Source organism: Artemia franciscana, chromosome 10 (assembly GCF_032884065.1).
Source record: "Artemia franciscana chromosome 10, ASM3288406v1, whole genome shotgun sequence".
Classification (NCBI taxonomy): domain Eukaryota; kingdom Metazoa; phylum Arthropoda; class Branchiopoda; order Anostraca; family Artemiidae; genus Artemia; species Artemia franciscana.
The window spans coordinates 29,562,008-29,805,800 of NC_088872.1; the positions used below are offsets into that span (position 1 = coordinate 29,562,008).

General features: G+C 35.3%; 4 protein-coding genes across 17 annotated transcripts in view; all 4 read left to right on the forward strand.

Annotated features, from left to right (window-relative positions):
* LOC136032038 (trafficking protein particle complex subunit 11-like) overlaps positions 1–30,621 on the forward strand; it is a 155,589-nt gene extending 124,968 nt beyond the window's left edge. The window contains exons 23-24 of the mRNA XM_065712128.1: positions 19,631–19,785; positions 30,215–30,621. Of these exons, the coding sequence (XP_065568200.1) occupies positions 19,631–19,785; positions 30,215–30,433 (374 nt within the window). The 3' untranslated portion in view covers positions 30,434–30,621. The remainder of the gene's footprint in view (positions 1–19,630; positions 19,786–30,214) is intronic.
* A 30,573-nt stretch (positions 30,622–61,194) lies between these two features.
* Positions 61,195–174,340, forward strand: LOC136032040 (low-density lipoprotein receptor-related protein 6-like). The gene is made up of 21 exons (XM_065712130.1): positions 61,195–61,349; positions 69,559–69,671; positions 73,861–73,980; positions 78,120–78,313; positions 81,197–81,490; positions 85,321–85,562; positions 92,664–92,827; positions 105,273–105,446; positions 127,699–127,929; positions 134,827–135,133; positions 136,212–136,359; positions 137,067–137,351; positions 141,653–141,902; positions 145,956–146,262; positions 152,585–152,987; positions 160,036–160,239; positions 161,601–161,787; positions 165,791–165,961; positions 168,039–168,207; positions 168,538–168,666; positions 172,971–174,340. Exons 1-21 carry the CDS (start codon positions 61,316–61,318, stop codon positions 173,666–173,668), a joined length of 4,824 nt encoding a protein of 1,607 aa, XP_065568202.1. The 5' UTR covers positions 61,195–61,315; the 3' UTR covers positions 173,669–174,340.
* LOC136032041 (cytochrome P450 4c3-like) lies at positions 113,431–115,143 on the forward strand. Its single transcript, XM_065712131.1, has one exon. The coding sequence runs from the start codon at positions 113,554–113,556 to the stop codon at positions 115,075–115,077; it is 1,524 nt and encodes a 507-aa protein (XP_065568203.1). The 5' UTR covers positions 113,431–113,553; the 3' UTR covers positions 115,078–115,143.
* Positions 174,341–189,730: 15,390 nt separating the features above from the next.
* Positions 189,731–238,761, forward strand: LOC136032042 (troponin T-like). 14 transcript variants are annotated; one of them, XM_065712135.1, is made up of 16 exons: positions 189,731–189,882; positions 192,354–192,393; positions 197,659–197,676; positions 202,433–202,465; positions 205,015–205,029; positions 206,913–206,964; positions 209,362–209,490; positions 211,691–211,858; positions 213,875–213,967; positions 215,130–215,351; positions 218,002–218,072; positions 220,975–220,996; positions 223,068–223,148; positions 228,884–228,962; positions 231,631–231,864; positions 238,595–238,761. In XM_065712135.1, exons 2-15 carry the CDS (start codon positions 192,374–192,376, stop codon positions 231,843–231,845), a joined length of 1,218 nt encoding a protein of 405 aa, XP_065568207.1. In that variant the 5' UTR covers positions 189,731–189,882; positions 192,354–192,373; the 3' UTR covers positions 231,846–231,864; positions 238,595–238,761. The 14 variants fall into 14 exon arrangements, with proteins under 14 accessions (XP_065568207.1, XP_065568211.1, XP_065568210.1 ...); XM_065712139.1 differs by lacking the exon at positions 228,884–228,962 and adding an exon at positions 229,665–229,743; XM_065712138.1 differs by lacking the exon at positions 223,068–223,148 and adding an exon at positions 223,851–223,931.
* Positions 238,762–243,793: the final 5,032 nt, after the last annotated feature.

Genomic DNA, 243,793 nt, shown 5'->3' on the forward strand with positions numbered 1-243,793 from the left:
AAATTTGAAGTTTGGAAGGATATCGTGTCTCAAAGCTCTCATTTCAAATCACGACTGGATCTGTTGACATTTGGGGGAATTGAGGGGGAACCTAAAATTTTGGAAAACACCTAGAGTGGAGAGATCGGGATGAAACTTGGTGGGGAGAATAAGCACAAGTCCTTGATACGTGATTGACATAACCGGGACGGATCCGCTGTCTTTGGGGGAGTTGGGGGGGAGGGTTAATTCTGAAAAATTAGAAAAATGAGGTATTTTTATCTTACGAAGGAGTGATCGGATCATAATGAAATTTGATGTTTGGAAGGATATCATGTCTCAGAGCTATTATATTGAATCTCGACCTTATCCGGTGAAGGGGAAGTTGGGAGGAGGGTGGAACCTAAAATCTTGGAAAATACTTAGAGTGGAGGAATCGGGATGAAACTTGGTGCGAAAACGGATCTGCTCTCTTTGGGGGAGTTGGGGGGGGGGAGGTTAATTCTAAAAAATTAGAAAAAATGAGGTACTTTCAACTTGCGAAAGAGTGATCGTATCTTAATGAAATTTCATATTTAGAAGGACCTCGAAACTCAGATCTCTTATTTTTTATCCCGACCGGGTCCAGTGTCATTAGGGGGGGGGGGCGAAAATCTTGGATAACGCTTAAAGCGGAGAGATCAGGATGAAAATTGGTGGAAAGAATAAGCACAAGTCCAAGATAGGTGACTGACATAACCGGGCTGGATCCGCTCCCTTTGGTGGTGTTGGGGAGGGGAGTGATTTGGAAAAAAATAGGAAAAATGAGGAATTTATAACTTACGAACGGGTGATCAGATCTTAATGAAATGTGATATTTAGAAGGATCTTGTGCTTTAAAACTCTCATTTTAAATCCCAATCAGATCCGATGACATTTAAGGGAGTTGGAGGGGGAAGCCGGAATTCTTGGAAAACGCAAAATCGAGGTATCTTACGAATTGGCGATTGGATCTCAATGAAACTTGATATATAAAAGAAAATTATCTCTCAGATGCTCCATTTTCCGGTTTCCTGGATGTAGGATCCCACGGTTCCGGGGATGTAGAGGGTTGAAGAGGGGAAACAGGAATCTTGGACACTGGAAATCTTGGGAAACGCTTAGAGTGGAGGTATCGGGATGAACCTTGATGGGAAGAATAAGCACAAGTGATAGATACGAGATTGACATAATTTGTACGGATCCTTTCTCTTTGGGGAGCTGGGGGTTGTTAATTTAGAAAAATTGGAAAAATTCAGGTATTTTTAACTTGAGAACGGGTGACCGGATCTCAATGAAATTTGATACTTAGAAGGAACTCATGTCTCGGAGCTCTTATTTCAAATCCCAACTATATCTGTTGACATTGGAGGAGCTGGAGGGGGAAACCAGAAATCTTGGAAAATGCTTATAAATGTCGTAGATACGTGGCTGACATAACCGGACTGGATCTGCTCTCTTTGGTCAGTTAGGTGGTGGGGTTCAGTGCTTTGTCGAGTTTGGTGCTTCTGGACGTGCTAAAACGATAAAAATTGGTAGGCGTGTCAGGGAGCTGTATAAATTGACTTGAAAAAGTCGTTTTCTCCGATTCGAACATCTGGGGGGCTGAAGGGGGAGTAAAAATTAGAAAAATTGAGGAATTTTTAACTTGAGAATGGGTGATCGGATCTTAATGAATTTTGATATTTAGAAGGACCTCGTGACTCAGAGCTCTTATTTTAAATCTCGACCGGCATTAAGCCTCTGATTTCCCTTTTAAAGAAATCTATTGATTCTCAGAATTTTGCTAGAGCTTATACCATATGAGCTCTTGGCTCTTCCGACCTCGTCACAAGTGCCATATGAGCTCTTAGCTCTTGTTTTATAGGCGAATTGTGAATATATATTAGTTGATTATAAGGATGGAGACAACCATCATATACAACCCAATGACTTAACCTGACTATTGTTTAAAGATTATATAAGCGTTATTTTGGTTAATAAATTAATTCTCTCTCTCTTTCTATACTGATTCTAAATATATAAAACTCTTTCAGTTTATTGTTAAACACCTAAAACTAAAAACAACCCCATAAGAGCAAGTGCTCTTATTGAAAATTCCTTAAGAGAAAAATAAGTTTTGACCAGGAAAAAATTGGTACAGAAATGGTTTCTTCACCATCCGGACCGGAAAAAAATGCTTAACAACATATCAAAAATCTAAATCTCTAGCTCGATGCGAAATTGTTTTTTTTTAATGTTTTTTTATTTATTTTCTCAAAAACCGGGAAAAAAAAATTAAAAACGTAAACTATAATGTTTTACATATTTTTTTAGATCAGCTTTTGGCTCTGAATTCATTTCTGATACTCATTTCGTTACCTGACCAAAAGAAAAATATTTATCAGCAAAAAAAAAATGGGAAAAAAAACTGTGTCTTTGGGGAAAAAAAACTCTTACCAGCGTTGTAGTCTATTTGGCTATGTAAACGAAAGGCTTAGAAAAAAAAAGACTAAACAACAATAAACAGGAATGACGAAACACCTCAGCGCCAAACACCATAAGACAAGGTAGGTTCTAACTTAATGTGTTCAGAGAAAAGCTTTTATCTTATTTTTCAAATATATAAAAATTGCACATCATCAAAATATAGGAACTAGATTTTTCATCATCATAGTTAACTGTTATTCTTCTTCACTGAGTTCTTCTTCTTGAAACTTCGAATTGTTGCACGAGCTTCCCTTACAGGTACGGCAGGCTATAGTACACTCAAGTCCGTTTTTCTTACAGGTACACTTTTCACTATCACAGCCGTCAATACGACTCAAACATTTGATAATTTTCAGCAGCTGAGACGGAGCGGCAGGGAGATCTGTTTTTATAGGCGCAAAAACTTCGCTATCCTGCAGTTTCCATCCCAGGCGTAAAGGGTCTACTGGGTTCCCGAGCCAGATTTGAACTTGGCAGTAGACACGTAGCGAGTGGTACTTCGCTGCTGCCTGAGTCGGTGGCAGTTCTTGTGGAGGCACGAAAGTGGTGGCAGTGCTCACTTTTCTGTGAAAGATTAGCTTTCTGGCAGTGTCCAGGTTCGAAACATCAGGGCAACCGTACAGTATCAAAAATGCTCGCTCTCCTGCTGCCACAATATCGTCAAGCGATGAGAGCTTGTCGCCAAATATAGCAGTGCTGTCCCTGAAAATCTTGTTGGAAAGTAGCAGCTGAACGGCTTTGCCCTTTCCTATTCCGTAAATGTGAGAGGTTGTGTCACAACCCAGCACGGCATGACAGAACGGTATCAGATTGCTGACATCTGTTCCTAGCTTCTGCTTCATCTCACTAATATCCCAAGCTGAACTAGTACCACCAAACTTAGCTTCAGGTGAGAAATATAAACGCCCGGAACGCGAATCTAATCGACTGATCAGAAGAACCAAGATGTCAGTATCATCAGCAACCACGATTGTGTCTGTAAGACTAGCAACTTCTACGGCTTTTTCTACAATCAGAACGTCGGCGTCTCCTTCCGAGTGGAAAATTCGGAAACCAACGGCTTCCAAATGGTTGCCGAGCAGCTTCAGGAAACGTCCTTTGTTTGTCTTACATGAAAGAAACTCTTCTTTCTTCATGCAGAGGGTCATCTCTTCGGTGAAAAAGACTTGGCGGCCAACCATCCTTGCTCGACGTAAATGGGTAGCATCTTTGATTGCTGGACCACCTTCATATCCGTCAAACACAACGATCGCACTAGGGTACCTTGCTTGTACGTAATGGACGTATGAAGCAAAAATGACCTTGAAGGTTGACCCTACCTTCCATGGAACTCGATGTAGAAGAGAACCACCATCCAAGACGATGTTACACGCAGAAGCAGGTCTTGAGGGTGACTGAGTCTCAGTCCCGCAAGCCAGAAAGATCGCTTTTGCAAGCTCTGGCTTATTTGCTTTTCTCATAAGGCCATCGCTTTCGAAAAGAGAAGGAGGAATCGTACAAAGTTCGTACTTGAAGTATTCTTCTCGGAGGTCAGTTCGTTGGGCTACTATTATAAACCGCTGGAAAAGGAGCGCCGGATCTATGTGCGCTACCACAGAGGACCCCGCCTTTTTGGCATTCATTAGGGTCACTTGGTCTTTTTCTTGAAGACTTGCTCCTTCAAGGTTTTTCCCGTCATCTTACTTAGAATCAACTTTCCAGCCACATCGGCCTCGTCAACATTAACATCTTGGGAAGAAGTTATGCCGTTGGCAATGTTTCTAAGCTGATTGTCACCTCTGAACGGAGAAGATTCTCCGAAGTATCCGACGAGCTTCTGGGTATCGTCGAAGTCACGCTCCTTTCTACTGGAACTCATGTCGCGGTGCTGCTCACTTGTCGAGTAACCAATTTTTGTCAAATTTTGCATCAAGAGGTTGATCTCCAGGCATGCTGGTCTTGACAGAACCCAAATGGCTCTCTGCTGTTCTGTCATCCCACCTCCAGTTGTAAGACCGCCCGATGTTTTCAGACTTCTCATATACTCCTGCTCGATGACAAGATCTGCCGAGAGCCCAGCCCAGCGTCGCTCTGATCTTCTAATGGTGTGACCTCCCTGTTCAAATGCTTCGAAGATTGGTGGGTGACTAGTTTGAAGCTTAGCCATCTCTTGCTGGTATATCCAGACCGACTTGACATAGAGGTTATGTCCAGATGCTGCTAGAAACGGAAGCATCTCTATTGCAGATTGTAGGTGCAAATCCCACAGGCCTAGTCTCTCGGCACGTATGAACTTAAGCAGTATCCCAACCATGTCAAGATACTGAAGCCAGAGCTTTGCAGTTCTCTGAGTCAGCAGGTCTTGGCGTCTCTGCTTGAGAAAGTTTTCAAGTTGCTTGAGCTGGGGATCATGACTGAGATCTTCGGGTGGGAGGTATCCATCCAGTACGTTAGCGAAGACAGTAGACATGTCTAGAGACGTCAACGTCGCTTGCTCTTCTTCGAGGAGATGAGCATATATGGCCGAGCTCACGAGAATGTGAGCTCGAACAGCTCTAGAAATCGCTTTTCCAGAAAGAATGTGCGGCACTGCACCAGTCGCGTATACCAATTCCAGAACCTCTTTCAGACCAGAACCTTCCATGAGGTGTCCTATGCATCCGACGAAACTCATCATCAAATGAAAACCGCCTAACTTGAGAACAATACTACTCAGCTCATTCGTCGTGTTGGACTTGAGGATCTTCATAGACTTCCACCAGAGCGGCTGGTCAAATGTGAGAACGGGTGTGAATCCGTAGGTTCTGCCTTGCGAAGCTACAAAGCGCAAGGTTGAGTAAAGGCAGGATTCGTTGCTAGACGGGAGGTCAATCATGGGCAAAAACAAGACGCTTGCCTTGCTGCGAAAGTTTCCCGCTTCATGATGTATTTGGTTAGAGAAAACTGACTGCATGAATCCATTCCAGCTCGGCCTTGGGACAGTCAGGAACCAGGTAGCTAACCAGAGCTGATCGAGTGAGGCATACGGGTCGTTGACATTTTTGCCAGGGATCTTCTCATATTGCACCTTTGAAAGCACTGTCTCACTTAAGCGGTAAGGGTAGATGGGAATTTTTCCTTTTTGGGCTACTTCATCTAATGAAACTTCAACTCTCGGAATGGGCGATCGGCTGTTAATGAGAGGAGGCGTGACTGCTGCTAGCAGGTCTGACACTGCACATATTCGGCGGAAAACGTTATTTGACCAATCATCATCACGGCTTTTGCACACTGCCTTTATACTCTCTTCAAAGTCTTTAGTCCGAACCTTGTACCACTCGTGTCCTTTTCTGTGGGTAGTGTGGAGATTTATCCTTGTAGTGCAGAAAAAGCAACACTCTTGGAAGTTGAAACTTGGAGTCCGTGATCGGAGTACCACTTTTTCTGCTTCCGTCTTTTCTTGCAAGGTTCGTCGTCTCTCATTCTCAATTTTCGACAGGTATATTTTGTTTGTGAAAGTCTTTCTGCAAGCAACATGGACTTGGTTCCCTGCCTCGACAGAGATACTGGTACCTCTCGTTTTGCTAGCTTCATTGATCGCCGTAGCTCCTTTTTCTGCCAGTACCGACGATTCTGAGGTGTCTATTGAACGTTCACAAAGGAAACATAAAACTGCGGTCTCAGCCATCTAAAAAAGAGAACTGGGAATAAGTGAGCTGTCGGTGAATGTTACAACGAAAATCCTCATTCTGAACCGAAAAATTCGTGCTCCTCTTCGAAAAATACCCCGTGATCGTGTGTCGCTTGATTTTTTTTTATTTTTTTTTTTTTTACTTCATACAAAAACAAAAATAAAAAAGAATTAAATGATTAAACGTGATGTTTCTGTCTAATAAAAGAGCACAAAAACAATCGTTTCTTAAAAGGGAAACCATCAATAAACTACTTTTCTTTTCACGGTTCCTCATTCTCGGATTCTGGAAATATCTAAAAAATAGGCGCAAAAAACGTGAAAAAAGGGAATTTCGCAACGGGATGGAGATTTAGATTTTTGATATGTTGTAGAGCTCTCTTTTCTGAACACAGTGGTGCAAAAATAATTTCTGTACCAATTTTTTCCTGGTTTGACCATTTTTTTCCGTATCTTTCCCCTACTATTATGTGATACATCATATCACAGAACCTACTGTAGAGGTTTCAAGCTACAATCTTCAAAATATGGAATTTCGCTTCTTTTGTTTTCAGAAGAAACATCGTTGATGCATGTTTATTTGTTTTGTCTTTACCGAGGGGTGATTTTATCAAACCAAACTTCCAAGATAACAAGGAGGGAGCTAATTCAAACGTAAATTTAAAGCTCTTTTTAAGTCGCCATATAGATTAGGTCAGGGAAAGTCTTGTTTTCTGCCATTTTAGAACAACAAACTACGATTTTGTCCCAAAGAGGGTAAATTTGCAATTAATGTAAAATTCTAAGAAGCTAATTGATTCGAAGTGTCAATAACTATAATTTAGGCTTCCCAGTAGCAAAAGAAGTAATGTGACATTACTTGATTCAACCAAGTTGATTCGCGTTTTATTAATGAGATTAGACTACGTAGGGGGGAGTTGGAATTAATTAAAACATTTCTCTATGCAGCTAAAACGTTACAATCCCATATCTACCAACATAGAGGCGGAAAAGTTAAGGCAAGCCATCATCAGCCCCGCCAGGAAATTTCTTTAGGGTGACAAACACTGCTAAGAATTTAGTTTTCAGTAATTTTGAATAATAATATTTTTAATTTTTCCATTTATATGAAGTACTTCAATGTATTTGAGCATTTGTATGCAATGTGGTATTTATCGATAAGAAAATCCTATTGTAGAGATTGTGATGGCTTCAGTTATGTAGAAGGTCAAAAGTCTGACAGAACTTAGAACTTCCATCCATACAAACAATAATACTTCTTTTCAACCAACCGAATTTCTTCAGTAGTAATATTAACCAGGACTATTTACCGAAATTACTATTCATCGCTGATTTTTTAAGCCTGTTCAAATTTTTATTCAACATTGAAACTGCAAATTTAAACGGTATGACGGTACTGATCCACGTACAATTGTTCATTTACACATTTTAAAAGAAATTAATCACGGATTTAAGGGACCAGCACTTCAAATTATATTTTTGTTAGGCCTGGATATAATTTGGAAAACAATCAAAAATTAAATAAACAAAGAGTTTTTCCGCTGAAAGCAAGGAACCGATTTGAAACCTATTTGAACAGATTATTCTTTATATAAAGGGGGTTATCTCCTACTTACCTCCTTACTCTCTACTGTGAAGTTTGGATTTTATCCAAATTAAAAAAAAAATTACACTTGAAAAAAAATAGATTGTTTAAAGGACTAAAAACCTTCTGTTCAAGGAGCAAGATGCCGAGAAGGGACAGTCCCCCTTATTTACAGAATAATTCCAATTTGTTTTCAATTTTTAACTTGCTCCTTACCTTAGTTGAAAAACTTGTTCTATTTGTTTAATTACATTTTATGAAATGGTAAGTTTTATGAATACAATACTTTTGGTAATGCAAAAAAACGGTAAATATTTTGATGATTTCTGTTTGGATTTTGATGTATAATCAAACAGCTCGTGGTAACGAACTGTAAGTAAGGGGTGATTCCGCTCAATTATAACCGAAACCCTAAAAAACGGAATTGATAAATCAAAAGAATTCGCTTATTATGCTGATTCCAAATATATAAGTTTCATCAAGTCTAGTCTTACCCATCAAAAGCTACGAGCCTGAGAAGAATTGTCTTATTTTTAAGAAAAGGAGGAATGACACCCTAGAAGTCCTGAAATTTTAATGAGAATCGCAACCATCAGATTCAACATATTAAAACCCTACTTTAGAGGTTTCAAGCTCAAACCTGCAAAAATGTGAAATTTTTGCCAGAAGAAAGTTCACGGATGCGTGTTTATTTATTTATTTTTACTGCAACATATATTTACAACATTGGTTACTGCAACATATATTTACAACATTGGTTACTGCAACATATTTTTACAATATTGGTTACTGCAACATATTTTTACAATATTGGTTACTGCAACATATTTTTACAATATTGGTTACTGCAACATATTTTTACAATATTGGTTACTGCAACATATTTTTACAATATTGGTTACTGCAACATATTTTTACAATATTGGTTACTGCAACATATTTTTACAATATTGGTTACTGCAACATATTTTTACAATATTGGTTACTGCAACATATTTTTACAATATTGGTTACTGCAACATATTTTTACGATATTGGTTCAAATAAACGGACTCTGGATATATTCCTAAACTTATAGAATTATGAAAAACTAGCGCTCTACTAATCTTACTTGAGGTACTGAGAGACATAAATTGAATACTAAAGCTTATTGATTTCATGGCCCATGAAAGACTACTAAGAACCTTATAAATTAGTTTTTTACTTTCTGCAGGGTACCTACGGATTGTTCCGCTTCTAATCGCATTTTGTTGTCCCAAATTTGTGTTCTCAGTAAAGCGCTAGTTTTTCAGGATTATACAAATTTAGGGACATAGCGCAAGTCAGTTTATTGGAACAAATATTGCACATATATGTTGGTCAATCTGCAAAGCATTAACTTTATTCGTTTTATGTTTCATTTTCGCTCTTTACTTCCAGCAGAAAAATTGGGATGAATATCTGATGAATATTGAATATCTGAGTATTGAACGTATTTAACATGCATTTAGCGTTTAATATACTATAACGAGGCTTAAGGTTTAATTCTAATCGAATAAATAAAATTGAAAAAGTGAAATTCTCTTTATAATAAATAAAATTGAGCAAGTAAAATTTGAATAGCGTAATATGCATTTTCATTTCGATGCGGTATTAACCGGAAAAAAAGATTATTTGTAATATAATTCGCTCTCAGTGAAGCGTCAATGACGGAAACGGCTTTAGATTTTTAAGATCAGGAAAGGAGGCAGTAGCTAAATTCTTGTTTGTAGTGGAACTAAATTTGTTGTAAACGGTCTTGGAAAGAAATAAGGTTAAACTAAATTTTTGATATATAATGATATCAACTGCTGAAAAGCCCATCAGTTCAAGATTTGATTTTACTCTAATTTGATTTTTTATTTTCAATGTTGTAATAAGTACGTAAGAAAATATTCGTAACAACACGTCATTTTCAGTAAAGCGCCAATGACGCAGTAGGGTTTAGACTTTTACAGTTAGGGATAGAGCCAGTACCCATACTCTTTTTGAATTGATTTTTGTTCTTTTCAATCTTAATTTGCATAATTATTTAAATCTTTATTCATTTTAAGGTTTATTTATTCATTTATATTAGTTCATGTTGTATGTTCGTTTGCTATGATTGTTTATTTAGTTTCTGTTCGTCTTGGGTTTCATTGATGCTACAATAGTATAATATTTATGTTCAGTTTAAGCTTGATTTGCATATTCAATTAATACTTTACTCGTTTTAAGATTTATTTGTTCCTTTATATTAATACAACAAAAGAATAAAAACAAAAGCAGTACGAAAACACAAGAATAGAACAACAAGAATGATGCAAGACGAGATAAAAAACTAGAAACACCATTTATTTAAAGGGAAACCAAAAATAATTGACCCCTCCTGCACAAAAAGCAAGCCAAATGTATTTAAGCTGCTTCAAGCAAATCCAGGTAATAAGAGTCCAGCCTAATACAGGTTAGACTTTAATTGCTTTTGGATCAACAATTCTGATTTTCACCTCTCTTCACTTGATTAGTTGCAATCCCTTTTTATGGCACTTGGTATTAACCAAGTGACATATAGCAATCGCCAATTCTGTCGGTCTGTCTGTCGGTCCCGGTTTTGCTACTTTGGGCACTTCCAGGTAAGCTAGGACGATGAAATTTGGCAGGCGTATCAGGGACGAGACCAGCTTAAATTAGAAATAGTCGTTTTCCCAATTTGACCATCTGGGGGGGGGGGGGGAGTGGGAGGGTCGGTTAATCGGAAAAAATAGAAAAAATGAAGTATTTTTAACTTATGAATGGGTGATGGGATCTTAATGAAATTTGATGTTTAGAATGATATTGTGTCTCAGAGCTCTTATTTTAAATCCCGACCGGATCTGATGATATTGGAGGGAGTTGGAGCGGGGGAAACCTAAAATCTTGGAAAACACTTAGAGTGGAGGGATCGGGATGAAACTTGATGGGAAAAATAAGCACAAGTCCCAGATACATGATTGACATAATCGGAACGGATCCGCTCTCTTTGGGTTAGTTGGGGGGGGGGGGGTAATTCTGAAAAATTAGAAAAAATTAGGTATTTTTAACTTACGAACGGATGATCGGATCTCAATGAAATTTGATGTTTAGAAGGATATCGTGTCTTAGAGCTCTTATTTTAAATCCCGACCGGATCTGGTGACATTGGGGGGGGGGGAGTTGGGAGGGGAAAACCTAAAACTTGGAAAACACTTAAGAGTGGAGGGATCGGGATGAAACTTGGTGGGAAAAATAAACACAAGTGCTAGATACATGATTGACATAAACGGAACGGATCCGCTCTCTTTAGTATAGTTGGGGGGGGGGGGGGTATTTCTGAAAAATTAGAAAAAATGAGGTATTTTTAACTTACGAACAGGTGATCGGATCTCAATGAAATTTGATATTTAGAAGGATAACGTGGCTCAGAGCTCTTATTTTAAACCCGACCAGATCTGGTGACATTGGGGGGGGGGAGTTGGGAGGGGGAAACCTAAAACTTGAAAAACACTTAGTGTGGAGGGATCGGGATGAAACTTGGTGGAAAAATAATCACGAGTCCTAGATACATGATTGACATAACCGGAATGGATCCGCTCTCTTTGGGGTAGTTGGGGGAGGGTTTAATTCAGAAAAATTAGAAAAAATGAGGTATTTTTAACTTACGAACGGGTTACTGGATCTCAATGAAATTTGATATTTAGAAGGATATCGTGTCTCAAAGCTCTTATTTTAAATCCTGACTGGATCTGGTGACGTTGGGGGAGATTTGGGGTGGGGTAACCTAAAATCATGGAAAACGCTTAGATTGGAGGGATCGGGATGAAACTTGGTGGGAAAAATAAGCAGAAGTCCTACGTACGTGATTTATATAATTGGAACGGATCCGATCTATTGGGGGGGGGGTTTAATTCTGAAAAATAAGAAAAAATGACGTATTTTTAACTTACGAAGGAGTGATCGGATCTTCATGAAACTTCGTATTTAGAAGGACCTCGTAACTCAGATCTCTTATTTTAAATCTCAATCGGATCAAGCGTAATCGGGGGGGGGGGGGGGGGCAGTTGGGGGGGGGGGGACCGGAAATCTTAGAAAATACTTAAAGCGGTGAGATCAGGATGAAACTGGACGGGAAGAATAAAAACCTGTCTAAGATACGTGACTGACATAACCGGACCGGATCTGCTCTCTTTGGTGGAATTGGATGGGGGTAATTTTGAAAATTGAGGTATTTGTAACTTACGAAAGGGTGACCAGATCTTAATGAACTTTGACATTTAGAAGGATCTTGTGCTTTAAAGTTCTTATTTTAAATTCCGACCAGATCCTGTGACGTTGGGAGGAGTTGGAGGGGGAAACCGGAATTCTTGGAAAACGTGAAAATTGGGATATTTTTATCTTACGAATAGATGATCGAATCTTAATGAAATTTGATTTTTAAAAAGAATTCATGTCTCAGAGCTCTTATTTCAAATCCCGACCAGATCGTTTGACATTGGGGGGAGTTGGAGGGGAAAATCTTGGAAAAACACTTGGAGTCTAGGAATCAGGATGAAGCTTGGTGGATAGAATAAACAAATGTCCTTGATACGTGATTGACAGAATCGTACTGGATTCGCTCTCTTTGGGGGAGTTAGGGGGAGGGGTTCAGTGATTTGGCGATTTTGGTACTTCTGGATGTGCTAGGACGATGAAAATTGATAGGCGTGTCAGGGAGCTGCACAATTTGACTTGATAAAATCGTTTTCCCAGATTCGACCATCTGGGGGGCTAAAGGGAGAGGAAAAAATTAAAAAAAATTAGGTATTTATAACTTACGAGTGGGTGATCGGATCTTAATGAATTTTGATATTTAGAAGGACATCGTGACTCAGACCTCTCATTTTAAATCCTGACCGGCATTAAGCCTCTTATTTTCCTTTTTAAATCAATCTATTGATTCATATTTTGTTAGAGCTCATACCATATGATTTCTTGGCTCTTAGCTCTTCTCGCCTCGTCACAAGTGCCATATGAGCTCTTAGCTCTTGTTTCTTATTGTTAGACGTTTCTGCTCTTTTCTGGTTTTATCGGCATTGAACATGCCTCGTTTGATGCGTATTTCTATTAAAAAAAATTATTGTTCCTTTTCTTTATCTTTACTTTTCCTTTTGTGGTGGTCGGCATTAACACCCTGCAGAAAATACCCACGCAGAAAATACCCCCAAGATAAGAGCCCTCCACGGATCCCCCTCCCAAAAAAGAAATCCCCCCCCCGGCAAAAGCCTAGAACTCTAAATTTCTGATCCAATGAGCACACTCCAAAGTTTCTGCGACCTTGAGTTGGAGGTGTGGATAAGGAATGGAGAGTCATCCTCCTTTAAGGAATAAATTCTGATCATTTTTCGGTTTAATATTATTCTTTACTCTCATAATAATAGCGTAGAGCAGAAATATTCCCAGAAATCGTAAGGGAGTAGATATCAATTTCACATTTTTTTATGCGTTTTTTAAATTTTCTTTCGTATCCTCCCCCCTAAAGAACTTTTGCAGGAAAACACCCTTTTGTTGCATTTTTGCTGGGAAACTTTTCGACCGAGAAAGGAAGTACCGGCATGATTTCAGAAACAATCAAAAAGTCTTTTTCAAATGAAAGTGCGCCAAGAAAAATTTTTCACCTGAGATCTTCTGCAAGAAATTTTCCGGGCGGAATTTTCAGCTAGATTGTCTTGGGGGAATTCCCTTGAAAAGGGGGGGAGGACGTTTTTACGTGATAATAACTTTCCACGGTGAATTTTTCTGCGGGTGGAGGAATTTTTCATGGAGGGGGACCCGGATATCTCTTTGTTATTATAAGCGATCAGAAATTATATTATTAAAAAGTTTCTTCAACTGAGAGTAAGGAGCAACGTCAAAACTTAAACGGACAGAAGTTATTACGTATGTGAAAGTGCTTCCCCCTCCTAAAAACTTTGCTCTTTGCGCTGAAGTTTTGACTTTTTGTCCCAATTTCTTAGGAACGACTCCTGAGACACAATGGACGTTTAATAAAAATAATAAGCTTTTTTTCAATTTCCAATCATCTGTTACGAAAGAGTGTCAGTTGATGCAGAGTGGGGAAAGGGGATGTTACCTGAAACCCCCTTGAGGGAGCCGGATTTTCCGGTATGATCCGGTTAACAAAAAGAAATTACAATTTAAAAATACGTTTTTCAATTGAAAGCACAGAATAACATTAAAAAAGACAAAAATTAGTCCATATATGAGTGGGATTAAACTGACGTCTCTATTGCTTCGACAAAGCTTTTTGTTCTAATTAAACGGCCCTAATGTTTATGAAGTCTCTCTCAAGGAATTGGGGAAAAGTCAAACTTCAGCGTAAAGAGGGAGGGGTTTAAGAGGGGGAAGCCCACTCATGTATTGAAAATTTTGTTTATTTAAAGTTTTAATGTAGGTTCTTACTTTTAGTACAAAAGCTTGTTCTTTTCTATATAATTCCATAAAAGGGTTACTGTATTGAAATAAACGACACATCATTAACATATTATTCTAATTAATGGACAATTCTTCTGGGTTTAGTCTTCTTTGGTGGGCGTTTTCAGGCTGAAAAATCTCTTCCTATCTAATTCATCTACTATGGGTTGCCTCCCCGTAGTAGCATAATATTTGTAGGCATGGATATATAATGAGTAGGAGGTAATAGGCTTGAGAGTATCTGTGCAGGATTTCGACTACTGTTGATAGAAGAGCATCGCCAAGTGCTAAAAGCCACGTTGTGACAAAGAATAGACCCAGTATTGGGCAAAGCCTCCCTTCATACTGGAGGTCCCAGGGACTTCTTGCTGCCCGGTTCTAAGCAGGCGTAAGCACTTCGGCTTAGACTTGAGAAGATGTGTTGTTCCCCGTCCTGAATTTTTATCTGGGACCATTGCTTTTCCTGGGGCCAAAATAATTTGAATGATTTAAGGAACATAATAATTGGAACTTGGAAAGTTCTGACGTTAAAAAATAATTATCGTATCGACATTTTGACGGATGAATTGAGACGATTCAAACTGAACTTACTAGGAGTGTCCGAAACTCATATACCAGGAATTGGAAGCATGACGTTAGGTGATATAGAATTTGTTAACGCAGGCAGGAATGATAGGGTACAAAGACAAGGAATAGGGCTCTTGGTGAATAAGGAAGCTGCTAACTCTTGTTTAGGCATTAATAAAGGTGTCAATAATGAAATTTTAATCACTCATCTTATGACTAAACAGTTCAGGGTATCAGTTATAGTAGTATATGCCCCTGTAGAGCCGACTGACGGAGATACTAGTGATTCACATGAATTTTACTTACACTTACAGAAGCAAATAGACAGGGTCCCAGGTAGAAACATGGTGTTATTATTAGATTTTAATGCCCAGGTAGGTAAAAATAGGGATATATGGTATTCTAGCCTAAGTAAATTTGGTGTAGGAAAAGAAAACAGCAATGGCTACAGACTGTTGCAATTTTGTAGGTTATAAACAAACCTTTTTGTTTACTTTATTGTAAACCGAAGACTGGCAGGATCAATATAAGATACTAGGGCATATAAGAGTGCTTTTATTGATGTTAAAAGTAAAGATCACCATCTGGTAGTGTCTAGGGTTAATTTAAAGTTGAAATTTTGGAAGAGTAACTACCTCCCGGTTATGATGCAGAATCCTAGATGAGAATTTGAGAGACATTTTTCAGGAACAGTTGAATACTAAACTGGAGAGTTTAAAATTTGACAATGTGGAAGATTGATGGAATTATTTTAATAGAAGTATTTGTGAAGTTGCTAATGGTGTCTTAGAGAAGAAACTTATGTCTAATAGTGAGAAGGGGCTTGAATAGTAATTATCTGAGTGATAGATCATATGAAAGCAAAAGGAATGTAAGGGAATTGAAATAAGGAGGTGTGAAGTCCTGGATAAAATTGCCGAGGATCTAGAAGATGCAGCTATATGGTGCATTAGAAAAATTATACTTAAATATTGTTAAATATTTAATAAAAATATTGTACCGGCGTTTCAATAAATTGAGAAAATGGTCAAACTGGACCTGTCCCAGTTAAAGATAAGAAGGGGGCCACAAGTAGTGATACGGAAAGAGTTAAAGCGAGACAGGCAGAACATTTTGAGAATGTACTAAACCGAGATAGAGTTGCAGGGAAAGATACAGAAGAAAATGAAAACGTTTATTACTTACGACATGACTGCCTGTCCATGGATTATTCTTTATGGTTGATTGTGTATGGCTATGCTGTTTGACCTATATAATTGGATGGATGAGTAGGGTTAAGGCCACAGTCAAGTACGGATCTATATTAATTACTAAAGTAGGAAAACAGTCTTCCTTTTCTCCTTCTGTCTCTCTTTTTTTTATGGTGTATGTTTATTCATGTGTTTGTGCTCTTGCATTGGTGATTTCTTTTTTCATTATGATACCTTAGATGTGAAGGAAAATTTGTTTTGTGAGGAAGAATTAGCGACAGTACTAATATGATTAAAAAATAATAAGGCTAGCAATTGTTGGAAAATCTTAATTAAACTACTATAAGAAAAGGTGATAAGATTGAGTGTGGTAATTATCAAGGCATTAGTCTGGTCCATCTAGGTAGCAAATAACCTAGTAATAAGATAATTTTTGACTGAGAGATGCTGTAGACAAAGTTTTAAGAGAAGAACAATGCGGTTTTAGAAAAGGTAGAGGATATATCGACCAAATTTTCACTCTTAGGTTAATAATTGAGAAGTGCCTCAAGTATGAAACACCTTTAGCCCTCAGTTTTATAAAATATGTACAAGCGTTCGATTCCGTTGATAGAAGAGCTTTAGAGTAAAGGTTTTATCCTTGTATAGTATTTCCCTTTACATCAATCATTTTGATAGATTCTTCTTAAGAAGCGCAGAAAAGGCAATTGGAGACCATGGAACCAAATGGGGGGAGGGATGTCCTGGAATTAGATTATGCTATTGTTAAAGTATCCTAGATCCAAATGCGAGCAAAACGAATGAACTTTTAATGGTTTTACCAGTTCAGGCTAGGATTAAGTGAAGATGAAAAGTTGACATTAGGTAACGAAAATATTGATCAGATGGACAGCTTCACTTACCTTGGTAGCATTATTAGTAAAGAAGGTGGGAGCAGTGAAGATGTTAAAAGTAGAATAACAAAGGCTCAGGGTGCCTTTTCACAGCTAAAAAAATGTGTAAGAATAGAAAGATAGCAAAGCGAGATTAGAGTATTGGAGTATTAGATAGTGATGACAGTGGTCAAAAATGGCTTGGAAGCATGGACGCTCCGAAAAGCGGATGAAGATTTGATAGATCTTTTTCAGAGAGATTGCTTACGGATTTTTATGGGTATCCAGCTGACTGATCGTATTTCAAACAGTAGGCTGTACGAAAAGTGTGATTCACTCCCGCTTTCTAGGGCAATAATGAGAGAAAGGTTGAGATGGCTATGGTACGTTCTGTGGATGAAGGATGGCAGATTGCCAAAGACTGTCCTTTTAGGCCATCCATCTAGGGCTAAACAGAAAGCAGGTCGTCCGCGATTGGGGTGGGAGGATGTCATAAACAAAGATTTTAAGGAAGTGGGAGCTTCCTGGGAAGGTGTACAGAGGGAGGCTTTGAATAGACTGGGATGGAGGAGGAGTGTGTGTAATTGCGTTGGCTTCTTGCGGTTTGGTGCTGCGGTGAGTTATTAGTAGTAATAGTAGGAGCAGTAGCATTGAATATTATAAATATTTTAATAACAAATACTAAATTATTGAAAACATTAGTGCCGGGCCGGAATTATTATGGTTTCCGCCAATTTTTCATGCGGAAATGTCCCAATGGAATTATCCGGGGGCTATTTTCCACTTCTTTTGATTTTTTGGAAATAATTTCCACGGAATGGGGCATGTCTGGAGTGATCGAGAAACCGAATAGAGTCGCAAGCAATTTTACAAGGAGGGGGATTTTCAGCGAGGATGGAACTGTCTGGAGGGAATTTAGCGGGGGGAGGTTTACTTTACGTTGGATGAAATTCCACCGAAGGAGATCCCCGTGAGAGAGAGGGTTGCCCCCTCCATATATGAAGGATGCTTTTTAGTAAAATATTTTGGTGAATAGGAAGCTTTTTTAATAGAGCTGACAGCTTTAGCATAAAGACTACGGTAAAGAGGAGGGGCAGCCCTTCTTATAAGGAATAAATCTTCCAAAATTAATTTGCAAATTCGTTTTTATTTTCATGTATACCGTGAGCCAAATTCGAACCTGCCTTAGTTCAAAAACGTCCAGACATTAAATGAAAAAAAAAAACAAGTTTTTTAATTGAAACTAAAGAGCAACATTAAAACTTAACGAACAAAAATTATTCTGTACATGAAAAGGGGTTGTCTCTTCCTCAACGCCACACCCTTTAGGCAACAGTTATTATTGTTTTATAAAGTAGAGTTGTGACAAAAAGTCAAATTATAGTGTAAAGAGCGAGGTGTTGAGGAGGGAAAAGCTCATTTCATATACGGAATAATTTCTGTTCTTTTTAAGTTTTAGTGTCGTTCCTTAGTTCCAGCTAAAAAAAAACTCTTGTTTTTCATTTAATTTAAAAAAGAAAAGCCTATTGCCTACTCCTTGCACATAGCATTTGCTATTGGGAAGTAAATAGACAATTTTCGGGAGGCGAATTCTGTTGGGGAATTTTCAGTGGTGGGATGTGGGGGATGCCCCCTCTTAAATACTTTACTCTTTGTGCTATAGTAAGACTTTATATCCCAATCATTTACGTTTAAGGTTAGTTGAATTGGAATAAGATTGCTTTTTGAACCGTAAATAACGTTAGCGTGAAGAGCGAGGTATTGTGGAGGGGGTGTCCTCCCCCTATCGTAATAATTTCTGTTCGTTTGATTTTAATTTTTTATCCTTACTTTCATTTGAAAAAATCTGCTTTTTTGTTTAATCAAAAAAAGGCACAAACAATTCTCAGGAGAAAACATTGAAATGCTGCTTATTTTGAGTAGCCAAAAATAGCCAGTAGTTTAATTTTCTTTATCCCGAGGCTTAGTCCGTGTAATTTTAAATCCAGATTTTTATGTTAAGCATTGATTTCATCGAAGCTTGTTTTTATAATATTCAATGCTTGGGGAAAATTTGTGCAAAATACTCTTTAATTACAATTCTTGTTGTTGAACTTGGGCAAAGCCAAGAGTTAATTAATTTGAGCAAAAAGAAATGGTCGGAGATATCGAAATCATGATAACAAATATAGAAAGTGAAAACATCGATATATCGTTTAATCAAATTATCGCCCAACACATTCAATTTAAAGTGAAACAAATTTAAAGTGAAGAATTTAACGTAAATTATCCAAATAAGGTACAAAATTTTTCATAAATGATATCTGACTACCGCCATGCCTATAAATTTGAAACGACAAAATATGCAATTATATTTCGAAGATTCATCTGGAATTTAAACCATATATCCCTTAGAAATATGGTTTACTTTGATTGTCAGTAAATGACAGAATTATGAAGCACGTTAAAGCATCTGTGAAATGACAAAATATATAATTATTAAAAAAAAATCCAATTAAGGTAACACGAAAGCGTTTTTTTGATAAATTTAAAAGGTACATTTTTAAATTGGTAAATTTGTTTCGGTTACTCATATCTGACTGCCGCCATGCCTACAAAGTTGAAAGGACAAAATATATAATAATATTTAGAAAATTCATCTACAATTCAACCCATATCTCCTTGAGAAACATGATTTACTTTGATTGTCAGCGAATGACAGAATTATGAAGCACGTTGAAGCATCTGTGAATAGTAAAATAAAAAATTCTTTTGTATGAATGAAATTTGACTTAGTTGAGATGACACCAACGGAACGTTTCTTTGGGCATTAAGTAACATAAATGTAATCTTGCTTAAGGTGGTGTTGTTAAAGCAGTTGTTAGAAAATCCATTGATGGAAGTGCGCCAATTGCACTGACTAAAGACCTGTTGTGCATCAAGTCCAGAGATGGTTTCACCGTTGATGTTTGGAAAGATGACAATATGAACTTCTCGAAAGTCGCTAATCTCAAGGTAAGCTTCTACCTTCCACTTTTTCTCCTCCTTTTCTTGAATTACTTTGTTGTTTCTGCATGAGCGCCGGCAGGGGGGCAGGGAGGACCATGGCCCCTGGGAAATTTGGGACTATAAAGTAATTGTAAAGAAACCAAAGGAAAAAGAACTTAATAGGAGAAAACATGGAATAATGTAAGCTGCCCCTTTGTTAGCTGCCTGCCAATAGATTTTTACCCTTAATAAGGAAAATATAACTTCTAATTGGTGACTGAGTGACTCCTTTTTAGTTCTTCGCAGACATTTTCCTATATGATTTGGTTGCAGCAAAAAAAAGATCAAATTTTTCATAGCAATGAATGGTAAGTAAAAAACGATCCTTGTCAATAAAATAACGAAAGTATAAGAGCTTAACTATTGATAACATTCAATCAGAGAATCAGCTTTTCATAGTGATCCTAAATGTGTATTTACTTATTAGTAATTACTGCAGTTTACTTATGCAGTTTACTAATTAGTAATTAGTACACGAGCAAGTTCGTATAATTATATAAAACACAAGTACAACAACTTAATAAAGGGTAATTTCGGTAAAAATATGCCGTCAACTTTTGCTTGCATTGCATGAGTATCCATGAGCTGATCTTTGAAGTCACTACAATCAGAAATGTTTTTCCTGAACGGAATGCTGGGAAATTTTTGCATTCTCCCTCTGAACCGATACGTTTTTTATTTTTTTTTATGATCATTTTTTTTCCAGGATTGATTGTATTTATCAAGTCGTCACTTTGAAAAAAAAAATTATTTTTACGGTTAAGAAGTATAGAGGTGTCGAACATATTGTTTTTTGCTATTCAAAATTGGACTAGAATATTGAATTAAAAAAAAATTATTTGCTTCTCCTAATTTTAGTTTTAATATATTACTTTTAACAAACTACTTTGATAATACGTTACTTTTTGTAAACAATTGAGTCTAAAGGCCTTAAATATTTTGCTGTTTGATTACCAAGTTCAAAACTCGACATTGTTAAAAGAATATCCGTCCAACGCTTCGGCATTGCTCAACAGAACTGAATACTGATTTCAAAATTGAAGTCTTAGTTTTTGTAAGTAAGCTATTGTTTTTTGTATTTTTTGTAATTAATTATTTTTTTCATTTTATATACTTTTACTTTAATTGCAATACTTTTTCCATTTCATTAGATAAATGTTTGTCTCTAAGCTTCATTAAATAAATAAAAAACAAGTTTTTTCAACTGAAGGTTGAAAAAACCTTTTAAATTAAGTTTAATGACCAACAAATGACAAGAAGGTTAAATGACCAACGTTACAACTTAAAACGAACAGAAATTATTACGGATATCAAAGCGGTTGTCTACCCCTCCTCCACACCTCGCTCTTCGTGCTACAGTTTTTCGGCACTTTAAAAAAAGTTACTTGTTGTTCTAATTAAGTGACTCTTGTATTTCAGGAGTTGTTTGTAAAGAATTGGAAAAAATTTAAACTTGAGGGTAAAGAGCGAATTGTTGAGGGGGGGGGGGCAACCTGCCTCATATACGTAATAATTTTATGTGCTTTAAGTTTTAATGTTGCTCCTTACTTCCAGTTGAAAAAACTTGTTTTTTAGATTTAATTTTTGATCGTTTTTTAAATAACGTCAGTATACCTGGCTTCACCTCCACGGGAAAATCCCCCTCCTCAGAGAAATATCCTCTGAACAATTCAGATTTGAACGAGGTAAAAATTTACCCCGGACAATTACCCTTAACATCTCCACCCCTAAAATTGAATCGGTAAAGAGAAAGCAAGACATATAAAGAAATAACGCGTAGAAATTCTGGCCAATTCACCCAGTGTAAAACTTCCCTTGAAACGTTCACCCCCTGGAAATTTCCCTTTCCGTGCAAAATTCTCCCGTTAAAATTCCTCCCAGCAGAAAATTCGTCCTCCCCTCCCCACCCGAAAATGTATGCATACTTCCCAATAACAAATAAAACAATGAGTAAATTTTATCAAACAGTTCGTGGTAACGAACTGTAGTAAGGAGCGACCCGGCTCAATAGTAACCAAAACTCTAAAAAATTGAATTTTGATATCAATAGCTACATCAAAAGAATCGCATTTTAATGCTGATTTTAAATATATAAGTCTCATCAAGTTTAGTCTTACCCATCAAAAGTTACGAGCCTGAGAAAATTTGCCTTATTTAAGAAAATAGGGGGAAACACCCCCTAAAAGTCGTAGAATCTTAACGAAAATGACACCATCAGATTCAGCGTATCAGAGAACCCTGCTGTAGAAGTTTCAAGCTCCTATCTACAAAAATGTAGAATTTTGTATTTTTTGCCAGAAGACAAATCACGGGTGCGTGTTTATTTGCTTGTTTGTTTTTTGTTTTTTTTCTTTCTTTTTCCCAGGAGTCATCGTATCGACCAAGTGGTCCTAGAATGTCGCAAGAGGGCTCATTCTAACGGAAATGAAAAGTTCTAGTGCCCTTTTTAAGTGACCCAAAAAATTGGAGGACATCTAGGCCCCCTCCCACGCTCATTTTTTCTCAAAGTCAACGAATCAAAATTTTGAGATAGCCATTTTGTTCGACATAGTCGAAAACCTATCATAGTCATGAAAAATAAACATGAAAACGTTGAAACTTAAAACGAACAGAGATTATTACGCATATGAGGGGTTCTAAATAAACATGAAAACATTGAAACTTAAAACGAACAGAGATTATTACGCATATGAGGGGTTCTAAAAATACTTCAGCATAAAGAGCGAGGTATTTAGGAGGAGATAAATACCTCACTCTTTATGCTAAAGTGTTTTTAGTAATTTCAACTATTTATTCTACGGCCTTTCTGATTCAGGGGTCATTCTTAAAGAATTGGGACAAAACTTACGATTTAGTGTAAAGAGCGAGGTATGAACGAGGGTACAAACCCCCTCGTATACATAATAAAAATATAAGATTATGAAAGTTTGTTACGTAAGTTAATTCTTAATTTACGTACATTTTTTACTAAAAAAAACGTTCGTTAAAAATTAAAAGTTCTAGTTGCCTTTTTAAGTAACCGAAAAATTGGAGGGCAACTAGGCCTCCTTCTCCACCCCTTATTTCTCAAAATCGTCTGATCAAAACTAAGAGAAAGCCATTTAGCCAAAAAAAGAATTAATATACAAATTTCATTTTAATAATTTAAGTGCGGAGAGCCAAAACCAAACATGCATTAATTCAAAAACGTTCAGAAATTAAATAAAAAAAACTAATTTTTTTAGCTGAAAGTAAGGAGCGACATTAAAACTTAAAACGAACAGAAATTACTCCGTATATGAAATGGGTTGTCCCCTCCGCAATCCCTTGCTCTTTACGCTAAAGTTTGACTCTTTGCCACAATTCTACTTTTTAAAACAATTAAAAGCTTTAGCGTAAAGAGCGAGGGATTGCGGAGGGGACAACCCATTTCATATACGGAGTAATTTCTGTTCGTTTTAAGTTTTAATGTCGCTCCTTACTTTCAGCTAAAAAAAAAAAGTTTTTTTATTTATAACTTAAAAACTGTTCCTCAGGGGCTATAAGAGGTCATTTTATCTCTAAAGACATAGTTATTGGGCTATTCAACTATGCTGAAGAAAAAAGCTATCTAAAAATTTGTGTCGGACGATTCTGGGAAAAAAGTGGCGTGGGAGGGGGCACAGTTTCCCTCCGGTTTATTTAGTCACTTGAAAAGGGCACTCGTACTTTTCATTTCCGTTAGAATGAGCCCTCTCTCGACGTTTTAGGCCCACTAGGTCTATACGATCACCCATGAAAAAAAAGAAACAAACACGCATCCGTGATCTTTCTTCTGGCAAAAATTACAAAATTCCACATTTTTGCGGATATGAGCTTGAAACCTCTACAGTATGGTTATTTGAAAAGCTGAAGTTGATTAAAATTCTTTGTCTTCGAGGGGGTCTTTCCCCCTTTTTTGAAAATGAGACTAATTTTCATTTCTTCAAGTTTTGGTTACTATTGAGCCGGGTCGCTCCATACAGTTCGGTACCACGAACTGTTTGAATTACCCATCACAATCCAAACAGAGATCATTGAAATATTTATCATTTTCTCTGCGTTACCAAAGGTATTTTATTCATAAGACTTTACAGTTTCATGATTCGTAATTAAACTAATAGAAAATGTTTTTCAGAAAAAGTAAGGATTAAGTTTAGAACTTAAAACAAATATAAATTACTCAGTATATGAGAGGGACTGTCCCCTTCTCAACATCCTAATCATTAAACAAAAGTTTTTTAGTGGTTTGAAAAATTTTATCTTTCCAATTGCAAATTTTCTCTAAAAAATTTGAAAAAAGCCCAACTTCACAGTAAAGAGTTAGGAGCTGAGGAGGAGGCAGTCCCCTTCATATAAAGAAAAATATGTTCTAATGTCTTTCAAATCTGTTCTTTGCTTTCATTTGAAAGCGCTTTTCTTATTTAATTTGTGATTGTTTTCCAAATCATACCCAGGCCTAACCAAGATATAATTTGAGGTACCGGCCCCTTAAATTCCTCATTAATTGCTTTTAAAATGGGTAAATCAGTAATTGTAAGTTGATGAGAACCATCCTACGTTTAAATTTGTAATTTCAATTTTGGATGTAATTTGAATATAACTAAAAAATGTACGGTGAATAGTAATTTTGGTAAAAATCCTTTTTAATGCTACTACTAAAGAATTTCGGGTGGATGAAAAGGAGTATTATTGTTACTACGGACAGAAATTCTGGGAGACTTTCGATCTTCTGCATAACTTAAGCCATCAAAACCTCTACAAGAGGATTTCCTTACCGGTAAATACATTACATACATTTCTTTCAATACATTAAAGTACATCATACAAATAAAACTAAGTTCCTAGCGAGTTTATTCACAATAAATACAAAATGGAAATACAATACTCTTATTCCCCCTCGAAAGGCTCAATGTCAAGGGATACAAGGGGAACGCAAAAAAAATACAATATAAGCAACAACCAAAAAAAGAGAACAATAGCCAAATAGCATATAAGATGAAAAAGAGAACATACCTGAGACCTGGGAGTCAAAGCACAGAGAAGACAACCATACACCCTAAACAAACACTCATGGGACATCAACTCCTCAGGGGAAAAGGAAAAAAGAAAGAGAAACAACAAAAACAAAATTCTATTCTGTTTGATTCTTTACTAAATGATCCTTAAGAATCCTTTTAAAAGTCCCATCTGTACTGACATCTGCATCTCTACAGATGTGGCATCTCTGTACTGAAGAAGGTAATGAATTCCAAACCTGCTGAACAGCAGTGAGGGGATCAAAATCTGATCGAATATTAGGGGTAGGTGGAATGCAGATATTATACGAAGAACGAGGGCTATATGGAGCTGAATCATAAATAAACAGAGGAGTTTTTTGAAGAGATCATTGAAGCTGATGAAAGACAAAAGAAGCGCAAGAAATAATCTGAATAGATTGTAGACTTAAGAGAGGGGTTGGTGAGGAACGGTTGGCGTCCATTACCAGTCGCCGTGCTTCACTATGCATGACAGAAAGTGACCGCAGCTTAGACGGAAAAGTAGACATCCATACAATGGGGCAATACGAAACGTATGAATGGACAAGGCAGAAAAAAAGAAGCTTCAGAATAGATCAAGGAAATGTATGTAAGTTTTCGAATGATACCCTAACTCCGTGAGACCTTAACCCTAACCATGGCTATTTGGTTCCTAAATGAAAGGTTTCCATCAAGTAGGATACCAATAAACCGGACCACGCGATTCTCTGGTCTATACAAGGAGCCTTGTGACACCTGAGGGTGTGTATGCTGAGGGAAAGCTATACCAATTTGAGAAAAAATAAGAAAATGTGACTTACCAACATTCAAAGCCAAGTAATCTGCATTAAACCATGAAATAATTTTCTCGAATATTACCACAAGATTAGACTTGATATCAAATTCCGTCTTCCCAAGGGTCCCCAAGAGTGGTGTCATAAGCAAAAGCAACTAAGGGACCCTTGCATCAGGATGACACAGCTTGCAGCATGCCAGAGGCCTAGTGTTTTTTACCGCCGAAATCAGATCATTAACATAAATCAGAAATAAAATGAGGCCAAGAAAATATTCCTGAGGGACGCTATAATATATTTCAGAATGGCTCTGGAAAGGCAGATCAATTGAAATAAGCCTACCAGAAAGATATGAATCAAACCAAGAAAAAGCATTTGATCTTATACCAATATGCGATAGTTTCCAAAGAAGAATCCGATGAGTCAAGGAATCAAAAGGCTTACGAACATCCAAAAATAAAGCTGCAGGGATATGACCAGAATCTATTTCTGAATGAATGAAATTCAAGAAAGTTGTGCAAGCATGATCTGTAGAGCGATTCGCTCGGAATCCAAACTGGAAATCATGCAAAAACTCTTTTGCATCCAGAAAACTAAGAAGCCTGGATAGCATAGCCTTCTCAAAAATTTTACTGAAAACAGATAGGAGAAAAATTGGCCTATAATTATCGGGATCACTCTGAGAACCACCTTTATACAGCACGATAACCTTAGCCTGCTTGAGAAATTCAGGGAAAATGACTTTCTCGAAAGACAGATTGACAAGCTTAGTCAATGGTGACAGAATAGCTGGCAGAATGGCACAGATAGTTCTTGTAGGAATTTTATCTGGTCCTAATGATCCTTTAAGAGTATTCACGATACGGGCTGCCTAAAATTCAGAAATGAGAGTCCAAGATAGGCTCTTAAATCGCAACGAGAAGTTGCAGAGCTTACAGAGGAAGCGGTTGTCTTTCCTATATTAGCAAGATAAGAGATAAGCTCTAGCTGAACATCTTCTTCTCCTTGAATGGTCTTACCATCGATTATCAGCATTGATGAAACTGAAGGAGACACAGAGAATTAAATATACTTCAATATGAACGGTTCGTGATGAGCTACAGATGATGAAGCCTTGTAAAGCTTCCACAAATAATTTTTCCTTTTCCAGCTTTTGTGGAGACCTGAAGTCATCCATGTATTCAATGGCGCTATCCTTTTTGAAGTACGAGGTGCTGGACCCTGATTGCAAACTTGCAGGATTCCTTTTTTCACTAAATCATAAAAGAAATCAAAAGAGCGGTTAAAGTCCGATTTAAAAACTAAACTATACCATGGCTGATCAGTCAGACGAGAATTAAGTAGACTTAGCTCAGTATCACCATAATGGAAAAATGGGAGATTAGATGATGATGCTATACGCTGCGCTTGATCAGCACTCTTATATCGGGAAATACGAGGAAAATGATCAGAAATATCACTAACCAGCACCGAATTATCTAAGACATCTAGTGATGAAAAAATATTATTAATAAGAGTCCTGTGGTGGCGCAGTGGGTTTGACCTTAGCTTGGTAATACGAGACCCAGAGGTCGAATCATGCTGCAGGAATGCACTGCAGGGCCGACGCAGGTACCTTAGTAGTCAAGAAGCGTCGTTAATCCGATACAATACAATACAATTATCAATAAGAGACGCGGCGTATCAGTGACAGTGACAGGCGTATCAGAAGATTGAAGTGACATCTATGTGATATTTTTCGTAGTTTGGCTTTATCTCTTTTCTTCCCAAGCTATAGTTTAGTTGTAGTTTATAACTACTTTTTACCAGAAAGGATCGTTTCAAAGTTCGTCAAGATACGCAAGATTCTAAATATTTGTTCCTTCGTGATTTTCTAATCACAACGTATTGTATAAATCATCCAGGTTTTCAGCTGCAGATAAAGTGTGCCTATTTGTTTTCCAAACCTTTTTTAATTAGCTCACAGCTATCGCTTTTAGAATTTTCTGAACTATATTAAGTTATATTTTAATTTTAATTTTCATGTCACATTTATTCGGAGGCAGAAGGAGGCTAGATGAGCCCAAGAAGGTTGGAAAGACTAGACCATTTTTTAAGCCAGAACAGAAATACAGATGAGGAGGCAAAATTTTCACATGGGGAAAATTGTGGAAAAAAGGGATTGCAATCCATTGTCTTAACGTAATATGAAATTCTTGTTTTTTTCTGATTTTTTCTAACTTATTTCTTTTAATCCATCCCCCAAAGACTTTTGGCTTTACTTTTGGAGCATTACTAATAACTAATCCCACCTGAATTTGTAATTTTAATATCACTTGTCCTTGGGGGCCAGATAAAACTAAAAATGTTGGGAAGGACCACACCTCGTAATAAGACGGTAAATGGTTTTGATTTATTTCTCATGATCCTAAAATTAACATGGCTCTTTGAAAGCTTTTTTCCAGAAACCCCTAAGAAAACCAAAAGTTGCAAATAAGACTTCCTTGAAATAGGCAATAAAATGGTAACAAACCTAACACAGACAACTCAAGCCATGAAAAAGCATAACTAAACATAGCATACCGTAAGTTTCAAACAAGGCCCCTTTGAAATATACAAGGGAATGCTAAGGAACCTTAACACAGACAAGTCAAGGCTTGAAACAGCGTAATAAACATGGCAAACCCTAGGTTTCAGACGAGGCCCCTTCGAAATAGACAAGGGAATACTAACAGCTCCATCACTGATAAGTGAAACCATGGAACAGCATAACTGAACATACCAATATAGTTTGGATATTGTTGCTTCACGGGTTGATTAACCAACTTTTGGATGAACAAGCATTTGACAGATCGAACAATGTCTGGCCCTCTCATCCTTCGCCGAAATGAAAAGTTTAAATTTAAATTCCCTCCTCCTAAAAGAAACAAAAACGTAAAATTTTCAACTCCCTTCCCAATTCCTTCCGCGGATTTGACAAGTATGTTATTTTGATATCCTGGAAACAGAGGAATTTTTTTATTTACCTTTCTATTAAAAAAAACTCCTTGGGGGATCAGAGCACAGAATACCTCAGGCGGATTAAAGATACAGTTTGTTTTGGATCCCTCCTTTTTCTTCCCCTATCATAAATGTAAAACCCCTTATCCCCGAACACTCTCTGAAAGTTTCAACCTCGCAAGTCGCTTACAGCACATAGATTCCAAGTGACATTGGGGCTCAAACCACTGAACTTTAATTGGGATCATTTGTGGATCCAGGGGGCTAGGGGTACCCCATTGTCCCCAAGATCCTTTGCACCCTCATTCCTTGTTTTTTACTGTTTTTGCCGTTTGTTTGTATCTTGTTAAAATAAATTCGTCAATTTGGTCAATTATTGGCACCCTTGTCATATTGTCATCCTAATATTTTTCTCTAGATCCGCCCCTGATAGGAATTACTCCCTTTCATAACACTCCCCTGAAAGTTTAAACTCAATCCTTCCAGCAGTTCCGGAGAAATGCAGATAGTATGTTTTGACAACCTTGGTATACACGCTGTGGTTTTACTGAACTTTTTACATTACCGTGAATCGATTCTTGGTTATGAAGAGGCCTGTAGTGCAAAAATTTTGTTCTTTCCTCTCCCCCTCCAACGCAAAAGGTGAATTTTCCTTTCCCAACCTACCCTCTATGCTTCCCAAGGTTTCAAATCGATATCCTGAGCCATTCTTGAGATTTTGCAGATATGCTATTTTGATAAACTTGGTAAACACTTTTTTTTTTTAATTCTTGCTACCTCTATGGGAAACATCTCTAAGCCCATTGCGATTCATGACGCAAAAATTTTTATGTGGATCGAAGACTAAAAATATCTTATGTCCCCTATCTCATCCTCTCCAGCCAATACAAAACTTGAAATAACCTTGCCACCTATAATACTCCACCTCCCTACAATACTAGATTTCAACTTGGGTTCTTGGCCCTGTTATGAGCTCAATTATGCTCTTCTATACTTTTTCCAAATAATTCTTTACAGTCGGCAAATAAACGTTTGGTGTAATTTTATGCTTCCCTAGCTATTTTATCCCACTAATTTTTTATAGTTTTATGCAAAGCAAAATTTATCCGTAGACTGTAAATGAAAGAGGCAAAGACATAATCATAATCTATACTACTGATTAAAAAAAAATAGAAATCTAAGGATTTCTTTATTATCCTAATTACACTAAATAATTTATCGATGGATCTTCTGTCCTTCCTTGAACCTCCATTTTTGTTTCCATGAACTTTGCCGCATCGTTACAAATTTCGGGTCAAATTGACCTAGCCACTTATTAGCTACCGTTATAGTCTAACGCCCTCCTTTAACCCCACACATAAGGGACTGGTTAGCTTTCTATGTTAAGTCGCCTTACACCAATTTTGCTAAAATCGCAAAGAAAAAATATCATTGAAGCCCAAACATGTCCGTGTGGGTAGCTTAATTTCTCAAATTATTGGGTACGTAATAACCAACACAAAACATTTATTTATTGATATATTTGTTTTTCTTTTCTTAATCTTATAGCTTGATGTCTAAATGAATATGATTTAGAATAATCTACAGCCTTTTACGCATCTTTTTTAGGCTGGAGATATGATCATTACAAGCCTTAATGTCTCTAAGGATGGACTTTTTCTTTATGGAGCAGGTTGGGACAACACACTATTTATTTGGGACTTAAATGAATTCACACTTAAGGAATCAATACCATTACCTGGATGTGCAAATTCTATCGCTGTTAGTGACGATGGGGCAGTTTTTGTTGGTGGTAGTAACGGATTTCTTGTGAAGCTTCAGATGTGAGAAGCAAAAACTATAACATAGCTAGTAATGCTTGAAATAATTTGAGACGAGAGAAATTGCTTTCTAACTTCTGCTTCCTTTAGATTAGGTCTAGCTGAATTTTGCTTATTCCATAGAGCTTTTAATCTATAGTTTTAGTTTATTTTGTAATACTTTATACATAAAAATATACTTATTTTGGAGTAAAATATTGTTCGTACCAATTTTTTTCAGTAATCCAAACTAGTTCATTTTAGGGGAGCAAATTTGCAGTGTATCACTGAAACATACGAGAAAATTGTAAGATTTGAGGTGTGATCAAGCAGAGGCAAATTTGACTATGTCATCTGAGCAACTGTCCTGAATTCAAATTGATCTGTGCTGAACTCAAAATCTACTATGCATAATCGACAACTGGGTACCGTACACTATCCTAATACTTAATACTTGCTAAAAAAAAATATATCTTAACTGAAAAAAAAAAATCTTTTTTATATACAAAAATACGAAAAATAAAATTTGTAACTATAACTCATAACTCATAAAATTTATAACTCTATTTATCTAAAACTCTATTTATAACTCTATAACTCATAAAATTTATAACTATAACTATAACACAAGTAATTTGTACCCCTTTTAATTTGTTTTCCTAGGATTTTCAAGGGTTTAATAAGCTGAGACTCAGTTAAATTTAAGGAATAAAAGACCTCATACTAGAATTGAAAAGAAAACTTTAAGTACCAGGGACAGTCAAAATGGAATCTCGTTGTTTTTGAACGGGTTCAGTAGGAACTTGCACAAGATTATATTGCTCATATCTTAATAAATTAGGAAAACTAATGTTCGGTTTTTATTTAAAAGAAAAACCTGCATATGCAGTTATGCAGTTGTCGTAGTAGTAGTAGGCGCCAAATTTCGAAAAAAAAAGTGTTGGTAAAAAAGAAGCTAAAAATAAGCTAAAAACATGTAGCACCAAACAGCTTAAGAAGATGTAGGTGCCTTTCTGAATCAACTTATTGTTAATGAGTTAAAATAATCAATTTTTCTTAATTCATATCACGGGTCTACTTGGCAGCACTGACGAGAATATGATACTGCCCAGGGAGCATGGGTGACTTGGAAGAGCAGAAATTGGCGCTGGTATCGGGAAGGATCATCAACGTCATCTAGTGTTTGGCGACAAATGAAAATTTTAGAACTTGTTAATCGTTTTTATGGGGCTTGGTATTTACCAAGTGACATATAGTGATCGCAATTTCTGTTGGTCTGTCGGTCTGTCTGTCTGTCTTAGAAAGGTACTCTTTGTAAGGTATTTTTAACTTACGAACTTGTGACTAGATCTTGATAAAATTTGATATATAGAAGGAATTCATGTCTCAGAGCTCTTATTTTAAATCCCGACCAGATCTGGTTACATTGGGGGCAGTTGGAGGGAGAAACCGGAAACCTTAGAAAACGCTTAGAGTGGAGAGATTGGGATGAAACTTGGTGGGTAGAATAAGCAAATGTCGTAGATACGTGAGTGGCGTAAACGGACTGGATCCACCCTCTTTTGGGGAGTTAGGGGGGTGCAGCGCCTGCTAGGACAATAAAAATTGGTAGGCGTGTCAGGGACCTGCACAAATTGACTTGATAAAGTCATTTTCCCCGATTCAGCTATCTGGGGGGCTAAAGGGAGAGGAAAAATTTGAAAAAATGAGGTATTTTCTATGGCACTTCGTATTTACCAAGTGACATATAGCAATCGCAATTTCTGTTGGTCTGTCGGTCTGTCTATCTGTCCCGGTTTTGCTAGTTTGTCTACTTCCAGATAAGTTAGGACGATGAAATTTAGTAGGTGTATCATGGACCAGACCAGATTAAATTAGAGATAGTCGTTTCCCCGATTCGACCATCTGGGGGGGGGGTTAATTTGGAAAAAATTACAAAAAATAAGGTATTTTTAACTTGCGAATGGGTGATCGGATCTTAATGAAATTTGATATTTAGAAGGATATCGTATCTCAGAGTTCTTTATTTTGAATCCCGACCAAATCTGGTGACATTGGGGGGAGTTGGAGGGGGAAACCTGAAATCTTGGAAAACGCTTAGAGTGGAGTGATAGGGATGAAACTTGGTGGGAAAAATAAGCACAAGTCCTAGATACGTGATTGACATAACCGTAATGGATCCGTTCTCTTTGGGGGAGCTGGAGGGAGGGGGTGTTAATTCGGAAAAATTAGAAAAATTGAGGTATTTTTAACTTACGAAGGGTGACTAGATCTTAATGATCTGGTCATCCACGTATGACTAGATCATTAAGATCACGTATAATATAGACGTGTCATCCACGGAGCAAACGTATTGAGCCTTTTGACGGCTTCGGACAAAATAGACGTTCATAATTTTGGTCTGATATCATGTAGGGGGGGGGTGTATGAGGTGCCGGATAGCAAAAAGGATACAGGCTCTAGGCTGGATGCCTTCTAATCAATTTTAAATTTGAAAAGGGCGCTAGAACCTTTTGACGGCTTCGGACAATATAGACGTTCATTTTCAATAGTGTGAGCTCTCTCCTAGGTTCACATTATCATTCGTTCTATGTGATGAAAGCAAACAACAAAATATTCCATAGTAGACACATAGCTCTCTGGTTTGAGCGTAGTGGGTGATTAATCAGTTCTTTTGAGTTGTATTAACCATTAGCTAATCTTAAGTTCGTCTCGGGAAGTAAACTTATACTCCCGTTACAACCCACCTTTGTACTCTTTTTTTTATAAATCCAGACACTCAGGGTAGAAATAAGGCTAGGGAGGGAAAGGAGTACAAGAAATAGATACTAAGAGGTACTCTTTAAAAAATTCTGTAACTGTAATCAGTTGTTTGAATGTATGCTGGTTTTACAGCAAATATGTGTTTTCGTTATTTTCCGCCTCGCTTTGCCATACTCAAGCGCTTACACTTATTTTGATGATTAAATTCTCAAAGGTGTTTTCTATAGGATGTTGGCTTGTGAGATGTTTCAAACAGGCTAAATTGGCTACTTAGGTCTACTTTTGCAGTATTGGCAGAGTTTCTAATAAGTTTTCTTCTTAATTTAAATTCTGAAAGGTGTTTTCTATAGGGTGTCGGCTTGTGAGATGTTTCAAACAGGCTAAATTGGCTACTTAGGTCTACTTTTGCAGTATTGGCAGAGTTTCTAATAAGTTTTCTTCTTAATTTAAATTCTCAAAGGTGTTTTCTATAGGGTGTCGGCTTGTGAGATGTTTCAAACAGGCTAAATTGGCTACTTAGTTCTACTTTTGCAGTATTAGCAGAGTTTCTAACAAGTTTCCTTATTTATTTAAATTCTCAAAGGTGTTTTCTATAGGGTGTTGGCTTGTGAGATGTTTCAAACAGTTTAAATTGGCTACTTAGGTCTACTTTTGCAGTATTAGCAGAGTTTCTAATAAGTTTTCTTCTTCATTTAAATTCTCAAAGGTATTCTCTATAGGGTGTTGGCTTGTGAGATGTTTCAAACAGGCTAAATTGGCTACTTAGGTCTACTTTTGCAGTACCAGCAGAATTTCTAATAAGTATTCTTATTCATTTAAATTATCAAAGGTGTTTTCTATAGGGTGTTGGCTTGTGAGATGTTTCAAACAGGCTAGATTGGCTACTTAGGTCTACTTTTGCAGTATTGGCAGAGTTTCTAATAAGTTTTCTTCTTAATTTAAATTCTCAAAGGTGTTTTCTATAGGGTGTCGGCTTGTGAGATGTTTCAAACAGGCTAAATTGGCTACTTAGTTCTACTTTTGCAGTATTAGCAGAGTTTCTAACAAGTTTCCTTATTTATTTAAATTCTCAAAGGTGTTTTCTATAGGGTGTTGGCTTGTGAGATGTTTCAAACAGTTTAAATTGGCTACTTAGGTCTACTTTTGCAGTATTAGCAGAGTTCTCTAATAAGTTTTCTTCTTCATTTAAATTCTCAAAAGTGTTTTCTATAGGGTGTTGGCTTGTGAGATGTTTCACACAGGCTAAATTGGCTACTTAGGTCTACTTTTGCAGTACCAGCAGAATTTCTAATAAGTTTTCTTATTCATTTAAATTATCAAAGGTGTTTTCTATAGGGTGTTGGCTTGTGAGATGTTTCAAACAGTTTAAATTGGCTACTTAGGTCTACTTTTGCAGTATTAGCAGAGTTTCTAATAAGTTTTCTTCTTCATTTAAATTCTCAAAGGTATTCTCTATAGGGTGTTGGCTTGTGAGATGTTTCAAACAGGCTAAATTGGCTACTTAGGTCTACTTTTGCAGTATTAGCAGAGTTTCTAATAAGTTTTCTTATTCATTTAAATTCTCAAAAGTGTTTTCTATAGGGTTTTGGCTTGTGAGATGTTTCACACAGGCTAAATTGGCTACTTAGGTCTACTTTTGCAGTACTAGCAGGGTTTCTAATAAGTTTCCTTCTTAATTTAAATTCTCAAAGGTGTTTTCTATAAGGTGTGGCTTGTGAGGTGTTGCAATCAGGCCAAATGGGCTATTTATTAGTTAGTTATTAGTTAACATGCTAGGTTTTGGTAGAGGACAATAGAGCTTTTTTGTGTTTTCTTTATTTTAGGGTATAAATTAAAAGGAAAGTTGTACTTTATTACAATTATTAATTAATTGCAATAGTTAGTTAATTATTAGTTTGCATGCTAGGTTTTAGCAGAGGACAACAGAGCTTGTATATGTTATTTTTGTCCTTTACTTTATAGTCTAACTTAAAGTAAAGTTGCAATTTACTGCAACTATTTATTAGTTGCATTAGTTAGTTAATTATTAGATAATCATGCTAGGTTTTGGTGGAGGACAACAGATAGGGGAATGCCCTACAGATAGGTAGAGTAGCTCCATAGGAGGCTTAGACCAAGTAGGACCTTGTCCCAGTGGGGCCCATAATAGAAACTGAGAAACCCTCCCCTGGGGGTCATGATTACAGGTGGAGGAGGAAGAAGGCCCCTCAAATGTACACTCAGCAGGGCCAACTGCCGTGTTCAGATGAATTACAAACCTTCTCCCAGTAATGGGTTAAATTGCATGGTGAAGCAGAACACCATCGTGGGAGGATCCTCTATAGGAGGACAACTGCGGCAGGGCGTAAGATCCAGATTTATGGACAACGGCCTCTGTAAAGGGCTGCCTCGACCCTTCCGGGGTACCTGCAAGACTGGGAAACTTGCGGTCAATTTTTCCCACTTGAGGAGTGGCGCCCCTCGAGGAAATTATAGCCTAGTAAACAACACAGCACTCGTACGGGATTCTGATTATTGGATAATTTTCTGGGCTTGGTTTGTTTTGATGGGCGTTTTCGGGCTGAAAAACCTCTTCCTAGCTAATTTATCTACTATGGGCTGCCTCCCCGTAGTAGCATAATATTTATAGGCATGAATATATAATGAGTCGGAGGTAATAGGCTTGGGACTGTCTGTGCAGGATTTCGACTCTTGTTGATAGAAGAGCATCGCCAAGTGCTGAAAACCATGTTGTGACCAAGATGGGCCCAGGATTCCACAAAGCCTCCAACTTACTTGAGGTCCCAGGGACTTCTTGCTGTCCGGTTCTAAGCCGGCTTAAGCGCTTCGGTGTAGACTTGAGAAGATATGTTGGTCCCCATCCTGCACTGGTATCTGGGATCACTGCTTTTCTTGAGGACAAAATAATTTCAAAGATTTAAAGAACATGAAAATTGGAACTTGGAATATTACGACGTTAAAAAATGACTATCGCATCGACATTTTGACTGACGAATTCAGACGGTTTGAACTGGATTTATTAGGAGTTTCAGAAACTCATATCCCAGGGGTAGGAAGCATGAAATTAGGTGACATAGAATTTGTTTACTCATGCAGGAAGGATGGTGTACATAGACAGGGAGTAAGGCTCATGATGAATAAGGAAGCTGCTAAGTCTTGTTTAGGCTGGGAAGGTATTAATAATAGAATACTAATTGCTCATTTTATGACTAAAAAGTTCAGGGTATCAGTTATAGTAGTATATGCCCCCATTGAACCAACTGATGGAGATACTAGTGACTCAGATTACTTACAGTTACAGGAGCAAATAGACAGGGTACCAGGTAGAATTATGGTGTTTTTGCTAGGAAATTTTAATGCCCAGGTTGGTAGAAATAGGAATAGATGGTATCCTAGCCTAGGTAAATTTGGTGTAGGAAAAGAAAACAGTAATGGCTATAGGCTTTTGCAATTTTGTAGGTATAACAACCTAGTTATAACCAATACGGTGTTTGGTCACAAAATGGCCCATAAGTTGACATGGTATTCACATGATGGTAAGACAGCAAACCTTATTGATTATATTATTGTAAACAGAAGACTAGCAGGATCAATACAAGATACTAGGGTGTATAGGAGTGCCGTTATTGATGTTAAAAGTAAAAATCACCATCTAGTAGTGTCTAAGGTTAATTTAAAGCTGAAATTTCGGAAGGGTAACTCCCTCCCGGAAATTTATGATGTTGGTAGACTTCAGGATGAAAATTTGAGAAAAAAATTCCAGGAACTGTTGAGTACTAAACTTGAGGGTTTAAAATTTGACAATGTGGAAGATGGATGGAATAATTTCAGAAAAACAATTTCTGAAGTTGCTGATGGTGTCCTAGGGAAGAGTGCTAAGACTGCAACTAGGAATATTAGTGAAAAAGCTTTAGGTTTAATAGAGAGTAGAAGGGGTTTGTATAAGAATTATCTGAGTGATAGGTCGTGTGAAAACAAAAGGAATGTAAAGAAAGTGGAGAAAGCATTAAAATATGAACTAAGGAGTTGTGAAGTGGAGGCGATGGATAAAATTGCTGAGGATCTGGAAGATGCGGCTAGACGGCATAATAGTAAAATATTATACTGGCATGTTAATAAATTGAAAGGGAGTAGCCAATCCGGACTAGTCCCAGTTAAAGATAGAAATGGGGCCACAATTAGTGATAAGGAAAAAGTTAAAGAAAGATGGGTGTAACATTTTGAGAATGTGCTAAACCGAGATACAGTTGCAGGAAAAGATATAGATGAAAATGAAAAAGTTTGTGATACCTTGGATGTAAAGGAAGATTTGTTTAGTGAGGAAGAATTAGCGACAGTACTAAAAGGATTAAAAAATAATAAGGCCCCAGGTGCTGATAGTATGATTAATGAGTTTCTTAAATATGGTGGCTCTGAGGTTAGGAATCAGCTACTGAAGATTATGAACATGATTTTTGAAAAAGGGGAAGTACCCAATGATTTTAGGAAAACCTTAATTAAACCACTGTATAAGAAAGGCGACAAGAGTGAATGTCGGAATTATCGAGGCATTAGTCTGGTCTCTGTAGGTAGCAAATTACTGAGTAATATGATACTTTTTAGACTGAGACATGCTGTAGATAAAGTTTTAAGGGAAGAACAATGCGGTTTTAGAAAAGGTAGAGGATGTGTCGACCATGTTTTCACTCTTAGGTTAATAATTGAGAAGTCCCTTCGTTGTCAAACACCTTTGGTCCTTAGTTTTATCGATTATGAGCAAGCTTTCGATTCTGTTGATAGAACAGCGTTAACAAAGGTCTTATCGTTATATGGTATACCAGAAAAATACATTAAAGTGATTTGCGCTATGTACGAGAATAATACTGCTGCGGCTAAGGTAGGAAATGAGGTTTTGTATTAAATCAGGAGTTAAGCAGGGTTGTGTTCTATCCCCCTTTATATGGATCATTTTGATGGACTTCGTCTTAAGGAGCACAGGAAAGGCAATTGGAGACCATGGAATCAAGTGGGGAGGAAGAACGCTCCTGGACTTAAATTATGCTGATGATTTAAGCATATTAGATGAAAGTGTGAGCAAAATGAATGAATTTTTAGAGGTTTTACGAGTTCAGGGTGCTAAAATAGGCTTGAAAAATAATGTTAAGAAGACTAAGTCACTAAGGCTAGGAATAATTGAAGATGGACAGGTGACATTAGGTAACGAAAAGATTCATCAGGTTGGGAGCTTCAGTTACCTTGGTAGTATTATTAGTAAGGATGGTGGGAGCAGTGAAGATGTTAAAAGTAGAATAGCTAAAGCTCAAGGTGTTTTTTCACAGTTAAAAAAAGTTTGGAAGAATAGAAAGATAAGTCTACAAACCAAGATTAGAATATTGGAAGCTACAGTGATGACAGTGGTCAAATATGGCTCTGAAGCATGGGCACTCCGAAAAGCAGATGAAAATTTACTAGATATTTTCCAGAGAAATTGCCTACGGATTGTTCTGGGTACCCGGCTGACTGACCGTATTTCAAACAGTAGGTTGTACGAAAAGTGTGGTTCAATCCCGCTTTCTGGGGCTATAATGAAAGAAAGGTTGAGATGGCTAGGCCACGTTCTACGGATGAAGGATGACAGATTACCGAAGATTGTCCTTTTTGGCCAATCGTCTGGGGCTACACGGAAAGCAGGTCGTCCTTGTCTGGGTTGGGAAGATGTCATAAATAAAGATTTAAAGGAAATGGGAACTTCTTGGGAGGGTGTAAAGAGGGAGGCTTTAAATAGATTAGGTTGGAGGAGGAGCGTGCGTAGCTGTGTTGGCCTCAGGCGGCTTGGTGCTGCAGTGAGTTATTATTAGTAGTAGTAGTAGTAACTATAACTCAAACCAAGTGTAATTTTGTAACGTCTAATACTCGTTTATAAAATAAGGTTGTCTTTTGTCTTTCAGTTTTGACTTAGAAATAATGATGAAAAAAAGGAATAAATTATCTTACTTTGTACATAGTGTTAACCAGCCTTAAAAACTTGCTTCTACAAGGTGTATTACTTCATAACAGTGTTTCCATTCTAGGGATTTCTCCCCTATAATAGGGATTTTGATGTCTGTTACTGGTCTTTTATGTATTTTTACAAATCTTTTGGATTTTTTAAGGAATTTTTAGGTTTTGTCTAAATCTAGTAAATTCTCATGGTATAGCACATAGATTCATTCTCAGTTGAATAAATCATACAAAAAAATAACTATTAAAAAATTGGAAAATAGTGGTTCAGTGCACCTCTCAACATGTACCAAATTGGCAATTATGCAAATATACCGCATTTGGAACTTTCGATTTCATACTATATAGGATAAAGACCTCAAAGCGTTATCATCAAGAGGAGAGCGAACCTACGTATTCGCAAAATTGCAAATGTGTTCTATACTTCCCTTTCACAATATTTCCTCAGTTCAATTTTTTCTTCATAATTACATGATGTAAAGCCGAACTGACAAGCCATGGCAAAAAAAAGTGAACATAAAGACGACAAACGGGTATATGGTCAGTAAATGAAAACAAAAAGAAACAACAAAAATCCAACAAATATTTCCCCCATCAAACAGTTCGTTTTAACGAACTGTACTAAGGAGCGACCCGGCTCAATAGTAACCAAAACTCTAAAAAATGGATACATCAAATAACCAACAGCTACATCAAAAGAATCGCATTTTAATGCTGATTTTAAATATATGAGTTTCATCAAGTTTAGTCTTACCCATCAAAAGTTACGAGCCTGAGAAAATTTGCCCTATTTTTGAAAATAGGGGTAAACGTCCCGTAAAAGTCAAAGAATCTTAACGAAAATCACCTCATCAGATTCAGCGTATCAGAGAACCCTATTGTAAAAGTTTCAAGCTCCTATCTACAAAAATACGGAATTTTGTATTTTTTTGCCAGAAGGCAGATCACGGATACGTGTTTATTTGTTTGTTTGTCTTTTTGGGTTTTTTTCCCATGGGTAACCGTATCGACCCAGTGGTCCTAGAATGTTGCGAGAGGGCTCATTCCAAAGGAAATGAAAAGTTCTAGTCCCCTTTTTAAGTGACCAAAAAAATTGAAGGGCACCTAGGCCCCCTCTAACGCTAATTATTTTCCCAAAGTCAACGGATCAAAATTCTGAGATAGCCATTTTATTCAACGTAGTCGAAAAACCTTATAACTATGTCTTTAGGGACGACTTACCCCCCTCCCCCACAGTCCCCGTGGGAGGGGCTACAAGTTACAAACTTTGACCAGTGCTTACATATAGTAATGGTTATTGGGAAGTGTATAGACGTTTTCAGGGGGATTTTCTGGTTGGGGGGAGGTGGTGAGGAGAGGGGGATATTTTGGGGGAACTTCCAATTGAGGATTTTTTCATGGGGGAAGAAAATTTCTGTGAAGGTAGCGCAGGAATTTCTAGCATCATTTAAAAAAACAATGGAACTAAAGTATTTTTAGTAATTTCAACTATTTATTCTACGGCTTTTGTGATTCAGGGGTCATTCTTAATGAATTGGGACAAAATTTAAGCTTTAGCGTAAAGAACGAGGTACTGACGAAGGGGTGAACACCCTCATGTGTGTAATAAAAACATGAGGATACAAAAGTTCGTTACGTAAGCTAATTTATAAGTTACGTATATCTTTTACTAATAAAAACATTCGTAAGAAATTAAAAGTTCTAGTTGCATTTTTAAGTAATCAAAAAATCGGAGGGCAACTAGGCTTCCTCCCCCGCTCGATCAAACCATTCTATCAAAACTATGAGAAAGCCATTTAGCCCAAAAAAATAAATATGCAAATTTCGTTTTAATTATTCCTCTGCGGAGAGCCAAAATTAAAACTTGCATTGATTCAAAAACGTTCAGAAATTAAATAAAAACATGTTTTTTTAACTGAAAGTAAGGAGCGACATTAAAACTTAAAACGAACAGAAATTACTTCGTATATGAAAGGGGCTGCTTCCTCATCAACGCCCCGCTCTTTACGCTAAAGTTTTTTACTGTTTAAAAGAAGAGTTGAGAGAAAAAGTCAAACTTTAGCGTAAAGAGCGGGGCGTTGATGAGGAAGCAGCCCCTTTCATATACGAAGTAATTTCTGTTCGTTTTAAGTTTTAATGTCACTCCTTACTTTCCGTTAAAAACCTTTTTTTTATATTTAATTTATATTCAAGTATCAAACCTAAGACAGTAGCAGCATCAAAAGCTTTGCATAAAATTAAGTCGCAATAATATATTTCTGGTTCATTTGTTACCTAAAAAAATTTTATCAGTTACTTTTGTGATTTGATAAAAGTAGCTGCAAATTGTAAAAGTAAACGATTGTATATTATATATTTGATGTTAGTTTATTTTAGTTTTTTGTATGATTTTTATTTTTAGTTTCTTTTTTTTTATTTAGTTTACGCTGAAGACACCTTGTTATATATGGGCAAAATATTCGTTGGATTTTTGTTGTTTCTCTCCGTTTTCATTTACTTCATATATTTGTTTATCGTCTTTATATTCATTTCTTTGTTTTTTCATATTTAAGATATTTTACTCTCTATTGTCTATCAATTCAAAATTTGATTTTCTTCTCTTAGAACCGTTGAAAGTGGATTGGGTATGAATACATCCTCTACATCTGCATATTACATAAAAAAAACTAGTTTTTTTAACTGAAAGTAAGGAGCGACATTAAAACTTAAAACGAACAGAAATTACTCCGTATATGAAATGGGTTGTCCCCTCCGCAGTCCCTCGCTCTTTACGCTAAAGTTTTTAATTGTTTTAAAAAGTAGAATTGTGGCAAAGAGTCAAACTTTAGCGTAAAGAGCGAGGGACTGCGGAGGGGACAACCCATTTCATATACGGAGTAATTTCTGTTCGTTTTAAGTTTTAATGTCGCTCCTTACTTTCAGTTAACTAAACTAGTTTTTTTTATATAATTTCTGAACGTTTTTGAATTAATGCATGATTGATTTTGACTCTCCACACGTAAACTATTCAAATGAAATTTGCATATTAATTCCTTTTTTGGCTAATTCCTTTCTCTTAGTTTTGATCATACGATTTTGAGAAATATGGGATGGGGAAGGAGGCCTAGTTGCCATGCAATTTTTCGGTTACATAAAAAGGCAACTATTAATTTTAATTTTAACGAATTTTTTTATTAGCAAAAAATATACGTAACTTTAGAATTAACTTACGTAACAAACTTTTATATTCTTTAATTTTTATTATGTATATGAGGGGGTTTGTACCCTCGTTAATACCTCCTTCTTTACACTAAATCGTAAGTTTTGTCCCAATTCTTTAAGAATGACCCCTGAATCAGAAAGGCCGTAGAATAAATAGTTGAAATTACTAAAAATACTTTAGCATAAAGAGCAAGGTATTTATCTCCTCCTAAATACCTCGCTCTTTATGCTAAAGTATGTTTAGAGCCCCTCATATGCGTAATAATCTCTGTTCGTTTTAAGTTTCAATGCTACTTCTTCCTTTCATTTGAAAAAACGTTTTTATGTTTATTTTTCATTGTTTTCTTATAGTAATGCTAGAGAATCCTGCGCCCTTTTCATTGAATTTTTCTTCCCCCATGACAGATTCCTCCAAGGAAAGATCCTCCAACATAGCCCCCTCTCCTCAGCCCCACCCCCAAACAAAATAAAATCCCCCTGAAAACGTCTGTACACTTCCCAATACTATATGTTAACACTGGTAAAAGTTTGTAACTTGTAGCCCCTCCCCCAGGGATTGTGGGGGAGTAAGTCATCCTCAAAGACATAGTTCTTATGGTTTTCGACTATGCTGAACAAAATGGCTATCTCAAAAATTTTGATCCGTTGACTTTGGGAAAAAATGAGCCTGGGAGGGGGCCTAGATGCCCTCCAATTTTTTCGGTCACTTAAAAAGGGCACTAGAACTTGTCATTTCCGTTAGAATGAGCCCTCTTGCGACATTCTAGGACCACTTGGTCGATACGATGACCCCTGGGAAAAAAAAAATAAATAAACATGCACCCGTGATTTGTCTTCTGGCAAAAAACACAAAATTCCACATTTTTGTAGATAGGAGCTTGAAACTTCTACAGTAGGGTTCTCTGATACGCTGAATCTGATGGTGTCATTTTCGCTAAGATCCTACGACTTTTAGGGGGTGCTTCCCCCTATTTTCCTAAATAAGGCAAATTTTCTCAGGCTCGTAACTTTTGATGGGTAAGGCTAAAATTGATGAAACTTATATATTTAAAATCACCATTAAAATGCGATTCTTTTGATGTAGCTATTGATATCAAAATTCAATTTTTTAGAGTTTTGGTTACTATTGAGCCGGGTCGCTCCTTACTACAGTTCGTTACCACGAACTGTTTGATAGATCAGAAATGGAGTCATTAAAAAAAAAGGTAATACATTAAATATAATTTTCTGAACGAAAAAAAAGAAATTATTGAAAAAGAAAATGGGATTTGGTGCTTTTCACAATAAGATTTGTAGAAAATTAGATAGGTTAAATCGATTATAGTTTGATGACTGAAGTCAGTAGGGAGTAAGGGGTGGGGTATCTCCTCTGGGAATTGTTTAACGGTTTTAGTTTTTACTTCTAATATCTAATCGACACTTCAAAAATTCTCCAAATTCTCTTGTTTGTAATTGAAATGCCTAATAAGCACGAATAACTTCTTATTCTACAGAGATTTCAAGCTCTTATGTACGAAAAATGTTGAATTTTTACATTTTGCCAGAAAAAAGATCACGGGTGTGTTTTTTTCCCATGGGATGATTATACCTTGCCAATAGTCCTAGAGCATCGGGAGAGGGCTTATTTTAATGGAAATTAAATTTCTAGTGCCTTTTTTATCTGACCAAAAGAATTGGAGGGCAACCAGCCCCCTTCACACGTCCTTTTTTCTCAAAAAACGTTCGATCAAAATTTTTAGATAACCATTTGTTCAGCATAGTTGAAAGGTTCCAAAACTGTACGCATATATAAAAGGTCTCAGCCCATACTCTTTTTCTATGGTTATCAGCTCTGTGAGAGGATTTTCAGACATGAAATAACATTCAGTGTACCCTGCCCTCTCTGAATGTATAACCTGAACACAGTGATTCACAGAAGAAGAACATTTGTCTAATTTTTCAAGGAGAAATTCCATCTAAAAAATGATAAACAACCCTAAATTACAGTGTTTACTGGGACACCAGCAACAATTTTGAAAATGATCTTTTTTATATTTTCATGGAATAAATGTGTCCCGCCCTTCACAAATTTTTATAAGCATCGTTCTTATTGCTTCTTTAATAAAAAAAAAGATCCAAAGAAAATGTTTTTCTCCCAGTATGCTTCCGTTCAGTATTACTGTTCCGTTCAGTGTACTTTAGTATTACTGACAATTAACTAAAGAAACTTTTTCCACAAAATAAGTTTTTCATTGAAAAGTAAACAACTCGATTAAACCGAAAATGAACAAAAATAGTCTACCAAGTCTAAGACTACCACTAATCAGCATCAACAAATAAATGAAACCCAAAACGAATTGAAATTAAAATAAATAAGCGAATTAAACTCAAAATGAGCAGAAAACGGCATGATTGGGGCTCACAAACCCTATGCCTACTCAAGGCCAGAATATAATTTGCCGTTTACAGAATAAATAATTACATTTTTCACTTTAATAGCTTTAATAAATAAAGTTATTAAGATTCGAAAGAATAAATATGAGCATATGTATATTAAACTGACAATGCAGATTCATTTATATTTTTTCTGTAGAGTATCAATTATGTTCTGGCCTTGAGAAGAAATAGGGGTTGTGAGCTCTTACCATGTTTATTTCTGCTCGTCTTAAGTCTGACTTGGTTATGTATTGTAATTTATGTTCGTATCGGGTTTCATTTATTTATTGAAGCTGATTTATAGTAGTTTTACGTTTGGTAGATTATTTGATTTTATTTTTGCTCATCTTTGGTTTAAAGGAGCTCTTTATTTTATTTTTTTTTTTAACTTATTTCGTGGAAAAGGTTTTTTTAAATTTATTATCAGTAATAAATGGAAACAACATATTGGGAGAAAAATATTTTTTTTTAGATCTTTTTGATTAAATGAAAAAAATAAGACCGATGCTTTATAAAATTTGTGAAGGGTGGGCAAATTTTTCCATAGAAATATAAAAAAAGGTCATTTTCAAAATTGTCGCTGGTGTCCAGCAATTCTACTAGTTCAACTAGACCAAAAAGAAAATAGTTCCCATATTTTTGGGGGGAAAACTGATAATTTGAATGGACAGGGGAAAAAATTAAAAGTAAAAGTAAATTTTTTGATTAGATCACCGATAACCAATTTTTACCGATCTGGGATAAATCCAGGTTACCAAATAAGGAAAATATAGGGAGGAAGCAAGTATTTTGTTCTATTATCTGCATAAAGATGTGAAAAGGCATTTTTGTAAATTTCAGGGGTAATTTTCGCTTGAGAAAAAAACAAAACAGCAATCTAAAGGTATTTTTCCACATCTAAGGGGTAATTTTACACCCTTCTCATTCGTGCGCCTGAATAGAACAGGTAAAGAAGCAAAATAACTATGCATTACCCTCATAAATAGTAATATAATTCTACTGATTTTTTGGTTGATTTAGGGGTTTACATGAATAATCTAGCGATTTATGTTCTGATTTAGTGTTTTTTTCAAGAATTTAGTGATTTTTTTTCACCGGGTGGCAACCCCGAAAGAGCCTTCTAGGAGAAAGTTCTATGCGTTTACTGCCCCCCTCCCCCTTGGAAAATAGGATTTTCTAAATTTCATGAAAAATTTTCAGATATTTTTATTAGCAAAAGCACAACTCAATGAAAAAAGTAGAAAAAATGCTTGAAAAAGCAACTGATTGGATATCATTCATGCCAATCCTCCATACCAATTCAAATAAAAAACAGGGTATTGCAAAAATAGTAACAGAGAAGGAAAAAATAATTACAAAGAAAAACGAATCAATAAAATATATTCATGGTCCAAATTCTGAGATCTGTCACTGGAATCAAACAGTTCGTGGTAACGAACTGCAGTAGGGAGCGACCCGGCTCAGTAGTAACCGAAACTCTAAAAAACGGAATTTTAATGCCAATAGTGACAGCAAAAGAATCGCGTTTTTATGCTGATTTTAAATATATAAGTTTCATCAAGTTTAGTCTTACTTATCAAAAATTACGAGCCTGAGAAAATTTGCCTTATTTTAGAAAATAGGGGAAAACGTCCCCTAAAAGTCATTGAATCTTAACGAAAATCACACCATCAAATTCAGCGTATCGTACAAGTTTCAAGCTCCTCTCTACAAAAATATGCAACTTTTTATTTTTTTGCCATAAGACAGATCATGGATGCGTGTTTATTCGTTTTTGTTTTTGTTTTTTTTTATGGCACTTGGTATTAACCTTGGTATTCGGTTAATTCGGAAAAACCAGAGAAAATGAAGTATTTTTAACTTACGAGCGGTTGATCAGATCTTAATGAAATTTGATGTTTGGAAGGATATCGTGCCTCAGAGCTGTTATTTTAAATCATGACCGGATCTGGTGACATTGGGGGGGGGAGTTGAGAGGAGGAAACCTAAAATCTTGGAAAACACTTAGAGTGGGGGATCGGGATGAAACTTGGTGGGAGAAATAGGCACAAGTCCTAGATACATGATTGACACAACCGGAACGGATCCGCTCTCTTTGGGGTAGTTGGGGGGGGGGGGGGGTGTGTTAATTCTGAAAAATTAGAAAAATAAGGTATCTTTAACTTACGAACGGGTGATCGGATCTCAATGAAATTTGATATTTAGAAGGATATCGTGTCTCAAAGCTCTTATTTTAAATCCCAACCGGATCTGGTGACAATGGGGGAGGGGAGTTTGGGGGGAACCTAAAATCATGGAAAACACTTATATTGGAGGGATCGGGATGAACCTTGGTGGGAAAAATAATCAGAAGTCTTAGATACGTGATTTACATAATTCGAATGGATCTGCTTTATTGGGGGGGGGGGTTAATTCTGAGAAATTAGAAAAAATGACGTATTTTTAACTTACGAAGGAGTGATCGGATCTTCATGAAACTTCATATTTAGAAGGATATTGTAATTCAGATCTCTTATTTTAAATCTCAACCGGATTCAGCGTCATTGGGGGGGGGGGGCATTTGGGGGGATCGGAAATCTTAGAAAATGCTTAAAGCGGAGAGATCACGATGAAACTGGATGGGAAGAATAAAACCCGTCTGAGATACGTGACTGACATAACCGGACCGGATCTGCTCTCTTTGGTGGAATTGGGGGGGGTGATTCGGAAAAATGAGGTATTTATAACTTACGAACGGGTGACCAGATCTTAATGAAATTTGATATTTAGAAGGATCTTGTGCTTTAAAGCTCTAATTTCGAATTCCGACCAGATCCTGTGACATTGGGGGGGGGGTGGAGGAGGAAACTGGAATTCTTGGAAAACTTGAAAATTGGGGTATTTTTATCTTACGAATAGGTGATCAGATCTCAATGAAACTTGATATATATAGAAGGATGATTGTGTCTCAGGTGCTCTATTTTCGACTCGAATTGGATCCGGGGACATAGGGGGCTGAAGGAGGGAAACAGAAATCTTGGAAAACGCTTAGAGTGGAGAGATCGGGATGAAACTTGATGGGAAGAATAAGCACAAGTTCTAGATACGTGATTGATCCGTTCTCTTTGGAGGAGCTGGGGGGTGTTAATTTTGAAAAATTAGAAAAATTTAGGTATTTTAACTTAAGAACGGGTGACCGGATCTTAATGAAATTTGATATTTAGAAGGGTTTCGTGTCTCAGAGCACTTATTTCAAATCCCGACCAGATCTGCTAGCATTGGGGGGAGTTGGAGGGGGAAATCGGAAATCTTGGAAAACGCTTGAAGTGGAGTGGAGTGAAAATTGACTTGATAAAGTCGTTTTTCCAGATTCGACCATCTGGGGCGCTAAAGGGAGAGGAAAAATTAGAAAAAATGAGGTATTTATAACTTACGAGTGGGTGATCGGATCTTAATGAATTTTGATATCTAGAAGGACATCATGACTCAGAACTCTTATTTTAAATCCTGACCGGCATTAAGCCTCTGATTTTCCTTTTAAATCAATCTATTGATTCTTAGCCCTTCTTGCCTCATCACAAGTGCCATATGAGCTCTTAGTTCTTTTTTTGTTTTTTTTTCCCAGTGGTGATCGTATCAACCCAGTGGTCCTAAAATGTCGCAAGAGGGCTCTTTATAACAGAAATCAAAAGTCCTAGTGCCCTTTTTAAGTGACCAAAAAAATTGGAGGGCGCCTAGGCCCCCTCCCACGCTCATTTTTTCCCTAAGTAACTCGATCAAAATCCTGAGATTGCCATTTTTTTCAACATAGTCGAAAAATCTAATAATTATGCCTTTCGGGAAGACTTAATCCCCCCAATTCCCCGGGGGAGGGGCTGCAAGTTTCAAACTTTGACCATTAATTACATATAGTAAGGGTTATCAAGAAGTGTACAGACGTTTTCAGGGGGATTTTTTCGTTTTAAGGGGGGAGTTTGGGTTGGGAGAGGGGGTTACGTGGAAGGAGCTTTCCATGGAGGAATTTATCATGAAGGAAGAAAATTTCCATGAAGGGGCTGCAGGTTTTCTTGCATTATTAAAAAAATTGAGAAAATAAACAAAGAAAATTTACAGGTGGAAATAAGGAACAGCCTTAAAACCTAAAAAGAACAGAAATTATTACGTAAATAAGGGGGTTCATCTCCTTCACATTATGTCGCTCTTTAAAGTATTTTTAGTAAATTCAACTATTTATTCAACGGCCTTTGTGATTCATGGGTCATTCTTAAATAATTGGGACAAAATTCAAGCTATAGTGTAAAGAGTGAGGTATTGAAGAGGGGGCAAACCCTCTCAAATACATAATAAAAAAAATACTAATATAGAAGTTTGTTACGTAAGTTATGTATGTTTATTACTAATAAAACGTTCGTAACAAAATTAGAAAGTTCTAGTCGCCTTTAAGTAACCAAAAATTGGAGGGCACTCAGCCTCCTCCCCCACACCTTTCTTTTAATTCAAAATCGTCTAATCAAAACTATAAGAAAGCCATTTAGCCGAAAAAGAAAATCAATATGCAAATTTCGTTTTAACTATTCATGTGCGGTGAGCCAAAATCAAAATATACATTAATTCAAAAGCGTTCAGAAATCAAATAGAAAAAAAACAAGTTTTTTTTTAAATGCAAGTAAGGAGCGACATTAAAACTTAAAACAAATAGAAACTATTCCGTATATGAAAGGGGCTTTCCCCTCCTCAACGCCTCGCTCTTTACTCTAAAGTTTTTTATTGTTTTAAAAATGTAGAGTTGCGAGAAAGAGTCGAACTTTAGCGTAAAGATCTAAGTGTAGAGGAGGGGACAACCTCTTTCACATACGGAATAATTTCTGTTAGTTTCAAGTTTTAGTGTCGCTCCTTACTTGCAGTTAAAAAAAATCATTTTTTCTTATTTAATCAGCTAAAAGGCCGAAATCCTCTGATCATGGCTCACATTGGATTCCGTGTGTCATTTGCCAGTTACAATGTATTTGTTTTTCTGTCACTATTTCTTAAACCAATCTTGCGAAAGATGTGGCAGGTCACCAAATACATATTGAATAGAATTGTGTTCTTGAATTAGTTTCCATGAAAAGATATAGATGAAAATGAAAAAGTTTGTGATACCTTGGATGTGAAGGAAGATTTGTTTAGTGAGGAAGAATTAGCGACAGTACTAGAAGGATTAAAAAATAATAAGGCCCCAGGTGCTGATAGTATGATTAATGAGTTCCTTAAATATGGTGGCTCTGAGGTTAGGAATAAGCTACTGAAGATTATGAACATGATTTTTGAAAAAGGGGAAGTACCCAATGATTTTAGGAAAACCTTAATTAAACCACTGTATAAGAAAGGTGACAAGAGTGAATGTCGGAATTATCGAGGCATTAGTCTGGTCTCTGTAGGTAGCAAATTACTGAGTAATATGATACTTTTTAGACTGAGACATGCTGTAGACAAAGTTTTAAGGGAAGAACAATGCGGTCTTAGAAAAGGTAGAGGATGTGTCGACCATGTTTTCACTCTTAGGTTAATAATTGAGAAGTCCCTTCGTTGTCAAACACCTTTGGTCCTTAGTTTTATCGATTATGAGCAAGCTTTCGATTCTGTTGATAGAACAGCGTTAACAAAGGTCTTATCGTTATATGGTATACCAGAAAAATACATTAAAGTGATTTGCGCTATGTACGAGAATAATACTGCTGCGGTTAAGGTAGGAAATGAGGTTAGCAACTGGTTTTGTATTAAATCAGGAGTTAAGCAGGGTTGTGTTCTATCCCCCTTTATATGGATCATTTTGATGGACTTCGTCTTAAGGAGCACAGGAAAGGCAATTGGAGACCATGGAATCAAATGGGGAGGAAGAACGCTCCTGGACTTAGATTATGCTGATGATTTAAGCATATTAGATGAAAGTGTGAGCAAAATGAATGAATTTTTAGAGGTTTTACGAGTTCAGGGTGCTAAAATAGGCTTGAAAATTAATGTTAAGAAGACTAAGTCACTAAGGTTAGGAATAAGTGAAGATGAACAGGTGACCTTAGGTAACGAAAAGATTGATCAGGTTGGGAGCTTCAGTTACCTTGGTAGTATTATTAGTAAAGATGGTGGGAGCAGTGAAGATGTTAAAAGTAGAATAGCTAAAGCTCAGGGTGTTTTTTCACAGTTAAAAAAAGTTTGGAAGAATAGAAAGATAAGCCTACAAACCAAGATTAGAATATTGGAAGCTACAGTGATGACAGTGGTCAAATATGGCTCTGAAGCATGGACACTCCGAAAAGCAGATGAAAATTTACTAGATGTTTTCCAGAGAAATTGCCTACGGATTGTTCTGGGTACCCGGCTGACTGACCGTATTTCAAACAGTAGGTTGTACGAAAAGTGTGGTTCAATCCCGCTTTCTGGGGCTATAATGAAAGAAAGGTTGAGATGGCTAGGCCACGTTCTACGAATGAAGGATGACAGATTACCGAAGATTGTCCTTTTTGGCCAACCGTCTGGGGCTACACGGAAAGCAGGTCGTCCTTGTCTGGGTTGGGAGGATGTCATAAATAAGGATTTAAAGGAAATGGGAACTTCCTGGGAGGGTGTAAAGAGGGAGGCTTTAAATAGATTAGGTTGGAGGAGGAGCGTGCGTAGCTGTGTTGGCCTCAGGCGGCTTGGTGCTGCAGTGAGTTATTAGTAGTAGTAGTAGTAGTAGTAGTAGTAGTAGTAGTATCTTTCAAATTCATTTGGGGTATCGAATTAGCCAGCCGTAATGCCGGGCAACTTCTTGAGTTGTTCAACAGTTGGTGTCATTTTTTTCAAGTACTAATCTTTGGCATCTACAAATTCTTTAAGCAGAAGATCAGGCGTTTGGCAATACTGCCCATATTCTGAATCATTTTTAGACAAAACTCCTTGGACACTGCTTCCATTGCTGGATTGACGTGCCTTGTACCTGCCTCCCCGCCTTTCATATGATAAAGGAATTAGACGCCTCGCACATTGTACAATTTTTTTACGCTTAGCAGAAATTTTTTTAAATCTTTTGCTTGGGAAAAGATTTTAAATGTATTTGGATGCCACTTATTCCCAAGTGAATTTGCCAGTGTTTCTGCCGTCACACGCACACCACGGGAATTTCGCTTGGGTTGGAGCACCTGTTTGTGACCTGAGAATTTGCTGCACCCTGTTTGCTGCATTTGCTGTGCCTGATTTGCTGCACCAAAAAAAAAATTTGTGGTCCCCAAATACATGACAAGGGACATTTCTTAGCAGATTTTTTAAATTGTCTACGGTAACCACATCTTCCCCGTTTCTTTTTTACTGCACCGTGAAGGTTTTTGGTCAGACTTGATATGCAGCTCTTCTTCAGGATTTTTGGGAATAGGTTTTTATTTTTAGTGAGGTTATATAAATCACCTGTAAAATTTTTGGAAACGTGGTTAGAACATTCATGCTTCACAATTTTTATTTTTTCCATAGGTCACACGCTCTATGTTGATGTACGCTAGAATCTCCATTCCTGGCGAATTCTAGATACCGCAACCCATGAATTGAAATGCTAAGCACAAAGCCCTCCACCATCATGTCCTGCTTCATTCCTGGAGAGGACCCGCTCCAGTTGAGGTAGCAAAAGTGATCTCGAGGGGGCATATATATATATATATATATATATATATATATATATATATATATATATATATATATATATATATATATATATATATCAAACAGTTCGTGTTAACAAACTGTAAGTAAAGACCTACGCGGCTCAACAGTAACCAAAACTCTTAAAAACTAAATTTTGACATCAATAAATGTATCAAAAGAATCGCCTTATTATTTCGATTTTAAACGTATAAAACTCATTAATCTTAGTGTTACCCATCAAAGGTTATAAGCGTTTATTTTATTTATTTTCATCAAATAAAAATTACTAAAATTGCACTTACAATCAATAATATACTGCTCAATTTAGGGACCTAAAATGTCCCTGTTCAGCAGCAAAACTACAACAAATAAATGATAACTATTCATTCAAAATCAAAGAAATACGAAAAAAAAAAAAAAAAAAAAAAAAAAAAAAAGACGAAACACTATACAATCTCTAAACAGCCATCTCTCATCATAAAAAAAGAAAAAAAAAGGGATAAAAATTTAAACAATATAATTCATAATTTATTCAAAAAATAATTTTTTATTCTTACTTTAAATAACATAAGATTTTCAGAACACCTAACACTCTCTGGAATTGAGTTCCAAATAACAACACCTACATGTTTAATCATAAACCCAGATCGCGTTGTATGCCTGATTTCACTAGTCAGCTGATCAGAGCTCCTAGTAGAATAATCGTGGTAATTTGAATTATATCGATAAAAACTTCTAAAATATTGAGGAGACAATCCATTTAAAACCTGGTATACAAAAATTAAAATCTGTTGAGATTTAATAAAATCAATATTCAAAATATCTAAATCTCTAAAACTATCTCTAGTACTACCACACGCAAGATACTCACCCAAACTTCTAATTGCCTTATTCTGCATAATCTGGACCCTTTTTACATGACTAGAAAAATTGCTTGCATACAATGAACAACCATACACTAAATAAGGATGGACAATTGAATAATAAATTGCTTTCAGGACATGTAGAGGAAAAAAATTATGAAATCTTCTTAAAATACCAACTCCGCGAGCCAATTTTGAAGATAAAACTTTGCAATGATGAATCCAACTAAAATTTACATCAAAATAAAATCCTAGATATCTACATTGAAAAACCTGACTAATGGAAACACCTTGTAAAAGAATACTATGACAGTTATTTACAACTTTACCAATACGACTAAATATCATATAATTAGTCTTCTCAGTATTCACTGCAAGAAAACTATGCTTTGTGAACTGAGATAAATTCTCCAAAGCTACATTAGTTATCTCTATAAGATCTTCGACAGATTCCCCAATCACTGTAAGCGCTGTGTCATCTGCGAATGATGTAACTACGGCACCAGGAATGTAAAAACGCATTGTATCCACGTATATAAGAAACAGTAAAGGTCCTAATACCGAACCTTGGGGCACTCCACAATTCACATTGAAGGGTTTCCCTACCACATCATCTATCATAACTTTGATGGACCTACCATGCAAGTAAGACCTAAACCAATCCAAACACTTCTCACGGACTCCCAAACAAGCTAGCCTACTTAATAAAAGATTAAAATCAACGGTATCAAATGCTTTTTTAAAATCTATGAACACAGTAAGAGGGATAAGATTCCTTTCTAGGGCACTATTAACGCACTCCATTAGATGGTATGCCGCATGAACAGTTGAATGTTTAGTTCTGAAACCGAACTGTGACTCACTTAATATTCCGAGCTTGTCTAAATATTCATACAGCTGTCGATGTACTATTTTCTCGTATATCTTTGAGAATAGTGATAACAAGCTTATAGGTCGATAAATCGTCATATCTTGCTTATTGCCTGATTTGAACAGTGGTAGGACCTTTGCTTGCTTAAGCGCTTCAGGGAATTGGCCGACTTCAAGTGACAGGTTAACGAGATAGAGAAGACATGGTAGTAGATACACTGAAACTACTTTGAATGCTTTCAGATTCAAACCGTCAATAACAGCAGCATTTGACTTTAAATTCTTCACAATTTTTGTTAATTCTTCAATTGACGCTTTTTCAAATTGAAATTTATGATGCTCACCTCGATTATCTTCAAAGAGCGTGTCACTTTTCGCTGGGTCTCCGTGAGAAGTGTCTTCCCTGATTCTACTTCCAATACCAGAGAAGAATTTACCAAACTCGTCAGCAATCTGCTGCTTATCAGTCACTGTAACACCCTCGACAGTGATAGCATTTATGAGGCCATAATGTTTACCTGTGTCTTTAATCACGCCGTTAATGGTCTGCCAAGTGCCCCGCATATCACCTTTTTGTTCATTAAATTTTTCGATGTAATATTTTTTTTTTGAATGTCTTAACTTATTCACTAAATTTCGTTGACGAATATATTCATTTTTACTTTCTTCAGATGAGTCATTTAAACTTTTAAAGAAGCAAGCGTTACGAGCATTTATAGCTTCAACAACTTCATCATCAATCCAGGGTTTTCGGGGGATATCTCGTTCTTTTTTCCTAGTAAGTTTCAAGGGACAAGCAGACTCAAATATCGGAGTAATTATCCCAAGAAAGCATGAGAAGGTTAGCCAGATTTATAAAAAAAAGGGAGGGAAACACCTCCTGAAGGTCAAAGAATCTTAATGAAAAAACACATCACCAGACTCATCGTATCAGAGAATCCTATTGTAGGGGTTCGAGTTCCTGTCTGAAAATATGTGTAATTTCGTATTTTGCCTAAAGAAGGATAACCGTTTCGTGTTTATTTGTTATTAAACCAAAAACAATACGAGGTTTTTCAACTGAAAGTAAGGAGCAACATTAAAACTTAAAACGAACAGAAACTATTACGCATTTTAGGGGGTTCACCCCCTTGTCAATACCTCGTTCATTACGCCAAAGTTCAAATTTTGTTCCAACTCTTTAAGAATGACCCCTGAGTCACAAAGGCCATTTAATTAGAATAAATAGCTCTTTTGAAAATACTAAAAAACTTAAGCACAAAGAGCGAGGTATTGACGAGGGGCTAACCCCCCTCATATACATGATAATTTCTGTTTGTTTCCAGTTTTAATGTTGCTCCTTTCTTTCAGTTTGAAAAACTTTCTTTTTATTTAATCTATAATCAAGACCGAACTTAACTAGTCGACAAATACAAAGCACTATTTTAAACATCAAAAGAAGATATTTTCGTACAAGTGAAAGGTCTTGAGTTGTAAAATAAGTCGACTTGAACAAATTCTATTAAAATTCAGCATAATAAGGCTTTATTTGTGACTTGGAAAGAAGTCAGCAAATGTGAAACTTTTAGGGACTTTGGTATTGAAAATATGGATTTCTAGGGATTTCCACTAGCCTTTTAGGAATTCGGAAAAAAAAAACTGAAGTCGAAAGACTGCTTCATAATGGCACTGCACGGAAATAGGGTGGTGGGCGTTTCCTCCCCCCACAAAATTCCCTCCTGAGGAAAATTTCACCAACAGAAATTTCTCCCTTGTGTAAAATTTCCCCCACGACAACTTCCCCCCGTAGAAAATCCCCTCGGAAAATTTCCCTTTGTGAATAATTCCCCCCCCCCATATTCCCCTGCATAGTTTCAGACGCTCACTAGAAGGGAAACTGAAATTACTACACACTTATTTAAGTCAAAGGTATTGCTATTGCACTGCCTATAGGTAACAGATCTAAGGCTTCAATGTACCATTTTTTATTTATTTATTTATCTTTCCCAGGGGCATTTCATATGAAAGGGATGATCGTACAAACTTCAAAGGGGGCTCATTCAATTGCATATTGAAAGTTCTAATGCCTTTTTAAGAGTTAAAAGTGATTGAAGGGCAACCAACCTTACGTTTTTCTCCTCAAACACATCAGGTCAAAATAGTCGAAAGATCAAACAACCGTGCCTCTGGGGTTGACAGCCTCCTCTTCCAGTCCCAGGGGCAACGGCTGTAAGCTATGCAAGTTTCCCATTATTAAGATAAAAGGTTTTTATGAGAAGAATGGTTGTATAGAATTTGGAGGGGGGCTCATTAAAATGGAAATTGAAAGTTCCAGTGCCCTTTTTAAGACTAAAAAGTGACTGATGTTCAACCCTCCCTCCATGCCCTTTTTCCCCTAAATATATCCGATCAAAATTTTAGATACCCATTTTATTCAAAATATTCTTAAGGAGAAGTAACTATGGCTCCGTTGTTGACAACCCCTCCTGCAGCCCTCCCCCCTCGGTACGGGTTGGGCTGTAAGCTATGCAAGTTGCTCACTGTTGACGTATAAGGCTTTTATCAATAACAGAGGGTGTATTTGATCCTGAACCTTCAAAAACGCTTAGAATATTAAGATGAGACTTTAAGGAAATGTTGAGAGGGATGCCAAACACAATCAAAACACACTTTGTCCCTACTGGTTGTGAAAAGAGAATATTAGCAATATCTTAGCAACGTCTGCTTGTACTAGGTTGAAACCTTCATTGAATGTTGTGGAGGATTTGAACAGAGACTGTTGTGCAACCACCCCCCTCCTTTGCCTTTTTATGTCTCTCCTTAAAAATTATCAAAGTTTTGTAATTGTCGTTTTGTTCGAACCAGTCAAAAGAACTAATAGCCATCCCTCCAGGGATGCCGTGTTCCCCAGACACCGGGGCAAGGATTGTAAATTATGGAATTTATTGTTCACATGCAGCATTTACCAGAGGCAGCGCAACAGCGCTGCCTAAGAAATGAGCGATGTGGGCACAATGTATTGTTGTTTTTTTTATGTTTTTTTTTTCTTTTAGACCAGGACACTTCGTATCGAAGGAGTTGCCATAGAAACTTAAAAAAAAAATCATTCGATAAGAAATTGAAAGGGCTAGTGCCATTTTTAATAGTCGTAAGTGATTGGAGGGTAACTAACACCCCTCCAACACCCGCCATTTCCCCAAACATATCCAATCAAAATTTTGAGATAGCCATTTTGTTAAATTTAGTTGAAAGGTCCAGAAATTATGTATTTGAGTATGATACTCCCCCTCCTGCCCTCAGGGCAAGGGGTGTAAGTTATGCCCTGTGAGCATATAAGGTATATATAGAAAGGATGATCGTATAAACTTCGGAGGGGGCTCATTGGACTGCTAATCAGAAGTTCTAGTGCCCCTTTTAAGATTCAGAGTGATCGGAGGCTGGATACCCCCCGCACCTCGTATTTTCCCAAAATATATATGATGGACATTTTCAGAGGGCCGTTTGTTGTCGTAGAAACTTCGGAAAGAGCTTCCTTTTTAAGATTGAGAGTGATCGAAGGGTGGATACCACCCGCCAGACATCATATTTTCCTAAAATACATCTGATAGAAATTCTGAGTTGGCCATTTGTTGTCGTAGAAACTTCGAAAAGCCTCTTTTGTTTAGAAATGAAAAGGATTAGTGCCCTTTTTACTGGTCAAAAGTGATTGAAAGGCTACAACACCTCCCCCTCCCCGCACTCATCAATTCCCAAAACACAACAAATAAAATTTTGAGATAACCATTTTATTCAGCGTAGTTGAATGGTCAGAGTAGTAAATGGGGGGACGTCAGCCCCCCCCCCCCAAGACGATCATTCCACAGAACATATCAGATCGGAATTTTAAGAGAGTTATTTTGTTCAGCATTGTTGAAAGGTCCAGTATTGGGGATGTCAACCTCCCCACAGTCCTCAGGACAAGGGCTGTAAGTCGGGCAATTCGTTCATTATTTACACATAGTATATCTTATAGAGAAAGGCATACATTTTTGAACTTTAGTTTCCAAGAAGACGAAGGGTATTCAGGTGAACCTCTCAGAGAATGTTGAGGGGAGTTTTGAACTAAATCGAAACACATTATGTGTTTGCGGATTGTCAAAAGGGTATAATACAGTAAATAACTGAGTATATAAATTTGGAAAATACAGAAAATGATAAGGAAGATGATCAAAAAGGCAATATTTGTCTGATATCATTAATACTACGATTACCACCACTACTACTACCACAATACTTCGTTTACAGTATTAAGGGGAAATCTGAACTATTTTGAAAAACGCTATGTGCATGTACATTGTCAAAATAGCGTATCTCAAGAGTTGATTTGGGTATTGAGTTGAAACTTTCAAAGAATACTTAAAGGGAAAAATCATGTCACCAAAAGGCAATTTGTGCAAACTGCTGCTAATACTATTGTTACTGCTGCATTTACTACCTGTACAACTGCTTCTATTGCGACTAATTGTAAGGCTAAGAGCAATGAGATTAAAATTTTAAGAAGTATATAAGCATACAGGTTATCAAAAGGACACATCAGCAGTGTAATAGCAATTACTTATTGTATTAATTTGAAACTTCCAGGAGTTGATGAGAGGGATGTTCAGCTCATCAAAAGGTAATAATTAATACTACTGCTGCTAGTAACACTACCCCTATTCAATGTTATTACTAGTAATAGTAATAATACTAGTTGACTACTATTACAACTATACCTAAGGGCATGAAGGTGAAATTCTCAAGAAATTTTTAGGGGGGAAGCTGAACTGAATCAGAACATGCCCTCTTTATTCAGGTTGTCAAAAGGATATAACAGTAATACCTTTGGAACAGTTAAGTTTCTTAAACAAACAGGGCTTGTTGTGAGGGATATTGAACTAACCAAAACAAAGTATTTGCATCCTAATGCTTCTGCTTCTACTCATACTAGTTACTGTTATTATTATTACTACCTCTATTTCTACTGCTGCCACTAAAGCTTAGGCTACTACAATCAATTCAGAAGCTACTACTATTACTACTGCTATTAAAACAAAAGATTTAAGACAACAAAGTTGGGATATATAGAAACTGTATAGAACTAAATCGATACACACTATGCAGACACAGGAAGTCAACCGGAGGCATCAGAAATGCTTCGGGAATGGTTGATGGTGTGTAATAAGCCGAAACTTTCAGCGTGTGTTAAAGGGTACGTTAAAGAAACTAAAGGCGATATACCCATGCTGCTGCTATGACTATTACTGCTGTGCAAGCTAAGGGTATTGAGGTGAAGCTTTTGAAAAATGCTTAGGCGGATGTTGAACTAAAAAAAAAAAAAAAAAAAAAAAAAAAAAAAAAAAAAAAAAAAAAAAAAAAAAAAATAAGAGCATGTGGACTTTCAAAAAGGTGACAAAGTAATATCTGAAGAGCAATTTATATTATTAATTTAGACCTTTTAAGGTAAGTTGTGGGGGATTTTGAACTAGCCAGAAGGCACTATATATATGCTTTTAATACTACCACTACAGTTAGTTTAACTAATGACGCTCTAAGTATTAAGATACAAATTTTAGGGAACATTTAGGAGTTTCAATTAAAGAAAAAAACTGTAAGCATATAGGTTTTCACAAGGGCATATATGCAACATCATAGGCAGCACCACTCAACAATAGCTAGAGTTATCATTGAAACTTTAAAGGAACTAATTCAATCCAAAATTAAGCGTTCTGGTGCCCTTTTAAGAGTAACGAGAGATTGAAGGGCAAGCAGCCCCTTCTCTCAAGCCCCTTCATTTTCCAAACGCATCCAGTCAAAGTTTTGTGACAGCCATTTTGTTCAGCATAGTAGAGCGGTCCAGATGCTATATCCTTAGGGATATTAGGCATGTCAACCCTCCACAATTATGCAATGGGGGCATTATGCTTCAAAACTAAATGTTACTTTGAAACAAAATCAAAAGGCATTATGGTTGCCAATAAGACACCTCAGCAATTTATTGAGAGCGACTGGGGCAACAATTTGAAGCTTTTGGGGATACTACTATTACCACTGCTTCTTTTACAATTCAAATAAATGAAAAGAGTATAAGTGCATCCAGGTTGTCAAAGAGCATAGATAGAATCTTTTGGGAGTGATATTAAGTTTTATCTTTCAGGTTAACTTCAGAAGCTATAAAACTAAATTTAAATATACTGTTTGTGTCAGGATTAACAATTGTTGAAAAAGTTTCTCTAACATACAAATAGCAACCGAAAAAAATATTTCTTATAGTGTTCGGTAATACAACCGAAATTATAGATTCTTACCGAAAACAAAACTGCAAGATATGAAATATTACTTTTGACATGAAAAAGACTATGTCAACAAAAAAAATGAACAGAAACTAATTTAAAAACCGATTTCCATAAAACAAGCTTTTCAAAGGAAAGTATAGAGCTCCATTAAGCCAAGAATGAACAAAAATAAAGTAAAATAATCTTCCAAGCATAAACCTACCACAAATAACTATCAATAGATAAATGAAACTCAAAACGAATGGAAATTACAATAAATAGCCGAGTCAAACTCAAAGCCAGCCAAAATTAACATGAGTAGGGGGTAACCCCCATGCCTTATTATAACCTGAACACAATTCGTGCTTTACTGATAACAAAATACGTTTGAAATGTTTTCGCTTTTCTTACTTTCACACATGGAAATTTTTCAAAACCTTTAAAATATAAATATCAGTATATCTCAATTAAATTGACAATACACGATCATTTGTTGATTTTTTTCTTATTTTCTTAAATAAAAATTCAAAATCTTTGCTTAATGCTAAACGTTATTTTTGGAGCAGTGAGAATAGTATTTGTATTTTAAAGTGAACAGAAAAATTTCAATGTGAGGAAACTCTAATAAATCTCGTAACTTATGCTACTACGGTCAATAGTTCATATTGCATCAAAGGCAGTGACAGCCTTAGACCATATGCTGCCCTAGCCTAGGCCTTTGCCCAGGAACTTTGCTGGGAAACGTCAAGTAGAAATACTGCCTTATTCATTTTAGATGGCGCGTTTTTATAAGAATTACTACGAAAACGTAACAGAAATAAACAAAACAATGAGGTTAATACTTGAGTATTTTTAGAAAACTGCAATGCTGATCTTTCTATTGACGTTGGCTACCTGACGATGGGTTAAAGTGGACGCAACATGTGCCAATCTGGCCTCATTATTCTAATTGTTTGTAAGTTAGCAAATTGGCAGACATTGATTTTTGATTTAGTCTAGCTTAAAAGGACTAGGGTAAAAGAAGGTAGCCTAAAGAACACATAATTAGACTATATAGTCCCTACCGGCGGTGCTGATCTCTGTTTCTTGGCCCTTCATCTAGGAAGTGCCATGGGGAGGGGGCTACCCATACTGTGCTTTTGCACAACCTTCCTGTTAACCTTGCCCAGATTTCTTCAGGTACCCATTTAGGGCTGGGTCACCTCTGACTGAACTTACAGAGCCACACCACTGACCCCCATCCCAAACTAAATAATTGGGTATGCTAGGATTTGAATCCTTGGTCAAAAGATCCTGAATCCAGTGCACCAATCCACTCAGCCATGACTGCTTTAGAAAGGACTAGGCTATGCCTAATCCACTGCTTCTTAGTTTTTATTCCTCTTTGTCAAATTTTAGGCACCTAAACATTGTTTTCCTGGTAAAATTGTAGACTAGAGAGTAAATAAAAATGAACAGAAATTAGGCTGATTTAAAAAAACTTTCCACAATGCTTTATATTTGGAACAAATAGAATAGTTGGATACTTGTATTTCAAAGTGAACAGAAAAATTTGGTAAAATTCTAGTTAATTGACTTCTTGCTAGTATCTCAGAAAGGGTTTAAGTTAGGAAAATCAAACTTTCAGGGCTGAATTTACAGACTAAAGTATGTCCTGGGAAGGTATTTTGAAGCAACTACCTCCACTCCTTCTCCCTCTAGAGGGCCCTGATCTTTAAAAATATGTGTGTTATAAAAGTGAAACCTTGCAAAATAGATCTTCTGCTCAATTAAAGTACAACAAAATTGTTTTCAGCTTCATAACTTTGCTCAATTCAATTTTATAAGGTTTTAAAGATATTCAAATATATTTCCTAAATTTTGAAAAAAAAAAACCATTGATATGGCCCAAAGTTCTACACAAATAACAGGAATTGAATTTCCTGAACTAAAGACAGAGAAAAAGCAACTAGTAACTGAAAATTAAGGTAAAATATTGTATTGTCAAAATGTCAATAGGTCAGACCTGTCATGTAGACAAATTTCAGGGCCCTGTAGAGGGAGAAGGAGTAGAGGTGGGTACTTTAAAATACCTTCCTGGGACATACTTTAGCCTGTAGACTCATTCCTGAAAGTTTCATTTTCCTAACTCAAACCCTTTCCGAGATAGCAAGAAGTCAATTAACTAGAATTTTACCAAAAATTTCAATGTGAAGAGACTTTAGTAAAATCTTGTTTCTTATGCTATTAATGGTAATTGGCATCTGCCATAACTGGAAGAAATTTGTTAAAGATCTGTAATTAATTAATCATAGACCTGTCAAATAGCCAAATTTCTAAGACTTAGATATCAGAGGAGGTTTAACATAGAAGCTTGGCAATATCCTCCCAGAGCATGTTTTTGATCCTGAATTCATTACTGTAAGTTTCATTTTTCTAAACTAATCCTTTTCCATTATAATAAAAAGTAGCTTGTCTAGAATTTAACACAAAATTCTATTTTGAGCTACAAGTTAACTTTTACCTCCACATTGTTCACAGTTTTTGGCAAATTTTTCAATTAACTCACTAATAAGAGCTAAGTGATAGACATACCTCACGAATCAGAATTTCATACTCAACCCAGATATAACATTCATTTGTGTTGGAAAATGAAATTCACCCCTCCTCCCCCCCCCATTATCAGACCACATCCAAATTGAACAGCTTGGCAACAGCTCATCCCTAATTAACAGACCACATCCAAATTGAACAGCTTGGCTGTCTCCCTAGAAGGAGCACCACAGTTTCCCTAATTAGACTAGAGCATCTAATAAAACAAAGCTTCAAAAAAAGAAAAGCAGTCCATGTAATATTTTTAGATATAGACTCAACATTAAGGTTAATATGGGGCAACTAATCAGAAAGCTATCTGTACTGGGTTTACCAGACCTACTGCTAAATAGGATCCACCAATTCTTGATGGGCAGGGAATTTTAGGCTTCCTTAGGGGGCTTCTACTCAGAGTTTAAGAGAAAAGCTTACAACATTGGACTCCATCAAGGTTCTGTTCTAAATGCACTAATCTTCTCAGTTTATTATCATGATATAAGCCTAGAAAATGTCCTTGGAGTATTGCTGTTACAGTTGTCGGGAGAGACCCTTTATGCTTACAGTCAGCCTCCCAAAAAGCTGTTGATATGCTATCAATTTGGGCAACTAGTAGCAATTTGGTTTTCTCAACCCATACTTCAGTTAGTGTGTTCTTCCACAAAATGCATAACCTGGCTGCTTTCAAACCACAGGTGACACTGAACAGACAGGAATTGTAGTTGCAGAACATGCATGCTTTCTGGGAGTTGTACTTGACCAAAAAATGGTTGTTCTTGGATTGGGCATTGGGTTGTTTTTCCATATTTAAAATGAAAATAACAAAAAAGGGTGATGTGCCATGAAAAAACTCTGCAGACAAATTTTCCATGGAAAATACTCTGCAGACAAATTATCCATGGAAAATACTCTCTTATCCCTTCAGAAATTTTCTTCTACAGAAATCCCCCCCCCACCCCTTTAAATTTTCCCCACATTTAAAATTGCAACTTTATTTTCTTACTAAGTAGTGCTGATGAATCTAAAGGAACCATTCATTGTTTTGCAAAATATCAGCAGTAATAATATTTATTATGAGAGGTTCTTATTTTTGTTCTTTTTTTGTAAATTTTATTTGTTAATCACACATTATATGATCATTGTACAAAAACTTATCTTAATATGCCCTTGGAAGGTGATGATCAGAGCACCTCACTAAGAAAACAGAATATGTTGGACAAGCCTTGTTTTAAATTGTTCTCAGAATCTGACCTTTCTTTTGCTCCTTGCTGGTGTTATTTTGCTTATATTACAGTACAGAAAAAAATAACCAAAAATTTCTTTCCTTCTTTATTTGGTGTCTTCAGCCTGGATATACAGGAGCAACTGGGGAAATCTTCTGGCTCTGCTGAGTGATGATATGTTACTCTTTCATTGGGCTCACAGAAACCTGGCTCTCTGCAGCTGGTTAAACCACATTGTACTTCCTGGATGGCTGTGAAGCAATTCATCTTCTAAGGATGTAACCAAATGCTCTGGTGGTATTTTGTTTTGTATCAAAACTACTATTCACCTTAAAGCAACTTCCTGAATTAGAAGCTGCTTTCAACACATCAGTTGACCATCTGTGCTCTCCTTATTAAATTGTTATTGAATTCAGTACTTGTATTCCTCAGTTAGTCAGCATGTTTGTTTTGTAAATTCTCCTCAATTCATTTTAATTCATTCTTTTTCTGACTAGATATTTTTTGCTGAAAAACCAGAAATTTTCCAAAAAAAGGATATCTGCATCATGAGCACCATTAACATAAATCTTCTATGACCAGAATCAGAAAAATTACTCAACTTATTCTTCATAAGTCAACTCCTCTTAACCTTTTTCTTTCTCAAGAGTTTTTGCATAAAGAAAAGCACAGCTAGTGTCATTGTGAATATTTTCAAGCTGCTGGGAAGTCACCTTTCCTTCAGTTCAGGCATTATAAAATTGTATATACTCAATAATTACCCAGTTTTTACCCCACAACATATATAGCTGGCAAGGAAGCTCCAAACAACCTTCCTTAAATTACCTTAAATTGGAGCTTAGATCAATCTAAGGATTACTTCCTTGTAGGATTCATGAAGAATTAAAGATGAGTTGAAGACTCATGGGCTTCCCAATCATATTTCCACTCAACATCACTCCATTTAGCATCCACTTTTGATTTGAAAGTGTCAAGACCAGTTGCAGAAACAGTGTATTCTGACAGTCTATTCCAAAGGCTGGTGACTCTGTTTTGAAAGAACTGATTTCTCTGGTGGAGTCTGCATGACATCTTAGACAGTTTCTTTGAGTGACATCTAGTAGAAGAGGTGGCAGCAAACAAAAATAAATCAGGGACATTGTTTGTCAAAATAAGTTTGAAGGCAGTTACAACATACCTGCATTTGCACCTATATGTTAGGCGTGGTAGTTTGAGTCACCAAAGACATTCACTATAGGGGACTGTTTGGAATTTACTAATCAATTTTGTTGCTTGCCTTTGGACTCCTTCTAGGATGAATTTGTTTTTTGTTTTTTTTTGTAAAAAGGGGATGCAAGTATCATGCCAACTTCAAGTAGGGTTGTCATGACTCTTTTAGAGCAGCTGCTGATAGTTCTCTGTATTGTTCCTAGGGTCTCGTCAGCTGATGAAGCAGCAATAGCAGCTTGAGAATCAAATTTAAGTTTCTCATCAACCAAGACACCCAGATCTCTATCCTTGTGAACAGCCTCAAGTGGTAGGCCATTGAGAGTGTACCCAAATGTAAGTTATTTTCTCCAAAATGAAGGACAGAACATTTAGATGTGTTGAAGCTCAATAACCAGGGATTTGCCCAATTATTAAACTCATTTATATTGTATTGAAAAACCATCTGCATCAAGTTGGTTTCTGATACCACCAATAAGTTTGGAATTATCTGCATGTAAAGTTAAATAATTGTGTACTGTACTAGGAGCATCATTAATAAAAATATTGAAAAGGGTAGGGCCAAGGATAGTACTTTGCAGCACAACACTCTTGACTAGTGATGAATTGGAATCAATCAGCATTCTGTGAGATGTGAATATTCAGACCTATTGAGTCCTTTCAGCATAAGATGCCTTAATCAAGCCAACAATTTGGTTGTTTCTTTCTGCAGAATGTAACTTGAGAATCAGTCTCCTTTGGCAGACCCTATCAAAGGCTTGGGTTAGGTAAAAGAGGGCAACATCCATAGTAATTCCCTTTCTATTAGATCTGTAACAAGATTGTAAGACTGCAGTTAACAGATCTACCAGTTTGGAAACCATATTGAGAATGGCGAAGGATGCTATTATTTTCAAGATGTTTAACAATAGCATCATAAACTATTCTTTCAATCACTTTGACTGCAGAAGAGGTAATAGGCCACTGATTGGCCTGTAATTTGCAGCAGAATTTCTTTTTCCCTTTTTGAAAACAGAAGTTATGTACCACCAGAAGTTGTGCAGCTTTGATTGATTTTTGGAAGATTACAGCTAATGGGGCAGCTAGGATATCTTTAGTATGTTTGAGAAGCAAAGGATGAATATTGTCAAGACCACTAGATTTACATACATTAATTGAAGCAAGTTTCTTATTCACCATGCATTTGGTTACTTTAATATCTGACATAGCAGTAGTGATAGGGTAAGAAGAGAGTGCAGAGGGTGGGACATCCTGACCGTCAAGAAAAAAATGAGGAAAATTCTTGTTCAAGACTTCTACTTTACCTTCAGGTGTGGATATCACTTGTTCATTTTCCCACAAATCTGGAACTGAGTGTCTGCCTGCTTTTTAGTTGATCCATGCCTCCAAAAGAGTTTGGGATTAACCTTGATTTGTTGAGCTAGTTTATTTTTGTAATTTAATTTTAATTTTTTAATATTATTTGTAACACGATTTCTGGCTACCTGGTATCTTTCAAAGTTACAGGAGTTGCTATCTTTGCAATACTTTTTCCATGCTTTGGATTTTCTTTGGATGAGATTACAAATAAAAGCAGTTAGATATGGCAGTGTTTTAGGCTGTCTAATCATCCTGATGCTAGTATGTCTCAATTCAGCACTAAGTAATACAGTTTTGAAGATATGCCAAGAAGTCTCAAGATCATCATGTATGGTAAAGCTTCAGTTAATACATGCTAAAACTCTACATACAGCTTTTCCTCCATTAAAACTTCATAGTTATTCTAAAAAAAAAACATTAACTACTCCATCTCTAGTACAAAGAGAACAGACTTCTTTACATTAGTGTTATCTACCAAAGCTACCACACACCTCCTTTTCCCCTTGATTAAGCAATTGTCCAACACGTGCATCACTATGTTTTCAATCAAGAACTAACACCCTATGAAGGCTTGGATGTCACAATATCTTGCCAAATAACTCCTACAGAAGAAAAAATCGTCTATTTCTGCTTTTAAAAGGCCAAACTTCTGATTAATAAGTGCATATAAAGTACTGGGACACTTTTACCACTGTTATTTATGCTGCAGGAAACATCTATTATGGTACAAAAATTGACCGATGTAGGAGAAACTAAAAAAAAAGTATTGAAGGGTGTCAATAAAACCTTTTGTGACTTCACACAGAAATCACAAAGCATCACCTGATCAATTTTGTAGTGGGCCTGCCAGCAAATGAAGGCACATTTTGATTTGATGTTGTCTATCTATTAAAATATATCATCTTTCCTTGATTACAGTAATATTTCTATCTACTATGGCCAGACCTAAGCCAATAGAAGCTACTTCTCATACCACAGCCTTCTTACAAATTACAAATCAAATAATTACAAAATCAGTTGTCTGGCTCTCTTTGAATCCCACAATTATTTACTAGCCATTTTTGAAGTCTCTGTAAAAATGTTTGTACTCTATTTTTTTTCCAAATTGTAAGTTTCCTTTGTTGGCAATAATGCACATTTTGAGCAAAAAACTCCGTATTTCCAACCATTTTTTTTTAGTTTGTAATGAATGTAGATTGCTTGTGGTGCTTTTGCCTGCAGTTCAACTTGAACACTGGAATACCATATATTCATAATGCTTGCTCTATAATAGTATTTTGCAATGTAGTAGTTCTGATTGAGGCTATTTTTTATCACCATTTCACATGTAAAATCTTATAAACTCTCAGCATTAAGGCCTTTCACATGGTAGAATCCAACTGGTCTTTCTTTATACTCTTCTTTCATCAAAGTAACTTGGAAGAATGGCAATTTGCTTTTTTTCTAAATTGTGTTTTGTTCTCATCATCAAAAATAACAAAAGTATCTGCTACACATTACTTCTTGCACTATTGGTTGCTAGAGCCTGGAGCTGACAACAGGAATAGATCTATGAGCTTTAGAGTGGACATAGTGTCTCTCTGGCTTGTTGAAAAACACAGGAGAAAATTGTGCAAGAAGATGATACAAGAAAAGAGTAGGCTTTTATGCTAAAAGAAAAATTATAATGCTATCATAAAATGTATGCTTTACTGAAAACTTATTTACTTAGACCTAGGTCTTCCCATACTGACTAGTGCACAGGGTGAAAATGGTACCTCTCAGTGTTAACCTCTTGGCTGGTGTAAATCAAAGATTTTTTTCCAGGATCAATCGGAACAGACCAACATTCTTTTCAGGATACCATTAAAGCATTGTTTTCTGTCAGTTGTGTCTCTTTATGGTAATAGGGACCCTCCACCACACATTTTCAGGGATGCAGACTTTATTCATTGGCACCATGGTGCTGCAATGCTGTATTAAACTTTTTGTAAATTTATAGGTGAAGGTATGCTGTCAAACCCCTGAGTGAGCTGAGGTGAGGCAGTGTCCAAGATTCACATTAGTGCAGAAAGGATGTTACTATTTAAAATTTGAGCTTGAGTTGCAGGGAGCATGAAGTATTGGGAAAACTATATATAGGGAGCATGGAGTATAGGAAATTATTGAAAATAGAAAACATGTGGAGTTAGAATCCATTGGGTCTTGAACTAACTGTATATTTATGGGTATTGGTGGCTCTCTTGCAAACTCTGTTAGATGACTTCCTGAATATTTGTAGAATAGTGTCAGAAATTGAATTAAATTGATAATGCACATAAGTGCATTGGTTTTTTATTCAATGAGAGTAAGACTGAATTTTTAGCCTACAATAGCTGTTCTGATTGTCTGTTAAATTTCCATCTAAGTGAACAGTGCAGGGTATATTGTCATATCTTGGCATCTGAACTGGATCCCACTTCATGATTAGTGACAACTTTTAAAGGATTTTGATTTTTTTTTTTTTCTTCCTGCATTTGCTCATCATTGTGTCATTTTGGTATCTTTTTGCCCATTGTCTTTCTTTGAAACTGTTCTCTATTGAGTGTATTTCTTGAAATTGATTTTTTTATGGTTGATTTTTAGTTGTTTCTTTTTTTTCATTGAATACTCCATCAGTGTTTTAATTCCACATTTATGAAGGGTAATTCAAATTTAAATTGAAAAAATTATGTAAAAAAGTTTCTGGTGCTTTCTCTGAGTAAAACTATCTTTACCACTCTACTAGGATTTTGGCTGTGGGCACCCATGCTATTGATGTTATAGTTGTTACTTTATTTTTATTTTTAGGCTCTCTGGTTAAGTTTACTTTGACCAATCCATCACTCATATTTGCAAATCGAAAAGACATTCGCCTTATTGATGTGAATAAACCAAAGCATAATTCATCTGTACTTGTTAAGGTAAGCTATTGCACATACCTTTTAACTATCCTATTAAATTTTGGGCTCTTTCTCCTCATAAGACTTGGAACCAAAACATGAATTTTTTGTTTAATTTCGTCTGTCAAGTTAAATAGCTAAACTGTAACATATGGACCAGCAGCCCCCCTCCCCCTTTCAGAACTCAAAACCAAATCTCTCATTCGTTCACTTTAGAAGGTTTTAAAAAAAGAATCTCTTATACATCTAAAGATTTTAAAGTGTAAATTCATCATCTCATAGGATTTGTGCTTTTTGACACAAGTTTTATAGCAAGCAAAAAATGATACTTTTTACAAATCTTACAGCAAGCAAAAAATGATACTTTTTAGACTACCAAAATTGGATTCAAACTTTTGATTAAAGCCAATTAGAAACCAGATTTCTATTTCTGGTCTGGTCAACAAACTAGAGGTGAAAACCCTCGTTGTAATAAATCTTTTGCAAGGAGGTTAGGCCATATGTTGTATAATCAAAAGAAGAGTTGTATTGCAACATTTCTGAGGTCAGTCTACCCAGTGCTTAATTTAGAAATCCGGGTTGATTCTGGATATATAAGGTGAACCAAAAGTTAGGAGTGCAATTCAGTCCTAATGCAATCTTTATTCTGTACTCAGTCTTTGATGCACATATACTGATATCTCTCATTGAAGTCATTTTACCTGACGTTGTATATGAAGTAAGAAAATAAAATTATTGTCAATAATTGTGTTTGTCTTTGAGTCAAGGTACCAGGTACAGTTCCTATTGTCTACTGGATCGTTCCCAAGGGAATCTGCTCATCTCGGTAGACCTAAACATCATGATAATGATTTCATCTCCATGGTTATAGAGACTTGTCAATAGAACCCTCCTAATCTATATCCCTTAACTATAAAGCTCCCATGCCACAATCCAACTTAACTTTATAAGAAACCCCCCGTAAATAACTTTATAAGAAACCCCCCCGTAACTTGACTTTATAAGAACCCCCCCCCCCCCCCATAACAGTGGCGCGGCCTGTAGGAGCGCGGTCTATATAACTAGATATTCAGAAGAAGAAGAAACAAAATATGCAACGTTTTCTTATATACAAATTTTCTTCTAATTGATTCCAAAAACTTTCCAAACAAGAAGTTTTTCACGAAAAATTAAAAAGCTGCATTAAACCAAAGACAGGCAAACATAAAGTAAAGTAATAATGTAACTTCAAAACGAACAGAAATCACTATCAATGAATAAACGAGACATAAAAGAAACAGAAACTATAATGAATAATCAAGTCACGCGTAAAATTAACCAAAATTACCACAAACAGGAGTATGGCTAATGTCCCCTAAGCCTTCTGAAGGCCAGAACATCATTTGCTCTAGTTTTTATTTTGAGCAGTGTGTTTTTATTTGTCACAACGCTGACAAAATTGGATTAACAGTGCTTATTGACTACTAAGGTCCCTGTGTTGACCCTGCAGTGACCTTAGTAGTCAAGAAGTGTTGTTAATCCAATTACTTATTTACTAAGAAAGAAAATCACTATACGAAATAATGAGAATACTGAATATAACTAATGAAAATTGATTAACCCTTTAATATTAATAATTCTGGAAGTCTCAGCAGCTCCAATTTATCAACATTATAAAAGGAAAAAGTTTAAAATATATTTTGTTTTCAGTAAGAACACAGGGGCCATTAGCCCTACTCTTGTTTGTGATAATTTTTGTTCATTTTAACTTGATTGTTATTTTATTTTGGTTTTTGTACTTTCTCAGGTTGTTGTTCATTTTATTCCCTTTGCATTGTAGTTTTACTGGAGTAAACAAGTAATATATGTTGTATATTGCTGCTTGATTTACCATTTAGCCTATGTGCGCAAAAAGCATGGATAGTTTTTCATTTCATTTTCAGTCGAAGTTTTACAATCTGCTCTACAATACTAATCTACGGAGTGATGATCAAAGGGATTGTAAACTGAGAAAAGTTGAGCTCCTGACAATTTAACATGTTTTTAAAAAACATGTACTTGTGCCCATTCATGCCACATACACTATCATGGTTGCGTCCTTAGGATTAATCGAAACGGTAACCAAAAAGTTAAAAACACGCTTTTCTAAAATACTGTCAAGTGAGGAAGAATTGCTGTCTGAAGCTCATTCAGAAATTATTTTGAACTATCATTTTCAAGAAGTGTTATTTTTGATTAATCTTAATGGTAAATTAATTTTTAAACACAAAGTTTTTCTGATGGAATTAAAGAGTAAAGTTGAAAATTGAAAGACCAAAAATTACTGCTTCTTAGTTTATGCAATATATATCAGAAAAACTGTTTCAAATAACCAGGCTGGTGATATTCCCCTGTATTTGTAGAAATCTAAAAAATTGGCGCTTTTTGAAAACACAAAATCGACGAAACACAACTGGATTAAGAGCAGAAAAATCCCTAAGTAGCTTCCAGAAAATAAAACACAAATTTATAAAGCTTTCAATAGTATCATACCAGCCATAAAATCAACGAATTTCGTTATACTATTTTAATCTCCTTCTAAAAATTAAGCAAGCTTGGTTTTGCTTGTTTTTTCAGAATTCTACAAAATTTTCAAAAAGTCCACGCAGTTTTCATATATATATTGCATAAATAGTGAAGTACTAATTTTTGTTTTAACTTCACTCTCTACTTTCATCGGAAAAACATTGTTTTTTAGAATTAATTTTGTTCATTATTTGAATTTAGAACTGTGCAGAATAAACCTCAACAAAATCTTAGTCTTATTTAGGGCAAGAAACTATAGAAGCCAACATGAGTTTTTGCTATAAATCATGTTGCTTAAATATAGGTTTTTCTTCCCCTCTCTTTAAAAAATCTGTTGAAAAAATCTGCAATTTTGTCAAACAGTTTATGACAAGGAATTGTAAGTAAGGAACGACTCGGGTCAATATTAAATGGAACTAGAAAAAAAGAAATTCTGATAACAACAGATACCTCGAAAGAATTGACTTTCTAAAAGCTAGAAGCCTGAGAAAATTTGCCTGATTTTGAAAAAGAGGGGAAACCTCCCAAAAGATCAAGCAATCTTAATGAAAATCACACCATTAGATCCAGCATATAAGAGAACCATATTGTAGAGGTTTCAAGCTCATATCTACAAAAACGTGGAATTTTGTATGTTTCGTCAGAAGAGAGATCATGGATGTGTGTTTATTTGCTTGCTTGTTTTTGTTTTTCTTGGGCGTGATTGTGGGCTCATTCGAACGGAAATCAAAAGTTTCAGTACCCTTTTTAAGTGACCAAAAAGAGAGGAGGGTAAATAGCCCCCTCCCGCGCCCTCTTTATCCCCAAAGACATACGATCAAAATTTTGAGATAACCATTTTATTCAGCATAGTTAGGAGGTCCAATAGCTATGCCTTTGGGGATGACGTGACCCCCCATAGTCTCTGGGGAAAGGTCTATAAGCTACACTACTTTCCCATTGTTCACATATAGTATTTGCTATTGGGAAATACGCGAAACCTTTTTGGGAGGATTTTAAGTGGGGGCGGGGATATTTTCTATAGGTAATTTTAAAGGGGGGGGGAGAATTTCCTGGCCTGATTCCAAAAACAGTCAGAAATTAAATTCAGAAATGAAGTTTTTTTTTTTTAGCCGAAAGTATGGAGCAATATTAACACTTAAAACGAAAAGAAATTATTCCGTATATGAGGAAGGGGACTCCCCCTCGTCCATCCATCGGTCTTTACGATAAAGTTTGTATTTTTGTCACATTTCTTTGAGAAAGACTGCTTAAAGAAAGAAGCCGTTGAATTTGAATGAGAAGTATTTTTAAAGAACTTTAAGATTTTAGCGTAAAGAGTAGATGATTGAGGAGGTGGTAACCCATCATGTATGGGATAATTCCTGTTCGTTTTAAGTTTGTATTTAAAAAGAAAAGAAACATCTACGACAATAAAACTTACCTAGAGGTGCTAGGTGGCAATAATTATTTCTCTTGAAAACTGATGTGAGTTTCAACTCTTGTCTGTCTCCTATTGCCTTTGTTATTAATTGTAAACACTAATAGAGAGGCTAATAGAAAAGGATCTCTAGTTTTATGAGTTTTTTCCTCCTATTTAAACCGTAGGTAGTGTCCATCTAGCTGGCTGAAACAACAGTTACATAGTAGCCGCCTTCTGTATATTTTAATATCTGATTCATTTAAGGATTTGGATGATGCTGCTGCTCTCGACTACCATTATGATAAGAATTTAATTTGTTGGACTGAGATTTCCTTAGAAATGATTAAATGTGCAAGTATTAGTCATGGTGGATCTTCAGCCAAGGTAATATTGTCTTAGATTCTTTTTTTATTTATGTTAGTACTTTTTATTTTTATCCATTGGAAAAGATGTAATTTTTATGATCTCTAGAACACAAATGCCAAACAGTATATTCTAAACGGCAAATTTCTAAATGGCTAAACAGGCCAGAATTTATTCTAATGCTCCATTCTACTATAAAAATAATGTAAAACAAATTTGAAGTAAACATCAAATTCAGATGGTGCCTGTTTTCATGGATATAAAACTGAAAGCTATTGTTTTCCATCGTACTAAAAAGAAGAAATTTAAGCAGCATCATTCTCTGTATTCGGATGTTAATTTGAACTATAATTGTAAATAATTAATTAAAAACAGGAAATTAAGAAAGATGTATTTTAAGAAAATTGAAGAGCCTCTTAAAAACCAAAATCATGCAGAAATGAGATCACATGTCAATTCAAATTTAAAACGAACATAAGATAGTTTAAATAAATCAATAAAGCCAAGGCCGAACAAAGATTTAAATGAATAACCTTATCAAACGTAGACTAACAGATACTACTATGGATGAATATATAAACCGTAAAAGGAACAGGAATTAAAATAAAAACTCAAGTCAAACTGTAAACAGACAAAAATAACCAGTAACGGAGGGCTACTGCCTCTCTAAACCTTTTGAAGCAGAGTTGGTAAACACATAGCCTGTGGGAAGCATGGGACTTGTATGTTTTGGCATTTGAGGGTAATTTCACTTTTATCAACTTAATGGCCAAATCAGTTAAAACCAACATTATTTTTGTATTCATATAAGCCCACTCTAAGAACCATTTTGGTTTCCAACACTTTTTCGAAACATCAGTAAAATTTTGAAACATCAGAATCAAAAATAGACTTTGAAATACTTGTATCACACAAGAGGAAATTTTCGATTGCAAAATAAGTTGAATTTGCAGTCACTGCTTTGTTTTTATCTGATTCGCCCCATGTCAACCGTTTGGTTTTGGATGAGTCGTATTGATTTTTGTAAGTAGATTGTTGTTCTTAGATAAATAAATATATCGTATCATAAAGCTCAGAGCTTCATTATCGCTTTAATGAAAACCTCATTGCTGACTATGACGACCGCTAAAAGTTCGTGTACGACCTGTCATTTATCCTGAAATATTTAGTACAAAACGGAGTTGTGACGCCACAATTCAGTTCAAACTTTTTCAGTGTTTTCACAAAAGAGTGCGCGGAGCTAAATCTTGAGATTAATGTGAACAAGTCGAAGATAGTACGCTTTAACCCACTAAAAAGTGATGTTATGGAGCCAAATGTTCCATTCCTTCTAACAAACAGTATCAAGATCCTTGGAGTTACTTTCTCCAATGACTTCAGCTTTGCCGCACATATAGAAAACGTGGTTAAAAGTGCAAACGCTAGTCTACAGACTTTAAACAGTATGCGTAGGTTCAGTGCGAACACAGAGAGTATTAAGAATGCATACATAGCGTATGTCTGCCCCATTCTCGAATATGCGTGTCCTGTTTGGGTGCCCTCAGCACTTAGAACAGTGTATCTTTGTCAGGAGTTTGAATCGGTTCAGAAGCGAGCGGTATCGATCATCTTGGGCCACCGTGACATCCCCTACGAAAAGGCTCTGGAAGTGCTAGGACTGTCGTCACTCCAAAACCGGTACGAAACTCTGATAATGAGTTTTGGAAAGTTCTTGCTTTCTAAATCTCAGCACCGTGACATTCTACCTGATCAACCTCTACCATCAAGAACGAGAAAGCAAGATAAGTTAGTTCCCGTTAAAGCAAGAACAAAAAGATATGGTAATTCTTTCGTCCCGGTTTTCGTCAAAATGTACAATAAGAGTTAATATTTGTAGTTTGATTTATATTTACAAGTGTAGTTTGATTTTGAATATGTTGTAAAGAAACACAAATCAGCGATAGCTGTCAAGTTTTTGCTATTAAACCTGTCTACTACTAGTAATCAGTGTGCTAATCAAAGTTTACAAATACGAGCTACCGCAAATAAAAGTTTCACTAACCCCTCCCCTGTAAACCCTCTAAAAGTCTTGAGTGTCTTTATGCTTCAATGAAAACGAAAAGAAATCTAAATAGTGTGGCTTTTATTTGTCAAAAAATCCACAAACATCAGAATAATAATCAAGATTACCAGCAAGAAAACATATTTTTACAATAATTACATTTGGGGCCTTCGATTTAGCTTTACTATTTTAAAAGGAGACCTTTTTTTTCAAAGCTTTTCCCTTTGATTCTATTTCATTGAAATATGCTGAAAATGGATGCATATGGCTTTAGATTCAAACTGATAAGGAGCAACTTTTTTTTTGTCCCTGGACAGAAAGTGGTCGAAATAGCTGAGTTTTGCTTGAGATTTGGTAGACAGATAGCGCTAACATGCTCCAGAGTTTCATTGGTAGGGAAGTCTCCAACATTTGAAGCCTGTGGTGGCAGGGAAAAATATATGCACAAATACCGGTATACTTTATTCCTGAAAAGTTGGCGGCGGGAGTGGTTATCTAGAGGCCACCGGCCCACTTTTTCCCTCGAATCTTACATATTGAAATTCCTTTTACGATCTCGATCCATGCAAGTCCTCACGTGACGCACAAATACCTACGTTCTTCAAAAATACCCATGTGGTCTTTGAAAATACCTAGTTCTCACAAGTCTACCTTTCCACGAAATAGTTTGAGGTAAGGAGGGTGCGTTAGAGGTAACAACTCGTCCTGCCATGCTGATTGAAAATCCTTGCTTAATCCTGGTTGAAACAGGTTACAAATTGTCTACCTCTCTACAAAAACTTTGGTAGTTTGATGGAACTGGGAGCGAGGGATGGGTTGGAGACGTCCTACTCCATCTTGATTCCTGAATCACCTAGCTAAAACTTTGGTAGTTTGATGGGACTCGGTGTGAGGGATGTGTTGGAGAGTTCACCGCTCCACTTTGATTTCTAAATAATCTAGATTAAAAATCCTTGCTTGAAATCTGTTAAAAAGTTTTCAACATGCCTATCTGTCTACTGAAAAGCTAACTACGTGAAGGGTGGGATGCTGGAGGGGTGACCGCCTCAAATAATACACACTCCAAAAAGTGCAACATACCTCTCTGGCTGCTAAAATTAGACGGTGGGAGGATGTTAGAGCCGCGGGCCTCATTCTCCAACCTAGCTGCTACTTGGTCCTTTTTGCATTGATTCAGGCGCAAAGAATTTTCTATTTTTAACTTGACTCGTTTTTTTCACCGTTAAGGATGTAGCTCCTTTATACCCCAAGTTTCTATTTGCCACTTTTTTACTCTCTAATTATACTGATTGAAAATCCTTGCTTGTTTCCAATTTAGACAAGGTACTAAATGCCTACTTTTCTGCTAAAAAGATTTCGGTGGAGGGGGTGGGGCAATTAGATGAGTCACAGGCCCCATCTTCTCTTTCAACCATGGAGTTACTAATTCCTTGTATGATTACGGTTTTAACAATTAACAATATGGTCACCTATTCTGCTAGGATATTTCTGTGATGATTGGGAGCTTTGCCTCTGAGTTGGTGGTATTCAACCTGGAGGCACTTTTTCGTAGATCTTGATTGAGATAGTGGTATCAAAATGTTGATTCAATACCATGGGAATCGGTACGATTGCCTGGGACAAAAAGGGACTGGAAGGGGATTCGATTGCCCTCTGGTCACTTTCTACACTCGAAAACAGGGCTAAAGATCGTATTTCACGACCAAAGCCTTCTTTTAAATTTCTACAACCATCTCTTCTATATCATTATACAGAAGAAAATATATCGGAGACACATCGCTCTTTAAAATGTTAGCTATGCTGCGTTGATTCTGAAAGAAAAATCACTTAGAATTAGATGACTTGTACGGACAGTTTTACACAAATGTTAGTCCTCCTTCATAAGTGCTTTAGATACTATTGTAAAAGATTATGGGAAAAATACAATAATTTGGAAGTAACTGTATTGTTCTTGTCAATTTTGATTTATGAAGGTTGAATACATTTACTTCAATGCCCCTTTTCTTAGTAGAGTGAACCCAAAGGAATGGTTAAAACGGTTTTTGAAGTTAATGATAGTTTTGACTTGGTTTTAAATATTTTTACAATTCTAGAGTGCTCAAGATTTTTCTATTTCCAGCATATGAGCATAATAACGACTGGTGTCGTATCACCTGATGGCCTGGCTATTGATTGGCTTTGTAACAAGATTTATTGGAGTGACAGCGATACTGATCGGATTGAAGTGGCCACTCTTCAAGGGACACATCGAAAGGTCTTGTTCTGGGAGGATCTTGACCAGCCTAGAGCTGTTGCCTTATATCCTGCCAAAGGGTAAGACAAGGTTAAAATACTGCTTCAAATTCAATCAAATATGTTATGTGTTTACTTCGATACTTGACTGGTTCGTAGTAGGAGCTCCAGGAAATTTCCTTTTTGCTCCAGACTTCTTTTCTAGAAGATTGGTTTTGTTTTCTAAAAGATTTCTAGAAGATTGGCTCAAGTTTTGCTGAAAAATTTGCTTTTGTTTCCCTGTTTTACAGTCTCCAAATATAATTAAGCTTACTGCTTCATCTAAAAATCTAAAGTATAGCCACAAATGAAAAGGCAAAAGATTTGTGAAGATATATGTGTCATGTAGAAGAAGAATATATTTTCTATATTTATTGCAGTAATATCTTGGATGTCAGCAGAAAACCTGAGAGGTAGAGCACAAAATTTACCCAACAAATACTAAAGAAAATACCCAAAATGCCACCAAATACATACATCTGTAGATTACCGTGAATGTCCAAAATCTGGTTAATGTATACATTTACCAGTGAATATCTGAAATTCTTTTTTCTCTGCTTGGATTCAAATGGCTTTGCGGGTCAGCTTTTTCAGTTTTATGCAAGCTATGATGGTAAAAGTTAAAAATAGATTAGGTTAGATTGTGTTACCCTAGGTTAGGTTAGATTAGGTTAAATTTAGTTAGAAATATCAGAAATGAGTTAAACACCTAAGGTAACCTAACCAAACCTAATCTAACCTGTCATCACCAAACCTTGCATTAAAGGTAAAAAGTTGACTGGCAACGCTGACTAAATCCAAGGAGAAAATAAGGTATTTCGGAAAGTCACTGGTGAATGTCGACATTCATCTGTTTTGGGACACTCACGGTAACATATATATATATATATATATATATATATATATATATATATATATATATATATATATATATATATATATATACTAATATATATATATATATATATATATTTATATATATACTAATAAATATATATATGTTGCTGTGAATGTTCAAAATACCCCTTTTTTTTCCTTGGATTTAGTCAACGCTGCCAGTCAACTTTTGAATTTGACGATCACAGGTTAAATTAGGTATGGTTAGATAAGGTTAGATTAGCTTTAGTTAGTTTTTTAACCGATTTCTGATGTTTAGAACCAAATTTACCTGAACCTAATCTAACTTAGCCTAAACTAACATAATCTAACCTATCTTAACTTTAACTCTTACCATCGTAGCTAGCTTAAAACTGAAAAAGCTGACTCGCAAAGCTAATTGAATCCAAGCAGAAAAAAAAGGAATTTTGAACTTCACCGGTGAATGTCGACATTAACCAGATTTCGGACAATTAATGGTAACATATATATAAATTTGAGAACAAACTGCAGAAATGTAGCAATAAAATGATTTTTTTATTGCTGGACAAGATGAACTGATAATTTTTTTTGGGGGGGGGGGAAGGCTGATAGAAATATGTGAATAAAATTGTTATTCTGGTATTAAAAAAAAAATCCTAATAAAAACATAAAGAGCACCAGTATATAGGATAATAAACGAGACTGGTTGCCAGTATAAAACCTCCTGATAGTTAGGCATTTCTTTTTCTTTTTAAATATTTATTTTATTAAGGATTATACTTGATTCACATCTTACGTCGGTCAGAAGTACCTTATCAGAGTACCTGATCAGTCGAATATATTTTTTGGATCTTCATGCTTTTTTGCAGTTCATTGTTGTGTCTGACATTTTTCAAATTTTTAACATATTGTACAACATGGGGTATATAACTATTTTCATTGAAGTATTCTTCGGTTTAGTATGACGAGTTCCAATTTCAAGATTTTTCATTATCACGTTCCCACTTAGATGGTGTAACCGAGGAATTTCAAATTTTCCTAAATATACTCAGAAAGGAAAAGCGGGACAACTTCAAACAAAACAAGCAGAAGCAGAACAAATAAAGAGAACACATGCAATGATGGAATAATTCTACCTCCTCCCTTATGCTGGTTTGATATTTTCTTGATATATCTGGCATAAATTTTTAGGTTTTACTCTGTAAGTGCTAAAACTGAATTTTTCTGTGATAAATTTCCCTGGTAGAAGTTATAAATGTATAAAACATTTGTTAAAACTATTTTAATGTCGAACTTGTTCAAAACGTTGAAAATCTACCAGGGGAGCCGGTACAAGCTTGTCTATTTGGCAATACTTTCAAGGTATCGTGCGGATATTCTTAAAAGAATTAAGAGATAAAATGGAGTGGGTTATTTTTAAAGTTCCCCTTTCACTTTTCTGTTTCGGACATCAATAGGTACCAATTGATTTGCAGTATTGTGCTTTACAATGTTGCTATTTGTTTTCATTTCGTATATGAAATGAAGTTTTTGTAGAACACTTTTTTCCTCTCTTCAAAATTTGTGTTAATGCTATAAAAGCTTCGAATTTACGAATCTCAGTGCATGGGACCGCATTTTTTGCTCTTTTTAGGAGATGTGATGTGTGTCTTTGGGGGAGGGGGCTTTGGAGAAGGTTTTGGAGAAGTCGAGAGGTTTTTTTACGCTACATTAATGTTTTGTACTTGAAGATAAACTGTTCTAAGTACCCAAAGTTGACCTTCCTGTATTACGACGACGATTTTTGTTTTTTACAAATATACAGTTCTAAGTATTTGGTTCAAATCTATTCAGTAGCATATTTGTTGGAAGAGAAGTCAGGCGGGTCAGACCTTGGGTATTTTTTTAGAGATGGCTAAATGAGAGGTATTCAACAGATTCAGATAGAGAAAGACTGTTGGCAAGTATTTTGCCCTCATATGGCTTATCCCCGTAATGATTTGGCGACTTCTTAAAAACAACCGTATATTAAAAATGTTAATGACTCTCCTTCTCTGACACCATTTAGAATATTTCTTATTTTTTCAGGCTTTTGTTCTGGACAGACTGGGGTGAGACACCTCGTATTGAATCAGCTGGCATGAATGGAGACTCGATAACAAGGAAAGTTGTTATAAATAGTGACATTTATTGGCCTAATGGCCTTGTGGTGGATTATGAAAGTGATAGGATATTTTGGACTGATGCCAAGCATAATTATGTTGCCAGTGCTGACCTCAATGGCAAAAACAGGAAAACAGTTATTGAAGGTGGGGGACAAAAACATACTTTTGCACTTACGCTATTTCAGGATACTTTGTACTGGACGGACTGGACGACAAGGTAAGTTCGAGGAAGTTGAGTGTTTTGGGGGTTAACCTCGAAAAGAACAACACGAACAAAAATTGGATTTAAGAGCTTTTGATTTGAGCCATTGACAAACTAAACCAATTGACTTTACTTATAAATATGCCTGAATTCTGTAATCATGGACGTTTATTTAGAGTTAATTTTGCACATATAGAATCCTAAATGTACTCAGAGCTTACCCTCGGGACTGGGTTAAAACCGAGATTTTGTTTTATTGGCATTAATGTTTCCAGAGGGGTGCAATCTCATGAGGCAGATTTCCTTGATTTAATTCAAAATTAAAGTGTTTTCTTGAAGGTAGAGAGGGAGCACAGCTAAAACCTAAAATGACGAGAAATTACAACTCCAGTTTAAACTTATAATGCACATTTTTGGTGGTAGAAGGTGTCACAAACTGTACTTTATGGAAAATTTGAAATCTCGATTAGAAAATCAGTACCTGATAAAGCCTGATAAAACATTTATGCAAATTAAGATAAAACATTTAAGAAGATTAATATCAACGTTACAATAATTCGTATTTCCAGTAATAAAGGTTCTGAATATATTTCAGCATTATTATTAAGATAACCATTGAGCGACGGTGCAGCTGCTTAAAGTTAAATAGAGAGAACCCTTTGTCATTTTCTGACTCGTTGACGAAAAAAAAAATTGAAAGGATAATGCATACAAGAAGGTCCCAGTCCTATTTTTGGCTGGTAAAACATATCGATAAACTCACGATTCGATACATGTGCGTACTCTTCTAAAGAAAAATGCATATGCCGGTGACAATAATTAAAAAAAAATTATATATTTTCTCAGAGTAAATTCTTGGACAAAGAGTTGACGCGTCTCTATAATTTTTTATATTTGTATAATTACTTTATTTTTGACTTAATCCTGGAACTTTAAAGTTTATGTTAATCTATCTATATAAAATCTGCTAATTGTTTCCATCTCGTATATATTTCTGTTAATCTATGTTTATCACAAATAGGTCTATAAATCCCAGATACCCCAAAAATGCGAATATTCTCATTCCTTGTTTTTACCCAAATGTATGCGGAGTACAATTCGCGTCCTAAAAAACATACTTTGAATGCAGGGTTGCCACTTTTTCCCTTTTCTCTTCTTGATTGATGCAATTACTGCTGCAAAAAGGAGTGTGCTATGTGCAATCCATATCCTACTATTAAAAATTAAAGTGAAAAAAACGAATTAAAATGCATGTTTGCCACTCATTCGTTTATCTCTTGACTGATGTAATGGCTACTGCAAAAGATATTGCAAACTGCATATTGAAGGCTATCCTTAAAAAGAATTGTGACTATGTTCGATTTTTTGCTTCTCTGTTTTTTCTTCTTTTTAAAAAAGGATCCACAGGAATACTCCTCCATCCTGATCTGTTAAAGCCTTCCTCTTTACACCCTCCCAGTAAGTTCCCATATCCCTTAAATCTTTTTATGACATCCTCTCACCCCAACTGCGGACGGCCTATTTTCCGTTTAGCCCTAGACGATTGGCCAATGCTCCTGTATTCACCTGCTCCCCATGATTACTGTTTGTAAAGTAAATAAAATAGACGGATAAAGAAAAAAAATTAGAGGCTAGTGATGGGATTGACTCCACCCCCTCCTGGAAGACTGGTCTGAAAGGCTTCTCTCTTGAAAAAAATAATTAAACATAATTGATTCAGGTTTTGATATTTGCACCTTTGATATTTATTTGTTAAACCAAGTTGAACTTAGTGTGGGTCTTGTTGAAAAAAAAGGTTACATTTTTTGCCAAGTGACATACAGCGATCGCAAATTCTGTCGGTCTGTCTGTCGGTCCCGGTTTTGCTAGTTTAGGCACTTCCAGATAAGCTAGGACGGTGAAATTTGGCAGGCGTATCAGGGAACAGACCAGATAAAATTACAAATAATCGTTTTCCCGATTCGACCATTTGAGGACGGGGTTGTGGGGGGAAGGTTAAATTGGAAAAATGAGAAAAAATGAAGTATTTTTAACTTACGAACAGGGGATCGGATCTTGATGAAATTTGATATTTAGAAGGATATCATATCCCAGAGCTCATATTATAAATTACTATCGGATCTGGTGACGTTGGGGGGAGTTGGAGGGGGGAACCTAAAATCTTGGAAAACGTTTAGAGTAAAGGGATCGGGATGAAACTTAGTAAAAAAAGCAGAAGTGATTGATTTAACTGGAATGGATCCGATCTCTGTGGGGGAGTGGGGGAGGAGGGTTAATTCTTAAAAATTAGAAAAAATGACGTATTTTTAACTTACATAGGAGTAATCAGATGTTAATGAAATTTCATATTTAAAAGTACCTCGTAACTCAGAACTCTTATTTTAAATCTAGACCGGATCCAGTGTCATTGGGGGGGGGGGGTGGCGGTTGGGGGGGGGGGGAACTGGAAATCTTCGAAAATGCTTAGAGTGGAGAGATCAGGATGAAACTTTATGGGAAGAATAAGCATGAGTCCAAGATACATGGCTGACATAAAAAGACTGGATCCACTCTCTTTGGGGGAGTTGGTGGGGGGGGGGGAAACTCGAAAAAATTAGAAAAAATGAGGTATATGTAACTTACGAATTGGTGCTCAGATCTTAATGAAATTTGAGATTTAGAAGGATCTTGTGCTTCAGAGATCTTATTTTAAATCCCGACAAGATCCGATAACATTGGGGGGAGTTGGAGGGGGAAACTGGAAATCCTTGAAAACGTGAAAATTGAGGTATCTTTATCCTACGAATGGGTGATCGGATCTTAATCAATCTTGATATATAGAAAGATTTTATGTCTCTGGTGCACCATTTTGAAATTGTATCAGATCTGGGGACATAAGGGGTTGGAGGGGGTGAAACAGAAATCTTGGATAACACTTGAGTGGAAAGATCGGGATGGAACTTAATGGGAAGAATAAGCACAAGTTCTATATATGTGATGGACAGGAACGGATCCGCTCTCTTGGGGGGAATTGGCGGGGGGGGGGGGGTGGGGTGCTAATTCGGAAACATTAGAAAAATTTAGGTATTTTTGACTATAGAACACGTGACCAGATCTTAATGAAATTTGATATTTAGAAGGAACTCATGTCACAGAGCTCTTATATTAAATCCCGATCAGAACTGGTGACATTGGGGGGAGTTGGAGGGAGAAATTGGAAATCTTGGAAAACGCTTAGAGTGAAGAGATCGAGATGAAACTTGGTGGGTAGAATAAGCAAATGTCGCAGATACATGATTGACGTAACTGTACTAGATCCGCTCTCTTTGGGGGAGTAAGGGGGGGCCCAGTGCTTTGGAAAGTTTGGTGCTTCTGGACGTGCTAGAACGATGAAAGTTGATAGGCGTATCAGGGACCTGCACGAATTGACTTGATAAAGTCGTTTTCCCCGATTCGACCATCTGGGGGGGGACTGAAGGGAGAGGAAAAAGTAGAAAAAATGAGATATTTTTAACTTACGAGTGGGTGATCGGATCTTAATGAATTTGATATTTAGAAGGACCTCGTGTCTCAGAGTTTTTATTTTAATCACAACCGGCATTAAGCCTCTGATTTTCATTTTAAATCAATATATTGATTCTTAGAATTTTGTTAGAGCTCATACCATATGAGCCCTTGGCTCTTCCGACCTCGTCACATGTTCCGTATAAGCCTCTTTATTTTTGTTTTTCTTAGATCAAGGATTGGATCTCCACACTTAAAGTTTTTTGACCTGATTTCTCGTTTGGCAGATGTATCTTGGCATGGTACAATGATCCATTATATTACTTAATTATGAGAACATTATTTTGCGTTTTAAATTGCAGGTCAATCCATTCATGTAATAAGCAGACTGGGACCCAGCGTAAAGTTATATTAAGTGGCTCTTTAACTCCAATGGACTTAAGAGTCTATGATCCTGCACGTCAACCTCGGACACCAACAAGCCCCTGTCAGGAAAATAATGGGGGTTGTTCTCATTTATGCCTTGCTGCCCCCTATGCTCCTGGATATTCTTGTGCATGTCCAACCGGTACAAAGCTATTAAACAGCAGTACTTGTGCTGACGGTGAGTTACCCATACGCAAAGATCTGTTTCATCTTTGTGTGGTAAGGCATGCTTATCATTTCAAGATATCACATTGGACAACAGTTTTGTACTTCTTTTTTACTTCTTTTTTGTATTGTACTTCTTTTTTAAGTTTCCACAATCCAATATGTTAATACCTTCAGTTCAAATATGACAGGAAGTTTTTCTTTAAACAGTTTGGCTGCCATATTTTAAACAGCACTAAGTGCATAATTCACAAATTGTGTTTGGCCTCTGTTAAAGGTGGCATTTGAGGATTACTGAGACTTTACATTACAAATGTGAGGTTATTATTTCAATACGGAAGTCTAAAATTATAACAAAGTGTAATTTCACAAGTAATTTAGAAGCTTACTCAAGCAAATATTTAAGGATTTATGATATTGTTGATTAAAAATAAAAATAATAATAAATAATATACGATACAGAAGTAACATGTTAAGTATGTGTCACGTGAACAAAGTTCTATTTCATGAAAGCTGGTATTTAAGGGTTCCTGAGGAATGTCAAATTCAAATTTTTGGTCTAATATTGCAATTTGAAGGTCCAAAATCGTTTTGCGACTACTACCATCCCAACTCTTTCTACTATGTTTCTATTGTTAATGAATATTAACTGACATTTTACTAAAACGTATATTAGTAAATAGTACCACTGTCAGAGGCAGCGCGTTTCTTCTGTAAATGGACTTTTAACTGGTATTCAACTAAAAATTATTACCAGATAGTATACTACTGTAATACACAGTGCTATAGTCCTGGCTAAATAAAGAGCCATGCTCCTTCCATGTATTTTTGTTTTGTTTCTTTCCTGCAACTTAGTATGTAAGGGGTGGTCATAGAAACTTCAGAGGGACTTTTTGATTGGAAATTAGAAGTTCAATGGCCCTTTTTGAAAGTCAAAAGTGAATAAACAGCAACCAATCCCTTTTCTACCCACCAAGGTATTTGATCAAAATTCTAAGATAGCCATTTTGTTTAGAATAGTCGAAAAGTCCAGTAAAAAATGTCTCTGGGGAAGCATGACCCCTACTGCCCCCTGAGCAATGACTCCAAATCATATAAGCTACCCGTTATTCAAATATGTTAGTAGAAAAAGCCGCCATATTTGGTCTTGATGGTCCGATTAGCTAGGAGCTCTTAGAGGTGGTACGCTAGGCCAAGAAACCTAAGGTTTTCAAGGGTATACTCTGGAAACGCCACTCGTACCTGAGAAAATGAAAGGATGCTATGTGTACCAGTGTTTTCGATTCATCTGAAACGTTTTGGAAATGGCCTGGGGGATCTTGATGAAACCTTCAGTTTTTTTTTTTTTGGGGGGGGGGGGTGGCGGTCAACTCGAACCCAAATTTTATCGAGATCATCAAAACAGTATATCTACAATGTATAGGGAACGACATGGGTGATGGAGTTGAAACTTTCATGTACTATTGGGAAAACAAATGGGAGGGTGGGGATACGGCAGTTCAAATTTTGTGTCATGGGCAGGGGGAATGGGAGAAACATTTTGTCTTGGATTCACCAACAGGTTTTACACTATAAGTTCCTACTGGGACTTGTAATCTATTCGCGATGAAGAAGTGAGGTGAATCAGAGGACAGAATTTTTCCCAGGGTTTTCAAAATAATTCGGAAATATCTTGGGAACAACTGTGGGGGGGAGTTAGATATACAAAAGTTGGCTGTATGAATATGTGACACCTGGATCTGAGTCTACAAATTTTGCTTTATCATGTTTGCTTAAACTTTTGTCTAAGCCCACAGGAACTGAAACTGAACCCCCTGAAACTAAACTCCAAGCAACTGAATCTCTGTAACTGAACCCTCGTTCAACTGAACCCCCGTGTAACCGAGCCCTCGTGTAACTGGAAAGGTCTGATTCATCTGAAAAAATTAAATCTGGCTTTAATCGTCTGTGACGTCCGATTTTCTTCTTTTTTTTGTGTGACAACAAAACAGACTTTTTTTTATGAATGGTCTTGACTGGCATTTGTATCATGACTTAAAAAAACAAATAATTCCAACAAGGTTGAACACATAGAGTTTAGAGAGTTTATTCACCAATAAATACAAAATGGAAATACAATACTCTTATTTCCCCTCGAGAGATTCTATGCCCAGGGATACAGGGATGTAAAGATACTAACTTGTGTTTTACCCCATGATGTTGCCTCATATTTGCAGAATACTGAAAAACTGAGAACTCGATTCAGTTGCACGAGGGTTCAGTTACACGTAAGTTCATTTGCACGGAAGTTTAGTTAAATGGGGCTGAGTTACACAGGGTTCAGTTGCATTATGGTTCAGTTAAATGGGTCTCAGTTACACTAGGGTTCAGGTAAACGCATTACCTTATATTATGTAGCCAGAGGCTAGGGGACCTCAGTACAGAAAAAGTCTATGAATATCCGTGCAAATTTGTTATTCGTGGCCCCCCTAATAGGCCCAAATTTATTTTTATCTCCGATCGACTAGCAGCTTACTGGGCATGGACTTACTGGACATTTTAGATAAAAGGAGTCGCATCAATTCCTGAAACCGTAAAATGGATCAATAGTCTGGTAAAAATGTGGTTTGATCTGAATCAATTTGCTATACAAATGATTCTTTCACTATGCGACTAAAAAAATATATGCTGATTTTGAATCAAATAAAATTTACCGCTCTAGCTCTTTCACAAATTTGATTTTTTTTTTTTTCAAGTTGAATTTGAGGGAAAAAATGTTGATTGAGAAAATACCGGTAAATGTGATTAGATATGTCATTTCTGCGCTCTCTGCCGAAAATTGTGAAAAAAGGGGTCTCTCTCGGGGAAAAGCTCAGAGAGAGAGAGAGAGAGAGAGAGAGAGAGAGAGAGAGAGAGAGAGAGAGAGAGAGAGAGAGAGAGAGAGAGAGAGAGAGGGGGGGGGGAGAGAGCGAGAGAAAAATCCGAAAAGTTCGCCGCTCTAGCTCTTTCACAAATTTGAGTTTTTTAGGTTGAAGGTGAATTTTTTATTCTAAAGAATGCCGTCCTGAAAGGACAATTCCGAATTTAGGAAGGTGTTTAGGGGTTTTAATTTAACATCCCTAATACATCAGAACATTACAGCAACTTGGATTGATGGCGGAGAGGGTGAAGTGGTCTCTGAGGCAGATTTGAAGTGCATAAAAGTCTGACTTTCTTGAAAATCGTCGTCGTCCACGAGTTTCGAATGATTTTCTCGTCTCCGATTCTTTGCTGATGCTGGCAAAGGTTTCCGGTAGATACAAAGGTAGATTTGAGGTGCAAGAATTGACTAAAAATCTGATTTGTCAACTGAAACTAGAATAAATCCTGAAAATTTTGACAGAATCGCTAAACTTTAATTTGTAAACTACGAAAATACTTATGGTGTCTGAGTGCTAATGTTAATGATAGTTCTAATTAGAAAGATACCTGACAATTTTAAAATTAGTTTGGGGGTAAGGGTTTGATGCTGATGCTGGTAAAGTTTTGCGGTAGATTTGAGTTAAATGAAATAACAAAATATTTAATTTGTCAATTGAAACTAGAATAATTCCTGAAAATTTAAAAAATATATATGGTGTCTTGAGTGATAATTTTATGGTGTCTGAGTGCTAATTTTAGTGATAGTTCTAACTAGAAAAATACCTGAAAATTTTTAAATTAGTTTGGGTTTTCTTTTTCTTTAAGTGACTCGTTACGTCATTTTATGGGGTGGAACTCTAGTCTAGAATAATGATTTGTTTGATCTGTAAGAAAGAAATACTCGAAGCGGAAGAGAAAGTTGTTATGAATGAAGTAAGAGCGATAATCATAAACGTTCGTCGTTTATTTTGTTCGAGCAGAGTGGTTTTTGAGAAGACTCACAAGAAGGAAAATAGCTTTCGCGTCCGCACAATATATTCGGTGAGACACTGGTGGTACTTTGTCAAAGCGAAATAATCACTGGTCTGAGAAAGTTCACAGCTGATTTCTAGCAATGAATTTGGATCTGCATGCAGCAGATGTTGTACACAACAAAACATGTTACTGCAACTTTGCATCTGGCAAGAGCATCCCTTTGAAACATGCAGGAAATCCGACTGACAGACTCGAAACAAAGAGAGGTAGGAAAGTAAACTTGAATCAAAAGCAAACATTTGAAGAGATGGCAAGGTTCTTTGAAGCGAACGATGACGAACAGTCTACAGTTTGCAATTCGGTAAACGTGATGAGTGAGTTTTTCTGTGATTTGGAAGAGCCTGTGTATAGCTAATTTTAAATGAAGAAGCTCGTCAAGGAGAGGTTTGGTGATGGAGTTGTGATTGCAGAGACCGACGGTAAGGCTGGCGTTGTTACATTAAGGCCAACGGCTCATAATATACTTCAAAACTTTTACGCACAACCAAATGATAGCGACGAAAACTAGAAGAAAATGAACATTATTAGTGCGGCTGCTGAGTTGTTGAAGAGCGACATAAATTCTGTCACTCAAGATAGGACTTTCGTTAAGACGGACAACCTGAAAAATCTCGAAGAAAATTTGAATTACCTGCCAGAGACTCTTAAGTTTTTCCTGGAGAACTTGTTGGTGGGCAAAGATACTAAACTGAAAATAGCTACCATTAGCCAAAGCATCATGCAAGCCAATCGACCTATGGTCATTAATTCTCCTCTCCAAGTAGGACTCGCATTGAACGTTCATCGTCAGCAAGGAAGTCGCAGTCTAGTTGATACCCTCCGCGCTATGGGCTTCTGTTCGTCTTCTATGAGACCAGTTTATTTGAGCGAAACGCTTCACGGATAAGCACCGCCTTCCCTTTTCTCAGTGTTTTAGTGTAATTGCAAGAGCGAGTGTTCGACGCTGCGATGTTCTTGCAAATAGCATGGCTTAAAATGTACCTTGGTTTTTGGTAATTGTAAAGGAACAAGCTGTTCTAACTGCGAATCAGTTGGTGCCGGAAACCTTGAAGACAATGGTAGCGAAGAAGAAGACCAAATTTTTGAATAGCCTTGCCACTATCCAATAAATCTATGTGTTGCTGTGATTTTTATCTACCTTATGTAATTGATCTCTGTGTTGCATTATATCTGTATATATTGATCTCTTTTTTGGATTAAGTGTTTTGTCTCAGCTAGAGGAAGCTCTTTGACAGAATAATTTTTTGTTGTTGCCAAATATGCGTTTCAACTTCCCCTCTTCATTCTTACTCACTTTCACAAAACTGAATATACTGGAATACTGGACTTAACATGGAACCAGTCTTTGTTGTTACCAAGGCTGCAAATGTTTTGCCATAGGGTAAAGGTAAAGGTAAAGGATACGGCATTAGACTTTACAGTCCCTACCAGCGGTACTGATCTCCGTTTCTTGGCCCTTCAGCCAGGAAGTGCAATGGGGGGTTGGGGGCCAACCATCCTGTGCTTTCGCACACCCTTCCTGTTTACCTTCCCCATATTTCTCCAGGTACCCATTTAAAGCTGGGTCGACTCTGGCTAAGCTTACAGAGTCACGCCACTGACTCCCGTCCCAAACTGAACAATTGGGTACACTTTGCCATAGGCCAAGTTTAATATACACCTGTAGGCTGAACCTCTCCCCCAACCTCACTCTCTCTCAAAGCTTTAAGCCACAAACAATTGTTTTGACTTTAAACATTTAGTTTTATATTCATCAGCAAAACAAAGAGCGCAAAAATGACAGATCTAATACCATTTGCTGGTATTTACTCAATCAAGATTTTATGCCTCAACCTCAAATTCAACCTAAAAAAATTCACATTTGTGAAAAAGCTAGAGGGGCAAACTTTTTCGGATTCGGAATCAGCACATAATTTTTCGTCGGGCAAAATCTAATTCCCAACCTCACTTTCTATCAAAGCTTTAAGCCCCAAACAATTCTTTTGACTTTAAACATTTAGTTTCATTTTCATCAGCAAAAAAGAGCTTAGAAATGACATATCTAATCATATTTTTATTTACTCAATTAATATTTTTTGCCTCAACCTCAAAAACTGAAATTTGTTAAAGAGCTAGAGTGACAAATTTTCCGGATTCGGAATCAGCACAGATTTTTGGTCGGGTAGCGAAATAATCATTTGTATAGCAATTTGTTTGAGGTTGGCCCCTTTTTTCACAATTTTCCTAGAACCTCTCCCCCGACCTCACTGTCTCTCAAAGATTTAAGCCCCAAGCATTTTTTTTTACTTTAAACATTTAGTTTCATGTTCATCAGCAAAAAAAGAGCGTAGAAATGACATATATTATCACATTTGCTGGTATTTCAATCAATATTTCACATCGTCAATATTTCAATCAACATTTTTCGGTTCAACCTCAAATTTAACCTCCAAAAAATCAAATTTGTGGAAGAGATAGAGCGTAAACTTTTTGGATTCAGAATCAGCACATATTTTTGGGTCGGGTAGTTGAAAGAATCATTTGTATAGCAATTTGTTTGAGGTTGACCCCTTTTTTTACAATTTTCCTAGACTACAATCATTGCTTTTCTTCGATTGGCATGAAACTTTTAGGGTAAATAGGGTATGCAGAGGGGATCTTCACGAGGACAGTAAATTTTGGAAGAAAATGCGTCTAAATCATTTGTTAGTTGGAAAAATTTTAATTATTTTTACACAGATCTACTTTATAATTTCAGGCCCTTTCAGACCAAACTTCAAAGATCAAAATTACGGAAACATGTCTAGTTGAATCGATTCATGACATCTTCTTTTTTTAAGACAACAAATCATAATACAAAGGGTGTGAAACAATAGTTTTGCCTGGGGGGTAACGACTATAGAGCTGAACCTGCATTTAACTTGTTTCCCCTTCAATATGCTCCTATATTGATAATCTTGTTAGTACTGAAACCGTAAGTAATCTTTTTAGTTCTAAGAACGTTAGCTTAAGTTTGAAGTCAAAAGCTATTGAATCAAAAATATGTTATATTTGTTATTTTACCACTAGATATTCAAACTTAACATTCATCTCAACTTCAAGTATACTGGATCATCTCATTACTTTCTGATCTTCTGATCTTTCTGTTTTGACATAATATAATTGCTATGTTTCAGTAAAAGTTAAAATACAGATTGACAGTTGCCTTTGTATTTTCTAGGCGCTCAGCTAATACTATTACTGGCAAGACGGACAGATATCAGGAGGATATCTTTAGATACTCAAGACTACACAGACGTTGTTCTTCCTTTGGAAGGTATTAAACACGCCATTGCTGTTGATTATGATCCCAATGAGAAAATGTTCTACTGGTCTGACGATGAGGTTTGAATGTTGTTTTTTTTTCTTTATTTCTTAACTAGCTTTGGGGTTTGATTGACAGTTGCCTTGTGTATTGTGTAATGCTTTAATAAATAACTGGTGGCCCGAATCTGGCAAGCACAAATCGTGAGCTACCCTGTGGAATCTTAAGCTGATTACAATTTTCTTTAGATTTTTTTTTTTCTTCATAATTCTCCTGATTCCTTTCCTTCCTTTTTTTTTGAAATTGGAACTATCCCTGACATCTAATTCCTGTGTAGGTTGGATGGCCTTGGTATACATAATAGCCCCTTGTTGGCACGGAAAGAATTATCCCAAGGTCACATTGGAAGTTATCTTCAGTGCAGTAAAAGTATGGTTTGGCCCATTATAAATTGGAATAAAAAAGATTTTTACGCGTAAATTTTCATAAAAAGGATTAGGACAACATATCCCAACCTTTAAGAGATTGTCACCACATACTGCTCTTATTCTCAAAAACGAATGGAATTCCATCATTGACAGTTAGTTCTTTACCTTTGTGCTTTCAAATTAGCATTATCATTGCTACCACAGAGCGCTTAATGATGCCGACCATAAAATAAAGCACTTTCTGCTGCTGATTAATTTCCATGCGATTGTTTTCAGGTTTTGAGCATATATCAGAAAGGGAATATTGTCATGAGTGTCTTCTCGCGTGGCTTCAGAGCCCCCTTGTAGAAATGACACCTCATACGCGGAGCTTAATTTCAGTGTAAGAATTTAACGCTTCAATCAGGGTGTCCTATGTTGTAAAGCGTCTTAATAAAGTCGCTGCAAGTTTTTGTTTATTCTTCTTGTCGATGTTTTCAGCAGCAAATTGCTGAAAGGTTTTGTATAAAGCACCCTTAAGTTAGTCCAGTATACAAGCCTTTCATTGTGGGTCTTCTAACTCTGGTAAAACCTTAAACTTGACTGTCCGATGCAAGAAAAGAATAGCTCCTGTCCGATGTCACGGAGTTTAAAATAACCAAAACTTTGTAGCAACGTCTAAGTTAGAGCCCCTGTGACAGGTCGTCTAATTTAATTTGTAAAATATTCAGGCTTTTGGAAGATTGTGTTTGTGAAGGAATGGTTCATGTTTTTTCCTGTCTTAAGGTGTTGCCTTCCTTGGAAAAAGGTTTTCTATGTACGATTTTGTAGGGAAGAATCGAGTGTCATGGGCACTTGACTATAAAGATATTATCTTCTAAAAGAATAGCCTTTTTTTGCTAGAGAAATACTCAGTTAAGGGAATTCATCATGAAAAGTTAATATAGCTATACTGATTTAATTTTCAGGAACAAGAGACGATAAATTATTTCAGATGTTTCTTTATTTATGTATTCACTTGTGTGCCTGAATTATTTTAAATTAGCGTTACTACCTTTATCCACTTTGAGCGAAATGAAGGTCCAAGGTGGATCTGCTCTACTACGTATTGATGATAAAATTGTAGTACATTATTAATAGTAATTGTTAGTGCTTGCAAACTAACACGCCACATTTCTGGCAGCTGGAGGCATCCAAGTCAGTGCTATATTAAGTAGTATGAAAAATCTCGCTCCTATTTCCATGGCATGTTTTACTCCTCCGCATATAATCTAGACTCGAATGACGTTGCACGTGTTATACTCACCTGTTTATCGCATGGTCAGTAAAATGGTTGTCGTGGTTCAGGGTACAGTTGTTCGGCTGGACGAAAATAGTGGAATTTTTTCTAGCGCTTGAAAAATCTAAATTTAAAATAATCCTGTTTGGTTTGGTAGTTTTCTATTTGTGTATTTTGGGTGACTGGGTATTAAAAACTCCAAAGGTAGAAGTTAATATGGAATGTCGTATCTGTCTTACCTCTGAAGTGTCTAACTTGGGTATGAAATCTCTGAAGAGCCTCTGTCGTTTGAAATGTATAATATCCACAAATAAGAGGTAATGTTTTCCAGAAGAGCAAAATAAGTTTTTTTTTTTTCTAAAATACTCCTTTTTTTTATCTGGCTTATGATATAAGATTCGCTCCTGGCAAAAGAGCACAAGTGGAAGTTATAACTATTAGTCTGTTTTTTAAAGTTTTTCTTTTTAAAAGGCCACAGTATGCGTATATTTTTAGCGCATTCTTTTTTTTTCTTTTCTTTTTTTTACTAAGACAACAGTTAATGTCTCTGATGAGCACACCGGGATTAAAATCACGTAAATCACATAAGCAAGGGTGAAAACGGTAAATTGCGGCTTCCTGCTTAGATAAATGTTGCGAAGGATTATTTTAAAGGTTGGGGCCTGGGAAAAGCTATTATTTTTACAATCCATAAGGGGATACCAAACGTTTATTTTAATAAACTTATTAATATTATATAAAAAATATATAAATAAAAACAAAAGAAAAAATAATCAAAGAACTCACAATAAATCAAAAGAACTCACAAATAATCAAAGAAAACATGAGAAAATGAAACCAATTAAGAGAAAAGGCGGACAACAGAGTGAAAATGTACCGCTGCTTAGCCGAGAACAATTTATTCATTTAGAGCCTAATTTCTAAAAGGTTTGAATGACAGTGGCGTAGCTACGGTATTTTTATTTGGGGGAGGGGGCAAAAGGGGGTGCTATTCAAGTAGGTGCTATTCAAGCGGCAGTGAAGAAAAGTAACTATTTAACAAACACGCTACTTGGTGAAATTAAAAATATTACGCAATGCATTATAAACAATAAACACACATTAAACAATCATAAATATAAGTGCTGGTGCTTGGCTATTACTGAAATTGTCAGCAATGAGCTGCTGCCGACGACAGTAGTATAGTTTAAGCAAGCTTTTGGGTGAGCGAAGGTGAATGTTGCATATACTCGGCTTTTTTCAGCCAGAGTCCCCGCTAATGCTGCATTCCATATCCCCATTCACTTCCCCCAATTCCGGTGTTATAGGACCAAACTCTATTCAAATAGCCCGGGTATCGTTATTCATTTGCTCGTAATTTTGAATGGATTTTGACTCTGTAAGGTTTGTTGCTCTAAACTTTTAATAAAAGTAATTTGTTGAAATAGTATTTTTGATTTTCGATTAAATGATTAGTTTGTCGGTTCGCCGATTTATGTTAATAAATAGCATTGATATCTGTGGGCCTCAAGTCAAAATATTGCCACAAATTTTGTAACATTATATTGTGACATATTCCCTACATTTAAATTGAGATCGTATTTCAAATTTGGAAGTATTCGAAAAATAAAGTCTGAATTATTAACTTATCCGTTGGGTATTGTTTGGCAAAGAACATCCAGAAAATCTGAACATTTCTTGGCCTCATTGCAGCAGAAACCTTAAATTAATTAAAAATTGTCAGGGATGCCGAAAGGGAAAGTTAACTCCTAGAGTTTGAAAATTACCTTCCTCTTCGTATCTTTGTTAAAGAAAACGAATTCTATAAAAATTTCACAAAAATTTATCTTGTGTGAATCAGGGGGTTACACTGAATATCGTTTTTATCTCTAATTCCCTTCGCAATCAAAACTCGGTCTCCTAGTGCTGCATGATAAAACCGATAAAAATAGAAAAAGAGAATGGGCTGGTACCGCTTTTACGTCCACACAAAATTTATAAATTGTGAGAAAAATATACATATTTTGTTTAAATTCACTTAATTCTGTTCTCAGCAGACATTTTGTTCAGCATGCTTTTCAGCCATAATTATTTGCAAATTCATGTCAATTCTTTTTTTTGGAGCTGGTTAAAAGAAATATTTCGATTAGCGAAAATAGCAAGAAGTCAGCATGATATTATACATAGAGGCAGTTCGTCATTTAGGGGTTAGTACACGAATCCGAAACGTGAGGAATAGGGCGTTATTAGCGCTTATTAGGCATTTGAATGACAAATAAGAGAATCGGAGTTTCAATTAAATAATGCAAGTAAAAATTAAAATAATTGAATGATTCCTGGAGCGGATCCCCCTCCACCAAATTACATGACCAAACTACAACCGAATTAACCTATCTATTTATAGTGCGAATATTATTATAAAAAGCACTAAATCTTTTGTTTTTCAATGATTTCTTTTTCGTTCATGAAATTATATTCACTGTATATCTACATTCTTATTCTTCAATGATTCCATTTCTGTCCTATTTGCAGAGGAAGAGCGTGTATTCATTTCGACTTTTGAAAATTTTCAAACAAGAGAATCTGATGTTGAAATGATATATTTCAGGAAGTAAAATCACGTTAAATATCAGGGGGAAAATGACCTGTGTAAATATGGTGAAAAAGGAAAAATAGAATATTTTTCAATTTTGCCATCAACTAGGCTCACATTTTTACTTGATGATGAGGTTTCAAAACAATATTAATATGGAACCTATTATAAAGTCCAATGGACCCCTATTTTTCTCGTTTTCCATGTGTTAAAAACGATCATGGACTAAATAAAAAAATTATCTGCTCAAAGTAAAGAGCAAATTTGACACGTAAGAATGTGAGACCGGAAAGAGAGAAGTAATCTATAAACAGATAATTGATCTACAAAGGTTGCAGCCCAAGGAGTCAGGTCCTATAACACCGTTAAACACAGTATATTTGGATTTATCTCCATTAAGCAATAACACTATTTCGAAAAAGAAGTGGCAACTAACTGGGCAAAACGTAACAGGCCAACTTGGGAACGATTAACGAGAAGCAAATCATGTATATAGGCTAAACACAGTAAGTCTTAAAAAAATGTTAAACCGGGACTGTGAATCTCAGACAGTACTCTGGTAATACATGCATAAAAATGCCCAAAAATTATCCACAACCCGATTTAAGCCACAAGAAAGGAAGGGAAGAAGCATTGACCACAAGTTGATGCAAACCAAAGCAAACTCGCGAATGGCCAATGCTGTCAAGTGCTTTGGAATTATCTAAAAAATACATAGAGAAGACCGATTTGGACTAGCCTTCTTCAAATATGAACAAGAGCCCTGTGTGCATATTTGTTGCCTCTAGGTTTCTCCCAGCAACTAAACTCATTGCAGTCATATATAGCCAAATTAGAATCATGTGAGAGCAGTATATGCTCAAAAAGCTTACTAAGCAGACTTACCACAGTAATAGACATGTAAGATTTGCAAGAATTTGGATTCCCTTTCTTCAAAACAGATTTCACACTACCACAAAAAAAGGAGTCAGGGACAAGAGATCTAGCAGTACACATTTTGAAACAATAACTGCAGGTGGGAAATAAGTTCAATAGAACTTATATTGAGGTGCATAACAAAAATACCACCAAGGTTAGCTAATTTCGATATAAGACAATGAACATATTTTATTGTACTATGTCAATTAACTGACATAGTACAATAAAATATGTTCGTGCAATATTAGCTGCACGGCAAAACCTGTGCAGTTAATATTGAAAAAAAACGACTATGAACTTCGTAATGAATTTTCGGAAAAAATTGTGGATAATATTTCCGAGATGCACGGGGAATAATATCACCAGTTTGTGGACATTAAAGTCTAGATGCAATCAAAATGTACTCAAAATGCTAGTTTTCATTCTTAAGAAACTCATTCTGAGAGTACTGAACAGCAGGCAATTGATATTTAGATTCATGCTTTGTTTTCTGTTAAAAACTGGGCCACTTGAGGGTCTCCCACCGACAGCACATATTCTTAACGAAAACTTGGCTTTGTTTCGACAAAGACATTATCAAAATGAACTTTTTTTTTTACAGTTTTTCCCTTTTGAGCTTTTTTTTAGCAATGAAGATAAAAATGAGCTGTGTTAAAAGATAACTTTTTATTTATTATTATTGTCAACTGGAATGCAGCCTTCGATTTCAACAAGTTTTCTTGATTTTCAGAAAACAAATGAATATAGTCGGTTTTACCAGATTTGAGACCTGGTTTACTAAGTGGAATTTCTTTTTGATTAGTCTAGTAGTTTTATTCTGAGTGGCAACCTTGGTTATAGAAATTTGGCCTTCTGATGAATTAGGCTTATTTTACTCACTTATGTCTGTATTCTAGTTGATAATAGAGATGCTTAATCAGTTTTATTGATTAAATACTTTCTTGTTACCAAGAGCTGTTTTTGCATTGCGTAATACTTCAGCAAAGGGAGCGTGTTTGAAATCTACATAATGTTATGTTCTCCCTGGCAACGGTCTGGAAATTTTTTCCAAGGCTGGTGAACATTTATTATTTTACTTGCATAATGGATGAAGAAGATTTTGTAAGAAGCTGCCCAATAGGTCGCGTCGTATGTACCAGAGTTACGGTGACAGAACTGGAAGAACGAACATTACGTTTTAGGAGGTTCAAGAATATGAAAACACTGTCGTTTTCATGGAAGACAGAGTGGACAATTCCTTGGATTTTATCAGTTTATCTCACTTTAGAAATAAAGAATTAAGATGATTTGGAGAATATACGATATTTTCATATTTAAACCTGTTAATTGAAATGAGCTTCCGGATAATCTATCACATAAAAGACAAAAATATGACTAGGCATAGTATTTAAAGAAAAGGAGAACTAAAAAAACGAAAAAAACATCAAGTAACAACAGTCTTTCATCCTAGTCTAATTTAGGTATTAAGATACCGTGTGCTCGACAGCTTACCACGCCTTTGAGGTAAATAGTACCGGATTTAGAACCAAATTGTACCGCAAAATGTTCTTTGTGGTACAATTATAGCATTCGTCGTCAGTTTCCGTTTCACAGGCAAAAATACTAGAATAAACTGAAAAGCAAGATACATTTGTTTCTTGACTCATATCTTCCTCTGTCAGAAACCAATTTTGAGCACTGTTTCTCGTATAATGAATAGTTTGGATTTGGTAGCGATTTCTTTTTATAAAATTAAATAAAAAAAACAAGTTTTTTTAACTGAAAGTAAGGAGCGACATTAAAACTTAAAACAAACAGAAATTACTTCGTATATGAAAGGGGCTGCTTCCTCATCAACGCCCCGCTCTTTACGCTAAAGTTTGACTCTTTATCTCAACTCTGCTTTTTAAAACAGTAAAAAACTTTAGCGTAAAGAGCATTCCATTGATGAGGAAGCAGCCCCTTTCATATACGAAGTAATTTCTTTTCGTTTTAAGTTTTAATGTCGCTCCTTACTTTCAGCTAAAAAACTTTTTTTTATTTAATTTCTGAACGTTTTTGAATCAATGCATGTTTTGATTTTGGCTCTCCGCAGAGGAATAATTAACACGAAATTTGCAATTTTTTTTTTTTTTTTTTTTTTTTTTTTTTTTTTTTTTTTTTTTTTTTTTTTTGCTAAATGGATTTCTTATAGTTTTGATCGAATGATTTTGAGAAAAAAAGGAACGGTGGAGGAAGCCTAGTTGCCCTGCGATTTTTTGGTTACTTAAAAAGGCAACTAGAACTTCTAATTTTTTACGAATGTTTTTATTAGTAAAAGATAAACGTAACTTATAAATTAGCTTACCTAACGTACTTTTGTAATCTCATGTTTTTATTACATATATGAGGGGTTCACCCCCTTGTCAGTACCTCGCTCTTTACACTAAAGATTAAATTTTGTCCCAATTCATTAAGAATGACCCCTGAATCACAAAAGCCGTAGAATAAATAGTTGAAATCACTAAAAATACTTTAGCGTAAAGAACGAGGTATTAGGAGGAGGCGAGCCCCTCATATGCGTAATATTTTCTGTTCGTTTTAAATGTTAATGCTGCTCCTTACTTTTAGTTGAAAAAAAAGCTTTTCATATTTATTTTTTCATTTTTTTTAAATAATGCTAGAAAATCCTGCGCTCCCTTCATGGATATTTTCTTCTCCCATGATAAATTCCTCGATGGAAAATTCCCCCAACATATCCCCCCTTGTCAACCCCTCCCCCAACCAAAAAATCCCCCTGAAAACGTCTGTACACTTCCCAATAATAATTGCTATGTGTAAGCACTGGTCAAAGTTTGTAACTTGTAGCCCCTCCCACGGGGACTGTGGGGGAGTAAGTCGTCCCCAAAGACATAGTTATAAGGTTTTTCGACTACGCTGAATAAAATGGCTATCTCAGAATTTTGATTCGTTGACTTTGGGAAAACAATTAGCGTGGGGGGGCCTGGGTGCCCTCCAATTTTTTTGGTCACCTAAAAAGGGTACTAGAACTCTTCATTTCCGTTAGAATGAGCCCTCTCGTAAGATTCTAGGACCACTGGGTCGATGCGATCACCCCTGAAAAAAAAAAAACAACAAACAAACAAAGAAAACACGCATTCGTGATCTGCCTTCTGGCAAAAAATACAAAATTCCACATTTTATTAGATAGGAGTTTGAAACTTCCACAATAGGGTTCTCTGATACGCTGAATCTGATGGTGTGATTTTCGTTAAGATTCTATGACATTTAGGGGGTGTTTCCCCCTATTTTCTAAAACAAGGCAAATTTTCTCAGGCTCGTAACTTTTGATGGGTAAGACTAAACTTGATGAAATGTATCCATTAAAATGGGATTCTTTTGATGTAGCTATTGGTATCAAAATTCCATTTTTTAGAGTTTTGGTTACTATTGAGCCGGCTCGCTCCTTACTACAGTTCGTTACCACGAACTGTTTGATAGCGTTTACACTCAACAAAAATCTTTTCTTTCGCTTAAATCTCTAAGGGGTGACTTGAAGAGTTTGAATAGATAAAACTTGACCTTGTGAATACAGCCCAAATGCACCAAAATATGCCGGACATTTTGGATTGTACCATAAAACGTCCAATTATAGTGCATCTTGCTGTCAAAATTATGCCAAAAATGATACAATTTACCGCTTTAGCGATGCCGGTCCTGAAATTGAGCTTATGAGCTGCGCTGAACGCAATAAGCGTCTTCGGAAGTACGTCAGAATTGTAAAAGATAAGTCTATATTGTTTGTCTTGTGGACAGTAACTTTCATGAATTACATCCGAAGAAATGTTTTGTTAGTCCCGGTCTTGTATTGATCTCTAAATTGATAGAAGAATTCTCGAAGAACAAAATTGGAAAGGCCTGTGATATTATGAAGTGTTGTTGCGAAGTATTTGTCAGCATGACGTAGCCGCTCAAATGCTCGTATAACTAATTGTCGCTCATAGTAGAGAAGGAAGAAGTGATAAAATCTGTGACGTATCCCATATTGTATCCAAGATTTTATAATGAAAAAATCAAAAAAATGCACGCCATCAACAAGCACATGAAATGCATGAAATCAAAAAGAAAATTAATGTTGCCTTTTTTCTGGTTCTAAACATATCTTTCACAGGATCTTTTAAATGCGTGTGTGATACATGCCCGAAGCTTTTGTTTTTGCTTCTTTTTTGTTTAGAGACTGAGGAGTAAATTTAAATGTCAAGGTATGTTTGTGAAGTTGAACAGAATGTTTAGAATCTGCGAAGACTAATTTAAATTTTGGATACTTAGTCACAAGCTTCCTTGATGCTGGTTGAAGAAAAGTGGGATGTACCAACGATCGACAAATGTTGAAAGTTTTTTCCTGAATGCTCTTCGTTAGGCTAGTTTTGTCGTTAAGTGCTGATATAAGTTTGTGTGTTGTTATTTGTATTATTTCTTCGTTTTTCTAGTTCATTTATTATGTTTCTGTGCATCATGATGAACAGAAAAGCTATGCATACATTCTCTGTAGTCAGGACAACATCTTGTCCGCTCTTCTTTGAATTAAAAGGATAAGCGTAGCATAAATGCTTAGTAAATTTGTTAGTAAAAGTTACCTTTAACACTACAATATGTATATAGTTTATGGTGTAAATTGATCTAAACTTTTTTTTAAATATTTTTATGGCACTTGGTATTAACGAAGTGACATATAGCGATCGCAAATTCTGTCGGTTTGTCGGTTCCGGTTTTGCTACTTTAGGCACTTCCAGGTAAGCTAGGACGATGAAATTTGGCAGGCGTATCAGGGACCGGACCAGATTAAATTAGAAGTAGTCGTAGTCGTTTTCCCGATTTGACCATCTGGGGGGGGGAGTGGGGGGCTGGTTAATTGGAAAAAATAGAAATATCTTACGAAAGGGTGATGGGATCTTAATGAAATTTGATGCTTGGAAGGATATTGTGTCTCAGAGCTCTTATTTTAAATCCCGACCAGATCTGGTGACATTAGGGGGAGTTGGAGGGGAGAACCTAAAATCTTGGAAAACGCTTAGAGTGGAGGGATCGGGATGAAACTTGGTGGGAAAAATAAGCAGAAGTCCTAGATACGTGATTGAAATAACAGAAACGGATCTGCTCTGTTTTGGGAAGCTGGGGGGGGGGGGTGAATTCTGACAAAAATTAGAAAAAATTTGGTATTTTCAACTTACGAAGGAGTGATCGGATCTTACTGAAATTTCATATTTAGAAGAACCTCATAACTCAGATCTTTTATTTTAAATCCCGACCGTATCCAGAGTCATTAGGGGGGGGGGGGGACTGGAAACCTTGGAAAACACTTAAAGTGGAGAGATCAGGTGGAAAGAATAAAAGAAGTCCAAGATACGAGACTGACATAACCGGAACGGATCCGCTCTGGATCCGGTGACAAATGGGGGAGTTGGAGGGGGGTGCTTAAAATCTTTGAAAAACACTTAGAGTGGAGGGATCGGGATGAAACTTGGCGGGAAAAATAAGCAGAAGTTCTAGATACGTGACCGACATAACCGGAATGGATCCGCCCTCTTTGGTGGAGTTGGGGGGAGGGCAAAAAATTAGAAAAAATGAGGTATTTGTAACTTACGAACGGGTGACCAGATCTTAATAAAATTTGATATTTAGAAGGATCTTGTGCTTTAGAGCTCTTATTTAAAATCCCGACCAAATCCGGTGACATTGGGGGGAGTTGGAAGGGGAAACCGGATTTCTTGGAAAACGTGAAAATTGAGGTATCTTTATCTTACGAATGGGTGATCAGATCTTAATGAAACTTGATATATAGAAGGATCTTATGTCTCAGATGCTCCCTTTTTAATTTGAATGGATCTGGGGACATAGGGGGTTGGAGGGGGGAAGCAGAAATCTTGAAAAACGCTTAGAGTTGAGAGATCGGGATGAAACTTGACGGGAAGAATAAGCACAAGTTATAGATATGTGATTGACATAATTGGGACGGATCTGTTCACTTTGGATGAGCTGGGGGGTGTTGATTCGGAAAATTAAAAACAATTGAGGAATTTTTAACTTAAGAACGGGTGACCGGATCTTAATGAAATTTGATATTTAGAAGGAACTCATGAACTCATGTTGAGCTCTTATTTCAAATCCATTTGGAGGGGGAAACCGAAAATATTGGAAAACGCTTAGAGTAGATAAATCGGGATGAAACCTGGTGGGTAGAATAAGCAAATATCGTAGATACGTGATTGACGTAATCGTACTGGATTCACTCTCTTTGGGGAAGTTAGGGGGTGGGGTTCCGTGCCTTGGCGAGTTTGGTGCTTCTGGACGTGCTAGGACGATGGAAGTGGGTAGGCGTGTCCGGAAGCTGCACAAATTGACTTGATAAAGTCGCTTTCCCCGATTAGACCAGCCGGGGGGCTGAAGGGAGAGAAAAAGTAGAAAAAAATAAGATAACTTACGAGTGGGTGATTGGATCCTAATGAATTTTGATATTTAGAAGGACCTTGTGACTCAGAGCTCTTATTTTAAATCCCGATCGGCATTAAGCCTCCGATTTTCTTTTTAAATCAATCTATTGATTCTTAGAAGTTTGCTAGAGCTCACACCATATGAGCTCTTGGCTCTTGGCTTGTCCGGCCTCGTCACAAGTGCTATATGAGCTCTTAGCTCTTGTTTCTAGATACAACTTAATCATTTGGCCCCAAGGGCACCAAAATGAATACATTTTTCAGCCCTAGACCCATCTTGGGTATATCCATACCTGAAAACTGGAATTTTTCTTCTGATAATTTACAAATTCGGAATTTATTGTGGCTCTATCATATTTTTTCAAGGTTGATACATGAACCTTGACGATAAATATTTAGTTCTAATTAATTAAATTGGACAACGCTTTTCATCCATAAAAATTCAAACATTAGCAATTTGATGATCCCCCAAAGCAACTACACCTAAGGAAAGCACACCTTCTTAGACTTTTTGATGCCTTGGGACACAAAAACGTAGGGGGGGGGGAAGCCTGAGGGTAAAATGTATTTTTTAAAAATTAGGGAAGCAATTTTGTTATTTTCGATTATTTTTAATGAAAATACCCACAAAAGATATTTTTCAAAAAATATATAGGAGGGAATTTAGAGGAAGTGGACACTCCTCCCCATTAGTACCTTTGTTGGTGTCATTTGTTTCTAGTTTTTTGCTAATTTTTCAGCCACGTTTTTTTCTTATATTTTGCGCCTGCTTTTAACAAAAATTGCATAACTTCCCTTTCTTAAAGATATATATATATATATATTGTTTTGTAAGCGTCCATTTAACCGGTTCAAAAAAAAGATTTCATTGTTCTTTTACTTAATTTTCATAATTTGTAGGTAAGAGGAATACACAGAGCAGCCCTTGACGGAAACAGTCAAGAGGATGTGATTCGAACAGAAATCCACCATCCAGATGGCATTGCTGTTGACTGGGTTGCAAAAAACATATACTGGACTGACACTGGGACCGACAGAATTGAAGTTGCCAGACTTAATGGGACTTCTCGGAAGGTATGCTTGCGTTTTGCATTGGTAATTTCAAAAGAAAGATGAAAACAAAACCCCTAACACATTAATTGAACGGACATCTTTATTTAATGCTTTTCACTGAAAAAAAATTAAAAATGAAATATATATAAAAATGACAAGTGAACACAAAGGCGAAACACTGTCACTGACAACGCTTCAGTGACGCCTGTAGTAAAGAGCCACAAATCTTCACTACATTTTTTTTACAAGTGTCATTCAGTGGTTGAAAAACTTTTTCTATGATCAGTTTTTATATGATCAACTTGGAATTTGAAACTTATGATCAATTTGAAACTTGGAATCTCATGTACAAAAAAGATCGTGGCACAGTCCCTGTCCCTCCCCCCAAAAAGGGGATTTTTTTTATAATCGAAACTTAGGCTACATATACAAGTCCTAGGCTAAGAGGGCCCCATTGTAAAAGGGAAAATAGAAACAAATTTGGTTCCTTTCAAGACTTAGTCAGGTTACTTAGTAGGTAAACTTAGTCAAAAGAATTGTACTTTTCTATCAAAGGTGTTCATAGGAACTTTGAAAGGGGATTATTTAAGATAGCTATTTTTGTTCAAAACAGTCAAAAGGTCCAATAAATACGCCTCTTGAAATGGATTGACCCCCACAGTCCATGGGGCAAGTACTGTATTTGTTGCAAATTGCTAATTGTTTGCCCATTGGTTTTATGGTGAAAAAAAGGGGAGGATGGCTTGTTTGATATGTGTCATTGGCTGGTAGTTCTCATGGATCGATCTCCAGGTTAAAAGATCAACTGTTTTATTATGGTAGGGGTCCTGGAAATAGGCCAAAATACTAGTCCCCCCTCGATAGTGAAGCTGAAGAAGGGCCCTAGAACTTTTTCTCTCTTGGCTTAAAACTTGGACTATATATTTAAGTCTAGGGCTAAGAGGACCCCATTGCAGAAGAAAAAAAAGAAAAAAAAGTTTCTTCTACCCGAAGCAGGGCCTAACGAAACCCCTAAAAATTCTCCCTCGACCTTTCTTTTCGGTGTGGTTTCCGTAGAAACTTGTAAGGGAATTAATTTGATTTGGAATTGGCAGTCTTATTGCCCTTTTAGAAATTGAAAAGGATTTGGCAGCAACCGTCTCTCTCCAATTGCTCTCTGCTACTCCCCCCTCTACCTTGTGATCACATTAGATTTATCTAGACAGTACGATCATCCTAAAAAATATCTGTCACCTAGAGTCTCGGTGCGTTTAAAAGCTCCTCCTATTTCCTTTGTTTAATCGATCCATTGTACATTTCTCAGTTCTTCGATCAACTTTGAAAATGGTGCGAACCTGTATTATTTATGATTGCGAAAGCAGAAAGGAAAGCGGCTGAAGTGGCGAAGTGGTTCGCCACTATCCCATCTCACAGGTATGACTTATGACTTGACGGAGTGGAGGATCCAGGATTTATAAAAGGAGAGTTTGGATGAAATTTTAGCAAATGCGGAAGTTTCCAGTACTAACTTCTGATCAATACTGTAACACGGAAATAGCAGGAATTTCATTTATAGTGGAAGAGGGATTCATGAAGTGGCGGGACTATTTGAAATTTACCACAAAATCTTTTACCTCAAAGAGGCAACCTAATAGTTTTAGCACAAATTATCTATTAGGTTTCACAATATTCTGTGGTTTTAGATTGTGATATTGCGCCATGGGGCGTCAAAACTTTTTTCTTTTTGGTAAGGGAAAATATTCTTTTGAATTTTTCCTTATTTATGTTTTTTGGGGCCATAGAAATGTCCTTCGAAATTTGATGTTAGGACCTTTGTTTTTCTTCTAATAACTGCTGGAGTAGCCCTATCCAAGGAAATACAAAATGTCTGTTAGGAACTATTTGTCTTGGAATTTTTAGTGAGTTTTCAGAAAATTGATTGACATCAAAAGAATTGTATTTGTATTATAAGCAGAATATAAAGTAATGCGTGTTGTTATTATTGTTCAGCCACGAACTTAGAAATTACGTGAAATCTTTCCAGTTTCGGGTTACGTGCAAGTTTGGTATAAAACTTGGAATATTTCAGAATTGTGTTAGGATTATTTAAAATTATTTAATCATTCTAGTTATCAAGTTTATTGTCAGTTACTTATCAAACTTTGTTTTGTCCAGGGCAGGTTCGGAGTCAGAAGGGAGGGGGATATGGCCCCTCACTAGATCCACCAATGGCCTTGCTTGCATAATTTGATATAGCTTAATTATTAAGCTTTAATACGACATAGCAAAAGACTTTTGCAGATGCCAAAACAAATTATTTTATTCATGCGGATTTCTAGGATTTTCTTTTTTGGAAAAAGGGAGTTTTTTTCATTCCTTACATTCAGCTCTCTTTTTTCGCTCTCTAGAAATTAAACCAATATCAAAAAACATATGGGAAATAAAAAGAAGTGACTAAACTTAATTTAGCCGTGAGTCTGCGTTCATCCCGATCACATAATTTTCCTTTAAGAACAAATTGATGAAACTATGGAACTGAAATATCAATGCAAAGCGCCAAACTTCCTAATCAAATGTCACCACGCTATGGCATTGTTCAAATAAAACTTATTTTTAACTTGATTATCCTTATAAATTCATTCTTTGTTTTTATTTCCATTCTCACACCAATTTCATCTTTACCTTTTGCATTATTACAGCCAGACCAATTATTTTCCTTTTTTTATCTCTTCAACGTATTGTATTCTTCCTTATCTCCTAGACGCTTGATTCGTCTTGTTTCTTATCCTTTTCTCCAGGTTGTGAATAACGATACCACACGCGTGCCTATCCATGAGAAAATCTAAAGTCTCTTATATTTTTCTTGGTTTATATGACCTCCGCAGGAGCTGCATCCCGGCCCGGGTTTGTCTAATGGTTGAGATAGGATATGATCGTACTGTCTAGACATTTCTACTGTACTGTGAACCTCTCATATTGGATCGACGTTTTAAGAAAACTATTTTTTTTTAAAAATGTCGAAAAGTCTAATAAGTATCTCACCGTGGTTTGACAGACAGATTGAAATCAACAAGGATTCTTGGGGTGGGATTAAGTAGATCTCAAATTTTGACTTAGAGGTAAGCGGGGGGGGGGGGAGATAAAGTAAATAAAAAGACACTCTGTGTATCCAGGTCACTGAAATAGTATATCTGCTATATACTGTGAACAGCTTTGGTGTTTGAACTTGAATTTGCTACAGAAGAAAAAAGGCGGAAGATGGAGGAATTGAACTTCAAATTTTTGTGTTGGGACGAGAGGAAAAAGGGTAATTAAGTTCTGTCTCTGATGCACCTAAAAATTTTGCATTGTAAGCTCCTATAGGACGTATTATCTCTGCACACTAGTTCTATGACTATCTACCTTAGTTTTGCCCTAGGATGGATGTATGATAAACTATCTATCAACAAGTGAAAAAGACATCATTTTTATACAATCCTGAAAAAGGCCTATGAGAGCTTTGCCTTTCGCTCAAAATATCTGTCTTGGCTTTATCCCTAATTAGCCATGGCTTGACAGCAACTTGATTTTAATTCAGAAATAAGTGGCCTGTGTCTTGGCAACTTAATTAAAGTCAACTTGTCATCAAGTCGATAGCAAGCTGCGTCCGAGGATGCTGCGCTTTCCCAGGCAGTCAGATCGGTGAATCTGCAACGTCTCAGGAACTGCTTAGGGTATTCAGTTGAAACTTTCAAGGTTGATTTTTTTTGGTGGGGGGGGGGCAAGTGAACATTGAACTATGTCAGTTAAATCAAAAGATACCTTATGCAACCAGGCTATCAAATTCCATATCTGCAAAGTCTAGGGAATAGTTCAGAGGGAGTTGAAACTTCCAGGTCGTTGAAATAGCATATCTGCAATATCTTATGAACGGCTTTGGGAAATAAAATTTAAAATTTCAGGCATAGTCGGGGAAAGGGAGGGTGGGGGAGGGGTAAGGGACGGAGACTTCAAACGTTAGTTGATAGGTGCAGGGGCTACACAATCTAGTTTCTGATCCACCAAAGTGTTTGTTATTGAGGTTAATGAAAAAAACACTGTGTATTGCTAATTTATCGAAATGTGATTTTAGCCACATCTATGGCTAATTGTTTAATTTACGTTTATAACTCCTTAGTCGTTCTCGGGAGGAGGGTCACTCGCCCTCCAACTTTGTTTTACTCTTAAAAAGGAAACTAGAACTTTTAATCTTGAACCTAAATAGCTTCTTTAAAAGTTCCAATTATATTTTTAGTTAATATAGAGCGGTGCTGCCTATGATTGTGCTTACATTCCCTTTTGAAAACCTGTAAGCATATGGTTTTTCCGTTTAATTGAAACTCCCCCTAAAAGTTCCCGAAAGTTTGACCTTAACACCCTTAGCTTCATTGTTTATAGGAACTGTAGTGGTAGCATTAATAGTGTATATTTTGTCTTTTGTTCATTTGAACATTATTCTCATCAAGTCCTTGAAGCTTAAACTTAATGAAATTAGCCGTGTTATGACATAGCTGATATATCCTTTCGATAACCTGTATATTTATATACTTTTGCTATTTTAATCTTAATGCTCTTAGCCTTACTAGTAGTAGCAGCAGTAGTAGTAGTAAATGTAGCAGCGGTGGTAGCATTAGTAGTAACATGCATACATTGCCTTTTGGTCAATTGATCTCCCCTTTAATTATTTTCTGAAAGTTTCAACTTAATACTCAAATCCATTCTTAAGATCCGCTCTTTTGTCAGTTTCCAGGCACATAGTGTCTTTTGATTTAATTCAAATATTTTAAATATAGTACTGTGATTGTAGTAGTAGTAGTGGAAGCAGTAGTTGTGGTAGTGCAGTAGTAGTAGTAGTAGTAGCGTACAAATGTTACCTTTTCGGTCAATTGATCATCTCCCTTATCATTTCCTGAAAGTTCCAATTTAATATACTCTGTCATTCCTGAGTTATGCCTTTTCGACCGCCCGTATACACATAATGTATTTTGATTTAGTTCAACACTCCTCTCAATCTTCTTTGAAAGGCTCACCTAAATCCCCTTTGTCTTTTTGGAAAGTAAAGGTCAAACATGCATACCTTTCTCTATAACATATATTCAGTGGTGTCGTTTGGGGGGAGGGGCAAGGGGACAGTTGTCTCTATTTAAAAACTGCTATTTAATATGCCTCTATAAATAGTTGCCTCTATTTTAAATTGTTAAAATATGTTGAAAATAAGTTATTGAAGACTTATGGCAGGCAAATCCCCCCTTCCTTTTTTTTCTGTGGGCATTCAGTATTAATTATAAAATTATTTCCTAAAACAAGTTTTCCGACATCTTGAAAACACATTTGGGCTTGTGTTTTTGACAAATGTTCCAAAACCTCTTTATCTTAAGAATATCCCATACCCCTTGACTCCCGGTTGTGGACCACCTCTTGCCCCCCCCCCCCGAATAAAAATACTGGAGCTACGCCCTAGCTTATACTATATGTAAATAAAGAACGAATTGCCTAACTTACGACCTTGTTTTGGAGGCTGTGCGGGGGTTGACGTCCCCAAAAACATAAGTACAGGATCTTTCAACAATGCAGAAGAAAGTAGACGTCTAAAATTTTTTTATTGAATGTTTGTTCTGGTAAATGATGGTCATGGGAGGGGGGCTGGTTGCCCTCAACTCACTTTTGACTCTTTAAAAGAGCACCATAACTCCCAATTTCCAATAGATAAGCCCTATCCAAAGTTTATATGACCACCCATTCCATAAAAACCTTATATGCTTTCGGGGCATAACTTACAACCCTTGCCCCCAGGTTATGAGGGCCTATATCGCTCTATTCAAAAGAGATCGGAGGGCACTAGCCCTCCCCCACGCCCTCTTTTCCCCAAATAAATCTGATACAAATGTTGAGATAACCATTTTGTCAAAAATAGTTGAAAATCATATAAAAACCCTGGGGTCGACACAACCCCCCAGGGACCGGGGGCAGGTATTGTAAGCTATGCCCTGGGGGCACACATGGTTCTTATAGAAGGGATTCTTGTATAAAATTCAGAGCGGGATCATTTACTTGTAATTTAAAAGTTTTAGTTCACTTTTAAGATTCAAAAGATATCGAAGGGTAACTAGCCCCCCTCCTACACCTTTTCCCCCCAAACCCATCCGTTAAAAAGTTTTGATAGCCAATTTGTTAAAAATAGTTCAAAAATCAGATAATAAAAACTCCGGGGTTGACACAAACTCCCAGAGCCTGGGGGCAAGTGTTTTAAATTATGCCCCGGGAGAATATAAGGTTTTTATGTAAGGGGATGTCGTATAAAGTTAAGAGGCAGCTCATTTCATTGTCAATTGAAAGTTCTAGTTACTTTTTTATAAGTCAAAAGGGATCGGAGCGCGTCTATCCCCCCATGGTTGCATTTCGGGAAAATATGATGTCAGTGTGTGTGTGTATTTGGGGGGGGGGAGGGTAGTTCCACTCCGATTACCTCTAACTCTTAAAAAGGACCCTACAATTTCTGACTAACAATCCAATTAGCCCCCTCTGAAGCTTATACGACCACCCTTTTTAAAAAAAAAACTTATATGCCCGCAGGACATACCTTACAACCCTCTCCCTGAGGGCTGTGGGCTGGGGTTGTCCTCAATAGCATAATTTCTGGACCTTTCAACTGCGTTGAACAAAATGGCTATCTCAAAATTTTAATTGGATGTTTTGAGGGAAGTGATGGGCGTGAGTGGGGAGGGGTTGGTTACCCTCCAAATCACTTTCGACTATTAAAGAGGGCGTTAGGTCCTTCAATTTCCAATTGAATGAGCCCTTTTCGAAGTTTCTACGACGACTCCTTCCATACGGAGTGCCCCAATCTAAAACAAACAAAAAAGATAATAATAACAATAATAAATAATACATTGTGCTAACATCGTTCTTTACTTAGGCAACTCTATTGCGTTGCCTATGATATTGTTTATCAAGCTTCCCTTTTTAGTGTTTTGGTTTCCATTTCGGACTGAGGCCTCCTCCTGTTGATTGTTCTAGTGGTGGCTTTGGCCAATGAACCCCTCTTCCTTGAACTTGTGCATATTCTATTTAGTTGATTACTTTATTTAGCTATAAAAAAGTGGTACTTGTGTATTATTCAGAACACACTCAATAACACACTCGGGAAGTGAAGTTCGATTAATGCTAATGAAATGAAACAAAATTTGATGAATACATAATAGTTTAGAAACAAATTTGGGCTATATATTTGCACATTGGGGGGGGGGGGGTAAAGCATAGCATATATCAAATGCGTAAACTAACCATCGCTGCATTTGATATATGCTATGATTTACCCCCACCCCCTAATGTGCAAATATTTAGCCCAAATTTCTTGGCAATTAACCAAACAAAACCAAAATGCAAACTAAATACTTAAATAAAATATAGCTATAATTTATTTTGCAACCAAAGGTAATTGTGTGGTATAAAGAAGTTGCTTGACCAGTTTCTTGTGTCATGCTCGCATCATTCGCGATCGAAATTAAAGTGTAGCTATATTCTATTTAAGTATTTAGTTTGTATTTTGGTTTGGTTTATGCCAACAAATTTGGGCTATATATATGCACATTAGGGGGGAGGGTGGGGGCAAAGCATAGCATATATTAAATACAGCAATGGTTAGTGAACGCATTTAATATATGCTATGCTTTACCCCCCCCCCCCCTAATGTGCAAATATATAGCCCAAATTCTTTTCTAAACTATTATATATTCATCATATTTCATTTCATTAGCACTAATCGAACATCACTTCCCGAGTGTGCTCTGATTAATACAGAAGTACCAAAATAATTAAGACTGTTTATTGTGTAAACTGAGACAAGAGGCTCAAATATTCTTTACAAACAATAGAAAATGGACTGTTAAATCGGATAAGGCATCTACGAAAATGGAATAACACCCACTTCAAGAACCATGGGGATTGGCCATGTGACTTTTCATGTTGAGTTCAATCCAAACGGGTAACCTGAATAAAGATAGTGTCTTCTGTTCTTTTCTCATTCGCCAGTGATAATGACTACGTAATTTTAATCAATAGGTTTCCGGAACACTACGTGATCAATTTTTCGTTGATTTTTCTTCAGTGTTGTTCTGTGGATGTGAGAGAAATGTTGTCTATAGAGAGTGTTACACTTTTTCTGCCTGCGATACTGGCTGTGCTAACATGTTTACTGACTTTTATCTTTATTCGTCGAAACGCAACTAAACAGTTGAATGATTTGCCTGGACCTAAGCCTATTCCCTTTTTCGGAAACGCTTTAGACTTGTTTGTCCCTTCAGAACAGAGACTTCCTGTAATAAGAAGTTGGCACAAAGAATTTTCTAGTTATCCTTTTATGAGGCTTTGGATTGGAAATCGTCCGAACATTTTTGTGACCCGTGCATCTGCTGCTGAAGTTATTCTAAGAAGTAGCAAGCACATTGAAAAATCATATGAATATAGTTTTCTTCATCCCTGGCTAGGCACAGGGCTTCTTACCAGTACAGGTAGTAAATGGCATAGCCGTCGAAAACTCCTTACACCTGCTTTTCATTTTAAGATTCTTGATGATTTTTTGCAAGTTTTTAATGAACAGTCAAAGATTTTCCAATCAAAGCTCTTAAAAGTGAACGGAAGATCTCCCGATGGTTTCAATATTTTCCCTTACATAACACGGTGTGCTCTTGATGCCATTTGTGATGCTGCAATGGGTCGTCATGTTAATGCTCAAGAAGAGGCAAATTCTGAGTATGTTAAAGCAGTTTATGAAATTGGTGCAATTGTCCAAAACCGACAACTTTACCCTTGGCTTCAACCGAACATTATTTTTAAGTGGCTCCCTATTGGGTTCAGACATAGACAATGTCTGAATGTTTTGCACGGCTTTACAGAGAAAGTCATTGCAGAGAAGAAAACTGAATTTAAGGCAAGATATGAAAATGGTATAGATAAACCAGTCGAGAAAAAACGCCTTGCATTTCTAGATTTGCTTATTGAAGCTTCTGGTAATGGGAAGTACCTATCTGATTTTGATATAAGAGAAGAGGTTGATACTTTCATGTTTGAAGGGCATGATACCACAGCTGCTGGTATAGGGTGGTGTCTATTTTTTATCGGTCGTCATCCAGAGATCCAAGAGCGAGTTCACGAAGAATTGGATTTAATATTTGGAGATGACCCTGAACGAGACTTTACAATGGCGGACTTAACAGATTTGAAGTATCTGGAATGTTGTATTAAAGAGGCCCAAAGACTTTCCCCCAGTGTTCCAATATTTTCTCGCCATGCTACTGAAGATATTGAGATGGACGGTTTTATTGTCCCTAAAGGGTCTGCAGTATCAATTGTCCCATTTTTAATGCATAGAGATCCTACCTATTTTAAAGACCCTGAACGCTTCGATCCCGATCGTTTTTTACCCGAGAATTCAATGGGGAGACATCCATATGCATATATCCCTTTTAGTGCAGGCCCTAGAAACTGCATAGGACAAAAGTTTGCTATGATGGAAGAAAAGGTGGTTGTTGGCAGCATTTTAAGAAAATTCAAAATCACGAGTTTAGAAAAATTTGAAAATGTGCCGGTGTTAATTGAGCTTGTAACAAGACCGAAGTGTGGTTTTAAAGTTAAGTTGTCTCCTAGAAATATATAAGTCATCTTGTTTTTTGTTTTGTTGTTTCTAATGCTTCGTGAAATACAATTTTATACGTGTCTTAAATACTTTGTTTATTCTATTTTATATACTAGGAGATCTCGAGTCACAGGTCCAGTTCATTGTATGAAAACACCTCAGTTTGATATGGATTCAAGATAAGTAAGTCTCAACAGGATTAACTATATATATATATATATATATATATATATATATATATATATATATATATATATATATATATATATATATATATATATATATATATATATATATATATATATATATATATATATATATATATATATATATATATATATATATATATATATATATATATATATATATATATATATATATATATATATATATATATATATATATATATATATATATATATGTATAAAATATTGTGGAAGTAAAGAGCGAAATCGAAGCTTAAAACGAACAAAAATTATTGTTTTGCAGATTTTGCAAGATTTATCTGCAAAGTTAGCTCAAATAAACTAGCTCGTGATATTTTTTTTAAGAACTCTGAAAACTAGCGTTGTAAGGACAACACAAAACCAATGCAAAAATAACTGTATTTTCTCTTAGGAGCAGAAAAGTCCCCCAGTAGTGTATAGAAAATAACAAACTAATTTATAAGACTCGATGGTCATACCGGCCATGATCAATAATTATAATTTTCTGAAACACCAAAGCAAGCTCAGTTTTCAATAAAGCGCTAGTTTATGTAGTTTGAGTCAGCATGTTTGAGGTAGTTTTGTAGGTCAAAATCAATTCCGGATCTACTCTCAACAACAACAACGGTGCTGAATGGAAGAATCAAGAGCCACTACACAGGTTCTAAAATATCACTGACTACACATGTTGAATGAAAATTAAAGAAAAATGAAAAAAAAGAAGAAACAAAGGAAATAAATAGTTTTGCCTTTTTGTTTCCCCTTTTTTCGTCGATTTTCATTAATCAAAAGCTATTGCAACAACATTTTGATATGACCAAACGACACTGGTGTCAATTCAGGAAAATTTAAGGGGCGAAAATCCATTATTTGATATCTTGGACGGAGAGGAGGATAAATTTGTCTTGTTTCTCAGTTTTCAATGAAAATTCCCCAAAGCTTATTTTTTCAAAATTGGAGAACGGGAATATGCCCCCTCCCCCCAAGACACACACTGATTAGTGCCACTGCAAAACGAACATCTTTGGAACCATTCTTCTGTATCAACAAGTATTCAGAATGTTTATTGGCGGACACATTTTCAGAAATCTGACTTTCTATGGAATCCACTATGCTCGGTGGCTCAGTCTGCATCAATCTTCGTTTCATAACATCTTGGATTGGAAAAATCTTCGACATAAGGCGATAGAGCTCTAGTGCTTCTGGCAAATGTTGGTACCCTGACTTCTCCAGGCTCAAAAATGGAGCCTTCGAAGTTGAATCTTGTTTATACTTCAACGTGTCTTTGGACATTCACATATACATTTTTGACACATGAATCTTTTTCCAAAACTTAAGAATTCGAAGTATCAAGGACAACACAAAGCAATGCCCAGAAAACCCGCAAAATGATAAATCTCTTGAAGTGCAAATATTACTTTCTTTTATGCTGCCTCCGGGGATGCATGTCCCCCATAGCCCCCGGGGAAAGGAATGTAAATTATGCAATTTGCCCGTTTTTAAATGCGGGATTTATCATTTGGAAAAGAGGGAATATTTGATCCGGGAGGTGTTCGAAAACAGTTAGGGTATTGAGGTGGAATTTTGGGAGAATGTTGAGGTGTATGATGAACTAAATCAAGAGACACCATGTGTATCCAGGTTATCTAACAGGCATATCTGTAATATAGGACCGGTTAAGGGTATTAACTTCAAACTTTCAGGGTCACTGCTACTGTGGCTACAACTGTGACCACTTGCAATTGCTACTACCACTACTTGCAATGGTGACTACTTGTAACTGTGCCTACTTCCGGCTTTGACTACGAATATTTGCGACTGCGACTACTCCTGACTGACACTGCAACTACTTATAACTGCGACTACTATCAGGAAATGTTGACGAGGGTATTTAACAAAATCAAAACACAGTATGTGTAATCTGGTTGTCAAAGCAGCGTATCAGTAATATCAAGGAACTGGTTTAGAGTATGAAGTTTAAACTTTCAGAGCATGTTCAGGGCGATTATCGAAAATGATCTGAGGGTAGCCAGCCCCTCCCCCACTCGCCCTATTTAGATGCCCATTACTTATCGAAATTTTGACAGGCATTTTGTTTAAAATAGTCAAAAGGTCTAATAACTACGTCTCTGGGGATAGTACGCCCCCTACAGGCCCTGGGGCATTTGTATGTCCGAAATGACAAAGGGTATTAAGGTGAAACTTCGAGGAATGATCACGAGTGTACTATACTAAATCAAAATACACTTTGTGTCTGCATTTGTCTTACTTTCTCTTTGCGGGCTCAGTTTTACGGCTGGAAATGTTAAGGGTAAATGTCAAGGGTAAATTTTTACCGGAATTGAAAACCCTCTAGAGGATTTTCTCATGGGGAGGGAGAGTTTTCCGTGGTAGTGGAGCCTGATTTCTCAGCATTATTTGAAAAGCAATCAAGAATTAAATAAAATAAAACAAGTCTTTTCAACTGAAAATAAGGAGGAGCACTAAAACTTAATACGAACTGAAATTATTTCGTATATCAGGGAGGCTGCCCCTTCGTCGATCCTCGCTCGTTATGCTAAAGTTTTTTAGTGCTTTAAAAAGCATATTATTCATATTAAACGGTCCTTGTGTTTCAGTAGTCGTTTTTAAAGATTAAGGAAACAAGACCAAACTTTAGCTTAAAGGAGCAAGGGTTGAGGAAGGGGCAGCCCCCTCTGTTCAGTATAATGTCTGTTCATTTTAAGTTTTAATGTTGCGCCTTGCTTTCAATGAAAAAATTGTTTGTTTTTTATTTAATTTCTGCACAAAACTTGATTTATTAATGTAATAGCTTATAGAAGTAAAAACACTTAGGAATGAATCTTTTTTCTCTTCAGATGAACAGGTTTTATATTATGGCATCTGATTATGATCGTACCATCTTCAATAACACTGGTTTTATTCAAAGAATGTTGTCACACCTGTTCTGAAAAAGTCAGTTTTTTTAAGTTTATCTAAACGAGCAACCATGTTTACATTTAAATAACAAGTTAGTGCTTATGCATCCGTACGGAAAACCTGATTTGGCGTACATAGAAAAGCAAATATTGCATTGTCTTGCTAAATATTTGGCTAATGATTTTTGTGTCATGTTGTTTCTATTTTTATGTTATAGTTGTTTATTGAAATGAAGGACTAAGTCAATAAAGTCAAATTGATTAAATAGTGTTATCAGAATTACGCCTATTTTTAAAAAAAGTTAATATCCAACCTAATTCTTAATGCGACTCGATCAAGTCCCCCCGGTAGGAGCAGTAGACACTTAGCATAGAATTATTGAAAACCATTTCATTATTACGGTATTGATGGAGTGTACAATAGCTGAGATAGTTGCTCGGTGTGGTTGAACGTGGTTCAAAGTGGTGGAAATTGATTTGATGCCATGGAAAGTGGCCTGGTTAAAAATGAAGCGGTGTGGCACATACTAATGGAAGAAAGTTAATGCCATTATTGCAAATTAATTTGGAAATATTGCTATCCTTAAGGAAGGCTTGATTGCTGGCTATTCTAGCAAAAACAACGTCGTTTAAGCCATGTTATAATGAAATATCATCTTATTCTTCAAGGTGTGACATTACATCTTTCGACCTCAGGAAGGGGCAAAGTTGAGGGGGGGGGAACAGGACTTAAAAAATTTCGATACTCCAAGGGTCACGGGCCTAAACGTCCTCCTTCCCCTTCATATGTCCATTTTTAACTATTGATAAACAAAACGTGCTATATTAACTAATCAATTATATAATTGTGTTAAGCAACTATTATGGGATTTCTACCTTTTGTATGTAAAATAGCTTTACTATGGTAGAGCTTCGGAATCTTCCATTTTTTGTATTTGTCGATTTACCGATGTGGAAATGTGTATTTTTTGGTTCAGTTTTGCTAAGAACAATGTCAAATATACAGTCCCAAAGAAGCACTGTACTTTTTTTCGGGGGGGGGGGGGTCTGGACTTAATTTTATGACACGAAATTAACTTTGGAATACGTATTTTATTATTAGCTTTTAAGCCTGGATTTCGAAACGGCAAATGACAAATGTTCAATTGTCGCATTTCACCATCTCTAACACCAAACTTAATTATGGGTCCTACACTTGTAATTGCTATTGTTGCCGTAAAAATAAAGACGGTACTTAGGTGTTATAGCGACCACACTGTTGTTCTTTATCTGAGGAAACCGGTTTCTCCGTCTGCATTCGGAGATAATTAGCCTAGTATATTTTGGTATATTTCATTAGCACTAACCTAAATTCACTTCTCGGGTGTGGTTGCTATAGCACGTTAGTACCAAAAAGGACAAGTATACTTTGAATCTCAATCAGAGTTGGAAGTCGTGCCACAACCAGAATAAATCGGCATCATCCCACTATCATTATAAGCATGTAGAATTTATATCTATGGCTGACTGGCATGTATTTGTCAAAAGTTTGAACATGATCAAAAGTAAAACTCATATTCAATGCTAATATTCTAACAAAACTTTATGTTGGCCTTTCTATCCTTTGACGCAGTTTTGATGTTGTTTGAACCCCAAAAACACAACTAGTACACTTTACTTCCCACTAAGTTTAGTTAAGATCTAACCAACTGCTCTAGTAGCCCGTGTGAAAAAAACAACAACTAGGGATCATCTTTCCCTTTCCCGCAAAGCCCAGAGCGGATACGGATCCCAAAAAGGCAAAACTAGGGAACTTGCTTTCACTACCTAGCAAATTTGGTTTAGATTCGATAATCCCTTCCGCTACCTGTCTTGATGATAAACATTTAAGGGTCGCTCTCACTTCTCTCGTTCACAAAGGTTGAAACTCTCGTAGGCTTGAGCAAAATCAATTTTTGTGGAAATCCACCGAATATTTTGCAAGCTTTAGAATAACTTTGCTTCTCCGTTTCAAAGCCTCCGTTTCTCCCTATCCGAGACAGCGTTATAGCGGTGCCAATAGTAAAGAGCCATAAGGCTTCAGTATATTATTACTTATTTCCATGTTTTTTTCCAGAGCCACTTCATGTGTAAGGGGTGGTTGCGCAAACTTTGAAGGGGGCCTATTCGATTGGAAATTGAAAGTTCTAGTGCCATTTTTAAGATTCAAAAGTGATTGGAGGGCAACCACCCTTCTTCCACGAGCCTTTTTTCCGCGAAGATCCGATCAAAATTTTGGGATACCCATTTTGTTCTGCACAATTGATAGGTCCAATTACTATGTCCCCAGTGCCCTTGGGACATGGGCTGTAATTCGCCCATTGTTTACATATAGTTTTTGTTATCGGGAAAGGGGGGGCTGTTTCGTGTCCCTTGTTGCATGATCATTGGCGTCCAAAAAGGCCAAGTGCATTCAGATGAAGCTTTCAGGGCATGTCAAGGGGTTTGTTGAATTAATCAAAACACACTTTGTGCATGCAGGTTGTCAAAAGAGGGTATCAGCAATATCTTCGGAACGGCTTAAAGTATTAACTTGAAACTTTCAGGAGATGATGAGGGGGGTGCTGACCAAAAGGCAACATGTACATACTGCTACTGCCACTACTACTATTACTACTACTACTAGGCCTAAGGATGGTACAATTTTAGGTAATATTGAACAGAAAGTTGAACTAAATCAAAACACACTGTGTGCGTGCTGTTTGTCAAAAGGGCGTATCAGCAATATCTTAGGAACGACTTAGAGAAATTAGTCGGATCTTATAGGGTATTTTGTGGGGGATGCTTAACTTACCAGAAGTCGATATGTACATACAGCTACTCCTGTTTCTACTGCTACTACTAAGGCTATGGGTATTTAGCGAACACTTTAGGGAATATTGAGTGAGAATTTGAAGTCAATGAAAACACAATTTTTGCATGCAGGTTGTCAAAAGGGCGTTTCCGCGATATCTTAGGACTGCTTAGAGAATTAATTTGAAACTTATAGGGTATGTTATGGGGGATTTTAAACTAACCAAAAAATAATATTTGCATGCAACTGCTACTACTACTGCTACAGGTAAAGCTAAGGGTATTAAGGTAAAAATTTCAAAAGATGTTGAGGAGATTTTGAACTAATTCAAAACCTACTATGTGCATGCAGGTTGTCAATAGGACTTATCAGCAACATTCCAGGAGCTACTTGGGGTATTAAGTTCAAACTTTCAGGTTATATTGAGGGGTTTTTAAAAAAAACAAAAGGCGCTACGTGAATACTGCTACAACTACTAAGTGAGGTCAAGGGTATTATAGTGAAGCTTTGAAGGAATGTTTAGGGGGATTTTGGGGGAACTAAATCAAAGCATGCTATATGCGCGTAGGTTGTCAAAGGGTTTATCAGCAATATCTCAAGAATGGCTTAGAGCAATAAGATGAAACTTCTCGCGTAAGTTACGGGGGATGTTGAACCAACCAAAAGGCACTGTGTTCATACTATTACTCTGATTACATCTACCACTCAGGCTAGTGGTTTTAAGGTAAAACGTTCATTTATGGGGTGTTTGAGCTAAATCAAAGCACACTTTGTGCATTCAGGTTGTTAAAAGGTTAATAAACAATATCTTAGGAACGGCTTTGAAAATTAACTTAAAACTTTCAGGCTATATTAAGGTGGATGTTGAACAAATCAAAAGGCACTCTGTTCATGCTACCTCTTTTGCCACTACTACTACTGCAGAGGCTAAGGGTATTAATGTGAAGTTTTCTTGGAATGTTTAGGGAGATGTTGAACTAAATCAAAACCCACTCTGTGAATGCAGGTTGTCAAAAGGGTGCATGTGCAATTTTTCAGGAATAGCTTAGAGTATTAAGTTGAAACTATTAGTACATGTCGAAAGGGAAGCTGAACATACAAAAAGGTAGTAAATTCATATTACTACTAAGGCTAAAGGTATTGATCAGACATTTTTGGAAACATTGAGGGGTATGTTGATTTAAATCGAAACACACTGAATTTATGCAGGCTGTCAAAAGGGTGTATCAGAAATATTTCAGGAACGTTTAGAGAGTTTTAAGTTGAGCCTTTCAGGGCATTTTGAGGATGGATGTTGAACTAATAAAAAGGCACTTTATGCATACTCCTAAATCTCCTACTAGTAGTAGCACTGTTGCTGCTGCTAGGACTACTATTGACAAGGCTAAACATGTCTGTAACGGTTTAAAGTATTAAGTTGAAACTGTCAGGGTTTGTTGAAGGGATTTCGAACGAACCAGAAAGGCACTATATGAATACTGCCAATACTATCTCGACTGCTACTAGTGTTAATGCATAGGGTATTAAGGTAGAACTTTCAGGGACTGTGAGGTGGGTGTTGAACAAAATCAAAACACAGCATATGGATACACGTTGTCACCAGGGCGTATCAGCAATATTTAAAGAACGGCTTAGAGCATTAGGTTGAATATTTACAGGCATTTTAAGGAGGATGTTGGATTAAGTCAAAATACCATAGACATACGAATTACCAAAGGGCTATCAGCAATATCCCAGCAACGTGTTAGATTTTTATGCTAAAACTTTCGGGACTACTAATATTTTTATAACTTTTACTACTACTTCTACTACTGCTACTATTAAACTGAATCAAAATAGCTTAAGTGTATTCAGGTTATCAAAATGGCATAGACGGCTATTTTTGACGGGAATATGTTATAAAGTAAAGATTTCAGATAAAGTTTATGTTGTCGTAAAACTAAATCAAAAGGCACTGTTTGCATACTGGTTGTCTGTAGGACTTATCAGCAACATATACAAAAGGAACAAGGTATTAAGTTGAAATTCTCTGGGCTGCTACTTTTGAATTAAAATTAAAAGGGTTTGAGTGCAGTTATGTTGTCAAAATCTTATAGATATAATCTATTGGGAACAGAATAAGGTATAATGCTACAAAATAGATTATAAATCTCATCTCTTTTTCAACTTTAATCAATCCATAATTGTTAATTCTTTTAGGAATGAATATCAGTATGTTCCTGTTCGTATATTAATTTAAGAATGTTGGGATTGTTTTTTAGTGGGGGCGGGGGGAGTGAGAGGTTTTTCCGAGGAAGTTATTAATTATTTTTTTTGTGTTAGTATATATATACATATATGTTTTTTTTTTTGGGGGGGGTCGTCCCAACATGATAATTTACGCTGGGACCTATTTTGAATGTAATATATATATATATATATATATATATATATATATATATATATATATATATATATATATATATATATATATATATATATATATATATATATATATATATATATATATATATATATATATATATATATATATATATATATATATATATAGCTGTCACTCCACATTGGCTATGATGGTTTTTTCTATGTTAGGAGAAGTTAAAGCACCTAGCTCGAAATAAGGATTGTTTTCAGTAAAGTACAAATTGTGTTCTGGCCTTTAAAGGGTGTTAACCCTTCTCCTCTTTGGTGTAGTTTCTGTTCTTTTTTAGTTTGACTTTGTTATTATTGTAAATTCTAATGTTTTTGAGTTTCATGTATTTATTGATGGCGATTTATGGTACTTTTACGCTTGAAAAATTATTTGAATTTATTTCTGTTCATCTTCGGTTTAATGTAATTCTGTACTTTTCTCTGAAAGACTTTTTTCTAATTAATAATCTTAAGGTCATACTTGGCCAATTGAAGAATGGGATGAAGAGATGAACAGGAATGGGCCGCAGTTTCTAAAATCATATCCCTTTTTTGGGACGGGTCACTTTTTGCCACTATTTTGGTAAACCTGCCACTAAAGTTTCTATTTGTTTTTTCATGCTTTGAGGGTTTTTTTTTCATCAATCTAGGGAACTAATGTATGGTGAAACAGTCAATTTCCTAGAAAAGATATGTTTTATTCGAGATGAATAATCCTACCATAGCTGCTCAAAGGCCTTCTTGCACTGAGCATCCACCCAAACGGGCTGTTGAGAAGATGTATATTTTGGACAAGATTGTTCAGTTACATGTTTAGTTTTTGCCTTTCTTTTTGTATTTTTACCTATTACCAGTAGAGGATACAAATTATGACCGATAAGTTTGAGGGACGTCAAAAAGTAAGAAATAAACAGTGTTCTTGTTGGCTTTATCTGTTACTAATAGAATCAAAACACTGTTTTTGTGATGAAACTAAAGACCGAAGTTGAAACTTAAAAGCGAACAAAGTAATCACCCCTAAATCCATACCGTTCTAAATTGACTAGCGCTTTACTGAAAGTATAAAACAAAATAAATAACCGGTTAGGATTGTTGGTTATTATGTCGCTAGTTGCCAGTCGCTATTATCAAATATCGCCCCTGAGTGTATTGAGCATATTTATCTGGTACTATTCACAGTGGGGGACTGCAGACCTCTAGTTTATAGTTTTCAGCCATGGCGATTTTATTGCTGCAGTTTTTTATTCCGACCTGGTCCGATTTTCGATGGTTTCTGGCTCTTTTTTGGAATTCCGGAAAATTTGTTTTCAAGATTACAAATTACTGTTTGTATCAAAGCTTCGATTCCTGAATCACTGTCACTTTAGTATTTGTTCGCAAAAGAAAATTTTTTTTTTAATGCGATTGTTGATTTTTGGCTACTATGTAAGAAAAAGGTAAAGATTACAGTTTCAGCTCGAAAGGCCATACTCGCGGTGCTGATCCTCGACTCTGTCCTTTGCCAGGAATTGCAATGGGTGGTTGGCGATAAGCCATTCTGTGCTTTCGTGCACCCTTCATGTTACCTTTCTGGATTTCTCCAGGTGCCTGTTTAGAGCTGAGTCTTCTTCAAAAAGAATTTCAAGTTCTTCTTCGAGATGCTTCTGTAAAGGGACATAAGATGAATGCGCCCACTGTGCTAAAACCGCATCTAGCCGGACTCGCTGCATCAACTTCAACCCAAAACGTGTCTCAAGCTGGAAATGCTATACCAGAGAAGAAACTTGAGATGTTTTGGGAGACTTGTGGCTGCAAGGACAGAAATAATGTGGATTTGAAGATCATTGCCAGTTCTTTCGCTGCTGTTGTGTGTGATGATATTGCCGATGTCTTTCGAACTGTCTTCCCTAGTGCTGTCCGGTAGCTTCTCGTTAAATGCCAAAAAGACGTATTTGTTGACAGTAGATTTTAGGGATATTTTAATTGAAAACATATAGACGCCTGACTTTTTACTGCAATATGATGAGATCACGAACAATGCTAGGTTGAAAACACTCTAAATACAAGACCGATAGTTTTCGGAGGAGCAAAAACTAGTTATTACTCGGCATCTTAAAACATATTGGCTGGGACATGCTACCAGTGAGGATCTTAGAAAGAAGCTTCTCCAGTGCTTAGAAGACGAAGGACTTCCATTTGAGATATTTTTGACGCTTGCGAGGGATGGTCCAGCTGTTAATAAGAAAGTTTGTTCAATCGTCGACTCGGGAAAGAAAAGGTAGTTTTCAAAAGGTCTTTTAGATATTGGTACTTGCAACATTCTTGCAGTGCATAATGTGTTCCAAAAAGAACTACAGCAACTCGGGGGAAATTTTCCGATATAATCATTATTGTTTACCATTTTTTCAGCGGATGGCCTGCTCGTTGTGACAATTTTAGCCAGTGTCAGCTTAGAGTTAAGGTTCGTATCATACGTTCGTAAAGCAAATCCCCAAGGCAAGGCGTACTGCAGGAGAAGCTGGAAGCTGCTTCATCGTGTAATGACCTGTCCTTTATAATTTTTCCTGAAATTCGTGCCAACAAAAAAGAGCTTAAAGTACCTTAAGTTCAATCCGAAAAACCTGAAAATTGTCAGTTGGCTAAGAAAGTCAACAATGGAAGTTGGAATTGAGTTTGTTGTGAGCTTTGCAAATACCTTCATTGCATTCACTGAGGTGTTTCAACGGCAAGAGACGTTGATTCGTGTGCTGAGTTTCGAGCTGCGACACTTGTGCACCGTTTTTTGGAGCAGATTGCACGTGCCGATGATGACAACCATCGCCTTGCCGTAGGATATGAAGGCGTAGACAGTACTACAGAAGTATATCTAGATCATCTTTTGCGTAACGAGCGAACCCTGTCATTCCTTCAAAAGCGTCTAAGAAAGATGAGGAATTTTTTTCCTGCGAGTTAGGAAGCATGTCAAAGCTACTTTTTCAAAATCCTTATCTGTTTTGGCATTTCCAAGCCAGATTCCCACCCGATGGGTTGCAGCGATATTCTGCACGTCGGCAAAAAAAAAAACAAAAAAACATCCGTTTAAGAGGAATATAGAGAAAGTCCAAGGAGAATAGTTAATAGTTTATTTGGATCCTGTGTCACTACCTACGAACAGTACACGAATCACTAGTTATTGGCAAAAGGTCCTCGAACTGAAGACACAAGCTAGTGGTGTGTAATATCAGGCCCTGGTTCGAGTAGTTAGAGTAACTCTGTCACTCTGCCCCGGAAGCACAGGCGTAGAGCGAGAATTTTCTCATTCAGCTCAGTTGATGACTAGCGTGCAAGCCTGTACAGAGGAGCGGACCCTAAACGCTAAAGCTTTTGTTGCTGATGGTCTTCGCAATTATGAGAACAGACCAGATCTTGTGCCGATCACAAAGAACCTGCTGTGGCCAGATCAGCTATGAACTATACCCTAGTGGATGAACAGGATAAATTGGATAAACAGAGGCTTGAAGCTGAAAAGAAAGAGGCTGAACTTGCAGTCCTGTACATGGCATAGAGAAAGCAGGAAATAGGGAAGCTAGGGTCCAAAGTTTTACGATATTCTCTAATATTAAATTTAAATATTCTCTAAGAGAATTCTTTTGTATTGTTTTCGGCATATGTTCTTTACTTCTTGGTTGCTGAAGGCATTTGAAATTTCTAAGCCTTTTGCTGTTGGTAATTGGAACATCACTTTCTTCTTCTTTTTTTGTGACACTGCCTACAACTTTTTGTTTTTGCTATTGCTCGTGCTTTTATAAATATTGTTTCTTGCTACTGAAGTTTTATTTGTACTTTTTTTTCCTTTTTTAACTTTGTTTTTTTGTGAGAATTGTATTTTCTAGTAATAATAAGTTATTTCTATGCTTTTTATAATTATGAAATGACCATGCTTCCTATTGCATCTAGCTAAACCCGTTGAACTGAATATTCATTAACCTTTGTGACCAAGTACTTGCACTCTTTTCTACTATTCAGTGTTAGTGAACTAGCGATTAGTTGTTTATTCTACAGAATACATTGAGTCAGTCAGAGACGCAGGAAAAGGGAGGATTTGTCTCACCCTCCTTAAAACACATAATGTTCACGAATAATCCCAAAACTCTCATATATTCTCCTGCATTTTATTATTTTGACGAAATATAGCCCCATTACAATGTGACCGCCTCGAAATGAATTTTCGCGTAATTGTTGCGTCGATTCATCGGGTTGGACCTAAGCCCAATACGAGGCTGGGTATCATAATCCGGTATATTTCTCTCATGGATTATGCTTTTGCTTATTTCAGATTGTTATATCAGAAGCGCTAGATGAACCTCGAGCATTGGCTCTTCACCCTGAAGCTGGTCTAATGTTTTGGACAGACTGGGGAAAGGTTGCACTCATAGAGCGAGCCTATTTGGATGGTAGTGAAAGGAAAATCATTGCAAATACATCACTTGGCTGGCCAAATGGAATTGCTGTCGATTTGGTTGAGCAAAAACTTTACTGGTGTGATGCTAAACTTGATAAAATCGAGGTATTTTTTTCTTTTTGTTTAGGAAGGATGGGTATGCAATTTTAGTGGGTTTTTAATTCCTAAAGCCAAAGACTATGACGACTCATGGTCAAACACACTGGCCATTGGAAGAATAACACTACCAAAAAGCGAATAAAGATTTGAATTACTGAGCAAGCATGCATCAAGAAAGAAATCGTTGTCGTAATAATTTCATTTCAAGTAAGCTTGCATGTTTTCAAGTCTCTGAGAATAACCTAATCCTAGCCATTTTACTAGAAAATGTCTTTTAATGAATGTGTTTCTTTCCTCATTTGTTGAAAGATGTCTTTTCTGACAAATGCCTTGCAACTATCGCCTTTTCCGACTCTGTCATTTCAGCACATTCTCGTGAGCTGAGTCTTAGCCTCGTTCTTGGCGTTTATTTAATAGTAACAAAGCATTTTGACAGTCAATTATTTCTGAATTTTGCACTCTAAAAATACTATGACACCTAGCCCTATGGCAAGAGTGACTGAGACAACCCCAGAGCCTCAAAGCTATATGATGGTCCTAAAGAATAAAGAAGAAAAAAGAAGTTTGATTGTGAACAGTTTTTCATGGAAAAACTGTTTTTATACACGATGAAAAATTTTTGATCAGTTTTATAAGATTTTTAATTCTTGAAAAAAACACTTTTGTTGCTTGATTGACTGGTAGCTGTTTCGTATTCACTATGCCCAATGTGACCACCGAAATATTCTAACTTTAGTTTTGTCCCTATCTGAGAGAAATAAATATAATAAACTTGCAGTCACTATTCAAAGCTCTATGATGAAGGAATTAAAAAGAACAATTTATAAAAAAAAAATATATGATTTGCACGATATGGAATACGAGATAAGCCGACGTGAATTCGCCTCCGCATTTTCCAGAGATCGTGCCTTTTCATTTTTCTTCCTTAGGGCTATGAGAAGGAATGGGTATAATTTATGTGTGTATCTAACAAAATACAAGCCGCAAGTTGGCTTTTAAAAACAAAAGCTTAAAGTAAATAAAAATAAACCATTGCTGTCAAAAAGATCTTGGTTAATACATTAATCATAAAGTGCTCTCTGTGCTGCAAACATTAATGGACGCATACTTATATGGATATACCTCCTCATATTTTTAGTATTCTTTTAACAATTACTTTTGAAAAATTTAACTAGTCAACTTGTTTGCCCTGTAGCCATACCGGAAATATCCATGCTTAGGTCAATCAGACTCACCCATATTATGTTCTGAATGGTAATCTTCCCCACACATTGACCAAAGAAGGAACCATCATACCATCAAAACCTCCGGAAATACTTCTTTTTTGTAATCTATGTGCCCTAAAATTCTCTCTCGGTGGAATAATTCATCTTGTCTTTCATTAGTTCGCCCTAGTAAGAAAATACTGTACTCTTAACCTAAAATTTTATTTATATGGAGGAGTGGGTCCCCTTTTGTATTTTCTTTTTTTTTCAAATGATTGTCATTGACATGGCATATGTAAATTGTAGTGATTATAATCTGCTACGTGACTATAAGATAAGCCTCTGCAACACCTGTAGCAGTTTCAATTCATCATGTTAGAACCGCATAACCTTTTCTGACTTTCTTGTTGGCAGAAATTCATGTTTTAAGTTGAACGAACTGAAGTATTATGGTAAATTCTAATGAGCTTTTACTGCTCGATTTTTCCAACGGGTAGGAAAAAGAACAAACCAAGCCTTTCAATAAAGAACAGGTATAATAGCCTGTGAAATTATTATTGCTCTGAGCTTGCAAAGGTTAATAACATGATATCACCACTATTTATTCGCGTGAATGATTTTCTCCAGTTAATAGCTTTCCCCCTGACAATTAAATGTTCTGATTAATCGCTTCAACCAGAATTGATCCCAAAATGTTCTTTTTTTTTGTTTCTTCTTTGTTTGGTGGCGATATTTCTAATTATTGCTTCTTAATTATTTGGATTTTGACCTTCTGTCCGTCCATGTACTGATTGTCACATGTACTTATTATCACGTATAGTGTATAGTTATTTTATATCCTCAGTTTCCTCAGTAGATTCAAATCATGGCTCGTGGCCCTGTGATTGGTTTAATTGTTGAAAGGAAGCACTGCTAATGTGCTATAGAAACTTGTAACCCTTTTTTAAGGCCTTTTCTTAAGTTTTAAGTGGTCTTTATCAAGATTGTCACTGTTGATTTTTTTTCAAGTGCAATTGAGTTTCCTGATCTTCATTAGAGAAGTTCGTTTATTTTGACTGTAATTGTATTATCCATATGTTTTTTAATCTAATTCATAGTGCATTAATCTTGTAAGAAATAATAACTTGAACTTTTACTATCATAGCTTGCATAAGATAGAAAAAGCTGACTCGCAAAGCTAATTGTATCCAAGCGGAGAAAAAGGTATCTCCAACATTCATAAGTGAATGTTGACATTAACCAGATTTTGGACATTCAGAGTAACGTGTGTATATGCTACCGTGAAAGATCGAAATTGAAGAATGTTGACAGGGCCGGTTCGACTAGGTGCGGGGCCTTTTTTTTGCTGGGCCCTCTGTATATTAAATTTAGTGTACATATATATATATATATATATATATATATATATATATATATATATATATATATATATATATATATATATATATATATATATACTAGCTGTTGGGGTGGCGCTTCGCCACCCCTATATACATATATATATATATATATATATATATATATATATATATATATATATATATATATATATATATATATATATATATATATATATATATATATATATATATATATATATATATATATATATATATATATATATATATATATATATATATATATATATATATATATATATATATATATATATATATATATATATATATATATATATATATATATATATATATATATATATATATATATATATATTATATATATATATATATATATATATATATATATATATATATATATATATATATATATATATATATATATATATATATATATATATATATATATATATATATATATATATATATATATATATATATATATATATATATATATATATATATATATATATATATTATATATATATATATATATATATATATATATATATATATATATATATATATATATATATATATATATATATATATATATATATATATATATATATATATATATATATATATATATATATATATATATATATATATATATATATATATATATATATATATATATATATATATATATATATATATATATATATATATATATATATATATATATATATATATATATATATATATATATATATATATATATATATATATATATATATATATATATATATATATATATATATATATATATATATATATATATATATATATATATATATATATATATATATATATATATATATATATATATATATATATATATATATATATATATATATATATATATATATATATATATAGTACCCGGGGACCAACGTCTACGTGGCAGGCTTTTAAATATTGACTCATTTTCACTTATCTTCTATGAGAGGTTGTTCCCTAGCGAAGCAACAGGTTGATTTAAATCATCCTCCACTTTTCACATTTTCACGTAACCTTTTACTTAGTTGTTTATGTCTCGCAATATTTCTTCCAAGAAATCCATTGGATTACGAGAGATCCCATGATCTAAAGGATGTGCAAGGTGCTCTTTAGCAGATTCATCAAGGTCTAAAAAGTACATTTGGCCCTATTAATGTGGCTCAAAATCACCTTCAGGTCTTCAAGGGTCTATGATGGATGTGCCACTACATTGATTTTATGATAAATTAGTGCAGCTACTTTGGAGCCAAAAACTTTACGACTATTGATGGTTTGATCATCGCTTACGTTCAATAAAGCTAAAGCAACACATGAGTTCAAGTTTCGTATGTTCGTTGAACTCTTTAGAGAGCAAGTGATGTCCTTAAACAGGCCAAACCAATTCGTTGGGAAATTGTGGAGGTGACAATGCAATCTGACAAAGCAGACAGCAACCCTGAAATAAATCACCTTTGTTGACTACTTTTCCTTCGGGAAAATGGAGGACTCCACAGTGAATACATTCAACGTCGAAGGGTTCCATTGACTTGTAATTAAAACTTGCGTAGTTTACGGCATCTTTCGTAGTTTACTTGCGTAGTTTACGGCATCTCTCTCGAATGTCTGCTAACCCTACAATTCTCTGTTCTTCACTTTTATTTTAGACACGTTCTGATTCCCACTGTTGGTTATAATTCTCGTTGTCGTTCTTCTAACTGTACATTTCTCTGTTATCGCAGTCGGATATCTTCTAACCACATATTTTTTTTTTGTTCTTCGTTTTCATTCTTGATTCGTTGTAATTCTCGCTTTCACATTTCTTTTTCTTTGTTTTTCAATTTCCTTATTGACTCGTTGCAATTCTCGTTTTCGCAAGTATTCTAATTAAATTTTTCCCTGTTCTTCATTTTCGTTCATTCCTTCAGACATTTTTTTCAATGCTCCTTGCCTTAGCTTCACGGATTAGTCTTGTCACTTTTGATGGTATATTTTGTTCATTTTTACCAGTGCATTTACATCTCTCAGATTTATCTTGCCTCATGTGATGGTCCACTTTATTCACTTTGAGCTAACGTTTTTGTCCTCTTGTCCTTTTTCGTTCTCATTTTGAGCTTACATTAATTTACGTTTTTGTCCTCTAGATATTATGAAACAGCTGAAAATGCCTTTTGAGATTTACATAACAGAATATGAATAAATGAATTTAAAAACTTCTAAGTTTTGTTCTATAATTCTTCTAAAACTGCTTTGAAAATGTAATTTCCTTGCGTCTCCACTTACAATCGACATAATTGCTAAACTATTTAATCTCTCTTGATTCATTGTTGACATCAGATAATTTTTTATTGGTTTTAGCCTGGAAAATGATCTCCCTCCAGAAGCAACGCCCATTGGAATTATTAAGAATATTTCACATTATTACTTATTTGATGGTCTGTTGGTGTTGATTTGTATTTATTTATAGCTTTTTTATTATTTTTTTATTACTCCATCTTAAGGGTGTATCGCCCTCTTTTTGTAAAAGATGGGTTATAGATAATTTGAGTTGAATTGATCAGACGAGAAAATGGATCACACAAAACATTACAGTTTTCCTGGTGAAAAATGTTTGAAACAGGTAAAATTAATGACTATAAATATTGCACAAATTGTGTTAAGTCCCAAAATAATATTTTAAAATAATTTAAGAAATTAAAAAAAAAATTAACAAACCACGTAGCGTTTTTTGTTTGGAGGGAAGCTGGCTGCTTCTTACTCCATGATCTGGAGCCGGTTTCGAAAAAAATGTTCATTTTGATGGCAGCGCTGGGCCCTTTCAAACGCGGGGCCCCAGTGGGCCCAATCGTTCCAATCGCCCTTTATCTGGCCCTCAATGTCGACATTCACCCGTGAACGTCCAAAATTCATTTTTTTTTCTCCTTGGATTTAGTCAGCTTTGCCTGTTAGCTTTGTCAGTTTTATGCAAGGTTTGATGGTGATAGGTAAGGCTAGGTTGACTCGGTTATTTATTGTAATTTCTGTTTATTTTGGTTTTCATTTATTTATTGAGGGTGATATGTGGTAGTTTTACAATTTGACTTTATTTCTGCTTATTTTTGGTTTAATGTAGCTCATTACTTTTCTTTAATAAACCTCTTTTGTGGGAAAAGTTTTTCAAATTAAAAAGATAAATTAAATTAGCGCCATGTTGGAAGTTTAAAGAAAAACGGAAATTGTCTTATATGGAAGGTTAGCTACCATCTCCTGAGTCGTCCGCTCTTTACATTAAAGTTTAACTTGTGCATTGTGGAGACCATGATCAATATCATTAATATTTTGAGACTATAGTATTAAGGGTTTTTATATCGCTCTTTATTTTCATTTGGCAGAACTTTTCTTTTAGTTAATCGATATGATATCTTAGGATTTTTTATTCTCTTTTTCATCTCGGAAACATGAGCTTGAGCACGTAAATATTTTCTTGGAAAAGGAAAATTTCCAAACGTGATCCAAGTAAGATTTTCCATCGTGATTTATTGTTGTAAGTAATTATAGAAGTTTTAACGTAGATATAAGGCAAATGCTCGATTTTCCTCATTAGCAGTTTTTGGTAGGTGCGACTGTCGTCACGTCCATATTTTCGTTTAGTGTTCGCATAGAAATCCAAACTCAGAGGCAAAGAATGAAAGTAAAATAAAAATAATAATAATAATAATAATAAAGTATGTGTAAAGACCACATGTACACTGAGATTCAAATCTTGGGGGAGTGGGTAATGGTTAGTTTTTCCTTGAGTAATTAGAATGATAATCGCTATAAATGTACATTTCTAGGCCACATTCTTAAAACATTTTGGGACAGGGAGATCCGTTGCAGAACTAACATATGTTGGAGTAACCCTCCCCCTTGTATGCACGCATGTTGAAAGCGATTGTATAGTCGTAATCAATCCTCAATTTGGCCTCGGTAGATTTTCGTCAAAGGCCCGCTTTATGGTTTTCATCACGTCTGTCCAGTTCGCTTGGGCCTTCGGCCCTCGCACATGTGTTATCATGGCGTCTCTTATCCTTCGATTGAATGATGCATGGGCTTTGTCCCTCGCACGCTTGAAATTTTCTTCCAGTATTAAATTCTGATTTTAATCTTGTTACTTTTTTAATTCTTTTTTAGTTGGCGAGTTTCCGATCCCTCAATTTTTGCCCTATGTCTCTCAAATGGTTTTTAAAAAACAATTATGTCTTTGAAATTGCATACATTACTAAAGTTATAGAAAAATATTAGCACATGGGTGATACTCTAAACATGTACTTGTTTTGAAGGTTGCCAGTTTGGATGGGTCTGGACGAAAAGAGCTGATTGTTGAAGGAGTTCCGCATATTTTTGGATTTACATTATTGGGAGACTATATCTATTGGACCGATTGGCAGCATCGAAGCATTGAACGAGCACACAAGAAAAATGTTCATGAACGACGAGTGGTTATTGATCAGCTTCCAGACCTAATGGGCCTAAAAGCTATTGATATGACGAAAAAGAGAGGCTGGAATACATGTGCAAATAATAATGGCAACTGTTCTCATTTGTGTTTTTACAAGCCTTCAGGCCATGTTTGTGCATGTCCTATGGGTAAGTTTACTTTTAGGATTGTTAAAGTCTGCCGGCTAAAATTGTAAATGCTAAGAGAAGTTATTCACCATGGAATATCCTATAAAACAATTTGTGGGTGGAGGGATTTCCTTCTTTCCCCCCTTTTTTGAATATCAGTATATCAAAAAACTGCTAGTAAAGTCCATTAATGAGCTTTTAATTTTCAAGAATATGAGTCAAATATTTTCCAGAGAAATAAGATTCAAATCTGTTACCACTTTTATTCAAATTTTAAGGTAGCACTGTCATTTACTGGGTTGTTTTCGATCAAAACAAAATTCTTCAATGACCTAAACATTACTAGACAGAAAATCACTAAAAACTAATAACGATTGAAGTCGTGTCTTCAGATAGCTTTCTCGTCACAGTATATAAAATTGATTCTGAAGAGTTTAAAGGTTTATGAGTAAAAATCTCTGTTTGTCTTCTTAATTATTTTCAATGTAATTGTATCTACTTTTAAATCTAGAATGTACTTATAAAAACTAGAAGGCCAAAAAAGGAAAGCTATTCGACGAGAAGAAGGACCGGCAGAAAAGCCGCTAGAAATAAATTAAGAAAGATACAACAATAGGGAGAAACAAAATCACTAGAAGGTAGTAGCCCCCGAGAAAATATTACTTCTTCATAAGTTCAGTGCAGGGACGTCAAGGGGTGAGACTCGGCCCTCAGGTTACATTTTACGCTCTCCTCCACCGTTGAGAGAGAGTGTGTCAGAGAAAGAACAAATTCCGTCTCTCTCACACTCTCTCTTTCCCTCTCTCCTTCTCTTCTAAGATATTATCTTCTCTCTTATACCCTCTTTACATTGTTTGAGGTTGGAGAACCCGTTTCTCAAATCTAGTAGAATTTAACTATAGCATTCAAGAACTGTTACGATGTGCTTCTGTAAAGTACTTATCTCGATAAAAATAGATTTTAGTAAGGTTCAGTAAAGCTTAATTGGGTAAAACTTTGAATTGTTATGTCCACAGCTCCAGCACTAATTATTTCTATTTTTATTTTTGCTTGGTGTCTAACAAATTATTATTTTAGTGATGTCTGCTTTAAATTGTAGGCTATGAACTGTCAAGTGACGGCCACTCTTGTCTAGTACCTGAAGCATTTTTGCTATTTACAAGAAAAGAAGATATCCGACGAATTAGTTTAGAGACCGAGAGCAGGAATGATTTCCTAATACCAGTTCAAGGAATTAAAGAAGCAAGGTAGGTCTTTGTTTTATTACTTTATTACTTTTTTAACACAACCAATGAGCATTTGTTAAAAAATTTTGAAGTTTTAGAAAAATTATTACACCCATTAACTCTTCCTTTCTCTCTCTCTATCTCTCCTTTGTATTTGTATTAAGATGTTTAGTAGCTGATAAGCAGAAACAGCGGCACATATTTTGTTGTATGAAATGTGAAATTATTTACTAGCTTTGGTATTTGTGTTATTTATTTTTGGACACTTTATTGTTATTTACAAGAAAAGAAGATATCTTTCTCTAGAAAAGAATATTTAGAAGAAAAGAAGAATTACTGAGTATAACCCATGCAGCAACATGGAATCCAACTTTATTTTGTCACACAACCTATTTTATTGAAGCTTTCATAAACGAAGAAAAACGAAGAAATTTAGAAACTGTGGACAGGAACAAAACGGAAAGATATTAGCCATAATCATCTAACTTATTGTCCCATTCTGTCATTATTTTTTTGGGGGAAAGGATATTTTATTTATTTTTTAACCCTTGGTGATTAATGAGCTGAAATAGAAGTCTGATTTCCGTGTTTGTCGAATAAAATATAAAGATATCTTACAACCTCTTGTAACTAGTATTAAGCTACAGTTGAACGGGAGCGTTTATTCTAAGTTTGTTTTAATAATTAATGTTTATTTTTAGTTGGCTAACTTATTTCTTTTATTTCAGTTCAATTGACTTCGATATAACCGATAGTCGAATCTATTGGACGGATATTGGCACTAAGGCAATATCTAGAGCGTATATGAATGGTTCTCATTTAGAAGTTATTGTAGAATTTGGCCTAGAATATCCGGAGGGGATGGCTATCGATTGGGTAGCTAGGAATATCTACTGGGCGGATATGGGAAGCCATCGAGTCGAAGTATCGCGTATTGATGGCTCATCAAGAAGAGTTCTTATTTGGAAGGATTTACCCAACCCCAGGAATATTGCCTTGGATCCTTCAGAAGGGTGAGTAAGGTTTACCGATTAAAGTATAAATTGTAATAATAACGAGATTAAATAAGATGTTTCTATTCTAATGGCTACTTTTACTAGTCTTCAATCTTCCTGTTGTAATAAAATTGTGTAATAGAGTAAGCTTTTTTCTTTACTTTTACGAATTGACGGTTGACTATGAATGTGTCTATTTAAATCAATAAGGTGAATCTATACTTCACTGTAATGAACGCTTTTAAGCTTAGTGCAAAAGTGCAATATAAAATATGCTATGTGATATATGTCGTGTGTGGTCCTAGGACCAAGTGTTTTGGGCACATGTGCTATAGACAGCATTTGTTTTGGTGAGCTTCATGCAGTCTTCTTCCATACTATGAGCAAAGGTACACATGCCATCCTAAGATGTTTATTGCAAGGGAAACCGATTATTTTGGTAAGGGCATCTAAACTGCTTGATTGATTCCCATTTTCTCCACTATTTTTTTAGATGCAATATGTGAAGCAGGTTTGTCGGTCACATTTTCTGGGAAAACAATTCTATTAAAATTAGTATGTACTCAAACAATAGAGAAAATTGTTATGAAATTTTGTCGAGCCAAAGTGTTTCATCTAGCCAAAGTGTATTAATGAGATTGTTTGTTAAAAAATGTAAAGTAGTTTATAACTGTGTCTAGTTTATGCAAGCGGTTGGGGTGCACATATCTTCTCTGGAAATAGCGAGGACTTCTAAATGAGCATTGGCGCCCCTTGTAAAAAGTTACATAAAATGGATCTACAAGTAAAAGGAGTAAATTGCCTCTAGATTTTATTCCACGAATATTTTTTTAGAAGTTTATGAGTATTTAATCGTGGAAATAAACATATTTAACCATTGTGTCAGAAAAGTGATTTAAAAAAAGAAGAAAAATCAAATAAAATCTACTTTTTTCTTCTAGATTCTAATATGCAATATTTGATAAAGAACGGCATTTAAAATTTTGCATTTTCCCATTGTCAAACAATTCGTGGTAACGAACTGTAGTAAGGAGCGACCCGGCTCAATAGTAACCGAAACGCTAAAAAATGGAATTTTGATACCAATAGTTACATCAAAAGAATCGCATTTTTACGCTGATTCTAAATATATAAGTTTCGTCAAGTTTTCACCATCAAATTCAGCGTATCAGAGGACCCTACTGTAGAAGTTTTAACCTCCTATCTACAAAATGTGTAATTTTGTGTTTTTTCCCAGAAGACAGATCACGGGTGCATGTGTATTTGTTATTTTTTTTTCCAGGGGTGATCGTATCGACCCAGTGGTCCTAGAATGTCGCGAGAGGGCTCATTATAACGAAAATTAAAAGTTTTAATGCCCCTTTTGGTGACAAAAAAATTGTAGGGCACGTAGGCCCCCTCCCACGCTTTTTTTCCCGGAGTCACTGGATCAAAATTTTGAGATAGCCATTTTGTTCAGCATAGTCGAAAAACCTAATAATTATGTCTTTCAGGATGACTTAATCCCCCACAGTACTCGGGGGAGGGGCTGCAAGTCACAAACTTTGACCATTGCTTACATACAGTAATGGTCATTAGGACGTTTACAGACGTCTTCAGGGCGACTTTTTCACGTTAAAGGGGCGTCAAGGGAAGAAGGTTATGTGAAAGGATCTTTCCATGAAGGAATTTATCTTGGGGGAAGAAAATTTCCATGAAGGGGCCGCAGGATTTTCTAGCGCTATTTAAAAAAAGCAATAAAAAAAAGTAAGGAGCATCATTAGAACCTAAAACGAGCAGAAATTATTACGTATATAAGGGGGTTCGTCTCCTGCACAAGACCTCACTCTTTACGCTAAAGTATTTTTAGTAATTTCAACTATTTATTCTACGGCTTATGTGATTCAGGGGTCATTCTTAAAGAATTGGACCAAATTGAAGCTTTAGTGTAAACAGCGAGGTATTGAGGAGGGGGAGAACCCCTCAATGTAATAAAAATATACAAATATAGAATTTCGTTACGGAAGTTCATTCGTAAGTTACGTATATTTATTACTAATAAAAACGTTCGTAAAAAAAAAAAAGTTCTAGTTGCCTTTTTAAGTAACCAAAAAATGGAGTGCAACTAGGCATCCTCCCCCACCCCTTTTTTTTATCAAAATCATCCGATCAAAACTATGAGAAAGCCATTTAGCCTAGAAAACATACAAATCTCGTTTTAATTATTCATTGGCGGTGAGCCGAAATCAAAACATGCATTAATTAAAAAACATTCAAAAATTAAATTAAAAAAAACAAGTTTTTTAACTGCAAGTAAGGAGCGACATTAAAACTTAAAACGAACGGAAGTTATTCCGTATATGAAAGGGGTTATCCCCTCCTCAACGCCTCGCTCTTTACGCTAAAGTTTTTTATTGTTTTAAAAAGTAGAGTTGTGAGAAAGAGTCAAACTTTAGTGTAAAGATCGAGGCGTTGAAAAGGAAACAACCCCTTTCATATACGGAATAATTTCTGTTCGTTTTAAGTTTTAATGTCGCTCCTTACTTGCATTTAAAAAAAACTTGTTTTTTTTTTTAATTTAATACTCTTGAAGGAACAATGAGCGCCTTCTATCTTGTGAAGAGTTAGATATTTCTTTTTTCCTCTGTAGGATATTATGATGAATTTTTTTTTTATATTGTATATATTTGACCAAATTTTTTGCTTGCAAAGAGTGCTTTCCTGGAACCCAATACTATTGTTATGCTTGTTATTGGTTTAACTACTTATTAATTTTCATGGGATTCTTTTTCCCAGAACCTTTTCTGACAAAACTTGCTTCTTTTTCCCAAATATTTGATATCAATTTGTTGAATGGGCATCTGTTTTCCATAGTTATTTCCAGAGTTACCTCCCCAAGGGTAACATTTAACTGGCTTTGGAAACTATACAGTCGAATAAAACTTATAATCATTTCAAATGTCTTTTTTTTTTAGAATGGGACCATTTCTTAAAAAAAAGTAATGTAAAGCCACTACTCTTGTGTCAATATTAAGAGACACTTTGATTAGTTGAAAACTTGATAAGCCAAATCAATTAAGCAACTTTTTGCCTCTTCTTTTATATTTTAGCACCAATGTAATTGATTTCTTATTTTGGTAAACAAACCCCACTGTCCAGAGATGAAAAAATCAGTCGGTGATTATTTACTAGTTTTATATTAATTAAGAGAACGTTCTCCTTCTTGTACCGAGCATCTATCCCTTACTAAATAATGGGAACTTAATATATCAATCAAAATGTAAGTTGTTTTATGTGTTGTGTAAATTTATTTTTATTGGAAATCTTGTGAAGCATGTAAGGTAGGTACTGTATTTTGCGTATATAGAAGCCTTATATTAATATTTAGTTGTACAACATGTAACACCAATTCAGAAGGACATCAAATGCAATTTGTAATATTGCTGCCTACTTTGTTTTGGTTCTAGGCTGTTGTATTACAAGATCAATTTTGAAATAGGAAAATATTTAATAATATCCATCTAATCCAGTTAAAGAGCGTCTCTGATGCTGTATTTTATTTTAAGGGGGCTTAAGTTTTGAACGATCTACCTTTATCGGTTTGAGGTTTACCAACCGTGTAAATCTTAGATTCTATCAGAAATAACTTTTCTAGTAAAGGTTCTTTTACTTTTTGTTCGCTGAAGGCATTTGTATATGTAGCTTTTTGTCTCTTGCCTATTAAAATATGTCCCCCCCCCCTTCTTCTTGCTTTGTAACACTTTGCCTGTTACTTTTGTCTTTTGTTGTTGTTATTATTCATACTTATATATTTTAATTTTTTTATTTTCACCAAAGCTTTAATATTGTGAAGATTGCATTATCTTTTGAAAAATATAGTCTATATGCTGTGTATATCGACTATATATAAGGAAAATCTGGTGTATATAATCTTGAGAGTCTAGATAATAATATGTAGGAAGTCGAGATTCTATGAGTTATAGGGCAGAGAAATCTCTCATAAAAAGTTTTGATTACTACTTGATTGATGTTGACAACCTTTTGTATTAATCGCTGCATTCTTAATTTGCAATCGACAATATGTGGAACTGTATTTATTTGCTAAATCCCTAGATGGTAAAGGGGATATCCGCTTGGTAGGCAATTTATGGATCTAATAATTAATGTTAGTTTTATTGGTCTGTGTTTAGGTGTCTGAAGTTTGTTTTTCTCTCCTTTAATGTCTTTTACCTCGTTTCGTTGTCTCAAATGTTGCTTATTCTCACTTACAGGTAGAAAAAGTGTTGAGGCCCAGTTGAAATAGTTTTCAGTAGAATTTGAACAATTTTACGTTTTCACAGGTGGATGTATATAAGTGTCTGGGGTAAGGAGCCTCATATTGAAAGAGCTGCCCTTGATGGCAGCTTAAGAAGTAGTATATTAACCAGGATTGGGCGAGTCAATGGACTAGCTATAGATTTTGTTGATCGAAAGCTCTTCTGGGCTGATTTGGATGATAAGAAAATTGAATCTTCCGACTTGACCGGTCAAAATCGAAGAGTAGTTGTTAGCAGCGAAGTACCTCATCCTTATGGCCTGGCACAATATGAAGTAAGTGTCTTTTGACAAACCTTTTGGATATCTAATCCTCTAGTATTTAAAAAAACATTTGTGTCTGATATTGAAACAAACTATTCAGGCTATTTGTGCACAAATTTGGATTTTCATGTTATAATACTATTGTTAGCCAAATGAAAGGTTTTTTTTGTGAATTGTGTAAAGATAGTGTCAGTAGCAACAAAAGTAGTAAGAACAGCAATTATAATGGACAAATTATGGACTGTTAAACTGTTATTAATGCTCATGTACTAATTTGAATTTAGTTTGTCAATTGAAATGAATATCTATAAGCATTATCTAACAGTATAAATTTTCCTTGGGCGGAGGGGAGTTCACCAAAATAGTAAAATCGGTTACATAGCATACACATTGCTTGGACTTACAAAACACGCAAAAATTATGGGACTTTTAAAGCAGACATAGGAAGGGATGATACCTGAAATTTTAGTTACTCTTTGATTGTCTATTGAATCATTTTTTTTTAATAACGTTTTTATTGTTATTTTGATTACATCCTTTTAGGCTTCTACCATTTTGTTTCTTTTTCTTTTCCTTTCATTATACAGTTTCCCTTTTCATTTTCTGAAGCAAAATTAAGTTTTCAATTTTTTGGTATCAAAGCGCTTGAAAGACTCAAGTTTGTTAATTCACAGGATATCTGCTTAAAACAGAGAACTAACTATGGAAAATGGCAAATACGTTTTTGAACGAATTCAAAAAAAAAAACAACAACTAAGAAGTCAGTTTGACTCAATCTGTTTTTAAGCAGTTTTATGGACTTCTCCGTTCTAAAGTACATAAGGAAATGGTATTGACATTCTTTATTTATTTTCATGGTCCGTGTTTCAAGTTCAAAATTAATCTTTTTAGAATCGATTTAGAATCTTTTGTTCGTTGCATATTTGTGAGCCTGGTCAGTGTGACTTCCGAACAAAACAGGCTGTTTTTGAAAGTATTATGTCATTTCTTATAATAAAACACCTAAGCTTGCTGCCACGACTATATTTTCTTGTGTGTGGACCATAGGTGGAAGATCGTTAGTGGGACCCTAAAATGCCTGAAATATTATTTCTATAACGAAAATAGGTGGTGCACGTATCTATGATCCCCGAATATGAAATGTATGTTTTGAAATTAAATCTATTTAACTCCAGTTGTGGAGTGTCTAACACTCTGCTTGACACGCAATGTTCAAATCGAGGTTAAGAGGTTCACACTTGACACCCTATCTACGAGACAAGAGTTAAGATAAGTGAATTTACGCTCTCCCCCTCTTAGCTCCAAAATAGAAAACCTGGGAATTTTCCCTATTGGGGAACATTAAAATGCCGGAAGTGAATATCCCTATAATCTCGACATGTTGTACTGACTAACAGTGCTTTCTCCCTACTTGTCAGGGGCAAAAGCGGTCATATACACATATAGAGAAACTAACGTTCTAATTGACGGCTGCACTTAACAAAATCGAAATGCAAACTAACTAAATGAACAAACTGTATATTGCAGTTCGTGTTGCTTTCGTGTTATTCACCTGATTTTTTTTGGTGATGAAGTGACAGAAAATTCCAACAATGTGTTTGATCTTAGTCTTTTCTGTATTTCTGGTCCTTCGGACCAATCTCAGGGGAGGAGGCTATCCCTCTTTTCTCTGTGCATAAGTATGACATTGATAATTTATTCATATACTTTCGTACGCACCATGCAAGCGGCCTACTAATAGGTGCCATGTGTGCTGAAAAGGCTGATTAACATAATAGCAATTTAATTTTTGATGATGCTAGTTTCCTATCGAAAATATACGCACGCAAATGAACCAAATATCATAATTTCAATTAATTTCCGTCTCGATTTGGTGCTGGAGTGAGTTGCTATTCACACATATGATTCTTCGAGGTTACATTGCAGAATTTATCCCGCATGGTGCATGCTTTCGTTTGTGTATGTCCAAAAGGTGTCCTGGGATATATCCATCCACATCAGTATTGTAGTTTGATGTTTTTGCAGTCAAATCTTTAAAAAGATTTTTCACCAAACAAAATTACCGTTTTTAAGGAGTCAAAAATAATGAATTTGGGATATTACGGGATGATCAATGGATTGAACCCAATGAATTTTCCAATTAAAATTGCTAGGTGTTTCAACAAACCATAGCTTAAACTGCAAATTAAATATTATATAGTTTTGATGTCTGTCAAGATTCGGATACAAGGGTGGACCAAGGTGAAACAAGAGTTATTTTCGTTTATTTCGCCACAAGGAATGAGGGCTAATTACTGCCTTCTCTTTTCACCCTTTGTGGTTTTCACCCTTTCTCAGGAAGGAAATTGGATTCTCCGAATATCGAAGTCCTTCTTGAAATTTTGCCGGACACTTTTTGGGAGTAGCCAAAAAAAATTGTGGCTTTTGGTGCTATTTGACAGGCCACTGTAAAATTCCGCAGCAAACTGAAAACAATGGCTTACCTTTGTTTGTCTCATGTCCATTCATGGAATGCGTGATAATTTTTTGTTTCTTTTATAGAACCTTTCGCTAGATGGTGGTTGATGTAAATGCTAGATGTTATGTGTCGTCGCCATTGCGACGGCAGTAATTGTTTACATTTAAAGAATTCATTGAATGAGGAATCAGTCTCGTTTTTCTATCCGATTTTTGTACTTTACAATAAATTAGCCCCCGTCTTTGCTGACTCTTAAAATGATCCAACTAGATCGATAGCAGGTTACTTATCTATTGAAACTAAAATGAAAAGGTTGAATGATGCATTTGGGTTTTTTACATGAAAATGTAATTTGAAGTATTTAATTGTGTTGCTGCGGTTTGTCGTTTCGCGATCAGCGGTCTATAGCTCTGAAGTGGTAAGAGATGCAAAATCAAAATGTTTCTTGGATATGGAGACCGTGAAACGGGATTAATACTTATAGTGAAGTTTCTGAAATTTCTAAGTTTCTAAATGTCTTAGTTGAAATTAAAATAGTTTCGCTATATTTTGAAAAAATTGGAGGGGGGGATATGCTTAGTTGTATTATAAAACATTTTTTTAACCTTAATTCCGTGTCTTTTGCTGAAATTCTGAAACATTCGCAGAAAGGAATATAAAATTTTGATTTTGAAAACTCTGAATTAGTATTTATCAGAACATAAAAGAATGATGGTTCTTGCAGTTTTACAAATCCTCCGAGGTATAAATCCCCCTCCTCCCTATTTGCAGACGTGTCCCTTACTGTATCTTGTGATTATCTAAATATTTAGAAAATAGTGTTGGAAAACCATGTTATATGACAGCTTTACTTTGTTCCCCTAATGCTACACTTGTGACGCTTCTGGTCCTATAATAGGTAGAAAGTCCCTTATTTTTCTCATCAGTGATTTTTTTTTTTCGACGAAGTTCCGTTTCGTTCACTTGAAAATTCACAGCCTTTCCCCCGAAGCTTAAAACTAAAAGGGGAAATACACATGATAATGTCCATTCAGTTCGCCTTTGCCAAAGTACTCTTTCGGTAGTGTGTAAGTGTCGATGGCTGATTACAAGGCTTAAAACTAAGTTTTATGCATAACAAAGTACCAGGAGGTGCCTAGAATGTGTTAAAAGAATCACTAATGATGAATCATGGACCAGCCAAAACCACAAAAATGAATAAAGAACCGAAAAAATTGTTTTTAAGCGATTGCAAAGCCAAGGGCTGCGTTTTCGGCTCGGCAATTAGTCTGCAGTAGCAGGGCACTAAGTTTTACAGACTAAGGTAACTTCTGATATTTTGTTGATGGAAAAAAGCTACCAAGTTTTGCGAAGAAAATGAGACGACACAACTAATGTATTGAACTGGTGCTAGCGTATAATAAACAACTAAAAGAAAAAAGAAATAAGATAACATACGAATTGATGTAACATAGTTAGTAGGGCTCTTCGTAACGAAATGGTTTTAGTATGCCTCAGGCCAATGGCCTGGCTTCTGACAAACCTGACCATGCTTACAACCATTAATAAGATATGTTGGAGGAAAAAAGAGTTTATAGATTTTTTTTTTGATTTTTTTTTTAATACAGAAACATATTTATTGGGCGGATTGGACATCTAGATCAATCGAAAGAGCATCGAAGGTTTTTGGTGAAAATCGGACTCGTCTTCAGACACAAGTTGATTATGTTACTGATGTTTTAATATACCATAATTCACGACAAAGTGGCTGGAATCCGTGTGCTGTTCTTAATGGTGGCTGTTCCGATCTATGCCTAGCTCTACCAAACGGAGAGAAGCATAGAAATAATGGATCAATGGAGAGACAAGCATTTAACTATCATTGCGAGTGTCCTACACATTTCAATCTGAAACCGGATAACAAAACGTGCTCGGGTATGATATTAATTTTCTTTTTTTGCTTTGAATTATTTGTTATATTTTGGCTGTTGTTATAACCCTATTCTCTAAAAAAAGAATTTTTTTTCTTTTTTTTGTTGGTATATAATATTTCAAACGGGTACTGAGTTTGTCTCAGATAGGTAATCATAATTGAAAATACCGAAAAAAGACTAAAAAAAAGACTTTGTTTTGCTCTCTTTGCTAGTCAGTGAAAGAACGTATTTCCTATGGAATTAGAACCATTAGGTTTGCTCGTTCAGTTCTGTTGATCAACTAGAAACAAAACCCAGCTAGAAACTACTGAAAGTGATTTTTTTATACTCTGAATGACGGCTTGAAAAATGTTATTACACTGTTGACGAAATATTGGTTTTGCATAAGACTATCATAAAGATTTTCCCAGTGAATTGGATGCATCTCTGGAAATATATGTTCTCCGTCCACCAAAATAAAAATAATAGTTTTTTTTTCTTTTTTAGTGTTGTTGCAGCTGTTTTTTTTTCTGGTTATTAATGAATTTGTTTTGAATAAAGTTGTTTTTAGTGAAGGCCTGCTCTACTTGGTAGTTACTATGCTGCCTAGCAGAGCTTGGTACGGCAAGTATAACTTGGTAAATGTAGCTACAAAAGCTACAAAAGCATTTGAACATTAGTGTTCTTAAAGAGCAAGATCTCGTTGCTCATATTGAGGCTGTTGTCACCACTTCTTAGAAAATTCTTCACTGATCCAAACTCCCAAAAGCGAATTTTAAATGATATATCTGTCCCCTGATATCCTTTTATTCTGAATAAAGCATGTCCAGGTCTATTCAGAATCGGCATTCACCCCTATTCCTCCAGAAGCCAACTCCTCAATCAATGCAATCTCGTACATCTTACACATAATGAAGTGCGTCATGGATCACATTCTAGCATTCTCACCCCTTGACATTCAATTCATCGTCGTATTACAGTATGCCAATAAAGCCTTATTATATAAAATTTTTATATTTTATTGGCCAATAAAGCCAATAAAATAAAGCCTTGCTGGTGCCTCCTGGCAGAATATCAAGGTAAAGATGGGTGTATTTTAGCTGTTATGGCTCAGTGGGAAATAACGTAAATACTGTAACGGCTTGGACTATTATAAATTTTCGTCTCAAACCAGATTTTTCAAAACCTCTTTTTATTTAGTTTTTTCTGTGAAGAAAAGAAAAGAACAAAAGAGAATTTTAGTTATTTCCTGGTAAAGTATCTTTGGAGTTACTTGGTCATACATAGAATATGTTCGATACCATGTTTGATTCTGTGTTCGTCTTTCTTTAATACCATTTGGGTTTTAAAGCTTCAATTTTTACAAATTTCTCGTTCGAATGGCAAAAACTTACCAAAAAAGGAAGTCATGAAAATCATGTCATCAAGGAATACTGCCAATAAATATCAAATTGATTTTTGAGTGGAGAAAAAGGACGCAATAGTCTATTCTACTAGAAATTCTACGAAAAAGACATTCTTCACTGGCTAGATAACCACTTCGCCAAGTTAGATAAGCGTAATATTTTATTTTATTTTTCAATTCTTATGTAATAAATTTGGTTTACCGTTATCAATAATTCAACAAGCTGTGACTGTCAAATATGATTAGACAGCGATTTTTTTATCATTAAATATAGATCTTTCCTTGTCACATGTAATATTTTTGTCTTTTTGAATTAGGTAATCGTATTCTATTGAGAAATCATAATAAATAATAATAAGCAAACTCATATTTCATTCATACCAATATCTAAGGCACGAAGGTAAAAAAACTGAAACAAATCCAACACAGTGTTGAAAAAAGAACAAGAACGAGAGAAGCTTCATTCCTAGGCAAATTGTCTCCTTGGTGGAAGCCCTTCTTTCGTAAAGCATCAGCGAGGTTTCGCTGAATGGAAGTTTTACTTATCCGTAACCAAGAGCATCACCAAGTCTGGAAAACCATGCAGTGACCAAGATGGGCCCAGGACTGCACACAGCTTTCATTCAGCTTGAGGCCCCAGGGAATTCTTGATATCCGTCTCTTAGCCGACTTATGGGCTAAGACTTTAGAAGAAGTTTAAGCCCCTGACCTGCGCTGGTGGGAACCAAGGCTTTTCTTCAGACTCTAGCAATTTCAATGATGTAATTGACATAGACATTGCGACTTGGCATATATAACGTTGAAAAACAATTATCATATTGACATTTGGGTAACGAATTTGGGTATTTGGAACTGGACTTGTTAGGAGTTTCAAAAAGTCATATCCCAGGTGTAAGAAACATGAAATTCGTTCATATAGAATTTATTTACTCAGACAGGAAGGATGGGGTGCATAGGCAGAGGTAGGTTTCATTATGAATGTGGGAGCTTCTAAGTCTGGCTTAGGTTGAAAGGCATTAATTATAAAATTTTAGTTGCTTATCTCATGATCAAAAGTGCAAGGTATCAGTCTTAGTGGCATGTGTCCCTTTAGAACCGACATACGGAATTTGCAGTGACTCAGGCGAGTTTTACATTCAGTTGCAGTAACAAATAGTTGCTATAACAAATAGACAGGGTTTTATTGCCCGGGTTCGTAGAAATAAGGGTAGAGCGTATCCTAGCCTCGGTAAATTTGGTGTTCGAAAGGAAAATGGTAACGCTTATAGACTGTTTCAAATTTGTATGTTTAATCTAGTTATAACCAATACGGTGTTTTGTCATAAAATGGCCCTTACTTTAACATGGTACTCTAAATATATTACTACGGCCAGACTTATTGATTATATGGTTGTAGATCTAAGGATGACAGAACATAGCAGCGCTGTTATTGGTATCAAAATTAAAGATCAATATCGACTAGTGTCTAGAGTTAATACAAATCGGAGATTTCAGAAAAGCGACTACCTTCCAAAAATTTATGATGTTGCAGACTCTCTGAATTGAATTTGAGAAGAACTTCCTGGAACAGTTAAATACGAAACTGTAGAGTTTAAAATTTGACAACATATAAGATGGATAGAATAGTTTTAGGAACATGGTTTGTGAAGTAGCTGAAGTTGTCCTAAGGAAGAAACTTAGAAACGCAGCTAGAACATGAGCGTGAACGCTTTAAGGTAGATGCAAGTCAGACGGCAAAATAATAAAATATTGTATTGGCATGTTAAGAAAGTCAGAGGGAGTAATCAGCGTGGATCAGTTTGATATAATTACGAGACCTCTCTTAGTGATAAGGAAGGGTTAAAGAGAAAAGGGCAGATCATTTTGAGAATGTGCTAAACCGTGATGAAGTTGTAGGAAATAATATAGAAATGAAAAGAAAATTGACAATTTGAAACGAAGGAATATTTATTTTTTGAAGAGGAGTTATTGACAGTACTAAAAGAATTGAAAAATAGTAAGGCAAAAAGTACTCAGGTGCTGATAGTGCGGTAAATAAGTTTTTAAAATAGGGTACTTATGGAGATTATGAGTATGATTTTTGAAAAAAGGGGAACTGGTCATGTATGTTTCTGATACGTGGGTGCTCCGAAGGGCCAATGAAGATTGGGTAATTTTTTTCTAGAGGTATTGTCTATGAATAGTTTTAAAGGTACCCATTTGACGGACCGTATGTTAAACAACAAGCTGTGCGAAAAATGTGGTTTTATCCCACTTTACAGAGCTATAACGAAAGAAGCCTGAGATGGCTTGGATACGTTTTACGGATGAAGGGTCACATATTGTCTAGGACTGTTCTTTCTATCAATCTATTTGAGGCCGAACGAAAAGCAAGTCGTCTCCCAATGGGGTGAAAAGAGGTCCGACGGAAGAATTTAAAGGAAATTAGAGTTTCGTCGGAGGAGTAAGCAGTGGAGGCTTGAATAGATTGGTATGGAGGAGGAGCTTTCGTAGCTGTGTTGGCACCAGTCGGCTTGTTGCTGCAGTGAGAGACTAGTAGTAGTAGTGGTATCTACTGTCTACTAAAAATTGTGTAGTTTTTATGGCACTTGGTATTAACCAAGTGACATATAGCAGTCGCCAATTCTGTCGGTCTGTCTGTCTGTCTGTCGGTCTGTCGGTCTGTCTGTCTGTCCCGGTTTTGCTACTTTAGGCACTTCCAGGTAAGCTAGGACGATGAAATTTGGCAAGCGTATCAGGGACCGGACCAGATTAAATTAGAAATAGTCGTTTTCCCGATTTGACCATCTGGGGGGGAGTGGGGGCCCGGTTAATTCGCAAAAAATAGAAAAAATGAAGTATTTTTAACTTATCAGCGGGTATTTGGATCTTAATGAAATTTGATTTTTGGAATGATATTGTATCTTAGAGCTCTTATTTTTAATCCCGACCGGATCTGATGACATTGGGGGGAGTTGGAGGGGGAAAACCTAAAGTCCCGGTTTTGCTACTTTAGGCACTTCCAGGTAAGCTAGGACGATGAAATTTGGCAAGCGTATCAGGGACCGGACCAGATTAAATTAGAAATAGTCGTTTTCCCGATTTGACCATCTGGGGGGGGGAGAAGGGGCCGGTTAATTCGGAAAAATAGAAAAAATGAAGTATTTTTAACTTATGAGCGGGTGATTGGATCTTAATGAAATTTGATGTTTGGAATGATATTGTGTCTCAGAGCTCTTATTTTAAATCCCGACTGGGTCTGATGACATTGGGGGGAGTTGGAGGGGGGAAACCTAAAATCTTGGAAAACACTTAGAGTAGAGGGATCGGGATGAAACTTGATGGGAAAAATAAGCGCAAGTCCCAGATACATGATTGACATAATCGGAACTTATTTGCTCTCTTTGGGGTAGTTGGGAGGGGGGGGAGTAAGTCTTAAAAATTAGAAAAATGAGGTATTTTCAACTTACGAACGGGTGATCGGATCTCAATGAAATTTGATGTTTAGAAGGATATCGTGTCTTAGAGCTCTTATTTTAAATCCCGACCGGATCTGGTGATGGGGGCGGGGAGTTGGGAGGGGGAAACCTAAAACTTGGAAAACACTTAGAGTGGAGGGATCGGGATGAAACATGGTGGGAAAAATAAACATAAGTCCTAGATAGATGATTGACATAAACGGAACGGATCCGCTCTCTTTTGGGTAGTTGGGGGGGGGGTTAATTCTGAAAAATTAGAAAAAATGAGGTATTTTTAACTTACGAATGGGTGATTGGATCTCCATGAAATTTGATTTTTAGAAGGATATCGTGGCTCAAAGCTCTTATTTTAAATCCTGACCGGATCTGGTGACATTGGGGGAAGTTTGGGGTGGGGAGACCTAAAATGATGGGAAACCCTTAGATTGGAAGGATTGGGATGAAACTTGGTTGGAAAAATAAGCAAAAGTCTTGCATACGTAATTTACATAATTGGAATGGATCCGCTCAATTGCGGGGGGGGGGGTAATTCTGAAAAATAAGAAAAATAACGTATTTTTAACTTACGAAGGAGTGATCGGATCTTCATGAAACTTCATATTTAGAAGGACCTCGTAACTCTGATATCTTATTTTAAATCTCAATCGGATCAAACGTAATTGGGGGGGGGGCAGTTGGGGGGACCGGAAATCTTAGAAAATACTTAAAGCGGTGAGATCAGGATGAAACTGGATGGGAAGAATAGAAACCTGTCTAAGATACGTGACTGACATAACTGGACCGGATCTGCTCTCTTTGGTGGAATTGGGAGGGGGAGGTAATTTTGAAAATTGAGGTATTTGTAACTTACGAAAGGGTGACCAGATCTTAATGAAATTTGATATTTAGAAGGATCTTGTGCTATAAAGTTTAACTTTAGGTTCTGACCTTCTCACAAGTGCCAAATGAGCTCTTGGCTCTTGGCTCTTCCGACCTCGTCCAAATGAGCTCTTGGCTCTTCCGACCTCGTACCATATGAGCTCTCGGCTCTTCCGACCTCGTCACAAGTGCTATATGAGCTCTTAGCTCTTGTTTTTTGTTTTTTTGCTTCTGAACTTTCAGAAATTTGTTTCTGAATGGATCATTTTATTCTATTGGATCGCTTTATTACATGATATTCATACTGATTCGTAATCTGTTTCCTATCAAGCCGTATCCTCTAAAGTTTGGGCTTGTTGTGACAAAACATTGTAAAAGTCTAGGTAGCGGGCGAACATTTTTCCTTTCTACTATGATCGTTAAAAAAATCAAACGTCCGAGGTATGTTCGAGAGCACTTTAAAAAAAGGAAAAATGAGAATATACCAAAGGTTGTTTTTTTTTTTTAATCCAGGCCCTGTTTTCCTTAGTAATGACTATAATGTATTCGCCTAAATTATATACTGTAGTTTTCTGTATTTTTACGTGTTGCTTTCCATTATTAATCAGCTTTGATTTTTTCAGCTCCTGCATCATTTCTTCTCTTCAGTCAAAAAAATTACATCAATCGTTTTGTGGTAGATTCGCCAGATAGCCCTGACATTGTTCTGCCTCTACGAGGATTGAAAAATGTTAAGAGTATTGACTTTGATCCACTTACATTTAATCTCTACTGGGTAGATGGCAGGTCACACAATATCCGAAGATCTGATGATACTGGAAATAACTCGATAATTGTAGTTCCTAACCCACATGGGAAGCTCCATCCGATGGATTTAGTTCTTGATCCCATAGCAAGGATATTATTTTGGTCTTGTTCCAAAAATTTAGTGATTAACACTACTAAAGTGGATACACTTGAAAGTATCGGACCTGTTGTATCAATGGGAGTTAATGCCACTAATTTAGCCTTGCACCTGACCAAAGGGTAAGATTTCTGAGCTTAATTAAGTAGATATCTCTAATTAATGATTTGTTTGTTGTTTTTGTTTTTAACACGGGCGGCTGCAGAAATTTTAAAAACAGTTGTTTTTTTTATTGCTCAAACAACAAAACGCACATCCACGTAAAAGATGTTTTATTTCTTTAATCGACGTTAAGTTATAGAAGATATTAATATTAGAATCCAGAACTGAATTATAATACACAAATCAGCTATTTTCTGTTACCGAAAGGGTTGGCCAAAAGTGTAATATCCTGAAGCAAACCAAAGAATTCCGGTTGCTGATCCTAGATTCTAATTTGTCCATGGCATAAGAATTTTCTTGAATATGACCTATATGTGTTCCTTGGAATCATTTAACCGCCCTTTCAGTTACTGTCTTCAGTTACTTTCAGCTATGTCCCTCGCAGACACAAATTGACTTTATAACGATTCATAACCTTTATCGTGATTATAACTATTGGAACAAAAAGAGTTTTACTATCCCTGACCACTTCTTCCACTCTTGTGTTTTTAACTTTTTCTGTGTTTCATCTGACTTCAAGGGTTCTTTGCCTTGCAATTTTCCCTGTCAATATCAATAATATATTTCTTTTAAATACTCATTGAAACTTTCATAATATGCGTAAAACTTTACAAGGTTATATCAGTAAAAATGTAACTTTTTGAAAAAATCTGAGCTACATACTGTAGGAAATAAAAAAAAACTATAAATGTTTGATAAGAATGAGCATCTGTGGTGACCCGAAGGATGCTATTCTGTTTCTACCTAGGTCTGCTCTAGCATTCCCGGAGGAGGTTATTAATGCTTCCAAAACCTGCACGTATGCCTCGAAAATTTTTCATTGCCAGGATGAATCCTGTCCTTCATGTAATCCCCTCTCCCTATACAAAAATGCTTATTAGAGTCGTTGGTAGGATCCTTCATGACATATTTAAGCTGACCTAAAAAAAAAAAAAAAAAAAAAAAAAAAAAAAATACAGAATGTCTATTCTGTATTTTTTATTATTATTTTTTTTTTCATACAAACTTATTATTCATACAAATTATACATGCAAATGAATGCTCCCTGTCCTTAAATCTGTAGTATTAATTAAAAAGGTGATTAATTTTTTCTAAGAAAGGTTACTTTAAACCGTAAATGAGTAGAAATCAAGTCATAGATTGTCACACTGAAAAAGAACAAAAAAAAAAAAACTATGAATGAATAAATGAAATATAAGATGAACTGGTATTAAAATACATAACCATGTCGAACTTGAAACGAACAGGAACAACTATAGATGCATCAACAAAACGCAAAACGAATAGAGATCGAAGAGAATAATGAAGCGAAACTTGACCAGAAATCAGAGTGCAGCTACCTTCAGGCCTGGATTTACCAATAGGCCTAGGCCTAGGGATGTACAATGCCAGTGGGCACAATAAATTGTCAGTGAGTGATTTTTTCCTCAACAAAAACTGGACTGATGTGATTTATCGTCAAAATGCCAGGTGCAGTCTGCTGCCACACTGTATATTAACAGAAAAGTGACTTTAAAACAACGCAGGAATTTCATGGCCACTTATAAACTGTCAGATGATTCCCAAGAAAGTCAGCTGAGACTTCAGTATCGCCTCTGTCATTATTTTTGGCTCATCAGTTGTGATACCACAAAAACGGAGTAGCAAAAACGCTTGGACCTAGAAGTGTCAAAGCTTTAGATCCGACCCTGGCTACCGTAATTTGTGCTTTGTTGATAAATACGTATTTCGTGCATAATGTGATTTTATTATTTTAATTATGTATTTATAACATAAAAAGGGATTCACTATGCTACTAAAGTTTATGGGAAAGAAAAAAAACAATTTTACAGACTAAATTTATTTGTGACTGCTAATACTGATCAAAGTCTATTGTATATTAGACTTATTTTAAATAAATCGATTGATTGTTTTAAATATGCTAGTGTATATAAAAATAAGATTCCTGGAATTTCGAGCAACATTTTATTTTTCAGTGCTATGAGGACGAAAGGGAAAACTGTTCCAAATACTTATTTTTTAGCAAAACTCAGACTACACTCTTTTCTGACGAGTTTGAGGGGTTCTAGCCTCACTCTTATTTCAGTAAAGTCCTGTTGATTTGAAGCCTGACCTGGCCAATCATTTGAATCTCTGTTCTTTTTTTAGTTTGACTTGATTATGTGCTTTTGTTTGTTTTCATTTTAGATCTTATTCATTCAATCATAATAGTTTCTGCCCGTCTTAGGGTTTGACTTCTTATACTCACTTTTTTCAGCTCATTTTAAATCTAAACGTTTTCTGCAATTTTCTTTGATTTTTTTTTCTATAGTTTCTCTCCGCTAAAAAGTTGACAATGTGCTATTGTATGTTAATTTAGGAAAATTCATAAAATTTGGTTTAGCTTTTCTGCTTAACAACTAAAATGATACATTTGGCGAAAATCTTGATTAGCTGTACATTTGTGCAATAATCTTTAATAATATCTTTGCTGAAAAACAGGGGGAGGGTGTAAGAGAGCATCCTATCATGTATGATGAACATAATTTTTTGCCTTCTTTGGGACTTAACTCACCTCACCACGCCATCCTCACCACGATCTATAGACACCCTTGAACACAGACGTATCGTAAACCGTCGTTTATCAAAAGAATCATCAAATCTTTAGCAAAAATAGCTTTCATTTTGTAAATACTTTAAAATTCTATCTAAGCGTTACTTCAAAATACATCATCGCTTACAGCAAAACAGAACGTGACAGAAAAAACAGGATATGAAATGCAAAACGACGCTACTATAAGATGGGAGTTAATGTCTTAACTCTTTCTTCACCAAAAAGAAGCTTTATGTTATGATAAACAAATGTAATTATCGTAAGGATATCAATCAAGAGATGGTGTCGTAGGTGGGGGGACAGGGTTGATTGGACGAATTGTGTTATTTCGTAATCCCTTCAATGATAGAGTAAAACGGTCAATTTGTGAGGATGAACTTAGGCTACTATCGAATTGAGGCATTCGATAGTAGCACAGTTGTTGAGCAAACGAGCGGAATATGCTGGTCCTTTCATGTGGATTGTAGATGGGTTTTAAAAGTGGTATATGCCTTTGCAATGCAGGTCTCCTACGTCCACTTGCCCAATGTTGTTGCCAGATAAGTGTCAAGCGAATTGTAACGCTTTCATACAAAAGTCGGAGAAGGGATTACGCTTCCCTAAATCCTCATTCTCTTTTCTCATTAACTCAAGTTACCTACCCCATGAGCTTCGATAAGGAAAAAGAACCTTCCTACCTTTTTTCTTAAAGTCGGGGGGTGGCGGGTAGCAGCGGTGGGACCACGGATCAGCTTTATGCCTCGTGTCATGTAGGGTGATTTTTTTAGTACTGGAGCTAAAGCGTGGGGTAGCATCTGTTCCCTCGGCTCAGCTTTGACAGTAGGATTAGGGAATGTTTTGCGTCGGAGCCGCCATTGATCTATTACCACTGTAATCACACAGGCTAAAAATCTTTCAATGACTCTGATTTAAAAAGAATTGCCATGTCTCAACCCCACAGCTAAATTTGATAGTGGGAGGGTGTGGAGGGGCTACCAGGACACTTTGTTTCCCTAATCTTATAGATGGGACATCCTTGCACTATTATGGTTCAGTCAACATATAATATGTCAGACTTTCTTACTCCACTGAGTGTCTACAGCCTGTACTTAGCTCTTTTGTACACCGGACTAGTTTTTGTTTCGAATCGCTTTGTTTTGCACTGTTTAATTCTTTTTTTCCTTTTTTTTTGCATCGCTTTATCGAAATTTTACAACTTGGAAATATTTTGTTTTGTTCTTAGTCAGGAGTTTACGTGTTTCTTCACTTAGTCAATCTTTGGGCATAGCTCTTTATTCCAGTGAGCTAGCTTGTTTTTCCACTCACTCAAGGGTGTAAAACACTTTTCCCTTTGCTTTGACTTGCCTAGTTATTGTAGTGCCTCAGGATTTAGCTCGTTTTTATACTCAGGAAGGACTTCGTTCATTTGTGCACCGAATCTGGAATTCACCTGCTTTCGTTTAGAGTCAGAACCTCGCTTTTTTTTGGCACTTGGTATTAACCAAGTGACATATAGCAATCGCAAATTCTGTCGGTCGGTCTTTCGGTCCCGGTTTTGCTACTTTGGGCACTTCCAGGTAGGCTAGGGCGGTGAAATTTGGCAGGGGTATCAGGAACCGGACCAGACTAAATTAGAAATAGTCATTTTCCCGATTTGACCATCTGGAGGGGAGTGGGGGGCCGGTTAATTCGAAAAAAAAATAGAAAAAATGAAGTATTTTTAATTTACGAACGGTTGATTTACCGTTCGTAACTTACGAAAATTTGATGTTTGGAAGGATATCGTGTCTCTTATTTTAAATCCCAACCGGATCTAGTGACATTGGGGGGGAGTTGGGAGGGGGACTCTTAAAATCTTGGAAAACACTTAGAGTGGAGGGATCGGGGTGAAACTTGGTGGGAAAAATAAGCACAAGTCCTAGATACATGATTGACATAACCGGAAAGGATCCGCTCTCTTTGGGGTAGTTGGGGGGGGGTAATTGTGGTAAATAAAAAAAAAATGAGGTAATCTTAACTTACGAATGGGTGATGGGATCTCGATAAAATTTAATATTTAGAAGGATATCGTGTCTCAAAGCTCTTATTTTAAATCCCGACCGGATCTGGTGACATTGGGGGGAGTTTGGGTGGAACCTAAAATCATGGGAAACGCTTAGAGTGGAGGGATCGGGATAAAACTTGGTGGGAAAAATAAGCAAAAGTCTTAGATACGTGATTGACATAATTGGAACGGATCCGATCTATTGGGGGGGTGGGGTAATTCTGAAAAAATGACGTATTTTTAACTTACGAAGGAGTGATCGGATCTTCATGAAACTTAATATTTAGAAGGACCTCGTAACTCAGATCTCTTATTTTAAATCTCAACCTAATCCAGCGTCTTTGGGGGGCAGTTGGGGGGGAGGGAATCTTAGAAAATACTTAAAGTGGAGAGATCAGGATGAAACTGGATGGGAAGAATAAAAACAAGTCTAAGATACGTGGCTGACATAACCGGACCGGATCCGCTCTCTTTGGTGGAGTTGGGGGGGGGGGGGGTAATTCTGAAAAATGAGGTACTTGTAGCTTATGACCGGGTGACCAGATCTTACTGAAATTTGATATTTCGAAGGATATTGTGCTTTAAAGCTCTTATTTTAAATTCCGACCAGTATCCTGTGACATTGGGGGGAGTTGGAGAGGGAAACCGGATTTCTTAGAAAACGTGAAAATTGGGGTATTTTTATCTTACGAATAGGTGATCGGATCTTAATGAAACTTGATATATAGAAGGATCTCATGTCTTAGATCCTCAATTTTCGGCTCGAATTGGATCCGGGGACATGCTGGTTGGAGGAGGGAAACAGAAATCTTGGAAAACGCTAATAGTGGAGAGACCGGGATGAAACTTGATGGGAAGAATAATCACAAATTCTAGATACGTGATTGACATAATTGGAAGGGATCCCTTCTCTTTGGAGGAGCTGGGGGGTGTTAAGTTGGAAGAATTAGAAAAATGAGGTATTCTTACCGGATCTTAATGTAATTTGATATTTAGAAGGAATCCATGTCTCAGAGCTCTTATTTCAAACCCCGACCAGATCTGTGGACATCGAGGGGAGTTGGAGGGGGAAATCGGAAATCTCGGAAAACACTTAGAGTGGAGGAATCCTGATGAAGCTTGATGGATAGAATAAGCAAATGTTGTAGATACGTGATTGCTGTAACCGTACTGGATTCGCTCTCTTTGGGGGAGTCAGGGGAAGGGGTTAAGTGCTTTGGCGAGTTTGGTGCTTCTGGACGTGCTAAGACGATGAAAATTGGTATGCGTGTCAGGGAGCTGCGTAAATTGACTTGATAAAGTCGTTTTCCCAGATTCGACCATCTGGGGGGCTAAAGGGAGAGGAAAAATTAGAAAAACGAGGTATTTATAACTTACGAGTGGGTGATTGGATCTTAATGAATTTTGATATTTAGAAGGACATCGTGACTCAGAGCTCTTATTTTAAATCCCGACCGGCATTAAGCCTCTGATTTTCCTTTTAAGTAAATATATTGATTCTTACAATTTTGTTAGAGCTCCTACCATATGAGCTCTTGGCTCTTAGCTCTTCTTGCTTCGTCAAAAGTGCCATATGAGTTATTAGCTCTTGTTCAATAGTCAGTCCATAGCTTGGACTTAGGTTTCTTTTCTACCAAGCCAGGATTTAACTCGTTTATCCACTGAGACGGGTTTTATCTTGTTTTTGCATTGATTAAGGGCTTTGCTCGCTTTTGCACGGATGTTCAGAATCCTTGCCTGATTCCGGTTTAAATAAGATATAACATGTCTACCTTTTTTTTTATAAATGGCTAGAGTGCATTGGAGAGTAGAGGAGTCACTGGCTCATTTTTTACCTCTAATCATATACGTTTTAAATTCTTTTAAATATTTTAATTCTAACAAGATCTATGATCCGTACTTTTTCTACCAAAATGAATATACGATGAAGGGCCAATTGCAAAATTGTTGGCCCTTCCCCTTGTGTCTGCGTGGAATGTGTCTTTGGACTCGGCAGTTGAGGTAAAATGATGTTTTAAAAGTCATCAGTTGTTGTTTTTTCTCCTCTCTCTCTCTAACTTTAACTCTCTCTCCTCTAACTTTTCGGATTTCTCTCTTTCTTTCTTTCTTTCTCTCTATCTCTCTCTCTCTCTCTCTCTCTCTCTCTCTCTCTCTCTCTCTCTCTCTCTCTCTCTCTCTCTCTCTCTCTCTCTCTCTCTCTTTATTCATGTCCCTGGTTTTCTTCTCAATTTCTTTCTGTGTCACCCCTCTCTTTATCTTTCTTTTTTTTCTAAATTGAATTTAAATACGCAGACAAATTGTTACAAAAGTGACATTAGCTACCATGTGTAAATCAATAAAGTGATTCGTCCTTTAGAAGAATATGTGTATGAACCTGTGTTGCTACTTTTAGATATTTATTCTTCATCAATCTACTGCACGAGCCTCGGATTGAGCGAGTTTTATTTAGCGGTGAAGAACGTCAGACGGTTGTCGCTAAAGACATAAAATACCCCACAGCTTTGACTGTTGATCAGAAGGAAAATACAATCTACTGGGCTTCTGCTGATTCTGATGATGGCGTTATAGAACTTGCCAACTTGGATGGCTCTGGAAGGTATGATTTCTTTGGATTTGAGAAGACTTGACAGTTTCGAAGAAATTTAAGATTAATATCGTAAAATGTGTTTATCCTACATTTCAGCCATGAAAACAGAAAAAAAGTGTCTGATAACTTTTTTTTATCGAATATTTTTACTATTTACACTGTTTCTAAACGTGTTTGCTAAGAGCTATTGAAAACTAACATGACGTGAAAATGCTTATTCAAATATTGATTAAAACTGTGCAACATTTACATAGGGTATTTACACTAATTCAAACTTTTTCAAAGATGACAACTAATTTCTTTTTGTTTCTAATGCAAACATGATTTCTTGTTCTTTTGGATAGATGGAGCAAACAGATTTTAAAAAAATCATGCACGTAAGCAATTGATTTTTTCTGCAGAAATTTTGAAATTGAAACTTCAAGAGTCCAAAGAAGTCGAAACGCTTTGTTACTCTGTTTCGTAGATCTAGAGTTTTGATGTAAAAATAGGGCTTAATTTGCAGCGATTCGGGGAAAGACGATGAAGTTTTGCGTGTACATTCTATTATTGAAGCTAGTGCAGGCAATAAATTTTATACTGGTATCATTATGGTTTATTTGTAATGAAAAGTCTTACTTACGGAAGTAATACAAAGTTGAAATATAACGAATATAGTTTTTGCTTCGCGGATCACACAAGACATATCTACAAAAGTAACTAAAATAAACTTATTCGTAATATTTTGCAATATATTTGAAATGATGAAAAAGTTGCGCTTTGCTGAAAATACAGAACTGACTTGATGTTCAAATTGTTGACTTACAAGCAGAAAATTAAATAAGTAGCCTAAAGAAAATAGTAGATTAATTTATAAGGTTCTTAATAGTCTCTCACCGACCATGATATTGTAAAATTTAGTGCACACTTGGAATTCTCTAAAAACCTCAAGGAACCCCAGTTTTTAGTAAAGCGTAGTTTTTAAAATCTTACAGATATTGCAAATTATTCATTGCCAGTATATTGGAGCTGGTTTTGTAGATAGATCTTGTGCAATCGACAAAGCAATAGTTCTTGTTTGTTTTAAGCTTCAACTTTGTTCTTCATTTCGGTTCTCTTTTCATTTCTGTCTTTCTCCCTTTCCCCTTATTATTTTTTTTGCGAGAAGAAATAATTGTAAACTTGAGACATTCGTTAGAATCTCTGTTTTCAAACCGATTAAAAAAAAAAAATAAACTTGAAAAAGTCAACATGCTACTTTTGCAACATGATGCTGTAAGTAGTTTACGAATGATGCTCTTAGAATTCGTGCAATTTTTGTAATGTACAAGTAATGTATTGTTTTGTGTAATGTACAAGTTGGATTGTAATAAATGTATTTTGGATTTTAGACGTATGCTTCTACAGAAGGTATATCCTATGGCGCTGAGCGTTTTGAATAGTCATCTTTACTGGCTTGAAAGAGACGTTCAACTCATAGAAAGAATAAATATTGCAAGTGGTAATGATCGACAAAGAGTTCTTGGCCGGTTGCCAAACTTATCTGATGTTCTTGGAGTCCATCTTCTTACGTTAGAGGTTGGTTTTGTTTATAGAATTCCTCACGGAACTGAATATTTGGGTGAGGAAGATTTTCATACAGCCGTCTATTGGTAATCTCGACTACCGTACCACTCGTTTTTTTTTTTTTTTTTTTTTAATTAATATGTTATTTCAAATTTAAGACTTTAGAGGCTGAATTGGTCAAGTCTACATAATGAACATAGAAAGCGATTTAAAAGGAAGGCATTGTGGTATAATGTTTCATTCTACCAATATTCTAACAGAGAAATTTGCCGGACTTTTTAGCAGTTACCTTTGCTTTTAAGAATGGATCGCTTCTTGGATACATTTTAGTAGAAACTTAAACTAGCTTGTAAAATTTTTCCTGTTGATTTCTGAAGTATTTAATTGTTTATTCTTTTTTGGTGGTTTATTTTATTTTAGAAATATCCAAGAAACAAATTACCATATGAACGACCATTGAAAATTTAAAATTTCTAAGTAAAAAAGAGTGTATGTAAGTTCTATTTGATTAGCATTAGTGTTGAATTTTTTGTGAAAATATATTTTTTTCGATGTGTGGGATAAATGAACTTAATTGTACCTGTATCTCCAACCAGTAAATGATAAAATCGAGTCGTAAGCGTATCTTCCTACCAGGATTAATTTTAGTTTTAAAGCAAATTATTTAATAACTTACGTTTTGCTTCACTTTCTTTAATCATATTCCTGTTTAATCTCCATAGTTTGTTTTAAAGCAAAGTTTTGTTTGTATCAAGTTTGATACTAGAATTACAATATCCCGTGCAATGGACGCAGTGAGTAATGTAATGTTGTGTATAACACCTGGGCAATTTGAAAAACCCTCCAAAATATTTGAATCTAAACAAAAGGTATTTTGATACCCAATATTGTGGGAGACTTGGCAGTGAGTGTTGTTTTTCAACCTGCATTTGATTTCCTTTTTTCTTTTTTATGGCACTTGATATTAACCAAGTGACATATAGCAATCGCAAATTCTGTCGGTCTGTCGGTCCCGGTTTTGCTACTTTAGGCACTTCCAGGTAAGCTAGGACGATGAAATTTGGCAAGCGTATCAGGGACCGGACCAGATTAAATTAGAAATAGTCGTTTTCCCGATTTGACCATCTGGGGGGGGGGAGTGGGGGGGCCGCTTAATTCGGAGAAAATAGAAAAAATGAAGTATTTTAAACTTATGAGCGGGTAATGGGATCTTAATGAAATTTTATGTTGGAATGATATTGTGTCTCAGAGCTCTTATTTTAAATCCCGACCGGACCTGATGACATTGGGGGGAGTTGGAGGGGGGAAACCTAAAATCTTGGAAAGCACTTAGAGTGGAGGGATCGGGATGAAACTTGATGGGAAATATAAGCACAAGTCCCAGATACATGATTGACATAATCGGAACGGATCTGTTCTCTTTGGGGTAGCTAGGGGGGGGGGGTAATTCTGAAAAATTAGAAAAAATGAGGTATTTTTAACTTACGAACGGGTGATCGGATCTCAATTAAATTTGATATTTAGAAGGATATCGTGTCTCAGAGCTCTTATTTTAAATCCCGACCGAATCTGATGACAATGGGGGGGGGAGTTGGGAGGGGGGAACCTATAACTTGGAAAACACTTAGAGTGGAGGGATCGGGATGAAACTTGGTGGGAATGATAAGCACAAGTCCTAGATACATGATTGACATAACCGGAACGGATCCACTCTCTTTGGGGTAGTTGGGGAGGGGTTAATTCTGAAAAATTAGAAAAAATGAGGTATTTTTAACTTACGAACGGGTGATCGGATCTCAATGAAATTTGATATTTAGAAGGATATCATGTCTCAAAGCTCTTATTTTAAATCCTGACCGGATCTGGTGACATTGGGGGAAGTTTGGGGTGGGGGACTCTAAAATCATGGAAAACGCTTAGATTGGAGGGATCGGGATGAAACTTGTTGGGAAAAATAAGCAGAAGTCTTACATACGTGATTTAAATAATTGGAACGGATCCGCTCTATTTGGGGGGGGGGGGCTAATTCTGAAAAATAAGAAAAAATTACGTATTTTTAACTTACGAAGTGGTGATCGGATCTTCATTAAACTTCATATTTAGAAGATCCTCGTAACTCAGACCACTTATTTTAAATCTCAACCAGATCAAGCGTAATTGGGGGGGGGGGGCAGTTGGGGGGGACCGGAAATCTTAGAAAGTACTTAAAGCGGTGAGATCAGGATGAAACTGGATGGGAAGGATAGAAACCTGTCTAAGATACGTGACTGACATAACCGTACCGGATCTGCTCTCTTTGGTGGAATTGGGGGGGGGGGTAATTTTGAAAATTGAGGTATTTGTAACTTACGAAAGGGTGACCAGATCTTAATGAAATTTGATATTTAGAAGGATCTTGTGCTTTAAAGTTCTAATTTTAAATTCCGACCGGATCCTGTGACATTGGGGCGAGTTGGAGGGGGAAACCGGAATTCTTGGAAAACGTGAAAATTGGGATATTTTTATCTTATGAATAGATGATCAGATCTTAATGAAATTTGATTTTTAGAAGGAATCCATGTCTCAGAGCTCTTATTTCAAATCCCGACCAGATCTTTTGACATTGGGGGGAGTTGGAGGGGGAAATCTCGGAAAAACACTTGGAGTGGAGGAATCGGGATGAAGCTTGGTGGATAGAATAAACAAATGTCCTTGATACGTGATTGACAGAATCGTACTGGATTCGCTCTCTTTGGAGGAGTTGGGGGGAGGGGTTCAGTGATTTGGCGAGTTTGGTGCTTCTGGGCGTGCTAGGACGATGAAAATTGGTAGGTGTGTCAGGGAGCTGCACAATTTGACTTGATAAAGTCGTTTTCCCAGATTCGACCATGTGGGGGGCGAATCCCCATGTAAAGGGAGAGGAAAAATTAGAAAAAATTAAATATTTATAACTTACGAGTTGGTGATCGGATCTTAATGAATTTTGATATTTAGAAGCACATCGTGACTCAGAGCTCTTATTTTAAATCCTGACCGGCGTTAAGCCTCCTGTTTTCCTTTTTAGATCAATCTGTTAATTCATAGAATTTTGTTAGAGCTCATACCATATGATCTCTTGGCTCTTAGCTCTTCTAGCCTCGTAACAAGTGCCATATGAGCTCTTAGCTCTTGTTTTAAATAATTGTTTATAAGTTTTCATTAGGAGATTTTTTCAAGGGGCTACTAGTGGCTCATTTACTTGTCATGATTATCATCGACTATAGTAATTGTCTAGTGATTAATAATCACTCAGTCCGTGAAATAGTCATTTCTTTGTAGTTTATATCTTGAACGTTTTCTTTTCAACTGTGCCCAATGTATTCGTTACCTGTAAAATCTTTTTTCCTTCTATGGCAGGATTTGGCAGGCTTTGGAACAATTCAATGCTTCTGACAAACCATATGCAATAAGACAGCATAACTGGAAGGAATCTGGGAAAAAGTTGTTTTTTCCATTTAATAAGCCATGACGACCTTTTTGAAGAGCTTTGAGCTTTTAGCATATCCTAAAAATGGCAATCGTATCTAAGAAAAATGATGACACGTTTGAGTGAAACAGAAGCATCACTTTCTACTGTTGACTTATCGGATTCACGTCGGTAACATGCCGAGGAATAAAATTTGAATTTTTTCTGGGTTCAAAAACTAAAACATTGGACTTCGGCACTAAATGAACGAATTTAATTAACGTCTGTTTCAGTTCCTGTATAATGACTTTTCGATGGTATTTTTGACGTTTTCGAAAAAAGAGAAGATATGATAGCATAGGAACGTTTTCTAATGAAGTTTTGAAGTCTTATGGGTCGCTGAGCCCTTGAATGGATGACTTCGGTCAAACCCCAGTGAAAATTCGGTCGTTTTAGCTATCCATTGCTCTTTTTTTCTTTTTTTGTATGTAAATTTGTTGTTTATTTTTCAGCAGTTGTTCCAAGTTATAGGTTTTCGCGTGTGAATCTTTACCTTAATATTCAACTACTATTGTGCTTCTGTATTTCTAGGAAATTCGTAGTAGTCCTTGCTATCCGCCAAAAAGTGGTTGCAGCCATCTTTGTGTTCCAATGGAAGACAAACTGGATTCTTTTAGCTTTAGATGTGCTTGTCCCGGTGGCCGAGCCTTGATTGAGGACAAAAGGAGCTGCTCAGAACCAGCAATATGCGAATCAAACCAAGTATGAACTTATTCATAGGATCACACCCAGAGACTTGTTTCAGGAACTTGAATTTAAAACAGGGGGAGAGGTCATACTGAGCCAAAAAAAAATTGTCCACAAAGAAATACAAAACTTTTTCGTTAATGATCTTTGTCAGGAGAGCTTAGCTCTCGTTTGGAAATTTCCCCTCCCTGATTTGAGGTTAATGTTGTCAATTTTTTAGGCTTTCACTTTCATCTAATACTTCTTAAAATTCAGTGTATTCTGCATCTATTGTTTAATATTCTATTTGAAGGGATCTCCTTTTCTATGCAAATGCACAATTATTTGGGTTTAATCCTACCTGGCAAGGAGTAAGGCTCCAAGTCCTCAGTGAAAATTTTTAGAAGTAGAATTTTTATGACAATTAAGGGTTTTCAGAATTCTATTGAAAAATAAAGCCTTTTGCACAATTATAAAAATAATTGTATTGCTCTAGGCGAACCACAACCCCTGTCCATCCTGAAGATAATTTTTTGATTAAGTTTTTCAGATTAATGAATATTTTATTTGTAAGAATAAGACAATGAATGGCAAGGATCCTAACTCGATTATAATACAATGTACGGTTGAAGTACGTATCTATTAGGTTTTTTTTTAGTTTTTTAAAAAGTAAGATGTTATAATAATAATGATAATATTTAATCCCTTGTAACTTGAAAAAAATCTAATGCACCTAAATAGTAAGCTAAACAACGGACCTCTAGTAACAAATTCTGTGTATTCAGTTTGTTTTTGGTTTATTAAATGAGTGGCAAGTTACATTGTATTACATCTCTTGATATGGTTTTGAGATTGGCTGTAATGGAATGTCTAAAAGAAACCTCCCATCCTAGCAGGGTTCTCATTGTACTTATTATAAATTTCCATTATTTGATAAAGACTTTTGTGTTATTTGATGTTCTCACTTACATCCGTTTGTAAGGTCAATTTTTAGAATTTGTGAATGCTTCAATATGTCAACCTGGCAAAATCCACTTATTGCTACTTATTGAAGGACCGAACCGCCTATGGCCAAAATAGCTGCACTCACTCCTCCACCCCAATCTAATCAAAGCTTCACTCTTTACCCCCTCCCCATGAAGTTCCACTTTCTGTCAAATTATTTCTTATGAACTCTTCCAAATCCATTTGGGGACAACCTGCTTTTCTTTAGGCCCCAGGAATACGGACAAAAAATACAATCATCGACAATCTATTATCCTTCATCGGTAAAATATGACCTTCCTATCTTAAACTTTCGTTCTTTACAGTCTTCAAAAGTTTTATCGACCCACATTTTCGAATAGTTTGATATATAGTCAATCAAAAGAGGGCTAGTAATAACTATGAACGTGATGAAGAAATTGTAGGAAACCCACTATTTCCACAACTTAAATGCAAAATGTTTCCTGGGGTTTGATGAAATGTTCTTTTCAAGTTCTTGATCCTTTATCCCGCGCATTAGGCAACCATTTCTTGTTTCTTTTATTTATTTTTTTCCTACGGCAATTATAATAGGTAGCTTAGTTTGAGGTTAAAGACTTCTTAATTCATATGGATTGGGAATCCTGGTTATGCAAGGGTAGTGTTTGTTTAAAATTTCATTTTTTTCATATTGTTACTCAAAAAATGTTTTTTGTTCTTTGTTGATTATTCCCTGAGATTTTTGCTAACCTTTGATGTTTGTAATAGCACCCTAGTTTTTTTTTAAAACATATTTCAGAGGCATATATTAAGAATTACCTCCTCAAAAAAAATATAAATATGACCGTTGACTATAATTAAAATCACCCTCTCTTCACTCAGGCGGCAACTCGGCCCTTCGGCCCTTGCGAATGCCTGATCTATGCTAAACGGATTGAAACTTTTGTGTTACCCGGTCTATAATACCACGTCATAAAATCTCGCTAGATTTTGTTCTTTTATAGAAGTACAAGATGGATATATTTTAAGCTCACAAGCATCCTTGGTTATATTCTGTTATAAAATTAGTAAGACTTTTTTATTAAAATTTGGTATATTTGGACACATATCTTAGAATTCATTGCTAATTATGTCACTCATTTCTGTTTAGTTTGCCTGCACGTCTGGAGTTTTTGAAAGTAATCCTGGATCAGGAACTCGCTGTATCCCGTTAACTTGGCGCTGCGATGGACAAGAGGAATGTTCGGATGGCTCGGACGAAATTGGCTGCCCCTCATGTCCAGAGAAACAGTTTAGGTGCTCGAATGGACTTTGTATTGGTAAGTAATGCTTGGTTTTAAGATTATGACAGGGAAGCCATATATTTACTTACCTTGGATACTTCGGTATAAGAAAAAGGTTTTTAATATAATGTCCCTAGTATATGGCGAAAACTTTTTATCTTTATATATATATATATATATATATATATATATATATATATATATATATATATATATATATATATATATATATATATGTATATATATATATATATATATATATATATATATATATATATATATATATATATATATATATATATATATATATATATATATATATATATGCTGTTTCTAGTTAGATATATGAACTGTGTTTTTTTTTAGCCTCTAATCTGGTATGTGATGGTGAGCCTCATTGTCCTGACGAATCAGACGAATCAATCCTCACTTGTGCCAAGTGGACTTCTACAAATAGCGAGCTTCAATCTTCAAATAAAATTACACATATTGCATGTGAGTATTTTATTACGATTTATTATTGTATTCTTTATGAGTAACAACACTTCTTTTTTTTGCTGTTCTTTTTTTTTATCGTAGTTAAGCTCTGCTAGGTTAGTGTCATGGAAAGGACACTTAATCATAGGGATGTGGATGTGTGTATGATTGCCGATTTTTTTTTTATGTTTTTTTTACTGATACATTGTAAGTACAGCTTATTTTATTTTGAAGAAAGAAATACCATGTTTTCCACTGCATGGGTAAACTCTTTCGGGAAATTAGAATTTTTTCGCTAACCTACAATGCATCTTCTGATTGTTAATTGTTTCTGTGGAATTTTACTATAGAATTACTAGCCAAGTTGCAATCTAGACTGGCTTGTATTTTTGCCTCGTTCTTGTACTTCTGGACAAATCTTGGCTGATATTCTTTTTTTTTTCGGAGTTGACAGCTACTATATCTGCAATCATTCATTTTCTTTTAACTAATATTTCCTATGCGTATTCTGGTAGCTTTCGTCTCTGTACTTATATGAAACTCAATTTGTTACGGTCACCCGGTAATTTTCAATATCGTGATAACGCGTCTTGATTGTGTCTCCCCGTGCTTATCGATAACCTTCATCCGTTGAATAGCGATAATCTTTATCCGTTGAAGATTCGTAGCAGTTTCAATCTGCTTGTTCTTGGAAGTGTGCATGAAAAGTCAACTTAGTTATTATCCTTATCTGTGCTCGATTTCTGGTCCTTCCAGCCACTTCCTTATTGATTTTCATTTTGATTTCCAAGTTTCATTTTACTACCGGCTCTTAGCTCCAGCCTCCCTCCATTCGTATGGGCATTCGACTCTTGCTCTGGACTCCCGCTTCGGTAGGGCTGGTAAAAAGATCTTCGGAACTCGCAAAACATCATTTGTTATTCCCGTATTAAATAATGAAAATATCTGTAACGTCTTATTTCCAGTCAAAGGCAGCGCAATGGCGCTGCCTATGATATCGGATATCAGCTTCCTTTTTTAATGCGCAACTTATCCAGAAGATGGCGCCAGGTTTCCTCAGGTAAGTTTGCTTGTCTAGTCATTGGGGGCGGAGACATTAGCTAATTCAGACCATGGTGGAGAGACTAGCAGAGGTGAGTCAAATGAAGTCATAGTATATTTGTTGTCAATACACACCTGGTGCAGCAATGTTCGAAACGTATGGTGAGTTAAAGAATTTATAACTTCTACCGAAACAACTAAAAGGAACACATAAACCATACGTTTCTGTTTAATAAATGCTCACTTGGCTAGGTAAAAATACAAGATCCAATCAATTAAGACCATGATTTCCAGTCAGGGCCGTAGCTAAGGGAAGGGGGTGTTGTAAATAGATGTATTGTCCGAGGTGTCGGTGCCTCGTGCCGACACCTTGGAAAATTTACCTATTTACGCATTTGTCAGTATACTGGACGATTTTTTGAAACATTCTTTAAATCTCTCCTCCACACATAAAACCCTAGCTGCATTCAAACGAAGGCACAGCAAGTATCCAAACAAAGGAGAGTAGGCACGGCAAGTTTGATTAACCGCCTGTTTGATAACATGCTTGCAACTTCAACAATCTAGTAAGAAGAGTCAGCTGATAATATTGATCAGCAAGCGAAAAGGCACATGAATGAGGCTATCATCGACAGGAAAAAACTGTCCGTTGTATTGGTGGCGAAATAATAGCAACCGTTTCAAGAGACGGGCACAACTTGCTCGGAAAAATCTATGCTGTTCGTCCTCTTCAGTCCCAAGCCAAAGAGTTTTAAGCACAGTTGAGAACATTTATGATGGCAAACGGAGTTCTTTGAAAGGGGAAAATGCTGCAAAGCTCTGCTTTCTGCATTACAACTTGCCTCAGTTGAACTGGACATATTAAGAACTTTCCAGACTAGAACGTAATGTGCTTTAGTTGATTTTCTAAAAAAAAAAAATTCTAAATAAATCATTTTTGCATTATTTGGAATCCATAGCGAATATTGAGGCTGTTCTTTGGTGTGTAATTGACCAGAGAGAAACATGTGAATATGAATATGGGAAGAAATTGTAGGGTTTAAACTTTGGGTAATATTTGAAATTAAAACTTTTTCACCTTGGAAAGAAAAATGATGCCCTAACCCTCCGTAAACAAATAAGGAAAGAAATACGCTGTGCTATGGTAGGAATAAATTAAATTGCATAAAACAGCAAACCTCAGCAGTGGTTTAAGAAAGTGAAGAGATAGGGGGTCGCTCGTGCTAAAACCTTGATTTTCGTCTGGATGAACCGCCTGAACAGACATTCATTAAGCTTAATAAACACCTAGCTAGCATTGTCCAAACGTTTCCCCTTCTCTCGGAAAACCATCTAATCCTTGAAACTTCAAAAGATAAAATCCCAGTAATTTCAGCGAAGCAAATAAAAAAAATAATAATACAGAAACTGAGAAAAACTAGTATTTGTCCCATTGATATATACTAATTGAATCTAATAAAAGTATTCCGTGATAAACCGTCAACACCCCTTGTTAGTATTTTTAATGATATTAGTAATTCTGGATATTACCCGTCGTGCTGGAAGCTGGGATATGTTACTCCAATTCAAAAGAAGGGAGGCTTGGACGATTTTACTGGAGTTACGACCAATCACCTTGACCCCAGTTTTCTCAAAATTGTACAAGGGTTTCTTAGCTAATTTGTTAAAGGCAGAGATTCTTGAACTTATTGACTTACAACAGTTTGGAAACATGAAGGAGACCTCTACTTCACACTGGCTTGTTAGTCTTCTTGACACCATTCTTACAAACCTTGAAAACCCTGATACTTGGTTGAATCTTTTATTAATTGATCTCCAGAAAGCGTTCCACCTAATTGACCACAATGTCCTTGTAAATAAACTGTCCTGTTCCTTTCTAGTTCTTTTCTAGTTAAAACTGTTGCCCCCTTTTTAAAAACCGTTCTCAAGTGCTTAAATATAAAAATGTTTATTCCAATCCCCTTTCTACCTTTTGTGGGATCCCCCAAGGAACCCTGGTGGGTCCCATTTGATTTTGTATAATGGTTAACAGCTTCATGACTGACCACACAGAGCGATGGACGTATGTGGACGACCTCTCAGTACTTGAGGCTTGTCGGCGAAATATTAAAAACTCAATTATGACATTACTTCACGATGTCACATAAGAGGCTTCTTTGTCGAAGATGAAAGTTAACGCTAATAAATCGTCAGTTATGACAGTTTTTTTTAATCGCCCCTTCTTTCACAAACCCCATTCCTCCCAAAATCTCTTTGACTTGAAGTAGGATGCCCTTGTTCAAAATATCGTCAAACAAGCCTTCCCTTCTAAAGCTCTTGATAAAATTCTCTTACCCCCTAAGGTCCTTCTCCAACTTCACTGCTCTTTCATTCGGCCAATAATGGAGTTTGCTTATCCAATGTGGCATTTCGAGCTTTCTTCAGAGCATATTTATAAGATTGAAAATGTCCAAAAACGAGCACTTAGAATCGTAAATGGTGAAGGGAAGGTGCCATATCATTATTTACTAGGTAAGTTCAAGCTCACCACGCTGACCGAGAGAAAGAACCTCCTGTGCCTTCGTTTCTGTTCTAAGACTCTGTCTGTTTCCCTATTACGTTCCCTTATCTCTGAAACCTACCTTCCCGCCCGCAACAGACCGTCCTGTATAAAATCCCAAAAAGTCCCCAAACTGACTCCCATCCCCGCTAAACATGAAAGATACAGGAAGAGTTTTGTTCCGAGTTTTGTTGAGTTGTATAATAGTGAGGACAACTAGTCATTAATTCTATTGTTATATATTTATCTTTTCTTTTTGGCTTTTTAACCAAGTTTTGACTCATCTTTTGTTGATGTATTTTGTACAATGGACGTGAAGGTCAAATCCTTTCGATAATGATATATATATATATATATATATATATATATATATATATATATATATATATATATATATATATATATATATATATATATATATATATATATATATATATATATATATATATATATATTACACTAGATGTACACTAGTAGTGCTATTTTTGACGCAAAATTCAAATTTGGCAACCACGCTGTGAAAGAAATATTTAAATTAAATCTTATTCTATTCTATCATTCTATTTGGGTTACCCTTGCAAAAAAAAAAACTTCCCCTGTCGTAGATCGATTATATAATAGTAACAATAGGAACCGCAAATTGTCTTTATCCATGAATGTTTCTGTCAATTTTTTTGACAAAATTTTAAGTTACCGTAGCATATTTCTCTTCTTTAATTGGTTCTTCTCTAATCTATTCTAGCAAGCCTTGCTGCTGTTTTTGTCATCGTTGGTATCATAGTAACTGCTGTGTGCTGGAGGAAGCGTTTGGCTTCGTCTGAGTCGGTTGAATCCCAGGCAATGGACCCAATAGGTGACCCTGCTGCCAGGAACCCACTTGTTAGACCCGCTGTTCTTGGAGCATCAAATGAACACAGAAGCTCGGTGCATAAACAAGGGACTGCCACAACGAATGGATCTAGTTATAGTGGCCAGGTGTATGATAGAAACCATGTTACCGGTGCATCGAGTTCTAGTTCTAGTGGCCCTGGGTTTCCAATCGAAACCTTAAATCCTCCTCCTAGTCCTGCAACTGACGCAGGAGTCTATTGTCGAGGGCCGTGTTGTGTAAGAGCACATGGGTCTGTTAGAACTCGTACATCATATCATGCTACCTCATATCGACATTATAGGGAGAGAAATCAACCTCCTCCTCCCACTCCGTGTAGCACAGATGTGTGTGATGACTCTGATTCTTGTAGGATGTACAGTCCTCCACGAAGAAGTTCTGGACGTCTACACGTCATAGATTATGATAGTGATCCTTATCCTCCTCCTCCGACCCCTCATTCAAACTTTCTCAGTGATGCCTCTTGTCCACCTTCTCCGTCAACAGAAAGGTCCTATTACAACCCTTTACCTCCTCCCCCTTCTCCCTCAGGTGAAAGGGGTAATAGATGACAATAATAATTTTATTTTACATTTGTTTAAATTGGAGTATATTTAGGTGGTATAACTTATGAGACATATTGTTTCTTATTCTCTTCGAAGGTTAAATTTTAAGAGCAATAATCTTCCTACTAATATAGCATTAGTATTCAATTGTCAGATTCATTCTTTATTCATTCCCATTGCTAGAACTTTTTATTTGTAATTTTTTCCCCTTTTTTTTCAAATTCCTATTTCTTATTAATAATTTTGAAGTTTCTGCCATTTCCTTCTTAGATCGAAATTGGTGCTTAAAATTGTTTATTTGTAGTTTTGTATAATACTTTGGCTGCTATTACTAAGTTGATTAATGTTTACACTCTTAGTTGATATTCACAGACCATCCGATATTTACTTCCTAAGTACCTCCAAGTATTAATCTCTGGTGTATTATTGTCTACTTACTTAGTTCTTTTAGATCTCACCTGTTTTGTTTTGTTTTTTAGACTTTTCTTCTCTAAAAATGATACGAGGAACATCTGATCCTAGTTCAAACTGTGTTACAATCACGTGCTTTGCATTTTGTAATTTGTGCCAATTTTGGAGTTTTAAAAATTTTTTGGAAAAGATTTCTCTTTTTAATCGTTTTGTTTTTACTGAGTGTCTAATTTTTATGTTGCAATTTTTAACATGCTGCTAAATGGATTCCCGTTTCTATTTATTTAGTTTAGGAACTTCTTACTTATAGCAAGATAGCTGTTTTTTAAAGGTGTTTATAGCAGACAGTGAAATATTTTGAAACAACGAAGCGACTGCAATTTCTTGTTTTAAAGACTAGTAAAAGGAACAGAGAAAAAGGAGGTTTCTGTAAATGGTAATTCTTGGTGCTCGTGAATTAGATCGTCATACTTAATTGTACCTAAATATTTATAATTTAATTACAATATGAAGAGTGGACACCACAGAAGGTAGCTTTTAACGGGCGAATCCAGACGAGTAAAGCAGCCAGTTTGAAGGAGGCTGGGGGAGTGAGGTGGAAAATAGGAGATTGAGATCAGTTGCAAGAGGCTGCAGTTGCATCCCTCCAGGCGCGGCTGAAGTGAACAACAAATTGGAGGGAATGATGAGGCAATTAAACCTGTGTATCCCATGAGGCTCTGGATACTGACAACATGGAGATTCATGGGAATTCTACCACTACCTCATCTACCTACTGTTCATGGTGCGTCTCTTGTTTATTTAGACCTTGTATAGTTTAGTTGACTTTCTACTAACGTAATTGCTTAAAAGTCAAACCAATCAAGTTTGGGAGTGAAAAAAGAACAACTACTTGGTTGGTATCATTTTCTTGTTCACGCTATGAAAGTTTTGACAAATTTAAATTCTACTTGTCTGAGCATCAGATCTTCTGTCGATTTTTGGTTATTACGTTCAAGATTCGACCAGACAGGGAGAATAGAAGTTATGCGCCATAAAAGAGATGTAAGCTTCACCTTCGCTCGGGAGACCTCATTTCTTTTTTTCTTTTTTTTTGATATTGTGCTGTTAACTGGTCAAGTGAACACTTGTACTGGTCCAAATCGCAGGACTAGCGTGTCTCTATCGCTACAAAAGCCAAATATAGGGCAGTTTCACCAAGACAAACTAACATTTGCGTTTTGGATACAATGTCAGTTTTGGCCGTGTCAAGGCGCAGCCAGTTTTTTCATCTTGCTTGTATCTACCCATTCATCATTGTTGACCTCTACCAAGAAAAAACGAGAAAATACCAGTCATCTTGCACCAGAGTAATTACGCAATTGCTCTCGATTGTTTAAGGTCCAAGTTAATATGAAGATTGCTTTTTATAACCTTTTTACCACATATGGGTGGATAGTTTAGGTGAATGATTTTGACTGGAGTATGGGTTGTTTGGACACTGAACAAGAAGAGCGTGGTTACTTAAATTTCAGATCGTCTGAAAATGCCCATTCATCGTTGTTGACCTCTACCAAGAAAAAACGAGAAAATACCAGTCATCTTGCACCAGAGTAATTACGCAATTGCTCTCGATTGTTTAAGGTCCAAGTTAATATGAAGATTGCTTTTTATAACCTTTTTACCACATATGGGTGGATAGTTTAGGTGAATGATTTTGACTGGAGTATGGGTTGTTTGGACACTGAACAAGAAGAGCGTGGTTACTTAAATTTCAGATCGTCTGAAAATGCTTTGATTGTTGGATGAATTAATAGTAAATCTGTATGCCTCACGAACAGCTTTGATGCTAGTGGGTTTGATTTTCAAACCAAATAGTACCCTATCATTGCTTATTAAAGTATATTCAACGCGTGCTTAGCCATTGTCAAGATCTGTAACCAGAAGGGATAGAACTGACCAGCTAGACTGCGGCCTTTTGCTACTTGGGCATAGTAAGAGGTAAACGTTAAATGTTTTTGATGATTTGTCAGCAAATTATGCGTGTCCTTTCTGCGACAGCTTTAAAATTCCACTGCCACCTCTACGAAGAAAATGACGAGAAACTATTATTGTAACTATCATCTCAGAAGTAATTTAGAGCTTTTTGGCGACCAGACTTTTTGCTGGATGAAAAGAGAGGGAGGAGGTCCTAGAGTAAACCAATGCTGGTACTTTTCACATAGTAGAACCTGCCCTGAAACAAGGCTAATATTGGAGCTTGCTGGAAAAGCCCAGGCCTTCAATTTTGGACTCTATCTTCAAATTGGTTTTGAATTGCTCCGTCTGTAAAACTTGAAAGTTTCCTGGGTTTTTAATATTTTCCCATATTTTTTTTCATCATTTTTTTCCCCTTTTTTTACATCGCTGACTCCAATTTAAATAATAAAGGTTGGCTGTGAATCCGCCTGTTGTTCTCAAAAGGAAACTCAATAGCACCAACAGTGAAAGAACTAATTGTTCCTTGTACTGCCTCATTCCTTTAACTTCAAATAAATAGGAACAGTAGTATGTGAGACGCAATTTTGATGCTCCAATATCCCCCCCTCCTACAGGAAAGGCTCTGACTTGTGCACAACTCAGATCATTTAATAAAATGCTAACATACTTCGTTGATGTGCAGAAGCGGAAAACTTAATTTATTCTACTTTGTGTTATGCAGCATTCAAATTAAGCTTTCAAATTTCAAGTTGTGTAAACTGTGCAAGTTGTCCATGTATTAATCCCGGTGATATGTCTAGAGGCAAAAGGTGCCTCCACTTGGAAGAATGTCTGACATATTAAGGTAACATATGAGGCTTTTTGTCAAAAGTAAATGTTTCATTATCCAATTATGATGCCAATTATGACCCTTTTCTGTGCTAAGATTTCGTTCGTTACTTAAAAGGACACTAGAACTAAAAAATATTATTCAAATGACCTCTCTCTAATTCTGTTGGATCAATGGTTTGGTATGAACACTCACTTCCAAAAGAAAAAAGGAGAACTCCCCAAAGGCAATAATGTAAGAAAAAAAGCTGATAATTTTCTCTTTTGTCACTCTTTCAAGGGCTTACCTTTGGTATCAACTCATTTATATCAAACTAACGTGAAAAATACGATTATTAGTTTTTAGCACATTTCCTTATATTTTAGTTTGGGATAGTGGTCTGTATTATATGTACATTAAAAAGCACATCTTGGTATATGATTGAGACTAAGTGGTTTAGTTTGTCTGAAGAATGAACACTACTTTTGAAATGAACCTGCTTTTTTGGAAACTACTTCCTGGTATTTTTCCTTTTGCTTTAAAACGAAGAGAGTTTAAAGACTGAAAATTTTTGGTTTTGGGGAGGTTTTGCCTGTAGGTGTCTGAATTTCAGATTTGGGTCATTTTGAAGGCAGTAAAAGAAAACTTGTCTATTAAAAGCGCAATTCTGAAAATTTGTCTTCTTGTTGGGATGATCTAAAGAAATAAAAAACAGGCCAGCGAATTTTTAATTTTTTTTTTAAACAATAGCTTGATGCCTTCGATACCAGTCTTAAAATTAAAACTCGCTCAAACCTGCATTCCATCGAGCTTCGATGTCTCAAAAAACTTTTTCTTTACTTAAAAAGAAATAACTGGCCTCCAGCTTTTTACGTCTGCGGATCCCAAATCACAGTCTACGCAATAGTATTAACTTATTATAGAGATGTATCTCATAACTTTTTATTTTTTGGCTTCATATAGAAGGGTCAGTCGTAGAAACTGAAAAGGTGGATCATTTGATCGAAAATGTCTAGTTACAATGCTCAGGCTTAAAGGTTTTTTTTTTTGCCTTGGACAATCTCATAATCCCCATACCATTTGGCCAAATTTTAAGACATCTATTTGAATGATAAAAAGATCCTCCAGGTTGAACATTAGTCGCCAGTCCATAGGGACTGGCGATTATGTTCCCATACATGTACACCAAGTTTTCCCGCCAAGGTTGGCAGGGTTACTTTCTCTGATTAGGTTTTAAGTTTTGGGCAAGAACTTTGTGCCAGTGGTGCTTGAGGATGAGGATTTTCAGAGATGTGCACGCTTTCTCTGAACTTCGCACGGATGTTTACGGATCCGTTGGGAAAATCTCTGGGTGAAATTTAGACCTCTGATTCTAGGCAGTCAAGTCGTTTAAAAATTCGAAACCTGCTCACATAGAGTGAACAGTCTTCAAAGTTTCAAAAGGAGTTGATTCTCCGAAATGCTAAACTTCGAAGTCTTCTAGTAACCGAGTTGTAAAAATTCGAATTTTTCGAATTACTTCTAGTAATTCGAGTGTAAAAATTTGTGGTCTACAGTACATTGGAGAAATAATCGCACATTATATCTTCAGCAAAAGTAGTCTTTATTGTTAAGATACTTTAAAGGTTATGTTCAAATTAAGAGGCCATTGAAAAACGGAAAGTATTTCATAAAAAGACGAAGATTTAACTGTATTTAAAGACTAACAAACTTTATGAAAGACCTAGGTATGCATCTATTTAAACACATTAAAGAGATACAATTTGAAAAGGTTACATTGATAAGAAAAGAAAAAGATTGAAGAAGATAATCTTATATTCAAGGCTGCCCACAACTTGGGGCGAGGATGGCTTCTGCCCCATAAAAGACCAAAAGTTTTCTGATTTTCTGATTTCTAATTAGCTGAATATTCAAATTACAACCTAACATGTTAGCTGAAAAGCTGATCTAGTAGAAAAGCTCAAATAAACTTTACTAATGTTCCGTAATTCAATGCGTATTAGAAGATTGATAGGAAGTTTTATAAACTTATCGCAAATAAATTGTAAAAGGAAATTGAAGGGTAATGTTAAAACCTAAAAAGAGCAGAAATGAACTAATATAATAAGCTAAACATATATCCAACCAAAGTAAATATGTATCCAAAACCAGCATCAATTAAAACAGAAAATAAGGTCAAACATAAGCTACTATAAATGAATAACAGAAACAAAACGACCAGAAATTAAAATAAACATGGCGATTCGAAAAGAATACAAATTATCATAAATAAATACCCCCTCCTTGAACTTTCTAAAGTGTAAAGAGTGGTTTTTGCTTTACTGGTAGCAAAACATATTTGAACTGTTTTATTCTTTTTTGCATAGCATGATCAAAATACTATTCCAACTTTCAGGATTCTTTTAATCGCATCTGTTATAACATGGAAAAAATTGATAAAAGTACAAAATTACAAATTAACGCGTTGTCGGAAACGTGTCTTTTTGAAATGGTAAAACTAACTTGAAAGTTGCAAAAGTGTTGTTCTCAGAATCTATTTCTTTTCTTTTTTTTTCTAATTAGTGTTCTGACTTCTTTCAACTTTTTATAATTTTAAGAAAACTGTTTAAAATACAATTGATTTTCAGGAAAGTATAAATGACACTAGCCGATTTTATGCTATGAGAGGGTCGTAGCCCCACTTTCACTTGTTACAAATTCCGTTTTTTTTAACTTCTTTATCCATTTTAATTTCTGTTCATTTTGAGTTTTTTTTATTCATATATAGTAAGTTCAGTATGTTTCAAGTTTGACTTGATTATTCGTTTTAGCTTGATGTAGTGTTTGACTTTATTATATTGGTTTTTTCGGTTAATATTCATCTTTAAAGTAAAAACTATTTTTAAATCTTATTTTTTCAATTTATAAAGGAAAATAAACTGTGTTTGAATTTACTATAAACTTAAATTTTGGAATTTAATTGACTAGTTTTCTTGTACTGCCTTTGGAAATATAAATTATTATTATTTTTTAGGTTTTATTTTAAGCATTGAACAAAAAAAATGCGTAATATTCTTGTTATTTCTGCTAAATCCAGAGCAATCAAACTCCACTTTTTATGGCATTTGGTATTAACCAATTCGGAAAAAATAGAAAAAATGATGTATTTTTAACTTACGAACGGGTGATGGGATCTTAATGAAATTTGATGTTTGGAAGGATATCGTATCTTAGACCTCGTATTTTAACTCCCGACCAGATCAGGTGACATTGGAGGGAGTTGGGGGGGGGACCTAAAATCTTGGAAAACGCTTAGAATGGAGGGATCGGGATGAAACTTGGTGGAAAAAATAAGCAGGAGTCCTAGATACGCGATTGACAAAACCGGAACGGATCTGTTCTGTTTGTGGGGGGAAGGGTAATTCTGAAAATTAGAAAAAATTAGGTATTTTTAACTTACGAAGGAGTGATCGGATCTTAATGAAATTTGAAGTTTGGAAGAATGTCGTTTCTTATAGCTCTTATTTTAAATCCTGGCTGGATCCGGTGACATTGGGGTGAACTGAGGGGGGCACAAAATCTGGGAAAACGCTTAGAGTTGAGGGATCGGGATGAAACTTGGTGGGAAAAATAAGCACAAGTCTTAGACACTTGATTAACATAACCGGAACGGATCCACTCTCTTTGGGGGAGTTTGGGGGGGGGGGGGTAATTTTGAAAAATTTGAAAAAATGAGGCATTTTTAACTTACGAAGGAGTGATCGGATCTTAACGAAATTTGATATTTGGAAGGATATCGCGTCTCAAAGCTCTTATTTTAAATCCCGACTGGATCCGGTGACATTGGGAGGAGTTGGGGGGGGACATAAAATCTTGGGAAACGCTTAGAATGGAGGAATCGCGATGAAACTTGGTGGTAAAATAATCATAAGTCCTAGATACGTGACTGAAATAAAAGGAACGGATCCGCTCTCTTTGGGTGATTTGGGGGAGGAGGGTTAATTCTGTAAAACTAAAAAAATGAGGTATTTTTAACTTGTGAAGGACTGATCGGATCTTAATGAAATTTGATGTTTAGAAGGATATCGTGTCTCAGAGCTCTTATTTAAAATCCTGACCGGATCCAGTGAAGGGGAAGTTGGGGGTGGAACCTAAAATAAGCAGAAGTCCTAGATACAGGATTGGCATAACCGGAACGGATCTGATCTCTTCAGGGGATCTGGAGGGGAGGTTTAATTCTAAAAAAAAAATAGAAAAAATGAGGTATTTTTTACTTACAAAAGAGTGATCCTATCTTAATGAATTTCATATTTAGAAGGACCTCGAAACTCGGATCGAGTGTCATTAGGGGAGAGGGACCGGAAATCTTGGAAAACGCTTAAAGCCGGGAGATCGGGATGAAACTTGGTGGAAAGGATATGCACAAGTCCAAGATAGGTGACTGACATAACCGGATCCGCTCTCTTTGGTGGGGTTGGGGGGGGGGTTAAGTGATTCGGAAAAATTAGAAAAAATGAGGTATTTGTAACTTACGAACGGGTGATCAGATCTTAATAAAATTTTATATCTAGAAGGATCTTGTGCTTTAAAACTCTCATTTTAAATCTCGACCAGATCCGGTGACATTGAAGGGAGTTGGAAACCGGGGAATTCGATCGGATCTTAATGAAACTTGATATATAGAAGAATCTTATGTCTCAGATGTCCCATTTTCAATTCGAATCGGATCCGGGGACATAGAGGGTTGGAGGGGGGAAACAGAAATCTTGGAAACCCTTTGAGTGGAGAGATCGGGATGAAACTTGATGGGATGAATAAGCACAAGTTATAGAAACGAGATTGACATAATTGGTACGGATCCGTTCTCTTTGAGGGAGCTGGGGGTTGCTAATTTGGAAAAATCAGAAAAATTGAGGTACTTTTAACTTAAGAATGACCCGATCTTAATGAAATTTGATATTTAGAAGGCACTCATGTCTCAGAGTTCTTATTTCAAATTTCGACCAGATCTTTTGACACTGGGGGGAGTTGGAGGGAGGAACCGGAAATCTTGGAAAACGCTTATAAATGTCGTAGATACGTGATTGACGTAACCGGACTGGATCCGCTGTCTTTGGTGGAGTTAGGTGGCGAGGTTCAGTGCTTTGGCGAGTTAGGTGTTCTAGACATGCTAGGACGATGAAAATTTGTAAGTGTGTCAGGGAGCTGCACAAATTGACTTGATAAAGTTGTTTTGCCCGATTCGACCATCTGGGGGGCTGAAGGGAGAGGAAAAATTAGAAAAATTGAGGTATTTTTAATTTACGAGTGGGTGATCGGATCTTAATGAATTTTTATATTTAGAAGGACCTCGTGACTCAGAGCTCTTATTTTAAATTCCGACCGGTATTAAGCCTCTGATTTTCCTTTTAAAGCAATCTATTGATTCTTAGAATTCTGCTAGAGCTCATACCATATAAGCTCTTTGCTCTTGGCTCTTCCAACCTCGTCACAAGTGCCATATGAGCTCTTAGCTCTTGTTTTTTATTTTAATCAAAAAGAAATGATAAATCACCCGAGAGAGCATACATTTTCAAAAAAAAACACATATGTAGAAACACCCTAAACTAGTTCCCTGTTGTTCCCTTCATTTGACTCGTTCTAAAGGGGTTGTATCTGTTTACCTTTTTTAATCCATGAAATGAAACCTTGTCGAACCTTTTTAACCTTGTAGAATAACTTGTCACAATTTTTTCCGGTGCCCAGCTAAAAGAGAAACTGCAGAGTAAATAAGCCTTGCTTCGCAAATTTATCGTCTTCAGGGATGATTTGTCTCCTTGAAACATAATGATGCTGAACTTAAAATTAGGTTATAGAAGTCCTTAATGTTGGTCTAAATGAGCCATCAGATACTAAACGGGCAAACTCACTTAGTATAGGCCGGGAAGTGGAGCTATTTAGAAGGAATCATGCTAAGGAAACAATTCTTACTTCAAACTACACAGAAAAAATTCTAGTTAAAAGATTTTAAAAGCAATTCCACTATACTTTACACCCCCTACCCCTAGTGTGCAAATATATATCCGAAATTATATATTTCCCATGCATTTTGCCACGCGTCACTCTTGTTTCAACCCTTGTAGCCGTAAATAGAATCAACGATGATGAAATCAAGAAATGGAAAATCATATGGGAAATATTCAATTTTGGCCATATTGTATAGGGTATATTGGGCACTTTATGGGGTGTTAGGGATAAAGTTCAGCGGAATCGCTTTCACGATTTGTTAACTACAATTTTTCTGCGGATTATAAAATAAGAATTGTTTTTCTTAACATGTTTCCTTCTCAATAACCCAACTTATTAGGCTATACCGTCATTTTAGCTATTCTCTCATATTTTAGTGGTAAATAATTTGATTGTGTCTAACTATATACGTCCATAAACATAGCAACCATTCTCAAAGTCACTCTTATTATTATTCAATAAAAATAGGATTGTAGTCTACCATCGGAGATGGATTGCAAAATTTTCTTTCGTTCGGACTTGTCAAACCTTATATCACAGAAAATACAGGCTCAATTCCCGTACAGAGTAATTTCCTAGCTATCAATTTCAAATTCCCGTTATGGATCCTATATTGAAATGCGCGTTGCACAACCTCACTTAATTGATCTAGAGGAAAAAAAAGCAAGAAAAATCTCATTTAAGCAACTGAATAGTAGAAAGACCAAAAATCCTAGCTCTCAAAGAATTTGCTGTTTATAGGATGTTGAATTTCTAGATAAACGAAGAAAAAACAGTGCCGAAAGAAGTTATATTTTATAAAGACGTTAATAGTTTATATTAAATTTCTAAATAAACACGACAAAAGAGTCAACTTCAGATGTAGAATTCCACCTAACAGCAAATAAACAATAGTTTCATTTAGCTAACACCCAGCCATTGTTTACGAATAGAATATTGAGTCACCAGGAAACTTTCTAAGGAATGCCTATGGGGAAACCAAGCGCGCATGGACTCATCATGTTTCCAGCTAAGTTTAGATCTCATGTCCAGTTCCATGACCAGATACGAAAAAGAAGGCACATCGCCAACTGGAAAATCCTTAGGAGAAATTTGAATATTTATCAGTTGGGTAAACTAAATTTCTAACCTGAAACTGGATCAATTCATTTAACAGCATGGTTTAAAGAACCACTTGATGTAATTTCGTTGTGTTTGTGATCATATAGAAAAAGGAAAAAAAAAACCTTGTAATTAGGCTCTTAGCTATCAGTTGCTCTTTACATTAAGAATAGAGTATGAATTAGGTGAAGTTATAGTGAAAAAAATTCTGATTTAAATATATTCATTTGTAGATATTTGACTCGCAATGGAAAATGATACCATTAATAAGTTGTGGAATTTTACAAAAAAAAGACTAAATTGATTTGATCGAAAAAAAAAATCAGTTTCGGAAATCCGTAAATCCCCAGTTGTACTGTGGAGCAACACTATTGCTCTCACGGCTGCATTTTTGTGTGTGTTTTTTTTTTCTATGTTCAGCGGCTTTTAGCTTTGAAGTGGTAAAAGATACAATCTTGAAATTTTCTCTTGAGTACGGGAATTTTGAAACGGGACAGAAAAGTCTCAGTGAAGTTTGTAAAGTCTTCATTAGTTTTCGAGACAAGTAGTAGAAACGGATTTTTTAAAGGAGAATGTTGTGCTTAGTGTCAAAACAAAACCATCCTAGCTGGAAAATTATATTAATTTTTTTTATAACAGTTTCATGTCTTAATCCTGCAGAACACAAAATTATCTCTCTGAGGACCGGATTTCTTCTAGATTTCTAGTATCTCTTCTAGATTTTTTGGGAATAATATTGAAAAAGTCGGTATCGAATGTCAAATTCTGCGTTTTGGGGGTAGTTTTCTGAAGTTTTAGTTTGATAGCTCATTAATTTTAATTAAATATTACTATGAAAAGTAAGCAAGATCACGCAAAATTTCTTATGCACAAAATCTCTTCGTTCACTCAGAAAATTAATTTTCAAAGTTATCACGAAGCATCAAATTTTTTTGATATCCTAGAGGTAACTTTTTTTTCTAGACAAGGTAAATTTTTTTCCAACGCTAATAAAAGATCTTGATCTTCTTAGAGCTAGAGCTGAAAAAATTGTTCCGAAAATTAAATTTTCTGTGACTGTCTATTTTTATTTTGTGAGTTCCTAATATTTTGTCTATGTAAAAGATTCTAGCTTCAAACCTGAAATTTCTAAAAATTGAAAACTTTGAAGAACAATAGAGATTTATTTTATCTCCTCGAAAATCTAAACAAATTTTTCGCATTTTTCATGAATTCCATGAAAATTATACCGTAAATCCTGATTTCGAAGCACTTGTCCAAACACAGCCTGAAAGTTTCAACTTGATACCCTAGGCCATTTATGGGGTATTGCTGATACGTCCTTTTCATAACAAGAAGGACATACGTCCTTTTTATGAAGGTTTAGAAGGAGATGCTGGTTGTCCTCTGATTACCTTTGATTCTTCAAAATTCAACTTGAAATTTCAATTTCCAATCGAATCAGCATTCTCTGAAGTTTGTACCACCATCCCTTGTATAAAAACCTTAAATTTTAACAGTGGGAAATTTGCAATAACGTACAGCCCTTACCCCGAAGATTGTGGAGTTTTTTGTTAATCACATTTATTAATCATGTATTATTATTCGATTGTAAATTGAAAGTTTTAGTGCCCTTTTTAAAAGTCAAAAGTGATTGGAGAGCAACCACCCCCCGACCTCCAGGAAAAACGCGCCCTGTGGAAAATACCTACGGGAAATACCATCTAGCAGAAAATACCCCCCTTCCCCAGGAAAAAAACCTCCCCGTGAAAAATATTCCCCCGAAAAATGCCCCTTGCGGCTGGTTGGTATCCAATCTCTTTCGACTTAAAAAAAATGACTAGAACTGCCAGGGGACTATAAAACAATTTCTACCTTCATCCTCCTCTCGTTTTTCCCTTAGAGCTAATTCTGTATTTTCCTGAAGGTTCAATGAGAGCTGAGATACTTTGGCATTAAAATGCACCCTTTGATACATCTCCCTCTGTCCTTAGCTACAAAACAACCAGAGAACCCCATTGCAGAAGTATCAATGCCTTTTTAAGTTTTATAATTTGTTCATTGCTTACAGATAGTGTTTGTTATTGGGAAACTTACGGACATTTTTCGCATGTGTGTTTTCTGTTGGGGGGTGAGTTTCTGAAGGATTCCACGTGAATCACTTTTTGTACAGAAGGGGGGGGGACTAAACTTACCCATAAATTATCTTTTCCACTTTCCTTAGCACTTGTCAACTAATCTAAGAAAATAACAGAACTCAAATAAAATTTTCAAATTTGGAAAACCATATTTTCCACGAGGGAGGTTCTTCCAAGGATTCTTCCATGGGAGTTGGGGGATAAACGCCTAGACCCGTAGACAATGACAGGGCGAAGGGAACTCCCATTAACAGACATAGAAAAGGAGAAATAAATCTGGCTTTAAGAGTTTATGACGTCTGATTTTTTTTTTTTTTTTTTTTTTTTGCAAAAACAAAACGGTGCTTTTTTATTAATCATCTTGACAGTCATTTATATCATGACTTTAAATTAAATAATTCCAACAAGGTTGAACATGTAAAGATTCTAACTTGTGTTTTACCTAACGTAAGTACGGTGATTAGGTTGTACGAGAGTTCAGTTGCAAGGTGGTTCAAGTTCACGGGGGTTCAGCTGCATGGTGGCATAGTTGCACGGGGGTCGAGTTACACGGGGCTTAGTTAAATGGGGTTCAGTTGCGCGATGGCTCAGTTACGTGACGGTTCAGTTACACGGGGGTTCATTTGGACGGTGGTTCAGTTGCACGATGGTTCAGCTGCACGGTGGTTCAGTTGTAAGGTGGCTCAGTTACATTGGTTCAATTGCTTGGGGTCCAGTTAGAGGGTGGGTCGGTTGCAATGGAACCTCTTGAAATATTGGGAGGGAGCAGATGAAAACTGATACGATAGCTAATCCCTCTTGAACCCTGGGAGTATTTTTGTCTATTCCTTTATTATTGGTGCGGGAGGGGGAGGGGTAATAATTCCTATCCTATTACAACAATCTTTTTCTATCCACCATACAACTTTCACATGCCTACCTGCAAAGAGGTGGACAAGGTGAGGCAGGTCATTATGAGCCTAGCCAGAAAATTTATTGAGGGTGGGGGCAAGTGCCAGCAATAACTATACTTTCAGCAATTTCAGTTGATCATTAATGATTTATGAGACCATAATCATGACAAAACAAAAGAATTGCAATAAAGAGAGAAACGAGGATAATAACAGCCAGTGAAAAAAACGAAGAATACTATGTAAATATTTAGGTCAAGACCTCCGCTTGATTGTCGTCAGTTCAAAAAATATAAAAAATACAGTTAAAAATCAAAGGGATAATATAAAAACCAAACCTTAAAACAAAAACTGAAACTAAAATAGGAGATAACCTTTCCAAGCAACGATGAAAGGGTCTTCCTTCTTGGAAAGGGTCTTTCCTACTTTAGTCTCAGTGTTCGTTCTAAGGTTTGGTTTTTATATTATCCTTCAGATTTCATCTTTACTTTTTTATGTTTTTATGAATGACGCGGCTCAATAGTAACCGAAACTCCAAAAAACGGAATTTTGATACCAATGGGTATATCAAAAGAATTGACTTATTATGCTGATTCCAAATATATAAGATTCATTTAATTTAATTTGCCCATCGAAGGTTGCGAGCCTGAGAATATTTAGTTGATTTTCGAAAAAAGGGGAAACACTCCCTAAAAGTCGACGAATCTTAATGAAAATCACACCATCAGATTCAACGCACCAGACAATACTAATGTAGCGGTTGCAAGCTAGCATTTTTATAAATGTGAAATTTTGCCCAAAGAAAGATCACGGATGCGGGTTTATTTTTTTTTTGTGTTTCCAAGAGGTGATCCTATTGAACCAGTGGTCCAAGAATATCGAGACAGGGCTTATTCGAATAGAAATTAAAAGTTCTAGTGCCCTTATTAGGTGACAAAAAAGAATGGAATGTAGCTAGGCCCCCTCTCACGCCCCTTTTAAGGCAAAGTCGGTCGATCAAAATTTGAGATAGACATTTTATTCAGCATAGTTGAAAGGTCCAATAACTATGCCTTTGTAGATAACATGGCCAGCTCCAGCCCCTAGGGAAATGTCATTAAGCTGTAAAATTTGCCCATTATTTATGCATAGAATTTGTTATTGGGAATTATGTACACATTTTTTTGGTGTGGGAGGCTGAATTATTTGCTGGGGGAATTCTCCATTGGGAGAGTTTCCATGGGGACAGAAGTTTCTAGGGGGGGGTGAACTTTTCAGGGTAAATTTTATATCGGGGGAATTTACCAGAATTTCTATGCTAAATTCTTTTCATTTGTCTTACTTGCTCTTTGGTGAACCAATTTTACATTTGGAAACGTTAATGGTAATTGTCGCGGGAAATTTTTGAAGGGATGGAATTGTTTAGAGGAGCTTTCCGTGGAGAGGGAGCCGGTTTTTCCAGTAGTATTTGAAAAATAATAAGAAACTAAATGGAAAAAACTAGTTTTTTTTAACTGAAAGTAAGGAACAACATTAAGACTTAAAAAGAACAGAAATCTTCACGTATATGAGGGGAAGATTGCCCCCTCCTCAATACCTCAGTCTTTACGCTATAGTTCGAATTTTTGTCCTAATTTATCAAGAACGACTCCTGAAACACATGGGTCGGTTAGCTTTTTCAAAAGAAGCTTTTTCAAAGGTACTAAAAGAAACTTTAGCGTGAAGAGCGAGGTAACAATAATACCCCTCCCTCTCCATCTAAAGTTCTGTAGTAAAAATATCATTAAGGACTTATTCAGCAAAAATTTTGTCCAATATTTTAATTTTAATCCATCATTCTTACTCTTAAGCAGGAAATCTGAAAAAGCGGGGCGCTACCAATCTTTTGATAAATAATTGGTATCTATAATTTAACAGAAAGGAGTCGGGGGCCTATGGGACCGGTATCCCACGACAGGTCCTGGTTAGGCCTGAGAATGTTACAAATTAAATGAAAAAAAAGTTTTCCAACTGAAAGTAAAGAGCAACATCAAAACTTAAAGTGAACAAAATTATACAGTATATAAGGGCCTCTGATTTGATTTTGATTAGGCTTTTATACTTTCGTTATTGACAAGGCTCGTTATTTACTTACTATTCATTACTATGAAGAATTTGACTTTTCTCGTTGCTCCAACCAAATTATATAGAAAAATGTTCGTGGAAAACTCGAAAGGGGTGACTCTGTCACAAATTTGAACTTTTATTTTCCTTGTTAATGGTCAAAATCTATTGGTAGGCAGCCAATAATATGGGCAACAAAAATTTTGTCCATGGTTTTTACCTATTCTGCTCTCTTTCCTTTGGTTACCTTATAATTACTTTATAGTCCTAAATTTCCAGAGAGGCCATGGTCCCCCTGCCCCTCCTTCCACCGGCACCCATGGGAAATATGTTGAAATCTTTAAGAGTTCGTGGGGGCAAATGACTTGGAGCTACTACCAGCATAAGTACCTGGCTACGACACTAGCAATTGAGATTTATGGACAATCAGAATCATCAAGGGGGAAATACTACGATCCCAAAAATTGCTGAAACAGAATCGCTTAAGTAAAAACTTTCCATAGCTAATGCTTTGATAAAAATAAGTGTTATATGTACTTCTCCTTTAATCTGCTTTGTACTATATGTTTTAATCCGAATCTTGAGAAGAAAAACTTTTAAGTAAATTAATTACACGTCTAGAATAGTTTTATCTGTAGATTCTTAAACGACCTTGAGAGTAAACCGTGGATCCAAAAACGGAACCCATCTAAAAGTTAATTCTTACATTTGCATTTAGTACTCGTCCAGGAAGAAGTGTAAGGACCACTGGAAGGTGATAAGGTTCTATTTGTGTCTCCAAGGTGTGTGCCAAAGTTCTCGGATCAAAGTGGTTGAAGTCATTCGTGCTCTAAACGCGGATCGAGTCTTTGCTCTGTGCCTGGAAGTGTAAGTCTCTTCATTCTGTGACTTAGTAAATTCATACTTGTGAAAATGTAGCATATTCGCTATTTTGTTAAATTGTCTTTCATTTCCGTATTTCATGTGAAAGAACACTGGATATTATTCTGGGGATTTATGTGCTGTTACTGAGATAAGATTATTTCAATACTGTTTAAAGGAAGGGTCTCAAAGCTATGGGACGCGATCATATCTGGCCCGGAACATCCTTTGATCAGAGCCACTGTTGTTTTTTTAGTATAATGTTTGTCGAATTTTACCGAAAATATATACTATGGAAATTAAGAAAGGAAAATATAAATACATTTTAAATTGATTGATCGATCATTTAATTACTTAAGGTGTTTCTAATGCCAGCATGTTTTTATTAGGTTTTTTAATAGTATGCTAGGCGTTTGCTCTTCTAAAGCTTGTGCTAGAGGTTGACCCCAATTTATTGTTTGACCTCGTTTTGTATTGTAACGTATTAATCTGGAAGCAAACACTAAGTTCCAAAAATGTTTAAAGTTTTTAAATATTTTCTTTGACTCGATGCATCCCTTGAACATTTAGTACATAAGGGCTGGAATTTCTTACGACCTGTGCTTCAGTCGGAAAAAGGAGATATATTACTTCTACCAATGAAAAAAAAAAAACGATTTTCCTTGTGTTTCAAAATTGGTAGTTCAAAACCTCCCTTTCAATGTTTTTAGTCAAGATGATTCCAATAGTTTCATTTTTCTTTCTGCTGCCATTTTAAAGGAGTTTCAAGCTCTTTTTTTATTCACATTCCCGAAAATCGTTTTCCCAATAAACCTTTACTACCAAAATAAACCTATGTAAAACTTGTCGTTCCTGAACGAAGTTTAAGAAAAAAATTTCACACCTGATATTTTTTCGAAATGTTCTTTTAAATCTTCGATTACTGTGGTTTGTACTATGAGCTTCAGTCTCATTGCTATGCGCAACTTCTTTACTAGGTTGCAGCTAGTAATGTAATCAGGACTATTGGTTTACTCTAAAGGTTATTAATTTGACTCTATTAATGAGCTACGGTACGTATCGATGGCGGCGTCAATTCGGGAGAGAGGAGTATATTCCCCTCTATAGAAGTTTTACCCCTCCCTAAACTTTTGCGTGTTGACACCACTACACACTGATAATGGTAGTTACTAAATGTAAACTTTAGATGGAAGGGATATAAAAGGTGCATCATTACTAATCAGCTGACAGCCGCTTTTACTAGTATTCCAGAAAATATATTGGGATTAAATCAAAACTGATAAGCTCTCAAACTTAAATAAAAGCAGAAAGGTCCGTGATTTTAGATGATTTTCATCAAAATCTTGAACAACATAATTACTTTTTGTATGGTGGAGCTGTTTAAAGACCTCAGTCACCTTATTTTGGTGATATTGTTATTATTTGATTAATTACCAACCTGATGAGTTGGCTAGCTCTAAGAATAGAGTAGAATTCTTTACGAATAACAGTGGATTCTCCAAAAGCAAGGGATAACAGTTCTACATAAGATAAGGAACGGCGAATGATCTTATGCTTATGTGCATCATAAATAGCAGCCAGCCTCAACATGGTCTAGAGTTGTTATTTTGTGGCAGTGATTAAGCTCGAGCTCTACAGTTAGTATTGCCAGCCCTTGTGTGGCTGACTGAAGCAGTCTCACCAAAGAGTATTCCTAGTTTATTAGGATAATTAGGTAACTAATGTAGGTGTTTATAGAGACTCAATGACGCTACATACCAATTTGGGGCTTTCAAAGACACAAATATGGCTCTTGCCGAGAATCATGGTGGGGTGGGGATGGTGAAAACTTTGAACTAGGACCAAGAGCAATCTAATCATATTTACTTTTGAAACAACAATTTTAAAAAGCTCTTCCACCAGTCCTTAAATTATTGGTGCTGGGTTGTAACTCCTAACTGTTGTATCCCCTTCCTGGCTTTTGGAGAATGCTCCCTGTTGACTTTCAAAGACCAAATAAATAATCAAGAAGAAATTTAGCGTTTATGGTAGTCAATTTAGACGCAATTGATTTTAGATCGTCTAGATCTAGAAGCTGTTTGTGTTTTATACCTTATACAATGAGACTAGAAGCCTGTTTTATTAGGAAAGAGTGATTCCAATTCATTCCTCATTTTCTTTGTTTTATCAAAGAATACTGTCAACTTCAATGAAACGAAGAACAATAGGCTAACTTTTCTTGTTTTATTAAGGAATGATTTCCCCATTTTAAAACCAAATTAAAGAATGATAAGAACTTACTTCAGTAGTAACTCCTTTTCATTCCTGGGACGAGCATGCGGCTCGTCTTAAAGACCCCTAATCACCTAAGAAAGTAAGGCGTAAGGAAACAGCACTGTCTTTATTGGTTCCTTTTCTTGTTTAAATTTCTAGATTTAAGCTTTTATGGTTCTAAGTTATCCAGACGTTATAACAAATGATACTCATTTTTTTTCCAGACCTGTCATTTTCTTACGAGATGTCGGATTCAGAATACTCGTGAGTAGTTTCTTTAATTCAATATTGGATATATTTTGATCTTCCAATTTATCTTATAATTTAAGAAAGTGAAAATATTTAGCAAAGATTTTAAAAAGACTATTAGGATCCAGCTAAAGTCTTATGAACAAAAATGACTTCGTTTAAAATAGGGATTTTTTTATCTTTGAATCTGAATTTCTGATCTTGTTTCATATATCTTGTATTTCATTGATTTTCGATTACTTAATTGTACCAAACTCTTATCAAGATTTAAATAAAGGGTCTCGTTAGCAATTGTCTGGCTATTTCCTACTTATAGATTTTGTACTTGGTTAATTTGGAAATTTGAAATATAAGTTTCCATTTTCTCGAAAACAGCAGTAGCGTCAGTTGACGAGAGGAAGCAGGGGAGCTCTTGTGACTTCTTAGATTCCCACCTATATTTCTAAAATTATTTTTTTGGGGGGAACACCCCTGGAAGACGGCTATAACAGAATAATTAAAACTCAAATGCATTGGGGTGTATCTTCAACAGATGTCATAAGTCAATAAGAATAATTGTTAGGTTTGGAATTTAATACTAAGAAGAAACGTTTATTAAATGAAAAATAAATGAACATGAGAAGGCTATATTAAATAAAAAGAAAATTGACTGAATGGACAGCTCCACTCACTTAAGGTGCATTCACAGGGGGATTTTACTAATACCGAGCACATAATAAATATTAAACAGTAGCGAAAATTTGGTTCAGAAATGGGACACATTACAGCGCATGGAAGGGGAAGTTTCCCTTTGTGTCACAACAATAGCTTCGGTTAATACCACAGCATAATTATTAAAGAGAGCAGAGACATGATGTGTCCCATAAATCTATAATGGGGAGTATAGGAATTTTTGCTACTGTTTATTATTTATGCTGTGATGCTGAGATTTAGCTAACACTAATTTCGGGAATCAGTTGAAGCCAAACCCGTTCGCAATAGAGCTTTAGCTACCGGATCGACCCAAAATCGAAATTTAGTTTATTTCAACTTAGTTCTAGCCAATCAGAATTTTTCATATATTTTCTGATTGTTTAATACTTGAACCTTAACTGCATAAAGGTAGAGGCTCCAATCGCTTAAGTAGCATTGTTAGTAACTAGTCGAAGAGCTGGTATGATGACAGGGATAAAGGAGATCTTTTTCATGGTTTTGTTCCTATTTATTATTGTTTAAAAATTAATTTTACTCGAAGTTTACACCTAAAATTTGATTTTGTTGCTCTACTTATTATTTGGTAGTGCAGTTATGATATTTAATCATTTAATAATCTTGTTGTGAGTTCGATAATAACTAAGTAGTTCTTAGGAAATTCATTCGACATTATAATCAAACTTATTATGCATTCAGATTCCCATTTAATTCTAAAAAAATGCTAAATTAAGTTCCACCCTCCACACACACAGCATTCACTCAGATTAAGATTTAAAACGAGATTTTGCTGTTTTAATCATTATATATGGAAAATAGGTTGGTGATGAATAGAATCTCTATAAATCTCAAACTTCTTCAAGATCCCTCTCCTCTTGTCTGTCTATCTTCTTTATAATTTTTTATTACTTTTACTCAATTTTAGTTCCAAGTTAGAATTACTTTTGTTTCTAAGACAAACGTGTAACAGCTCTGGTGAAGATTTTAGTCCAGGTTAAATTTCAGAAGACCATTTGTTGTTTTAATTAAGACTAAAAGCGAATAAAAATCGTCCTAAATAAATAGAGGTGGCTGCCCTCCCCATGCACCCTACTCTCTACGCTAAAGTCCAATTTGTTTTATTGCACGGATTTAAAATGCAACGGCATATTGGTATTTTTTTTCATACAGTGAATTTTCAGTTCAAATGTGTTGAAAATCTGTGGTAAATATGACACTTGCTATTAGGCTACTGGCTGGCTATATTTGTTACATTCAAAGACACTTTCAGCAAAGTTCAAGTTGTATTTTGTTTAAAGAGAGGGCAAGAGAGGTTTAAGAGGTTTTTTGTTTAAGAGAGGTTTAAATTTCATGAGGGCAGCAACCCATCTTTTGTTCAGAATAATGTCTGTTTGTTTCAAGTTTCATTGCTTCTCTCTACATTCATTTCAAGAAAAAAATCAATTGAGTAACTGTATGTTTTTAATTTAGGCTACTGAATTATCTAAGTCTCTAAAAGAGAGAAAGCAGCTTGAGGGAAAACACAGTACAATACTATCTAGAATTCAGGACTTATGCTAATGTACTTTATTATGCTTCGGGCACCCTCAACAAGCTTATCTAGTGACTGTCCCCTGAAATATGGTTCCCTAAAACTTTTTTTTTATTCAATTTCTTTTTAGTATATTTGATATGTAGGCTGAAGTTTGCAAAAATAGGAATATATATTTTGGGAGCGGAAGCAGCAAAGAAATCTGGATAATTTAAGTCTCACTTTTTGAGGCATCAAACACCCTTCACATAGACACCTGACCTCCGTGAAAAATAGTTTTGATTTTGTATGTAGCCTAGTTCTGTTCCTTTCTTTATTTTATGTTTCAAATTGGTACTTATGTGCAATATATATTTTCACACAGGATTTATCATAATCAAAAACTATAACCGTCGATTTTTAGGGGGAGGGGTTGGGGGGGTCTCCCGTTCTCTCCCTGTGGAAAGGTATGTTTTATATGTACAATCCAAGGTCAATGCCATTTTTGCTACGTTTTTTACGAGTCAGACAAATTTTTGAGTCTTTAATACCCTTTTTGAGGCTTCAAGCATCCTTCATACAATGATCCCCTGACCTACCCTTTAAAATATAATTATTTTTTTCCTCCTTCTCTACCTGTGGGCAGGAAACGCACATCAAATCTTGATACATATATATATATATATATATATATATATATATATATATATATATATATATATATATATATATATATATATATATATATATATATATATATATATATATATATATATATATATATATATATATATATATATATATATATATATATATTATAATGCTTATAAACTAGCAATAATTGTATATCTTTTGTATTTATATAGGCATGTACTTTTTTTCTCGAGAACGGCTCCACATTTTTTTTCAGAAAAATTTGCATCCTGATATACACTCGGCTAAAAAAAAAACGATTTAGATAAGTCAGAAGTTTGAGAAAATTTGTTAAGAGCCTTTATTTTGAAAAAAAAAAACAACTATTTATGTGAGTTGTTTGCATACATCAGTATTGCAATGACATTGTCACACTTGTCACAGTGGCGTGTAAGAGTTGAAGTATTTCAGGTATTGAGTAGTACATTAAATTTCTTAAAGAGCAAAATACTGGTAAGTGTAAAAATGTTTGTATATATTTGATAAGGGATTACAACAAGTCCAAAACCTTAAAAAAGAGAACCTAAAGTTTGAATCTTGGTAGAAATCGTTCTTAGAAATCGGACTTGCTGTAATAATCAAATATTTTTGAATAGACTTTAGGATGAAAAGACGTTAGATTGCGGAAAGAGCGAAAAACGGGTAATTGTAAAAATATCATATATTTTGACAAGGGATTACAACAATTTAAAAACCTTAAAAAAGAAAACCAAAAGTTTGAACCATAGTAGAAATCGTTATTAGAAATCGGACTTGCTGTAATAATCAAATATCGTAGTTGTAGGAATATTTGTATGTATTTTAACAAGAGATTACAACAATTCAAAAACCTTAAAAAAGAAAACCAAAAGTTTGGAGCTTAGTAGACAATCGGTGTTAGAAATCGGACTTGCTTCAATAATCAAGTATTTTTGAAAAGACGTAATATTTCCCATTTTTCATGGAAATTTGTATGAAAAATTCTTAAATTACTTTAAGAGCAAAAAACTGGCAATTGCGAAAATACTTATGTATATTTGACAAGGGATTACAACAATTCAGAAACGGGATTATAACAATTCAATATCAAAAAGAAGAAAAAAAGAAAAAGAAAGACACATTCAAAAATAGGAACAAATAGATACAAAATAAAAACACGAATAAACTAAACATTTCAAAAAAGTAAACCACTCCAAGGGTGGCAAACCTCTTTTGACGACAAGTTTACCTATAAATTATCCAGCTGTACGATCGGATAGATAACTCCGTAATATTGTTTCATTGTTTCATTATTGTTCGGTATATATATATATATATATATATATATATATATATATATATATATATACATATATATATATATATATATATATATATATATATATATATATATATATATATATATATATATATATATATATATATACATATATATATATATATATATATATATATATATATATATATATATATATATATATATATATATATATATATATATATATATATATATATATATATACATACTGCTGTATTTTTCTACGCTTGAAGTTGAAAAAATTGTGTAGAATCCTTTTTCACAAAAGATTTACTAGAAATGGACATGTGAGTTTTTTGTGGCTAGTCTCTAGTGAAGATATTAATAAGAAATACTATAGTGTTCTATTATTCATATCAAGCTGCGTCTTTTAGAACAAAGAAGTGATCTATTACATATTTGTTTAAGACAGAAACTTTATTTGAAACAATTTTTTTCCAAAAAAAACCCATGGTGGCTGAATTAATTTCTTTTTAGCTTACTTTATATTACTAAATATGATATTTTTCATGTACTAAATGGTGTCAACATTTTCCCGGTGTAGAGACTGAAATAGGAACTGGCAGAAACTATATTTTTAGCAAGATTCGGGCACTCCTCCAAACTTGATTGAGCTCCGGAAACTTTCGTTCCAGAATGTTGTAACTTGTAAAGTTTCCAACATGCTAAGGAGCGTAATTTCTATAACATTCCATGTCTAAAAGTCATTTCAATCCCTGAAATTTCATTTTTCATGGTATAATAATCTTCTTCTAATCTTTTTCTTTTTTATTTTTATAAAATATTTATCTTATTAATTATTCCACCGTGGCAATAATTAAAATAGTACATTCACTTAGTCCATTTTGAAGAAAGGCCTTAACCAGAAGGGCATGGGTTTTGATCCTCATCCTAATGTGGAAAAACACTCAAAGTAATTGCTTTTCGGCTGCATAATCCCTATAAAAGGAACTTACAAAGTATTTATTCAATAGTTGCCTGCTCCCCTCTTACCCTTAGATGGCCTACAACCTCCTCCTTCCTCCCGTTTAGTCAACAACTATTGGTTCGGTTGTGATCTCTACTAATTATTTTCTCTTTTTCATTTCAGTGAAGAGGAGGAGGAGGTGTAAGTACTATTCCTTATTTTATGTTGGCTTTAATTTCTTTAGTTTAATAGAATATGAGAAAAGAAATTTTTAGTTGCAAAAGATATTTTTTTCTACATATAATTTTGTATGAATGAATATGTATGAATATTTTGAAAATCCTGATAGTTTTGTTATACATTTAAAATTTTCTATTTTTTTTTTCTTCTTGGTGATAATATTATTAGATTGATTCATAATATTAGATTGAAAAATTTGAAAACTAAACGCTCAAGTGTAGAAATTGGTATCTAAAAAAAGGGAGATGAAATACTTAATAAACAAGTAGGAAAATCAATGAAAAGAAAGAAACTTCTATCAAATTTAAAATTACTATTTTCATACTTGCAGTTCTTATATGTTCCGATTTTTTCTAGATACTGAAGACTTATTTTACTGTCTTTTTATTCAGATGTGGCTTCTATACGAAACTTATTTATAATCCAGTTACTATGATTGTTTGCCATAGATTGCCTATCAAAAGATAGTAAATAAGGTTTAATGATTTCATAGGATATGAGAAGCTTTGAATATTTTTTTTTCAGATTTTTGGGACAAGTTTGGGGAACAAAAACTGATTTCACAACAATCTAAACTTATATATTCTTTTATCTTTTTATTGTATGCCGAAAACTGACACATAAAATGAATATTTTACAGAACAATGTTTTTCGTATATTAATTTTGTCTATTCTTTTACTTTCTACTTTGAATTATTTGTGTTTATTTATTTCTGCATGGTGTATTCTATTACAATTTGTTATTGACACTATATCAATTCATTTTGCAGCTTATATTTAAGCAGTTTCTTCAAGCAAAGATAACTTCAAGCAATCTCTTTTTCCTTTCTCTTAGCTTTTTTCTCTTCTTTTTCTCTTCTTCTTTGAGAGCACTCTTATTTATCAATTACAGAATTTGGGCTCGCCCAAGTTTGCAGTCAATTCCGTCCTTATTACGCTTGAAGGTCGTACCTGACATTTTATATCTCCTAAAATAACTGCAAAAAACCCACTTACTAAGCTGCGTCTGAAGGTGGGATCAACAGGGCAATTTATGTTCAATGAGACTTCGGTCTTCCTTATCTTCTTTATCCTGCTGGTCGTCCCTTTGAGAACAGGTTAGGTAACGGTTTTAGGCAATTACCTCAGACGTGTGAAAATATCAGATACGACCTTTAGGCGCAATAACGACGACAAATCCTAGACTTGTTAAGTGATTATTTTGTGCACGATAAAACGCATGTTTTAAACAGGTTTGTAATTAGTACGAAATATATTATCTTATGGAATCTCATGTCATATTTTATAAGCAGTTCCCTAATATATATACATGTCCTTCAAAACAGAGCAAAATAATATGCTTAGAATGAGTTTCTCTGAGATAATAGGCATTGGATTTACTTTTTTCATTGAAGATCGCAATGTTTCTTGGTTGAAAAGTACTTTTTTCGGTTTGAATCCAATTTATAAGATCATATACATAATTTGATGTGGCGCTGCTTAAAATATAGCTTGTTCTCTTATGAATAATGAATAAAGTTCGATATCTTCTCAGCCAAAGAGTCAAATGGAGTTCTTCTTGCATATTTCAAATTCTAATCATTTTAATTCTAAAAATCGGATCTTCAGTGAAACCTGTTACTATAATAGCTATGCTTGCTATCGGCTAACTTAAAGCACCAGAATCACAACCCTTTACAATCTCTAAGTCTGATGAAATTAACAGGCCAATTATTGGTCTTATACTCGGAGGTGATTTTCATAGAGGGTTACAAAAAAGTTTGGACCGTCTTGAAAACAAGTATAGAATTAAATCTATTTTACCCCCTTTTTATTTCTGATACAAAGTACATGAGGTTATGATACGTGAAAAAATAATTTTAACTTTAAGCCACAGGTGATTTGACAATGCTATTCCGAAAATTATATATACCCAAAGTTGGATTATATCTCTAATAATTTTGCTGTGTGTTCCTTTCAATCTTCCAAACTTTATATGTCTAACTGTAGATTGTTAAACCTTTATAGCAAGCATTGTGAAACCCAAATCCAATTAAAAATAAACATGTGAATCATTCAAAATCTTTATCTTTGATTATTAAATTCAGTATGGCAAGATTTTAAAAGAAATATAAATTCTACTTTACCAAAGCAGATTGCGACGAAAGCTAGACAAATTTAGCTTTCGCTACTTTTGAAAATTCGCCTTAAATGCAACAAAATCTCGTGCTCACATGCATCATCTGACTTCATTTTAGGGTTTATAGTCAAGACCGTATTCAGGATTTTCTTTCGTGTGACGTTGTTTTTTCGGAGAAGGGGGTGGGGTTATGCACAAAAAAACTTTAAAAAACACATAAATTTGTTCATATGCATTTTTGTTATGGTTTTACTAGTCAGAAAAACATTTAGGGGGAGGGGGATTTAATCCCACTGCCCCCCTTCCTGGATACAGCCTTGTATATAGTACATAAAATTGCGGATGATATGGCTGGTTTTCTACATCCTATATGCATATTGTCCCTATCAAACAGTTCGTGGTAACGAACTGTAGTAAGGAGCGACCCGGCTCAATAGTAACCAAAACTCTAAAAAATGGAATTTTGATACCAATACCTACATCAAAAGAATCGCATTTTAATGCTGATTTTAAATATATAAGTTTCATCAAGTTTAGTCTTACCCATCAAAAGTTACGAGCCTGAGAAAATTTGCGTTATTTTAGAAAATAGGGGGAAACGCCCCCTAGAAGTCATAGAATCTTAACAAAAATCACACCATCAGATTCAGCGTATCAGAGAACCCTACTGTAGAAGTTTCAAGCTCCTATCTACAAAAATGTGGAATTTTGTATTTTTTGCCAGAAGGCAGATCACGGATGCGTGTTTATTTGTTTTTTTGTTTTTTTTGTTTTTTTGTTTGTTTTTTTTCCCAGGGGTGATCGTATCGACCCAGTTGTCCTAGAATGTTGCAAGAGGGCTCATTCTAACGGAAATGAAAAGTTCTAGTGCCCTTTTTAAGTGACCAAAAAAATTGGAGGGCACCTAGGCCCCCTCCCACGCTAATTATTTTACCAAAGTCAACGGATCAAAATTCTGAGATAGCCATTTTATTCAGCGTAGTCGAAAAACCTTATAACTATGTCTTTAGGGACGACTTACTCCCCCACAGTCCCCATGGGAGGGGCAACAATTTACAAACTTTGACCAATGCTTACATATAGTAATGGTTATTGGGAAGTGTACAGCCGTTTTCAGGAGGATTTTTTTGGTTGGGGGAGGGGTTGAGAAGAGGGGGATATGCTGGGGGAACTTTCCATCGATAATTTGTCATGGGGGATGAAAATCTCCATGAAGGGAGCGCAGGATTTACTAGCATTATTTAAAAACACAATGAAAAAATAAATATGAAAAAGTACTTTCAGCTGGAAGTAAGGAACAGCATTAAAACTTAAAACAAACAGAAATTATTACCCATTTGAGGGGCTCACCTCCTCCTAATACCTCGCTCTTTACGTTAAAGTATTTTTAGTTATTTAAACTATTTATTCTACGGCTTTTGTGATTCTGGGGTCATTCTTAATGAATTGGGACAAAATTTAAGCTTTAGTGTAAAGAGCGAGGATCTGACAAGGGGGCGAACCCCCTCAGATATGTAATAAAAATATGAGAATACAAAAGTTCTTTACGTAAGCTAATTTATAAGTTACGTAAATCTCTTACTAATAAAAATATTCGAAAAAATTAAAAGTACTAGTTGCCTTTTTAATTAACCAAAAAATCGGAGGGCAACTAGGCTTCCTCCCCCGCTCTTTTTTTCTCAAAATCATTCGATCAAAATTATGAGAAAGCCATTTAGCCAAAAAAAACATGCAAATTTGGTTTTATTTATTCCTCTGCGGAGAGCCAAAATCAAAACATGCATTGATTTAAAACGTTCAGAAATTAAATAAAAAAAAACAAATTTTTTTAACTGAAAGTAAGGAACGACACTAAAACTTAAAACGAACAGAAATTACTTCGTATATGAAAGAGGCTGCTTCCTCATCAACGCCCCGCTCTTTACGCTAAAGTTTTTTACTGTTTTAAAAAGAAGAATTGATAAACAGAGTCAAACTTTAGTGTAAAGAGCGGGGCGTTGATGAGGAAGCAGCCTCTTTCATATACGAAGTAATTTCTGTTCGTTTTAAGTTTTAATGTCGCTCCTTACTTTCAGTTAAAAAAACTTGTTTTTTTTATTTAATCATACCTCAAGGTTGTACCTGACATTTTTATAGATCATTGCAAATTAGCTAACTTATTTTCAAAGGAAGGATCAGAAAGACAATGCGCGTTCAGTTGTACTTTAATGCTCCTGATCTACATTACCCTACTGATCCTCCCTTTGAAAACAGATTAGAGACTGGCAACTGATTATTATCTTTGATGTAGTACTGCGTCAGATACGACCTTTAGGCATTATATGTGCATATTTCTTTTTGGTAAGATAAGCTTTTATTTCCACTGAAATTGTATGTTTCTTATGGAAAGATATAGTTGGAAAGAGATATAAGCCGCGTTAAGATTTCTGAAAATTTGTGTTCGAAAATGAGAGGGAGTGTATATGCAGCCCAACTCTGCTCAAAAAACACATTTAGTCACTATATTTGCTTAACACTTTGTTAAGAAATTCACGATTGAGTTTTTCATTTTTTTGTTTTTCTTTTTGACCCTGCTATGTTCAACGTTTCATCAAGCAGGCAAGTGTCATCAGAGCCAGCAGGCAAACCAGCGTAAGTTAATAAATACAAAATTATTCGTTAAGTACACACGTCCTGTGCTGTTACCCTGTGATACTTTATGTCCTAATTTTTGTTTTTCAGCAAAACCCTTAGTTTGATAGGCTATATGACAGGCCTTTTTTGGAGAAAATCAGTCGCTAAATTTGTTTTAGTGAAATATTAAAAGCACATTAATATATTCTTATCGTGTTTTTTTCATTACGGATACCTGAGAAAATTCGACCCCTTTTTGTATTCTCCAATACCCAATTTATGTTTCCTATATTATTTTTACGTTTGTCTGTCCTTGAATGTTGTTGTTTGTTTCATTTTTCTATCGTGCCACCGTTTTTTTTTTCTTTCAACAAAGGCTATAATAATAGACATCACGTTATCAAACAATACCCAACAAAAATGTCGACTTAGAGCCGTAGCAGCAAGAGCATGGTATCGATAGTTAGATTTAACGAGACTGCGCTTAATGTATTTGGTATTTGAAAGTGTTACTAATTTTACGAACTAGCTGTGAATATAGGCGAGTACTAGAATTTATTTCAAGGAAGGAAAAAATTTGACAAAACATAAAATAAGCTAGTAATAGGAATTTATGGAAGTCATATTAAACCTTAGAACTTCTATGTAGACCAAAACCAAGGCTATTTTTTGTTCCAGTGCCTATGCTTTTATCTGAAAATTCTTACTTTTAATACTTTGGTAATACTTTCAAAGCTTAATAGTAAGCTTTTTCATATCTGATGTTGTGCTTTTGTAGCCTACTTACGGTACGTCAACTAACAAAATGAAATGTAGAAATAGTGCATGTACGGTTGATTCTCTTAAAAATCCTACCGGATACCCTTTTATTTTTTATGGCAAATTATTAACCCGCATTGTAAGGTTGTAGAACTTGAAAAAAATGTAATGAGGTGCGGAAACTCATATTTACATATCTCTTACGAAAAATAGATATGCTCTATATTTTAGATCACATACCATTTACATGACTTCGTGCCACAGACAATCGTGTCAAATATATGACAAGGGTGGGTATCAGGCTCCAAAAGTCCAAAATTTGACGTATTCGAAATATTCAACATGATTCTGTAAATGTGTGCAAACAATTTTATACAACATTTACTATTTGTAATGTAGCTTCAACCTTTTTGGATCTCGAGTTTTGAGTCGTAAATTTAAATTCGACGGGTCGAAGAAGACCTGCTTATTAATTTGTAATATATTTTCAAATTTGCTAATTCAACATCTTTCACCATTAGAAAATGTCGTAAGATTGTCATAAGATGAACTTGCACAACTTGCTTCAAAAACTAATAACTTTTGACAGATCGCCAAAAAATTATCTTGCAGTGCTTGCGAAATCATTTCAGTTTGATCAATATCTTGGGTTGGAATTTCCTGTAGTTAGTATTTAAAGCTTTATCTAAACCCACTGCATGGTAAAGAGATTTTACTAGCTCTATTACTTGAATGGTTAGTATGCTTGGTCTTTCCATGATTATAAATAAGGGAAAAGGGTCGAAGATTCCCTGCTTTAAATTCACTAAACAGAGATTTTAATCCTTCCTAGAAAGCAATTTTTCCCCCTCTTCTCTTGTTCTCACCAAAAAACAAAAATGCTTTTTCAAAAGGATTACGACAAGAAAGAATCATTTTTCATAACACTGTTTGGATATTAAAATGTTGTATCACCTAGATGGATCTGGATTATTGTTTTCCGTAAATCTACTTTAAGCGTTTGAGTATACTCAGTGATTATATAGTCACTAAAAGTTGAGTGGTTTTTACTTTACACTTTCCTAGATAAAATTGAGACTACCTAGTTCAATTCATTTACTATAATAAATTCAGTTACATATCCAAAGCTTGTGCTGGTAATACCTTTATTTTTGCCTTCTTTTTTTTTACCTGCATCACAAAAAAAACATGAGTGAAGTATGTACTTTTAGAAAAATAATTTCTATTATGCATATGTATACACACACACACACACACATATATATATATATATATATATATATATATATATATATATATATATATATATATATATATATATATATATATATATATATATATATATATATATTATTATATATATTATTATCAAATAATATTATTTTTATATTATCAAAATATGATAATATCAATCTGATATTATTATCAAAACCAAAGATAGCATTAGCCAAAGAAGACATGATATCAACCGTTTTGCAATCGTATCAGAGTCTGCCATCAATTAGAAATATCAAGATCATACTTGAAGTACATTTTAACTGGAATTGGATATCGACGTTGAATTATGCTTGCAATAAATAACCAAAAGCTCAGCAACAGTAACAGCAATTATCTGCTAATAAATAAGCAAATAATATTGAAAAATATGCATGGACATGGCAATATGTATATAGATTAATTAGTTTTTCATAGAGGGCATTGCAAAGATTTTGTATTTTCTTTATTTACTTATAATCATTGGTCAATTCTTTATTAGAATAGTTACTTCTTTAGTTGCTTTATACTAATATGTATCTTTTCTTCTATAGGAAGCCAGTAAGGAAGTAAGTTACTTCTTAACGTAGCCCGGTTTCCTATTAACCTTGCTTGTTATGCTCACTTTTCCTATTGGTGTGGCTCACCCACAAGCTAAAAAAAGCAACAAAAAATACCTGAAATTGGCCTGCTTATTGATTGCTCTAAACTTAAAGTAAATTTCATTTTTGCGATCTTTTCTTTGTATTTATGAAGGAGTGCCAATTAGGTATTACAGGAGATATATTTTGGGTTAAAATTTTTTTGGCATTAAACAAGTTTTCTGCTGTTTTTCCTTGTCTTAAAGACGAATAAATATTAATGAAGTCTAAATTTATTTCCGTATAAAATTCTACCAGGGAGGAGAACGAAGAATGGGGAGAAAGCTTTCATAAAGAAGCCACTATGCTACAACAATTTCGTTTTCTTATGATTGGCACTTCTGAGTTTGTGTAATTGACAGATTTTGTTGTCATTTCATCCCTATTTTAACATTACAGTAAAAAATTATAACCCATTTTTATCATATTTATTTATTTTGTTAAAGTTTAAATTACGTTTACTGTTAGTGTTTTGACCTTGTGATTGTCTTGGACCCTTTCAGGCAGTTTTTCTTGTTAAGAAATTCTAAAATACTGACTTTCCTTTAGTGCTTCACGAAACTTGTTGCTCTTAATATTTGATGGAGCTATTTTTTTACGCTTTTATAAAAGAAAATACGTTAAAAAATAAGTATAAAAATTTATGTCATAAAATTATAAAATATTTATTTTAAATTTATATAAACTTCCTAATCCTATCAAGGAATGGTTGGATGTTGAGTGGCCAACCAAATATTGTTCTATAGGTCATTCCAGAACAGGGGAATTGGAAACACAAACGGTTGCAATACGGTAATTTACCGGTTGAAGAAAGTTGAATAAATCCTTTCATTTCAACCAAAAAGCTTAAACAAGAACCTTTTTAAAAATTTTCTTGGTAAATGGGTTATTGACATAAAACTTAAGCTAAATTCTCTAACACAACTCACATATGTTCAATATTTGATCGATTCGTTTGATGATATTATTTTTGTTCTCAAAATTATCAGCAAATCATGAAGCTCCTTTAGAATATCAACCTTTATAGTGTAATAACGTACGTCGAAAGTTCAATCGTTGATAAGTTCATAATTGTGAATAAATATGGAATACGATTTTTAATTTTTAGTAGCTTATGTACGTACTCCTTGGCTTACTTTGTGTTGAGTCAAAGAAAATTCATGTAAACTCTTTGAATTAGCAGTTCGAATCAAGTTATATATTCATAAAATTTTGCGAAAATATTTGCTTCCCTTAGCTCCGGTTTCTTCAATTCATTTTTGTTTTCGATTGTTTGACACAGCATAACACAAAAAATAGCAGCATAAACATTCGATCCGCATGAAAGGCCAAGGAGCGTGTTAAACAAAGAGCTAAACAACATATTAGAAAAGGAATTGTGTAATTGCAGAAAAAAAAAATTTATAGCTAGCGGAAAATATTGTTATCTATGTATATATATTCTTTTTAAATTTGTTAATTATTCACATTGCACACCTCCTAGAGGTCATTCATTTTGCATTTGGAATGACACAGTCAAAAGATTAAAACAAACCAAATAGTGTGTGTTATGGGGATTAAAATGAATCCAAGGGGTTTTGTTTTTTTCTATATGCTATTATTTCCAAGGGGTAGCAAAACAATCGTAGGTTCGAATCCTACTGAGAGTTGAAAGCCTAGAGCCGGTTTTAATCATTATATTCTTGCAGTTGCTAATTCGTATTTGCCCAGCTACTGAAATATAATTTTTTACCTTTTGAAATGACAAAAAAGATTAATGTGTTATTGATGACTGTGAATATACTTTTAATATTATTGCTGTATCTATTTAGGGCACCAGCAGTTGAAGAACATGGAGACGTTCAAGGTGCTGATATTCTGAAGGTAACTGATCATTGTCTAAATATAAAGTTGTTAATTAAAAAAGGGAAATTTTACCATTTAACTAGGGCTTATTTAAGTAAATTTTAGCACCCTTACAAAAAGGCTCACCTTAGGTTAGGTTCGAGAAATATATGAGACTACCATTTTTGTCCTGAAGAATATGAATCCCTACCTTATAACTCTTACCGTAAACCTTCTATTTTTGCTCTTAAAGGCAATCAACAAGATTATAACTGTTTATTTATGTACTAAAAAAACTGATCTTTTTAACGTTTGTGCTGAATCTAAACATGTCATAAGAATTGTATCATTAATCTCAAAATTGTGTGAACTTTTCTAAGCTCCAAGTTTTACTGAATTTCTGCTTCTCGACAGCTTTTATCAGAATGGCAACAATAAAAATACAAAAGACTTGAAAGACAAAAGCCATGCTACTTGAAATATTAAGTCTTTCTTTGAAGCTACACTTTTTCAATATTTATTAGTGTATATGTAAAATGAACAAATTCCTCATAATTTTGGGTCCTTTGTCACTGTTGCTGTACGTATCAGTCTATCTTCGAAAATATGTTTTCTTATATAGGCCTCTCTAATTAAAATATCCATCTGAAAATTTTGACACGTCTTCATCTTTGACTCGATTCCTGTTCAAATGAAACCATCCACACCCATCATTATGCGATCATTGCTCTTTAAAAAAAGGAATTATTGTATTTCACAGTAATCAAATTTTTTTTTAATGGCATCCAAATTTGGTGGTATATTTTTCATCAAGCTTGAATTTTGGGGAATTTTTCTACCCCTTTCTGGAACTATCGAGATTTTATTTTGATAATAACTTTCGATGGGTTCTTTTATACTTTATAAATATTCCATATTTAGAACCATCATGAAAAACAAATGGTTTTTCATTTTAAGCTATAAATCTTTCCGTAATCAGATGGGATCTACCACCCTTTAGCATCCAATCTTAACACTTACTCTCAATATTTTCGTACAAATGAATGGGGTTAAGAGCTAAGCTATAGTTCTTCCTTTCCCTCATGATCGACCTCAAGGATCTCTCATGATAAGGTGAAAAATACGGAGATCGAAGTTTTCTTTTAAAGGCGTCAGGCCCTTAAAAGCTAGCGTGCACCTATGGAAAGTTTTGGATACATGAAGTTTAAAATGCGTCAATTCATTCACATAATGGTTTCAAATTATCATCTGTAAAAATTGCTCTTTTTAAACCGACTCCATATATGTTTATGGACGGGATGAGCCAACCCCCCATTATGTGTGATCAGGAACATCATTATATGTCAACATTATATATCATCAGTAGGTCTTATGAGGGTTTTCAAAGGTTTTGAATTGATTGGATGCCTCAGAATTTACACTCGATATCATTTATTCCTATTTAGGCAAAAATTTCAATCACTACAGTGACAACGGAACCTTGCTGAGATGCTATTTCTTTTCTTTTACTTTAAACGGGTACCACAACTCGAAACTCTTGTTTCACTCAGCTCGAATCCAATATTCCACCACCATTGGTTCTAAATTTTCATACAAGTTAGGGTTTTTTGATATGTTAAATTCAGTGGTGTATTTTCCATCAAGAATGCACCTGTTTTTGGGAGTGTCTTGTAATACATTTAAATGGATTGATTTCAATAAACCAGGGGGCAACCGTTATAGCAAATTTCTAACAGGATACTAAAAGAATTTATAACAGGAAACTTTTAAAATAAAAACGGTAACGGTTTTAGGCCTCATAAACTAGGGGGGGGGGACAAGGTATACAAAATTACAATTGTGACAATTTTTTAGTCAATTAAGTACCTTAATAGGAGTTTACAAATGTAAAATAGAAGGTATTTAATGCCAGATATTATAGAAATTAGGATCAGCGCCCCCCCCCTGACCAGACCTAAAATCACCACTGGATAAAAAGTTTGCATTTGTTTGAATTCATCATGCAAATTTATAAAAATGAATTTTTATTACTCTCAGCGTTCACTTTTCATTGTTAGGAATAGCTTGATGCGTGTCTTGAAGACAGCTGTGAAAGTTAATTTCAGGATGCTTGTTTTTTACGCGAAAAAAATTATTTTACAAACCGTAAATCTGAGATAACATGTAGGATGCATGGTAGTATATACTTCATAATAGCTTTAAAAGTTTTAAGATTCACGCCATCTACTCCAGCAGAATTCGATTGTATGTTTTTCACTATCTTAATCACTTCATCATTTGTACACTTTTCAAACTGGAACTCAATACCGTCACCACGAAAGTCCTTGAATTCCTTACTGAGAACATTTTGCACTGCCTTTAAGACAACTATGAAAATTAATTTCAGGATGCTTATTTTTACACGAAAAAAATTATTTTAAAAACAATAACTTCTAGGCCCGCCAAGATGCCAAGCGTGCTGAATTGGATGCCCAACTTCAAGAATATATTGCTGAATGGAGAAAACAAAGATCAAAAGAAGAGGAGGAACTTAAAAGACTCAAAGAAAAACAAGCTAAGAGGAAGGTACGCTTACAATTCTGGTTTTAGCTATTAATTTATTTCACAGAATATATTCAAATGAGGAAATTTAGTTTGGTTTATACAACTGAGCCTCCATCCAACTGAACCCACGTGTAGCTGAACTCTATTTAACTGAACTCTTGTGCAACTGAGCCCCCGTGCAACTCAACCCCATTTAACTGAACCCCCAACCCTGTGTAACTGTACCCCCGTGTAACTAAACCCCATTTAGCTGGACCCTTTTGCAACTGAGCCCCCGTGCAACTCAGCCCCATTTAACTGAACCTCCGTGTATCTGAACCCCTATGTAACTGAACCCCCGTGCAACTGAACCCCGTTTTCAGTTTTTCAGTATTCTAAAAATATGAGGCAATATCAATGGGTAAAACACAAGTTAGAATCTTTGCATGTTCAACCTTGGTGGAATTGTTTGTTTATAAAGTAAGGATATAAATGTCTGTCAAGATTATTCATATAAAAGCTCTGTGTTGTTGTCACAAAAACTAAGAAAATCGGATGTCAGATTTATTGTTCTTTTTTGTATCTCTGTTAGTGGTGTTTCCGTCACCCTTTCACTGTTTACAGTTCTAGGTATTTACCCTCAGCCCCTGGAACATACCCCTCATGGAAAATACCCCTCTCCCCCGAAAAATACCCATCCAGAAGATACCCCCGCAAAAAAATACCCCAGTGGAAAATTGAAAATGCCTCCCTCGCAGAAAATACCCCCTGTTGCAAATACCCCCCCGCGGCTGGTTGGTTTCCAAAAGGACTAGAACTCTCAATTTCTGATTGAGTGACCATCTTCCAAAGTTTCTACGACCATGAGGCAGAGGTGGGATTATAGAATTCCACTGTAGAGGCTTAAAGCCCTTATATGGAAATGTTTGGAATTGTAAAACAACAGGGAATTTACCTAACGCTGTGAAATTTGTATTGACCTTAAAAACATTTTGTTTAGTTTCACCCCAACTTTCATTGAGCCTTCAGATAGATACAGAATTAGTTCTAAGGAAGAGACAAATTGGTGTATAATCCAAAAGGCTGCATTCAGGACTTTGTTTTTAGGGGGAGGGGGAAGGGAAAGTATGAAAGTAAAGAGCCCAAATGAGAAGAACTCAAATTTTTCATTGGATTTGAAAAATAAATATCTAAAATTACAAGTTAGCCAAAGAATATGAATATAGAAACACGTACAGCTGCGTTTCTAGGGGAGACAGAGGGGGAGCTTGCCCTTAACGCAGAAATTTTAAATAGTAAATTTTCAAACAAAAAATATAACGGTTATAATCATTTTGCAATTTTCTAAACTCATTTTTACAAAAATAAAGTAGGTGACGCAGTTAGCAGTAAGTATTAGCAAATTGAATCCGAATTTTCTTAATTCTCCCATATCTTCGTAAAATAATAGTAAGTAAACCAAACATAATTAATTAATATTGGTGTGTGATATTTTTGTTAATAAATTGAAAATTATTTAATGTTTGGCCTCAAAACTTTTGGGAGACAAAGGGGGGGGGGGCTATTCAAATTTTGTCCTGAGTGCAAGAGAGGTCAGAACCGCCTCTGAGCACTTAGTCTTGCGCAGTATCTCTATATGAGAGCAGTTTATTCTATTTTATAGTAATAGGATAAACGTTACTTGGCAATTTTACTATTTTGGATTATTTTTATGTTGATCTGCACAAAACATTTCTTCTTCTGCGCTTAGAATTCGTAATCAATGCAATATCAACTTTTGTACTTTGAGCTACAAATTCAGAAGTTTTTTTTATCTTTTTAGGGGGACTATTAGTAATTTTGTTGGTGTTATTCTGTTTGCAATAAACTAAATTAAAAAAATTAGAATAAGTATGAGGTTTAAATAAGAACGTGTAAATTTTTATTTTCGATATATATATATATATATATATATATATATATATATATATATATATATATATATATATATATATATATATAATATACTAAAGAATGAAACATTTCTGTAAATATATGTGTCATACTGGTCCGCATAAAAAGGGGTAACCCCATCATCAACACTGTCTTCGTTATGATTCTTAGAAAACCATTATTTGTGTAGAAGCTCTGTAATCACTTTATTGTTTTTAGCAAGGCACTTTTAGTGTTAATCCATTTAATTTCTTTTTTTCAAAGAATTGGAAATCTGTAAGTTTTTCTTTAATGGTTGCATAATTTTCAGGTTCTTCGTGAAGAAGAGGATAAGCGTTTAGCTATACAGAAAAGAGAAGAGGAAGATCGTCTTAGAAGGGAAGTTGAACAGAAAAGACAAGATGAAAAGAACGAAAAAATACGGAGGCTTGAAGAAATTGAAAAGAAGAAACAGATGGCACTCCAGGCAGGCCGCAAGGTAAAATTTTCTAAAAAACACTAGTCAAGTATTCAGTATTCTTCATTTTAGTCTCACAGTTGTCATCTTTTACAAGCATTTTAAAACCATTGTATTCAAAGATTTTATACTCAAGCCACTAGAGTCTGCCTCAAGGGACAGACTCTTTAAGTACCATCGGGAACCCAAACTCCATATAATTAACTATTTGTGTCCGTGACCACCGACAGGGATTTTTTTCCGGAATGGGGAGCAAGTGTTGTCAAAAGCTTTGTTCTACAAAGATTTAAATGGAAGTGTTTTGTATTTTTTTTTTTATTTTTATAGATTTTACAATGTGTTCTTGTATTTTAGGGACGAAAGGGAGATGTAATGACCCCCTACCGGTGCCCAGGCTCGTGTCCTCAAACATTTATACCGATTACCCTTCACTGTAAACACCAATGCTTTTTTTCTTTATATAATTTTTTTTTAATTGTCCTTTAATCCTTTGTAAAGTCGCACTTCTATTTTTCTCTTTTGGCCTAAGTATCCCTTATAAGCTTATTTTAAAGTCACCATCAATGGTATGGTAAATTAATTCATGCATTAATGGGTTAGACTAACCTCTTCTTACTTTTATACCCCCTGGGTGGCAACCAAAAAGGTTAAGGAATATCAGTAAAATATAAGAAATTCAAAATACAACTAAAACGTCATCCAATTATCGTTTTCTGGGAGCAAAATGAAGTATCTACAAAAAATCGGCTGTGATTAAAATTTCGTTTGAAAGTTTGAGCTCTCATAGGTTTGCAACAGCAGAGAAGAAATTTGCTCGCATGTATCTCCAAGATCTCTAGATAAGAAAAAAAAACACAAGGAGAGTTTGTCTTCGGTGTCGGTAATAAGTTTTTGACCGGAGCAAATACAATAGTTTCGCTCTCAGGGGATAAATTTATGTTATCTTTTTAATAGCCTCTTTGAATACTCTTAATCCACAGGTGAGACTTTTTAGCTTATCAAATAACTTTTTTATTTCTATTAGGCTAGTTATTTTTTTCACCATGACACTTATAGAAGAAGAGAGAGAGACAAAGAGAGAGAGAGAGAGAGAGAGAGAGAGAGAGAGAGAGAGAGAGAGAGAGAGAGAGAGAGAGAGAGAGAGAGAGAGAGAGAGAGAGAGAGAGAGATCGGTATATTTAGAAACTATCGTAGCATAGCTAAATTCAGTTTTTTTTTACAAAATCTTGTATATAGACAAAAATCACACTATCACGCAGTTTATCTCAGCAAGGATACTTTGACGGGGTTCGGTTTTTGGAGCATGACTGTTTGTTCTTAGTGACACAAAAACTGGGATCATTCGCCGATCTCATTTGCCGCCATGCTTGCGGCATCGTTTCCGCTTCTTACGGTTAGACAGGAACTCGTGGGGCAGTGGTCTGTCATCTGGTGTTCTTCCGAGCAAATTTAATGCTACGAGTTTTGCAAATAAGATGGCGCTACAGTTAACTCAAGTGAAAACAGTCCAATTAAGGCTCCTTTATCATATTTCAATGGCATGGCACACACATTAGGCAAATTTAGGAGTGTCAATAATTATAAATATAAATAATATAAATATCAATAATATAAATAATTATAATAATTATTGCGTGAAACAGGCACAATTAGCCTAAACCTAGATGGTCTCTGGGACACTGCTGCAAAGCGTCAACTAGAGCGATCTGCTAAAAATATATAGAAGAAGTTTCCTAAAAATAGTAGTGATTTGTGTTCATTTGATGGTATGTTTTTGCACCATAGTTATGAAATCAATGTACCCGCCATAGACAGTTCTGAAAAACTTCTTTTGACTTTACCAGACTTATTCTTCTTTTGAAGACATATTTTTCTGTTCAGACTTGTTAAACTTTTTCACACTTATTACGAGTAATGTTAAGACTTACTATGAAGTATTTGAAAACATTTTTGACTGGCTCTAAGGTTTAGTGTGACTTAAAGCTGACTATTTTGATATTTATAATGTTGACTTTAAGATTTATTATTTTTTTGCAGGACCAGAAAGCAGCCAATCCGAATTTCACAGTTGTTGCAAAAAAAGAGCCTCAAGCCACCGATTTTAAGACCACCTCAGGAAGCTCTGATAAAGTAAGTTTTATTTTTTTCAATTCTGAGCCGATCGATCAAGAAAAAACAACAAAAAGATGAAAAAGTAAGCTTCTTAGGGCCCAGTCATAAAGTATAAGAGTGGAAGGAATTGATAATTGTCTTGTTTGCTGACTCAAAAAAAGTTCTTGGGGCAATTTTTTAACAAGGAAAACATAACAAAAATTACATGATTATACTTGGAAAAGATGAAAAACTAAAACTACTTACAATTCAAAATGAATTGCAAAGAAAGAAAGTGCAAAATAAATTGCAAAACAAATCAAATAAACAAACAAGTCAAATAAAGGCAAATTTCTTATAAAATGAGTTAAAGTGAATAAGCTTAAATAAAATTTAAGTTGTCTGTCTAAATGTACAATAATGAGTTGCCTCTTAATACTTGTGATTGGCAAATCATGTCATTTCTGCCAATTAGACAAGTTTCTTACTCACCGCTTTGAAACAACAAACGTCCCATAGCATTTTCAGATTTCAAAGTTGGTTTTCCTTCTTTTTGAGTGATTTTATCCCTTTTAAGTTCTATTAGTTGCTATTTTTAATTTTTCAACAGTAATAAATTAAAATTAATGTGTTTTTTTATAGAAGACAAGAAAGTTAAAATTAGATTTAACCAATCAAAATATAATACTTTTAGTACATAAAAGAAAATACATAGCAAAACAAAATGGGAATTACAGTAAGAACACTAAAGCTGTAATAAAAATAGCTTAATCTAATAGTCTTAGCTACAGAATAAAATAGGAAAAAAAATTATGAAAGAAGAAGATGCTACAGAAGATTAGGTATGGAAAGAGGGGTTCAATTATCAACAAAGAAGAACTAAAATTTGCCCTTTTTTTTAATGTGTATAGACATTAAAAAACTGTCATGCAATGTCGTGCAAGGACTGTCATAGATGACAGTCCTTGCTGACCCAAGACTCTCCATTTCCTGTCAATTCTCTGTCAATCCTCCTAAAGTTGATTTTTCGTTTACCGCAATTATTTCTCTTGCACAAAAGCATATAATCGTAAATATATTTTGTAAGCATATTTTTATTTTCTCTAATGTTTAGCAGCTAACAATTGACTATTTACTGCGTAGAATATTCTTTGTTTTTAAATTGGATTATTTTTAGTATTTACATTTGGCGTTATTTTAGTTTTCCAACGTTGAAACCGCTCGTATGGACCTTTTGAAAAGCAAAGAACAGTTAGAAGAAGAGAAGAGGATATCTTTAAGCATTCGTATCAAACCCTTGGTTATCGATGGACTCGACCTTGTCAGCCTCAAAGCCAAAGCTCAAGATTTATGGGAGAATATTGTACGACTTGAAACAGAGAAGTACGATTTAGAAGAAAGGCAAAAACGCCAAGACTATGATGTAAGTTTTTAAATAAATAAAAATAAACCGTTTTTAATGCAAGTATTATTTATATTAATAATTTTTTATTTTTTTTATTAATTTTATAATTTTTTTATTTTATTTATTAATTTTTTTTTATTCATTATTTTTATTAATAATAATACATACTTAAATAAGAAGTATGAACACGCTTCTCTTGTTCGCATGAAATCTATACATTTTTGTATATAAAATAATTCCATGCGCAACTAAATATCCTTTAAAGTAGTTTCTGGACCCAGACGCATGGCAATAACAACCTCACATTGTAGCTGGAAATAAGTTTTTATGAATATCAGTTTGAACAAAGTCTCTATTCGGCTTTTGTTGCAATATCAAGCTGTATCAAACAACCAGCTAAATAAATTTTTACTAGCTTTCATTTGAGACCAAACCCTGTATAGCTATTTTTTCTGCCTAAAATGAAATATATGCTCTGAGATATATATCCAGAAAAATAAATAAACAAGCTACCTATGAGGAAACAATTTCCTGAAATAAGAAAATTTTTTAAATTTTAAAATTATGTCTGGGAATGGAAAGAGACCTCGAAGCAGAAAATAATTGAATCCTCTTAAAGTAAGTTTTTTATTAATATTAATTTAATGACAGCATTGGCCCAGTGTTAGATAGATCTCCTTCATTTTGAATTAAAATCCAGTTGATGGCCTCTGATGAAAAAGTTGAGAGCTATGGCTAATTGGAGAAAAAGCCAAAATAGATAATCTAAGTGAGAGGAAAAGCTGGCCTAAGCCTTTTCAAAATTGTATGAAAATGATTTCATTTCACTTGCTGATTGATACTCTATCACCCATCCATTCTAGGGCAGAACCAAGGTAGGTAGTCATGGAATAAGGGAAATTAAATTGAAATATTACCTAAATTACTGAATTTAAATGTAATTCACCTCTAAATTAGGCTTTGTTACGCATCTGACATTTAAATATTCTTTCCTCTGTTCAGTAATTTATCACCTAGTAAATTAATCAGTCCTTAATTTTTTTTAAATTACAAAAATTGACATCTTTATAAAAATGTACATGTTGAGATTTGGGCAAATTGTCCTCAATTTCGCTTAATGTAGTTCTAATAAATGAAAAGTGTTCAGTTCTCTCATCTAATTCAGCTATTTATTAGCAATCAGGTAATATTCCGTTGCAGGTTGTGTCTGCTACACTTCTTCACATCGCGATCAGTAAATTAGTGGTAGTTTATGAGGAACAATTACTTTTAATTCCAGCTTAGCTCTCTGTTGGAGCTATTTGAATATTTTTGCATGTTTATTTTGTTTGTTAAATAAACATACTGAATTCTGGATGGATGTTTCACCAAAAACATTTTGTTTTCTAATCCAACTTCAAATCCACTATATTTGTTAGAAAACAACAATCTTGACGAATAGGTAACTTAACAATGCTTTTTTGTCATTATAGTCTCTTTTTTATGACATTCATAAACAAAATTACGCTTGAATTTGATGAGCTAGTGGCTGGAAAAATTTTCAATTTTGTTCATGGTCACTTTTTCCTAATACTTCTCAAAATTGGGAGAAAAACTCACTGTTGAATATGCTATTCTATATACCCCCACATTCGAAACCAAAATAAGCGAGAAATAAACATTTGAATTTAAATTATAGAGTTTTATGGATAGTTAATAAAGCAAAAAAAAAATATTAGACCACTAGGGTCTAATTACTTTTTGGAGTAAAGATGTAACTTTATTGATGACAGGGTCAAGAACAACGCATTCCCTCATAGATTCAAATCTTATGATACAAATTCACCTAAAACAAAATATTTCTTGACAACATAAATATTTCTTTTTCCTGTATTATTATCCTGTATTTTCTTTTGGAAAAAATATTTCTTTTTCCTGTAATATCTGTAGAGACGATTTTGGCTCTTTTCTCTAGAGATTTCCCAAATATAGCGTCTCTGGAGGGTGAGATTACTAGCAGCTTCTTTTAGGTTCCATGGGAAAAATTTAATATTCATAACTGTCTTTTTTTCCTGGATTTGTTCAATTGACAAGCTTAATACCCAAATTTTTGGAAAGGTCCTGCAACTTCGAAATGTAAGGTATTTCGTTTATTCGTATTTTGCTATGGTATTTTTTGTTTATTTTTGACGATGCTACTTCGTATTTAATATTCTTAGCATTAGATTTTTTTGAGCTATTGATGAAATCCAGGGACAACTTTTCATTTGCTATTCGAGGGGTGGGAGGTTTGCTATTACGAGGGGTGGGAGGCCATACGAGAAAAAAGTACGTCGTAATAAGCAAATTTTAGAAAGACATTATTTTTTAATCCAGAGGAATTGTCCATTTCTTTTTATAAATATTTTTTATACCTTAAGGAGAATGTGACTCAACCACAAGCCCTCTCCAAAGTGGCATTTCTGATCAAATTTATCCCCAGAATTTCAGTTGACCTGGAGAGATTTGAACAAGTCTCTTTTATCTATCAGTCAAGGAAAATCAAAAAGCTAACATAACGAAAAGAAAAAGGAAGGATATTTTCATTTTATCCCTTACTTTCTTCACAGGTTTTTATTGCTCATTTTGTGTTTTGATTTTTTGCAACTATAAATTTTTGTGTTTTTCCTGACTTTTTGCCAACTTTTAGTTGAAAGAACTCAAAGAAAGACAAAGGCAGCAGAATCGACAGAAAGCACTGAAACTTGGCTTGGACCCTGAGTAAGTTCCCATGGGTCGTTCGTCCGTCCATTTGTCTCTCCTCTTAGAAGTTTAGAAAGATTAATAAAAGTAGATATTGCAGTCCAATGTTTCTGTATCAAGATCGTGAAAGATTTTTAGATAGATTTAACACTCTGTTTTAGGCTACTTTGTGCTAGTTTTTAACTGTTTTCTCTTATGTTTGTCAATTTCGCAGCTTAAAGAACTCAAAGAGCGTCAGAAGCAGCAATTGAGACACAAAGCCCTTAAAAGAGGACTCGACCCAGAGTAAGTTGCCTGACATCCAATAAGGTTTAACTTTTTAATTTTTTTTCTAACTCAATGTTCAACCAGGTACCACTAACCAAAATTCAAATTTAAAGTGCAGTTGAGGATTACCCTGGAGAGGGGTTTTAGGGGTTTGGACCCGCCTCTTGAAACAGGTGAATGTAGATGCAGGCACGTAACTGTGTGTGCATCTTTGTCCATGAAATTACTTTCCTACTAAAGACTGGATACTGATCTTTTCGACCCATTAAGTTCAATTTGACACTTTTTTAAAAAAACACTTTTTTTAAATTTTAAAAAATATCACTATCCTTACAAATATGCTTGAAACCAAATATTAAATAATTATTTTCCTGGAAATCCTTCTGCCTAAAGTTTGCAGAATTGATTAAACTTCTCAGTTAATTGACTTAAAACAATGCTTACTTCTAATTCGACGTTGGTCAGGTATCTGATTCGGAATCTACTAGAAGGTTGTCTTTATTTTGCTTCAAAGCATCAAAGATCATTCAGAAATATACCGGAATTTACAATTTCTTATTTGTCTAGCATAGTTTCAACATAGTTTCAATAAGTAAGCTATAATCCTAGTTTAAAATATCCCAATTCAAGGTATGAGACCATTTTCAAACAGGCTTTAGTTACTTTCATATAAGAAAACATCTCTGTGAGTACCACTTCCAGGGTTCCTTGCTGGTCTATCCAGGATTCACAATTGACTCTGATATTGCATGACTGCTATTGAATCTATGTGGACCAGACACGTACAAACGACAGAAGCCTTAGGGTGGATTTTTCCCCAATAAATTATTAATCCTATAATTTATTATATATATTTCTTTAGTTTTTATGACATGGCCTCGTCCTCCCCTGATAATAACCTCCATCGTAAATAAATTCTTTAGTATGGGCACAATATAGGCTGCATCCAAGTTTTCCTACTTGATCTTTACTTTCAATCTTATTTAGGCTCTTTTTTGTGGTTGGTTTCTATTACGCTTATACAAATTAGTCAAAAAAAGGCTTACGACAATTCTAGACTAAGGAAAACCCCTATTCACGCTCCTCCTCTATTTCAATCTTTTCAAAACCTCCCTCTCAAACACCTATGAACGCTCCTCCTCCATTCAAATCTATTCAAAACCTCCCTCTTTACAACCTCTTAAGATGCTCTAATGTTTCTTAATACCTTCCTTATGACCTGCTGCATGCGCAGTCCCTTATTGGAGTTCCTTATGACAACCGCTATGAGCAGTTGCCGGGGACGACAACTGCTTTTTGTTTGGCCTTAGGTGTAGAATGAGGGACATAACGATATTTTCCATACATCTTACTGTTTGAAATACGGTCAGTCAGACGGGTACCCAAAAACTCCGTAGGTAAATTGTCTGGAAAATATTTAACAAATTCACCTCCGTGTTTTGAAGCACACACATTTTACAACCATACTTGACCAATGTCATAACTCTAGCTTCTAATACTCTATTTTTGGTTTGCAAACTTATCTTCCTATTCTTAATATTTTTAACTGCAAGAAACCACACTGGCTATTCTGCTTTTAAAATCTTCACTGTATCTGCTATCTTTAATAATAATGCTACCTCGGAAATGAAATCTGTCCATTTGATTGATCTTATCGTTAACCAGCATAACCTCTTCAATACGTATTCCCAGTGTTTAAGTCTTCCTAACGTTAATTTTCAAACTTATTTTTGCAGCCTGAACTCACGAAACTTTCAAAAAATCATACATTTTGTACACTAAATAACGAGTAGAATATAAATCTATGAGAGTATTACTTTCCTATTTTATTCCATTCTCCCCCGGAGCCTTTGCCCTGTTCCTTAAGACAAAGTCTATCAAAATGATCCATATAAATGGGAACAGAATGCAACATTGCTTCATTCTATTATGAATACCTTCCCAATCTAAGAAAGACTTATCAGCTTTCTTACTCATCATCAGCTATTAATTTTACGCAAAAATACACTTTGAATATTCTTTTGCCGCTCAAATATCAAATTCATATACATTTAATATAGAGGATATTTGTAAAACAAAATGAAAACTACAGGCTACGAAATATATATCGCAGTAAGATGATGTAATCAGTCAAATACCTTTGAATATTTGATCAAATACCTAGCATCAAAATCAAAACCGCTGGATGAAAAAATCTTGGAAACTTGTATAGTTAACTAAATGAAACTCTCGGGAAAGGATCTACTGCCAGAACAAGTTCTAACCTAACATAATCTGGATAAAATGACAAAATTTTGTACTAGCTTCAAATAATTAAATTTCATTAATTTTAAGTTTACCGGTCAACTTTTTAGTTTACCTGGTCAAGTTTACAGGTAAAATTTAGTCAAATTTTAAGTTTAACGGGGAAGTTTATCTTTAAACCATGCTAAAAAAAAGGAACACCCGTTTCCCATGAGGTACCCTAACTCAGTTTTGCTAATAGATCATTTTCACTGGTATATGCCAGAGCGTACCACACCTATAGAATCTTTGGAAATCCATCTTTTTTGTTTGTTTGTATCTATTACCAATTTAAAGAGTCATGACACTGCAAGAGCATTTTATGTGAATAGGTATATATTAAAAGTAACTAATCTTTTGTTCCTTCTAGGGCCCTGACCGGAAAATACCCAGTAAGTAACTAATTTTTTTCTATTCTTTAATAGTCAATACCTTTAATACCTTTATTAGTCACTACTTTGCGTATTGATTTAACATAAAATTTATTCTAAACTCAACCTTTGAATATTTACCTTATATAAAAAGCAAAAGAGCATAAAGCAAGTCACTTTACTCAGAACTTTATATGCTCATTCAATATCGAGGTTTCTGAAAAATTATCGATTAACTGCTGTGGTTAGATCCCACTATGTATACAAGGAAGATGAAACTATTTGTAGGATTTGAGCATATTGAGTGGTGTAAAGAAGCAGTTTCAAACTCTTTTGGGGTTACCACCAACTTTCTTGAGGATAAGTACAAGGCCATTGGCTTTTGTTTATCCGATGAGGCAACGTTGTCTTTCTCTAAATCTTACTTTCATATGGTCTGCCAATGTATGCCGTTGATAATTGCTAAGAATAGTGACATACTTAGCAGTTGATGGTGCTATGATTATTGACTAAAAAGAAAGTTTTTATCATGAACTCAAAACATTATAGATAAAATAAAGTTTTAAAATAAAAAATCTCTTAAAACAGTCTGTTAAAAATCAAGTTTTCCAAAATTTAAAGTCTAACTCCCTCCTAACATATAACGACTGAAAAAAGGAGAAATTAGACAAGAAAAGATTGTATTAGGAGGTTAAGCCTGTATTTTCCCCTTTAACATCTGTAAATTAAGGTTCGTAGCAAAAATAATGCTCAGGAATGAGGATTCAAAACTCTAGTTTTATTTTCAGTTTTATTTTAAATAAGCATCACCGTTTAACAAAATAATGTCAGAGAAATCTGGTGAAAGGTATTTTGAAAATCTCTCAAATGTCGTAACCAAGTTTATTCTTCTGGCAATATTCATAGGGTAGATAGCGTATAGTGTCTCGATTTCAATTTGAAATTGTGATTTTAGTATTATAATTTGGAGTATTTAGTTTTTTGTTTGTGGGCGGATACCCTGTCTCTTTTAGGAACATAATTTTCATTCAGAAAGTCACAGTTCTATATCAAAATTAAATAGATTTAACTTTCAAAACAGGTCATTTATTTATTTATTTAAGAATTAACGACGCTTCTTGACTACTAAGGTCCCTGCGTCGGCCCTGCAGTGCATTCCTGCAGTGTGATTCGATCTCTGGGTCCCGTATTACCAAGCTAAGGTCAAATCCACTGCGCCACCACAGGACTCAAAACAGGCCATTATGTGCTCGCGTATTAAAATTAAACGGAATAAATATGATCTAAAAATTTTTCGGCACTTTTTATTCATTTTTTTCCTAAGTTTACCAAGAATTCATTTATTTCATAACTATTCAAGAATTTATTGATTGAAAGAATTGTTTGTATTTTGAGTTTTAGTAAATACAGGGTAACCCAAAAGTTGTTTTACTATAAGCAAGGGGGGAGAAACAACTATTATACCCGTGATTCCCAATCTAGGGTGCAGGCCCCACCGGTGGGGCATGGCAATATTATGGTGGACCGTAGGCATGTGTTGCATCTTTTGACTGACTACACTTTAGAGCCTTAATTTTGAAAACATATTTTTCAAGTCAATGAATTCACACTCAAATGTATTTAAAAGACATAAAAGATAATGATTGTATTCCAATGATGTTATAAATTGTATAAAAGGTGTTGAATTCAAATAATATTTTTCATTAGTATTAAATATGCCTAGTGGTCGACGCAAAAAAGATATCAAGTTATGGCCTTTTTAACTTCCTTCAGGTGAACACACTTAAAATTTTAAATCTTAAAATTTTAAATAATAAAATCGATGCCCAAAATGGCTCAAAATTGGTTGGGAACCACTGATTTAAACCATGTACACATAAACTATGCAAATTTGCTGTATAGTTGTGGTTAATTCTAAAATTCTTTTAATAGAAAATACTGGCTGGCACATTTATTAGTTTTCATTAAGCAAAAATGTGCAGGCTCTAATGGAGAATAAATGTGGATTTTTTTTTGCTCAACAGTTTAATTCTTGTCTTTTATACAATTAGGTTTTCATTTCAAAGTTTTACTAAAATTTGTATTTCAACAGCCTAAAGTGCGTTTGGCCAGCAAGCACGAACGATCCCAGGACAGACGAACATTTACTGATAAGAAACAATTATACGAGGGTGTAAGTTTCGCTAGATCCATACTGTGTAGATACCCTTTTATCGTCTTGCTTTGATGTTCATACGCTTTGTGTAAGTCCTTTTATAGGCATATTGACATATTTTATGCTCAAAAATGAAAAAAAGTAAAATAAAGAAAAATGATTCTTTAAAATACTGCAAAGAGACACAAACAAGGGTAAATCCCAAGCTATAAAGTTTGCTGCGCTTGGTTTACTTAAATTGGAAAGCTGCTCTATAAAAAGGCTTATGCTAGCGTGCCTATATATTTTGTCCCTTTGGGCTAGTGTACGAGTTTAGTGGTTTACCTATAGCCTATAAGAATAAAAGTCGCCTGCTTATATGGGACTGGAAACATTGCTGTTGTTTACTACATCTCTAATATGGTAAACTATCCAACATCCCTTATTATTTGATATTAATTACAGGAATAAAAAGTAAAAATTTAAAGTTGAACGGAAATTTTACCTATTCCAGAAACCTTTAAAAAATACTAATTGGCTTCTACGTACTCAACATGATTTGCAAAAGACAAGCAAGATTATATTTATTTATTCAAACACTGAAACGTGTGTTAAAATCAAATTGACTTACCATGATAATTTTTGGCCTGATTGTCAGTCCCGTATGAACAAGCAGTAGGTTATGTCCTGTATTTAAGTGTTATTGTCTGCATGTACTTAATACCATTTCAACCATCGTAGCCGAAGATTCAATTAGCATCTAAATTTGAGCGTCGTGTTGACCACAGATCCTACCAAGATAAGATAAGCCTATATGCTGGCGTAAGTTGTTTTCCCCCTAAGAGTTCCTGCTAAATACGATTAAAGCTTTCATTGCTTATTTCAGTCGCTTTTTCTTAATAAATGCTTTTTCATAATCAGAAGCATCTTTGCAGCTTTTTTATTTATGCAAAAATTCAAATATAGAAAAAAAACTATTGTTTGGTAAATTTACTTTGGGTGTCTGTAGATTCCGGGGAGGGCTCATTTGCCAAAACCATGAAGAATTATTTATGGAAAATCGTTTCCCGTGTTTGTGAAAAGGTTCCTCGACTTTCCTCGTATTGCCACATATTGATGATCAATTTTTTATTTCTAATAATTTGTTTATTTTCATTCTATTAAACTATTCTTCACGTCCCCCTAGGGTTTATTTCAGACTTTTAAGTGGATCTAATATTTTTATCTAAACCAGAAGAAATATGACCTCAATCAAATGATTTTCAAACAATACTACTGGATAATAGAAGCAGAACATAGGCAACTGATAAGGTGTGCTGATATAGTCCAGTCACATTAGAAGATTAGGCGAAAATAATTCCCTCAATGGGAAAATGTTGCATATGTATAGTACCAGCACCCAATATCAACATATTAAAAATCAAATTCGTGCATGTTGTGCTACAATCGTTATCTTGGTAAATGACAGCCGATTTTTCACCATTTTCACAATATTTCACTAACCAAGTGAAATACAAAAAAAAAAATCAACCATAAATTTAAAATTACAAAAGAATTCGTCTATTTAGACCTCGTAACCTTTGTCCCATCTTTAACGGCTATTGAAAAACTCAATTTAGTGATTACTAGTAGCAAAACTTGAATTTTGTTCGAATCCTGGTAGTTTTATTTTTTTTCAAAAAAAATTAAGTCTGTCGTGGCCCTGCTAAGTGAAAATTCACTTCAAGGCAGAGTCTAGGCATGAAATGTATACATTAAAAAAATAGTTTTAGGTATACGAAAAAAAACCCACAATAGTAATAGCATACTTTTTACTGGTTACACAACAGTGGTAAGATATTTGGTTGTAAACAAAAAGCTATTTAACGATATTAGTACCAAAATAAACTATTACCATTAGCATCTATCAACTCATCAGTTACAGTCAGAGGAAATGTAGGTTCAATTCATGTAATTAACAAGAGGATCATTTGCTAACATTGCACTCCAGAAGAGTTTAAAGAGTGTTTCAAATATGAATTGGCACCAAGAACTACTTTCCTTTTTAACAGATTGTTTAAGTGAAAGGGTACAAAATATTCTATAGTTACTGCTTTCAAAGAAGAAGAGCAATCTATTATTCTTAAACAGGATTGAATCTTCATCCATGGTGGAGGACACCTGTTACATTGTGTAGTGTCGCCTGAATATTCTTCACATATAGTGAAGCACTAGACACTAACAAGTCATTTGTGAATACAAACTTTGGTAAAATACTCTTATCGTATTTGATGACTGTCCAGACTATCCAACTACTAAAGGCTGCAGAAATTCCGCTACAAAAATCCCATAGCAGAAGTTCAATGTAATGAACATAATTGTGTTACTTCAAGCCAGGCAGATTTTCTAACTAATCCAGAAAATAAAAAGGCTCTTAGCACTTAGTTCTGCAGCCATCTAGCTTCAAATGGATATGAAATACATCAAGTGACAGATAATGCTGATATACTGATCACTGCAGTAGCTCTCCAACGTGTTACAGTTAATGAGAAAGCAGTTGTTGGTGCTTAGGATAGATATTTTAGTCTTACTAACAAGTAAATTCACAACTGAAAACATTTGATTATAACCAAATATATTGGTTGTGTCCAAAAATATTCTGTCATATAGTGTCAGGTTGTGACATTGTATCCATTATTTGCAGAAAAAAAAGAAAGTAATGTGTCTATATTGGAGCTTTTTATGGTAAACCAAAGAATAAAACATTGGATGGTTACATATTTTACATATACCACCAATAAACTGCTAAGAAAGGTCTGCAAGCAAATTTTGATTTGGCTACATTACCATCAACATTAGACGTTGCTTCCCAACACAGCCTTCGTGTATATTGCTAATCTCAAAAATGGCTTAGAAATGATTTAGATTTGTTCATTGTGGATTGAGTTTGGCTGACAATTCACCGCAACCTACACTAACCACTCTTCCACCAGCATCCGAGAGAATCATGCATGTGATTCTTCCAGTTGTGAGAACTGACTACTGTGAGTGCAAACGAGCAGGCCTGCTATCTTCAACAATATATGGTAAATGTAAGGGATTGTCACTTGAGGCCTAACCAAAGGTGGACTTGGATGAATTCGAGATTATACAACAAGATGAACAATAAAAATACTTTAAATGTTATTAGCTGTTATACCCTTTTACTTAAAAATGTTCATAAATAAGTAGAAACTAAGGATATTTTGTATTTCAATAATACCGATGCCTATATGTCAAACCTTTTAGATTAATAACTTGGTAAATTAAAGTTTCCTCTTCAACAGCAGAAATTTGAACAAAATTCAAATGATCAAAAATTCAATTTTAAAGTTTCTCAATAACAGATAAATTTAGAACAAACGTTTTAACTACTAAAAAGATGTATCTTTTATTTTTTTATCTTTTGTTAGAAATCTATTTCTGTATCTCTAACGGACAGTAAAATATGTCAAAAAAGTGAAAATCGGCCGGAATTTTCCAAGATGGTGGCCCTGGTAGAGCATACACGAATGATTATTTTAATACGTTGTTACTTGATACTTGTATTATATATATGCAAAGTTTTTCCTTTTAGGGAATTATTTCTTGGTAGAAGAGTATTTTTTCCTAATATGACTTGACTATTATGGCAAACTTTTTTTTGTCATGTCCAAATAGACTAAATCAAAATTTGAATTAATAAAAATTATTTTTTTTCTCTTATTTATTCAAATCACACGATAACATGGATTGCATGGACGCTTAGTGTAGAATATTGCATGATTTTAATTCTAATTTATATTTAACATAATAATCATTGATTTTAGTCGCACTCGAAAAAAACTAGCCAAAAATTCTTAGGCAGTATGGAGTGCAAAAATTACCAAAATTTATCTATCTCTTTATATACTTCACTCTTCGTTTATTTTTTCGTTTATGCTCTGTAGTTTTGTTGTTTTTGTTTTTACTATTTCCTATCAAGAGTCTTACACTCTATTTTCCTTTGTAATTTTATTGCTGGTGCTGTTTTGTTGTATATCGTTTTTGTTCTTCTTTACATCCAGTCATATCGTGAATTCTTTTCAATTTATGTTTTGTTTCATTGAAACCTATTAAACCCAACCGAAAAAAAACAGAAGTTCGCGGCAACAAACAGTAAGTCAAATGCGACTTATACTAATAGCTACTGAAAATCGAGATAAGGATTTTTGAAAACAATGTATGCACAAAGATGATTGCAATTTTATCACGACTCCAAATATCTAAAATTCATTAAGTTTAAATTTACCCTTCAAAAGTTATGTGTCACCCAAATTTTACTTGTTTTAGAAAAGGAGAGAAAATATTTTCGAAAAGGGAATGATCTTAATGAGAACTACTCAATCAATTTCAGCACGTCAAAGAATTCCAGCGCAAAATCTTCAAGTTTCTATCGAGAAAAATGCGAATTTTTTTTTTGAGAAAATTGTCACGGCTGCATGTTTATTTGTTTTTGTTGTATTTTTTTCTCGCCAGTAATTGTAATTGTATCGGACTACTGGCCATATTATATCGGAAGAGGGCTTATTTAAACTGAAATTATAAGTTACAACACCCCTTTTAAGTACCAAAAGAGATTATGCCACATCAAAGTGGCGTTTCTTCCACTTTTTGGCGCAGAGGCCATTTTTCCCTGGGGAGAGATAAATTACCGTCGAATGAAAGTTGTAAGATCGAATGAAACTTGTAAGATATTTATTATCAATATATAATAAAATAATCAACACACTTTTTAATTTGCTTTCAAGTTTTGGAAGCCATAATAACATGTGTTAGCACTTTTTTTTTTCTAAAGATAAATGTAGCCCATACGGTTAACGTAGACAATCATTTCTAAACTCCGTCTAACTGAACTGATTAGTTTGAAGCTTTATGAACTTAAGTACAGCTGTGTATCGGGAAGGAGGGTCTGGGCTTGGGAGGGAATTGGAATCTGGTGGGGTGAAATCGACTAAAAATCTGAGAACAAATGAAAGGGTACTTGTATAGCCTCTAGGATTCAGAGGCAATACTGGAACCATTCCTCCCTTACTATACGTACATTCCAAAAGGAATAACCCTTATTATTGGTCGTTTATGCAATAGAAAAAACTAATGGTTGTAGAATATTGCATAGTTGTGCACAAGCTATGAGGGTAGATGCCAGCGGGTGATTTTAACAGGAGGGGGATGTTTCTCTCTCCCTTTTTTGAAACTTTCTGTGATATGAGCTTCAGACGAATTTGATTAATGTGGATAAAAACGATTATCCTCTGACCTCCCTTCATCTGGAAGAAAGCATATGCGTTCAAATATGGATTTAAGCATACAATATTTGTAATTAGAAGGGGAAATTCCTCTGTTGTTGCAGAAACTATGGTTATTTGGAAAAGATCCATTTTATTTGAAAACCAAATCCACTAATTGAGCAAGTTACTTTTTTCTGGAATTCGTTGTTGGCTCCATTAACTTATTCTGCACGGAGTTGGTATACCCAGATTACCTCCCTTTTTTGCAAGTAAAAAGCGTTTCAACATCTCATCAGCATATATAAGTAGGTGCTTACCGATTCAGGTTTTATCTGATTTTTTTTCTTTTTTAATTAAGACCATTATTATTTTAATAATAATGAGGTGGGAGGGGAGCAGAAGCATACTATAGTAACATATAGGGGAAAGTTTACTATCGAGAGAGAAACTAGTAACCAACAAAAAAGAAATTTTGATTCAGACTTTTATTGTTTTTTGTGTATTTAGGGCTTTGATGCAGTAGTAAATGAAGAGATGGAGAAGAGTTGGCAAGAAAAGTACCAGGAATTTCTAAGCCGACCAAAAAGTAAGTCGGTGAAGTCAGAATTAAGGTCTCTTGCTTTACCCTGTAGAAGCAATGTGAAACTTAAGCTTTTTAGGTTGTGTTTGAACTTATTATATATTAAGATAGGATTCCTTAGATGCTGAAGAACTGGATGAAATTAATGCTGATACTCATAAAACTCACCGGAAATCCATCGTTGCCCCTCCCTCCATCTAGTAAAAAAGAAAAGAAAAAAACACAGTGTTTGCAAAATTAGCAAAACTACAAAATGACATATCTGTTAGACAAATATGTCACTGAGTTTCGAAAACTGTCAATAAAAGTTGTAATGAATATCTTATCCACCCACTTATCTCTAAAATCATGGACCTGCCACTGCGCAATCTGTTTCCTAGGTTCTAGTTTTTGAGGGTTTGGCTGGTCAAAATCAAAACACATTAAGGGTATAGTTAAAGGGTTGAGCAAATATGTTTCGATTCTGGACAGATGAAAAGGGAGGTTCTTAGTAGTTTGCCAATCGTCAAGAATCGATACAACAGACAATAGCTGTGAATGGTGTGTATGCTAAAAATTTTAAATTCACTTATATTATATTGTGATTTGAACGGTCAATTTCATTCCCAGTTCTTACCATCTATGGAATCTTATGAAATTCTCGTTCGCTTGTTCAGTGACTTTTTCTCTCATAAACTTTGACCCAGTTTGTAATAATTCTCTGTTCAGGGTCTGGAAGCAGCTGTACTTCAAGAAAGTGAAAAAACTTGGCAAGATAGAATGGGAGAATTCGTAAACAGACCCAGGGGTAAGACAAACATTACATGCACTTACTCACTTGTCAGTTACAACCTTCAGTTTTTGTACTTCTTGTTGTCGTGCATGTTTTGTTCTATCACCTTTCTCATCTTAATTTGAGTCTATTTAATTAACTATTTTGTATTCACAAAAGGCGTATCTCGTTTGGACTAGCAGGAACAGTTGGGATTTGGCTCTGAAAATCCTTAAATCTAAATTAGGTTTAAGTTTTTACTCTGACCTAATTTCCCTTGTTTAACTTTTTACTTTTATCTTACTTTTATATTTATTTTTGTTTAATGATACGGATAGATTGAATGGTACAGAATATAGATAGATAAAGTAAAATTTCCTTAGCTACATTTAGACATAAGAACAAAGTATTTTAATTAGCATATTGATACCTCTCTATATTATCATCAGAATTTAATTCTGATTACAATCAAAAGGGAGGGGGTTGAAACCTAAGAAAAAATGTCACCCATATATGAGAAGTCTCAGATCAATAGTCAAAATACCCTTTTCAGGTTTCGTGCAAACCACAAAACAATTCTGGGTTATCTATGAATTTGCAGCCTTTTTTTCAATTTCACACTTTTCCATTCATGCGGCATATGCGCCCAGTAGTCTTTCAATAAAAAAAAAACATCGTTTTCGATACTTGCTGGCGTAGTACCTGGAGCCTAAGACGTAATTATTTAATTTTCTTGCTGGACAGACTTGTGGGCGTTTTTTCTTCCATCCTATATAAGGAAAACGTTAGTGAAAACTGTATCCAAATCAAGAGTGGATAATGCCTCCCTGAGTCAGGCAAATTACAAAATAGCACTTTTAATTTTTCTCTAAAACGGTTAACTAATATTGGCAATGAAATTTGGATAATTGACAAGCTTTAGGTGAGGCAGCTTTGGAAGCCTTGAACCCCTTATCCCCGCCCAGGTTACCCACATTACCAGGTTACCTAAATAAAACTAAAAACGTAATTTTAATTCCGAGATGTCGTTGCTGCGTGCCGATACATTTTAACTTTAAGGGGGAGGGGTAGCTACCCCCCTGCCTCCTTAGATTCGCCCCTACCAACATCTTTTTCATTCCGGCCATATCTCACATATTCCATATCATTTGCGTATTTCCCCAAAATACTGCCTCTGCCTCAAAAGGATTTCTACTTTCATATCTGATCAAGCAAGCCATTGTGACCAACTTGATGTGACAAGTTGTTTTTGTGCAACAAATATCGCCTAAAAGGGAGATAAAATACGATTTATCTTCACATGGCCCATGCTTTGAGACTAAAGAGCCTCCAGATCCTGGTAATTTTCTATTCATATTTGTTTTTTTTTTTGCCAAACTAAGTTATGCATAATAAAATTCTGCAAAGCATTTTTGAACTAGATATGACTCCTTTCTCTTCCAAGAAGGTTGTTTCGTATTCAAACCCCCCACCCCACCTCTGGAAACCTCTACTGCATAATTTTTCATATTTCAAACATAATTAACATATTTTTTCCAATCAATAGCCCTGGGCTACATCCAAAAGCTTGCTTTTTTTCAAATTGGCATTATTTGGCATCACGAACCAACTGCTAATGAGCAATAAGCACAAAAAAAATAATGCTAGCTGCAAATTAGTAAAATTTTGTTATAGCCACGGCTTGTTACTCAGACTTTAGGGGGAAGGGGCTAGTATACAGTTAACAAAGAAGTGACTGAAAATCTAGTAAAGATAAACTTTCTGAATCGTTGCAGATTCTACTGCAGCAACCGTGGTCAAGTGTTCAAGAGAGGGCTGGATTCCCCTGCTCTCCCAGACATATGTATCCTTTGTTCCTAAGCTATATTTAGAGAAGACATTAAGTCATAATAAAAAAAAATTATTTGGCGAAATTTTTTGCAGCAAGATTGCCCAAGTGGTTTGGTGAACGACCAGGTAGAAAGCCAGGCGATCCTGAAACTCCTGAAGCCGAAGAGGTGAAGATAGACGACGAAATCCCTGACCCAATCCTTCCTCAAGATGAACCAGAAGAAGAAGAAGAAGAAGAGGAAGAAGCTGAAGAAGAAGAGGAGGAAGAAGAGGAGGAGGAGGAAGAAGAGGAAGAAGAAGAAGAATAAATTTATCAATTATATTAAAGTAACTATATCATCTTATTCTGTTAAAGTTTTAATACAAGCCCACGTATTTTTGATAATTGATCAAAAAACTAAATATTGACTGACAAAAATAACGAAACTGTTGATTGCTAAATTCAGAGAATCTCTTGAAAAAGAAGTTCTCTAATTCCAGGAGTGTGTTAAATGACAGAATCCATAATTAGCCAAACTTTTGATTGAATATCCAATTAAATGGGATTAATTTGACCGAAGAAACTTTCAAGTAATTCTTTTCAGGGGTCTCTAATTCCAGTCAGCTCGAATAGCCTTAAGAGGGTCTTGAAGAGTGGTTGTAAAAAAAAAAAATCTTTTATATATATAAAATATATATAGCATAGGAGGCCCAGGGGCTTTGTCACCAGGTTCCAGCACGGCTACGTGGCAGGCTTCTATTTATGGATTCTCATTGTCACTTGTCTTCCGACCAAAGACAATGTGAGCCTCTTGATGTCATGGGGTCATCAATGGTTCGATACAACAACTCTGGGATAAATACAGATTCTTCCTTAAATTTGTAACTTATTTCGATCGTTTTAGTGGCTAAAAATGTCAATATGCTAGTTAAGCAGAAAAAAAAAATAACAAAAAACTATATAGCCGATTTCGAGGCCAAACCCTGGCACTCGGTATGTGGCAGGCTTGCATATATTGATTTTCGTTGTAAGCAGCAATCTCCATATGAGTCTCTTTTGTTTTCTACTCTTCTATCGGAAAAATGAAGGGCTCCCCAGGTAATACATATAACGTTGAAGGGTCCCAATGACCTATAATTAACAGTGGTGTGACTTAAGGCATCTTTGTAAGTTTGCACTGGGTTTTGCGCCGCATTTTGTTGGCGTCGAAGATTATTGAATATTTTTGACTTGTTCTGGCTTCTGCTGTCACTTGTCTTCTAAAAGCAAAATTCTTTGTTCTCCGCTCTATTTATGACACGTTCTGATACTCACTTTCTCGTTATCGCTCGTAATTCTCGCTGCCGCTTTTCTTCTAACCGCATAATGATTTGTTCTCGCTGTGGCATAGTTTTTAGCCGCATATTTCTTTGTTCTTCAATTTCATTTTTAATTCGTTCTACTCTTCGTTGTTGCAAGTCTTGTAACCGCATATTTCTTTACTCTTCACTTTTCTTTTTGATTCGTTTTAATTCTAGCTTATACATAAAAATACACAAGTTTTTCCTGAATAACTGTTTTTACTTTTACTACACAGAAAAGATTGAAACTCAGTTGATTGAAATTCAGAAATCTGAAGCTTTTTTTAAGTTCTAATTTTCGTTATAGCCTTCAGAAAGTTATAGCTTGCGTGCGATATTGTGTTGAAAAATAACGAGATGATATAAGCAATTTGAAATATGACAAAATGATTGTTTTTTAGCAATTATTAACAGCAGAAAAAACATCAATTTAAATACTAGAAACATTAGGAACCTTGCTCGTTGTACAGCGAGGGTAAGGTATTTGAACCCCCTCTCTAAAATTCAAAAAAGTAATTATAAAAAGACCTTTATGCTGATTGTGTAATAACTATGAAAATACAAGTTTATGTAGCTAGCTTCCCTTCCCATGATAGATAGAAGGGTGTGGGGTAGAGACTTTCAAATATGTTCAGTTTCAAAGATATTGTTCTTTTTCTGCGCGTGTTTACAAACTGTTTAAGCATGGGTTGGTATCCCCTAATTACCACAACATCCATACTATGGGCTAGTTCAGATACTGATGTGCCGAATTATAAACATCTAATTTAAATTGTTTTTACATATAAGTTGTTAGATTGTGACCATGAAAAGCAATAAGCAATCCGTTATTTGAACATTCCCTAATAGGCACCTTGATGGATATCTCTGGTTTAGTTTTAGAAACAGACATATTTCTCACTGTCGTTTTCCTGGTGATGACAACCGAGTGTTGAAAGACGCTCTGGATACTTCTGACATTCTAACATTTGCCTACTCAAACATGCAAAGTTGAAGAAAATGTTTGTTTTATTAATTTGAACATGATGAAAGGGGACGTGATCTAAGAATTTATGCTGAAACTAAGGGACTGCTTACCATCTATCGCATGTGTACTTGCCTTCGTGCTTTCTATTATACTTGACTGCATTTGCAAGCACATAGTTGATCTTGCTTCTGGTCTTGTCTCCATCCCTTTTTGCGATTTTTTAGATTTTAAAGCTGCAAAGCCATATTGGATAGATTATCCCTAGTGGTGTCGCCGGAATGTCTCTAGATACCTTTCTAATGAGCCCCAGAAGGTGATATTTAAGTATGTGAATGTTTTTTTCTACAAACAACAAAGAGAGATTAAACTAAAAAAAAAAACATCAAACGAGACTGCGGGCAGTAGAGGGAAAAGAGATGAAAGACTAAAATAACGCAGATTTTTTGCCAGTATCTAAACTAGGTGTCCTCAGCCCAAGATAGAAAGAAAAAACACTAAACTAAAAGCAAATAAAACCACCACCAAGTATAATAAATACAATTGTCGCTATTGATCAACGTAGGGAAAAGAAGCTATTAGATTTACTTCAATGAGAACCTTAAAGCAACTGAGGAAAAATTATAGAAATTGAAACTAAGTTAACTATTCTTTCCCAAAATATTTCTCTTGTTAGCTAATATTGAAGCAACTCTTTTTGGTCCAGTAGGTAATCTTGTTCCCTGGTGATTATGTAAAATTTTAATTCCCTTATTGAGGAAATGACTTAAGCAAATGACTAAGGCCATGGAACAAACAACAGAGAAAATTCCAAAAGCAACTGTATTACTCATAAGTACCACCAGGAATTTTCTACGGTAAGCACTGCCAGGAGCTTTGCTATTGCCATGATTTCAATGGGAATATTTCTCATATTCCTACTCTTCTCCCAATCTTCTCCCATCCTGTCTCCCAAGGAGGCCATTATCCCCCCTCTCCTGCCATTGTTTTTGACATTGTTGCTCTGTATTTTAATGCACCAATAATTTGAAGAAAAAAACTTCGAGGCATTTTTGATATTAAACAAAAAACAAGTTTTTTTTAATTGAAGGTAAGGAACGACAATAAAACTCAAAACGAACAGAAATTATCCCTTATATGAAAGGGGCTGTCCCCTCTTTAATGCCCCGCTATTTACGCTAAAGTTTGACCTTTCTCACAACTCTACTTTTTAAAAGAATAAAACACTTTAGCGTAAAGATTGGAACATTGAGGAGGAGACAATCCCTTTCACATACGGAATAATATCTGTTTGTTTTAAGTTTTAATGTCGCTCCTTACTTTCAGTTTAAAAAACGTGTTGTTTCTTTTAGTTAATTTCTGAACGTTTTTGAATTAATGCATGTTTTGATTTTGGTTCTCCGAACATGAATAATTAAAACGAAATTCCATGTTAGTTTTTTTGGCTAAATGGCTTTCTCATAGTTTCGATTGGACAATTTTAATAAAAAAAGAGGTGGGGGAGGAGGCCTAGTGGCCCTCCAATTTTTGCTTACTTGAAAAGGCAACTAGAACTTTTAATTTTTTTACGAACGTTTTTATTAGTAATAAATAGACGTAACTTACGAATTAACTTACGTAAGGAACTTTTATATTTGTATATTTTTGTTATGTATACGAGGGGGTTCACCCCCTCGTCAGTACCTCTCTCTTTTCACTAAAGCTTGAATTGCACTAAAGTTTGAAAAAGCCGTAGAATAAATAGTTGAATTTACTAAAAATACTTTAGCGTAAAGAGCGAGATATGGAGGAGGAGACGAAACCCCTTAAATATATATAATAATCCTGTTCGTTTTGAGTTTTAATGCTACTCCTTACTTCCAGTTGAAAAAAAACTTTTTTTTTATTTATTTTCTCGGAGCTTTTTTTAAATAATGGCAGAAAATCCTGCACCCCCTTCATGAAAATTCCCTTCCCTCATGATATATTCCTCCATGGAAATATCCTTCCATGTAATTCTGATACGCCGAATCTGATGTTTTGATTTTCGTTAAGATTCTATGACTTTTAGGGGGCGTTTCTCCCTATTTTCTAAAATAAGGCAAATTTTCTTAGGCTCGTAACTTTTGATGGCTAAAACAAAACTAAACTAAACTTATAATATTTTAAATCAGCATAAAAATACGATGCTTATTTTTGATAACTATTGGTATCGAAATTCCGTTTTTTGGAGTTTTGGAGTTTGTTACCAAGAACTGATTTGCTTTTATCTATAGTAGCATAAAATGTTCCTTATTTACTATGGACTTGGATATTCTTGCAGTGGAAGTTGGCTTCTGAAATAAACATCTAGTCTCCATTGACAAATTTTTTGTCATTTCTTATTGAAGTTTATTTGATTGTAAAATAACCGGTGAATATAAAAAGGGAAGTGCTTCGAGGATAAATCCTCAGAAATCGTATAAAGTGGACGTATTCAAACGAGTTTCTGACAAGGCCGTACACAGGATTTGTGTTGGGGGGGAGGTATTTTTGTTGGAGGTTTTTTTTACAATTTTTTTTTTAAAGCGAATCAAAATTTGTTTATATGTTGTTACGTTTTCCTGATCTGACAACTTTTGTGGGGGGCGGGAGGGAGGATTAAAACTCAGTAATCCCCCCCTCTAGACACGGCCTTGGGACACTATGTGGACTATATTTAGTTTATAAGTAATTCAAAGAAATTAGCTTACACAGCCAGGGGAGAACCCAAAGGGGGATAACGGGGATACATCCCCCCAAAACAATTCGGGAAATTTTTACATTCTTATAGATCCTGACTAATATTAAAGGATAATGTGTGCTGCAAATATTAGTATGATGAGGATAAAAAATGAACTTTTTATTATTTTTATAAAATAAAATTTAAAGCCAAACTTTCTTAAAAACCAACCCAAATCTATGTGGGTTTTAATCCAATTGATATACAGTAATGTATGCACAACAAGAAGGTAAAGTGTGATGATCTCCACACAATAATATTAATTTTATGAAAATGCAGTTGGGAGCAAAGGCAAGCTGCTGCCAAGAAGAACTCTTAATTAGTCGTTCATCATGTCAAAATGGAAATCAACAATTATAGACTTTTTGAAAAAGAAACAGTTGGTCGATAGCAGACCTTAGCTGGTTGATACAAACCTTGGGTGAAATGGAAATCAATTTAAAACATATAAGGGGGCAAGGTTATGATGGAGCTTCATCTATGAGTGGCCAGTTACAAGACTGTGCTGCTACAGTCCGTGAATGTTTTCCCCATACAGTCTATGTTCACTGTGCAAGTCATTCCTTAAAATTAGCAATGTGTTATTTTGTACAACATACCTGTTATAAGAACTTGTCTAGGAACTTTGAAAGAAGTCGTTAATTTCTATAGAATTTCACCTAAATGCTTTGCAATTTTTGCACAAATTTTCCAAGAAAGTTGTCTTATCACAGTGACAAAAAGAACAAGATTGAGTAAATTTTGCGAAACTAGATGGGTGGAGCAACTAAAAGTAATCATTTTGTTTAAAGAGATGTTCATTATTATTCGTAAGGCTATGGGGGAAAATTCACAAACATCCTAATTCAGATTCTGAATCTTCAAGCACAGTTTATTCTTTGTTATCTTCTATTGAGAGATGCAGTTTTGTTGTAGCTACTTGCAGCTATGGTTACTATTCATAAAGTTTTTAGTCTGTCACAAAATTTTCTAACATGTTTGTAATCAGAAACTATAGATCTCGTATGCTTTCTCAAACGCACTGATGATCTTAAGAGCAAGGTTAGAGACATGAAAGAAAGGAGTGAAGCTTACGTTTAATCCAATTTTTACTAAAGTAACTGAGCTTTATTAAGATGTTGAAATCGGAATTACAGTGTCCAGAGTTCAAAACAAACGTAGAGGGATAATTACGGAGGAGAGCAAGAGGATCCTGAGAAGGATCACCGACTTTCGGTGTTTATCCTGTTTATGGACTACTTTCTGCAGTAGCTGCATCAGAGATTCCTTAGTCACAGAAAGTTGCTGGAGTCACTGCAATACCTGTTTCCTCAGTACTGTATTTCCCTCAACGAAAAAAACAACAACAAAAAACAAAGAATATTTTGGGTACTCTGACTAATTTTTGGTATCTTAATGCAGGCAGCTATAGGGGAAGCCTAAAAATATGAGTTAGCTTTGTAAAGGAGAATGTGGATACTATCGGGAAATGTGGCACCAAAATATTTCATAACGTGCTTAAAAGAATATGATAAGAATAGTTTCACCACTCTACATCGATTTTTGAAGATTGGTGTAATGATTCCCGTCACTACAACTACATGCGAGCGTTCTTTGTCTACCCTTAGAAGAGTGAAATCTTATGCCAGGAATGCCTCAGATCAGGAACGGCTCTGCACATACGCAGAGATGTTCCAGCTATGTAGAAGACTTTTTGTATAAACTAGCCCACAACAAGAAATGTGGCTTGATTTTATTTTATATTTATATATTTACAGTGTTGTCTCAATAAAGAATGTACCTTATATTCTAAAAAAACTGTATTTATTCTTTTTAATCTGTACTTCCATCCCTCAGCTAATTTATCCATCTACCCCCGATATTTATCTCTGGGTTCGCCCTTGTACACTGCTGATAATAGGGATTACTTTAGTCATTGAAATTGAAAAGTGAGCATTATTCCACAAAAATACTCGCGCTAAAATGTGATCAAGTATTGTCTGCACAAACTAGTTAATATAACGGCAATTAATTTCTCTTTTTTTCCTTTTCAGGATGCTACGAAATATCCTCTGTTGAATCTCCTACCATTTTCACCATAGGGAGTTGGCTTCGACCTAGGGCTATCAATTTCTTTTTTCCTCCACAGTGCTAGTCTATTTTATTATTAATGTATGACCGTTTAATATTCATGTGGAATAAAAGAGTTTTTTTTGGTTGACTCATTAACGATGGTTCTATTTATCTCTTCATTAATAAAATTAATGTGATTGAATTTTGACAGCTTAACTAGTGGCGTTACCTTATAAAGCAGTTCATTTGGTTGTTTTTTTTCTTGTCTGTTTATATCGATTAGACAGGTTTTTCGTATTTATGGAATGACGGTATTAGTTCAACTGAATCCAAGAGATGATATAAACAGGTCTTAAACCTGTTAGAGTAAGACTGGAGGAGCAAGAAATCCAGAAATGGTGATGTGAACTAAGTTTATCCAAGAGTTTAACATTATGTAGGCAAGTTAAATCTAGATATGGAATGGAAGTTTATTTCAAGTTGAGTATTTCGACCAAATTTATAAGGATATAGATCCAGTTGAGAGCAGACTATCTGCCAGTGGGGGAAAAGACTTCCGAAAACTTAGGGAACTACTGAAGCAAAAAAATAAATCATCTTTCTGTGGTGTGGAGGAGGATGTAAAGGACAATTCTCTCCTCAGGTGCCATGAGCCATCTCAAGTTAGGGTCATTTGGTTTGAGGGAAGTTCTGATTACTTATTGGCATTCTTACATCAACGCTTCCATAAAAGATTGCTATGGTGGGAAATTTTGAGTTGAAGGCGATGGAGGTGAGGCACAAACGTTTGTGATTAAAAGTACATAGTGTTTGGCTTCGATTTAATGCGTTTGTAGTTACATGTATGTAATCAAGATGTCTGTATGTTGCCCTCACGTTTCCAATACCAACTATATTGTATTATATTGTCGAAAAAAGCAAAAACCTAAAAGTACAAATTGACTAAAAAAGAATTCGCTCCTAAAAATAAATAATTCCTAAGATATTTAGGGGATTGAAGAATGCAAATGAGTCTCAAAGATCATTAATTTGAATGCTTAATCTTATTTCAAGTGCGTCATGTTGGCCTCTTCATACTTGATTAGATGCTGTTTTCGTCAACCCTCAAAATTTTAAAGTTGCATGCCCAAAAAGGTTTTTTCGTAAGTTCCTTATAAACAGTCTCAAAATACGCTATTTCTTCTCAGAGTCAACTTTATTCTGTTTGCATATGGCTATTTAAAAATAAAATAAAATAAAATAAAAATAAAATTGCTTCTGCTTTATTTGGTTGTAAGAGCAATTTGGCTCTGTCTATCCCTGAGATTGCCACAGATTCATTTCGCTAATAATTGCAAATCTACGTCATTGTATTGCATTATTGACTATAATCGTTATATCACCAATTTGATTAGAAACAAATTTGCTTGTTGCATAGGACCACTGGACCGCTGTAACACTTATTGAGAATTGCGGTGCGATTTTGCTCAAAGAAAGTGCAACGTGTTAAGCTTTCTGCTAAAAACGTTTTCAAGGAGGTTGGGGGGGATTGAAGGACGACATACCCATTTTTAGCCCCGAACTGCACGTATCAAACACTATTGAAAATTTAAAATTGAAACAGGGTGCTACCTGCCTACATTTCTACTATGCTACTAGCAGCAATTGGGGGGGGGGGCATTGCTTGGAACTGATTTTACACTTTGTCGTGAAATAGCTTGTTTCTGCACTAGTCAGAACTTAGTCTGTTTTGCTCCGAATCAGGATTTGATATGCTTTTTCACCCAATCAAGACTTTATTACCTGCTCCTTTTTGCACTATCATTATCATTTTTTTCCCGATACCACATCAATGGGGTTTTCAGGCCATCAAATTTTGAAAATGGTTTTATGGATGAAGTTTTGCTTGAAAACACTGATATAAAGCGCTTTGACCAGGCGGTTGTTTAAACACTAATTTAGGGTAATTTAAGGTAATTCCCTGTGTCCCGGTTAAATTTAAGGTAATTACGGATTACCTTAAATTACCTTAACTCGCATTGTCCCGCGAAATAAGGATTAAATCCTGTAGAATCGCTGGTTAGTGATTATGATGGTTGGACGTCTCAACGGCATCCCACTCAGTTCCCCACGGCTTTAATAACCATTCTCCATCAACGGCTCTTTTAAAGGTAGCAGTACTGGGGGTAGTGACTGATTTTTCAGTGAGAGAATTCCACAAACTCACTATTCTGTAAGTGAAGAAGTTATTGGGTAGTCCAGTGGCATCTCTCTTCTGATATAGTTTCCGACTATGCCCCCTAGTTCTGGCAGACTGGTCAAGTTGAAATAGCTTAATCAATGGAGAGTTATAATTCAGGAGCTTATGCGTCATAATAATATCACCCCTTTTACGTCTGTAGACAAGAGTGGGGAGTTTCAGCCTCTTCAGACGTGATGAGTAATTTAAGTATTTGCATCCCTTAATTGCTTTCCTAGCCCGTCTCTGAACTTAAAAATAAGTTGTCTGTGGGCTATGTCTGTCGAGTGACGTCATGTCATCATGTCATGAAGTTAGGTCGTCATAAAGTTAGTTGTCGTCATGTTTGTTATGACGATGACGTCATTAAAGGTATTTAAGAAAATTGTTCAAAGACAAAGTTTTAATTGTAAGAAGATCGTGGACGGAAAAATGTTTAATTGTAAAATGACTGAAGAACCTACAATGGCAACAGCCGAGGAAGCTGCTCAAAGAGTCTGTGCCAAAAAATCTAAGGCTGATTGAGAAAGTAAGAAAAGAAAGCGTGCCGAGGAATCACAAGAACAGCAAGAAAACAGGCATATATATAAAAATAAGTTGTCTGTCTGTCTGTCTGTCGAGTGACGTCATTATATGACGTCTGAATTATTTCATCATATACCAATTCAAAAACGAATGTATTCAAGCCGAAGTAGCTGAGTTGGTAAAGCGTTATGTTCCAGGTCCGAGAGGTTCCAGGTTCGAACCTTGGCTTTAGCATTAATACAAAAGAAGAAAAAAAACTAAAAAAGGTAAAAACTTCAAAAAAACACTAAAAAGAAAATACTAAAAAAAACTGAAAAGGGTAAAAAACTAAAAAGAAATAAAAAAAAGGTAAAAAACTAAAAAAGAGGTAAAAACTACAAAAAAACTAAAAAGAAAAAAAACTATAAAAACTGAAAAAGAAAAAAACTAACAAAAGGAAAAAAACTGAAAAATAAAGGAAAAAAGGAAAACTAAAAACCGGGACACAGGGAATATAAATGACGACCGGAACACTCAAAGAGAAATTACAGACTGGGACACAAATAACGACCGGGAGATATAACTGACGACCGGGACACTCAAAGATAAATTACAGACCGGGACACAAATGACGACCGGGACACAGGGAATATAAATGACGACCGGGACGCTCAAAGAGAAATTACAGACTGGGACACTGGGACACAAATGACGACAAGGGGATGTCGGGGGCACAGGGGGATATATAAATGACGATGGGGACACAGGGAATGTTCGATTAGCAATCACCATCAACAAAGCTCAAGGGCAATCATTAGAATAATCAGGTATAGATCTGAATACAGATTGTTTTTCCCATGGACAATTTTATGTTGCATGTTCAAGAGTCGGTAAACCTGACAATCTATTTATATGCACAGACAATGGGACATCGAAGAATGTTGCATATTCGCAAGTTTTACGTAGTTAAAAACATATATATATATATATATATATATATATATATATATATATATATATATACACACATATATATATATATATATATATATATATATATATATATATATATATATATATATATATATATATATACATATATATATATATATATATATATATATATATATATATATATATATATATATATATATATATATATATATATATATATATATATACTAGCTGTTGGGGTGGCGCTTCGCGCCACCCCAACACCTAGTTGGTGGGGGCGCTTCGCGCCCCCCCCAAGCCCCCCCGCGCGCGTAAGTCGTTACGCGCCATAATAGTTACGCGCCATTGTAGTTGTGTCCCTATGTCCCACCTGTGAATATAGATAGATATATATATATATATATATATATATATATATATATATATATATATATATGGTTTTAACTACGTAAAACTTGCGAATATACAACATTCTTTGCTGTCCCATTGTCTTTGCATATAAATAGATTGTCAGGTTTACCGACTCTTGAACATGCAACATATAATGGTCCATGGGAAAACAATCTGTATTCAGATCTATACCTCATGATTCTAATGATTGCCCTTGAGCTTTGTTGATGGTGATTGCTAATCGACCATTCCCTGTCCCGGTGTCGGGTCGTCATTTACATCCCCCTGTTTCCCCCGGTGTCCCCGTTGTAGTTGTGTCCCTGTGTCCCGGTCGTCATTTATATTCCCTGTGTCCCGGTCGTCATTTGTATCCCGGTGTCCCGGTCTGTATATACATTCGTTTTTTAGTTTTGTTTTTCTCCTTTATTTTTTTCCTTTTTTTTTCTTTTTTAGCTTATTTAGATTTTTAGATTTTTTAGTTTTTTTATTAGTTTTTAGTTTTTTTTTTTCTTTTTAGTTTTTTTGTCCCGGTCGTCATTTATATCCCCCTGTTTCCCCCGGTGTCCCCGTTGTAGTTGTGTCCCTGTGTCCCGGTCGTCATTTATATTCCCTGTGTCCCGGTCGTCATTTGTATCCCGGTGTACCGGTCTGTATATACATTCGTTTTTTAGTTTTGTTTTTCTCCTTTATTTTTTTCCTTTTTTTTTCATTTTTAGTTTATTTAGATTTTTAGATTTTTTAGTTTTTTTATTAGTTTTTAGTTTTTTTTTCTTTTTAGTTTTTTTGTAGTTTTTACCTTCTTTTTAGTTTTGTTAATTTTTTTTTTTACTTATGTCCTGGTCGTCATTTATACTCCCTGTGTCCCGGTGCTTTGTTGATTGCTAATCGAACATTCCTTTTGTCCTGGTCGCTTTCTCTTTGAGTGTCGTCATTTATTTTTTTCTTTTTTAGTTCTTTTAGTTTTTACCTTTTTTAGTTTTTTTTAGTTTTTTAGATGAAAATTTTTTTTAGTTTTTTCCTTTTTTTCTTTTTAGTTTTTTATTGGTTTTTACCTTTATGTTAGCTTATTTTTCAGTTTTTTCCTTTTTTTTTAGTTTTTTTTTTATTTTTTATT

Coding starts and splice junctions, on each gene's coding strand:
- LOC136032041 (XM_065712131.1), top strand. CDS start 113,554: ATGTTGTCTATAGAGAGTGTTACACTTTTTCTGCCTGCGATACTGGCT.
- LOC136032042 (XM_065712135.1), top strand. CDS start 192,374: ATGTCGGATTCAGAATACTC. Junction 213,968..215,129: donor CCTCAGGAAGCTCTGATAAA/GTAAGTTTTATT, acceptor GCGTTATTTTAG/TTTTCCAACGTTGAAACCGC. Junction 228,963..231,630: donor ATTTCTAAGCCGACCAAAAA/GTAAGTCGGTGA, acceptor AATTTTTTGCAG/CAAGATTGCCCAAGTGGTTT.
- LOC136032040 (XM_065712130.1), top strand. CDS start 61,316: ATGTGCCAATCTGGCCTCATTATTCTAATTGTTT. Junction 135,134..136,211: donor TGTTTGTGCATGTCCTATGG/GTAAGTTTACTT, acceptor TTTAAATTGTAG/GCTATGAACTGTCAAGTGAC. Junction 137,352..141,652: donor GCCTTGGATCCTTCAGAAGG/GTGAGTAAGGTT, acceptor ACGTTTTCACAG/GTGGATGTATATAAGTGTCT.